Source organism: Podarcis raffonei, chromosome 4, assembly GCF_027172205.1.
Source record: "Podarcis raffonei isolate rPodRaf1 chromosome 4, rPodRaf1.pri, whole genome shotgun sequence".
NCBI lineage: Eukaryota > Metazoa > Chordata > Lepidosauria > Squamata > Lacertidae > Podarcis > Podarcis raffonei.
This window is the reverse complement of record NC_070605.1, coordinates 35,692,226-35,903,939: the sequence shown is the minus strand read 5'-3', so window position 1 is coordinate 35,903,939 and position 211,714 is coordinate 35,692,226. Positions and strand designations below refer to the sequence as shown.

General features: G+C 40.6%; 2 protein-coding genes across 16 annotated transcripts; one reads left to right on the top strand and one right to left on the bottom strand.

The window, feature by feature from the left end:
* The first annotated feature begins 55,362 nt into the window (after positions 1-55,362).
* Positions 55,363-192,724, top strand: ABI3BP (ABI family member 3 binding protein). 11 transcript variants are annotated; one of them, XM_053386199.1, is made up of 52 exons: positions 55,363-55,529; positions 83,502-83,681; positions 94,371-94,439; positions 95,228-95,360; positions 97,097-97,278; positions 99,694-99,755; positions 106,416-106,467; positions 108,980-109,051; positions 109,515-109,598; positions 111,894-111,971; positions 114,441-114,515; positions 115,220-115,294; positions 116,154-116,276; positions 117,931-118,002; positions 118,277-118,348; positions 124,585-124,659; positions 126,654-126,731; positions 127,194-127,268; positions 128,077-128,151; positions 129,893-129,967; positions 130,332-130,403; positions 131,972-132,046; positions 134,932-135,006; positions 136,696-136,764; positions 137,874-137,915; positions 138,434-138,505; positions 139,624-139,671; positions 139,924-139,995; positions 141,813-141,881; positions 142,927-142,974; positions 144,123-144,197; positions 147,118-147,192; positions 150,991-151,065; positions 153,131-153,208; positions 155,459-155,533; positions 156,682-156,756; positions 158,000-158,074; positions 159,487-159,558; positions 160,054-160,110; positions 161,211-161,279; positions 162,078-162,152; positions 163,936-164,043; positions 167,059-167,169; positions 169,889-170,008; positions 171,618-171,686; positions 179,412-179,624; positions 180,374-180,482; positions 185,722-185,801; positions 186,380-186,409; positions 187,756-187,917; positions 188,680-188,802; positions 189,779-192,724. In XM_053386199.1, exons 1-52 carry the CDS (start codon positions 55,451-55,453, stop codon positions 189,892-189,894), a joined length of 4,470 nt encoding a protein of 1,489 aa, XP_053242174.1. In that variant the 5' UTR covers positions 55,363-55,450; the 3' UTR covers positions 189,895-192,724. The 11 variants fall into 11 exon arrangements, with proteins under 11 accessions (XP_053242174.1, XP_053242173.1, XP_053242172.1 ...); XM_053386198.1 differs by having other exon boundaries at positions 130,329-130,403; positions 153,134-153,208; XM_053386197.1 differs by having other exon boundaries at positions 130,329-130,403; positions 161,214-161,279.
* A 92-nt stretch (positions 192,725-192,816) lies between these two features.
* TFG (trafficking from ER to golgi regulator) lies at positions 192,817-210,548 on the bottom strand. Of its 5 annotated transcripts, XM_053386212.1 has the most exons (9): positions 210,422-210,544; positions 207,190-207,312; positions 204,727-204,935; positions 202,848-202,931; positions 201,813-201,959; positions 200,286-200,453; positions 197,326-197,466; positions 195,634-195,720; positions 192,817-193,613 (listed from the first exon to the last, which is right to left on the bottom strand). In XM_053386212.1, exons 3-9 carry the CDS (start codon positions 204,908-204,910, stop codon positions 193,228-193,230), a joined length of 1,197 nt encoding a protein of 398 aa, XP_053242187.1. In that variant the 5' UTR covers positions 204,911-204,935; positions 207,190-207,312; positions 210,422-210,544; the 3' UTR covers positions 192,817-193,227. The 5 variants fall into 5 exon arrangements, with proteins under 5 accessions (XP_053242187.1, XP_053242184.1, XP_053242186.1 ...); XM_053386209.1 differs by lacking the exon at positions 207,190-207,312 and having other exon boundaries at positions 192,817-193,610; positions 210,422-210,547; XM_053386211.1 differs by lacking the exon at positions 207,190-207,312 and having other exon boundaries at positions 200,376-200,453; positions 210,422-210,547.
* Positions 210,549-211,714: the final 1,166 nt, after the last annotated feature.

Genomic DNA, 211,714 nt, shown 5'->3' with positions numbered 1-211,714 from the left:
TGGCCATCAAGGCCATTGGGCCAAGCCAAGACTCCTGTACTAGACCTGATGTCATATGTTATGTCCAGTGTAGGGCAGGTATAGATGCAACTGCGTCAGAAGGGAATTGAATCAGTGGTGCCCACAAAGCATTGGACACCGGACTTGGCAAACCCCAACAATCAGCTGATTTTCAGTGCCTTCGCTTGTGTGGTTTGCTTTCAACCTGTGTGGGCGAAAACAGCATACATGATGTCATTGTGACCCCACCTGTGAAACTTGGCCTGCATGGTAGGCGGGTGAGGTAAAAATCTGGCCTGCCAGAAACAGTCAATTTCCTGTCCCTGGACCATACAGCCTGACAACAGCACCCAAAGAAGCAGGTCTTTAATGCCACTCTGGAAATACTTCAGTCCACCTGGAAGGCAGACTTCCAGCCTGGATTTTGGTTGGGGAAGAATTTCACTCCATATCAAATCTTGTATATTAAAAATGCAGGGTATAGTTTCTAAAACAAGATGTAGAAATTCCTTCCTGCCTGTTAAAAAAAACAAAACACCAACTGGGAGTCATTATCACAGATTACCCATAATCCAAGATGTATGGATTATGAGGGGAAAGCACTCTACATATGTTAACAGCTTTTTAAAATTATTAATACATTTTTTTTTCAAAGCAATGAAAACAGGTAACAGAGCTCGGCCTGAGGAGCCCTGGCTCAAATTAACCCATTACAAAACAACTCCAAGCTATCTTGATTTAGCAACTATGAGAGAATTTGTACACCGTTCTCCAGGCTGATTTTAAATGACAGACACGAAGCAGCTGCTTGGTTTGACATGGTTTTCCTCGAGCAGCTGCTCCTGTGCTAAGAGAGTGTCATTCTGCTTTGCCTCCCAGTGGAATTGTGCCATTTTATAACCTGGCACCCCTACTGTGCACAGCTCTCTTGGGTACATGGATATATAGCACTGCGAAGCAGCCAACAGTTGCCTCTGCCTTGTTATGGAAAACATCTGAAATGTCGCTTTTGGTAGTTTACAAGTGCTGCACACCTCAGGCAGGGCAGGGCAGGGCAGGGCAGTGTGTTGCTGTCTTTCGGCTTCTTTCATTCTCTTTCCACGTTTTATCATTCTCCTAAATTCTATTTTTAAGTCGTATGAGTTAAATTTGTTCCGGAGCTGGGCCAATTATTTTGCTCTGTTTGTAAGTTAGGCCTATTATTAGTAGGCAAGGGGCCTGTTAACATCCTTTGGGCCAACTGTGGCATTAGTGGGACTTACAAGGGAGACATAAAGACCGTGTGCAGGTTGGATCGTTCTTCAGAGTGTGATTTGTTAGGCTCCCAAGAATTGCAGTGCACATTTGTTTTAAAAATATGCCATAGTTTATAAAGTCCTAAAAAAACACACCTCTCACCTCCTTCCTTCTCAAACTTTGCCAGTTTAACCAGAACTAACTCCCACCTGTGTCACAACTTTCCTCTCAACCCTCTTGATACACAACTTTCTTTATAGATGATGTTACAGTAAGTTCATAGACACCATGGAGGCCAATAAAATTTAAACCAAGGATCGAAAACAATGAAGCTAATAAAAAGGACCATAGACTTACTTTTTATTTTAGCATTCATGACTGTTGCACCACATCCGTCAAGTGTTTCAGGAATAATTTCATTTTTATTTTTTGTATTTAAATAAAACTGTGTGTTGGGACGTGGGTGGTGCTGTGGGTTAAACCACAGAGCCTAGGACTTGCCGATCAGAAGGTTGGCGGTTCGAATCCCCGCGATGGGGTGAGCTCCCGTTGCTCGGTCCCTGATCCTGCCAACCTAGCAGTTCAAAAGCATTTCAAAGTGCAAGTAGATAAATAGGTACCACTCTGGCGGGAAGGTAAACGGCATTTCCGTGCGCTGCTCTTGTTCGCCAGAAGCGGCTTAGTCATGCTGGCCACATGACCTGGAAGCTGTACACCAGCTCCCTTGGCCAGTAAAGTGAGATGAGTGCTGCAACCCCCGAGTCGGTCACGACTGAACCTAATGGTCAGGGGTCCCTTTACCTTTTATAACTCTGTGAGAAAGATAACATACATATCTGACATGTTAATCTCTACTCTGGTATAGCCAATGTGCTGAGAAATATAATGAAGCAGGGCTAGAATCCTTCTCTCTGAAATACTAATTTTGTATGAACAGGGATTATGTACAGAGGCAGTCAAACGTACATTCCCACACCTGCAGTCTCGTGTGAGCAGTCTGATAAGTGTGTTTTTGGCCCAAGCATTTTTTATTCAGTCACGTTCCATGTCTTGACCATGTGCTAGGACTTTTCTATTAACTTCAAAATAGATCCAGAGGTTTTTCTATTGCCCAGCTTCACAGCAACTTACAGTTTCCAGACCCAGTGAGAGAATTAACGTAGGGCTGGCCGTATATTGTAGGCTGCATATAGACAATTGCCCATGGAACTTATAATTTGGGAAAATCAGAAATTAGGCCTGAGTTATAGCCTAGGTGGCCAGCCAAGCTAACTGAACTGTGCACCACAATGTTTCTGTTCCTCTAGGACTGTTTTTATTATTTGCCATCATGTACTCAAGAAAAAGAAGAAAAAATAACCACTATATTTGTGTGTATAGCAGACCCTCCAAGTGTCCCTGTTTTCCAGGGACACCCCTTATTAAGTTGTGGGTGAACATCTCAGACAACACAGTGATTCCTCAAACAGCTCTTGTTTATTCACAGGCCAGAACAGAACAGAACTGAAGGGTTCAGCCAACCTGCTTATATAGAGCTCAACTACAAGTCAACAACAACAACTTTCTGTAGCTATCCAATCACTGAACGTCACTTTCAATTCCTTATTGGCATATGTGGACCTGAGTGAAAACTATCTACAGTATCCCCCTGCTGGCCCAGGGTGAGAACTTCAGTACATAACACCCCTGATTTAGAGAAGCCATTCCGGTTTCTGATTTGATTCCAGAATGTCCTGCTTTTCCTTAGGATGTCCCTATTTTCATCAGAGAAATGTTGGAGGGTATGGAGTTATCTGACCTCGGAGCTGTCAGAAGGCAATCTTGTATAGGGAAGGGTTTTTTAAAAAAATAATGATTTATTATGTTTTTATTTATGTTGGAAGCTGCCCAGAATGGCTGGGGCAACCCAGTAAGATGTGTGGGGTATAAATAGCAAAGTTATCATTATAGAATGGGACGTCCCTATTTTCATCGGAGAAATGTTGAAGGGTATGGTATAGGGAGTGCTTTAGAAGAAGAAAGGGTAACGAGGTAGATATTTTTTCAGATTACTTTTTGGGAACTCTTTATTTTAATAAGCATCAAACCCTGTTGTGCTCATCACAATAACTGCAGAATAAGCAAACTTTTGCTTCTTATTGCAGGAAAAACAAGTATGCTTCTTTATTACTGGCTGGGTGGAGAACACAGCTGAAACTGAAAATCAGAGCAATGGAAAGTCCAAGGGGTGGAGTCTAACTCTAGCACATACTACAAAGTACTAATATTTTACTCTTCAAGGGTCATGTCAATTATCCCATGATTGTGATAATGAAAATTCCACTCTCAAATCAGATTGAGTGAGCAGACTTTTGGAGACTCTTCCAGGTGTGGCTTTCATTGTGCGCTCTCCCTGCCTTAGTCACTGAATTTTTCAGAGGGTTTGATTCCTAAATTGCTTCTGTTCTTAAAACAAGCTGTCATTCTTTAAATGGAGGCTGCCATTGTATGACATATCACAAATGAAAAACACACGTTTTTTTTTTAAAAAATCATGGCTGGTGGTAAAACACAGCTCTGGGGCAGGGGTGCACCCATTTGCCTCACCCTGACTACATTGAGGGTTAGATACAATGGTTCCTGCCCCACATCCATTGCCCCAGTTTTCCAGATAAGTGGCAATATTTAATCGCATCAGTTCCAGAGACTCCTGTTTCCCCCTCTGCAATAGGTGGAGATTCTCGTACACAGCAGCCTCCTTCAGCATCTGATGGGCGGTGCCTTAAGATCAGAAGTGTGACTTGAAATATCTAACCTAAAATGGGTCTACCAGGTCTCCTGAGACAAATACTAGTCTTTAATTACCATTACTGCTACACAATGTTTTATTTTGAGGCTGAATTGGTCTCAGATTAACTTCCAGTTGCTGAATTCCATTTTGCTTGGAAGGAGCTGCTCCGGTCAGATGACTATTCTATGTTAAGAGCTATGCATAACATACCAAGATATCTTTCAGCCTAATATTTGATCAATTCTAGAGACTGAATTATTTAGACCTCTTATCAGCAAGTTTGTTTCTAGACTTTAAGGCTAAAATTATGCACATGCTTTCTGGGAAATAAATTTGACTGAATTGATTGGGAATTTCTTCAAAGGAAACATATATTGCAGATCTCTTATGAAATGATCATCTGCTTGATCTTATTTTCTTTCTTCCTTTTTTATTACTGTTGTTGTTTTAGCTGTGGGTTAAACCACAGAGCCTAGGACTTGCCGATCAGAAGGTCGGCGGTTCGAATCCCCGTGACGGGGTGAGCTCCCGTTGCTTGGTCCCTGCTCCTGCCAACCTAGCAGTTTGAAAGCACGTCAAAGTGCAAGTAGATAAATAGGTACCGCTCCGGCGGGAAGGGAAATGGCGTTTCCATGCACTGCTCTGGTTCACGAGAAGTGGCTTAGTCATGCTGGCCACATGACCTGGAAGCTGTACGCCGGCTCCCTCGGCCAGTAAAGCAAGATGAGCACCTCAACCCCAGAGTCGTCCGCGACTGGACCTAATGGTCAGAGGTCCCTTTACCTTTGCAATATGTGTGTTAGCCAGTAACAAAACAGAATTTTTAATTTATGTGGCAAAACATTTCAGCTTCCACTTTTAGCTGCTCTGATAAAAATGACACACACACAAATGTTACATTTTTACAACAGATGAAATCACTGTATGACATACCTGTAGATGGATATTCTGAAATTTATCGTTCCAAAATATAACAAACAAAGACCAGTTTTCTTAAAAATCTGTCAGCTTGTCTTCTATAATGTGTCAGCTTTGTTGTAATTACTATAGCCCAAATTTTCTCAAACCATTCTGAAATTAAGGGAGCAATACTTTTTCTTCTGGACTTTAGCAATATACATATATGGCACAGATAGTAAATCTAACACAACTTCCACAATCTACCTACAGTACCATATTTTTCAAATAGTCAAACAATAATATACTCTACCAATAGAGATTAATCAAGCACTTTCTGTTTCACCTTTTAAATGCCTGCTGAAACCTTTTTTATTCTGCTAGGCCTACACAAGCTGTTAATAACACATCATTCCTCAATGGGTAATTGCTGTCTGTTTTTAACATTTTAATGGTTTTTATTCTATGATTTTATGTATTTTGTTGTAAAAAGCTCGGATATTTTAAATGAAATTATGGCCACTATGAAGTGATATTTCTTGGGGCTTGTTCACACCAGAGTTTATTGTGGATTTGAAGCTGCTTGTGTGTGTGTCCAGACTCAGCTACATTAGTAAACAAAAAAGCACTTTATATGCATAATAACGCTATGACAGCAGATGGCGCTGGGGAGTCCCATCTTTCACCAACAGAATTTCCCTTTAAGAAGCTTACAACATGTTTAACTGAATTACTTTTTTGATGTGTCTAGATCCAGCCTCTCTCTCTCTTGCAGTATTCACATCACATCCTCTTCCTGTCAGGAGTGTGTGCAGGAGCTGGGCCCTGTGACCAGTAGGGTTTTGCAGGACTGGGGCCTTCCTAAGCTTGTTCTGGAGAGGCAAGGCGTGGCCGCACAGGTGAGGCCACTTGGTAACTCACTGCACCTGGTGGCTAGAGCCGGGAAGGGATATAAGGTCAGCATTTCCCTTCGGCTCTTTGCCACAGCAATATGTTTCCTGCCTTGCTGTGTTTTGTTTCTTGCTTCTTGGCTCCTTGCTTCTCGACCCTCGACTTTGTGACTCCCTGCTTCCTGACCCTCAGACCCCTGGCTTCTGGACTCTCGTTCCTGCTCCCACCCCGCCATCTTGCCCCCGGTCCCGACATCCTCAGCCAGGACTTCGATCACCCCTGGACCGGACCATGACAGTAGGTGTACAAATGCATACGCAGAAACATTGACTCAAATATGCATTAATGTCCTAGTGCGGACATGGCTTTGGTATGGGGGAAGTGTTGTGCTTTCTACCAGATTTTTTTTCCAATGAATCCGGGGACACTTCAAATAAACAAACACATAAATATTACACGTTCAGGACGTTGATGCTGCAGCGATAGCAATGGTGGTGGCAGAGGGGCAGCCGCTGCCTTGACCTCAACTGCCACGTTTCCCCTTCATCCGAGGCTTCTATCTCCTTTCTCCATGAGCCTGGGCAGCCCCTGAGTTGTTGGTTCTTTGGTGGTGGTGGTGGGGAAGCGGTGTGCGGTGGGTCAGGCATGGAAGGCAGAGAAGGAGGGCCGAGAGCGGCAATGGCAAGGGTTGGGCAGCGCGATGCCTCTTACCATCGGAGCAACCCCAATCCCATTCCTACTTGCGTGCAAGCAGGAGGCAGTGGGGATCCCGCAGCTGGGAAGGGAGGCTTCCCGTTGCCTGAGAGATCCCTGCCCCCTCCGATAGGCAGCATGAAGCCTACCTTCACAGCTTAGTTGCTGGGGTCAGGGAAGGTGGAGGCAGCCTGGAAGCTGCATCTTAGAGCCCCTGCACCACCATCATATGGGGACCTCCTAGCAGCTCCTGAAGCCAGCCAGAGCCAACTGCTCCGGGCTGCTGAGGCTGTCGCTGCTGCATTTCCCGGGGACATTAGATGAAATCCGGGGACATTCTAGAAATGGAATTTGTCCGGGGACTTATTCACAAATCCGGGGACTGATCCTGGGAAATGGGGATGTCTGGTAACCCTACCTTAGAAGTGCAACATAGTATTTCTTTAACTGTAGCTCTCACAAGGCCATTTTAGGTGAGAATGAAGTGGGAATTGTTCATCATAAATCGTGGGTGGAGGTGTTTTGGTCTGAATACGTATGTTGGTATGGCAAATACTCCCATTAAGAAGCATTTAACATGTGAGCTTAAAAGAGTTTTTTCAAAACAAGCAAGGAATGTTCCAGGAAAACCATGCTATGTGAGCACAGTGTTTGTTTCACTGTGTGCCAGGAAGATTTCAGAGTTCTTAGTTGGAAAAGTAGAAAATCTGAAAGGCATGATTTAATTCTGTTTAATAGCTGTAATTGTCGTGGCACAAGCTAGTTCCAGAATTGTGATGACATCATTTTCCTGTTGTGTAAAAAGAGACATTAGATGCTTCATCTTTTAGTATAGTAGCCTCGCCTGCTCTTTCTGAGTGTGCGAATGAGCTTGAATTGTATATCCATTGCTATATACATGATTTCTTTTGCTCTTATTTTTCCTACAAAATATGTCCCATGTCCCTTCAGTGACTTTGGCGATAGATCCATCAGTAGATAGATAGATAAAAATGGAAATCCATTGATGTCCAGATTGGGCAAGGCCTTGTATTACTGTTGGGCTTTTTAAACTGCTAGTAAGGTGAATGTGTTTCCAAGCTGGCTTGACTCTTCATTTTCACTGTTAATATAATAACTTCTCAGGCAAGTTATAAATGGATGCCTTGTTGGATATGATTCTAAAGAGGAGAGTGTAACTCATTTATCCTTAACATCAATCCATAGTGGATCTGGTTAGTGTCTGTCTTGAATGTCTTTGTAAACTATTCTGTTGGCACACTCTTCTGAAAGCGAGTTGGAGTCCTAGAAACAAGCAGTGCAATATCCATATGTTGGTAAACAGTTTAAATTACTGGCACATCTCTCTTTTCGCGGTTTGTCATAAGCAGCAGGTGTCACACTCTGTAGTGTTAAGAAATTATGACACAATTTTGTCTCAGCTGCTGCTCAAAGCTTTTCTTTGAGCCTTTAGGATAACACTTTCAGAATAGAGCAAACTTTCAGAATAGAGCTTTGCGGAATTGAGAGGTAATGTTAAAGGCCAACCATGCAAGCTAATTTGAGTAAGAATGTGTATGGCAGCTGCGCACTTGGCTGACATACAGAGGGACTGAAACACAGACCTCCTGACTTCATCTTAAACAAAAAAGCAGCAGGCTCTCTACGCTGTAGGCACACTCGGGGTCAGATCATATCACACTTGTGTTCATGCAAAGTCCACTTAGTACTGTTTATTTTTATTCTGTGGTCAAAAAATGAGCTTGTGGTAGAATGGCTGTGTAGCCAGCATAAGCACATCTTGGCTCTGTGTGACACTGCTCAATGTGCATTAGGAAAACAGAAACTGGTGTGCCAAACTGGAGTCTGCATTGTTCACTTCTCATATACTTGACTTGCTAAGAGTTTCAAGGTACTTTCCACTTCTATAAGTCTCTCATAATGTAATGCAGGGAGTACCTTGTGATCCTTGGCAGTCTCATTCCTGATTCAGGTGGGTAGCCATGTTGGTCTGATCCAGTCAAAATAAATTAAATTGTCCAGTAGCACCTTAGAGGCCAACTAAGTTTGTTCTGGGTATAAGCTTTTGTTTGCATGCACACTTCTTCAGATACACTGAAACAGAAGTCACCAGACCCTTCTATATAGTGGGAGGGTGGGGTGGGGTTTTCTCAGAAGGGTAATAGATGGATGGGTATGGTAAACCTGTTGACGACTGTTGACGACAGTCAACACCACCCCACTATATATAAAGGTCTGGTGACTTCTGTTTCAGGGTATCTGAAGAAATGTGCATGCACACAAAAGCTTATACCCAGAACAAACTTAGTTTGGCTCCAAAGGCTCCTTTGGCCAATAAAGCGAGATGAGCACCACAACCCCAGAGTAGTCCGCGACTGGACCTAATGGTCAGGGGTCCCTTTACCCTTACCTTTTAAGGTGCTACTGGACAATTTTTAAGCCTCACTCCTGTCCCTTTTAAATTTATCCTAGTGTTTTGAAATGTTTTAACTCGTAATGCCAATAAAGGTATTTGTATTTTGTAATGCAGGGATAGCCAATTTGGTGCTCTCCCAATGTTGCTGGACTCTATCTCCCATCAGCCCCAGCCAGCATGGGCAGTGGCCAGGGATGATGGGAGCTGGAGTCGGAGAACATCTGAAGGGTGCCATGTTGGCTAGCCCTAATGTAACATAATGGAAACAATGGGTGGACTCAGCTAACTTTTACTCTCCACTGAAATTAATCCATTAACTTAGGTCCACTAATTTCAGTGGGGCGTCTCTGTATAAAAGTTGCTGGCTGTGACCCAGAAGCCCCATGTGCTATGACGGATGGAGCTGAGTAACTGCAAATGAATCTTTTTTAGCAGAACAATAAATGAAAACACTTCAACAAGTAGCAGAGCTGGCCCACCAATGAGGTGGGATGAAACTCCCGTCTCAGGCTGCAGAAGCGCAAGAGGTGGCACCCCACGTGCCCTACCACTTCTAGCATGTGGCTCCCTCCTCCCCACGGCAGCTGAGAAAACAAGTGGCAATGCTTTGAAGAGTGCCCTGGCTCTTGTCAAGTTTGGCACTGTAACTGCAGTGGTTTAATTTTATTGGTTTTTAGAGAAATACAAGAACCATTAGACCCTCGTACAGCAGTACATCAAATAGGGTTTGTTCTATCCATTGGCTTTAGACATAAATTTACACATTCAATGTTCCAGCATATTACTTAATGTAACCTCTCTGTTGAGAAGACTGAACGGTTGGTATAACAAGGTCTTTGTTTTGGCCATTAACGTAGTTAAAGAAAGGGGTTCATGTTTCTTGGAAGGTGTCTCTTTTCGATATGCTTTGAATTGCCCTCCTGTGTCTGGTGAGACACCCAAATAGTATGCCAACAACAGTAAGAAGCCTAGTAGTTCTATGTGGTGCAGAGTGGAACCCAAGTTTATCCAAAGAGGCAGGATTTGGAGAAAGAGGTTGGCTTGTGATTGTGGATATAATGGAGAATACTCTATTTCAAAAGTTTTTAACATGGGGGCATTCCCACTAAACATAATTAAATTAACCAAGAGGCTTCCGGAGGCGGCGCCATCGGCAATGGCAGATTCCCTCTGTTCCTGAGGGAGTAGCTCTGCGGAAATCAGGTCCTGTCTGCTACGGCGAAGCGGGGACCCCTTTGAAATCACAGGCCATGACCGTGGGACTCAGCGGGCACCTTTAGCGCCCCCCCAATTTGCGAGGGAACCCTGCAAGGGGCTCCGGAGCGTGACGGGGAGACTGGCGCGGTGCTGAGAGTCAATTGCTTCTTCCGTGGAGTGAAGCCGCGTAGCTGTTGCCGGAGAGCGCTGACCTTTTTCCTGTGACAATTTGGCTACTAAACAACTACCCGTGAGTAGGTCAAGTTTAAAGATCGGGGAATTTAAGAAAAAAGAGGATTAATTTGGCACTGAAGCGGGAAGGCGTAAACAGGAAGTCCGCCTTCCGTTTTTTGTATATAGAACAAAGCAAAGACCGTCTAAGCTAAGACCTGGAGAGTCGCGTTTAAAAAGACTTAAATCCTAACGTCAAAACAAAAGAATTCCCTCCCTGAACTGCAGGAGAGGGGAGGGAAGAGGGGAAAGTATTTTTTGCCTGCAAAAAAGAAAAGAAGGAGAGAAAAGGGAATAAAGACCACCACTTAATCCTTGGGAACGGATTGCCAGGATCAATAGAATTGCTGTACTGAGAGTTGCACTATTTATGGAAAATGTAACTTTTTGACAGTTAACTCTGCAATTGAGATACTTTTTGAAGGGCTTCTTTGGACTTGAGACTGTTGCTTATTTTGTTGAAGGGGGGACTCTGGAAAGTTGGAAAAGTTACCTTATTGCAATATTACTGACTGCTACTGTGTCCCCCTAGAGGAACATTGAAATTGTTACAACTAGTTGGGGAATTTTCCACTTTTAACTAGCTAGGGAAATTTCCACTGCAAAACAAGCTCTGGCCGTGGGACTGACCTTGATCCTCAGATAAAGTGTTATGGCAAACCTGCCTCAGGAAAAGAACTTGACTCAGGAAAAGACAACAAGATCGGGCAAGGTCAGACTGCAGCAGACCAGTGCAGCATTGCAGCAGCGTAGAGCATCTGCATCCGGCCCTTCTGCACCACAAGGGGAAGATCCCGTACAAGCTGGGCCAAAAGGAATGGCATCTGAAGAGGGATTTACTTCAGTTTTAAGTAAAATTTATGAAACCTTGGAAAAATTAAGCAAACAAGTGACTGAAGCAATGACTAAAATTGACCAAAATACTACTAGCATCAACAACTTGGGGCAGAAGGTGAATTCAAATACAGAATCCATTGAAAAACTGCTGCAAGAATCTACTTTGAATCGAAAGACAGCTGAGGAAGCAAAGGAAAAAGCAGCAGCTGTAGAGGAAAAGATAACACCGATATGTAAACAGCTTGGGGACCACCAGTCGCTTTTGTCTATGATTGAACTGAAGGAGAAACAGACTAATCTGAGGATCAGGGCGGTACCTGAACTTGAAAAAGACAGCCTAAGTGATTTTCTTACACAGGAATTTGCAGACTTTTGGAACCTGAATGATAAACAAGACTTCAAGATAGTAAGTGCTTTCAGACTTGGAAGAGGAGGGGAAAAGAACAGGGTGAGAGACTGTTTGATTACCCTCCGATCAAAAGAGGAGAGAGACAAAATATTGAGTTTGCACTTCCAGAATACCCTGGAAATAAACGAATCAAGAGTGGAGATATTTAAGGACATCCCGAAACATCTTTTGGACCTTAGGTCTAACTACGGAGATTTGGTGGCCCTGTTGAGAGGAAACAGAATCATTTTCAGGTGGGAATTCCCCCAAGGCCTATCTTTTACCTTTAAAGGGAAAAAGTTTAAAATAAGATCAGTGGAAGATAAAAAAAAATTTCTGAGAGATCACGAAGAAGACCTGCAAAAAGAAGCTGAAGAAGAGCTAAGAGCTTTAAAACCAGGAATACAAAACGTAGTACCACCACCTTTGGGATTGGACAAGCTAGAGAAAGTGATACCACCGTCAGAAAAAGAACAATTATTGGGAGCAGTCGGAGGAGAAGCGAAATAAATACACCATGTCTCTGCAACTATTAAGTTGGAACATTCATGGATTTAACTCCCCGGAGAAAAGGAAGAAAGTCTTTTATTTATTGAAAAAGGAACAATTGGACTTGATTTGTTTACAGGAAACACATGTGATAAGGCTACATAGGAAAGTATTGATAATAAAAGATTGGGCCAAGAGTTTATCTCATCGGACAAGGTCAAAAAGAGAGTAGTTATTTATGCAAAAGAGAGCCTATCACCGAAATTTGTTTTTAAAGATGACCAAGGAAGATTTGTGGCAATCGAAATTCAGACACAAGGAGAAAAATTTTTGATAGTAGGAGTATATGCACCAAATGAGAGGAAAACTGAATTTTTTAAGAAGTTGCATGAGACATTGTTAGACTATATGGATTGCAACATTATCATGATGGGAGATATGAACGGAGTGGTATCTACAAACATGGACAAATCGCAGAGACAGGTAGTTACAAAAGATGGCAGACTACCAAAAACATTTTTTGAATTGACTGACAATATGGATTTGATTGACATTTGGAGAACTAAGAATCCCTTGGGTAGAGAGGGAACCTTCTTCTCTGAAGCCAAAATGACATGGACAAGAATTGACCAAATTTGGATAACTAGAGGACTGGCACCTAAGACTCGAAAAGTGGAAATTTGCCCTAAAACCTGCTCCGACCATAATGCTGTGAAAATGGAGATGAAACTAACACCAACCGGTTCCTTCAGATGGAGGATGAATGACACCTTGTTTAGAGATCAAGAGGTTATCAAGAAGGCCCAAAAAACATTGAGAGACTATTTTGAGATAAATTTGAACACTACTACTGAAAAAAGAGTAATCTGGGGCGCAAGCAAAGCAGTTATGAAGGGGTTTCTGATCCAACAGAATGCAATAAAGAAGAGAGCTCAAAATGAGAAAAAAGATAAAATTCTGGAAAAAATAAAAGAGGGTGAGAAGAAACTGAGAGCGAAACCAAAGTCACAAGAGATTCTGAGAGATATAAAGTTATTTCAAGTGCAATATATGAAGATGATGAATCAAGAAATTGAATGGAAAATTAAACAAATGAGACAAAAGACATTTGAATCGGCTAATAAATGTGGAAAATTGTTAGCCTGGCAAATGAAAAAAAGGCAAAAGCTCAATACTATAACTAATTTGGAAGTGGAAGGAAAGAACATCCAGAATCCAGTGGAAATTAGAAAATGCTTCCAGAGGTATTTTAAACAGTTATATACACAAGGGCCACAGAAAGAGTTTGGTATAGACCAATTTTTAAAAATAAATGGATTACAAAAAATCTCTCAAGAAAACAAGATAATGCTGAACCATAAAATCACAGAACAGGAGGTAGAAGGTGCCATTCTGAATATGCAGTTGGGCAAATCTTCAGGGCCGGATGGCATAACCTCAAAATATTATAGATCTCTGAAGGATTGGATAATTCAACCACTAAAGGAGGTTTGTAATGAAATTTTGGAGGGGGGGAAAGCGCCAGAGTCGTGGAAGGAAGCCTATATTACGCTTATACCGAAAACTGAGTCTGAAAAGACACAACTTAAGAACTACCGCCCCATATCCCTGCTCAATGTGGATTACAAAATATTTGCTGATATTTTGGCTAAAAGATTGAAAAAAGTATTAGTGGAAGAGATACTAAGGACCAAGCCGGTTTTCTCCCAGGTAGACACTTGTCTGACAACACGAGGAATATAATTAACATTTTGGAGAAGTTGCAAGTGAACATCAATACTAAAGCAGTTTTAATTTTTGTAGATGCGGAGAAAGCCTTTGATAATATTTCTTGGAGTTTCATGAAGAAAAATCTTCAGGGGATGGGGATTGGTCAAGGGTTTGAAAATGGTATAAGTGCAATTTACTCAGAACAAAAGGCTAAACTAATAGTTAACAATGTGGTGACAGAGGAACTTAAGATAGAGAAAGGGACACGGCAAGGCTGCCCAATTTCCCCATTGCTCTTTATTTCGGTCCTGGAGGTTTTGCTAAATATGATCAGAAGGGACCGTCTGATTAAAGGTATACAGGTCGGAGCCAAACAATATAAACTGAAAGCTTTTGCAGATGACTTAGTATTGACGTTACAGGAGCCAGAATCTAGTACTAAAAGAGTATTAGAACTGATTCAAGAATTTGGTCATGTGACAGGATTTAAGTTGAACAAGTTAAAAACTAAAGTTCTTGAGAAAAATTTAACACCGATTGAGAAAGAGAGGTTTCAGAAGGAGACAGGTTTAACATTGGTTAAGAAAGTAAAATACCTGGGGGTTAATATGACTGCTAAGAACTTAAACTTATTTAAAGATAACTATGAGAAATGTTGGACAGAAGTGAAAAAGGACTTAGAAATATGGTCAAATTTGAAGCTTTCCTGTTGGGTCGAATTGCAGCTATAAAGATGAATGTATTGCCAAGAATGTTATTTTTGTTTCAATCATTGCAAATATTGGACAAAATGGACTGTTTCAAGAAGTGGCAGAGAGACATTTCTAGATTTGTCTGGCAGGGCAAGAATCCCAGAATAAAATTTAAAATACTAACTGATGCAAAGGAAAGAGGTGGATTTGCCCTGCCAGACCTTAAACTTTATTATGAATCAGCAGCATTCTGCTGGTTGAAAGAATGGCTGCTTCTTGAGAACACGGACATTTTGGATCTAGAAGGTTTTAATAATGTTTTTGGGTGGCATGCATATTTGTGGTACAACAAGGTTAAAGCACATAAAGCATTTAAAAACCATATTGTCAGGAAAGCATTGTTTAATGTCTGGATAAGATATAAAGACTTACTTGAAAATAAAACCCGAAGGTGGTTATCACCGATGGAAGCAAAGGCTCAGAAAAAGCTCAATATGGAGGCCAAGTGGCCGAAATATTGGGAAATTTTGGAGCAAGAAGGAGACAAATTGAAATTGCAGAGTTTTGAGAAATTAAAAGACAAAGTGCGAGATTGGCTTCATTATTATCAAATAAGAGAGGCCTATAATTTGGACAAAAAAATTGGCTTCCAGGTGGAAAAATCAAAATTGGAAACAGAATTGTTAGATCCCAAAACTAAGATATTTTCAAGAATGTATAACTTGCTGTTAAAATGGAATACGCAGGATGAAACGGTTAAATCTGCTATGATTAAATGGGCACAAGATGTTGGACACAACATTATGTTTGCTGACTGGGAACAGTTGTGGACCACCGGTATGAAATTTACGGCATGTAATGCCTTAAGAGAGAATATTATGAAAATGATATACAGGTGGTACATGACACCAGTCAAGCTTGCAAAAATATATCATCTGCCCGATAATAAATGTTGGAAATGTAAAGATAATGAAGGTGCATTCTTTCACCTTTGGTGGACGTGCCCAAAGATTAAGGCTTTCTGGGAGATGATCTATAATGAAATGAAAAAGGTATTTAAATATACCTTCCTGAAGAAACCAGAGGCCTTTCTCTTGGGCATAGTCAGCCAATTGGTGCCAAAGAAGGATAGAACTTTCTTTATGTATGCAACAACAGCAGCAAGAATACTTATTGCAAAGTACTGGAAGACACAAGATTTACCCACCCTGGAAGAGTGGCAGATGAAGGTGATGGACTATATGGAATTGGCAGAAATGACTGGCAGAATCCGAGACCAGGGAGAAGAGTCGGTGGAAGACGATTGGAAGAAATTTAAAGACTATCTGCAGAAATATTGTAAAATTAATGAATGTTAAAATGATGTTGGATTGAAATTAAGTGGCATTAGCAACAAGGTTAATAAGAATATGCAAAAATGGACTGATAATGGATGAAAACATATAGCTATAATATGTTAAGATATAGAGTTAAGATAAATGAAAGAGGGTAAGGATTTGCTGAATTGATTATGTAAATAAGAATACAAAAAGGGGAGGTGAGAGGAGGTCAAGGAAACAAGCAAATGAGCTTAAAGATATCCAAAAATGGATTTGTTTTTAAGTTTTTCCTATCTATCTGTTTTTTGTACTTTGTATTTTCTTTTTTTTCTATGTATTTTTGTATTTTTTGTATTTTTCCTTTTTTTTGTTTTTCTTCTATTCTGTAAATCTGTTTTTTGTAAAACCTTAATAAATATTTTATAAAAAAATAAATAAATAAACCAAGCTTTCCACAACCCTTCCAACATAGAGAAAAGGGAGGGATTAATTTTTGACTGGCATCTAGTACCAGCGGAGGATGACCTTGAACGAGGCCTCCTGAAAGCAAGCAGAGATGGCTTTAAGGTGGGGAGTGGCCCACCGATGGCCCACCCTTCCATTGTTTCTCTGTACAGATGGATGCTAACATTATGGCAAAGTTACAGATATCCCTACCTAAATTTATTAAGCTACAGTACAATTTTCAGTAGGCAGTAAACGGCATCCACTTCTCAGTCAACACAACTGGAGTGAATGTAAGTTTTCCTTCCCCAATGCATAGGGGCCCTCGGCCAGACTGAGATGGCTGCAGTGGACAAAGGGTTAACTTTCTCTCTCTCTCTCTCTCTCTCTCTCTCTCTCTCTCTCTCTCTCTCCCTCTCCACACACACACACACACACACACACACCCTGCCAAAGGCCCTGCTACAGATTGGAGCCCAATAGCTGTGATATACTTTTCAGCAGCCGTTTACACAATTGGTTGTTGCTTGAATTGAGCCTCATCTAGTCTTGCCCTGTAACACCTTTCTTCCCTGTACTCATCCAAAGTAGTTTCATGCCAAGCAAGTCCCTCGCATCAATTGTCACATATACATTTAATTGTTTTTGAATTGTTTGTTTTCCATAAACCCTTGAGGATTACAGCTTGACTATGATTAATGAAAGCAACTTTCTGATGGCTTGAGTGAGTTTTCATTTGTACAAACAACTTTGAATGATGTAAATATTTGTCCTGAAAATGTCTGCATCATTTTTCAACTAAGGCTCAGAAACAGTACCATGTGTACATCAGATTAACTACACGTAAGTAGTACAATATTGCTTTCATGTTTTTCCCAACTCTCTCCTGGAGCATAAAAAAAACAGCGAAGTGGTTTGTCAAAAACATCTTGGTGGCATTCCATAACAAAAAAATTGGGGGAGAGGATATTAACCCCCCTTTTTTTCTCTCAGATACCATCTCTGCCAATTACCAGTAAAAGCTGGGAATTTTATGAATGGAAATAATGGCATTCTTATGTTGGAGGAGCCAAAGCCAAATTTTAGGCCCAGAGGTTTGGTCTGAACAATAGAAAAATGTGGTCAGCCTTCCAGAACTTCATTTGCCTACTTACTCAGTATGAAATTATTAGAAAAATGGGACATGTGAGAATTCCAGCATTTCCCAATTCTGGCCAAGTCAAAACCCAAATGGGAACAGCCTTTTAAGTGGCATTGTACTGCTTCCAGTTGAAGCCTCAACTGAACCCCGTAAAGCAACGTTGTATAAGATGACAGTGGAAAAGAAAATGGCTGTTTTGTACGACTTTCCTATTAGCATGTATATCAGTACCAGACAGTTCTGTGTACCAACTTTATTAAATATTAAATCTAAGGTTCAAATATTGAACACAGATCTTGGAGCATTATTATTATAGCCCACTTCTTAGCTTTTTAGTCTGGGCTTCTCAAATGGTTCACAATTCTAAAAACCAAAATGGTTGCAGTCTTGTTGGTGACTTCCCTACCTAGCCCCCTTTGTTTTGTTCATCAGATCTGCTTTTTTACCACTTGGGAGTTGCTATTGTACAGGGCTATGGATGGTAGTCAGCCACTGATGGACAGAGCTATGTAGGGATTTTAACCACAGGCGCAAATGGGCCTTGCTCTGCAGTGGGGGCGGGGTTCTTCCTCATAGCAAAGGGGGAGAAGTAGACCTGCTTGACATTGTCACAACTTCCTTCTGGTGGGAAGGATCCATAATCAGGTTAAGCAGGGGATGGGCCCATCACTTTCCCAAGGGGGTGGATCCCCATAAGGGATCTTGGGTGCTGCCGTATGCCCACAGCCCCAGCTGGGGGGGGGTGTTGACTGGCTACAAGGTCACCACACTCCCAGGTTTCCTGAAGGCACTATGGAAATTATTCACCCAGTGATGGACTCATGAATCATGCTCACTCCCCTAAAGCTGAACCCCAGCACTTGGGTCAGTACTAGAATATTAGCCAGCAGTTGGGTCCTCATCCAATGCGATGTTAAACTTGTGTAGTTGCCCAATAAAGAAAAGTTTAACTCTGTGGTATTTTTCTTCACCAGGGGTCACCAACCCAGCACCCATGGGCACCATTATGCTCCTGAAGGCTTCCAGTGGAGCCCTTGGGCAGATTCCCCAGACTCTGAGCTTTTTATTTTATTTTTAAAGTTAACCCTCTAGCCATCCTGGAAAGGAGGTCATGGGGCAAAATGTAAAAGGACTTTCAAAGTGATTTCTGAGAAATGGGAATATTATGGCTACCTTGTATATTTTCCTGGGTGCTGAGAAATGCTTCCTGTTGTTATTAGACAGGAACAGGAGCGCTCTCTGTGAACATGAGAGAGGGAGACACACACACACACACACACACACACACATACACAGAGAGAGATTTTTCCATAATTAAGACCAGCATGATATAGCAGACGTTCTGTCATGAACGGGCAGGACAATGGGAAGGAGGAAGAGGATCCTGGCAAGGGGTGTAGCCGGGACTGGGACACACTGGGGCAAGCTAGGGATGGGCAAGGAGAGGTGTGTGAAGTACTCGAGGGGTGACAGAGGATGACAGAGGATGAGGAGATGGGAGTAAGGGCACTGGAACCAGAGCAGCAGGCCCCTGTCTCTATGGACATGGTGGGCTCTGAGGCATAGGGAGCAGCAGGCAGGGTGATCCAGAAGGTTGAGGCAAGCAAGGGCCCACAGCCCAGCTCCCTAGCTGGCCAGGTGGGGCTCATTAGCTCTGAGAGGAAGAGTGTGATTCCTCAGCTGGAGTAGGCTTGGAACAGGTGAGGGTCAATTGCCTCTTCAAGCCCAGATGCTGCAATTAGCATGTAAAGTCTAAAAGGGCAACAAAGCTGAGGTGCTGTGTCTACTCAACTGCTCTTGTTGATGGATATCGATTGGATGCTCCTGGACCTCCATGGGACTGTGCTTCAGGTTTGACTCTAGGCTGCATTATTTGCTTGTGTGGATTGACCCTTGGGCTTTGAATTTTGGACCTGGCCTACTGACTTGCTGCCAGGTAGGCAAGGCGTTCGGGACACTTTCTTTGGTAAACATAAGGTTGTTGAGGGTGGTTGTCTGTTTAATTTTGTGTCATGCCATTTAGTGATGCAATGGCTCAGTGGGTCTGACTGTTAACCAGAAGGCTGGTGGTTCAAGCCCACCCAAGGACTGCTGTGGACAGGATTCTTGCATTGCAGGGTTTAGAATAGATGACTTTCAACTCTACAATTCTATGATTCCTCATGGCACCCATGTTGAGACTGATGCCCACATTGTTCTCTCAAAATTCAGAATGTGTTCATTAGCCCAAAAAAGCTAGCAAACTCTGCACTACATCCTGCCTTTATCCAGGTTCACAATATGGTATTATTCATTTTTTGTTTTCTTTTATACTTTTATATTATTGTAGGCTGCCCTAAGCACTGTGATCTCAGTGGAGGAGCGGGATATACATTATTGTGATTAAACAACTGAACAAGGTGCATCACAAATCATACTGAAATAAACTAGGATAAGTGAGAAGTGCCTGGATGTCTTTTAACACACAAAAACAGCCCCGTCCTATCCAAAAAGGTTAGTCTGTAGCAGAAGGTGGCAGAAGGAGAATTTATATTAGAGAGAGAAATGGTGTCTGGCTGGATTTTGTGATAATTTATAAAAGTTTTGTTTAATAGGATTGGTCATATATGACAAAATGGGCTTAAGTAAGTTACCAGAGATGAAGATTTGGCCCGTGAGAGTCAAAATGAGTGATTATTGCCACATGGAAAGGTGTTTTCTTGTACTGATACTGCGGTTTAAAATATATTGTTTATATAGTATTTAACACACTGACGGGGAAAATGAACAGCGGTGCAGAGACGAGCCATGAACAAAGATCAACTCAAAACATTTTCTTAAAATGTTCCTAATGAAGTTTGTTTTAACTTGCAGAATTCTTATAGTAAGAAAGTAGCTAAAGAATTGCCCTTCCTGGATAAGGTTTTACTTCTCCTGCAGTGAAATGAAAACCAACAAAGTTTTAGCCTTTCAACACCAGCTGATCATGCTGTCATGTACAACACAAAGTAACAGCTGTTGGTGTTCGGGGTGAAAAATATCTAGAAACCCAAAACGAATTCACCACAGTCCAGGACTTCCTTGTCTGTGTGCACACAAGGGATTCAGACTTTTCAAACTTTTCCTTTTCAAACAACAATATTCTTTTCAAAAGTAGGTGGGTGGATGGATGCATGCAGGCTGTTCAACATACCTAATGCAGCTCTTTGGACTAAAGCCAATAGCTACAATATTTAACACCCTAGTCAGGATACTTGCCAGAAGGGTTAATTAAGTCAAAACAGAAAGTCTAAAGACAATCATATAATTTTAACTAGAGCTGAATTTAAATGTTGTGTTTGTTTGGAAGTGGAATGGTTAGCAATGCAAGCACCCTACATTTGGTGGCCAACAGAAGAAAAATGCTAGAGTTTTGAGATTATTTTTTTTTGGGGAGGGAGGTGGTTCTCCAGAGTTGAGAGGGTGCTGCTGTTTGGGCACAACGTGGGCTGTTGATTGCTGCTGCTTTTTTACTTCCCAGCATGACTTAGAAGCCTAGGTTGAACGAAACATTCTAGCAAAACTTAGGTTGTCAGAAACAGGTTGCTGACCTTATGCCATGCCACTTGTCTCTGTGAAGCTGTATCCAGTAATGTTTGTGGCCATTATACACACAGTTTCGGTGGCCATTGCATGTTTCTTCTAAGAGGCTTCATCCACTATGCTTCTGCCTGTGGAGCACAAGTAACCTGTCTCTGTAGTTCCTGTTAACTTCTATGCAACAGTTGTAGAACTTGTATGTAGAACTTGCTGTTCAGAACGTTGAACAGAATGTTAACAGTACAGGGTTTAAATTTAGAAACACTACATTTCCAAGAAGTATAAACATTTTAAGAAGTTGACAAATTTGTTTATCCTTGCATGCACTTTCAACTTTCCTCCATTAACTAGAGAATGAGCTGCGTGTGTTGAAACTCTTATTTAAAATGTCACAATGCACTTTAAATAAGGACAAAAGAAAATTTAGGTAGACGTTAGCTTTTCAGAAATGGATGATAATTTTGGCTGCCTAAATTAAGGGCAGCAAATATGCCCCAGCTCAGTATGGCTCAGCTTTTATGAGCCTTCTCAGAGACTGGAGAAAAAGTTAAGTTGTTTTCTCCCAGCTAATGTTAGTATAACCAAGCTGGTGGTGCGAAATACATGCATTTTATAATATTCTCCAAGAACTTTTTTGTTTTGTTTTACCACTCCTACCCGAGAGCATTTGCATAACCCTAACCCATATGCATATCTCATTACATTTTTTGAAATAGCCTTTGAGAGAACTGACACAAAGATATTCCCAAAATGAAAGGCTGCTATGGAGGATGGTCTGATCATATAGTGCATAGCAACCAATGAGAGCTTAATTTAGAGTAGTGGGTTAAAATTAAAGAACTTAGGTGCATGTTCCCACATAGCAGTTGTCTAGTCTGCTGAATGAAGACAGGAGTGCCTGGCCTGCTCTGGTCCATGGGATCACGAAGAGTCTGACACGACTAAACGACTAAACAACAACAACAGTCTGCTGAATGCTGATCACATAGGTGCAGAAAGTCCTTTAACATTCTGAGCAGGAGCTTCACGACCAGATGAAAAGATGTTCAGTTCATACTACACCTGAATTTGATAAATGGGACCATCACAGACATAAATGTTTGGTTGTCTTGACTTGCAATGTCTGAAATTAGTAGAACGTATGATCGGATACAAAGATTTGTGAGGCAAATGAAGGAGACCACAGTGCAACAGGCTCTAAGTTCAAACAGGACACAACTTTAAGATATTTTACAAGCTAGTAGGCACACTGTAAGTGACATGATAACTCAGGTTCGCTGAGCAGCACACAGAACAAAGATAATTGAGTCTATTTTATTTATTAGATTTATATATAACCCTTCATGAAAAAAATTTCAGGGAGGTTCACAAGATCAAAACAGGCAATAAAAGCACAAATAGTTAGAAACAACGAAATAATAACCACCCCCTTGACAAACACTAATTTTTATTTATAGTTTTGTGAAATCCTAGCATGTGGTAGGTTTGTCTACTTTGTTCAGTAATCTGACCTCAACAATATTGTGATCCAAGATCCAGTCATTGGAGTTTGGAAGAATTTAAACTGTGAATTAGTTCTTATGATATTGTCTTTGAATTCCTGACTTGTCTTCTGCATGCATGCCTCTGTGTTACATCAGAATTGTTAGTTATGATTTCTTTATGGCTATTTGAAGAGACAAATATGACCTTGTTGAAGCGTGGAGCGCTCCTGTTCAAGGTGCCAGCCAGCCAGCTTTCTTCCAAGTTTCTCCAGTCTCCCCCTCTTGGTTTTTTCATTACCCTACCCTGACAGACAGTATTCTGTTCCAACTGAGCATGGTCAGTTATTTGGCCATTTTAAGGTTCCTCCCCTGAGTATTTTTTAAAAGGTTTTTGTTTGGGTACTATTTCAATTTTTTTGTTTTCCCTCAGGCCTGCTGATATTTGCCCCTTGTGCAGGGATGGTAAAGTTCTGACTGCATAAGAGTCCACACTAGGGAAACCCAGCCACATGGGCGGTGTATAAATAATAAATTATTATTTTTATTATTGGAGAATTATTTTGCTATTAGTATATAGGATGGTTATGGATCAGCTGTCAAGTGCACATTTAGTTAGACAGAATATGAATTTTGTCATACGAATTCTGCCAAAGCAGAGGTTTGTAATACTGCCTTTTAATGCCAGATGCATCTTGTGCTAACACATGTTGGCTGTCTACAACGGGAAGTGTACAATACATTTTAAATGAAGTTGATGGATTTTGGATGGTGGAAGGAAATTTGATGTACAAGCTCGACTGGTAATATCCTTTCCTAGTAAGAAGATGCTATATACTGGAAACTAACATGGCTGAAATGTGAAGACGTCACTGTCAAACTTTTAGTTTAACCATGCACGTGACTTACAAACAGGCTCACATTCAAGCAGAACTGAATGTTTGCAAATATTTGAAATGTACTAAGCATTACAACCTAATAATTCAAAAGTATTAAGCAAGGAATATGATATAACCATCCATAGGGAACCAGGGATTCTGCGGAAGCTAATTGGGAATTCCTTAATTAGGAGAACAACTGAAAAGACAGTACGTTGACCACATTATCCGAGGGCAATGCAATAATCACATTTTTAGGGTCTCAGTTCACATTTGGCAATTCTGAGGTGCAACACTGAACTCTAGAGTCAACCTTGGCAGACATTAGTGTGGATGTGTTGCATAGGAATGTAGGAAGTTACCTTATACTGACTTAGATCATTGGTCCAAGTAGCCTGATACTACTGACACTGGCTGACTGCTGTCATGGACTGTCTGGCTGCAGAGGAGTGGTAGGAGGCACCTGCTGGGGAACCATCAAGGGAACCCCCACTGCTGGGAGGAGCGCAGAGAGAAGAAACGCCATGGTGCAGCTGCAGCAGCATAACTGGGCGCCTTCATCAGCCCCAGCTGCAACAAAACATGTGTCTCCCATATCAGTCTCTACAGTTACACCAAGTAACTTTGTGGTCAACTGTTTGACCACAAAGGCGTACTCCTCCATTGTCTCCGGAGATAGATGGCAACCGTGTGAATGTAGTGTTCCTTTATGTCACCCTCCCCAAAAGCACCAACCACCAAATGTTCCTTCAGTTCTTTTGTGACTGCTTGCGGCAACAGAAGTTAACTGTGGAAGAAAGCTACTATATCTGCCTTTCCCATGACTTCCAGCAAGAGCACAGGAAATGTAGGAAGCACTGGGCAGCAATTTGATTCCACTGGGGGTAGTAGTCGAATACTGAAATAAAATTATTTTATGCATGAATAAAGCATGGCCTCCCAAGTCAGATTCATGTGATATTTACATGGATTTGGGGAACTGTTTTTATTTTGAGCTTACTGAAAGTAATGTTGGCTTTTTAAAATCCTCCTTGACCTGTTAACTGTATTTCTTGATGTCAGTAACCATTACTTCATACAATGTCTCTATAACTCAGAGGCTTCTTTAACATATGGAGGACATTTAAGTGAAGCTGCTGAAGAGATGAAAGATGGTGTTCACTAAAGACATGGGGAAATAGAAATGATTTAGGAAAAGTATGAGGACAGGAACATAGTGACAATGGTGACCCTGTTGCCTACCCAACACGCAAGCTTCTTTACCCCATCAAGATAGCTTGAAAATTACTAGTTGTAGAGCAGGGGTCAGCAACCTTTTTCAGCTGTGGGCTGGTCCACCGTCCCTCAGACCATGTGGTGGGCCGGACTATATTTTGAAAAAAAATATGAATGAATCCCTATGCCCCACAAATAACCCAGAGTTGCATTTTAAATAAAAGCACACATTCTACTCATGTAAAAACACGCTGATTCCTGGACAGGCTGTGGGCCAGATTGAGAAGGCGACTGGGCCTTAGGTTGCCTACCCCTGTTGTAGAGCATATGCTTCTTATTTGTTATGCCATAGTTAAAATAAGCAATTGAAAAGACTTGGGCCATCCCAATATAATGTTGCTTTATTATGGTTTCTGAAAACATTAGGTGGGGGACATCCATAGAATTGTACCTGCATGCTAAGTTCAACAATAAAATGATTTCCTGGAACTGTTATGTGCTGGTTCTCCATACCAGTCCCTTCCTGCCGCTTTTGTGGAAGCTACGCTTTATACAGGCCTTACTCTGGCCTAGTTTTTCACTTGTGACTGCGTAAAGCTCTGTGAAGGTGGTTATTTGCTGTCGGCTGTTGATAGCATGCAACTAAATGAGACAGAAGACTTTCTAAATCCCTATTCTTTCCCACCACTGCCATCAGATTTCTTTTTATAATTGGCATATCAGAACCCTCTGGCATTGTTCACAGATCAAAGCATGCTATCAGAATGTGTTAATTTATCATTCAAAGCTCTTTTATCTTTTAGGGATTAACATTGCATATAAGGAGAACATTAGAATTAGCAGTAAGTGTTTCTAGATGTGTAGGCTTTGACTTTTTGGAGGCAGGCCAGTGCTACATACAAGCCAAGAGAAGTGCAACATTAAGACTCTCTGAATTCTTAAACATATTTTCCAGATGATCAACAAGTGAAAAACAACAGTCTTAAAATGATTAGAGCAATTCATGGAGGATGAAAACAATACTTAGCCATTACTCTTGACACTCAAGAATTTCTGCCTCTTCTTCCTTTCTTCTCCCATTTCTCTGGCGCTTCACTGTTGTTGTCCTCCTGCTGCTGTTGCAGTTGCTGCATCCTTTTTCTACTGCGGTAAAAAGTGGTGGAGGTTAGATGGTGTGGTTAGAGTGGCTGCTTTTGTGGTATCTGCTCCAGCCACACAGCTCAATCTCAAATGCTCTTCCTCTCCCACTCTGTGCATGAAGATGGCAAAGGCTGTTTGGGCAGTGTGGGGAGGGACGACTACGGAGGGGACGCTGCCTGCAAGGTTGGGAGAATCTGCAGCTGATGAGAGCAGGCAGCTACTGATGCTACAATAGCATTAGGAACAAGCTTTTGCTGTGTGGTTAGGCACCAAAGATCCTGTGCAACCAGGGCTTAGAACAAGAGAACAGGGGGCAAGTGAGAAATGGAGGAAAGAAAAAGACATTTTCGGGAGGGACAACTGGAGAGGAAACACGAGGAGAAGAGTGTAGACCCAGAGGTGGAGAGTGGGGAGGAAAGAGTGATCCAGGAGGCCATGGGGGGGGAACACCTGGATGAAAAGGGAGGGGCATAACTCTGCCTGTGAAATGCCTCGCTATAGAATATTTTATGTCCAAAACAGTTCCTATCCTTTGCCCTAAAGTCTAGATGACATTCAGTGTGACCTGGGCAAGCCAACCCACTTCCCCCTGCTTCCCAGTTTATCAACCATAAACTGGGTGGCAGGGGCAATTATGACTGCTCCTGTGCCATGCTGGGACAGTGATCTGACCTGCATTTGAATTGTTGAGGGGTGTAGGTTAAAACCTTCTCTCTCCAGCCATCCTGCGGCAGCTGTTGCGTGTGTACAGTACTGTTGGAAGGCTGTGTGTGTGTTTGTGAAGAATGTGGGGGTGTAACAAGGAAATGCTGGGCCTGACCACACCCACAGTCACCGCTTGCTGATCTGCATGTGCTGCTTGGGGTCAAAAAGGATGCCCACCCCGCCCTAGCGTGACCAAGAAACACAATCCAGGAAAGAGCTATGCAGATGGGAGCAGCCTTTCATCTTTGTAACTATAAAAAAATAATAAAAATTTTTTTTATTTATACCCCGCCCTCCCCAGCCAGAGCCGGGCTCAATGTGGCTAATACCAATAAAATAAAATCACAATAAAAGCATAGGGGGAAGAGAGAGAGAGGAAAAAAACCCCAATTTAAAATACAAGTTAAAGTGCAATTTAAAATGCAGCCTTGTTTTAAAACAGCTGATAAATCAAGACCATAAGGGGAGGGAAACATAAGGGTCAGACTGCGTCCAAACCAAAGGCCAGGCAGAACAGCTCTGTCTTGCAGGCCCTGTGGAAAGATGTCAAGTCCCGCAGGGCCCCAGTCTCTTGTGACAGAGCGTTCCACCACGTCGGGGCCAGTGCTGAAAAGGCCATGGCCCTAGTTGAAACCAATCTAACCTCCTTGAGGCTTGGGACCACCAAAGTGTTGTTATTTGTGGACCTTAAGGTCCTCTGGAGGGCATACCAGGAGAGGCGGTCCCGTAAGTACGTGGGTCCTAGGCACAGCTGTCAACTCCCCCCCCCCCCTTTTAAAGGGAAATTCCCTTATTCCGAATAGGATTCCTAACAAGAAAAGGGAAAAGTTGACAGCTATGGTCCTAGGCCATATAGGGCTTTAAAGGTCAAAACCAGCACCTTAAACCTGACCCTGTACTCCACTGGGAGCCAGTGCACTTGGCAAAACACTGGATGAATGTGATCCCATGGCAAGGACTAGAATTAAAGGAGGCAGGAGCTGGTTGAACATCTATCCAAGTGTTGCCCTGAATGCAACCCTAAATAAATGTTATAATTCCCAGCAGTATTGCATTTGTGCCTTTTTCAATTGGACAGAAACTAAACTCTGCTAGAGAGCTTTTTAGGTATGGGAGAAACTGAAACACAGATGTTAAATGAAAACTGTGCGGAGTGCAGCATAGCTGTTGAACTAAACGACCAGACGCACTCCTGCCCTTCCAAGGAACTGACTCCTTCATCTCTGTGTCAATGAAAGTCCAATGCCATAACTCATTTGGCTGCCTGTGTTTGTTGTGCCTCTGACAAATCCCATTACTAACTGCAGGCTCTATAGTACTGTTCCCCTAATCATCTGGTGCCACTGACACACAATTCACCTTGACAATGCTGAAGTCTACTCATCATCATCTAGCCAGAACTATTGTAGCGTTAGTGGCCAGGTATCTCCTGCACCTTCCCAGTTATAGCTTTACAGGGCTAGGCAGAGGGAAAGAATTTAGAATATGAACAGCTATACATAAAGCAGAGCTTGAAGGGAAGAAGTAGATGTCATTGTTTTATTTAGAAAATAAACTATCGCTATGGTATCAAAATTGGATCTGGGTAAGCTTGGGCCTGTCTCCCACTTGTCTCCTGCTGAGCAAATCACTGGGAATACCTCCAAGCACAACATGTGGGATAATTCAGCTGAAGAATTTATTTCATGGATATATATAAAAAACCCAATAACCCCACAAACGACATAATTGGAAATCCCCCTGTCTTTTGCCAGTAGATTCCCCACTCGCTTCACTTCAGGGAAGTACAACAGTGCAATTATCATACTAGTACAATTATGGTAATGCTTTGTCTTTCTGATGGGAAAAGAGTGAGGCTGTTCGGTCATATTTCAGGGATATTTTTGATGGGGAATGTTTCCCTTTCTGAGGAATCTTGGTGGAAAAAATAATTACTTCTATGCCCTTTCCATTTTTCTAAAGCTCATACTCTGCAATAAAAGAATGAATGTCTCAAAGACAGTAGATAATATTGTCTATTTTAGATTTTAAATGAGGAATAGTTCCCCAAGAATGGAAACTAGGCATATAAAATATAAGTTATGGCATATTTGAGCAAAAGTTCTCAGTGTGTGAAGTGGACTTCTCCAAGTTTGTATGTGTGGCTATATAGGGAAAAGCACAAGTGATTTCTTCTTAGATTTTTGAAATGAGTGATACCACAAAATTGGGAATCATACAACTGGATGGGTTCAAAATGCAATACAGACAATTAGAATAGGCTGCAGAAAGCATGAGATTATATGGTGGCCATGTGTCCTGGGTAAAGCCTGGGTAAAAATCCTGGGCAGACCCTGGGCAAATTGCGCCTGCAGCTCATCTCTCAAGGTAATTGAGAGAGCGGTTGCTGAACAGCTTGGTAGGTTTCTGGAGGAAACATCGGCATTAGATCCATTTCAGTCCGGTTTCCGTCCTGGTTTTGGGACGGAGACGGCTCTGGTTGCCCTAACAGATGATCTCCGTAGACAACTGGATCGAGGCGGGTCAGGACTGCTGATCCTTTTAGATTTGTCAGCAGCCTTTGACATGGTCGATCATGATCTTCTGGACCACCGCCTCGCAGACGTGGGGATACAGGGCATAGCCCGTAACTGGCTGTGCTCTTTTATCTCTGGTCGGGGACAAAGGGTGGCACTAGGGAGGGAAATGTCGTCGCGCTACTCCTTGGTGTGTGGAGTGCCGCAGGGCGCAATTCTCTCCCCGATGCTTTTTAACATCTTTATGCGCCCCCTTGCCCAGATTATCCAGAGCTTTGGGCTGGGCTGTCACCAATATGCTGATGACACTCAGCTCTATCTGCTGATGGATGGCCACACTGACTCGGCCCCGAACACACTGACCAGATGCTTGGAAGCTGTGGCTGGATGGTTTCGTGGGAGCCGATTGAAACTAAATCCTTCGAAGACAGAGGTCCTATAGCTAGGTCGGGATGGCATGGGGATGAGGGACCAACTCCCTTCTCTTGCGGGGGCCCAATTAGTGCCATTGCCTTCCGTTAAGAGTTTGGGTGTAATCCTTGACACCTCCCTTTCCATGGAGGCGCAAGTTACAGCAACAGCCAAGGCGACATTTTTCCACCTTCGCCGCATCAAGCAGTTGGTCCCTTACCTTTCCCGCCCCGACCTGGCCACAGTGATCCATGCGACGGTCATCTCCAGGCTTGACTACTGTAATTCGCTCTATGCGGGGCTGCCCTTGAAGCTGTCCCAGAAACTCCAGCGGGTACAGAATGCTGCAGCGAGGCTCCTCACGGGGTCTCTGCCATGGGAGCATATCCACCCAGTGCTTTTCAAGCTGCACTGGCTCCAGGTGGAGTACAGGGTCAGATTTAAGGTGCTGCTTTTGACCTTTAAAGCCCTTCACGGCCTAGGACCCTTGTACCTACGGGACCGCCTCTCCTGGTATGCCCCACGGAGAGCCTCAAGGTCCATAAATAACAACACTCTAGTGGTCCCAGGCCCTAAGGAAGTTAGATTGGCCTCAACCAGAGCCAGGGCCTTTTCAACTCTGGCTCCGGCCTGGTGGAACGCCCTGCCTCATGAGACCAGGGCCTTGCAGGATCTGATTTCTTTCCGCAGGGCCTGTAAGACAGAGTTGTTCTGCCTGGCCTTTGGCTTGGAGCCAATTTGATTCCCTCCCTCCCTCTCTTTCTTTTTTCTTTTCCTCCTCCTCCTGCGATGAGGCTACATTTTAATATTTTAATGTTCCATTATTTTAATGTATTTTATTTTTGTTTTTAAGTTGTAATCATTCATCTTGTTTTTATTATTGCTTGTAAGCCGCTCTGAGCCCGGCCTTGGCTGGGGAGGGCGGGGTATAAATAAAAAATTATTATTATTATTATTATTATTATTATTATTATTATTATTATCTCGCACCACTTGTTTGGGTGGAGTGTAACAGTACTGACGTTCTAGAGTTTGTAAAGTGGGATATCTCAAACAGAATCACAATAAGATGTGCTGACTGTGCATAACAAGTCAGAATTGTTAAGTCACACAGGTCCTATTGAAATCCACATTAAAAACTTAGTCATAACTAACACATTCCATTAATTTCAATGGGACCTAAGTATGGATAACTTTGTCTGGGTCTGAGCCATTGTATGAAATGGTCTACAAATAGCAGTATAGACATTATGTTACAGTCTAGCAAAATTGTTTGTTTTTAAAAAACACATATGTGATCAGTTATGCTATCAGTGCTTTCCTAAATTTGCAAAATACTGGCTGAATGCATCTGGATTAAGGGCATGTATCCATATGTTTCTCATATGAGCCACATATTTCCTATGCTAGTAAAATCAACTCCACAAATGCTTTTCAATTGTATTTTGAAGCAGTTCATACACTATAGAAATAGTGTGTGATATGTTACAGGAGCAAGGCAGTGCTCCTATAGTTAAGGTAGATAGATTTATTATTAACTTTTTACTGGCACCATCTCTCTACCACCATTTGGTGACTGGTAGACCTCAGTAATTTTTAGCCCGTTCTCAAGTGCTTTCTGGGGGTAGGAAGTATGGGAATTCCTGTTGAAGAGGAACAACCTGTTTTATGCTTTGTCTTAAAACGATGGCAGTTTGGAAAGAGAAGAAGCTCTCATTTCTAAAATGTTTCATTTGTGGATTTGTAATATATCAAAACACCACAGAACAGATAACAAATTATAAAACTGTTGCACGTCACCCCAATATCCGTGTGGTGTGAGATTCCAGGGGTTCCAGGCACATACCCAGGGTTCATATTTCCTTTTGGAGCGATGGTGGTGACTTTTTTATATCTGGTTTATTTACATATATGTACAACCTGAGCCTATGAAGAAGAGGCTCACAGCATTAATACCCCTAAAGGGTCTTGTTTCTTCTATAGCCACAGCGTTAGATTCAAACAGAAATCAAGCATTGCTCTTTGCCTTTTTGTTTCTTTGCTTCACTGAACACTCAGCTCTCGCCTTTGTGTTTTTCCAACTACCAGCAAGTTTGGGGGGGGGGAATGACACCCATTTGCCATCTCACACAGATCCACTTCCCTTGTTCCCTTTAATGGCCCATCACCCAGGCAATCACCTCATCAGGAAGCTAGCTGGCTTAACACTTGCTGTATCCAGGGTTTAGAAGGGTCTCGGCAAACAGCCTATTCCCCTCAAACTCATAGCAGTATGTTTTTTAAAATGGTCACAGCATTCGGGGGGGGGGGGGAAATCTGTAGTTCACATTAAATAAGATTTTCCTAAAAAGCAAAATTGTAATGGCTCACTGGAAAGTCTCGCCTTACAGAATGCTGAGGCAAATGGCAGTTTGACTGACTGAATTGCCTCAGAAGTCCAAAGAGTTCTGAGGTAACTCTGGACATATAGCTCCAAAAGCCTTCAGTTTCTATTGGCAAACCATTTTTTAAAAAACTTTTGTCTTTTGTTAATTAAGAAATAATTGTAAATAATATCATTTGTCTGTAATTCTATGACCTGAATACCAGCCTCCTATTCATTGTCCCTATAATAAGGATATCACTACACAGCAAACGATAAAAAAATTTATCACAGCAGGCAGCTTCCTCAGGATCTTCTGAGGTAAGTGGATATAGGGATATACGGACTGTTAGGTTACATTTCAGTGGGGGCGGGGATTAGACTTTTCATCCCTTTCAGTTCCTTTTGAATATTTACCAGGAAAAACAAATGCAACATCACAGCAGTTGCATTCCCAGAACAGCTTGTAAAACAAATAAACCCAGTTTCATTTTTTCCCATAGTGTTATGTACAAGTCTTGGTTGTCACAATTCATTTTTATATTTTATTATAATTAACATATGTTATTTAGCTAGCATAGCTTTTATATTCTTTTTAAAAAATAAATTGAAGAAGGTGACAGAGTTCATCTTGACAAAATGGAGTTTCTTGCTGTAGAACTATTTTAAACCTTTTAGGGTCCATGGTACAGGTCCCAAACCAAAGAATTATTCAGGTAGGTAGCTGTGTTGGCCTGACGCAGTCAAAATATATTTTAAAAATTTAAAAAATTGTCCAGTAGCACCTTAGAGACCAACTAAGTTTGTTCTTGATATAAGCTTTTGTGTGCATGTACACTTCTTCAGATACACACAGATACACAAAGAATTATTGTTGGTCTTGCATTATATTGGAACGAATGGGATAAGTTAGTCACAAAAGAACCATAGCTGCAGTCCTGAACCAGCCAAAGATCCTCTCAGGAATCATTGGAGGCGACACAAGTGCCACTCCACAGTAGGAGTGGGCAGCCCAAAAGCGAGTTGACATTGAAGGCCCCATGGTACATTCATGGAAATTTCTGCAGGTGTCCTGCCAGCAGTGAGGTGTTCTTGAAGCAAGATGGATGCTCAGGATTCTAAGCCTCATTCGCCTGACATACGCACCTCCTGGAGCATTGTAGTCAATGGGGGAGAGGAGAATGGAAGGCTGAAAAAGGGACAGCTCTCCCACACCCATTGTCCAGGCTGCATCTGCAAGGCAGAAGTTTGGGTGTGCCAGTTGCTCTGCTATGGATTTCTATCCCACATCCATAGGGTAAGTCTCGTGGAATTTAATATAATTTTTTGGGGTTTGAGGCTATTTTGTAGTTTATTGCACTAAATCTGTTTTAGTGAGCTGTTATCATAACAGGGTCATGTGTTGTGTTATACTGATTGGCATGGGGAAAACATTGCGTGGGCCGCTGAGATTTTGTAGTCCTTGACATTACAGATTTTTACTCTGGGCAATCAATCAAGTTCTTAGAATTTATAGGAAGATGCTTTCTATATGAACATAAAGGGCTGCTGACACAAAACTTTCTCTTTTTTACTCTCATCGAAAAGTAATTCTATTTAGATGCAACAAATGCTAATTTATAGGCCAAAGGAGGAGACGCCATGAAACAAGATTTTTCTTCTGAAAAGTTATATTTTCAATAATTATTTGCAATTGCTATTTGCATGTAAACTTGCATGCCATAATCTTTCAGATGGAATGAGATACTGGGTATTAAATTCATGCAGTAATATGGTGTCAGGCTGGAAAAACCAACTGACACTTTATAATTGGACTTCTGGTTTGAATCATTTGGCCATTGCAAGCTTGGGTGTGAAAGTTAATAATTCAAGTATGTATTGAATGTGAGACATGAACAATTTTAAAGGCTAGTTACCCAACTTTAACGCCCATTAACATGTTTAGCTCTGCTTATCATTAGCATCGCCTTGGCCTTGAAATGTTTTTGTTGATAGACTATGGATAGGTTCATCAAATTTATAGAATATGAAATGGGACTGGGACAGGACACCAGCGAGCGCAATGGCGCTTAATTATTTTTTCCCCTATCGCCGTTGGATCCACTCTCACTTGGTTATGTTGCCCCCACCTCTCAGAACAACCATTAACCCACAGACATACAACTGTTCCCCGAGTATAATGTTGGGGGACCTTTGTGAGGGGAAAACTAAGAATGGAGTCTCAGTCGGGTTTTCTTTTTAAATAAACAAGAATGCTTTATTTAAATCCAAAGTAGCATAACAACGTAGAGCAGCCTTTCTCAACCTGTGGGTCCCCAGATGTTGAACTACAACTCCCATCACCCCTAGCTAGCAAGGCCAGAGCTCAGGGATGATGGGAATTGTAGTCCAACAACATCTGGGGACCCACAGGTTGAGAGCTGCTGACATAGAGGGAATAAAACTTAGGTACTGCTTTAGAGTTTGGCTCCTTTCCAGGGTTGTACTTTACTTCAGACACATACCCCTTTAAACAGTCCTGCTCCTGAGGTACCTTCCGTATTACACTCAGAGTGGATGTTTATCTTGAACTAACTCTCTCTCCCGACTGTCCCAAAATCTCTACCTATCTCCCTATCTAACTAGCCTCAGTTCCAAAACCCACCTCCGAACCAACCAACCTCACTCCCTTTCCCTCCTCACATCAACCAACTTCCCAAATCCAGCCAACGACCAACCCTCCTTCCTGACCAACCTACTGTCTCTCCAAAATCTGTTCCTTTTATACTTTCGTTCCTGGAACCTCAGCCAATCAGAGACTGCCATGTGTTAACCCTTTTTTAAACCAACTTTTCCGTGACAGGGGCAACCTGACATTTTTAAAATAGGGAATTAATACCATACACTTGAACCTTAGAGGTAAAGGTAAAGGGACCCCTGACCATTAGGTCCAGTCGTGACCAACTCTGGGGTTGCGGTGCTCATCTCGCTTTATTGGCCGAGGGAGCTGCCGTACAGCTTCCAGGTCATGTGGCCAGCATGACTAAGCCGCTTCTGGTGAACCAGAGCAGCACACAGAAACACCGTTTACCTTCCTGCAGGAGCGGTACCTATTTATCTACTTTCACTTTGACGTGCTTTCGAACTGCTAGGTTGGCAGGAGCAGGGACCGAGCAACGGGAGCTCACCCCGTCACAGGGATTCGAATCACCAACCCTCTGATCAGCAAGTCCTAGGCTCTGTGGTTTAACCCACAGCGCCACCCACGTCCCTTAAAAGGGTTAGAATAAAATTAATTAAAAGAACCAAACATTGTGCTGCTGCTTTCATGGGCTGGTCTGTTCCCACCACAGAGGCCATCAGAACCAAGTGCCTTGAGAAAAAGCAGTAGGGCCCCATTGCTGAGGTACAACATCTGGACCCCCTTGAACCTTTCGTCCTTTGGAGGGAACAGTTGGATGTTGGCAGATTGCAATAAGACCTCAAATGGCCGAGACCAAAAGCCTGCAAGGCTGAGAGTCCCCAACTTGGCTCTGCCAGAAGTACAGAAGTCCCTCCAGCCGACTCAGCCAAAGCTGGCCCAACCAAAGTTGGTGTAAGTCCCCCGAAGCGCATCCTGGAGGCAGGACTTAGACCAAATTGAAACCTCTTTCAGCTCAGTCCCATGACCTGGCAAACTGGCAGAACTTAGCTTGGCAAAAAGGATGGTGCTGGCAAAAGGGAATGCAGCCTAAACGTTGCATTTTTTGCCAGATGTCACAAAACATGTTTCTCCCATAATATACAACCTAACCACAGAGTAACCAATGCTAGGCATATTTTTGTTCCCTGGCTAATATTCTTGTACTCTGCTTGCTTCTCTTTTAATGTCAGGATTTATGGCTATTTCAACATGTGTATTTCTTCCAATAATACCATGTTAGCAGTTTGGATAATATTTCTATGTACATACACCATAAGCCGTGTGTGACTATAAGAGATTTGGCACTTTTATTTGAACAAGAGTTAGTGACATGATGAAATGAAAAATGTACGTAATAGGGTTCTTTCCCGTCCCCTCACATTCCTTCCATGGAAATTATTTAAATGAAACACATTTGGAAAGTTTTACCAGTAAGCCAATACCTTCTTTTCCTGACTTTATAAGTTACTTTCAAAACAATTTTTCTTTCATTTTACTCATTTAAATCTAAAAGGTCACAGAATTGTAGGACAGTCAAATTCTTTGACTTTGTGAGGTCTCTGTATGGTACCCAACAGGATGGTATTTACTTGCACAAGACAAATTGGAAGCGTAGCAGGCAGATTTTAAATAGTGAAGGATCTCTGAAAACATTAAAAATGCAAACATAACACCAATACATTATGAGATAGAACTATGAGGTGAATAATACCTTTCCTCTTAAGTCTCTATTCTCCCTGAATAGAGTATGACATTATGGAATTATGAAAGTGCAGTTTACTGGACTCTTAGTTGTAGCCAATATTAGTCATACTCTGAGAAGACCCTTTAAATGTCAATAAATTTAAATGTCAGGCAATTTCAGTTTTGCTTTTGAGCTGTAGGTTTTCATTTTTCTTTTTTCAGTCAAAGAAACTACCGGTAAATTGGGGGGCGGGGGCGGATATGTTTATTACAAACTCCTCTGGAAAGTCCCTGTGAGCTCTTTTGGTTTTTCTCTTGTTTCACTTGATTTTCAGAAAATACCTTCAAGTGTTGTGCTCACAATGGATTGTCAAAGGACTATTCAAAGGGCTGCGTTGTGTGGACTGAGTTCCATATCATGACCAAATATTTCAATACTTGCATGCATTTACTAACGACTTCCATCTGCAAACATAACATTATGTATGAAAGAAAACCCACATATCTCAATTTCTGTAATCAGCTTTTAATGCCATTCTCTTTTGGAGGACAGGGAGAATATTAACATTTCTATTTTTTATTCCTTTTTAATGTTTCGGTTTAAAAAAAGAAATGAAATTGTGGGGTGGGGGAGGGAGCAGAAGTCATTCTGTTTCTAGTGAGGCATTTCTTTGGATATCTTAGTTTTTTCTTTTTTTCCTTTTTTGACCATGGTTGAGGGGAGGCTGCAAACCCCAAAGTGATCAGCATTTCTGCAGCAGTGGGTCCTTTAACATAAGCACCCGCAAAATGGAGCAAAAGTTCTGTTCAGCTGTAGAGCAGAGATGAGGAACCCATGATGCCCTTCCTATGTTTTTGGACTCCCCTCAGCCAGCATGGCCAAAGATCAGGGTTGATGGGAGTTGGCTTTTGGGAAAGAGCTGTGGCTTGGTGGTGGAGCATCTGCTTTGCATGCAGACAGTCACTGGTTTGGTCTCTGACACCTCCAGATAAGGCTGGGAGAGATTCCATGCCTGGAACAGTGGAAAGCCACTGTAGATGGGCCAGTGGTTTGACTCAGTGTTGCGCAGCTTCCTCTGTTCCTACACCATTGTAAATGTATTTTAGGGTGCAGACAAATAGCCCAATCCAATGCATGTTTACTCGGAAGCATTCCCTACTGATATCAAATGTGGTTATTTCTTAGCAAGTAAGCCATATAGCAACCATGGCTGCCGGACAGAGTCTTCCATTGCAGCAGAGGGCAGCAGGCTAGTTTAGGCAGTGTAGGGCAACTTGTGTGGCTCAGTTGCTCAAGAGTACTGGCCAGTGGGCTGCTGCTGCTGCCCACTTCAGCATCTACTGCCTGAGGCAGCCACCTCACCCTGTGTAATGGTAGGACCAGCCCTGTCAGGCACTCAGAATGAAGAACCTTGTCAAAAGTTTTGATAGAATAGTACTTTTAAAGCTGTTTTATGGACCTTAGATGGTATATTTTCCCATAGAACCATGAACCCATGTTGGCAGCAAGGTATGGACAGCTTAGGGTATGAGCTCTGCCTTTTCTTTGTTGGCTTTGTTGTTTTCCCCTAGCCAACAATAGCATGAATGGACAATGAATCATTCTTTAAGTACCACCATCCTTACAAGATGCCTTCAAATAGATTGTGATTCTTGGATGGAAAGAACTATAAATGTCAAAACTATATTAGTAGAATTTTACTATGTTAATATTTTAACATGGTCTCCAGAGATGCAGCAATGTGCTTGGCATATATAATATTTAGCTTTCACACAAATTTACATAACATATGTTGTTTTTTTGAAAAAAGAGAAGTTAAGACTGGTTTAGGCAAGAGTTTACAGTAAAATGATACTTTTGTGTTTGTTTTGTTTTATGTGCTAACTTTTGTTTTAATTCATCCAAATCATGCATGAGCTGTTAAACATGTGCAGTAAGAAACATTTGTAGCAATCTCTTGAGAGAAAAAGGATGGGAATGAACTGAAAACTGAACGATGGTCAGGAATGGCTGCAAAATAAATTTTCAGACTACCCGCCACATTCTTTCAGAATAAACTAATTCCCCCCCCCCCCGGATTAAAGTCCAGAATTTCTGGTTGCATTAGAATGTTTTTCAAAATTCTTCATACGATTGTTGGCCTTGCTTAGGAATATGTACATTGGTTTTATTTTTCTCTCTATAAAATCTTATCTTGGTTCTACCGTAGCGAAGTGCTTTGAACAGAAATGTCTGCAGAAGACATTTTCGAAGCCATGGCCATTCACAATGGGGAGGAGAGCACAGATGCATAATTTATCTGTTATCCTTGCAAACATCCATCATGTCTGGAGCACGTCGCCAAGGAAATACTTTCTTTCTGGAAAGAAGTTTGGTCCAACAGTCAAATCATCACAGACATTAAGAGCCCCTTTTCAAATGGAAAACGCTACGCCCCCCACCTCACCCAATTCTGTGGGTCTCTCCATTTTCTTAGTGGCTGAGAACTCCTTCTTGCCTCAATAGCAATTTACAGAAATCATGTTTGCATTTTGTTTTAGTCCATTCTCATCTTTTCACTTCCCCGAGATTCCGTATGCAATAACTTCCTTAGGGACTTGTTGCAGAATATCACATCTGAGCAGAATCTTTTCGAAAGCTGTTAGTTTGATTGTGTGAGTCACCCTGTACAGCAGAACCCATTTACTCGTGTAAGCCTAAGGATGTGACTCAGCCCAAAAAGAGCCAGTCCCTGTCCTCTTGCACTGTAGGGGATCCAAGTTTCATGCCAGGAACAGGGAGGGGCCAGAATATTTAATGGATACTCAGCTCACAATGGGAGATGATTGTGTTGATATGGAAGAGTTGCAACTCACAACACCTTCAGCACCACTTACGATCTAGAAAAGCAGTTATGAAGGCATGAAGTGTAGCTAGTCACACATGCTGTATCTGCATTCATTGAATGGGTGGATGAACAGTGTGGAATCACATCCATTTCCCCCTTACTCTGCACACTCAGACAAAGGTTTGAATAGAAGCTACACTCAGATGCATGCCCACAGGCTACTTACATAAGACTGGGGATCATGTCCTTTCCAGCTTTCCCAAAATAGTTATCTACATGTATATATCTACATGTATCATAAGCATTCAGAGATCAGCTTCAAATCAATGCAGATGTTGTGCATAAAGCCCAGTCTTAAATAGTAGAAGTGACAACGGCACAACCCCTTTCTTTCCACCTCTCCAATGGTCTTTTGTTGCTGCTGCTGCAAGTGACAGCACCAGCCATTGGTAACCTGGCCACCATTTTGTTGTCATTCCAAGGGGTGGGAAGGAATGGCAGCTGCCACAGAAGAACGGTGGCCAGTATCCAGATAAAATTCTGCAATCTCAGAAGTTTTCTTGGAAAAATATATTTCAAGACATTGTCACTCCACTCAGATATATTCTATGTCTCAACAACCATAAAGGATTTCAACCAAAATAAATTGATATTTACTTTAATAAGCATCTTATAAATGTGATGAATTGCCTGGTTTATTGTTTTAATGTGTAGTTCAACTGAAACTAAAATTCATTTTGTTTCCTTTCATAAATGCAAACTAAAATTTCCTATACATTCAAAACATATAGTTTAACAAAGATCAGTAATATTAATACTTTTCTTAAGCTTGCTGTGTTTATAGAAAGTATTTAAGGATAATTAATTAATAATCTGCAAGGTTCTTTTTTTATTAGAACTGTTCCTAATGCCTAACTACTACTTTGATGTTGCCCTCTAGTGTCAGAAAAGCTTGTTTCTGTCTACAAATTTGATGTTATTGTGATCAGAATGTGGAAATAATGATAAGCAAGCTCTAATTGATGACATAGTTGCAAAGCAAATACCTGGTAACAAGACTGCAATCAGGACATAGCAAAGAACTGAAAATAAGTGTTGAAAAACAGGTTCTTAACTTGGTTATCACACAGTATTCTCTGAAATCTCTTCACAAGCTATTCCAGGGGCGGGCAGATTTTAGGCTTTGGGGATTTGTTTAGCTTTTTTGCTAGAGCCACAAGTTCTTTCAAGCAAAAGCGAAACATGCAAAAGAAAATAGGGTGCCCCCAACTACGTTCTGGGTCTAGGAATTTGTTTTCGGTACTAGTACTGAACTGAGCTCACAGTCTTCTCACACAAAAATCTACGCTAGTTAGCCTCCTTCATATCAGCAGCCCTAACATAGGTCAGAAAAGTTGTTTTGTTGTTGTTGCTATTTGCTGTCAGATCTTCTGCAAATCAGCCAGAAATCTAATAGTAGATCCTGATCTACCTTCAAGCTGGCTAGGAGATTTGTTTCTGTATAAATGCATTCGTTTGCTTTGTGCTGAATTGTCTCCATTACCACTAATACCTACCAGGCATAGCTATTGGCTGGTCAGTGGCATTGTTTATTTAGATAGTTGAGATATATGCATGCATGCATGCTTCTCTGTCTCTCTTTGTAGCATGCATATGTCTAGTTATCTTTAACTGACAATCACAAAACTGCCCCATACTATGTTGCCTGCTAGGAGCCTTGTCACTCATTGGTTGGCATCCATCTGTCTTGGGAGACAATGGAGAAGCGTGCCTTTGAGAGTGAAGTCAAACTGTGGGAAGGTTACAGCGCCTGCTGTGGCTGTGGAGACCGATGCATGAGGGACATGTTTTGTTGCAGCTGGGGCAGATGAAGGTGTCCGGTTGTGCTGCTGCAGACTCACCATAGCGTTTCTTCTTTCTGTTAGCCTCCCAGTGGTCATTTCTCCTCTAGTGAAGAACAGAGAGTTAGCTCACTGAATGCAACACAGTATATGCTTCCTGATGTAATATGTTTCATCCATGTTAAGCAAAGCTGTTTACTTCCTAGAGTAGGAAAGGGGACTCTGGTAACAATGCTGGATGGAACAGTGTGCTAAAGTGACTCACTATGTGTGCATAGTTGGGGGGGGGGCACACCCAGATTTCCAGCTGTAGCCCTGGGCAAGGCTTCTCCTTTCAGCCCTGCTCAGATGCACAACATGGATGAATTTATTGCCTAGCTCCAGAGACACAATTTTTCTTTTACAGCAGTTCTCCAAAGCGGCAAGTTTCCAAAGATGTGAGCTCTAGTGATAAAAAAAGAACCGCACAGCAAATCACAAAAGCAATTTATCCTGCCACCCTCCAATCCCCATGAATCATCCATGCCATCTCTCCATAGGAGAAGATTATGCACATCTCATTTATGAGCTATTTCAAGTAAACATTTCCTCATTCTCAACAGCATGGCCATTGCAAAATGAGGCTTTTAGTAAGTGATGCAGGCTTAATGGCAATTGACATTCCCAGAGCTAGGAATGCGGATCGAACCTGCTTGCCGGATGCATGATGGTGAAACCGAGAGTAAACGTGGCGTTGGCTGAACCCATTTTGGATTGTGCCAAATTCCTACATTGCAGGGGCCAGGTGATTTAAAGTGCAGTATAGGAAGCAGGAAAGCTAAGCTGAACCCTTCCCTGCATAAGCTTTCCTTCATGCAACCCAGTTGTTCTCCCAGCAGGATTTTCTTCCACCAGGATTTTCTTCCACCCTTGGAAGCAAAACAATTTGGATGAAACAATGAGGGCATGTGAGGGAACACAGGCAGAAGTGGAATTAACATCTCCTTTGCCTCTACCCATGCTGCCCTTTAAAGGCATACTGCTTTAAATTGCTGTTTATATATATCTTGTGTAGGAAGTCAAAGAAGCTGTTTCAGTCAAAGCAAGAGTTGGAGAAAGTAAGGTTTTGCTGCTTGTTGGCAAGTCGTGGTAGTCTTGGGCTGCTGCAAGAGTATGCAATTGCTTTGGGGAAACTTGTGGAGATCTGCTTTAAAGGCTAGCATGATCTGTCTGGAAGTTTTTCTTTGACAATTCTTTTTCTCAGAGCCTCAGTTTCAGGGGCTAAACATGGCCCATCAGGCATCTTTCTCTCTGGCCTTTGGGCCATTACCCGTCCTCATGCCACACCTCTTGCCAGCCCTCTTCAAGTGTTGGAATGTGTCCCTGCAGTGTGGTAATCTATCTTGCTTGCCTGGTGGAGGACAGAACATAATAAAAGAACCCTCTGAATCAGGCCAGTGGTCCATCTCACCCGGCATCCTGTTCTTGCAGTGGACACCCAGGTGCCAGTGGGAAGCCAGCAAGCAGGATCTGAGCACAAGAGCACTCCCACCTTCTGTGGCTTCCAGCAACTGGTACTCAGAAGCATGACTGCCATGGAAGGAATTGTGGCTCTCAGGCTGAAAAAGATTCACCAATGCTGGTCTACCTACTCCACCCTGCTAGCCTTGTATGCTTGTAAATAAACAGATACTAAACATCACAAGTCACCAGCACTGTCATTGCAGAAAGATACAGATCTTTTAAAGCTGATCCCTAGTACTTACCACCCTAAGCAAGTGCAGAGCATGAAATATCAAACATTAAGATTGAACTATGATTTAAAAAGACAAAAAACTTGTGAAGGCCAGTTTAAAACCAGACAAGCAGCAACACTATGATCACTAAATCATCTAGTAGGGTATATATACTAACTTTCCTGCCCTGACAGTTACCAGTGTTATAGTGAAAGGGGGATGTTAAGGAGCACTTTTTTCAGAGCAGGAGCAACAATGTCCTCCGCAAGAACCTCAGGGTAATTGATGGACCCTATTCTTCTGGCAAGTGAATGTGTTAATGAAGAAAGTAATTAAGCAAAGACTGGTTACTACAGTGGTACCTCGGGTTACAGATGCTTCAGGTTAGACTCCGCTAACCCAGAAATAGTACCTTGGGTTAAGAACTTTGCTTCAGGATGAGAACAGAAATCACGCAGTGACGGCATGACAGCAGTGGGAGGCCCCATTAGCTAAAGTGGTACCTCAGGTTAAGAACAGTTTCAGGTTAGGAACGGACCTCCAGAACGAATTAAGTTCTTTACCCAAGGTACCATTGTACTGCTTATTGGGTTCTTTGAAACTTGCAGTTAAAATAGTAACGCTTACTGGCAAGACTGGCTGCATCTCTAATTAAAAGTTAAAGATCGCATTTCAGCTGGCTAGAAATCTTTCGTTAAAGCTGATGATGTTTTACATATTGAATCTGTGTAGTCATTGTATATAAGTTTATTGTTCCAGCCAAAGCCAGGAGAAATTAACACTGGAGTCAGAAGTAAGCACCATTGAGTTCTATGGAGCTTCCTCCCATGAAGCTATGGGCAGATCCATGGTATATACTTTAGCTAATGGGGCCTCCTGCTGCCGCTGCTGCTGTGTCGCTGCTGAGCAATTTCTGTTCTCATCCTGAAGCAAAGTTCTTAACCCAAGGTACTATTTCTGGGTTAGCGGAGTCTGTAACCTGAAGCATCTGTAACCCGAGGTACCACTGTACATTTAAAACACATGACTTCCCCCAAATCCTGGGATCTATAGTTTAGCTTTCACAGAGCTACTTTTTTCCTGCACCTCTAACAAACTACAGTTGCCAGGATTCTTTAGGGGAATCATGCCCTTTTAAATTTGTATTGAATATGCTTTAAATTTATTGTTTGAATCTGTTGATTCAAGCCAGCAGAGCCAGCGAAGTTCAGAGGAATTGGCCACCCTCCAGGTGCCCGGCTTGAATCCTTGTTGACCTCCCTGCCAGCGACTCCCGGCAAGACCAGGGGAGGTCTCCCTCGGCGATTCTTCCCAACGTGAAGAAGAACACACCATTCCTCCCCCTCTCATTCCCAGGGAGGGGATAGAGACAGACAGAAATATATTTACATGCTTTTATTCCTGTCTTTCCAGCAGTACAGAGAAATCATGTCTGTACTCTCTCATCCCAACTGCAGAGAGAGAATAACTCCACCCATGTACTTCCAGTACAGGGTCATGTGCCACTCTGAGCTAACATCCGGCGCTCAGTGCACTGAATAGACTGTCCCTGGTTCCCACGGTACAGTCCCATAACATCAGCTTCCTGTTTACCATTCCAGCCACCTGGAGCTCGCTTCTGCATTGCTCCTTTTTCGTAACAGAATCTGCCCAAAGCATAGGATTGAAGCCATGCTGAACCTAATAAATTGGGTGGCATACTGCTGCTGTCTTGGTGTATTATTATTATTAAAATACTTGCTAAACACAGCTCCTTGTGTTTTGGACTGCCCCTTTGGGGATGGTTATGATACCTGTCATTAGAACACTACACCATTGCTTCCTATATAACTTATCCCCCCCCCCCAAAATAATAATTTGAAAGTTACAATACAGAAACAATACAATACATTTTCAATCGATATAACCCCTCCACAGACACCTCTGCAATGATGGTGGCATTAAAATATCCTGCTCTTCAATAAAAGATAAAAAGGGAGCTTCTGAATCTGCCAAGGACATTGGAAGGTCATGCAAATCCCAGTGAAACCAAATGATGCGATTTCCAGCCTCAGTCTGGTAAAAGTGCTCTGATATCTGCTCCAGATGCAACTGATACAGAATGGAGTCTGGGTCAATCAGCTCTCCTGACATCCACTTCTGCTTCTTACTGTACAGAATGGTAGCGTTCTTAGAAGTGTCCGGCATGGACAGCTATGCGGAATGGGAAATATATTGGTATTTGCTCTGGCAGTATTTGTTCACTAGCAGGAAAATGACACCAAGAATGTGTGCATGGAGGGGGGAAGGGGGTTGCTCATGGCATGCTGCCATTAATCATGCCAGCAAGCCCAGCTTTAGAAAGTGGATGAAAGCTATGCTAAGATGCCAGTGATGCATTCTGCAGGAGTCCTATATAAATATCTCTGCAGGATTTATTGTGATATACTGCAGCCTTGATAAAATTTGGATGGAATATACATACACTGAAGAGGGGAAAAACAGTTCTTCTTTTTTCAATTATAGGCACATTAAGTTAAGGCAGACCAAGTTGCCAGTATATAGGGAAGAATATCGGCCAATCCTAGGTCCTTCTCCTACAGTATTTAGCCTTTATTTAATACTGTACAAACTCAAGGACAAGCCATATGACAGCTAATAATAAAGTTTAAAAGAATCATACTGTGGAATGTTCAGTTACTGAGCTCCCTACCTATGATAGGGAGTTTGGAATGTCAGAAATTACCTTTGACTTTGTATTATGGGCCCATCCTGCTGTGCCAAACAATTGTATGAACACTCTGCAAAAGGTCTTGTTTCAGTTAGGATAAATGAAAGGAAATGTTCTACACAGTGTGTTGTAAGCCAATGGAATCCACTGCAGCGGGAGGTCATGGAATGCTCTGCTAGAAAGGGCTGGACACTTTTAATTGTGATATCGGTGCCAAGACTGACAAACATGTTTTGGAGAATGAAAAAACCAAAAACTGCCACATAGACACAGAATTAAGACAGATGATGTTCCATCTCCCCCCTCCTTTTTTTCTTCTTAACGCGCTCAAAAATTGTCCATAGCAAGGCAGACTTTAGCACTGATAAGGATGAACTAGAAGAGGAAGTACTTGCAGAAGGGAGGAATCTCTAATCACTACCTGCTGCTTTAGTGCAGAAGATATGACTAGGCGATCTTAATATCTCTTGCATCCCAATGATATTAGAAGCAGGACGCTTGTGCGAGAATGGAAAGTTCTATACTGACTTTTCTAGAGATGAGAAGAAAGGCCTGCTTTCATTCTCAGGTGTAAAGACTGATGAGGAAAAATGAATGTGGAAAGCAGCACTGCACCAAAAGCAAATGTAAATTTCTCTGGAGAATATAATGGGAATAATGCTAGGCAAATAAGCTATTAGCGGAGATTTAAGTTGCCAAAAAGGCAAGGGATGGCAATCCATTAGGATAATCAAGCCAAGCATGTGATGAAAACATCAGGATCCAATAACAGGGCACACAACAGTTCACAATGCAGAGCGGCTTCAGTGGGGTAAAGAAGTTGCATTTCAGTCCAAGACTCAAGGTCTGTAAAATAACTCTTAAAGTAACATCCTTTCTTTAAAGCACTTTATCAAATCTATTTGTCCTTCCACCTGACAGTACTTTGACAAATCCATCTTTGTCATTGCTTGACTGGTTTTCAGAGTTACTTCACCTCATAAGAATAAAAATATGACCTCTTCTGTCACTGTCTCCTTGTTCCATATTGTTCTGCTTATTTCCTTCCTCTTAGAATATATGTGATACTTGGTTCAGAGAGTAAACACAAAAATGGAGATCTCTCTCTCACACTCACTCTCACTCTCTCTCTCACACACACCCCTCTACTTTTTCCCCTGCTGGGATTAAGGCAACATACAGGTAAAGCCAAGAATTGCTGAAAACATAGAAAATACAATAGAACCTCTTCCCCTTCAATTCTGGCATTCTGGAAGGTCTATTGCATTAAGAGAATTCTGTATCTCTGTGTGTTTTCCTGCTGTAAAGTAGAGCATATTCACACTTCCTCTTGTCCTGCTGCCTTCACCCAGGGAAAACTGCTCTTTAGCACTCAATCAGAGCAAATGGCGGTCGGGTTTTCTGCAGATTGCCATTTGCTCTGATTTATAGCAAAGCAGCAGGCAGGGGTGCCAACTTGAATAACATATTGGGAGGGCCCAGGTAAACTTCACCCCACATAATCATTCTCATACTGTTTGAATGGCAATGTCCATCATCAGGGGTGGGGCAGCCCTCTCAAATATTTTATGGGGGGGGGAGAAGGAACCTTGGCCCCTAAGACAGGGGGTATTCCCTGAGAAAGGAATGGGGAAAGAGGAAAACCTCTTGGACCTGTGATTTCTAGGCAGTGGATGAGCCCTTACCCTTTTCCCACAAGTTGCTCCCTGCTCCACTTTAGAATCATAGAATAGAATCATAGAGTTGGAAGAGACCACAAGGGCCATCGAGTCCAACCCCCTGCCAAGCAGGAAACACCATCAGAGCACTCCTGACATATGGTTGTCAAGCCTCTGCTTAAAGACCTCCAAAGAAGGAGACTCCACCACACTCCTTGGCAGCAAATTCCACTGTCGAACTGCTCTTACTGTCAGGAAGTTCTTCCTAATGTTTAGGTGGAATCTTCTTTCTTGTAGTTTGGATCCATTGCTCCGTGTCCGCTTCTCTGGAGCAGCAGAAAACAACCTTTCTCCCTCCTCTATGTGACATCCTTTTATATATTTGAACATGGCTATCATATCACCCCTCTTAACCTCCTCTTCTCCAGGCTAAACATGCCCAGCTTCCTTAGTCGTTCCTCATAAGGCATCGTTTCCAGGCCTTTGACCATTTTGGTTGCCCTCCTCTGGACACGTTCCAGTTTGTCAGTGTCCTTCTTGAACTGTGGTGCCCAGAACTGGACACAGTACTCCAGGTGAGGTCTGACCAGAGCAGAATACAGTGGCACTATTACTTCCCTTGATCTAGATGCTATACTCCTATTGATGCAGCCCAGAATTGCATTGGCTTTTTTAGCTGCCGTGTCACACTGTTGGCTCATGTCAAGTTTGTGGTCAACCAAGACTCCTAGATCCTTTTCACAGGTACTGCTCTCAAGCCAGGTGTCACCCATCTTGTATTTGTGCCTCTCATTTTTTTTGCCCATTTACATTTCTCCCTGTTAAAATTCATCTTGTTTGTTTTGGCCCAGTTCTCTAATCTGTCAAGGTCATTTTGAAGTGTGATCCTGTCCTCTGGGGTGTTAGCCACCCCTGCCAGTTTGGTGTCATCTGCAAATTTGATCAGGATGCCCTTGAGTCCATCATCCAAGTCGTTGATAAAGATGTTGAATAAGACCGGGCCCAAGACAGAACCCTGTGGCACCCCACTAGTCACTCTTCTCCAGGATGAAGAGGAACCATTGATGAGCACCCTTTGGGTTCGGTCAGTCAGCCAGTTACAAATCCACTGAGTGGTAGCATAGTCAAGACCACATTTTACCAGCTTCTTTACAAGAATATCATGGGGCACCTTGTCAAATGCCTTGCTGAAATCAAGGTAGGCTACATCCACTGCGTTCCCTTCATCTACCAGGCTTGTAATTCTGTCAAAAAACGAGATCAGGTTAGTCTGACATGACTTATTTTTCAGAAATCCATGCTGACTATTGGTGATCACAGCATTCCTTTCTAGGTGCTCACAGAGTGTTTGCTTAATGATCTGCTCCAGAATCTTCCCTGGTATTGATGTCAGACTGGCTGGGCGGTAATTATTTGGGTCCTCTCTTTCCCCCTTTTTGAAAATAGGGACAACATTTGCCCTCCTCCAGTCTGCCGGGACTTCGCCTGTTCTCCAGGAATTCTCAAAGATGACTGCCAGTGGTTCTGAAATCACATCTGCCAGTTCTTTTAATACTCTTGGATGCAGTTCATCTGGCCCTGGAGACTTGAATACATCTAAACTAGCCAAGTATTCTTGTACTATCTCCTTAGTTATTCTGGGCTGTGTTTCTTCTGCTGAATCATTTGCTCCAAATTCTTCAGGTCGGGCATTGTTTTCTTTATCGGAGAAGACTGAGGCAAAGAAGGCATTGAGGAGTTCAGCCCTTTCTGTGCCCCCTGTTTGCATTTCACCATCTTCTCCTCTGAGTGACCCCACTGTTTCTTTGTTCTTCCTTTTGCTACGAACATACCCATAAAAGCCTTTTTTGTTGCTTTTAACCTCTCTAGCAAACCTGAGTTCATTCTGTGCTTCAGCTTTTCTGACTTTGTGTCTACACGTGCTGGCTATTTGTTTGAATTCCTCTTTGGTGGTTCCCCCCCCTTTTCCATTTTTTGTACACATCCTTTTTTAATCTTAACTCAGTTAAAAGTTCTTTAGATAGCCACCCTGGCTTCTTTAGGCACCTTCCATGTTTCCGTCTCACTGGTATTGCCTGAAGTTGTGCTTTTACTATCTCCCTCTTAACAAACTCCCAGCCATCATGAACTCCCTTTCCTTTTAGTATTACTGTCCATGGGATCTCACCCAGCACTTCCCTAAGTTTTATGAAGTCGGCTTTCTTAAAGTCAAGAAATTGAGTCCTAGTATGCTTGGCTGCTCCTTTCCGCTGTATAGTAAACTTCAGAAGAGCATGATCACTCGCGCCTAATGATCCTTCCACTTCTACCCCACTAACCAGGTCATCAACATTGGTTAGGACCAGATCTAAAATGGCTGTTCCTCTTGTTGCTTCTCCCACTTTCTGGACAATGAAGTTGTCTGCAAGGCCAGTGAGGAATCTGTTTGACCTTATGCTCTTGGCTGAGTTTGACATCCAACAAATATCCGGGTAATTGAAGTCCCCCATTACTACTATCTCCCTTCCTTTTGCATGCTTGGCCATCTGTTCCAGGAAGGCATCATCTATGTCCTCCGTTTGGCTTGGGGATCTATAGTAAACTCCCACAATGAGGTCACTGTTATTCTTCTCTCCCTTAATTTTGACCCAAATGCTCTCACTTTGGCTTTGATGTTCTAAATCTTGGATCTCTTCACAGGTATACACATCCCTGACATATAACGCCACTCCTCCTCCTTTCTTGTCTGGTCTGTTTCTCTGAAATAGATTGTATCCCTCCATTATTACATTCCAATTGTGGGACTTATCCCACCAGGTTTCAGTGATGCCTATTATGTCATATTTAGTTTGCTGTACCAAGAGCTCAAGCTCATCTTGTTTAGAAAACATGTACAAGTGTTTTGGCAGTGCTTGGTAACACTGATTCTGTGCTACGCCGTTTTTCTTTTCTAAGAAACAATGCCTTTTACATAGTAGAAGCCTGGACAGTTGTGTTTCGCATATTATTGAGGTCTAAGAAATCCATAAATTTTACAACAATTCTGCTTCCACAAGTACTAGATGTAGCTGTGCAGTTGCTTAGAGTAAGGGAATAACAAAGTAATTTATGGATTTCGTTGTGAGCCTTTTTAAAGGGTTTTCTTTCTTTCTTTCTTTTTGGTAGCAGATCTGAGACAATGTTCTTTGGCATCTCAATTTTCCTGAAACCTTTCAACACATCTTGTGACAGATTTATGGCAAAGATAAGAAGTCCAATAAATGAGTCATATACTATGGAAGCCTCATACAACTGAATGTTTATTTAATCATAAAGTACCCCAACATGTGGGATTTGTAATATACATAGAACAGGAAGTACAGTCAAGTCAACTTTGAAGGGACAGTGGCAGCCAGCTGGTAGATATCATGGGCAGCTAAGACGAAAAATGGAAATAAACTGAGTGTTGAGAATTGGACAACTTGTTGTAAATTAGGCTAACTAACTCTTGAAAGATAAAATTAGGATACCCAGACAGGTGGAGCTCAGGGAGACGTGTGTTAAAGACATGGCGTTCAGAACGGATTGGGGGCAAGAGGCTGTTGGTGTCAAGAAGTAGAACCAAATGGGAAAACCCAGCAGTATAGGGCAGAGCCCACAGAAAATGCAGCATTTTAAGAAATCATTTTTATTAAATTTTTATACCACCTTTCACCTGAAGATCACGGAGAGGTTTAAAACATAAAGATGCAAAATGAGGAAAAACAACATAATAATAAAATAAAATAAACCATGGGTTGCTTAATTAGTTAAAGGCCTGGAAGAAGAGGAATGTTTTTGCCTGGTGCCTAAATATATGCAATGAAGGCACCAGACAAGCCTCTAGGAAGAGTAGTCCACAAAATGGGGAGCTACCACTGAGAAGTCCCATTCTCGTGGCACCAAAGAACTCATCCAATATATAGGACTAGCCCACAGGCCAGCCAAAGACATTTTGCTGCCTGAAGCAAAGGACAAGATGGCTCCCCTTTCCCACTCCATGGGCAGGCAGTTGAATCTCAATTCAACATTGGTGATAGGGTAGCATCCCCCACCATACTCAAGGCAGCAAGCCAGATTGGAGGCGGGGAGCAGGAAACAGGCATATGTGAACAGAAGGGAATCAGCCACCTGAGACCATTGCCTCACTCTGCCCAATGGTAGGGCTAGCCACGTTATGCCAAAGTAAACAGCAGTCAAGATCCTAGTTATGCCACAAGCATAAGGAGTAAAAGTGCATAATATAAGCAGATGAGTTGTATATATGCTGCAGATTATGGAAGAACTAAGCATCTAGAAGACATTCTAGGGAAAAATATTTGGTGAATCCATGGACAGAACTCTAAAACTGTGCAAAGCTGGTAACTCCAACATGAACCTAAGGGCAAGACAATAGGTGAAATTATGACAGAACTGAAAACATAGGCAGAGCAGATCACTCAAGAAACTGAGCCAATTCTTTAAGGTCCAAAACAGAAGTAACATGGGAAATTTATGATTTGATGTTAGAGCTTTTTAAAAGTGTTTGAAGCAGATGCAGGAAGCTCTGATTTTGATAGCAGTAGCAGCCCTGTCAGAGGAGTGGTCACTTAATCCCTTTTCACTGTGCCTTTTTGATGATGCTCTTTTCTTAACCCAAGTTGCTTTGCTCAAGTTGCTGTGAGCCCCAGAGCAGAAAAATTATAGTCGTATCTTGGAAGTCAAATGGAATCCGTTCCAGAAGTCCTTTCAACTTTTTTTCAACCTTTCAATATTTGGAAACCAAAGCGCAACTTCTGGTTGGCTGCAGGAAGCTCCTGCAGCCAATCAGAAGTCGCAGAAGCCCCGCTGGGCATTCAGCTTCCAAAAATAGTTCACAAACCGGAACAGCCACTTCTGGGTTTGCGGCATTCGGGAGCCAAAATGTTTGAGAACTAAGCTGTTCGACTTCCAAGGTACGACTGTACTGCTATCTGGTAGCTTCTAACATAGGTAATAGCAGCTCAAGATAGCAGTTTATTTCAAAATAATAGCATGGTGGAAAGGAGTTAAATGGAATGGGGAAAAGTTTAAACACCGCTTTAGCTGATTCACCGGACAAAATTGGGTAGATTGGGGCGGGGGAAGACAAGATTTCTACACACACCCCTCTCTTACCTCACCATCTCTTTCTCATTCATACACACCCACCCCACTGTTTTTCACTGACTCATTTCAGCACACTCACACTCCTGAACCCTATTCCAACTCTGACTGATTTGGCTGCTGTTAAAGATGTTTCAGCCTGTTTCCTCTTCCCTGGGCTGCACAGCTTTCAGCTGAGGGCTAAACAGTAGGCCTAGCTCCCATGGCTATGGAACCTAAACACGAGTGGAGAAAAACTCCAGTCGAATGAAATCGAACACTGGTGAGGGCTCATCATTGAGTCTATTTAGTGGCAGTGAAGGCAGCAAAGAAGGCATGCTTTGCTGCCTCCATTGCATCCTTGCCAGAAGCAGTTTAATCATGCTGGCCACATGACCCAGAAAGCTGTCTGTGGACAAATGCCGGCTCCCTCGGCCTGAAGCAAGATGAGCACCGCAACTCCATAGTCGTATTTGACTGGACTTAACCGTTCAGGAGTCCTTTACCTTTATCTCATTGTGCCATCCAGCAGAGCATTTCTTTGTAGTGCAGGGCCTTTTACAGTCTGGCCCAAAGGAGGTGACACAACTGATTTGTATGCAAAGCATTTTGAGAATAAAATCACTTGCATCCATTGGGACCTTGACTTCACTGTTGCAACAGATGAATCTCAAAATGTGTCCAGAGCACAGTCTAGTCCTACTACAGTGGTACCTCGGGTTACATATGCTTCAGGTTTCAGACTCCGCTAACCCAGAAATATTACCTCGGGTTAAGAACTTTGCGGAGGCGGCGTGGCAGCAGTGGGAGGCCCCAAAAGCTAAAGTGGTGCTTCAGGTTAAGAACAGTTTCAGGTTAAGAACGGACCTCCAGAATGAATTAAATACTTAACCCAAGGTACCACTGTATATTGGATGAGTAGTAAGGCTTGAAGATGTGGGCAAGGTGCTTGGATTGGTCCAGGTTGACCACTTGTGTTCTAGACTCTTGCCTCTCTTGGCTGATAAAAACTGGTAAGGAGGGCTGGACCAGGAAGGTGGTTAATGCCTTCTTGCAGGGGGCCTGCCTGAAGGAAGCAGTGGTAAGACCATTCCTTTAAAGGTAAAGGGACCCCTGACCGTTAGGCCCCGTCGCAGACGACTCTGGGGTTGCGGTGCTCATCTCGCTTTACTGGCCAAGGGAGCTGGTGTACAGCTTCCGGGTCATGTGGCCAGCATGTCTAAGCCACTTCTGGCAAACCAGAGCAGCGCACGGACATGCCGTTTACCTTCCCGCCAGAGCGATACCTATTTATCTACTTGCATTTTGACATGCTTTCGAACTGCTAGGTTGGCAGGAGCTGGGACCGAGCAACGGGAGCTCACCCCATTGCGGGGATTTGAACCGCTGACCTTCTGATCAGCAAGCCCTAGGCTCTGTAGTTTAGACCACAGTGCCACCCGTGTCCCAAGACCATTCCTTAAGAAGCCGTAAATGAGGAAAATCTAAGTAATTACTGGCCAGTTGCCAATTTCATCTTCTTGGGCAAGGTTCCTGAGTAGGTGGTCATGGACCAGATCCAGGCACACTGGGAGAAAATTGTTCTAAATCCATTTCAATCAGCGTTCAGGCCTGATTTTGGCACAGAAAGTACTTTGGTCACCCTGTGTGATGACTTATGTCAGGAAAGAGACAGGGGAAATGTGTCCTTGTTAATTCTCAACCTCTCAGCAGCTTTTGATACCATCCACCATAGTACCCTTTTGGAGCAGTTGTCCCTCTTTGCCGTTTAGCTGTCTGGCCCAAGCTTGGGCCAACATTAAATGTGCTGGGCTGCTACTGCTGCCACCTATCTGCACTTCTAAATGTTGAGTCTGAAGCAGCACACATACCATAATATAGCCTCTTCTGGGGCTAATTCTTCCCTATAAATGCATGACCATCCAACACGCATGCATGTAAAATAAATAAATTGTAGGGAGGGAAAACAGCTTTTAACCAACACCTCATTTGGCAATCTCAAACCTGAACAGCTGGCTATGCCAGTCAAAGGCATGGTCATTTGGGAACCCTGCTAGTTAAAGGATGTTCTCCAGCTCCCCAGAAACACATCATACCCAAAGTAGGAAAGGATGGAAGGTACCAGAACAGAAACAAGGAGAAGAGGAAATGTTAATGACGCTCCAGAGACTCTTCATTGCAGTCAGCTAAAGCAGTTTCTTCAGAAGAGTGGCTTGAACAGTCTGGTATACTCAGAGCTGACTGAAGACATTTTGCTGTCTGTGGTGAACTTGAAAATGGTGCCTCCCTGGGAATTGTAGTTTGTTAAGGGTGCTCAGTTACAGCATGGGTAGGGAATATCAGGCTCAGGGACCAAATGCAGCCCTCCAAACCTCTCTGTCGTGGCTCAGGCCACCCCCTCTCCACCTCAGTTCTGCCCATGCTGTTTATTGATGATGAAAGACCATCTCATTGGACTGAGAGGGTGCTGGTGTTCAGGAAGGCTACACTAAGTGACACCTCAGTATCAATGCCTTCAGTATTATCAGTGACATTGAAATATCACCATCCAGCTCATCAGTTACAAAATCCAAGGCTAAGCAGCCTTCCTCTTTTGGAACAACAACAAAAAGAGGGATACGTGGGGGGGGGGGACTTCATCAAGAACCTCCTTTTGACTCAGCTTGTGTTCAATTCTCCTACTACATCCCCCTCTCCCTGCCAGTTCTGGAAACACTGAGGTGAGTCTGTCTTTGCTCAGCAACTACTCCTGGATAAGGTGGTGTTAAATGATTCAAGTGAGATCTAGGTGATTGGGTTGATGCTCAAAGAGAAGATTGGGAACTCCCTGACTCTCTTACAGGCACCAGACTCTTCCCTCTCCATGGCATAGCTACTTGGCACATTTTGTTCACAACTCCTTTGAGTCAAGGAGGTCTCAGATCTTGTCTGTCTAGTGTTTATTACTATAGTTGTGACTTTGTACCTGACTTAGGTCTCATTGAAATAAATGAGTCTTTAGCATGCCTATGTTTTGGATTATGTTTATTAACTATATCTTATCTGGCTGCATGCTTCTTTTGGTTCAGAGCTCTAATTTGATGTTACTTTTTTTTTTTTTTTGCAAAGATTGGTTGTTTCTCTTCATTTACCACTTCATATTAATGACTTTATTCATTAAGCATGTTGCATTGTTTCTTGAACACATCTGCTTTGTATCCACTAATCCCCCCTTTTTCTTGTTAAATCAATTAGGTCAAGCTTTGTTTTCTACGTGCTTTAAAAGTCTGTTTCCACAGACTTCTACTTAGTCTCCTTAAATACAGTAACATACCTTCCTTGTATAATTATTCCTGCCAATCTAAACGGGAAGCACAAGTGATTGCACGTTAAGATTTTGTAAATCTCAGCGATGGAGTGCTCAGTTGACAGCAACAGGAATTCTGTTTCAGGCAAGAGATTGATAATATCATTTGTATTTTAATTCTCTTCTCATTTCAAGTGAGATGGTGTGATGTCATACTGTCTCCTCCCACAGTGTAAACTAAACTCCTGTCAAAGTTTTGCTGCCTCTGTGACAGAGAACAGTTTTGCAGCTTGCATTACCTTGCATGACACCCTCAGCATCTTTAACTGTACACGTTTGGGTTTGAAAGCATGATATCAAGGCTGGTCTTTCTACTTTTCTGTGGAAATATTGCACTAAACCTTGGAAATGCTCAGAAATTGCCAAGAGGCAAGTAGATGTGATATTTTTATACTTTATTTGAGGGTGAGGGGGAGTGATTGGTCTTAATGAGACAATCTTGTTTTCAGCATGTGTGAAAGGAGAGTGAGAAAGAAATGTAATGGGGGAAAGGGCAAAAATCATGTATGAGAGAATAGCTTAAAATTCTTTCTCAAAACAAAGCAAATGATTTGTAGTTTCATGATTCCAATGAGGAAATCTGTGTTGCAAACTAATGAAAACTGATTTTGCTGGCTGTTTGCACATTTACTTCTTATTCACACTGGTGATGTGACCACTAGGAAATGTGGGTGGGGTGCACCCCATCTTTGTAAGGATTCTGTTTTTCAAAGTGCTTATGTTTTCTACTTAAATGCATGTTTGGAAGAGGCAAGGGGGTGTTACAAGAACTGTACTTGATTTCCTTCTCTGTAGTCTGAAAGAAGATATGTAAAATCTAAGGCATAACCCCAATCACTATTAATTTAATTTTATCTGTGTTGTTCAGGCAGTTGGCAAGTATTCTCTTGCTACAAAAAACATCCAGCTGTAATGTAAAATTGATACCATATTTCTAAATCAAGATCAAGAAATACTTTGCAACACCTTGGCACCAAAGCAGCATGTTTCACTACAGTTTGTGGACTTGACATTTTTCTGTTGACTTTGCTGAAATGCTTTTTAAGTACACAGTGTGCTTTGCAGATGCTTCAAGAAGACAATTTTTAGGAGAAACATTATTATTATTTTCTTTTTAAATGTTCAGTTGCTTAGAGGAATGCCAAGTCAGAGAACAGCATCCATGAAGATGTCTGTATGACCAAGCTGAGGTCATAACAGCAATTTTCTTCCACCTGCAAAATACTGAATAATCCTTCATCTTGACTTTCCTTCTGAAAGTTTGCAATTTTGGAATGCTATCCTGTTTATTGTTGAATGGAAGTTGTGTTCATTATCCTTCCTGATGAAATATATTGAGTTGTAACATAGACTATATTTTTGCACTGCTCCTAGATAAGTATTCCTTTGGTGTGGGGCTATACCTCAAATTCTGAAGCATCTAAACATTACAAAATCCATGAATATAGGTTAACAGTTAGCAGTGTCATTACACTCTGGAGTTAAATAGTATGTATTGTCTGCATTTGGAATATGGATCTTTTCCAAGGCGCAAACCTTGCAGATGGTTTTATTTGTCTTTCCTATCCATTTTTGTGGGATGATAGCCATAACCATCCTTGAGTGTAGATTTCTGGCAAGGAAAAATGCTTTACATTTTATGCTTGAGTCACTGGAGGAATATTCCCCCAGTATAGTAAAACAAAGCCACAAGTCTACCTCTCAAATTATGTCAACAGCTGAGAAACTTGTGTATTATTCTTCAGTTGGTTTCAAATGACTCTCCCTTTTGGAAAAGAGTAAGTGTGAGCAGCCACACCAACATCTATAGCTGTAATATGAGATTATTTTTTATTGTTGAACACGCTGCACATTTAAAAAAACTATTATTTTGCTGTGTTAACTATTCAGAAATAGTTGTGTCCTTTGTCAAAACATTTCAGTTTGGCTGGAATTGCATTCTAGAAACAAGATATGTCTCTTTGTTCCGCTGTCTTGTCAAATAAAAAAGTGAAGGCACACTGAAGTGCAAACAATGCACAGTTTTCTCAGTATTGTTTAATCCTATTCACAAGGCACACATATAAATTCAGCATAAGGACTGAAGGGAGTGCTTTCAAGTCACTTCATAATCCCTATGAGATTCTCTTGCCAGATTTATTTCTGGGTAGACTTAACCATTCCAATGTCTGAACTTTCCCACTCTATGGTTCTAGAATCCCAGTACTCTGTTTTCCATGCCAGGATGTGAAATCTACTTCTTCCTGGCCTTATGTCATGAAATTGGATTTCCTTTCCCTGGTACAAGCAAGGAAAGAAAATTTGCTTCCTGCAGCTGTGGGAAAGAGAGCCAGTGAGACATTTGTATGCCAATTGCTTGCAGGGCCATTGGAGAAGCTGTTTGCACAAATATGCTATTCCTGAAGCTTACAACGTGAAGGTTTTACTTTCTGAGGTGCTCCACTTCCACAGGCACCTGACTGAATATCATGATGAGAAACATCTGTTTTAAAATGTCAGTTTTGGAATTGTCAGCAGGGAAAATACTACTTTCTGTAGGAGTTCTTGGAAAGTTGGTTTGCTACTTAGAGAAATGCAGTGGAAAGAGAATTAATAACTGCACTCGTCACTGCATGAAAAAACAAGTTATGTGACTGCAAAAGCAGGTGTGCAAAGGTTAGCTCATTATGTTTGCACATGCATGATTTTGACAGACTATCCTAATGCCACATAACTGGTCTGTGACTTTTTGCAGTTAGAAGTCACGGTGGTTAATGCTAGTAGAAAAAATTCTTTTCTTCCACCCTCTGCCTTCACTTTAAACATAACAAAATCACTTGTGTCTTCTGACACTTTATTTTAAAACTCTCCTGTGTACCTATGAATAGGATGGTTCTGTTAAACAAATGCTTTGTAATTTACACTGTTATTACTTACTTAATTTCAGTCCTGCCCTTCCTTCTCCCCACAATAGCTCAGGGCAGCAAACACCAAAATGGTAAAACAGCAAAATTACAAATAAACAAATCCATATAAAACAAGTAAAAACATTTTTAAAAAACATGTAAAACAGTCACATAGCCTCACAGCTTATAATTTTAAGGTTGCCAGGAACACTATTCAGCCCTCAAATGGCTGAATAAACAGGAAAGCTTAAAAATTACTACTCTCAAAATTAATAGTGAGGGAGACAGAGGCACTTCACCAAGGAGGGCATTCCATAAATTGGAAACAACCACCATGAAGGCCCTGTCAAGTTCAGTGCCAACTGAGCAGCACCAGTTGAAATTTAAATGTTATTTTTATGCAAAGGCAAGGATTTTCAATTGAAGTCGCACATAGTTCAGCTGTTTATGGGTATTTTGAAGGAAGATATGGCTTTCTCAGAGGAATTTAGCAACCAGATAACACAGTTACCAGTCCAGAAAAGATCTCTGCCACTGTGCTAGTCAGCAAGCAAAGTGTGTGTATATGTGTGAGAGAAGTAGTGGGAAGGCTGTATGAGTAGTCAGGGGCTAGTTTGGTGTGTGTGTGTTAATGGGCCCACCCACCATTGGCCACACTCTGTCCATTGCCATCCACACCCTCTCACCACTGCATGTCACCTTCATGGGCAAAAAGCTTGCCTAGTCCTACTTTACACAGCTATGATCAGAGCATCTTTCACCAAGAGCCTCAGCACTTGCAGGCATCAGTGTAACTAATAAGCCTGGTTACAGAAGACCTTGAATTGTGTGAACCACGTGGCATTGCAATCTACGAAATGTTGACTATGGTATGCCATTTATTTAGCTTTTGGGCATGCATTAGTGCCAGCTGCTCTCACTTATAGTCATGGCAGCATTCATGCTGAGCTCACCATTGGCAATGCTGGTGCTGTTGCGTAAATTTGGTAGCAGATATGGCAAGTGCTCTGTGCACAGTGGAATGCAGGTAGCTAAGTTGGGTGAAAAGAGTTGATTTAGTAGCTTGGTGCCACGCAGGTTTAAACTGGCAGGTAGATTTTATCAGCTGTTCAGATAATTCAGGAAGAGAGTGTTGCCAATAGGAATGAGGTGTGGTTTTCTTCCCAAGCTATTTTGGGTTATGACAGAAGGGGACATACTGCTGCCATTCTGAAAACCAGGGTGACACAATCACCAGCTCTGGCCATTTTTGCAACATCCTACAGATTTTGAGGAGCAGTACTACTGTTGCTTTTAGATGTGGCCATTAAAGGCTTGATGTCTGCCAGCTGGACGTGTGCATGAAGCAGAAACAGCTTGTAAATATGAAGGTGTGGTGGCAAATAAAAAAATTGGAAAGGCTAGTGCTGGTTGCTGTCGTAGGATTAAATGTTGGCTGTATGGACAACAGAAAAGGGGACCATGCAGGGTTACTTTTTCTCTGAATTTTAAGGACAGGGTTTCCATTAGGCAAACTGTTACAACACCTTGGGTGGCAGGAACAGGGATAGTCCTTCTTAGAGCAAGACATTTTGACTGAACTGGCCTGGGAAGAAACTGTTGCTTTTCCACAGCAGCTAGAAAATCTCTTTAAAAACCACTTAAAGGTTTAAAGTGAACTTTGCAGCTTTAAACTAAACATAGAAGATAGTTTCTCACGCTTGCAGAGAAATGGCAGTGTTGCAGACACTCCCAAGGCCACCTTGCCCAAAATGTTTTGCTGTGAGGAAGGACCCTCCTTGGGAAAGCAAGGCAAAGAGGAGGGGAAAGCAGAGAGGCAGGCAGTGTCACTGCCACATTTAGCAGCAGCAAACCACTTTAAATAAGTATGGGATGTGGGAAGAGGTGCTGCAGTGGCAGTGGAGCCGCCCACCTCAGTTGGCACAATGTCCAGCATCAGCCCTGCTGTCCAGATTCTCCCAGCTGCCAAAGCTAGCAATAATATTAAGAACATACTATAAGCCTGCTGGATCAGGCCAATGACCCATCTAGGCAAGCATCCTTTTGTCACAGGGCCAGACAGATGCCTGTGGGAAGCATGCAAGCAGGACATGGGCACAGCAGCACTCTGCCTACCTGCAATTTCCAGCAACTGGGAAGAATTCCTCTGGCAGTGGAGGAGGAAGATGGTCATCAGGGCTTGTAGCTACTGATAACCTTATGCTCCATGAATTACTTCTTCATGCAGCACATAGTTGTGCTATGTGGAACAGGCATCCACAGGAGGCAATGGTGAACCCCAACTTGAATGGCTTTAAAAGAGGATCAGAGGAATTCATAGAAGATAAGTCTATCCATGGCTACTAGCCATGTGTGCTGAGCCTGGGGGTAACCCGTGAAACGCGGTCCAGGACCAGTCCAGAATCCGAAGGTTCTGCTGGGAGTCAGTCCAACAGGGCCAAGGCAGGACACGAGGCAGGAAACCAGGCAAGGCAAGGACAGGTACAGGATCTCAGGCAGGATCTAGCATACAGCGATGTTGCTTCCGCAACCTGGGGTGGGGTCCGACAGCCTTTTATCTTTGTTGGGGTAGCGGCCGGTCCTGATCCGCCAGTGACTCACCTCCCTGTTTTGCCCAAAGGCAAGCACTCCTCCTGTGAGTACTCAGGTCTCTTCTTCTCTCAGACCTTAGTCTCTGTAGCTCGGGAGATGTCAGTGGGTTACTAGACCCAGGGGCTGCCTCAGCCTCCCCTGACCAAACCAGTAGTGGAGTAGCTGTAAGTGATGGCCCAGCTGAAGGCAACGAGGTAATCCCCACATCTGGAGCCAGGGCAGGCTCAAGCCCCTGACTCGGCCCAGCTGGTGTTTGTTGCAGGGGTACCTGTGCAGACTGGGACTCTTCAGGATCAGGCCTCAGACTTGGTTCAGATAATGCCTGAGGCAAAGGATCCAATGCAGAGCCCGAGACCCAGGCCATCACACCATGATGGAACCTATGCTCTGCCTGCATGATCAGAGGCAGCATGCTTCTGAAAATGAGTTGCTCAAAACTGCAGGGAGGTAGAGTGTTCTTGTGCTTGGGTCTAGCTTGCAGGTTTCCCACAGGAATCTGATTGGCCACTGTGAGAACTGGATGCCAGACTACCCATAGTCCTGATTCATCAGTCTCTTCTTGGGTTCTTATTCTGGAGGCAATTTTGCCTCACACCTTCTTGGCATGGAATGAGGCACCATGGGATCTTTTTGGACAGAGGCCACCAAATTAGTGGTAAGGAAGCTAGCATTTATATGGTTTGTCTTCTCCCAAATGTGACATCTTCATCAGACACTTCATCCCATTTGTAATTGTGGGTGTAGCTGGTTGCCTTCTGGAGGACGCATGATTTTATAAAGAAATGATTGTTGGTCTTTCCACTGTTTGGGGGCAACCATATCTTTTTGGTTTCTCCATGCTGCTTGATTCAGCTGGGATGCAGTGGCATATTTCACTTCCCATTCAGTTTTGTCGCTTGTTGGCAGGTAGTGTGGGCAAGTAAGAATAGGCTTTCGTGAGCACTAGGAGGCATCTCACGGAAGGTGGAGAGAAGTCTTCTCAACCTACCTCTTATTGCTGGCTGGCTTGAGGGGGGGGAGGGGAGGCCTTTTCTCACTGAACACTGAACAGTGGAGGTGAGATGGAACAGCATAAACACAAACTCAGGTTGCATTTAAAGCAGACCCACAATGTATCATCCAGCCTTACGAAGCCAGGGCAGTGTTGCCCAAGGCAGAAAATCTGGGCTTCCTCAGAGTTTCTTCCTGCTATTTATTCCTGCTGGGAAGAGTTAGATTTTGAGTCAGCCCATTGCAGATCCTTGATTAAATAAATATGATCCCTTAATTCCAATGGTTGTCTAGTGTCTTCATTCCAGGGGTGTGGTGGCAATGAAACTTTTAGCTGAATTGATACTAGAGCACTCCTTATTTTTCACATTTTGATTTGATGATTCTTTATTTCATTGAGAAGGTTGATCACCTTTTGGGATTATTTTGTCAGCAAGTTCAGGTAGATCTTCTGAACTGATTATGCTTGCATTGGTGCTGAAACAGTGTTGCTCTCTGAACAGTCAAAAAGGGCAGTCTAATTCTGACGCCAAAGTGCACCAGAAGGAAACTTCGTTATTACATGTTCCCCAGTGTATTGAAACATTACTGTGAGCAGTTTGAAATAAAAACAAATGCTCCAGTTTTTCCATAGTGCCTCATATTCTTATTAGCCTTCAGGCTGTTCTTACAAGGGTACCTCCCAGAACTGTGTTCAGTAAGGCAAGACTAACTCATCCAACCCCAAATATTTCCTGGGTTTGAGGGGACAAGTCAGCAAAGTAGATCAGATGACAGATTTAGCTTTACCTGACTACAGTGACAAAAGAGTTCCAGGCTTCTTGAATTAAGTCTCAAACAGTATGCTGATTATATGCGACTCTGTAAAATAAAAACATTCACTTATTGACAGAAATATAGTGAAACAGAAAACACTTGGCATGATATGGAACTTGGTAAACATTGCAGAGTAAATACTATGCAGCTAAAAAAGAATCTGTGATATAGAAACAAGACCAAACAAGTTGGGTCTTAGAGTCTGTTTTAGATGCTTTATTGTGCAGCAGACTATTGCTCTGTTTCCCATTTCCTGGAGCTTATTTTGTAAAGCTGGTGAACTTTACCAGGTAAAGAAAACATAATGCTTTTGCTTTTATGGACGGCGTAGCAAAAGATGAGTTTACAGATATTCATTCTCTAGTGTATTGTGGATGTTGTGTGTGGTGGAATGAGCCAAGATGCTGTCTGGAAGTGCAGTGGAAGGCAGTCATGTTAGAACTGGAACCCATAGGCAACAAAATGTAGGTCAACTTTTTTCTTACTCTCCCCAAGGACAAGAACCAGCCAGCATTTTAGAATTAACACCAGATGACTAGCCTATTCCTTTTCTCTTTTGTTTGCCATAACCTTCCATTTTCATTGCTATTCCACATACCCCTTTCTAGCATGGCAAGAAATCTATATTGGTGTTAACAAATGCTCTTAAACTTGTATCATCTTAACCCTTTTCACCATTTTGCAGTGTAAACAAAAATGTGTGTGAAGGTGCAGCAGACTCCAACATATGCGCCTTCAGTCTGAAGAACCTCCCTATTTAAGAACCCTGTAAAAGCAGGTTCCAAAAGGCAGAGCCCACTATGCGTGTATGGAGATGTCTTGTCAAATGGTACAATCAGTGGGTTGTATCCAATGTTGCCATTCCACTCACACAACAGATTTCCACTTGCACAATGGAATTTCCCCCTCTCATTGCACACAAATGAAGGTAATGGATGGTTGGTGAAGGACCCTGTGTGAAAGGCAGGGAAGGGAAGCTCCCAGGTGAGAGCTGGGAGGGTTCACCTCTTTTTGTGTCTTAATAAAATCTTATTTTTTACAAAGGAGCTTTCCCCCTCCCTATGTTCCCTGTCCTGTGCAGGCCCTCGTGGAGCCTCAAAATCTGCCCCAGAGGGTTGGGAAGACCCTTCGGAGCAGCTTTGGAGGCAACATGATGAAAAGAAGAGAAAGTTCTGCAGCACAAGTTGAATGACATTTGCACAGCACTATGTCAAAATCCTATGAATATACATAAGGGAGATACAGTTATGAGGTTGCCTTCAATACAGGCATCTTCATTGTTGTTGCTGTTGTTGTTGTTGTTTAGTCATGTCCGACTCTTCGTGACCCCATGGACCAGAGCACCTTCATTGTACCCATGGATAAATGATGAGAAATTACCTTGTGGTGAAAATAAACCTAACTGATGCAATGGTTAACTTTGATTTTAGCAGAAGAAGCAAGGTGAATGGTGTGAAATAATCAAGATAAATAGGAGAAAGTCAGAATGGATTACCTATGACTTTCTCAGTGAAATTATCAAGTCTAATGCTATCCAACAGTATTTCAGTTTACTAACTGGGATATTGATGGTGCACTAGAAAATACTCTCAGGGTGAGGTGTGTTTTGTTTTTCCCTTTTGAAAGTTCAGCCTTTGCCCCAGTCGCTAACCCTAGAAGATGCACTTGTGTGCCAATGCCTGGCAGCCCTGCGCCACCCACTGCTCTCTATTACAAATCGCTTGTTATTTGGCTCTTTCAAAGAGTATAGTTAGCTGTAATCATTTCTACATTTGATCATCTGTGTTGCATTAGGTAACACTTGCCCTTAACCTCAACATGTGCTTTCATTTATTTTTGTCAAACAATGTAATTTCTTACAGTGTATTCTGTGGCAGCTGATAACTTTGACTTTTTACATTTTTTTTTTTTTTTTTTTTTTTGCTAAAGGTTTTCTGGCTTCCACGTAATATTTATAATAATTGGTGGCTGTAAGCCATACATGATCCTATAAAATTGCAGCACAACTGTATTCTAAACACCAGCCCCAGCAGTACAAAAGTCATACAGAATTCCATGGATTTACCATTTACTGATTTGAGGGGAGACTTTTAAAGCAATGTCAGCTTCCTGAAAATGGGCATTAGAGTTAGGAACATAGGAAGCTGATACAATCAAATGTAATATAATAAATAAAGGAAGCAATACAAGTGCAATTAAAAATCATACAGCATCTAGCACAGAACAATGCAACCATACAGCAGGCAGAAAAATAATATTAAGTAGTCCTCCAAGACCATCAGCAATTTTCAAGGGTCCTTGCATGGGGGCAATTTTGGGAGCCACTGTCCTCAGTCAACCTGAAAATGCTGGGAACTGCTGACATGCAAAGCTGAGCTGCAGCCCTTTCTGTTAAAATTACCTTGATTATTAGTTCCATGGCAATTGAAAGCACAATCCTATATAAGCTTACATAGAAGTAAGTCCTACTGTATTAAGTGTGGCTTCCTTGCAGCTAAGCATGCATAGGATTTTACCCTTAGACACAACATTAATCTATATCTTTGAAATGAAATCATTGCTTATTTCTGAACTGCCTACTTTCCATTTCCATTTTCAATTTTAATATATGTGCTAGTTTTGCAAATTATTTGTTGAAGGTGAACTGCAAGTGCTCTTCGATGTGACACTATACTGTCATTAATACTGCAGTTGAGTTGGTGCCGAAGTCCATGTTACGTTCATTTATTGGAACACAAGGACTGTTATTCTGAGCCTGAGGTAATCTAGCTGAGGATTTTCTTTCTGGCTAAGGATAGCACTAGATGTTTCAGAGTAGTCACATGATGAAGGAATGATTTATCCCCTCTTGTATGTGCTCCATGAAGTATTTATTTAAACTTGTCCTGTGACTGAATGCTGAACTTGAGAAAATGGCCAAGAGCACAAGTAAGAACCTTTTCCAGCAAGGTTTCAGTAAGAAAGTGCTAAAACTTCTCTTGTTAAAGGTATTCCAGACGCTGCCAAGTTGAATTTGAAGAAGCTTGCTAGATCAGCATAGGAAGAAGCTTGCTAGATCAGACCAAATGTCCATCACCTCAAGCATCCTGCTCTCCACATGGGGCAGCCAGATGCCTCCAAGAAGCCAACAAGCAGGGCATAAGCTACCCACTCTGCAGCTGCTTCCACCAACTTGTGGGCATAACTCATTATGACTGATTGTCATTCAGGAACCCATTAACCAAATATTTGTGTAACCCTCCTCTAAAGCTATCCATGTTGTTAGCTGTCACCATATTTTGTGGCAGCAAAATCCATAAATTATGAGTTTCTTTGTCTAGTCTGAATCTGCTAGCAATAAATTTCATTGAATGACAGGAATTTCTAGTGTTACACTCCACCAGCTTTTGTGCCCTCTTTGCTGTGTGTCTCCAATTAAAATCGCCCACACAAAATTACAGTAAGCAAATGCAGCGCCATAAACACATGTCCATAATTGCTCTTACCAGAGATCTCTATAAACTTGCATGCCACATAATTGTGACATGCAGTGACTTTACTTTGGGCAGGGCAAGGATAGTTTAGGACAAAGGCAGTTTGGATTTGATATCCTACTTTATCAATACCCGAAGGCGTCTCAAAGCGGCTAACGTACTCCTTTCCCTTCCTTGCCCACAACAAACACGCTGTGAGGTGAGTGGGGCTGAGAGACTTCAGAGAAGTGTGACTAGCCCAAGGTCACCCAGCAGCTGCATGTGGAGGAGCGGGGACACAAACCCGGTTCACCAGATTACGAATCCACCGCTCTGAACCACTACACCACACTGGCTCTCGCATCCTTTGCAGGGAACCCTTGAGTCCTTCCCTTATCAAGCAGAATTAGGCCCTTTAGTGTAATGCTCTTATAGTTTTGGAGTGGCAAGTGAGACAAATGCAGGCAGCTCTGCACCACTTGCTCTGCTTTATTTAAGACGATTTCCACCCTCCTCTTTCCTACAGTCACAGGACTCAGGGCAGCTTGCAGCAACTTACAAATCAATAAAAGCATCTTCAAAATAATCATCAGTTTTCTATTTTTATAAAACCCCACTCTACTTGCCCTACAAGTCCAGATGCTTGCAAGTCCATGCAGCCCTTGCTCTGCAGCAGTCTTTCAGGCAGCAGATCATTATAAGGGTCTAGGCAGGGGCAGGCCTGAGGCAAAGTAAGACAGTTGCCTCTAGTAGCAGAAGCTGGGAATGGAGAATTGGTGCTATCAGGCCTTTGCACACTTCCCTCACTATCTGGCCAGCTGCTGATGCTCCTGCCACCTACACACCCATCCTGTGAAACTCCTGTTCAGTATGGGAAACTCCAGTGCACCTGACCAATCGCCATTCCTAGTTCTGAGGAAGGACCCTGTTATGTACTGAGTTGAATAGGATCCAAAAGGCAGCAGTCTGATTGGTCCTAGAACAATAGGATTCAGAATGCAGCAGTTTGATTGGTCCTAGAACAATAGGGTCCAGAATGCAGCAGTCTGATTGGTCCTAGAACAATGCAGCAGTATGATTGGTCCGCAGGAGCCACCCAATCCAGCTCCAGGTGGAAGTGAATCCACAACCTGATTGGCCTACAGGAGAATCCCAGAATTAGCCAATCACGTGCAACCCATTGTGTAAATAATGTATATAAAGCAGATATTTTGGGGGAACTTTGATTCCTCACTACTATGAGCTGAATAAAGAGCATGAAATCCACACTCGACTCTGAGTATATTTCAGACCCCATTCATTGGAGTGAGGGATGGGTTCTGCTCCTCCTACAGCTGCTCCCACACTCCTCTGCCTCCTCTAACAGTTGTTTTGCCTTTGCTGCCATGGCAACCCTGCCAGCATAAGCTCTCTTCTCTCCTCCTGAGAAGGGGGTCCAGATTGCCCTGGAAGAGATGTGTCTGTGCTGCTTTGCTGCAGCAACTTGAAACACCTTTTTACAAAAAAATTCTAGCTACAGCAATGAAGCAACGGCAGGTCACATAATCTTGTTGACTGCCTCACTGACACAGAACACTGCTGGTGTGGCCACCCATGTTAGTAGCAGCAAAATGGTTCATTGTAAAGTAGGATCAGGGTGGTGAGGGACAAGGGCAGCAGCAAGAAGTGGTTAGAGACCATGAAGGACAAGCTTTTCCATCTACTTTGCCTCCATCTCTCTGCCTTGGATTCTTCATAGCTGCAGGGAGGAAGCTGTGTTGCGATGATCAAAGGCATCACCTCTGCAACGATGCCTTTCAGAGAGCGATTCCTTCAGCTCTCCCTTGATGGGGCTTAGCACAATCTTGCCAATTTAGCTGCAGTAGTGTCAGCCTTCTTTCGCTCCAGTACAGTTTAAGCGATGTCTTGGCATGCGGCTGTAATTCAGTTTTGGTAACGCTACTATTACTATAGCAACATGATAAGAAGTTAGCACTGAAGTTGTTCCTTCCTAGCACATAGAGCCTGGCTTTGGATATGGAAAAATGTAACTATTTGTTGCTGGGTTAGCTTAGGGAAATCTCTCTTATTATGTATATTCAGTACATTCCGTCATCCACATTTTTGTTATTACACAAGACTGCTCCTTTTTTTCGGATAAAAGGAAATTGTGGTTAGTACCAAAACACACACACAAAACCGAGAATTCCTAGAAATGTGCCTTCTCTTTTTGAAGTCATTTACACATGTGCTGGAAAAGTTTTGTTTATTCCATGCCTCATTTCAAGCCTGAAATTAGCAATTAATAAGCACATCTTTGTAAAATACTAGCTAGTGAGTATTCAGGGAAAACACTGGCAAGGATGAGTAAACCAAAATAAATCCAGGCAAGACAGGTGAGTGCATCTGTTTGGGAGAAACTGCCTCCTCGAAACAGGGTCACACTTTCCATTAAAGAGCAGGTTGGAGGTGGGATGTGCGCCTAGATTTGGATTGCTTCTGTGTGTCCTGATGACAATTGTGTCAGGATTACATTTGATCAACCCTGCCTTATGGGCCACTTCCTAGGGTTGCCATATTTTGAAGAGCTAAAAAGAGAACACATGCTGACTTCTACTTTTAACTATGATCGCGATGACGACTCTCATTTTAAATACCCCTACTTTAATAATAATAATATAGTAAAAATCCAATTAAAAATTAATTGTAAGTTACATTCCTGTTTTATTGATCCTGTATAATTTCAACATTTTATAAACTGTTTTTGAGAGGTTGTGTACTTGGAAAATGATGCATCAGTGCTTAAAAGTAAATCATGACATAAACTACAGTAATACCTCGTGTTGCGTTAGGTTCATGTTGTGTCTTTTCATGCACATGCACAGAAGCATTCTGTGTGCTTCGCACATGCGCAGAAGCGCTCTGTCGCACTCTGCACTTGCGCAGAAGCGCCGCTCTAGTTGCGGATTTTTCAGGGCGCGAACGGCACCCCGGAACTGATTGTGCCCGCAACTAGAGGTACCACTGTATTGTTGTGTAGAGCCCCCTTTATCTGATGCATGAGGTGTTATTCCCAACTGACAGATTATATACTCACATATGTGAGTACAGTCAAAAGAAGGATGGTGGGGAAACATGGTTAGAAAATGAGTCCACCAGACTCTGTTGTTTTTGCTGACTCATACTAGCACAACTACCCCTTTGGAATTCATTGTATTCAGTTAAAGTAGCGCTCTACATATTGTGTGAAGGTTTGCTGAGATTTATTTTATCTTCACCACTGGTGCAATTTATTTAAAACAGTAAGTTCCTTACAGCAAACATAAGAGGCAAATAGCAAATTTTGTAAATGGTGAATTGATAGTGAAGGACTGTTGACTCTGCCAAGGACAGAGTCCATGATTGCTCAGCAACTGCTGTCTGGATTCAATTCCAATATTTTATCACACTTGGTCCAGTGCTAGAACTGAGCAGTTGCTTCCTTGGCCTTATGTTTCTTGTTTATACAGTTTATTTACAACTATTCATATCCTGGTGTTTCTCCCTAAGGAGTTTAGAACATTGAAACACTATAAGATATATGTAAACAATAGACTTTTGACTTCTACTCAGGCCTGGAGCTGAGGAATGGGCTGTAACTCAGTGCAGGATCTGTACACTAAAAGTCCCAAATTCAGTACTTGGCATTTCCAGGTAAGGCTAGCGAAAACCTGCCTAAAACTCTGGAGAGCTGCTGGTCTTTCCTTCCTTCTTTTCATTCTCTCTATTGAGGGAATGGAGGAGAAATTTGCTCGGTCCACATCTGACTTTATTCATTATTCACCAGTCCCTGATTTCTGTGCAGATTGTTCAGTGTTTCTGTCAATCAGATTAGGCACGTAACTGAATTTTGCAAGGCAGTTTTGGGTCAAAATATATATGCACAAAACGTGTATTTTAAAGCAGTGGTTCCCAACCTTTCCCCCCCTTCAATGACCACTTGAAAAGTGCTCAGGCCCTTGGCAGACCACTTAATGATTTTCTGCCTGTTGTAGCAATTGTAATGCTCTGCGCTAGATGCTGTATGATTTTTAGTTGCAATTCTTTTACTGCTTGTGTATTGCATTCCATAGTGTTACAATTTGAATTCTAATTTTTAATACAATAGAATACAAGAAATAAAGGAAGCAATAAAAGTGTGGTTAAAAATCAATAAGAAATTTAGTGCAATAGATGTGCCATTTCACTACTTCAACCACAAATCCACAAACGTGCAATGGTAAAGGTAAGGTAAAGGACCCCTGGATGGTTAAGTCCAGTTGAATTCACTTTCAGGCCAAGGGAGCCGGCATTTGTCCACAGATGGCTTTCCAGGTCATGTGGCCAGCATGACTAAACCACTTCTGGTGCAATGGAACACAGTGATGGAAGCCAGAGCACATGGAAATGCTGTTTACCTTCCTGCCACAGCGGTACCTATTTATCTACTTGCACTGGTGTGCTTTCGAACTGCTAGGTTGGCAGGAGCTAGGACATAGCAATGGGAGCTCACCCCAACGCAAGTATTCGAACCACCAACCTTCCCATCGGCAACCCCAAGGGACTCAGTGGTTTAGACCACAGCGCCACCGGCCTGTGCAATGCAGAGGATCACATGAGTGAAGCTCATGAACCATCTGTGGTCCAAACAACAGGAACCTCTACTTACAGAAAGGCATACAAAAACGCATGTTTCAATGCATATACAATGTGTATAATTTAAAGACATATTTTTGTGAGTTTAAAAAGAAAATTTGCAAAAACAGGCCTATGATTCAGTGCCTATGATGCTGTTATGAGACGGAAATAGGCTGATCCATCCATTGTTTTCCCTTCTGTCACAATGTAGATGGTAAACTTGTCAGGGCAGAGATATTTCTTTATCTTCTTTTTCTTTAAAGCTCTGTGTGCATGTTGAATAGTGCTACATAAGTAATAATAATAACCTTTTATCTTGCCATCTGGTCTTTTCTATGGCGAATGGCTGAAAACCTGTCTTTCTCCCCCTGCCCCATTTAACTCTACTTAAAGCAAGATTTGTTCATACTTGATTATTTCCTGCTGCCAGATCCAACCTGCATATTGTATGTGAATTGGAAAAATATTTTTCTCTCTAAGTATGAAAGAAAACATTGTCACTGAAACAATTAACTTTGTTTCTCCAGAACACTGTGTTAATTCCTTTCTTCAGTTACAGAGTTATAGTACTTCAGGTTTAATTAATTCTTGTCTACAATAGTTTTTTGGGATTGCAGGGTTTTGATGTGTGTAAATTTCACAGGAATAATTAGAATACATAGAAGAACAAAATGGTCAACTCTCATTGTCTTACCTGCAATTTATCTAAGAGGCCAGGTCATCAGTATTCTGGGACTCATTTTCTCTTATGCAAGATGGAATAAATTCTTCCAGCTGTTAGAATCATAAGTATTTCAAGCCAACACTTATAGAACACAAATGGATGCAGCACATGTAATTCATGTGCGAGTAGATTCAGTTTAATGGAGAGACAGATTAAGTTTAATTTATTTTGTAGTTACCCTTGGAATTACAGAGTAAAAATAAAATATAATTTATATTCATAGGACCATTGATGTACAAACATTCCACTAGTGTACTTACTCCAACCTGAGAGATCAAAGTAAAAAACAGATTGCTACTTTCATTTCAATATTATTTCATTTGTGGGCTATTATGATAGAACTGATAAATCAACCAAGCAGAAGTAACTTGTATTTTGCCAATTTTGAGATTTCACCAAGAACAAATTCAAAATGAAGATCTTTCACATAGAGCTAAGAAGTGTAATTGCTTTATCAGAAAAAAACTGATTTAAAAGTAGGACACAATGTCTCAATGGAGGATATGACACATCACCCATATTAGTGTCATCATGCTTGGGGTTTTTGTGTGTGTGTTTTGAAATGTAGCAAAAAGAAGTAATAGAACTTAAATTGCTACTGGGATTTGACCTTATTCCAGTAAACGTGCAACCTGTGCTTGTAGTCAGAACAGCAGAAAATTCCTAGACATTTCTGGAAGGCAATAAATTTTAATAGCTACAATCTCTTTGCTTTCCTCTCATTTTCCAGCTACTGTACAAGTTTCCAAACCATGAATCTTGATAAAGCGGGGGTGGGGGGTGAATGACGGGCAGATATGGATAAGCATTGCTTGTCTCTTGCCAGGTATCAAACGAATTCTTGAAAAAGAATGAGCCCCAATGAAGAACGAATGAGAGTGAAATGTCAAAAACCCCAGAAAAGATAAATTACCAAGAACTATCTCCTTTGTGGTCAGAAATAAGTAGTCATAATGCTTTCCAAAGAAGCATCCCAGCACTGTCAGTCAGGCATCTTTTCTTTAAAACGTTCATGTCTGCTTTTTGCCAGATGAACCTGGGGAACAGCGATGAGTAGTTAGTGGAAGAAGAGGTAGCAGACTGGGAGGAGGAGGTGTCAGAAGCTGAAGAAGTAACGGGGTTTAGTGAGCAGGAAGAGGCTGTGGCAGAAGGCAGTCCAGAGGCAGAGGCAGAGATCAGGCAGGCTGCTGAAGAAGCCTGGGGGCCTCTCCCTACTGCTGCGATCAACTTCTCTCCCTCCTGGACTTCCAGAACATGCAGCGAAATGAAGAGGGTGAAGTAATGAGAGGCAAGCCAATGAAGCCTTAGGCTGCTGTGGAAGGAACCAGGGCAGGAGCCTTAGAAAGCAATGGGAAGGTGGGGACCTTCAGTTCTCACAACTGCCTCATTGAGGGCAAGACCTACTAGGAAGAGTTGCTGTGATCACCTGCACTGTTTTTCGGTTCTTTGAATAAAGAGTAAACTTCACCAACACCAGTGGGTTTTTTTATTGCTGACCTATTCCTGGCTCTGGCTCCTGACAGTTACTCATGTAGACTTTTCCCCAGATTAATCAGACATTTAAGAATGGCACCAGGTGAACCTAGTTCTGAGATGAGCTGGTTTGATCGGTTTAGAAATGTCATTTTTAAAGAGAGAATTCCAGGGTGGAATCAGAATCTGAAACTGGTATCAAATCTGTGGATATAATCCTGGAGAATTAGGACAGGCAAATGGAAGTACGTAGTAGACAGACAGAGTTAATTTATGGGATTTGCTTCCAGAAGGATATGGTGATGTCCACCAACATAGATAGCCTAATCCTCCACAAATTTCTCCTTTAAAAGCTATCAATGACCACTGGTCAAGATGGCTACATATAACCTGCAAGATCAGATGGACCATGCTCTGGATACCAGTTCCTGGAAAGAACAGCATTAGAAGGCTATTGCCCTCTCATTCTGCTTGCAGGCTTTCTAGAGATACCTGGTTAATCACTGTAGGTCTGATCCAGGAGGTCTTCTATGACTTAAGGCATGGTAAAGATCAGTTTAGTTTCTTGGGCAGCAACTCTTAATTATGTCCAAATATAGATATGCATAGCACAAATACTCAACCCATACTACAAGATGATTCAGCTAAAACAACAACACAAAGTTGGAACTGGACCTAAAGTTGTTTACCTAAGAGCTCTCATGCAAAGCTTTAGGTGGAGCTGCTTCAAACCACATATGCTGTTACTTAATTGTTCGTTGTTATTATTATGAAATTCAGAGTTGTGGAAGTGTAATTCATTGTGACAGCGCTTGGGGATAGAGATCCTATAGAACTTAAAGGAAAGAAATTGGAAGAAAGGCTCCATTATGTTCTGGAAAACACTTTTTGAAAGTGTGTGTACTTTCTAATATCATATGACCAAAGTCTGCTTTCTAACTTAGTGAGCAGTATATACAGGATCTCTCCTTTGAAATCATCCAATTTACTTTGAACCTATACCAAAGAGAGAGAACATTGCCTTTCAAATGTACTATGCCATGGATTCTAAAAACTGAGCTAAATTTAAACTAATGGAAATGAGATCGGTGAATAAGAGTTTAATCTTGAATTCAAGCAAAGAGATTTCCATGCAAGGTTTTTCCACCTTCATGAAACTTATGCTAAGTGTTTCTGTTTAAAACCACCCAAGGCCCAATCCTCTCTTGTGCTCCTCTGTATTAATCCCTTGTGTCAAGGACAAAGATTTTCTGGCACGTTGTGTTAACTAATACCACATGTTCCAACTCCTTAGAGAGAATGTATCTGTAGCACTTGTTTTTAATGTTGGGAACTTTACATGCTGTTCGTTTTGTTTAACAAAAAAGAACAACATTACATGCAGAGGGTAAAACTGTGCTGTTAAACTTCTGTATCCTGTATGTGAAATGGATGCCATGTGCCAAAATAATGTGCCAAGACTGGTGTTAGTGGATGAGGCCACTAGGCAGGAGCAAGCTGCTGCTGTTCATGGTAGAATTTAAACGAGGACCCCCAAAATAAATGCTCTGCTTAATTTGAACTATTTTTACATCTGATCACTGTTTGTAAAAGAGCAAAACTGCTGTGAATATGGCGTCATGAATTGTCCTACCAGAGACTCTAACTGGCAGGTTCCTTTGCCCACTTTTTAAAACCCTGGCTGCTCTTTAATGCACGCAAAACTGGCAAAATCTTGTACCTGAGATTGTGGTATACTCAAACTCATAAGCAGAGCTGGCCTTCAGGCAGCTTTCTTAGGTGGCAGAGGGTAGGAGGGGAGGCAGGTAGTCGTGGGGAGGTGCTGGAGGTCAAAGTTGTATGTGTCAAGAGGTCCATGCTGCACTCACTAGCCTGGTGCCATGGAAGCAGCTAGTTCCAAAGTGAGGTTCAACTGCTGGCTTTGGTTGCCCTGATGAATGACTGTTACAGGGAACAGGACAAGTTGGGGAAGTGGCAATCCCAAACATCTGGAGGACCCCAGGTTGAAGAAGGCTGTTTTAACAAAAGGTGGGAAATGTGTGGATCATGTCTATCTATAATTGTGTCTCTAGGTAGCACCGAACTTACTGTATTTGGATGGAGTTGGGCATTTCCTGCTGTTGCTCTGCCTTTTTTGTTTAAGACAGCCAAACACGTTCTTGTCTAGCTTCCTACTGGTGTGCCCTAAGCCTTCCACAACAGAAGACTCGGACTACATGCAGCAGCCAATGAACTAAATCAGCTATCATTGCTATAGAGGCATTTCTCCCCACACCTCCATTGCTCATACTGAAGTCAAGCAGAAAGAGAGTGGTACTTTGGGCCCAAAAACTATTGCATGCTTCCTGTTATTTAGAGCATATTGTGAAAAAGCCATTGCAAAGACATCACCCTGTATTATTACAAATATACTAGCCCATAATACTACTGTAATTAAAAAGCTGGAAATGGCAAATGGCAAAAGCAGTTTCCTCTTTGACTGTGGCAACAAAAGGAGTCCTCCAGCAACAAGGAGGCACAGGTATTGTGGCTTCTGTTTGCTGGCCTTGTTCCACAGCTGTTGTCTCTGCTTGTGGCTCCGTGGGTATACACTTATCATTGTAAACAAAGCTCATAGGATAATATCTGATAAGAGAAGGAATGGAATGGTGTGTGAGGTAGAAAAGAATGCCACACACGCATTCCCAGTATGCACTTCGGTGATGTGTATCTACAAAAATGCAGATATGTTTTGAAAGATTTTAAGAGAAGAGAGCTCTTGCATCAGTTTATAACATTAGGTTTGCAGCTTGGTTGCTAGATTCCAAGTTGGAACAGGATCAGTTTTCCATCACCTAGGTAAACAATCCTTAAATAAATTCTAACAGTGCTAGTAATATAAAGTTACCCGCCATGTAGAAAACATGGAAATAGTTAGCCTGAAGACTTGCTTTCTGCTATAGACTGTGCCTTCCTTTATCCATTTAATTGTGTTCTTGCAGTCCAGATAATAATGAACCAATTTCAGGGTATAGTTGAATGAAGCCACCAACCTGTCTTTCCCCAGCATTTGATTGGTTGCAAGAATGGAGTTCTTCAGCTGGGTCCTGGGTTCTCATCCTAATATTCAGAAAACTGCCGGTGCTAGCTTAATTACTGTAACTATCCTATACTGAGGTTTCAAGTAAGTAACTGAAATTTACTGTAGTGCATTAAATTGAATCCAGATTTATAAAATGCCTTATGTTTTCAGTTACATATAAAATGAGAAAAAATGGCACAATTCAGGCTGTTAGTATCCATAATTAGATAACTATTTGTCATCCATGTTTCAGTGATGAGGTATGTTCTAATTATAGCAAATAAGTCTTCAGCAGTTGTTAATATCTATTTAAATACAAGGCCAAAAATGTCAAATGGGGAATTGTACGCAGACTATTAATATTTTATTTACTAATGGATTTTGAGCCTGCCTTTCAAGGCATAATGGTCCTAAGGTGGCTCACAAAATTAAAGCAGCATAAAACAATGAAATGCTCAATAACTCAATCAAAATCTAAACTGTAAAAACAACAGCAATTTAAAAACCCAACATGCCACATGTCTTTCTTTCAGAAAGAAGACAGAAATAAAAGCCTCTTTCAGAGTTTACTTAAAGGCCAATGCAGAATGGGCCATGCATTCCTTTCTAGGGTAAGAAATCCTTACATGTTGGGAGCACCATCAAAAAGGCACTGGATAATGGCACCACATAATGGACCTTACTGTTGTGCTGGAGAACAAAGCCCAGGAAGCTGGATTTGAGACCTAGGCTATGTCATACATACAGTACATGGGAATCCTTCAGATAACCTACTGTCAAACTACCAAGGGCTTAAGACCAACACTTAAAAATGGGAATGGGAATAAATAGGCAGTTATTTCAGGTGGTAGGGTGGCCAATTTAACATTTCCAAAAAAAGAGGAAAACATCACCAGAAAAAGGACAGATTTGTATAAAATGCACATATTCTAATACATATGCACAGATGCAAATCTAGAAAAAATTATGATAGAAGAACAATACCAGGGAAGGCTGTGACCAGGTAACCTGTATGCCTGCTCAATATGCTCTCCATGTGCTGTTGCAGATAAACAACAACAAATCTACTTCTTAGGATTCTTTATCTTTAAAACAGACTTGGAACAAGCCACCCTTCAAATAGCATAAACATAGCAAGTGCAATCTGTACCACTTGACGTTCCTAAACCATCTTTAAAGACAACCCTGTGTAGAACACATTACAATATTTCAGTCTGGATGTGATAGGAGCATGTGTAACTGAGGCCAGGGCTACAATTGGTGACACACACACACACACCCACTGCATGGCTATAATATCTGAAGAGCGCTACTAATTCTGTACTGTGTTACCAGGATTATGATTCAGTTTGTTTGCCTTCATCCATCCCAAAACTGTCTCCAAACACCTGTTAGGAATTTCCACTGCCTCTCTGGGATGAGCTGATGGGAAAAAGAGAATGAGCTATACATTCAAGAAGGATCTCAAGTTGACTTTGAGCTGGCTCATGAAAATGTTAAAAAGCATAGAGGCTATGAGGTGGACCTGAGGTACTGCAGCACTTCTTTCTAGGTTTCTCCTGAAAGAACCAGTGACCATAACACCTCCAAGTGTCATCTTGGAGAGAGACTCCAGAAGTAAACTATGGTTAATGGTTTCAAAAGCCACTGAGAGGTTATTAGAACCCAACAAGGTTGCACTTCCCCCAACATGGATGGTCCACCAGAGTAGTTTCTGTCTCAAAACCATAGCAAAAGCTAGGTTCATCCTCTCCCCAGTTCTGAATCGGATGCTTGGCCATCTCCCCTGAAAAACAGGTGGTTGAAGAAGTCCATTGTTGAACCTCACAAGACTGAGTTTGATATCTCTCAGTAGACATATCTAGATCCTTTCTCTCCTATTTGGTAAGTTCGGGGGTTTTAGTTTTTGGTTTTAACTTGAAATGTAGGATTGTGTCCTGGATACACTTGTGAGATTTCATTGTAGCAGCTCTGTTTTTAAAGGAGATTACAAACTAAGAGAAAGCCAACCTGTGGAGTTAAACAGCCTCACTTTGTTCAGTCTGTTAAACAGATAGCATCATTTACTGATTTGGTGTGTGGTGTTAATTTCTTTCATACTCAGCTGTACAATAGGGATTTTTGGAGAAAAGGCAGAAGAGGAAAAATGCAAAAAGCCCCCAAGCCTTAACTACAACATGAACTTTAACATGCTAATTTCAGCTATGGTCATGGGAATTGTACAGATGGACTGAAAGTGATATACAAAGTGCAGATGTCCCTTTTGTTCATCTGGCTCTTCGATGACGAGGTAGTCACAGCTGGACAAAATTCCCCAATAATTTCTTTTCAGTGATTGCAGGCCAGCCCCATTAAAATGAGTGGGAGTTTTGCCATTGACCTCAATAAGATGTGGATTGAACTTTGCATGTTTTTGAAGAAATATGTCTTGGCAATAATATTTTTTTCCAGCGGGTGATCAGCTACTTGATTTTACATTCAGGTGCAAAGGAAATGCAGGCAGGCCTAGGATAACATAAAGCTGAGCACATAGTCTGGATTGAGTTAATTGGAACTTCAACTCAAAGAGCCAAGCAGCTTATAGTATATTATTATTAATTAATAAAGGTATTAATAATAAGATTTTATTACTATAAATTACCTTGGTCCTCCTGATGCTAGGCTGGACAAGGGGCAGCAAACAGAATGAATCCTAAGACTGAGATTCTGCAGGCAGGCACTTCCCAGATCCAGGGGTTAGGGAATTCACTAGTTCCGGATAGGGTTGCACACCCCTTGAAACATACGTTGTGTAGTTTGGGAGTGCTCCTAGATAAATCTCTGTCACCAGGGGCTCTGGTGACATCTGTCACAATGAACACCTATTATCAGCTTAGGATGACATGCCAGCTATACCCTTTCCTTGACAAGGATAGCTTAGCCATTCATGCATTGGGACAATTCTGCCCATGAAACCACGCCCTACAGAATATTGTAGGTCAGTGACCCCAAACAGACATTTTCTGCTGTTGCCCCTCTACTCTAGAATGCCCTTCTCTATCATTCATGAACCATCATTTGCTTCAGATGCCTTGGGAAGACTTATCTTTTGGTCCAGGCTTACCCTGACCCATAAGATTCGACCCTGTTTTGCATGTTTGGATCCTCTCAATTTGTTTTATTTGTTTTTATATGCTTTTTGTGGGTTGTTAGACTGTTGTTTTATTGGTGCAAATTAGGTGAGTTAATTTTTAAATGTGAACTGAATTGGAAGTTTTACGTGTAGACCACCTGGTTACAGTCTCCCACACTATGTTTTTGCATTTATATTTAAATTGCAATTGTTTCTTAGTTTGCATCAATACATCTACATTATGCAATCAGTGCCCTTTTATTGGTGAAGCATTTTCCTCTTTTCGGCAATAAAAAATAAGTGACCAACCTATAAAGAACGAAAATTATTCTTTAGCAGAAATCCTGCTTTAACACTATGTTCAACTGATTTAAAGTGGTTAAGTAATGACTTACCTGTATCAGATTTGTCCACTGGAGATTTTAAAAGAATAAAAATAAACATTAACCAGCTAGTATGAATTAGTTATTTCTCTCTGGGTCATTTTGACATAACTGTAAAGTTCAAGAGCAGAAGTCTGAGGAAAGCAAGGAATCTGACATAATTTAAGACACAATATTTGGGGACATGCCAGAAGGGGAACCAAATGCCTTATACAGTATCCTTAGAAAGCTTTCTATTGACTCTGTGTGACTGTGTGCCTGAAAGGGGAGTAGGTGCCAATAAAATCCTAATACAGCAAAATTATCACCTTTTAAAAGTAGGCTATAAGACCTAAAGTGATTGCTACCTTAGAAATGTTTTTAGCCCTTCTGCAAGGTAAAGCAGGTTATTCCAATTGGTACCTTAATCAATTTACTTATTAAAAATATTTATAACTCTCCCTTCATCAAAACTAACGCCAGGTCAGGGCATATCATGCTACAACTACAGTGGGTGGAGCTTTAAAGGGAAACCATGTGAAGCTGTGAGAGAAGAAAGAAATGAGGAAATAGAATGACCAATGAGCAAAAGGAGAGCTAAACTGGGAGCTGTCCGATTGGAAAGTTGGAAGCCAGGAAGTTTTGCAGTAGGAGGAAAAAGCCACTGGTGAACACTGTCCTTGGCTGGAGGACTATTAAAAGGCAGGAAAGGGCAGAGAGTGTATCTGTTCTTATTTAAAGTACAACTGAGATGAAGACTAAGGAGTTATAGAATGGAAGGAGAACTAAGCCAATGATGCAAACTTACCTGGCAGAGAAAGTACTTTAGTGGGGCCTTCTTATACTTACCTGTGCCCTGATGTCCCCAGAAAAGAGAGAACTGTAAAAGAAGGAAGAGTGGAACATGCCTGACTCTTACATTTCACTGCATATGTCATTGCATATGTCAGGGTTGCCTTTACACTCTTTTTGGGAGCTTCCTTGGAGCTTCTGACTGGCCAGATGTGGAAACAGAATGCTGCTCTGACCCAGATGTTCTCTGATTTGTCCTTGTTCCCTAAGGAATTTTCTGCTGTAGCTCTTCAGATTGCAGGTGTGCAGCTGTTATATTTTTGAATGATTCTATGTTAAAAAATAAAATTAAAAAATCTCCCTGCTTTATAATAAATTTAGCATATTGGGAAGAGAGTTACACCAAACCTCTCTCTCAGATGTATTATTGACTTTACTACATGTAGCGAATTTTTACTTGGGATAGTAGTCAAAATTTAACCCCTCCTGTGTAATATGAAGTGCTGCATTACAGAATCCTGCCACTTCAATGCAGCACTTCATTTTTGCTGTATTCACCCCATAAAAAGGTAAAGGTAAAGGTACCCCTGCCCGTACGGGCCAGTCTTGACAGACTCTGGGGTTGTGCGCCCATCTCACTTAAGAGGCCGGGGCCAGAGCTATCCGAAGACACTTCCGGGTCACGTGGCCAGCGTGACAAAGCTGCATCTGGCAAGCCAGCGCAGCACACGGAAACGCCGTTTACCTTCCCGCCAGTAAGCGGTCCCTATTTATCTACTTGCACCTGGGGGTGCTTTCAAACTGCTAGGTTGGCAGGCGCTAGGACCGAGCAACGGGAGCGCACCCCGCCGCGGGGATTCGAACCGCCGACCTTTCGATCGGCAAGCTCTAGGCGCTGAGGCTTTTACCCACAGCGCCACCCGCGTCCCTTGTATTCACCCCATAGTTTATTCCATTTCCCCGTTTCCTAACAGTTAATATCTGTGTTATATGTGAGCTTTCACATGATGTAAAAACCGCTTTCAGAAAACTAAAGGACTACATAACATGTTTAAGTCTGGTATCCTTTTTATTTGATTCCAGATAAAAATCTGTTTGCGCCTTAAAATGAAGGTGCACATTTATAATGTGTATGCTACACATGTCAAAGAAAACGCATAATGAAGAGTTGAGCTGAACAATGAGAGCACACTGGCTTGGACTTGGCATTTAAGGATTTCAGTGTGATGACTATACCGCTGTTGGCAAGCACAGTGACATTTTGACATAGATTGAATTATACCTCTTTTATGACAAGAGCATTTTCTAGACGAGTAACTGTGACTACCTGTCATTTTGTTAATAGCAAGCAGACTCCAATGATTTGTAGGGTGTATGTGACAGCATATTTTAATTAGCATGACTGTTTATGTAAGCACTAGCTAAGATGGGGTAATGTTACTAAGAATTACAGCATTGGCTCTGGACAGGGTAATGTGTCAGGATGAGGAATCTGGTCACTGTAATGCTATTGTGGTTGTTTATCAGTCCGGTTTTGATGCCACAAAGCCACAGTTGCAGTAGTGAAAATATAGCATACTAACACTGTTTGAAACCCACTGGTATTTTGTTTTACTATACTTTGCATTTTGTTAAATATACAGTTTCATTGGGTTTGTTTTTATTGACCGTACATCACTTCAAGCACCCAGATGGTGGGAAATATGACTAATAAGTGGATATATAGCAAAGAACTCAAAGAGAAAAACTGGCAAAGCTTAAAAACTATCAAGATCAGGCTATGGCTAACACCTAACTACAGTTGACAAACACAACAGAATGACCGCTCCCCAAATCAAATGGGGGGTCCTTTTGCGTGGTCGCGTGCAGCCCCCCGGATCCCATGTGGCTCCAGGTAGTACAGGCTGGCTTCGCCCTCCCCAGGCTGGATACCTGGAGGTCTCTGCCTACCTCAGTCTATCTAATCCTTTAGTCTATCTTCCCTAAATGGGGGGGATGAAGCGGTGACCCACACCCCCTTGCAGCGGTGACCCCAGGGTTCCCCGTTAAAGGGACCTTGAGGGGAGGCATTGGCCATACACCAAGAGGTTGTCATTGCTCTCCCCTGCGACGGCGGTGAAACCCGGGGTGGGCTCTCTGCTTGAACATATGTTCTGCAGAGGCAGCCCAATCCCCACACATTCTGGATAACCCTGATGTCCCCCAGATCCCCGGCTGGGAACTGGAAAGGATAAATGCCCAATGCCTGAGGCAAGGTCTCCCTACATCTGAAACTTAATAAAGTTGTGGCTAATTTTAATCCCATAGCACATTGTCTTGAGTCATTATTTCACTCGGGAGTCACCTGGGGTTGGGGGAACTCTGCCTGTCCATGCAATGACCTAGTGTTCTTTGTAATTTCTCGACTGTTCACACTGAGTGGACATAACAATACATAACAACATAACATAACAAAACAACATAACATAACAAAGGACAAACAGAATTGGGCCTTTCTTAAATAAATTGTAAAGAGAAGTAATTCTATAATTTGCAATATCTGTCATATGAACATTACAGGAATGGCTATTAGTGGTATGCTACTGGCTAGTGGTATGGTGACTATTGCGGTATGCTTCTGAATACCAGTTGCTGGAAACTGCAGGAGAGGAGAGTGCTGTTGTGCTTGGGCCCTGCTTATGGGTTTCCCACAGGCATCTGGTTGGCCACTTTGAGAACAGGATGCTGGACGAGATGGGCCATTGGCATGATCCAGCGGGCTCTTCTTATGTTCTTAATGGGACCCACTCTATCCTTTCTCAGAGCACATCACTGCAGCACCATAACAAGATTATTGTAAACGGTTGTGATGCTACAGTGAAATCACTGAAGACTTTTGGGAAATTACTGCAAACAGCTTCCTCTAGACTGGCTTTCATGTGATTGCAGCTGCCGCTTTTCAAATGTTTACTTGCTTTACAAATGCAAACACAGTGTAAGACATAATACAAATAAGATAAAATACAAAAAACTACAAATTCTAGAAACAATTAAGACTATTCCTACAGACTCTAAAGGTGCCATCCCTCTAGATGGACAATTAATATTTCATAAATGACGGGGGTCACACCTCAGAGAAAGCCTTCTTAACTAAAACAGTAGGCATCTAAACATTATGATGCAGGGTGCCTTTCTAATGTCAGCTGGCCATTGATTCCAGAAAGCTGTAGCTGCAATACTAAAAGCCTGATTTCTAGCACAAACTAGGTGCACCTGTGGGACATGTGGTACTCTCAGCTGTGCCACATCTGTTGCTACATGATGCCACTCTGAAGCATCTGTTGAGACAGCAATGGCTAGCACACATTTATGCTGTTGAAAGCATGTCCTATATGTGTGCTGAAAAGTTTGCTCTGCTTGAGTTGGTAACATCCCATATTTTTTCTTCTTTCTCTCCCCCAACCTCAGTTAAGAGACAAAGCCTGAAAGTTCAGATCAATGCAACTGGTGATGCAGTGTGCATGAGATACATTCGACCCAGTCCAAGCACCAAACTGGAAGGCTTCATCTTGGGGTACGGCAGCAGCTTCTTCTCTAACCAGTATATTCCTCTGCCATCAGACGGGAAATCTTACATAACCGAAGTTGGTAAGCCAATGTCCAGATCTGAATCTTGGAGAGATGGTTGTGGCGTCTGAAATTGCATTTACTTGTGGTCTGGATGGGGATACCCGAGGCTTAAAACCAAAGGAAATATCGAATTTCAACAGTGGCAAACACTTCTGTGTTTTCTGAATTGTTTGTTATTTTGTTCCCTTCTTTGCAATTTTCAGTTACTGACATTTTCCAGAGGCACTGAATATGTAAATGAAAGAGGCTAATTTGACACAAATGCAATTGAAATGTTGAACAGGCCATCCAAACAGATCTTTAATATAAGCACTGCATGTTAGCCAGTTACTTGTTGATTTGTAGCTAAAGCTGTGGGTCTTAGCACCATAATCCTTAAGAAGTGAATCTAAGCTTTTAGATCATCATTCATTACTATTAAGTCAGCTTGCGTATTCTTTGTTCAAGGATCTGTTATTTCAATATTAAGTCTAATGTGAAATGAAATATCACCCTCCAAATTTTGTTGAACTGCAACTCCTATAACCATTGGCCCTGCTGGCTGGGATTGCTGGGAGTTGTAGTCCAGATCTCCTAGCCTAGCGTGCCAAGGAGATTGATGTAGTCAGAAGTGTCGTTGTTTGTTGTTGCTGAGACTCAGATCAGTGGGCAGTGACGACAATAGTCAATATTTGGGAGAAAGGCAGAGAATAACCTTATTTGGGGCATTTAGTACCTACAATTAACACTATGTGAATTGAATATTATGAAGAATAATTCTAGTCTGCTCCACGTACAGTGGTACCTCAGGTTAAGTACTTAATTTGTTCCAGAGGTCCGTTCTTAACCTGAAACTGTTCTTAACCTGAAGACCACTTTAGCTAATGGGGCCTCCTGCTGCTGCCACGCCGCCGGAGCCAATTTCTGTTCTTATCCTGAAGCAAAGTTCTTAACCTGAAGCACTATTTCTGGGTTAGCAGAGCGTGTAACCTGAAGCATATGTAACCTGAAGCGTATGTAACCTGAGGTACCACTGTATTAGTCTTGGGAGATGTGAATTAGCTCAGCTCATTTAAGCCTGTGGGCAAATAAAATCCTCCCTCCCTCTGTAGCTGCAACTCACAGGAACTGTGCATGTTGGCACATTGCCCTGCTGCAAATATTCTTCCAAACATGTGATTAGTATTGAGGAGCAGTGTGGGCAGGCTGTAACCATGGGGACCAGGTGGGAATGGCTTTGTTCTTCTGCCTCACATGTTAATCATATGGGCTGATAACCCAAATAGAGTTGTTAATCCTACTTGATACAAGGTAAAGGTAAAGGACCTTTGACAGTTAGGTCCAGTCGCGAATGACTCTGGGGTTGCGGCGCTCATCTCAGTTTACTGGCCAAGGGAGCTGACGTTTGTCCACAGACAGTTTTTCTGGGTCATGTGGCCAGCATGACTAAGCTGCTTCTGGCAAAACCAGAGCAGCGCATGGAAACACCGTTTACCTTCCCTATTTATCTACTTGCACTTTGACGTGCTTTCGAACTGCTAGGTTTACCACTAATTTGGAGTTTTGTCTACTAACATCAGCTTGGCTTTCAATTCTAGATGTTCTTACCTAAAGTGCTATAAATAGTGAATTTATTCATTAGAGATGTCTTTAACAAAGGCATGATCTCTGCTTCTAGATGAAAGTGGAGCTGCTTGAAGCAGCTCTTGTTCTGGTTATTTTGTTCTGGTGCCTGCTAGGACTAGTTCACACATGACATTTCTCTTGCATGAAGATAATCTATGCAATGTGTGAAGGGGGGAGAGGAGAATTTTGTTTGGCCCACCTTTTTAAGCAAGCAGAAGTAATTTGCATAGTCCCACACTAGTTTGAATATAATTATCATTTGGATTTTGCTCATCTTTGAATCTGGCAATACAGTTCTCAGCCCAAGAAATATATCAAAATGTGTATTTTTAAGGTAACTTAGCAATGCATATACTGAGATAAAATAGGTATTCAAATGCAAATTTTGGTGGGGATGGAACAGATGTTTGAATGACCATGTGCAAAACTGACACAGTCCAGAAATAGGCTGATCTATCCTTCCCTAGTGAAGAACATACAAGTATTTATTTTGTTGCACTTAGATTTTGGGAAGGCAAGTCAATCATTCATACATATGTAAAGTAACCATGTGGCAGGAAAGTCTGTGACATCGTTGTTCTAGGATAACCCCAGGAAGAACAAGGACATGCGTCAAGATCATTCCTAGGAGAAAAAAACAGAACAAAATTCAGAAATGTAAGACAACAAGAAAACAGGATAGTAAAATAAAGTACTGACTTAATGAGGGTATTAAAATGGTTGTAAGATGGGCCAAAATCATTTGGAAGCTCCTAAAGTTTATTTTACTTAACACATGGCTTCCAAAAAGCAAATCTGTTTCTGGCTTAAAGATTCAGTTCATTTGGATAAGCTGCTTTGTGTCCATAGAAACAGGTACAGCTGAGCAAAACTGATCACACCCTCTGTGAGGAAAACAGGCCTTTAATGGGAAAAAGATTATTTGACCATACTGTCACACTTATGCATGTCCAATTACAAAAGTCATTGCTGTTATTTAGTTTGCATGTTAGACACAAGAAGAGTAAACAAGCTAAGAAAATTCCGGTTGCTCTTATCAGTCCTCGTCTCAAGAAGAGAATTGTATTCCTGCCTATCAGGAATATGGTTAAAATTGACCAAAAAGTCAGAAATATGTACTTAGAATGCCTCCTGGAATAAGGGTGGATTTGCCACTCTTTTTAAAGATGTCATTTGACTCTTCATCACTTTTAGCTATACTATTGCAGTCCAATGCTGTTATTGCCTACTCAGAAGTAAGTCCCATTGAATTCAGTGGCAGTTATATTTCCAGCTAAGAATGTATAGGATTGTAGCCTAAACTGATTAAGATATAACTTTTCAGGAACTATAATCTCTGTAGATAAAAGTGTTAATGTCATTGTGCTCCATTGGAGAGCTATGCTACTGGAGCCAAAGACAAAGGCATCCATATTGTTAGGTGTACTCAACAGCATTTCGTTCAGTGGATTTAAGAACACCTGACAGTGTTGGCTTGTATTTTCCATAATCCTTATAGCCTATCCAGTTGGCTTTAACAGAACATGCCAATTGTTTTCTCTACTAGGAATCACAAAAATGGAGAGAAACTACATATACAGTTCAGCAGCCGACTCACATTTGCTTAAAACTATTGCTGTTAAAACAGATTCATGGAACAGTGAAAATTCAAAACAAAAGATTAAAAATAAAATTACACAAAGAGTTTGGAATGAAAAGCTGTATACTCCCTAACCTAGCCAGACACAACAAAGCATGTTGATGACCTTCACAAAGTGCTTTGTTCTGCTTCAGTTATAGAGTTTGTGTGGCCATGCTTCACTAAGATTAAGTGATACACTCTGATATAATCTGGTGGTGCACTGCATTTTGTTTTGAAGTTGTGTTTTAAATCAGCTGGATAGCTCAGTTGGTTAGGGCATGGTGCTGATAACACCAAGGTTGCAGGCTCGATCCTGCATATTCCTGCATTGAGTGGTGGCAGGAGTTTGGACTAGATGACCCTCAGAGTCACTTCCAATTAAAGAGGTAAATTAATATACACTTAATATACAGTGGTAACTCGGGTTACATATGCTTCAGGTTACAGACTCCGCTAACCTAGAAATATTACCTCGGGTTAAGAGCCTTGCATCAGGTTGAGAACAGAAATCGTGCTCCGGCGGTACGGCGGCAGCAGGAAGCCCCATTAGCTAAAGTGGTGCTTCAGGTTAAGAACAGTTTCCGGAATGAATTAAGTACTTAACCCGAGGTACAACTGGACTTGTTTATTTGAATATAAATACAGTGGTACCTCAGGTATCAGACACTTCAGGTTACAGATTCCACTAACCCAGAAATAGTACCTCGGGTTAAGAACTTTGCTTCAGGATGAGAACAGAAATCGCGCAGTGGTGGGAGGCCCCATTAGCTAAAGTGGTCTTCAGGTTAAGAACAGTTTCAGGTTAAGAATGGACCTCGAGAACGAATTAAGTTCTTAACCTGAGGTACCAGTGTATTCACTTTTATGTTTCTTATTAAAAAATAGGCCTATTGAAGTCTTCCCTCATATTGCAACATGCCTGCTTAAAGCAGATTACCCTAGGCCAGGACTCAACGCTTGATGCTCTTTGAGATAAGGAAACACATAAAAGAGCACTAATCCTAAAATCAGCTGCTGGCACACATTAGAACAGCCACAAGGATGTTAATAGCTTGAATAGTTGCCTGCAAGGCTGTATCTGACAATTTTTTCATACATGGAAGAGCAGCTGGTCTGGAGATTTTGAATACCCTCTGGTGATTTGGGGCAACTTTATGTCTTTGTACTCCTGGGGTGGGCTTCCTACACACACAGTTTCTGGGAAGTGACTCCCACTGAATTTAGTTCTGAGTAAACACATTTAGCATCACATTCCATGTTTCTTAATCCTGTTTTGTATCAAAATGATGAGATTGCTCACAATCTTCATAAAGAATGCAGATTGCTTTGCGAGCTTGCAATTTGAAAGTGCTGCAAGGCCCTTTCTAGTAGAAATAGCTCTACCATGGTAAGTTCAAATTATTTCCATGAAGAGAGCTAATTGTCATTGCAAAAACATCATAAGAAAGTATTATTGACAGGTGGAAGTTAGAAGAGCACAAAAGCTTCTAAAGTCTCCTGCTGTGTTTACATTTAGGACAGCAGCATGATTGAAACTGACACTAAAAGGAAAGAGCTGTGTTGATCTTTCAAATATGATTCAGTCAGAAAGAAGATGCCCAACCTCGGATTAAAAACTACTATTAAAAACTGAAATAACTTGAAAAATTGTGATAACCTCCAATTTTAAGACATGTCTTTAAGCCTTATTAAGCAAAATGTGCAGACTTCATGACAGCATCTGTAGCATTTTTTACATTGCACTCAAAAAAGCTATTAGACGAAGTTTGCGTTTATGTGTTTGTGCACACACATGCACAACGTTTGCTTCACTGTAACAACAGTGTAGACTGTAGTTGTGCCATCTTTCTGCCCTTTACAGAAGTACAGTGAGAATCCACAGAGAAGTCAAATTCAACCAATTCCGTTAGGGTATACATGATTTCAGAAACCGAGTAATGGCTTGCTTTATTTTGGTTATTTATATGTTCAGTATACTGTACAGAGTGGTCCACTGTCCAAACTGAGCGGTTAAGACTGCAGTCTTACAGTTATTTTCCAATCAAACTCAATAGGTTTTGTTTCCTGGAAGATATCATATAGTATTGCAGGCCGAATGACTTACCTGTTTCTTCAGTAATGATCATCACATCTCAAAAGAGATCCTGGAAGTACGGAGGAGTCTTAGAGAAGAGAATGTAACAAGTTTCAGGACATCGTGAAATACTCATACGCTGTTCCCTGCCAAGTCTCAGCATTTTCTAGATGGAATAGATAGTGATTAATGTCAGCTTTGGACAAAACTCAAGCAGAAATTGTGTGCTTCTTCCAAAGTTGGAAGTCAACCATTGTGAATTGCTCAGAAACTTTAGTTGATCAAAGCCTACAGAATACTGTGTTTCATACCTTTATAGTTATTGTTCTCACGAACATTTACTGACATGACCTGTGAACAGTTGAATCGTGTGATTCCCAGCTCTTAATGGTTTGATATGCATATATAATCATTGTGATTTTTGTGTATCAAAACATTTACCCCTTAAAAAAAAACAGAGAGGAAGAATTGGGTCACTGGATGAATTTATAGCTTGCATCCACCCATTCTTATGAGCAACAGTGTATGTGCTGTTGCATGCAAGAATTTCTGCATAAGAATCTCTTAAATTGACAGGTTCTCTTATGCCGGGTTGGGGACGGAGAGGCTTCTCTAGGGAAACCTTTTTCCTTAATAGATGTCCATAGTCACTGCTAGCAGACAGGGGCGTAGGAAGGCAGGGCAGGGGGGCAGTCCGCCCCAGGTGCCATCATGGGGGGGGTGGCAAATTATCAAGGACCCATTACTGCCCTACTAGGGCGGTTCATAAAATAATAAAAAATAAAAATGCCTGCTCCAAAGGTCTTATCTTACTACAATAGGGATTATATAGCCACATATGAAATTTCATGCATATCAGTTAATATCTTGACCCTCCTCCACAAAAATAGCTGTTCACTTGGCCATTTTCCTATGTCGTGAAGGCTGAAATTTCAACAAAGCACGTACCTTTGCTAGACTCTTTTCAGGCACCCGCTAAAAGCATTCTTCTTTAGGCAAGTATACCTAGATGCTTAGGAAGTTAAAGTAATTTTAATCTTAATATGTTAGCTTTTGTATGTTTTAAAGTAGGAATGTTAATTTTTCTTTATTTTACTGCTGTGGTTTCTTTTGTTTTTTGTTTTGGTAAACCACTTTGCAGGTTTTTAAAAATAAATTTTATTAAATAAAAAAACAATAAACATAAATAAAACAACACACGCCAAAACACAATCCGTCCTGTGGATTTAAGTATCTGTCCATAGTCGCCTACTTGTTATCAGAGGCTCAGAATCCACATTCCTTTGTAAGAAAATATGAAATAACGTAAAACCATTTTTGCAGGCCCTCCCTAAAGAAAAATCAATATGGGGGATGACAAGACATTTTCTGCAGCAGGTACCACCTGACCTTCCTACACCTCTGCTAGCAGAGAACTAGTACCTGAGCTTAGCTGACATGCTTTCTCCTCAACAATATGCAAGCATTGCCCTTAGATAATACTAATATTGCCCACTTATCTCTCTGCTGCTGTTCCATAAAGTGCACTATGGACAGATACTGAACAAAATGTGCAAATAGTAGAGTTCCTGCATAATAAAAACAAGACTCAGAAGGACAACAACAACAACAACAACAACAGACCAAGATGAAGTAATATAATTTAGAGATGGTGAAGATTAGTTACAAGGATGGAAGCTGGGCTGTTTAAAAAATTAGCTTGTAATCTTCTATATTGAATTGCAGCTTGTAACAATCATTTCAAAAGGACAAAGAGCTGCAGCACTGTGAATGTAACAAAGGAAACAGTTTTAAAGACTCCGAGAAGCACAAGAAAAGAGTGAACATGAATCAAAGTGAATTATAGGACTGGGACAAAAGTAAATGACAGACTGGAGGGAATGGGTAGGAGAATAATGAGAAATTAGGATAGACAGAGAAGAACCACCATATAAGTATTAAAAGGTAAAGAGGAAGATATATTGAAAATGAAAAGGAGCATGAAAACAATGAAGAAAGCAGCAATTGATGTTAGCAGCAGATCAGAGAACAGAAATTAAAGGTTTGAGTTGTGAAACATGAAGCCAGTGTAAATAATTTTATATTACTAATGAAAGCCTTGGATAATGGTTTTACATTCCGGTTTTGCCTGTAAACCGTTCTGAGACCTGTGGGAATAGGGCAGTATATAAATTCAATAAATAATAATGATGATGATGATTTATTGGTTCTGATAGAGACAAAAGGATGAATTGAGGTTATCACAGGAGAAAGAATCAACTAGTTTTAGCAGGTAGCATTTATTAACCTAGGAGAGGGAGAGGGGAGAAGAATGTGGCACCTCACAGTGCCAACAATCTTCTTTCTGCCACCTAAACAGATGCCCATAATCTGTACTGGAGGGCAAGGGTCATCTGGGCAAGGCCCCTCCCTGCCAGTAGAAGGAAAAGAGGGAAACTGGGTTAGCCCTGAGCTTCCCAAGAACAGTAGGGCGAGAAGCATCTCCCTTCCTCATTCTGCAAGAAAGGAAGAAAGAGAATTGGTATTGAGCTCCAGTCCTACATGAGAGCAATCTGGACCTGCGTGCTAGGTCTCTGCCCACATCTGTGATTTTTCATAGATTGCATTTTTCTAAAATATTAATCAGTGAATAGATACCAGTTTAAAACTTTCTTTTATTTAAAATTAATGTGTGTTTTTTTGGTTTTTTTAAATCTCTTTGAGGTTTTATTACAATCAAGTCTTTTTAAAATTCAGTAGTCATAGAATCATAGTATTCTTTATATTCAATTTTTAAAAGTCTGATTAAAATGTTTACACCTTGAGGGCTTTGGTTAGCCCCAAATAATCCTTTTATCAATGGAGGAAATAGATATAAGGTTTTTTTGTTTGCTTTTTGAATATATTTTTGCAACAAAAAAGCTTTTCTCTCATAAGCATTGATTTAATCAGTTTATTATGATCAACTCTTGGATGAAGTTAGCTGGTTTTCACTAGAAACATTTACATGAACTTATGGTCTCTAACCACAAAAGCATGTGTTCTTCCAGAGCATATCAAATGTAATAAGAATTTGTGAGTAAAAATATCAGTGAGTTTGGCTTTGGTTTACTTCATTTCATTGTTTCCGACAAAGAACAATGTTTCTGAAACAATTGCAAGCTGGTTCTCAGAAAATACACCCAGACAGCAATTTATTCTGACACTGGAAAAAATGTGGTTAGGTTTATAAAAGAATCCTCTGCTTATGCAAATTATTACTATTGTAACAGAGTTGTAAAAATATCGGTATGTGTGTATTTTGACATTCTCATGTGGCCTAATTTATCTGCAACTGTTTCTAAAGAATTATTAGTGTGGTGATCACACAGGGTCCCCGGACGTTTGATGGTCTCTTGATCCCTGTGCCACCACTGTGCTCGCTTCCCCGCTGCCACTAACCCGTTTCTCTCGGGTACACACTGAATCCAGACAGTTGTTAACATTAAACCAAATAAACAAGTTTATTTTATAAGCATTAACAAGTTTATGGTTTCAGATAATTTTTCTTGTCAGTTTCTTAACCTTAGTTTCTTTACTGGCCTCTATACCTTCCTAATACCTTCTAACTGATTATCCCAACTGTTTAACTGACTCCTCTTAACGGATTCTCTCACTCTCTCACATCAAACTAGCCCAACCCACAGACGTATCCTCCCTCTCTCTTCTCTAACTCCAGCTGACTTCTTAACAACTCTAACTCTAACCCTAACGCTTCCCCTTGGGTTCCTATTGGTTAATCATTAACACTTAGTTAACCCTTTCCTTATGACCCAGTATGATGTCACACACCTAGGAGGGCAAACACCACAATTAGCTATTTGATTTACAGCTTTATCTTTATAGAAATAGCATTTCCACAGCTAAATTATATACCATTTATAAAATACTCTAAAATTTAGCTTTTTTCATGCTTCCTTATGTGTCAGTAGCCCAAAGGGCAGCATTTTATAGAGACCAAATCCACACAGAGTTAGGCATGGTCCCATTGAAATGGACTTAAGCATGTCTCACTCTTTAGGCCAATGTGTTTGCAGCAGACTTGGTAATAAAGAGGTGAGATACTTTGTTGGCAAATAACTGCAGTGGGTTAATTGCTGCCTATTAATGTTAAATCCTAACTTCCAGTATGGGTAACTATTTGCTGTAGGCATCATTTTACTGCCAGTAAAGCCCAACTTTTACAGCAAGCTCTTCTCAGCTGAGTTGATTGATATATGCCCTGATCCTGACACCTTCAAGCCCCACATGCTAAGGTGTCATGGGAGGGTCCTGTCCTCATCACTGTCCCGTGAGCTTCAGATGAGTGAGTTCGAATGAGCTCAAGAAATTCACCTCCCATGTTGCCCCAAACTTTTAAGACTTTGGCTTATCCACTTAAAAATTGAAATAATAGTTAATTGGTTCATTGCTATATGTCACAGTAGCTGCTTAATTCAAAGGCATAAATATCTAAACCAACACAACAGTCCCGTTTTAATATCTTCAGAGCTTGTCCCTTGATATGTTCTTTCCTTCTTTTTCTTCTTACTTAAAAAATTTCTTCTTACTTAAAAATGTATACAGTGGTACCTCGGTTTTCGAACATCTCCATTGACAAACATTTTCAGACGCCCAGAAGTAAATGCTTTGGTTTTCAAACACGCCTCAGAAGTCGAACATGCCACATGGCTTCCACTGAGTGCAAGATCCTGACGCCTAGCTGTCAGCTATTGAGTTTTTGGTTTTCAAACATTTCAGAACTCGAATGGTCTTCTGTAATGGATTACATTCGAAAACCAAGGTACCACTGTATATCACTATTGTGTGTGTTCAAGTATTTCTATTCCTACTTAACCCTCAACTTTTTTCCTCATACTTTTATTACTTGCAGGAAAATGACATGACTACTTATAATGAGGTTGACCTAGGGAGCACGGTGAAACTCTGCTTGTGCAGTGGGGTTTCCCTGCGTCCTCTCCCTCCTCCTCGCAGCCCCCTATGTCCCTCAAAGTCAACTCCTAGTGGTTAGAGGACGCTGTGGAGTGGTATAGGATGGAGTGCAAGGGGCTGCAGTGGATTAATCAGAATTGAAGGCAGGGAAATGCCTTGCATAAGTTGTAGTGCCCTCACACTGGTGAAAGGAACATTTGGATCCAAATCAATAAGTAGGTATGTTTTTGTTTTCAAAACATATCAAAATTTTGTCATCTCATAGACCTGGAACAGAGAACCTGTGGATGTTCTTCTACAGCTCTCATCAACACTAAGCATTGACCATACTGACTGGGACTGATGGGAATTTAAGTCCAACATACGGTTCTCCATCCCTGCCATAGGTAATAATATGATGCAATGTACACTCTTGGGTTTGTTGGATTTTACAAATGATCATCCTAATGCTTTCCAGACGCAGAGCCAAGATACTTGATTGCAGTGAGGCCAGCACCTGTTCCAAATTACAAGAAACCCTGCTCAGGTATTGTAACAGTATTAAACATTTTTTCCATAAACAGTTAGAAGAGAAAACATTTATTTGAGATGGCAGATAATAATTCTGCTAGTTCTGTGTGTTTATGTCAAGATACCCCCTGAGTGTTGAGATAGTGCCATGAGGGAGTCAGGGAGTGTGCCTGTGGTACAACACATTTCCGCAACGGCCTTTAATGTTCAATGATGATGATGAAATGTCTATCTGCCATAGATAAACAGTGATGGAATATGTACTTTCCCAGGCCCCTTCACTCTGAGGAAGGCCATGTTGTGCTTCCTCTACTCATGCATGTAAATTCATGGGGGGGGGGGAATGTGAAGCATTGGAATGTTGAATGGTGGTCCTGAAATTTTAGATGCTATGGAAATAAATACTTGAGTAACAGAAGGTGTTATTAACCTTCAAACCAGGTTACATGGTTATATGCTTTTGTAGTCTCTCTGGCAAGCACCATACACATCAAATTGCATACAAATTGGTTTCCTTTGCCTTGAAACACAACCAATGTAATTCTTCAGGTGAGGCTCAGATTTACTCCTGTCCTCTATCAGGTGACACACTAAACTGAATTCAGTTTACCAGCTATGCCACATTCTACACACACACACACACACACACACACACACCTGTTTGTGCAGTTTTGGGTGATCTGCCAAAAAATTAAAAAAGGACCAGTGAACTGCTGGAGGACCACAGTACATGGTTGGGTCAAAAGTTATGCAGGCTCTTCAGATATATAAAATTGTTTAAAGTTTCTATGCTTTCTTACATAGGTAAAACGAATACACCAAAGCCCCTCCAGCTGGTAATAGGCACTTTAACTCCAACTTCGGTCTTCTTGTCCTGGGGGATTTTAGTCAACCCAAAGCATGATTGGACCACAATGAATAACTGTGCAAATGACAGGTAATCAACTGAAAGATACAGCTAATGAAGATTACAGGATGGTGTTTTGCCCATTTGGCTTGGATTGCTGCTCTATAAATGGAAGGATTTTTCATTCAAAGAAGGATAGTTGAGCTTGTGGCTCTGCCACCTGCTTCACACACACTCTGTGCTGTTTTTGATGATCACTCAGAACAAAACAACTGTTGAAGGGGTTCTTCCACAGGTGCAAGATCCTAATCACAGAGCAGAAGCATAGGATCCAAACCTTTATAATTAAGAGGCATCAGAATGTTGCAATGAAACCTAACAATTTTGGTCAGAACTTACCTTTTTTCATGTTCCTTTTTATAAGTGCCAAAAATACCTTCCATTTTTTGGCATTTTTTGGCACATTGCAAACACATATGCTATTTCAGTGCTATTTCTTGGAACTTCTTTGGGCTCACATTCCTCAGCCACATTTGCCCACAATGCCTGTTGGCTGTGGTGGTCCACATTATTTTGTCAACAGTGACACTGTGGAATGATAACGTTACAGGTACTAGTAAACAAATTCATATTACTCATGCCAGATGAATTGGTGTGAGACTAAATGAGGGCTGTGAGATGAAGATGAAAGAACATGGGAGCATTAGCTGAGCAAAAAAAATGTGAATATATGGCAGGGTAAGAATTTTCCAACTGTCTGATCAGCCGTGGCAAACATGCTACTTTTTGAGATGACTATCGAAAGCAGAGAACATTGACACAAATATAGTGTTGGAATAATTCCTGTAACAGTTTTGGACTTGAAGTCTCCCTTCCCTAAGTCACAATTCTATGTTATTTATAGTTTAATTTATCAGGTGGCTGTTGCCTAAGAGCTGTTGGCACCTTTTTCCATATTGCTTTCCCTGCATGAACCTCATATTGCTCTCAAATGCTGCCAGGCTTGATTTTAATCTCAATTAGATCAAGCTAAATCTGTAAGAACTGCTGAATTAAGTGGCATAGTTGGAATAAGTTGAGAGGACATTTAAGATTCCTTCATGTTTTTATTCCTGGAGGCCAATCAGTTATGAACATGATGCAGTAACAACAAAAATCAATGCTGATTATTCTCCCCGCCCCCCCTTGATTGATTGATGAGTTCCATGGAAGAAATAAAATAAGCATATTAGAAAACTAGGGCATATTTTTAAGGTGGGAAATTCTAGAGAAGACATGTAGTTGAAACAGATTTACATCAAGCATTAAAGTAAGCTTTAAACAACTATCATTCTGTCAGAAAAGTAGTTTATGAGAGCTGTTGCTTTCTTATGCTTTAGTTAGATTTTCAGGTCAAATTTATCAAAATCAAAATTTCTAATTCTGGGGTTTCTTAAATGTTAAATCTGTGAAAAGTTGCTTAATGGTGTCTGTTGATTAGACAGTACAACTCAGTAATGTTTTAAACCCATATTTGTTTATTCTAATGAACTGTGGAGCTTGGATTTACTATACTGGCAATAAGCAAATGGTCATTTTGGCTGCTCAGAATAGTCACTTTCCAGTGATTGAAATGAGTCTAAACTAACAGAGAATCCAATATTTGCATAAATAATCCTCAGGAAGGCTATAGTAAATTTCAGTCTAGTCTTGCTTGAACCCCAGAAGCAAAATGATACTGGCTATATCACCTATTGTTTCTTAGATGAAAAAAGCACCACAGTACCTTATTTTAAATTGTATTTCCCCCTTTGATTAGACATATCCATTTTCTTTTTCTCAACTAGGTTTTATACAGTCCGCTACAGAGAAAAGGACAAGAATAAGAAGTGGGTTCTCCAGCTTTGTCCAACAACAGAAACTGTGGTGGATAATCTGAAACCCAACACAATTTATGAATTTGGAGTGAAAGACAATACAGATAATGGGGTCTGGAGCAAGATTTTCAATCACAAAGTGGCTGTGCCTGGTAAGTAATGTGTATCTCTTCCTGAGCAGAACAAGATGCTACAGGGTAGGCATTTATGCACATGTCAGCTCTTTTCAGACATAAAGTAGGTGTGGCTTCTATTCTTTACCCCCAAAAATGAGCACATGGGTGAAAGAAGTGAAACCTTCCATTTCCTGCCTTGCTGTACTGTGTGCTATTGCTTTCAGCAAACTTCCCTCTGCCAGGCTCACTTCCATTATTTAAATGCAGCAGAGCAAAGTAAGGTATGGCCGGGCTGTGCATGGGTTTCACTCACATCCCCTGTGCTCTCTTTTCTTATTGCAATAATAGACTCCCTACATCTATGCATGATGCAGACTTAAGCACAGCTGTCCCATCATGTCATAGTTTGGCTCTATGTTATTGAAGGGAAAGGTCAGGTTATTGGCATGTTATGCAGTTGTTAAAATTATTAATGTCAAGACTTGCACTTGACTGTACTGCATGCTGAGAATCAATAAAAATTTAGAGATGGTTTTAAATTCTTTTTTTACAAATCTGACATCACAGCATGCCTCCAAACAGATTTAGTTTGCTCTCCAGTATTAATCTGCACTATGAGATATTTCATGAACTCACACCTGCCTTTTTCTATAGGGTTTCTTGTAGTCAAATCAGTGCAGTGCAACATGTCATATTTTAATAACCTGCTTCATTGTTGTTGTTCGCAATAACATGTAGCACTACCCTGTCCAATGTGAACAAAGTCCTGTTGAGGCTGTTCAGGGTGCGTGTACCTTTAATTAGAAGTTTCCTGTTTGCAGATCTTTCTGGATTTCTTTCTTTCTATTGATCACAGCTAGGAGATTAATGTTTTAATTGCACTTTGAATAGCCTTTCTTAATTTGACAACTATTGATTTCTGCTCCTGCAAAATCAGAGTGGATGTCTCTAATTCCTGTTTCCCTTGGATTCCTTTCTCTCCCATTTTACGTGGCAAAATAGCATCATATCCATTTTGTTACATCCATCTATTCCTACAGTACTAGCATTTGTTAGTGCTTGGCATTGTCTTTCATACATAATTGAAGATTCCCTTTTTCTGCTCATTCACCTGAAAAAACTACCGTACTTTTCCGTCTATTAGACGCCAGGTGTATTAGCCCCCCCCCCACTTTGGGGGACTAAGTTTTAAGAAAATGAGGGGAGATGGCCCAAAGTTGTAGAGCCTCCCCCCCCCACGCAGCTGCAGACAGGAAACACTCCCTAGATCATTTCCCCCGTGCAGATAGGGAGTGTTTCCCTTTCTCAGCAGCATCGAGGGAAGTTGTGCTTCAGCCAGCCAGCATCCCCAGATCGCTCTCTGCTTGCAGCAGCATCTCCCTCCATGCCACTACAGTGGTACCTTGGGTTACATACGCTTCAGGTTACAGACTCCGCTAACCCAGAAATAGTGCTTCCGGTTAAGAACTTTGCTTCAGGATGAGAACAGAAACCACGCTCCGGCGGTGCGGCAGCAGCAGGAGGCCCCATTAGCTAAAGTGTTGCTTCAGGTTAAGAACAGTTTCAGGTTAAGTACGGACCTCCGGAACGAATTAAGTACTTAACCCGAGGTACCACTGTATCTGTGTATTGGATGACCCCAGGTTTTTTACATGATTTTTGTGTCAAAAAACCTCGTCCAATACAAGGAAAAATACAGTAGGTTCTGAAGCAGCATATTTGCTTCCTCAATTTGGGTTATGGTTGTTTCATTTTATTTATGGCATACATTTTTGTTTTATTCTGATTTAAAATATTTCATGCATGCAGTAGAAAACTTTTTGTGTCTGTATGGAATGTTTCTCAAGCTGTGTAATGTCCTCTATTTTCTATATTAATTGCTGAGCCCACACTACAATAATCTACATAAATTCAGATTAAAATAGACAATTTACAAATACTACAAATACAGTTTACAAATACTAAACCAAAAACAGGTCTTTGGGCTTCGTCCCAACCAGCAAACCAGCCACATGTATAGAGCTCCCAATCTCTGCAGGCCTGCATGCTGTCTTGTCACTTATATGCCAGTTCCTTCCTTTTCAAAGTATTGCTTCAAACCATAGTTACAATGGAAACTCTAGCTCGCATTAATAATGGTTAAGCATGGTGCAACCATAACCATTACTATGTTTAAACTTTCAATGTGGATTTTGTGTGCAAGAATAAATATTTTGATGGAGCAAGAGGGTCAATTCCCTACCCTTAAACTGTTGTGTATGTCTGAACTGGACAAAAAGTGGGAGCTCTATACTGTTGAGAATGTAAATAGAAGGAGAATAAATAACAGTTTGATCATTAACAGCCATAAACACTGGGGACCAACTGGAATAGATCTCCCTATGTTTGAATATTAAAAGGGGTTTTGTGTGTTGAAAAACACAGAGTAATTTTGTTGTGTTTTTCAACCAGGTAAAAACAAAGAAAATGGACAACTCCAGAATAATTACAAAATACCAAGAATCCCAACTCAGGTATGAAACTAAGCTTATTTTGGGGTCTAATACTGTATAAATGACTAATATATCAAATCTGGCAGTTCTGCGGTTTTTATTTTTCCCCTCAACTAAAGTTATGCAAACAATATTACTACATCCTCTCAAGGAACACACAAGTACTTCTGACTTCCTCAAATCAAAAGAGTACCCTGTCCATCGCAATTTCACAGAAAACTGAATTGTCCTAGTAGCATTTTTAGGTGCAGTATATCAAATTTATACCAAATCCAGCCTTGGCAGATGAGAATTATTTTTGGAGATGGAAAAACATGGTATATAATTGCTTTACCGTTGCAATTTGATACACAAATACTGTTCTCTCAAGGGGGTGGCGGCTTCTACAGTGTAGAAGGACTTTGTTTGATTCTATTTCTGCAACAAGCATGGATAACAGATATAGATTATATCAATTTCAAAGTTTTCCCCAAACACTGTTTCTGTCAAAAACATTTGAATTGTTGATAGAATCAGTGATTGGGAGTAAATTAGAAAATCAGGTTTCAACCTGATTTTACTTTGCTTTTCTGCCTAACAATGCCAGAACAGAATTGCATGGTTAGATGGAACTGATAATATCATAATCAAAATGAATTTGCCATCATTACAAATCTACTGTGTGACTTCACTTGGAATACAATGTACATTTCCAGTCACTTCACCTCAAAAAAGATATCGTAGAGCTGGAAAAGATTAACAAAAGATCAACTCAAATGATCAAAAGGCTAGAGCAATTCCCTTACGAGGAAAGATTAAATATTTGGCAGCTTTTTTGTTTAGGTAAAAAGCAAGTAAGAGTCGACACATTAAAGTGTTTAAGATTATGCATGTGTAGAGAAAGTGGATAGAGCAAAGATATTCTCCCTCACAATACTGGAATTCACAGCAGGCCCAGCACCAGTGGTTGGTGAGATCAGATCATTCAATGATGGATAGGCAAATCTCCCAACATTCTATCTCATATGTGGATTGGCTTGTTAAGAATACTGCTTATTACAATGTTCACTGTAAATATTCCATTTTCATACTAGTCTAGCAATTAACTAAATGTAACTAATAAAGAACTAAAGAGAGTGCCATTGCATGTGGACTGAATTTCAGCTTCGTGGCTCATGTGGGAAAATATTAAATCATTTTGGGATGTAGTTTAACTCAGAGGTTTGATCCAGAGACATATCCTATTTTTCAGTTTGTGGTTGTGCATTTTTGGAATTGGGGTACGTTTGTCTGCATGTATACAAAATGTCAAGTTTCTAAGTTGTGTGGGAAAGAATTAAAACATTCTTCATCCAGTTCTGCTCTCTTAACCTCCTTGCAAGCCAGATACAGGGTCATAAAGGTAAAGGGTAAAGGGACCCCTGACCATTAGTTCCAGTCGTGACCAACTCTGGGGTTGCGGCACTCATCTCGCTTTATTGGCCAAGGGAGCCAGCGTACAGCTTCCAGGTCATGTGGCCAGCATGACTAAGCCACTTCTGGTGAACCAGAGCAGCGCATGGAAACGCCATTTACCTTCCCGCCGGAGCGGTACCTATTTATCTACTTGCACTTTGAGGTGCTTTCGAACTGCTAGGTGGGCAGGAGCAGGGACTGAGCAACGGGCGCTCACCCCGTCGTGGGGATTCGAACCACCGACCTTCTGATCGGCAAGTCCTAGCCTCTGTGGTTTAACCCACAGCGCCACCCGCGTCCTTATACAGGGTCATAGGAAATCTGTAAAAATTGCATGCCATCCTTTGGTCTGTTGTTTATTTTATTCTATAAGCCATGAGTATGGAAGAGGCAGAAGGAAACACTGTCAGAAGATGTATTTCACTTCTGCTTGATTCTGATGCAACAGTTTTATAATGTCAAGTTCCAAGGTGGAGTCCTTTACTTGATTCTCTGACCGAGAAGGCGGGAACTTTAGTTTCTTCTGTTTGTTTATCTCCAAAGAAAAACCAGATTTTCTCAAAGATTTGTCCAGTCAAATGGAGCAGGCCTGACTTAAAAGAGATGTCTTGCATCTTTAAAATGTATATATGTTATTTTGGCCGTTTCCCAAAAGTCAGCAAAAAAGAAAGAAAGAAAAGACTGCCAAAAACTACATGGCTACTTCCTACTCTTTTATGTTTTTGCCAAACCAGAGGAACGTGAAACATAGATGGTTAAGTGCATTAGGCATACAATCAGGAGTCAATATGTCTGGTTTCTGGCACTGCTTGTACAACTAATCTTCTCTAAATTATGCAGTGCTCACTTCCATTAATCTCCCATTTTTCTGTCACATATAATCTTATGGCACATCAATCTCTGTCTGTATTCTGTGTAGGACAGATAGGTCTGCAGTCCCTATGCAAATGAATAAAAGAACACAAATCTTACAGCAATGTTTAGCCAACTCTAGAATCTCAGGCCTGGGACTCTCCCCAGGCAAAACACCCTCCTGGGCCACTCATCAGTTTGCTTTGCACCTTCCATAAGTGATTTTGCCTGGCTGGAATGTGTCCTTTGACAATGCTCCTTGCTTGTCTGAGTGGAGGATAGAGAGGATAGTGAAGAAACTCGTAGTGTTCAAAGCCAAAAATCATATTTATTGCTCCAGCTACATTTGCCTTTAGCCCTTCCCTTCCCATCTCTGGCATGTGGCCCCCAGAAGGTTATCCAGAAGGGAATGTGGCCCTTGGGCTGAAAAGGGTTCCCCAGCGGAATTGATGTCTGGGGGGAATTTCTGAAAAATTGATGTTAATAATTGTTTAATAATTGTTTTATTACTATTATCTTTTGTTTTTTTTAAAAAACAACCAACAACTTTTGGGGTGTCCTGGTTTTTACTTGTTGAAATATGGCAACCCAGTTTATGGCCATCCTTGAACAAAGGAACTTCAAAAAGAAATACCAGCATGAAACTGCTAAATTACAGCTAGGAGAAATTTGATTCAGTTTGCAATCAAACCTAAATCCATGCAACTCACACTTTGAAACAATATGAGAACTGAAACACAGCAATCCGAAAATCACACTTGAATTTTGCAGTGGAATTCTCCAACCAAACAAGATTTACGAAAATGGATATATTGGGTAAAAATTGTGCAACAAAGGAAGATATTCGTGAAAATATACAAAAATGGACTATGTTGTGAAAAACCACATACAAAAGCTGTGTTAGGAGAAATTCATACTCAAATGTTGAAGAATATTCATGAGGTATTCTTTTTTTAAAAAGAATCACAGAAGTGATTTATCCACATCATAGAAATGTGAAGAATTAATTTAAGATCAGAAAAATAACAAACTGAGAAAACAAAAATTGGCAGATCCTTCCATCCCTAATTAAAACTTTTCAAAGATTCTATTAATTTGGTCCTGAATATTTTTTTACTCAGCAATGCTAACATACTGTAGTTATGTTATCAGTAATTACTGCTACTGTGAAGGGTCACTCAGGAGGGTTCTTCTTGCATGAATTTAAGTTGTAATTTAATTGTCAGACTGTACTTTTTCAGTTTCATTGCCATTTAATTCCAACTTTCACTTTTTAATATGTGCCTGAGGATTACATTTTATGCATCTGATGAAGTGGATTGTAGTCATGAGAGCTTAAGTCATAATTATTTGTTACTCTTTAAGATGCCACAAGATTCTTTGCTTTTTTATATACTGTATTTTTCGTCCCATAGGACGCTCCGTCCCATAGGACGCACCTAGGTTTTTTGGGGGGGGGAATAAAGGAAAAAATGTTTTCCTTTATTCCCCCCCCCCAAACCAGGTCGGGGAAACCAAGCCAGGTCAGGGAACAGCGGTATGGCGGCTCTCCACCTACCCGCTGTCCCCCGAGCTTGTGGGGCTGGCGCTGGGGAGAAGCGCGCTTCTCCCCAGCGCCAGCCTCCAAACCAGGTCAAGGAACAGCAGGATGGCGGCGCTGCGCCTCCCCGCTGTCCCCCAAGCTTGTGGGGTTGGCTGATGTCTGCCCGGCGAGCGGGGCGCTCTGCTTCAGCGCGCCCTGCACTCCGTGCAGCAGGCTGCTATCCGCAGCCTAGGGAGCCCTGCGGGAACTCCCGCAGGGCTCCCCAGGCTGCGGATATCTGCCCGGCGCAAGGGGCGCTCTGCTTCAGGGCGCGCCGAGCGGCAGGCTGCTATTCGCAGCCTAGGGAGCCCTGCGGGAACTCCCGCAGGCTCCCCAGGCTTGCTGATAGCTTCCTGAAGCCTGGAGAGCGAGAGGGGTTGGTGCGCACCGACCCCTCTCACTCTCCAAGCTTCAGTGAAAGCCCGTATTCGCCCCATAGGACGCACACAGATTTCCCCTTCATTTTTGGAGGGGGAAAAGTGCATCCTATAGGGTGAAAAATACGGTACTTGCAGTAGTATCTTTAAGTCCTTCATTTCTCACATTTGTTCTCTGTGAAATAAAAGCTTAACAAACCTCACATCAATCAGTAAAGCTGTCAGTGTAAATTATGATATTGCATAATGTGTCCTCTCTTTGTGATAACCATGTTTGCTTAATTTTTAGATGTCTTCTGAACATCAAATCATGCTTTCATTGCACCTTATATTGTAGGTAGACTTAGTTACACAACCTGATTTATAGTCTGGGGTTGAGTCAGGTAATTCTTACAACTACAGTATCTACAGCCAGGCTGGTGCCTGATCCCTGGGAATGCCAAAGGTCTTTTAACATTATGTCAGAATTTCCTTCCCCTTTAGGAGGAAATGAGATAAGTAAATAGAAAATAGGAGCTGCTTCCAGCCTTTTTGTTACAAAGTTCCCTAAATCAGTGTTTCCCAACCTTGGGCCTCCAGCTGTTTTGGACTACAATTCCCATCATCCCTGACCACTGGTCTTGCTAGCTAAGGTTGATGGGAGTTGTAGTCCAAAAACAGCTGGAGGCCCAAGGTTGGGAAACACTGCCCTAAATAATATACTTAACTATCAACTGGGACTAAGAATGAAGGAAATATTTTCAAGATTGTTGAGTCTTTTGAGCAGAAACTAGGTTAACACAGATACTTAACTTCTGCTCCAACTATTGATATGTAATTATTATTATTTCTAGTGTAAATAGTTGTTTCCTATGCTTTTATCATTTTTTGAACCTGCGGTCTCATAACCTAGCTGTTTTGGCAGCCTTTTTGACAAGCTTCTGAAAACCAGATGTAGAAAAACAACCATTTCCCTTCTGCCCATATGCCTGCTGACCTCAAATAATTATATTAGATTCTTGTACAATTATCACCAAGTTATGTGGCGGTTTTACTCTCATTCTGTGCTAGGGTCTAACCATTTCAGGCCTGTTTAAGATCGAATCGCAAAATCTTGATTGTTCTGTTAAAGCTGTTTTGTAATTGAACCTGCCGCACCCTTTGCGCCTCCTTCCTAAAACCAGGTATCTCCTTGCCCACCTTTGGGGAGGCAGAGTGAGGGTGGGGTCACCAATTTTGGACCATGCATAGGGCACCATAATTCCCAAGTCTGCCACTCGGAAAAGTTAATGAAAAGTGTAACAAGTGTCATACTCCTGCTGGATCATGCCCAGTGCACTTGTTTCCAAATTATGGACAGGATCTAAAGGAGCACTTGCGTTATTCCAGATCCCTTTACCTCTTTCTTGTACCCCATAAAAAGCTGCTCCTCGAGGCCAGAAGAGGGTCTGTTTGGACTGCAATCCATATAGAATTATAGCTCTGATGATGTGATACGTTTGCCATTTTAATGTATACACATTCCCATACTGAAAAATGGACAGAATGCATGTGTTCCGTTACATTCTTACATTAGCCTTATCCTCAGAGAAGATTTAAGTATTATTGCTGCTTTGAATTTTCCACATTTCTGGCATTTCTTGTACTTTCCAGACTTTCTACAGTTAAAATGTTGACTGTGGGAGCTGCCTAAAGCAGTGGCTATCCAGAAGGTCCAATAGGAGAGAGCTGAAGTTTGCCACTTCTTTAACACAGAAAGCTAGTTTTTTAAGACGATGGATCTTATTTTCCTTGTAAAGACAAAGAGATTTTTATTCCGTTGGAAAGCAATAATTATCAAATAAAAACACACTATACAATTGCCAAATCTAAAATCCAGTTTCTATCATGTCAGGTGGGATGTTGTCTCTGTGTGGTTGAAACTTCAAAGCAACAATATATTCCTCTGCCTTGTCCAAATTGGGTGGTAGCATAAGGTTACCAGATGTCCCCGTTTCCCAGGGATAGTCCCCGGATTTACAAATCAGTCCCCATACAAAATCCATTGAAGTTGAAAAGTGTCCCCGGATTCATTGAAAAAAATCTGGTTACCTTATGGTAGCACTTGGGTATGAAATGCACATCAAAAGTTTGTTTTCTGGTGCCCAAGCTGAACCCCTGTTTCTTTGGCTATCCACTGCATGGATAGTGCATTGGCAGATTCAGCAATCAAAAGCCATAGGTTGTCCTGCTAGGCTGTTAGCAGCCAGGACAGCATGGGTCATTTGCATTTATGAAGTTAAACATGTACTGGCTGTATAGCTAGATAAAACTGAAGCAGCAGTATTATTTTTCTATGCACTTGGAAGATATGTCCATTCTTGGGACAACTGAGCTTTAGGAAAAACTTATTTTGCCACCTCGAGAAAAAGCAAGTAACATTCGTATTTTTATAAAATGTTTTCTTTTCCTCTCCAGTTTATACCAGCAGATTCAAAAGTTCAGCTTCCTTACACAATAATCAAACAAGGTAATGTGTATGACTTCTCATACTTGATTTCCATAGAATGGAAGACATTTCTTTATGCATGAAAATAATTGGGGTGTGTTGGGGGGAGGGTCCGTGAACAGAAAGGAATATTCTTGTCTTAAGACTGGAGGAAACATTCTCAAAACTAATCCCTTTAACCGAATTCCATTGTCACACTGAATGCAAGACTTAACTCATTCTGATCAGTTCTTATAACATGACTTCTTATCCCTGCAGAAAAAAAAGAAAAAAATCTTGGGTTAAATTAATATTTTTGGCAACAACCAAGTCCATATCCTGTTGGCAGTCTGCATTATCTCTTCTGGCTGCAAAAAAAGGGAAGATTTTGAAGATGCACACCAAACTCTCCTAGGGGCACAACCCCAGGGCAATACAGCATTTCATATGGCTAAATCCATTCCAAGAGCCCAGTTTTGTATAGGTCAAATGGAATTTTGGAACCTGGAAACATATTGTGAGACACCTAAAGTTAAACCTTGAATAGGAACAGAGTAATCTGGATTTGATTCCTTTGAGAGGACAGATTACTGGAGAATAAAAGCATTATGATATACTTCAGTTTATTTACACGTGGGACATGAGTGGAAGCAGACCTCTTAGATACTCCAACAGCAGTCACATTGCCCTACATCAGTCCCCCAAAGAGGGAGATCCAAAAGGCACTTTCCAGAACCGAAGACTGTTACCTCCTTTGGAGACCCACTCTAAAAGCTGCTTCTTTATTTCTTTCCATGCACAGGCTTAGATCACATCAGTCTTAGCTGGGGTACCTGAAAACAACAATGTATTCCTTTGCCTTCTCAAAAATGGGAGGTATGAAGTGCACATCAAAAGCTTGTTTCTGGCACAACAGCTGAATCACTGTGTTTGTGGCTATCCAACATGTAGTCAGTGCATTGACAGCTTCAGCAGTCAGTGGCCCAAAACTGATTGCAGACTGAGGCTCATGGAGGAGTGTCCCGTTTCGCCTAATAGATTAGCCTCTACTGCCCTTCTATCCAACAACAACTTTATTGATGATCTTATGATGCTAACGTCTTTAGGAGGAAACACAAAGGCTTGGCCATCTGTCCATTTTAAATTCCTACTCTCCTTCTCTTGGCCAGGCAGCACGTTGATCTGTGCATCATCTAATAATAATCTATGTTTCTTCACTTCTTTTGATGTCCTGTGAAGGCCCCACAATCTGCTTGGATCCTTGTCTTTTTCAGTTAAAAAATGAAGTTATTTGTATTAAGCTCTTTACCTACCTTTCTTACTATATTGCTCCTGCCTACTAGCCAGGATGGCTATGGTCCATCTTCATGGGAGAGTACTCTTCTGCTTTCATCCTGCTTGCAGGTTCTCACAGGCATCTGGTTGGCCACTATAGAAACAGTGTAGATGGCCTGATCCAGAGGGGTTTTCTTACATTCTTGGATTCCTTCTGAAAACCCCGCCATCTCTGAGAATCATTTATTCCTTGTATCTTCAATCTTTTCAGACCCAGGACCAGCTTTTAACCCAAACATGTGTTTTGGGCCCCATTTCTTAATATTTTCTCATGTATTTGCATGGTGGTAGTGCTCCTGTTGTGATGGCCACACTTGTTCCTTAGTTTAATCTGTCTTCAATTCCCCTTGACCCTTTCCACTCCTGTCAGCCATCTACTCTGTGGTTATTCCACTACCACATCAGCAACCTGTCTCTTCTCTCTTTCCACACTTCCTTTGAATACACCACCATTTCCCCCATTCTTATGACCCCCCCTTCAATCAGTTAGAGGGGAATAATGGATGGAGTTAATGAGGTTCTATCTGCATTTATCTCAAAACACCTGACATATGGTGGTGTTTTATGGAATATCTCCCCCCAGAGTGGCTCACCTGGCATCTTTGCTGCCTTTTCATTATGAGCCATTGGTACTTCACTTGTACACCAAGTTTCCAATTGCTGGCTTATGTGCTGGTTTTAATTGTTTACATTTTTTTAGCTGCTATGTTTTATGTTGATTTTAGCTGAAGTCTTTCTCTGGACTTTTTTTGCTTTGGTGATTTATTTTGTTTTGGTTTCTGTATTTTTTATTTGTGAATTGTATTTTATTTATGTTAATTGCCCTGATAATTGTGGTTGGATCGGTGACATGCAAATGTAATAAATGAGCAAATTTATGCTGCCTTGACTTCCTCTCTTCCAACTCTTATTTTGATCCCTGCAACCTGGCGTCTGCCTTTTTCTCTCTCCACTGAAACTACTTTCATTAAAATCCCCTGTGGTTTCCTTATTGCCTAATCAAATGGACTCTATTCTTCTCATTGCTGACATTTAGATCTGTCTCTTTACTTACTTAACTTGATGGTATTGTATTAATTAACTTACTGAACTTACTGAAATTTTGCATATTGTCACAAGTACTGATCATGTGTGTGAGAGAATTTGATTTGTAATTTAGCAGCAACTTAGAGACAATGTAGATAATGAGAATTGTTCCATTCCATTCTTGTTTTCACAGTACTTCAAAATGTCACACATCGGGCACAATCTAAAATCCCAGAGAAGGCTCCATTAGCAGGACCAATACTAGGTGACTAAGATGTCCATTATTCCAGATAGGTGCACCAGGGTTCACCTTCAACCCTTATCTTTTAGAGTTTTCTCTTTTCTTATAGTTATTTGCTTTGCATCTTTCTTACTACTACTGTATCTGAGCAGAGAGAGATAAGGAAAGGTATATTCTTAAAACTGCTGGTAGCTACATTGTTGTTATCATTCTTTAAGAGTAAAGTGGGGACAACCCTTTACTTGTCTCCAGCAAGTAAGTAAAAAACGTTTTCCATAAAGGTAAAATGCTTGCATGGGAACTTGGTTAGGGCTGTTAAGGAGGTTGTAGTACTTACAATATGAAACTAGTACCTTCGTCGTGATTATATCTTCTTTCCCTACTGCTCTCTCTCCACACCACTAACACTTTATATTAGTTTTTACTCAAAAACATCAATTTTTAAAAAGTACTCCTGAATGAACAACTCCTTTACCTTCCTGTGTAGTGCACCTTATTGTACCAGATTTCAATGGAACACGACAGAAACTGCCATCACTGGATATCTCTGAAAGACCAGAGAAAAAACCGGGTAAGCAGAAACAAGTACCGGTAGCTGGATTTGGGAAGCATGTAAATCAGGTCTGCCCAGCTTCTGACGTTTCAAGATGGCGAGACATCCATGTTTGGAAATTGAGTGGGAATGTTTCACCACTGTGGGTCTTCCTCCATTGGTCACTGAGACCATCACACAGCCTGTTAGCCTTGTGTTACCAAGTATTTGAAAGTGCCTAGGGGGCAACTGGAGCTGATCCCTGCTGAAAGTGGAATTTGCATCTGGCACTGATTTGGCAAACCAGACAGGGATTGGCCGCGCTCAGGAGTTCCTGATCCGGAATCACCAAATGGAGCTGTTCCCTGCCTAAAGCAAAGTTCATAGCTGGCACCAATGAGCTGATCAAAGGTGGCTGCAAAGGGGTGTACAAATCTTTAAAAAGGTAAATAAATTGGAAAGTTTAAAATATAAATCTCTTTTTACAAAATTAAATTGTCTAAAATACATGAATGGTCTAAATATATGTTGTCCTGTTTAGGACCGTATATCAAAAATTCTTCCCCCAAAACTCTTCTTTTCAGGTAAACCCACTTGACCTGCAAGATCAAAAGCTTAGTAGATGACAGACTGTCTTAACTAGGAGGAAAACAGACTAGGCAGAAAAAGCACCATTCAGAGATTTTGCTCATGAAAGATGAGGAATACCGAACCTAAATGGTATCACGATGCCTCACACTTAAAATAATCCCTTGATGGCGCATCACATTTGCCAGTTAAAATAACTAAGTCAATAGATTCAAAATGTTTGGAAAGACTATGGAAGCTTAGGTGAACATACCCTTTATTTAGTCAATTTTGTCTAAAAGATTTTACGGAGATGGAATATATTACAAGACAACATTGTTGGGGCTCCACATATATATTGCAGCAGAGTACAGAAATAAACAGTCTGCTAGGAATGCTGTTTGAAGGAATAAATAAACAAGGTTTATTACTCCTACATTCTGAGTAGAAGCTTACATGTGGAGTTATGAGGTTAAACACCAACTGACTAAGAGAAGAAGCAGGAAGGAACTAAATGTCTGAGAAACAATACAAAAGATCTTTTGGTGTGAAAGGAGTTACAGAAAAATAAGGGTGAATCCCGGTGATTAATTGACTCTACAGGGTTCTTGAGTTTGTTGTGGTTTTCTGAAAATCAGTAACGTGTTTTTTTAAAAAATGACAGTATTTGGGAAGACCATCTTCTGGGGTTTTTTTGTAATAATATTTATTAAAATTTCAGAGGAAATACAAAAATATGAAAAAGAAAAAAGGAAAAAAAGAAAAAAAGAAGACAAAAAGAAGACAAAAAGATACAAAATACAGAAAAATAAAAATAGTTAAAAACAAATCAGTCATTCCATATCCTATCTTTCATCTGCCTATTTCCCTGACTTCCTCACACCTCCCTCTTCTTGTATCCTGATTCAGTCATTGTTTCAGCAAATCCTTTCTATACTTTAGCTTATAACCAATTAATTAACTCTATACATCCTATCCATCTTTCACCATATTCTGTTATTCTATTTACCTTACTTTATTTGACCTTATCTTACCATAAAATACATTAACCTTGTCTTACCATAAAATACCATAAAATACCTTAAGACTTAAAAACTTAATACTTATTTATCCTTATATCATTTCTGCTAAAACCAGACAATTTCATTCCAACATTCTCCCTAATATTCATTAATTTTACACTAATTCCCAAAATAAAAATTTTTCTTTATAGACTCTTCCAATTTTCATCCAACGTCCCTTCTTCCTGGTCTCAGGTTATGTCAGTCCTTACTATCCATTCGGGAAGACCATCTTCTGTTCAGGCTTCAAAGTTGATGAGACACTGAATTGCCATTTAATGAGAAAATTCAAAATAATAATTTGCAGATGAAGTTCAGTAGCCTGAAATTTGTGGTTGTGGTATCCTAACTTCGTTTGCTAATGCTTGCCTTCTGAAAAATTGAAAATTAGTGGTTTTGAATTTTTCCTTTACTCGCTTGTGCATGTACTGAGGTCCATCAGACTAGCTAATGTGAAACACTATTATGATGTGGTCTGGTTTGGAAGGGGTGTTCAACTGTCTCCCATTTTGAGACCACTGGCGACATCAGGGATGTTAGTGTTTATGGTAGTCATGCTGGGTCAATTATTATTAAGAAAAGCAGAACAATGAGAAGTTAGGAAATTTACTTTCCAAAAATTTAGATCCTTTGCTTCTTGTCACAATCTCTGTAGTTGTAATGGATAATATATGTGTTTACTAAATCCTACATTTTCTTTAAAAAGCTAAGAATGAAACCCAGGAATGGCCTGCGGAATCCAAGACACCAGAAGTACAAGAAATCTCTCCCCAATCCCAGCCCGGTGATTATTTTTTTCTGTTTATTTCTATTGTTTATTTTGTTTTAATTAGATTGTGTGCTCAATTAACAATTCATTCATTTATTTAGACCACATTAATAAAATACTACATAAAACTGAGCTTACATCAGTTAGGCAAAATGTATTGAAGTATTCTCATTTTCCTGCATGTTAACTATTTCCCTCAGCATCTCTATGCAGTGGTACTTCAGGTTACATACGCTTCAGGTTACATACGCTTCAGATTACAGACTCCGCTAACCCAGAAATAGTACCTCGGGTTAAGAACTTTGCTTCAGGATAAGAACAGAAATCGTGCTCCGGCGGTGCAGCAGCAGCAGGAGGCCCCATTAGCTGAACTGGTGCTTCAGGTTAAGAACAGTTTCAGGTTAAGAACAGACCTCCGGAACGAATTAAGTACTTAACCCGAGGTACCACTGTACAGCCATATTCTTTTTATGAGTTATAAACTTCAAAAAATTTCTGATTTGGAAGCTCATTTAATATTCTGTTGGTGTGTTGTGCTTATTTAACCTTTACAGAGGTCAACTGCACTCCCATCTAATACTTTTACACTTCTGTATACTGAACAAACTGTTACAGATGGAACAGCCTGCTTGATACCTGAGGTGTCTTTAGTTAGGATAGTGTTTAAATGAGTCATACCCAGCAATCAGGGACATGCTCTGGCACTTGTCCAGTTTAATGCTTTCTGTTGCATTATAGCAAGCTGTTTTGGGGGGGTTCTTTTTGGCCTGTGATATTTTGGCTGCAATCCAATGTGCACATATTTAAGGGCAGGGCCGTCTTTAGCATATGCACTGCTGGGGTGCAAAGAGGGGAGGGCGGGAACCCAAAGTTGTTGACTTTTTTTTAGGGGGAGTGAACTCAAAGTTGAGATTCTTTGGGGAGGGGGGAACCCAAAGTTGTTGACCTTTTTTAGGGGGGAAATCGCTCACCTGTAACAACAACGTAGTGGACCCAAACTGCTTTTGTTTCCCGACTTGTCGGGAATATTTGATGCTACAGAGGAACAGAATGACGGAGGAGGGGGCCGGGGACTTTTGCTCCATTGCTTTCCATTGCCGCCGATCGAGAGGGACCGGTATACAGTAGGTGTACATTTGCCCCCCCCCCCGAATTTGGCACCCAGGTGCCCCACCCCCCTTGCACCCCTGGGTAAAGACGGCCCTGTTTAAGGGGAACCACCACGGAAGCCAAAGAGATATGCACAGGATTGCACTGCTAGTTGTTTCAGTAACATGGAAGAGGCAAACTATGAAGCAGAAGACGATGGATGTCTTTTAGAACACTGGTTTTAAAAAGGGGTATACAGGGAAATTGGAAACATTAATCAGACATCTACAGCTTGCGACTCGTTTTTAGATCCAGCATTGCCACTGGATATGTAAATAACATCCAATAACTTAGTAGTGCCTCTACCAGCTGCTGAACCAGCTATATCCCTTCTTGGAGATGGAGAGGTGGCCTGGATGCACTGTTCTATCTTTTCTACAGAGTCTTAGGTAGCCACTACAATTATCCAGATATTTTTTCATGCATGATCTTTAAGGGGAAATTGAGTGAATGGTTTTCAATCACAAGCTGAAAAAACTATTTCATGGAGTTTCAGTGACCGTACATTTCTGGTGAAATACTGTATACAGTGGTACCTCAGGTTAAGTACTTAATTCATTCCAGAGGTCCGTTCCTAACCTGAAACTATTCTTAGCCTGAATCACCACTTTAGCTAATGGGACCTCCTGCTGCCGCCGCACTGCCAGAGCATGATTTCTGTTCTCATCCTGAAGCAAAGTTCTTAACCCAAGGTACTAGAGGAGTATGTAACCTGAAGCATATGGAACCCGAGGTACCACTGTATGTGCTTTTATGCTCAGTGTAATATTCGGTTCACTATCAAGTTTTTAAACTTATATGAAAATGATGTGGGTGTCCTTTCATTAGCAGAACATTTTCATCCTTTTCTTATTTGTTTTTCAAAACACAATAAATGTACTTTTCCATTATTTGATCCCTTCCATGCTCCGTTTATTACTTTTCTCTTTATAATACAGCTTGTATTTATTCACACTTTCTGATATTTCTTCACTCCTCTAACTTGGTCTCTTAAATTACTCAAACCACCAATGGATTGTTCCCTTGCATAAATCCAGAATGATCACTGGAATGGTTTCTATTTGACTTGCATGACAGTGGGACTGGCTATTGTTAGCTACACCCTTGCCTATTTACATGGAGAAATTACTTTGAAAGAAAGCACAATATACTGTGTTTTATAAATAGTTGCACATGCCCTTCCTTGATTGAATGATCAAAGGATTTTAAATGTCTAACAATGACCTTATATTCTGAAATGAGGTTTCTTTTGTTACATGCTGCTTGACCTAATTCAATTATACTTGGATATCCTACCATACACTAAGAATTATGCTAACTTTTTAAATCTTGCAGCTATGACTGAACTAGACTGGGGAAGCAGCAAACCTACAGCTGCCAGTGCCTCAGAAGAAACAAAGAGCTTTCCAGGTAAAGTACAACCTTCCTGTGCTGCAAGTACTATTTAGTGAGAGACCCCCTGCAGAGATTTAAAATCACAAAACATGAAGCAAAGTAAAGCATGAAGCTATAGGCTGTTAGATCTTTTAAATGTTCCCTTCTAAGTTTCTTTCAAAACTCCCCACTTCCACTTTGCAGAGGAAGAGACTACATGTTTGGTAAGTTAAAAATGGTTTACTTACAAACTCTTCAAAGGTCAGATCCATGGGCTTTTCCATACAGCAGCAAAAAACAGAGGACAGTACAACTTACTTTCAAAAAGTGGTAAGAGTTTCTATATTTTTTGTATAGCAACACAAATTTGGCTTGTGGAAGCCTTCCTAAGTCTAAACTTAGAGCATCCATCTTAGATATCCTTACTGGTCAGTTTCATATGATGGAAATAGGAAAAAAAGAATAATTTGGTAACATTTCCTCCCAAGGTGAGGGAATATGACCTTGCTAAGCCTGGTAGGACAACTTACTCTCTGGTCCTAACAACTTCAAGCATTAATTACAGTTGAGCATGTTGGTTATATGAGGCTACATATACCCCACATGCTCAATGTGACCAACTTTTGATAACAGTGCTTTAGGAACATTATGGTAGAATTGCAACTGCTGTGCTAACAGAATGTGGTGTCCTCTTTCCAATAAAGAAATAATATTAACCCTTTTCTCTTTCTTTTTTTAAGCTCATTCTGAAAGTGAACCAGAATCCTCAAAACTTAATAAAACCCCTTTGGCTAAATTGCCACTTGACACACTGGGTAAATACTTTGTTTATGGCATTTCCATTGCAGACCTAGAGCTACTGAAGGCTATCTCTGATATGTGTGGGTGCATACATATGAAACAGAATCAACTGCTACATAATAGATAAGCAAGTGGTTACTGCCATGCAGGGGAATGCAATCAGTCTTGCATCAGCTTCCTGTATTTTTGGAGCATTCTTGAAATATAGTTGTGATCCTATACCTGTTTGCTCAATATTGAATTTAGTGTGACTTAAAGCTAAGGAAGCATGCATAAGATTGTGGTCTCTGTTGCTTTTTAGTGTCTTTTTCAGTGTTTCTTTCAGTGATTTTTGAAAACATGCTTGCTAGCTGGGAGAGATATTTAATGTCTTTTTGTATTGTCAACTAAAAAAATCAATTTTTCTTTAGCAAAATACATTATGGCTATTCAAGCAGTGAGACAAAAGATGCTTCTGGGTGACCTGTTTGTTGAGCATTTAACCTGATTATGTTTGCACAAAGTTTGCAGACAATGTTGGCTGTTTATTGAGTATTTGTTGTGATTTGTTCACAGGGTAATTATACAATGTTGCATCAAGCAATCATTATCCTTCACTTCCCTTGTCACTAGCAGTCTGGTTTATTTTATTTTTATTTTTTGAGGAGGGGAGCAGGTTTGTTACACAAGAGTACAAAATCAGCTTTAATTGTGCAACCTGAATCTGCAGGTATGTGGCTGAATACCACCCAAAGATAGTGGGAGTCTGGAAGCTCCATTGAAAACAAAATATTATCTTTGTGAAGTTGTCTTCATCACCCTGTCCTGCTTTGCATAATGTGGCCATAGTGTCCTGAATGTCTAAAGAAAGGATGTTAACTCTCTCTTTTTTAGCTCACACGGAAAGGGAAGTGGAGTCTTCAAAACCTTTGGTTGAATTGCCACTTGACACACAGGATAAATACTCTGTACATAGTATTTCTGCTGCAGACACAGGGCTGTTGAAGGCTACCTCTGGTATGTGTAGGTGCATATATGTTAAAGAGAAACAATTTTATTGTATTACTGAAGTCATGACTGTCGTATAATAAGCAAGTAATCACTGCAATGTGGTGGGGGGGAGTGTATGGACATCAATAAGTAAACCTGTTTCAATTAAAGCTGATCATCACAACTTTACAAAGCCTGCAAAGCACCTTTCTCATTCATTATTTTAAAGATAATTGTTCTAGTTAAATAAGATGAGTATATAAAGAAGAATATATTTTGATGAAATTAAATGTGAAGCATAATGGAGAGTTGGGAAACTTATGAACAGGTGGCCTTTGAGAAATTAATTCAAAGCTATTATTACTGAATGGAAAGGAAAGCTTTGGGTATCAAAGTGAATCTATGGTTCCTTACATCATTGATGTCAGACAATAAAAATAGGCTCATATAATATATATTGCTAGCACTTGTTTAAAATTGTAAGGAATTATACTAAGCATAGACAGAAAAGGATTTAAAGTCAAACCCATGGGTTTTTTATTGCTCACAATAGGAAATAAAGTAATCTCCAATAAAATTATGCCACTCTAAAGACAGAATTGGCAAAATTTATACATAACAGTTGGATTCCATGTATATTAGCCTTTAATATTACAAAAAGATCCAGCAACATTTTACTTGCAAGTCTGTCTATATGAGCTATTCTACAGGCAATGATCTGAATTCATCTGCTAATTTTCCTTTTGTTTATCTATACTACTTTTTATCACAAAAATAATATTATAGAAACCTTTTTATTTTATGGTTGACTTGAGTATTAAATTAAGCCAGAGGGAGAGGGAGAATACTGTGAACCATAAATACCATGCAGATCACAAAGGTTCACTCATAAAGAAAAAGAAAAAATCATAAAGAACCAAAAATAACGTTTAGGACAATTATGTGTTAATTATTAAGAAAAGGTTTCTGGAATCATTAGAAAATGTCTTAGGCATAAGCCATAGAGTACATCTATAGGTTTATAGATACATATGAAAATAATCACAAATAACCAGATAATTAACTTCCAAAATGTGTGTGTGTTGTTATTATATTTATAATAAAATATAATGGTTTGGGTATATATTATCGCAATCGTTCTCACATGCCACATCATCTTCACCCTGTGGCAGGTTTAGGGAAGTTTGTAATGTTTAATGTTTTGTCACTTTATTATTATTATTATTATTATTATTATTATTAACATTCTGTTGGGAGTTGCCCAGAGTGGCTGGGGAAGCCCAGCCAGATGGGCGGGGTATAAATAATAAATTATTAGTATTACTATTGGCACTTTCAGCTATTTTGAATTAAAACCTCAGTTATGATTCATACCTGTGTGATCACTCCTGTATTTGGCTCAGTCTTTGTAAATTTGCTTCTTGTAATTTGGTCAGTCTATATGTGCAACTAGCTCAGGCCTGTTTTGTCTTGCCGTTTGGTATTGATTCAGTGGAGCTTAGCAAACAAAATAGTTGCTTACCACAGCCTAATCAAGTGAGGTTGTCCACCATCACCGAAACATAGAGATTAATAAGATTTTCTGTCTGTCTGTTACACCAAATTACGAAGTAGTAAGTACTTATTTTCAGTATTTTGAATACTGATACATTGGGCTTCTTTTTCTTTTTCCAACTTCTAGCTCCACACGAGTTGCCAGAAATTCCTAAAACTAAAACACCTCACACACTTCAAATGCCCACGGAAACATTGGGTAATGGCAAACTTTTTAAGTACAACTAACAATCATTTTAACTTCACTTCTTTAATATTTCATTTAAAAGCTATATTGCAATGGTAATGTTTTCTTTGGTTCTGTACATGATGGATTATGATGCAACCAATTTCCACTTCTTTCAATTATCTTTCTGTAATTTGCAAAATTATGTTCCCAGAACGCCCTGTATGATAATGGGGTCTTACAGACTTGTAAGGTGAATTTTGCACCGATGCTCTATATAAAGGTTTGGCCATTTCTTTCACTATAGCTTCAAGTGAAATGCAGCCAGTTCCTTCAGCACCCCAGCCACCTGCTCCAAAAGCCACACCAACAAGGCTGGGTAATTATTACTATTTTTCTCTTACGTTGCCTTTTTCAGGACAGGTGTTATTTGAATAGTTTGGTACTCCAGACAAAAATAAATAAGTAAGTAAAATGCAACAATAAGCCTAAATCTCTCAAGTTTATATGCACATAAGGAAAAGTAATATGGGGAGACCACATAAATGTTGGTGCCCATAATCATAAGCACATTCAGCTGAGCAGCACTTCCATAGTATTTCCACATTGTGGGTAATGCAGAGGAAGAGGACAAGATTTCAGTAGGCTCAAACAGGATTTCTGGGCAATTTGTGGCAGCTCAGCTGGCAGCGTCAAACAAGCTGTCCAGACGAGATACTACATTAGCTCCACATCTTTGCCCTTAAGTACAAAATTGCCAGTGCAGGAGGAGCAATCTGGATTAGGATTTTAGCGTGGAGGGGGTAAGTGAGCTTAAATTCCCCCCTCTGATATGACCCTGATGCAGATTGGTGGCCCCACACTATCAATTTGCATAGGGGGAAAATTATATACATAATAGTGTATCTGAAGAAGTGTGCATGCACACGAAAGCTCATACCAAGAACTAACTTAGTTGGTCTTTAAGGTGCTACTGGAAGGAAAAAAAATTTTTGTTTTTATAATTACTTATCTTTGAACCAGATTTGGACTGGACAACCCTCATATAGAGCGTTCCTCGAAACAGGGTTGTCCTCTGGCAGTCCTTCCAACAGAGGACCGTCCTCTGTAAAGTAGAACACATGGCTACCCTATTAAACCAACAGTTATTATCTGCCTGCAAGCTGCTTTGGTGGAAAGAGCTGTAGGTCTTTGAGACACCTTGTCCCTTACATATTGAACTGGCAAGAAAGAAGCCATCAGGATGCTATTGTTGCTGTCATAAAAGTCCCGTTGAGGTATTAGGAACTCCCTTTTATCTCAGAAGGGAAAACGGTATGTTTGCAGAACATGCTGAAGAGGATCTTAGTGCCCAAGACACAGTTTCAAATAATGTGATTGAGCATGGGCCAAACGACACATCATGCAATCACATGTTTTAACAGTGCGTGTATTGTTTTTATGGTAAATAAGAGCCACTGGAGAGACCAGTCATAATCAAAACCTTTCCTCCTACACCTACCCCACAAAGTTGTACTTTAACATTGGAGGGAAACTCCCGTTGGTGCCAGTGGCCAATGGTGGAAGCCAGCACATCTGGGTGGGTGTGTTCTGTCAGCACTCCTGAACTGTTTGTGAACTGCTAGTCTGGCACTTGCATGGAGGCAAGCTGGATTCCATGCCCTTTTTACATCCCAAAGAGGTGATCACCATTGTCAAATGTGGACATGCCAACAATCTGGCAAATCCTTGATTGGGATCTCCTAGTCCTTCCGGCTTATAGAAGTTATGGCTTATTTTGATTGCAGATTTTTTGTATGTTCAAGTTTCCAAGGCACGCTTTACTCTTAATGTGGATATTGATCAGATAACAAGAACAATCACCTTCATAATTTAATTTTTCTTTTCTTAAATTAATTTACTTGAGTCTGAGATCCACAAATTCCTTCATAATATCAGAAGTCAGTCCATCAGGTTTTACTATATACCTGGCATTTTAGTTACTATTTCAAGCACACTTTCTTGGAAGTCTTCATTGAAATTTTCCCTGGATTTCCTCTGCAGTATTTAAAATATACCGGAGGGAGACATTTCTTTTCATTTAGAAACACTCTGGGTGGCCAATTTATGGTGAGGTTTAAGTTTCTGAAAAGATGCCTTTGTTAAGATGGTTGTTATATTTTGCACAGAATTCTGATAGCTCTTCATTTATGCAAAAAGGGAAAACCTAGTTCCTTTAGCCAAGAGCTATGAATCATGCAACTTTTTCCTTGTAAAATCTCCAAGGTTGCTTGTGTACTTTCTGTTGGCAATGAACCATTTATCCAAGTTTGCCATATTTGCAAACAAATCCTTTAATTCAATTGACATAAATTAATTTGGTTTGCGGATGGTGGGCATTTTCTGTATAATGCATGCAACATTATACAGAATTCTCCCTTCCATATGTTTTTAGAATTTCTTCTAAAAAAAATTAAGATTTTTAAAATCACTTTTCCCTCTAAAAATAACAAAGTAGACATCACCCTAAAATTATATGGAAAAGGGTTCCTATTTCATGTAGTGTACATGACTTGTCCCCATAATTTTTTCCTTGTTGGTCATCCTATTGATGAAATTATAATGTTGGAAGGACTCACACTCATGTCTGCTCATGAGCCAAGCAAATATATGTTTCTCTAACTCTGGCTTATGTCTAGACATGAGTGTCTGTCCTAATACAGATTTAATCATGGGAGTAACTTGTAGCTTATTCCCAGGAGTGAAACTGGTAATATCAGATGTGACCTAAAGTCTATTCTTGATGTTTTTTGGACGTGACCCCTCAGCACAGGGGCTCCCATTCGCTTCTATGAGGAGCAGCGATTTTTTCTGGATGTACTCAAGAGTACACAGTACCAGCACCATTTTTTTCTAGAAAAAAGCAATGGTTAAAGTTGTGGTGCTTAACTGTAACAACTTTATGGTGAGTACCAGCACATTTTTTCTAGAATAAAAGGACTAATGAGGAGAGAAATGCTCAGCACAGTATATGAAGTAGGAAATATGAACTCCAAAAGTTAGTGAAGCAGATCGTGAGTTTATGTGGTGGACTGTTTAGCTTTTTATACCACAGAATTCAGATTGGAGATGCATTTTTAAATATCTTGCAGTCCCTTGTCAAAATGTGTTCTTAAACTTTCTTTGCTTTCTTTATGGAACATATTATGAAATTTCCTATTAATTCATCTGTTCCAGGACACATAGAGAACACACGTATTGTGTGACTCTAACATGGCACATGGTTTTCTGATTTTCAATATCTCCATTGTCTGGTCTTTGTGAACAGCTTTCTGTTTTCCTAAAAAGCAAAAAACAAACAAACCCCTGACCATTGCAGTTTCCTGATTGCTCAGAACCTAGCCTCCTGGCACTAATTAATTTTGTACAGACGTGTTGTCCTGAGCAGTTCATGTTGCATGTAAAAGTGCACCTACAAAATTCACACTTTCCAAAACAACACGCAAACTGAAACACAGCCATCTTTCAAAATTTGCACTCCTCCAAATTTTGCAGTGCAGTTCTCCAGCCAAATAACATTTACAAAAATGCACGTACATCAAGCCTGTAATGTATATGCATTTAACTTGCACATTCAGCTTTACATCTCGGGACAAAACCAATGAAAATATTTCAATAAAACAGCAATACCAAAAAAGAGAGAGAGAGAAATATGGTTAATCAACCATGTGAACACTGAGATTAAACCAGAAGGTGTTTGGATAGGCAAACTAGTAGAGGATTCTTCTAATTCAGAGGACAATGTGAAATCAAGGCCTATAACTGTGTGCATGGCAAAGAAGAGAGGTAAAATTTCATAGGTACAGGCACAGCATTAAAGGAATAGTAGGTCAAGGATTCTGCATGGAAGCAGGAGCAATAGCTGGTAGCACTGGAAACTGGGTTAGGTGTGACGGAGATTCTGGAAGAAAGAATAGACACCATTTCTGAGCTGCCTTAGTCAACATTGTTATTTTGATTTCCTTGATGCCAAAAATGTGTCTAAGGACCTCAGAAGGCATGGTCTAAATTTTCTTTTGGCTTTGTGGTAAAATACAGATACAGAGCCTGAGAGTGACCACAGACTGTATTTGATAATTGCAGCCTGCTCGTTCTAATGGGTCATTATCCTTTAATTCAATTTTATATGCTGAAATTTGTTTTCATAGTGAATTACATCTGAATGAAAAGTTAAAACATCCCAATGGTTTGGGTGGAGAGTTGTTTTTTGTCAGTAGGCAATGTTTGTAGCTTGATACAAGAAAATTGGTTCCCTTTCCACATCAGCTAGTATGCTGATGAAGTCCTGGGCATGAATTAGTTGAGATTCCTGCATAGCAGCGGGCTGGACTAAATGACATTAGGGATTCCTTCCAGCTCTACAGTTCTATTACCTCCATGTGGTAGATTGCCCTTAAATACTCACCAGTTATTAGTGGTGGTTGTTTTCCCTTTTTACCTCTGACTTCATAAATGAGAGTTATTTATAGGATATCTTCTCCTGTCTTGAACATTATTTATTCCATTAATACCGTACTTCCCTACACTTGTCCTCAGAGTGAACCTCTTCTTGGCTTTGTGGTACAAAGGGCTTTTTTGTTGTCCTCTGATTTTTGTGGGTGGTTTTAAAGCCTAAGGCTTGCGGTGTTGATTGTAATAAGGCCAGCCAACCGCTACAAAAACATCTGCATGAAACGAAAAGGAGGAGTAACTTTTCCACATGGAAAGTATGCAAAACCATATATAGCATAAATGTTTTTAACAACTAAATACTAGGAAATGATAGGAGAAAAATGGTTGGCTGCATTTGTGGTGAAAAATGTATTGATACATGGTAGGAGGCCTGCCCCATGGGAAAGTGAAGGACTTGAAAAAAGGAAAACACAATGCATTTTCATTCAAAAAATGCTGAATTGCTTCTTCAGAGTTGAAATGTGACACAGCAGTGTAAGATAGTGTGAGATGCAATTAGTGCCTTTTATTGCTTTAATGTTAGGTGTATCAATAACCACATCACTGACTCAGTCACCATAAGACTATGGAAGTGTGTATCATAAGCAAACACAACCATTGGGGGGGGTAATCTTGGGGGGAAGCACTTGGTTAGATTTTTTGGTTGTTGCTGTTTTAATCCTGTAAAAGGCATTGGGCCACAACATTGGGTGTCCAGTCCTTCCCCATATAGGCACAGTGCACCTAGATGAAAGGTCCCCCTTAGGGCTCAGTTCAGGTATTTATGTTCCCCTGTTCTCAGCACAGAATAGCCTGGAGAACAGGTAGTCTGTGCAAACCTGCTGCACCCCATCCAGCTCTTCCCCACCATTCCAGATTGTGCATAATTCAAATGCTAGATGGGGCTAAGAGAGGATGGGAGCAGACATGCACACGCCACACAAACACATACCCTAGAAGCACATTGTGGCTGGAATCCAAAGCCCTGCACAATGAGTTCCATGTCCGCATGGAAGCTTCGAACTTGTTTTTCTAGTACAGCAATTCCCCCTGCCAAATGGCAATCTGGTTTTTGAAAGTGAAGGAGCTGCTATTCCCTACAGAGATCTGCTATTCGTTTTTTTAAAAAGGTTAAAATTTCCACTGGGCACCTCAAACCCCTTTGGCATGCCTAACAGAGTTCTTTGGATCCCACCCTGTATGTTTACTTGCTAGTTGAATAGTGCAAAATGTAATTCTAATATGTAGCTCATGTATAGAATATTCTATCCAAAGGTGAAACTCACCTGTCCCTTTGCATCACTTGCTAGTAGGCAATAGGGCACTATGTAGGTTTGTACAGATGATTTTTCTATTTTACTGTAGTTGACAGATAGGGTCTAGGGACTTCTGTAACTCCTACTTAGTGCCTTCTCCTACCTGCCATTTGCAGGGCAACATAGCACAGGTACCATGTAAATTGATTTCCACAAGGGAAAGCAAAGTGGATCTGATGTTGTTCTCCTGAAATTAATATGTATTTTAAATATAAATATTCAGCAAAAGATACTGACCTCAACATGTTTGTGAAACCTTTAGAATATCCTATGTGTCCACGTTTGAAGAAGAAAAATATTGGATTCCCCTTTTCTGTTTGCGAGAGATGAGTGTAGTTTTTCAAAAGAAAAGGTATTCTCCTTTGAGAGCCAGTGTGGTGTAGTGGTTAAGAGAGGTAGATTCATAATCTGGGGAACCAGGTTCGCGTCTCCGCTCCTCCACATGCAGCTGCTGGGCAACCTTGGGCTAGTCACACTTCTCTGAAGTCTCTCAGCCCCACTCTCCTCACAGAGTGTTTGTTGTGGGGGAGGAAGGGAAAGGAGAATGTTAGCTGCTTTGAGACTCCTTCGGGTAGTGATAAAGCAGGATATCAAATCCAAACTCTTCTTCCCCTTAGTTTAAGATCCTCAAAGACATCTGCATTAAGATATTGTCATTTTTGAATGCTTTTAAACTTTATTAGTTAAAAATCAACCAAATCAAAAGCTTTTTCCCAAAAAATACTCTTATTATTGATACTAGTTATATACAAGCAAAGCTACCTCAGAAAATAAAAATTAGATTTAAAAGAAATCATAATTACAACTGCTATCAATTTATTATTTTTAGTTTTCAGCAAAACACAACCTGATCTTTCAAGCCCCAGAAGATCTGATGAGATTGACAAATCAGACTCCGAACCAGGTATACCATTGCATCCTATCCATGGAATTAAGACTGCAGTCTTCAGACTGCTGTACTTCAGAATAGTTTCACTGAAATCAGTAAAACTGTTCTTAAATGAGAAGCTGGGGGATGTGTCCTTAGGCGCCAGCTCTCAATACTTCTTCTATGTCATTAGAATTTCTGTTTGCAGAATCTTCTGAGGAATGACTCTATCTGAAACTGAATTTAGAAAGCAAAATCTACAGACTACAATTCCAGATAATGCCATCCTCACAGTCTGGCAAATTACACCTGCACATAGCGGGTTGCATCCCCCTGACCAGGTGTCCTCTCCCACAATCTGCTGGGTTCAAGAGTGTATCTGAAATGGGTAACCAGGACAGATTAAGGATTCTGTTTGTGTACCACCCACCCCACTGATCAATAGTCTCCCTTCCTGAGCTAGCTGGCGTGCTTTCAGGGTTGGTGTTAGAGTCCCCCTGGCTGGTTGTGCTGGATGACTTTAATATTCACACTGAGGTTCCCCTCAAGAATGCCTCAGGATTTCATGTCCTCCATGACAAGCATGGGTCTGTCCTAAGTAATTTCTGGCCCTACCCATGCTGCAGAGAACACTCTGGACTGGTTTTCTGTGTTTGATTGTATGATGGTGATCTTAGAGTGGAGGGCTCTATAGTTCTGTTGCCATGGTCAAACCACTGCCTTGTGGGGTTTAGAACTCAAAGCCTCTGCAGGGGTGGGGGACTGATTAAGATGGTCAACCTCAGCAGGCTGATGGATCCAGATGGTTTCCTCGTGGCTTTGGGGGAGTTTCCTGTTGTTCTCCCTTAAACACCTTCTGTTTTTCCCAGTGTGTAAATTCCTGTAAATTCCTGTAAATATGCTGTAAATTCCTAGAGGTTCAAGGCCTGCCTGTTTTAGGCTATATTTAAGGCCCCCTATATGATGTGGATAATAATAGTGCAGTTGTACCTCAGCTCCTGAACGCCTTGCAAGTCGAATGTTCCAGCTCCTGAAGGATCAAAACCCGGAAGTGAGTGTTCCGGTTTTCTAACGTTCTTTCGGAAGCCAAACATCTGACAGGGCTTCTGATTGGCTGCAGGAGCTTCCTGCCACCAATCAGAAGCTGCACTTTCGAAGTCGAACATTTTGGAAGTCAAACGGACTTCCGGAAGGGATTCTGTTCAACTTCTGTGGTATGACTGTATTAAAAATATAGTTATATTTATTTATATCTCATCTTTTTCCCAGTGAGACTCAAGGCAGCTTATCCAGATAAAATAGAACAAGCTATAAACATAGGAAAGAAAACAGAAAATAAATAGTCTTAGAGTTAAGTCTTATGTCTTAAGTCTCTTCTGCTGGAACCAGTGTGGCCAAATGCAAAAGAGAGCAGGGTTTCTGTTCCTGTAATGTCAAGTAGAAGAGGGGATTTCTGCTAATATAGGTGACCACCTTAGTTGACCGAAATGGGACTTCAAAGTGCCCCATATGTTCTCACTGCTAGGTTAAGGCTACACAGTTACCTGGAAGCAAGTCACGCAATTTGAGATTTTCTGAGTTTACGTGTTTACATTGCACAGTAACTTTTAGTAGACTATGTTGCTTATTACAGTGTTGCTGCTTGTGGTATTCCACTTTGCTTGGATAATGTCACTTCAGTTGAGTCGTTAATAAAACCTTAAGTTTTTCTGTGTGGCACTGATTCAGATACCAAGATATAATCCAAAACAATTACAGTATGGGTGGGCGGGCAGGCAGGAACTAAACAGATGACCACTCAGCATTTGTTCAAATCCACATACACTACGAAGAAGGAAATCTTTCATACAGTGTGATTTAAACAGATGACTTCATCTGTAACACCTACTAAACTGGTAAACTAAAAACAATGGCCAATAGTCAAGGAAACCCTTCAGGTTTTTCCTACAGAAAAATAGCTTTCCTCCTGCAGAAACTTTTCCCCCCACCAAGCTGGCTTTTCTTCTTATACTTGTCAACATTTCTTCCAGCAGTAACAAATGAACCCACCCTGGAATCTTTCACACCAAAAACATCCAAGCCTCTTGACTGGCCAAAGACACCACAGGGTAATGCTCTTTTTCAACGTGAATGGTCATACTGTGTGTCATGTTTCATCAGAAACATTTTCATTCCACGTGAATCCATTTCTTTCAGAATAAAATAACCACCATCCTTTCCATACTCACCTTTTATCACACTTCTAGCTTCTACAAAGTCTCCAAACCTTTGTAGAAACATGGTTCATACTTTTATTTTTAATTTCAGTTACGAAAGCTGCATGGGCTTCCTATCATTTCTTTTTATTATTATTATTATCCATCTCTTTGCACAACTGTCTTTGAGGGAGATTGTCACTTGTCACTGGAGCACTGAGTTATGCTTAAGATCAGTGCAATGTGGTCTACAACTCCATCACTTTCATCAGCCTTGCCGGTCCATTCCATTCTGTTCATCATTGCAAGAGTGTTGCATGAACGGTTTGTTTAAATTTTGAAGGATTTTAAATGTAATCATGATGCTCTTTTCAGCTTCATCTGAAACACCATTTATTCCTTTTAAATGGAAGACTTCTGCCACTCCAGAAGGATGGCATGTGAGCTCCGGTAATTAAATACTCACTTTATGTATACACTACAGATGGCATTTTTAAAACTCTTCTCTGTTCAACTGTGTAATAGCTACTAGAGCATCAATCCTATCCCTACTTACAGTACCTGGCAGTAAGCCTCATTGAATTCAGTAGGAGTAACTTCTGCATAGACATGGTTAGGATTGCATGCTAAATTACTATCAGTTACTACTTTTCTGGGATAAATCTGAGTACTGTGATAAATTTTGATTCACACCAAAAAACATTTCTTCTGTTTATTTTTTTCTCAAGAGCTATTGAACCTGGGTTTGGTAATGAAATGCAGATTGTTCACAAATCTATATTACAATCAAAGAAATTTGCACTTTTCTTTTAGATACATTGATTATGAACATGAAATCAATGTATGCAACTATTGATGATTAATTTGAAATTTATTTCTAGCTTTTTCTGCTTTCCAGATCTCATGCATTAAGAGTTTATTTTCCATTGAATAGTCCATGTTGTATTACTGAGGCTTATACAATCAAGCTCAGAAGAGTTTGTGGGTGTGCCCTCTTCCCTTTTGCCATCTTTCTGTTGAAATAGGGGCTGTTACTGCCAGTTTTGTACATGAGTCGTTACTAAATGTGTTTAGTGTATTTGGTGATAACTGACCTTCTGTTTTGAATTTGATAGGTTCCCACCCCAACCCAATCTTTCTATTTTCACATTAAAAAAATTTGTTTTATCAATGAATAGGAAATATTTCACTTCAAGATTGGTAACTTTTAGTTATATTTGTCTTTTTCTGTTCAGTTTGAATTCTCTTCTTTTTCTAGCCACTAATCAACCACCTTTGAAGCAGAATACACCTAAAACTTCTAGAATTACTGAACAATTAAAAGCTGCTCCAGGTAACATTCATTTCCTGGAAAAGTTGTATAACTTGCATTAAAATTCAGTCCCTGAAGAGCCCTGAAAATATTTTTTATTGCCATTTTTCACCACTGCAAATAATAAAAACAGAGTGTACTTTCAAGTGTAGTATTTGGCTTACAGCTACAGCATTAATTCTTGAAATCTGAAAACATTATTGCTCTTAATTGAAATTGCTCGTTGAACTGATGCCCATTGAAATATCTGCCCTTTGATCAATTTAACAATGAGCATTTGTGAAACAGTGTGGGCAAATGTGCTTGCTGTTGTTATTTGAAGATTTGGCTCATAGAAATTATAGAAGCAGCCATTTCCTGTTTTCAGCAAAAGTGTGACAACTATTTTAAAAGGCCAGTGGCAAATTGAGCAAATTGCTTTTCTGAAGGAAAGTAATGCTTATCCACATAAAAAGAAAACATTTATTTTAAAAAATATTTATAGTACTTGAATTTGGATGATTTTTAGATAGCTTTCCTTGTGGGCAAAGCGGTTTTGAGGTCACAGCTGCAGAGATACAGTGGGGGAGCCATACCAATTCTCCCCCTGGTGTATCAGCACATGTCCCATTGTTCCACTTCCTTGCCCCTCCGAGTAAGCAGCAGCTATGCTGTTGTTAGGAGGCTACTGCTGCAGCTACACCCCTCCCCCCAGAAGCTGCTTCTGTCCATGGTTTGGAACAAACTACAGTTTCCCTTTGTGTCAGGGAACTTGGTTTACCTAAACCATAGCTAGTTAATACAAGGTTCAAATTGTGGTTTTGAACTACACTTTGAAGAACTTCCTATACAAAATCTGAAACCACTATTTGCTCCAAACCACAAAAAGAAGCTTTAAATTTTCTTCCTCCTGTAGCATGTTCACTTCACACACACAAAATAATAATTTATTGTTATATCTGTACAGTGGCATCTCAGTTTACAAACTTAATCCCTTCCGGAAGTCCGTTCTTAAACCAAAACCGTTCTTAAACTGAAGCGCACTTTCCCTAATGAGGCCTCTTGCTGCCGGTGCCCTTCCACCGTTCAGATTCTGTTCTTACACCGAGGTAAAGTTCTCAAACAAAGACACTATTTCTGGTTTCGCGGAGTTCGTAAACCGAATAGTTCACAAACAGGACTGTTCTTAAACTGAGGTACCACTGTATTTGACCTAGCATTCTAAATTTGTTATCCAGAAGTATATGGAAAAGTCCTTCTTTTACCTATGATTATGAATTGGCATGTAGCATTCTATAATTTTTATACCGGCTTTACTAATTTTCTCCACGCGTATTTCTTGTGAGAGCTACCACAAGCCTTGTCAATTATGCATTACATAATCAGCATAATCAACCATTACATGAGTAATGAAAATATTATTTAACAGTATATGTAAGTGATGGCACTTGAGAGAGTCCAAAGTACTTCACATACGTTATATTTGTAATCCTTAAAACAACTTGGTAAGGTAGGCTAATATTGTTATTCCTATAGATAGATCACCTGGGCATGAGGGAGAATGGCTTTCTTAAAGTCATCTGGTGAGTTACTGGAAAAGAATAGACAAATATGATTTTGCTGTTGTTTGAGGCTTTAAGAGGTATATTTTTTGCAACAAATTTACAATTTTTAAACATCCTGTTTCACCTTCACTTTAGTTTATTTGATTCTAATTTCCTAGGAAGAAAATTAAAAAAGACAGTAAGAAGCAAAAATCTATAATACAACCTGTGTCTTTCAGCTCTGCCGGAAACAGAATTGGTTCCTTCTACACCTAAACCTTCTGCCCATCCCAAAATACCAGAATCTAAACATGGTAATAACAATTCATGCCATGGATTGTAATTATTGATGTTGTTTGAATTCAAAGTTAGCCTGTTTGAAAAAAGCTATGTTGTTGGTTTGAGGAAATACAAAACCCTTTTGGGTCAACTTTGTGTAGGCTTCAGTCTTTGCGCGCTACCTCATATATTCATATTCATAAAATCTTTCGGTGAAAACAGTTATAATAAGAAAACCATGCAGGAATCAGAAAGAACCCTATTTTTATATTAATTGCAAGTAATCATATACTGATTCTGGGAAATGGAAAATAGATCTAACTTTAAACATCTTTTATGAAGAACTGTCTAATTTCCGCATGATTTATTGCTCTCTCTCTTTTCTTTTTTCATCAGCAGAAAAAGAACCTCAATGGGAAGCCACTACACTTAAAATTTATAAAACCCCTGAATTGCCAAGAACAACACAGGGTAATAATTAATTAGGTTTACATGAAGTGACAGATAAATAATTGTAATAGTTAAATAACTCTGTATATGCCTCCATTTATTCTATAGATGGTTGGTCTATTAAATAGGGGCCACATGAAATGGACTGCAAATAGACTGTTGAAAGCTACAGAACAGAGTCAGTTCTTTCCTTTCCCCTTCCTCTCCTATGCCACTCATCTGCCTAGTTAGAACATTAGAGGGAAAATGTACTATGGACTTTTTCAGCCCACCCCCTGGACTGGAAGTCAGACTTTTCATAGCTCACAAGCAGGGCGACAAAGTCAGGGATGCTTCAGTTTAGTCCTAACAATTCTAGGTAAAGGTAAAGGGACCCCTGACCATTAGGTCCAGTCGTGACCGACTCTGGGGTTGCGGCGCTCATCTCGCTTTATTGGCTGAGGGAACCGGCGTACAGCTTCTGGGTCATGTGGCCAGCATGACTAAAATACTTCTGGCGAACCAGAGCAGCGCACGGAAACGCTGTTTACCTTCCCGCCGGAGTGGTACCTATTTATCTACTTGCACTTTGACATGCTTTCAAACTGTTAGGTTGGCAGGATCAGGGACTGAGCAACAGGAGCTCACCCCATCGCGGGGATTCGAACCGCTGACCTTCTGATCGTCAAGTCCTAGGCTCTGTGGTTTAAACCACAGCGCCACCCGTGTCCCCTCCTAACAATTCTACATGAGTGCAAAAAATATGGTGAAGCAGACTTTTGTATATGCATCCCCTGTAGGATCTGGCAGGTGCAAATGTACACAGGTACTTCCCAGTGTTGGTTCTCTGCATGCATTCAGTATTTGGGAGTCTGTCAGGGTGCCAAAACACTGGAGTGGGACCTTTGAACGCAGCACAAAACACAATATTGGTGCTTCAGTTTTTTATGATGCTTACTATCTCTGGGGTCTGAGAAAAAGCAAAACAATATCCCCAACCCCACAATCATAGAGGAGGAGTGGGGAAGGCAAGGTTAGCATTCAGGAACTTATCTTTGAAAAACAGGTGATCTGTGCTGTTGGTTGGACAGGAAACTGCTGAAAGAAAAATGCATAGCGGTTTGCAGGCATCCCAGGGAAATAAGTTATTTTCTTCATATATTGATCAAGTTCCAAAAAACGGTGAGACTAGTTCTGTGAGCCCAAGGGGCCATGCCTATAACCCTGTGCAGACTGACCAGTCTGACTTGCTAAGATTTGCTTCAAAATATGCACAGAATAATTTTTTTAACTCAAGTAGCAGCCCCTCCATGACCTTTGGCAAACTACTTTTGAGTCTCCCAGACTAGTTTGTAATACGGCTTTATTTTTAAGGGGGAAGGATCGAAAAGAAAATAATCACACAGGGATAGCGTAAGCCTGTTGTATATGCCATGCAGTTCTTGGTATCTCAGTAACTGTTTGTTTGGGATACTCCTATGTAGTTTTGGACTTAGGTGAGCACACAACACTGGTCATGAAGGACTCCCCCTCATTTTAAGCTCTCGGTGCTATCTGTGCTGCTTTCTTAGGGCACATACAAATGACCTTTTCGTTTTTATTCCTTTCAGCTCCCAGTAAAACAAAAATCCCAGTTTCCAAGCCCCAAATCCCTCCCCATCTGGAAGAGCCAAAGATTGTACCGGGTAATTGCTATGTACTTTCCTATAACTATTTTATTCCACAGCATGGATCAAGCTTTCTTCTGACAGACTTGGACATGCAGTTCACAAAAACAGAACGTGTGTTGTTCGTGTGCATTCATTCTTATATAATCTTAGAACTTGTAATGCAATATAATTCCATTCGTAATCGCAAGTAACAGTCTGAGATTAAAAACAGCTTCTAAACACCAAATTAGATTTTGCTGTCATGTCAAAGCTTATAGTTCTGTTGTTTTGTAAGTTAAAATATTGTAATGGGGTGAATTAAGTTGCCATTACCTAATTTGTTTGAAATCTGGCTCAGGTTTGACAATTAAGTTAATGTTGGTTGATTTGCTAGCTCAGTCAGTACTAGCAATAAATAATGATAGGGATGAAATTCTGAAAGAGGTTTCAAGAAAAATACCAGCGAAAACTCAATGAAAGAATATTTTGACTGGAAATAAGTGCTATGTTGCTTCTATTCCATACAAAGCAGTATGGTACTATGGGTGCTGGGGCTCACCTGACCTCCCAGCAGCTGAGTTACAGCTATTTATTGTAAGGTGAGGCAGCAGGGAGATTTGTGTGGTGCAAATGTACCACCAGGATAGCTGTATTGGCTGTGCCAGTTCATTTGCCCAGCACTGATCTCCCTGCCTCCTCGTCCCTCTCCTTCCTGATAAGCAGCAGTGACTCAGCACTCAGGAGTTCAAGTAAGCACCACTGGCCCCTACTTATGTGGATATTTCAGACCCAAGCAAATCTTTTTATTTTTATTTTTCATGCTACCTCTGTTCATGAGAATTTCTGCAGAACTAAACAGATTTATGTGATATATGCTAACATTTTGATATTTTTCATATTACAGCTTTGAGAAACCACAACTAAACCATTCAATCTTAATATGTTCCTCAAAATCTGGCACTTTAATTTGCAACAACCAATTTCTTCAACCTGTGATGACCAGATCCAGTCCAGCCAAGCTGCTTGGGTGCAATTTCCCATTTAGCTATGACTTAATCATCCCCTCACAGTACTTTGACCAGAAAAGCCCATACATCCCCCCCCCCCCAAAAAAATATAGGTATGTCTCCAGTGTGAAAGCAGGGACTCCAAAAGCCTTTACTAGGCTTGAAGTAAAACACATAGTATAGGAAGGTGCCATGTGCAGCCCAAGGATAAACACACACAGGCACATATAGTTGGAAATATATTTTCCCGTCATATATACTATCAACTTTCAGTCAATAAGAAGTACAGCTGTGCTCTGTGCAACATGTGGTCTTCTCCATCCATGTATAAAGATTAATCCAGAGATTTAAATGAGAGACAACAGATGTGCCTTTCACAATGTAAACTGAAATTTCCATATTGTTTATTTTCTTCATGCTTTTGTAGAGTTGAAGGAAAGTCATAGAATTTCACCAAGATTGAAAGGGGGAACTGGCCATTAAAATGATGAGATGCTTTCCACTTGGATAAGTACCATGCATCTATTTTTAGTTATGAGTCAGAAGTAGAACGGGGTTTGTGTTACTTGATCTATACCCTAAAGCTTGCCCTGTCTACTACAGGTCAGCTACTCTCCGGTGTACTCAGCTAAACATACAAATCTGAAATATTAGCTCAGGGGAGTCAAAAGCAGTAGGACTTCCTGTTGGTGACACAATTCCCTTGTGTACTGTTTGCCTTAGCACCAGAGAGGCTTAAATGTGCCAGGTTGACAGTGTGTGTGTCTTGGAATGGATGTTGACGACTGATGTATTATTTTTCACTTTCTTAGGATGGATAATATATGCTGTATGCTAAATATAACACGTTCATATTTCTATTAAATTAGCTTCAACATTCCTTTCCCTCTTGTTAAGCAGCAACCTGCAGAGTTGGGCATTGTCTTTCCCTTTTAAAAACTTATGGAAGTAATGAAACATTTTGGTTTCATGGATTTGTAGACTTTTGCTCTTATCCTTAAGATATTCCACTGGAAGAAGCCTCATTTTCTCCACTTGTACTGGTACTGGATCAGGCTGTATTATTCCAACTTTAAAAGAGTACTACCTTCTGCTTTTCATTGTGCTTGAATAACTCAGCCACATGATCTTCTGAATGCTCTGAAGCAGGGGTGAGATATCTGGCCTCCATATGTCATTGGAATATCATCAACTCAAGCCAACATGTCCAATGGTCAATCCAACAATGTCTGGAGGGAGGACTAAAATTTTCCTGCTCTGTTTTAGAGAACTATAGGTGCCACTTCAGATGTTTTGAATTAGTAAAATGACAGCAAATATGAATCTGCTTCCATCTTCTAATAACTCGCTTTGGAGGAGGACTTGATGTTTTGTATAATATCATATTTGCCTTTAAATTATCAGACTAAACTATTTTATCTGCACGATAACCTTGAGTGAAATAGGCTGAAATACGGATTTGTCAAAGACCACTAAGTTAACATTAGAGCTGAGCAAGGATTCAATCCCACAAGGAGATAAGAAGAGCCCTACTAGATTAGACTGAAGTCTACCTAGTTCAACATCCTGTTTCCCACAGTAGTCAGCCAGATGCTCAAGGGAAGCCCACTGGCAGGATGTGAACCCAGTAAATAGCCTATTGCTGCTGAGTATCCAGCAACTGATACTCAGAGACTTGCTACCTCTGAACCTGGATGATAGTAAATATAGCCCTGCCCTCCATGCATTTTCTAATCAAGGTTTCCCAAATTAAATCCAACAGTGATACTACACTGCTTGATTATATTTATGATTAGGTAGACAGTCCAAAAATGCAGTTAAAACAGAGCATGCTGCACATTATTTGAATACACATTCTAAAATCCTGAACTCTCGGATTTTCCTTTCTTAAGAGACTACCCTTTACTCCAACAGTTACCAGCAAATTGATTCCAGTTCCCACCACAACTAAGATTTCTCACACTGTCGGACATCCAGGGGCAACAATGGGTAATATATTTTACTTCAGCTAATTGTCACTATCCAGCTGGTTCTTTTAATTTCTTCTCGTTACTACAAGGAACCTTTCATTTACTACAAGTGCATTTTCTACCACAATTTCATCTTTAGAATTTTGCTAGCCTTTCAAATTTTAGGGTTAGTCTACTATAACATCCACCTTAGACATTGCTGCTGCTGCTGTTTTAGGAGAGTAGTTCCCATGTACAGTATGTGAAATATACCCTATCCTACTAGCCCCATACTTTCTGCAAAAATCTTCAAGAACCTTTTCTTGCATGGGTGAAACTCTTGACCACTAACACATGAGAAACCAAGTCTATGACATGGATGCTACAGTTGCCACATATTGCAGACATTTGTGGCATACCAAGACTGGAGCAACAGGGACCATGAGCATGACTTTGACAGAGTCAGGTCTATACGTCTGCCTGTCTCTTCTGCAAAGCTGCCAACTCCTCAGGTCACTAGACTGCTGACAAAAAAAAACCCTCACCAAAACCCAGTGCCTCCTATATGATGTACCATAGTGCTATCAGTATCTCAGACTTGAGACAGAATCTATTGCAACACTTTGCCTTCCCTCAAAACAAGAACACATTTTTTTTTGGCCGACTTTGCACTAAAGCATGTCGTAGGAACTCCTGCTGAGTATAGAATAATTCAAATCAATGCACTGGAGTGGAATGTCATATCCTATTAAGCAAAGCTTGACAGTTTAACTTGGTTTCACTGCTAGGAATTACCGTAGACACATCTAGTTAGCATCTGAATCCCACAGCCCCAGTCTTCCTCCCAACTGCCAAATCCTCCAGCCTGTCAGCTTTTATCATACTTCCATATTCATTGCCAGCAAAAGTATTTGGTAACCCAGCTGCGAAAATTTGTAAACGCTATACATTAAATTAATTTTAATCTCAAAATAAATAGCGCAAGTACACTCAGTCTGATTGCCCTTTTGTTTTACCATTAAATCCCATAAGGAATCTTCTAGGAATATTTTTGTTTAAAATGTTTAACTGACACAAAACCGTCATATAAAACCCTCCAGAATCAAATAAACTTTCATAATTAGGTTTGAATGTTGATGGTTTGAATCAACTGGTTATTCAAACCAGACTGGCTCAGAAATTTCTGTGGAATCGTGGTTAAATAGATGATGCGCCTGAGAAGGTACAAGCAGACTCTGTAATATATTGAGTTCCGATGCTTTAAAATAAGTCATACCAGATAATCAAGGGGAGTAGTTCCTCTGAATGGTGGAGTCCTGCTCAGGGAAAGGAGCTTGTAAAAGGGACCATTTTGCTGTGGCTCAGCAAAAAATTAAAGCTGAAACAATGCATCTTAAAAAAAGGTGTTTGTATGTTGAGTATAACAGGACAGACTTCATATAGAAAAACGTCTCCTTTTGAGCATGAACAGTAGGAGTGCTTCCATCCTTGTGGAGTACACTTGAGAGTTCTGGAGAGATGAAAGGTAGGAGATATTGAATGTTGGCTCAGTGCATCACACGAACATGTTGAGTAAGAGAGTAAGCCCCACTGAAGGCAGCAAACTTACTTCTGAGTAAACATGCAAAGGAATGCACCATCAGTCTTTAAGATAAATGTCATCTGAATCATATGATACATCCTTTGAGTTGGCATGCGCTTGAATTATTTACCGATGTTTTTTCCCCAGCTGTAACTGAAGCAGATCAGTTTCCTTTTAAACCATCCACAGCACCAGAACCCTCATTTACTAAATCTGGTAATTATGTGTTTTTACAAACGGTCTTAATGAAACCTTCTGTGATGCCATTGCTGGTAGAGATTTTGTTGGTGGTGCATCAGCTACTCATGTTGGCGTTCCTTGTTCAAGCATAGTCCCTGAATAGGGCTCTGGTGGTATGACTGCAAATATACTGCAGGTGCCATCTTGATTGGTCACTAGACTGTTTCCTGTCTAGACTCCCAGCAATCTAGATCTCAGCATTTTGGCACTTTGGATTGTTAGATTGTGAGCAATTGATCCTGCCTGCTAGGCTGACGGTCTGAAACAATCACAAACATGGCCTCTGGTTAACAGTTTGACTATTCAACTGTTTTAACATTTCCAGATGTACTTGAAGAATGTGAATGGGAGGTCTGATTGAATAACAGAGCAAATCAATTCCAAATAAAAATATAATAGGCAGTAACTGCCTTTCAGAGAGGTACATTTCAAAACAAGGTTGGATAAGGCATTTGATTGTATGTATGTATGTAAAATATCGCTCTAGTCCGCCTTTCCCAGTATCAGAAAAGTATTTTGAAAACCAATACAATAAATAATCCATTAAAATTCTATGACTGCAAAAACAGAATGATAACCGAAATAATAGCAGCAGACACCCATCCAACTATTCCCAGGCCTTCACAAAAAGGGTAGTCCTTCAGAAGCAAGTGAAGCAGGAGTGGTTAACTGTTTTCAGGCTGAAGGGCACTTTGACCCATGGCCAACCTTCCACATCCTGCATGGTAAGGTGGGATTGATGAAGATGGGAAACCACTTTCCCCCCCTTTTTTAAAAAAAGTAAACAAAATGCCACAGAATTATTAGACCCTAACAAAAATCTCTTGGTTGACCATATATGAGCCACAGATTAGCTACCCCTGACCTAAAGATTAAGAGGCAGAAATGTACTTCCAGATTGTGGTTCTTCCGTAATATTTTCTTGCGTGTATGTTTTCCACTGTTAACTCACTTAATTCTAATATTTTGTTTCAAACTCTGACTTTAAAATAGTAGTATAGCCTTATGTTTATAGAGTAGTGCAATAGTTACATTCATTCTGAAAGGTTTTCCTCATTTTAATCACTACCTTTTTTCTGGTGCAGTTTCGGAGCCTATTACATTTAGCAATGAACTTCCAATAGTAGGTAATGGTGTTTTCCTCGTGCACTGACTGGTCTTGTTCACTTTCTTTTCTCAGAAACCATTTGCATTTTCTCCTTCTGAAAGGTCATCTAACACCATCCTTCTCCCCCCCCCCTTAAAATTCACCCTTTCTCTAGGTATGTTGATCACTTAGCACATTTGTAACCATTTTCATTTCCCCCCCACAGTATTACTTTTTCTTTCCTCGCACAGTGATTCTGTCACCTTTTGAAAACAGCTGGAAGTAGCCACATTACACTGCAGTCAAGTCTTTCGTGTGTGATTCGCATTCCTTTTTTAAGCTAGGCTCCAGAAATGGCCATGAATCATATGAATCACTTTAACCAACCTTATACATGTATTATGGCAACTTTCCTTTCAAAAGTCTCTTGTGTTGTCTGCCTTGGTGCACTTCTTTCCCACAGCATGATTTTGTTTCATCACCTTCACCTTCGCATCTGAAAAGCCAGAGCCAAACACATTGGTCTTTAACAGCTCCTAACCAAGTTTTCTCTTTCAGCTCCAGAAGTCAAGCATCGTGTTTCGAGTCCTAAGACAACCATTGGCCCTCATGTGCTGCATACCAAACCTGGTAATTTTCTTCAGTTGTCACATTTAAAATTGTCTGTATATGCATCTCAATAACATTGCATGGGTGTAGTTGCCTTCGGTAATACATGAATACACCCCATTCAGTTTAATGGAAATTATGCAACCGAAACGAAGTGCAGGAGTTCATTCTAAGCCCATAATAGCTGGCATTCAGTGGTGCCCTAGCAAGAGCAGAAGGGGCAGTTTCAGACCCTCTCCTTCACATTGCATCAAACACCAATCCAGAGGGTTGACTGAGGTCTGCAGTTGCTTCTGTGGAAAGAGGAAGTTGGGAATGATGTGTTCTGCAAATGGAACTCTTTTTACAATTCTTTGGATCTAAGACATTGATAATAATAATATATATGTATTGTTTTGGGTTGCTTGAGCATTTTGTTTGGTCTACATTTTTAAGCAAATTAATTTGATCTGCACTTCCAGGACTAATATTATCTTTACACGGAATATAGTTAAATGTTTCATTTTCACACACTTCTCCAAATTTTGCAATAACAGTTCTTTGCTGAAAAAATTACCAAACCGCACATATAAAAGCATGTTTTAAGTTAAAATGCATACAAAGATTGAGGAACAGAACTGATTCATGAATCAGCACGTGCAAAAAATAGAATGATTCCTCCATCCTTAGCATTATTATAAAACCAGGCCTCTTACAAGTATGTTGTCAAGATAGCCTCTTGTTACCCACCCCACAATTGCCATTTCACATCTCCATGCATAATCATCACTGTTGATGCCTGACCACTTTCCTTCCTTTCCTCACTTTGTTCATTAGCATGACATCTGGATTATCCTTTGATTTGATACAATTTTGGAAATAAAATTACTAAGAATACATGCATGGACATTTTAAAGGCACATAGATTAATAAGTATTGATTTATCTTTAGTAAAATTTAATAATTCTTCTGATCTACCAGCAGACATTAGTAATATTGTTTTCAGTGTAAATTAAGATTTTTTTCATATTTTATTTTATACGTTTACTCCTTGTTATGTTTTACTATTTTTGTTTGTCATTGTTCTGATGATTTTGTTCGCCACTTTGGCAAGAAGCATCATTTACTATATATAAAAGTTTTGTTTTGTTTTTGTATAGACATGAAACCTGTTGCACATAGAACTGAGCCACCCAAGTCTGAACTAGGTAATGATGCTTCACTGAAATTTACATTCTTCTGTTTTTTATTTTGATTTTTTTATTGTTGGTGTATGCCGCTCTGAGTACACTATCAACAGAAGATAAAAATATGTAAACATTAAGTCAAATCAAGTGGTATTATAGGAAATGCATTTTCTTTTCTGAAATGCACATGTGTCTTGTTCTTATCTCATATGTGACTCAGACAAGACAAGCCTAATCTCAGATCCACCCCACCCCCCGTTTTGTTTCCAACAGTACCATTTATAACGGACCTGGACTCAATTAACCTCCATATTCATGTTTTCAATGGTCCCAAAGCTACTCCGGGTAATGGATTATTTACTTCCTTGAAAAGTATATTTTATCTGTTTATCCTTCTTACAACTTTATGAAACACTAATTGCACTTTGATTCTTCTGCTTGTCATGACTTCCAAACCATTTCTTTGCTGTTCCATCAAAGAACAACCACCCCCCAAAAAAATCTTCTTCATAAGAAGATTGCCATCAAACACAGCTTCCACACTTCTCTATACTTTTTGGTCAAACTTCATTCTGTTCGATTTGAAGAAGGCACTGTGTACACTTAGTAAGTTCAAATGTTTTGATTTTCATGTCATCCAAGCTCTTCAGTGGTGTAACAACAAGAACAGAAGGTCCAAATTTGAAAGCTGGTAATTTTCTATTGATTTTTTATTAATGGGACGCGAGTGGCACTGTGCGTTAAACCACAGAGCCTAGGACTTGCCAATCAGAAGGTCGGCGGTTCAAATCCCCGCGACGGGGTGAGCTCCCATTGCTTGGTCCCTGCTTCTGCCAGCCTAGCAGTTCGAAAGCACATCAAAGTGCAAGTAGATAAATAGGTACCGCTCCGGCGTTTCCGTGCACTGTTCTGGTTCGCCAGAAGTGGCTTAGTCATGCTGGCCACATGACCTGGAAGCTGTATGCCGGCTCCCTTGGCCAGTAAAGCAAGATGAGTGCCGCAACCCCAGAGTCGGACACGACTGGACCTAATGGTCAGGGGTCCCTTTACCTTTACCTTTAATTTTATTAATGTGTTGCTGTTTCACTTGAATTTATCCAGTTTTTTGAGTGTTTGTTAAGCAGCTCCTTTTGCATTCATTTTGTGTTCATATTCTAATAGTATATATAACTACCAGTACTCTCAGTTTTACTTTTATGTAAGAGTATTTGTAATCTTCCCTTCATCACAATGCAATACCAGGGCAGAGCAGGAAAATAAGAAAATCACATCAATAGCAGTCATCAACAAAAATCCAGAACTCATTCTATAGATAGAAGTGGAACCACTGACTCACCATGCCTCCAACTCTTGAACTGCAGTCAGGCTAGCAGTACAACGGTTGAGAGATTAATAAACAACAGTGTCCTACTTGTTTCTCTCCAAATCCATCTGATCATATATCCAAGTGACCCAAATCTGTTTCATTCCCAAAGCCAGACCTAAAGCGAGACTGGAATGGGTCCAGATAAACCACTTCTTCCAAGAGCACCTGAAGTTAATCAACTACCACCTTCCCTAAGAAGGAAATATTTGCAATTGGGGGATTTGCCACAAACCTCTTGATCCACAAGGGCTTCTTAATTAGTGGTCAGGCCACCACCTCTTGCATTGCACCACTCATTTAAGAATGCTTTCAGCATTCCCTGGAACCATCCTTTCAACCCCTTTCGGTTGTGTTGTATCAGTCAAGCTTTGCGCCATTGGTCACAAATTTCCAAGGGTCTTATCTGCCTTCTCCAGCCATAAAACCTGAAACTGATCCAATGACACCTGAGCAGATGGCACACTTCTCTAATCCTGCCCCTGATTCAATACCTAGTCATGGAGCTTTGCCAAATCAAAGTAGTTTGGGTCTCTCTGGATCAATATTTGTGTGTTTAAATGTCTGTCAAGTTTCCAAGGGCAGCCAGCCTGTTGTATCCATTCTTATAATCTGCACCTAAAGTCAAAACATGCTTTTTAAAAATTCCTTTGCACGTCTCTCCTTTATCCTTCTTCATTATCTTTAGTAGGAAGTAAGACAGAGGCATGTTGTACCCACGTTCATTGCATCTGATCTCACACTGAGATTTCTGAACAATGTACCAATTTATAACTTGCATGCTCTACTTTGTTTCCAGAAGAAAGAGACCCTGTGCCTTCCAGACCAAAAACTTGGCTCAGCCCTGACGTGCCCCAGACCAAGCCTGGTAAATTCATCCTTGTTTTGTATGAATTCATTCATCAGTATAGCTTTTTATCTATTTTGGCACAGCCTGGAATACTTCATTCTTTTTCCTAAAAATGCAGTCAAATATTCTAAGAGGGCAGAACAGGGTGTTTGCAGGCTTTTATACATGATTTCACTGACACACGCAGTGCCTCAGAATGTAACCCCAGCATAAACGGGGGGGGGCACTGCCTGTACTTATTTCATTTTTAGAACCCTCTTCCTCCCAACTGCTAGGCACTAGGACATACCCCACATGGTGCAGTCTAGAGAAACTGCACGGAATTACAGTGCAGCTAGCAAAATAGAAAGAAGCATGAGTACTGTGGTCTACTGGAAATCCACTTCTCTTTCTTCTTAAGGAAAACAGCCTCTGTAGTAGCTGCACTTGGAACTTCAGCCTTGGGGAAATAGTAAAGGTAAAGGGACCCCTGACCGTTAGGTCCAGTCACAGACGACTCTGGGGTTGTGGCGCTCATCTTGCTTTACTGGCCAAGGGAGCCGGCGTACAGCTTCCGAGTCATGTGGCCAGCATGACTAAGCCGCTTCTGGCAAACCAGAGCAGTGCACGGAAACACCGTTTACCTTCCCACTGGAGTGGTACCTATTTATCTACTTGCACTGCGTACTTTCGAACTGCTAGGTTGGCAGGAGCAGGAACCAAGCAACAGGAGCTCACCCCATCATGGGGATTTGAACCGCTGACCTTCTGATCGGCAATCCTTAAGCTCTATGGTTTAACCCACAGTGCCACCTGCATCCCATGCAGGGAAAATAGTAAGAACACACAAAATAATGTACATTAATTGCCACTACACTGGAAATACTTCCTCTTAGAGTTATCAGAAGACAAACTTGTACCCACTTGAAGTTGTAACTTGAAGTTAATCAAAATAAAGTGCATTAAATAAGTGCCAGCTGCAAATGAATCAAAGCTGTGTTTTTTTCATGTTATGCTTATAATGACTTGCAAGCTTATTACTGAATACATGCCTTTTTATTTACTAATATTATTGATGATGCAGACATGGAAGCAGTTACTTTTAGAACTGAACAACCAAAGTCAACAATGGGTAAAACATTTTAATCATGGATGATCATATTTGCTTGCCTTCATAATTTCCAATAGAATTTCAAATACTTTCTGTACCATACTGTACTTTCTCGTTCATCATTTCACCTTGACATTCAGCTTTCTTAGCTGCTAGTGTCTCTTCCATAACATTACTAAAATCACCATGTTGCACTGGGCCTAGAAAAGGACGACATTGCACTGAAACCCCACATCTTTTAAAATTGGACTCCTAAAGATTTAGGGGACGGGATCTTACAGAGTATATGTTCACAAGAAATCACAGCAACTCGAACCCAGAGATGCTCTTTGGCTGGCAAAAATCTTCCTCTGCTCTTTCTGACCTACCATAAGAGTGTTGTTTGAGCAAAGTGACCGAAATATAATGAAGCCATTCCAGCTGCAGAAGACAGTTGCCCTCTTCAGACGTTCTATATTTGTGTTAAGTACACATGCAAGAGGAACACCCAAGCTCCACTCCCCATCCAGATAAAGCCATTCCTGTCGCTCTCCATGAGTTGGAGGGCAAGCTTCACAAGTGGAGGTTCCCCATGCATTTTATTGCTCTGGGAAGTCACAGCTTCAAAATAAGAAGGGAGATTGCAGGAGCATAGGAGGCTACTCCCTTAAGAAGATCGCTCTCAGCTGAAACGGTGATAGGGCTTGTGTTAGCTCTAACCCCCTGCCCCGTCCAGCCTTGCGTGTTCACTTACGATTGAGTATAGAATGCCTAAAGAGGTCCTTTGCACAAATACTTTTCAAGACCTTTCAATGGCCCACTAGAGCCTGTATGCTACAGCCTGAGACAAAACAAGATGTGATGAAAAATATCACTGAGGTACTGGAAGCCTGTTACATGAGATCATGTTGATTTGTTTTCGACTGCCTCAAATTATTTTTCATTCTGTATTTTAGAGTTAGACTTCAAATCTCTCTGAACTGCTAATTTCATCAGTGACTTTATGCCTTCATTTATATCACCCAATTCCATTCAGCATGCACACTCTAATTATCACTGGTGGCTTATTATTTGTTGTTACTTCTAATGCATATGTTTTGTAGAAGTGATGCTTGTGGGCATCCGCTCCTACTTACATTTGGCAGCCCTGTGGTATTATAGTAAAATAGCTCATGTTCAATTCCTTTTAGTTCCTAAAGAAACTCGTCGTGTCCCTGCCAGACCAAGAACATCTCCCAGCCCTGGTTTAACAACAACCAAGCCCAGTAAGTGGTTCATTATTTTGAGTTTCTGCTCATTTATATTCAGTGTGTGATTATATTTGATATCTCCTCTACTAAGAACTATTTAACATATAGAGGTGCATCGTGAATATCTACTCAGGGAAAAGTCTTCAAAATAAATGCCCCATTAATAATAATTATAATAATAATTGTTGTTATTATTATTAGTAGTAGTAGTAGTAGTAGTAGTACCCTGCCCTCCCCAGCCGGAGCTGGGCTCAGGGCAACTAACATCATAAAACTAAAACAGTATACAAAGAACATAAAAACAGGCAATCAATTAATTAAAATACATCTTACAATTAGTTCAGAGCAAATTAAAATCTGGACAGATGGAAGTCCACGGGTAAAATTGAGAGTGGTTAATATTCTCCAGGGCCAACTGTTACCACTGGTCTTATAAAGGACCTGTGAGCAGGCTAGGAGGCCTCTTTAATGCTTGTTCTTATACAGAAAGAAAAGAATCCGACTGAACCCCAACCAAAGGCCTGGTGGAACAGCTCCGTCTTGCAGACCCTGTGGAAAGATGTCAAATCCCACAGGGCCCTGGTCTCTTGTGAGAGGGCGTTCCACCAGGCCAGGGCCATGACCAAAAAGGCCCTGGTTCTGGTCGAGGCCAGTCTAATCTCCCTGGGGCCTGGGATCTTCAGGGTGTTATTATTTGCAGATCTTAAGGTCCTCCATGGGGCATACCAGGAGAGGTAGTCGCTGATCAATGAAATTTACTGGCATCTTAATATTCAGGGGGAAATCTGTTTAAATTTTGTTTTTTATTCCTTTTACTTTCTCGTCAAATGGAACTTTCTCCTACCCCATACATAAAAATACCTTATATACACCAAATATATACACAGGTGAACACCTTTCCCCATAACAGTCCTGCTTGTACTTTGAAATCTCCTAGGGAGGCCCTTTTGGCCATACCATCTGTACAGGAGGTCAGATGATGTATTAGTTTGCCATAGGGCCTTCCTGGTAACAGCATCCCGATTGTGGAACACCCTCCTTGATTTGGTTCTGTTTAGGCTAACACTGTCCATCTTTTGGTGCCAACTGAAGACCTTCTGAATACGTAGACCTTCTGAATCTGAAGAACTTTGGTGCCCTTCTGAATACGTACATTGATATTCCTCACTGATACACAGTGATCACTGTATTTTTGTTCTATTGTAATGGATTAGTTTGACGGTTTCAACTGTATCATATTTTATTGTATTCTATTTTGTTGTTAACGGCCCTGAGATCATCTATGATGAAGGGAGCGATATGGATTTTAAGAATAAAAATAAAAACTTTATAAAACAAATAACAATTACAAAAACATTATAAAATATGTATAGAGACCTATGTACATAAATAACAGCCATATATATCTATGTTGAGTCTCTTAGCAGTTGGCATGCTCAACAGATAACACAATATCAAAGCACGGGATGAATCACTGCTTAGCAACAAGAACAATGTTTCCCCTTTCTAAACACACTTTTAGCCAACTGAACAAGTCATTTATCTTGTACTGCCTTCTGTAAACAACATTTCCATATATAATGTGCTATGTCTTTTATTCCGCCCATGTAGCCATTTTCTACTTCTAAGAGTCAGTGTTATTCGACCCAACAATGCAAGTTGTTGTCTGGTTTAAGCGACTTGCAGTAACAATTTGGATATTGGCCAAGTACAGATATTATGGGTTATAAGGGGGCCATGCACAACTTATTTTATAATCAGCATATCATTCTGTATCTTGGTATCAATACACATTTGATTGACTTCCAGCTTTTCTTTCTGTGTGGGAAGGCCTTTTATATAAATTTGTTGTTATTTTTTTAATTTTTGGATTTTTGGATTACTTTATGAACACCCACTACATGCATTTTAGATTCTCTGCTTGTTGAATAATTTTTTCCTCTTTGTAACCAGCAGTTAATAGTTTGCATTTGTCCTAAGGTAGTTCGTTAAGTGCCCTTCTCTGCCAATAGATCTGTTGAAAATGCAGGGAGAAGGAAGCAGTAGCTGTAGTCATTAATGCAAGAACGGGAGAACCAGTGGCTCTGGCCAGTGCTTTTTTCTTTTTCTTTTTCTTTTAAAAAAGGCTTATGAGTACTCTCGTTTTGACTCAAAAAAATTGCCATTTTAGAGTTCAAAGTGGGGAAAATAAATACAGTAAATGGACAAAAGTACAAAGAACATGCATTACCTCATATTACACAGCTGACAGATCACAGTAACTTCACCCATTAAACACTCGCTTCCATCTGAGACTCTGGAAACACCATGACAGGAAATGAGGCTGCCATCAGGGGTAGCAACGGAACTGACGATTCACCGTGCTAGAGAATAAACTAAAACATTTTGAATTTTTAGTTTCTTCTTCCGTTAGATTCACAAAATGTTTAGGGGTATGCGCACCCCTGCATTCCCCCAGGAAAAAAGCACTGCCTCTGACCATAAGCCATGCAGTCTGGGGCATAGCTGTCAACGTTTCCCTTTTTTTAAGGGAAATTCCCGTATTCCGAATAGGATTCCTCGCAAGAAAAAGGAAAAGTTGACAGATATGGTCTGGGGCTGATGGGAGTTCAACAACATGTGGAGAACCCCAGTTTCACCATCCCTGCCTTAATGGAACTCTCAAAGAAGGGCTCCAGCATGACATGTGGGTTTGCTGCAAGGCTGGTTCAGCAATGCAAACTGTAGCCAGGCCTATTTTCCCAGCAATTCCATTTGTGAGGGAAAGCTTTATCCTGTCTTGTGCAGTAGGCCAGAGCCCTTTCCTGAAAACATGCAAAAAGTAGCAGAGAAACGTAATGGGATCCAGATGAAAACTCAAAGGTGATAGTTTGTTGCATCAAGAAGAAATAGGATGGTATAGATGCAGCTTTAATTCAACTTTTGTACCTTTCAGGTCAAAAAGGGAGTCGTCGTGTTCCACCCAAGCCTAAAACGTCACCCAGCCCAAAAACACCTCATACAAAACCAGGTAAGCACATTACTTTAAACAATTATTTTACATCAAAGTGTGTCTTTGGCCAAACCTGTGTCATTGAAACTTATTTTTGCAGTAGTTCACTGTTTATGAATGTATAAAACTGTCTTTGCAGTTCTTTGGGAACCAAAGCAGAGGCTCTTTCTCATCCCCGGTACCTGATTTTGTTTTAACTGGAGATGCCAGGGATTGCACCTAGAGCCATATCCAAATGCATGCCCTAAAATCAAAGGAGGATCCCTGCTGGATCACACCACAGACCCATATACGCTAAAACATCCTGCTCTCACTGTGGCTGACCATATGCCTATGAGAAGCAAAACCTGAAAAAGAACAGAAGCGGAGGCTGCTGGACAGATGGCCCATCTAGTCCAGCATCGTGTTCTCACCATGGCCACCAAGATGCCTGTGGGAAACCCTCAAGCACCAGAGCACTGTCCTCACCTATGGTTTGAATCCGCATGACAGAGTGAGCCCCTCTTGCTCTGTCCTAGCTTCTGCCAACCTAGCAGTTCAAAACCGTAACAATGCGAGTAGATAAATAGGTACTGCTGCACTGGGAAGGTAAATGGAGTTTCCATGCGCTCTGGCTTCTATCATGGTGTCCCATTGCGCCAGAAGCAGTTTAGTCATGCTGGCCAAATGACCTGGAAAGCTGTCTGTGGACAAACACCAGCTCCCTCGGCCTGAATCAAGGTGAGCGCCATACCCCTAGTCAACTTTGACTGGACTTAACCATCCAGGGGTCCTTTACCTTTACCTTTTTACTGTTGCTCTCATGGAAGATAAGGCTATCAGTGGCTAGTTGCCAGTTTCTGGACATGCCTGGTTCGTCTCACAATCTATTTCCAAATGGTTTTCCATGGTAAGCTGACTTCAAAATGTCAGTTTACGTTGGGGTCTGAGGGGTGATGGCAAATGTGATGTGAGCCATCCAAATTCCTGCTGAGTCAATGTATATGTCACTGAACCAGGTGGTAAGTTTCTTGTTTATACGGATATTTATAACACATCATGGCACGACAGAGGGTTAAATTCAGTAGTGTTTTGGATCCCTTTCACCTTTTTTTAATAACTGTTTTTCTAATGCGTAGACCTGTACAATAAACCTCATTGGTTTTGTCAAAGGGCTAATGCAAGATCATTTCTCGTCGGTTAAGATTTAGAGCTTAATTTGACTTATAGCTCGCCCCCAAAATGTGTTCACTGTGATGGAAGTTCAGCTCTGGGATGTGTAAAATAACAACGAAGGATAAGGTGCATGGGCAGAGTGCTTTTTCCTTTACCACTGAGTGACAACCACCAGTTCTGATTCATCTAGAATTAGTTCTGTGATGGGCTTGCAGGGCAGGATGTGGTTTCTAATGAGGCTTGGAATGTTTCAGAGATTATGTGGTTAAAATTGAGAGATGGAAAGTAGAGGGTATTTAACGCTAAAGGCTTTTGTTGCTATAATTCAGCTCTCCTTTTCTGTGGATTGTTTGAATGGAATGTGACCGTACAATATTTACATCTTATATTAAAGCATTTCATTTTCTAGCACATTTGTCTTTTAAAGAAGCTTTGTGTATATAAAAAGATTTCCTGGTGAGGTCTGAAATAATGTTGAAATGCAGTAGAGCTGATTTACATTCTGTGGAGACTGGAATTATAAATAGTGTCACTTTTTCCACTATATAGTAGTCTGAAGAAGGCAGCTCTTGAGCATCCTCCTTAAAAAGAAGCATTTGCTTCAATACATTAGACATATGAGAGTGTTTATTTTCTGAGGCAATTGACTTTCCAAAAAGAAGGCTAAGGCACCACAAGCTATCAAAATACAATGGTGGGAATCAAGCCCTGGCTTTAAGAACGAAACTCTCCTGTCTGTTGGGAACAAATGGTTCCTGTCGACACAAGTCCCTTGTACAGTGCTATCTTCTGTTCCCTACTGTATCAAAGTTAAGGATATATCTTCTGAGATATCTTGCGTTTTATCAAGCGTTTTATTTATTTGGGATGCTTGAACACCCTTAGAACTCTCCTGTCAGAACTTATTCTCAAAGTGGGAAAGTTGGGATGGGGAAGATGAGTGGTTGAGGACATGGGAGCTGGCACATACACCCTACTTTTACAGAGTTAACGCCCTCTCACATGTGGCTGTATGCCTCAAAGGGGCTTTAAAGAGCTCCTGATGTGTGTTTAAGTATTCTGCTTGCAAAGAGGGCAGGAATTACAGTTTCTTTGGGATAAGGTAGAATTGAAAACACAAATTTAGAGCACATGATTTCACCCAAAGAGTCCTGGGAATTGTAGTTTCCTCCTCAGAGTTACCATATTGGCCTGAATATAAGCTGCACCCAAACATAAGCCACACCTTTAAAATTGGGGGGGAGGGAGGAAAAAAGGAAAAAAAGACCTGAATATAAGCCGCTCCATTCCTCGCTACTCCTGGCTGCATACTGCAGGGGGGGGGCGGAATCTGTGCTGCGTTGCCAGCAGCCTTTCCCCTTCCTCACTCTCTCCCGGCCTTGGGGGAGAGGGTGGGGACTACACATGGGGCGGGCGCCACTTTGCCCCTCTCCTGACTCTGTTTGCCCCATGCTCCTGACAGCATGCCGTAAGGTGGCAAATGTAAGCCGCACTTTAACTTTTCACGTGGGGGAAAAATGAGGCTTATATTCAGGCCAATACAGTACAATTAGCAGCACCTATGGGCTTGCCCTGCCACTGCTGCCACTGCTGCCACTCCCGCCACCACCATACCTGACACTGCCTACGCCGCCCACTCTGCTGCCACCACACACCTTGCTGCATCTGCCTCTGGGGAAGACTTGGTGCCACAATCAGTTTCAATTCCAGGCAAGATTGCACTGCTTTGGGGTAAGATTCTGTGTGCTCCACAAGATCTCACCCTAAATGGATCTCTCCCGAAATCAGTGATGGTGGCAACACTGCTTCTGCACTACTAGCAGAGGGGGCTGGGCAGGCAGGAAGCACAGGGGGTGCTGCCTCAGCAGCTCCTGCCACCTGAGGCAGTGGGCTCATCCTTCCTAATGGCTGAGCGGGCTCTGGCAGCATCCTTAACAAACAACTCTTCATGTGATTCTTTGGGATAAGTAAATGCGCATTGGATGTGCTTTAAATGTATGGTGGATCTGCCCAGAGAGTCCACAGCAAATTTACTGTCTCACACTAGGAGGAGAAAACAACTTGCAGAAATAATTAAGCAACCATCCTAATTTTGCTCTCATTAAAAATCATTATTTATGGTAAGGATTGTTTTAACAATGAGAACATTTATCTCAGTGCTGGTGGTCTTTCCATTTCGCTGGAGGCTTTAATCAGATGCAGGGCAGCCATCTATCAGAGATGCCATGACTCACATATCTTCTAAGAACAAAATATGATTCCCCCCCCCTTCAAAATATAGTTTTATTCAGGGGCAAATTTATGCAGACTTAATTACTGATCAATTGGCTGAAACAACTGGCATACAAACAAGTGGCTGAGATTTCCTAAGAGGAGGAACTCGCCAATTTTAATGTATTCTTGAGTTCTTGTCCTAATTTATGTTCTTCAAACAGGATCAGGTTTGTTTTCTTTTTGTTATTGCTTTCTTAATGTTATTAAAAGCAAGGCTGTCTTTTTTTTGTTTAAAGTTTCTGTATATATCAGATTCAGTGTTCTTTTTTTATCCAGCTATATTTTCTTTGCCTGTGGAAGGAGAGACACAAGCTTTGTTGTACAGACACACAAATTTCTGTTCCAGGAAAACATTAAAAAATATAACACTCCTGGTTATTTTTTCAGTTCGAAAGGAAATGCAGCCTGTTCCTTCCAAATCTAAAATCTCTTCAACCACAGACACACCACAGACTGGACCTGGTAAATAACTTTTACATCTGAACATTTTAAATGATCCAGTTTAGGAGATGGAATATGATATGAAAAGCTTTCTTTTAATTTCATTGTTGTAAAGAAGCAGGTATTCATTAAGGCAGGATAAATGTCAAACTCCTTGGAAACAGTGACCGCAAAGCTGTCAAGCTCAACGTATATGTTTATGCAAAATTTCCTCAAATAGCCAATGCTGTTCAGGATAGGGAGTTAGAAAAAAAAAAGTTGGGATAGTTCAAATGAAGCTGAAAGAGAAAGTCTGGAAGGTCAATAATTTCAGAAGCTTAGTGGCTATTTCAAAAGCACCATTATGGCTCAGTCAATAGGGTCAGATAAAATATCTACCTCCAATTAGAATGGGCACAAACAAGTGCCAAAGATTCCTATGTGGTTAAAGAACATAGTCTTATAAAAGTCATAAAAGGCAAGAAAACTTCATCTGTGAAATAATGTCATGCCAGAGCCAGTGTGTTGTAGTGGTTAAGAGCGGTAGACTCCTAATCTGGGGAACCGGGTTCGCGTCTCCACTCCTCCACATGCAGCTGCTGGGTGACCTTGAGCCAGTCACATTTCTTTGAAGTCTCTCAGCCCCACTCACCTCACAGAGTGCTTCTTGTGAGGGAGGAAGGGAAAGGAGAACGTTAGCCGCTTTGAGACTCCTTTGGGTAGTGATAAAGCAGGATATCAAATCCAAACTCCTCCTCCTCCTCCTCCTCCTCCTCCTCCTCCTCCTCCTCTTCTTCTAAATAAGAGGGTGAGGGGAATCTGGCAAAACAGATATATGACCAAATATATGACCAAAACAAATATATGACCAACACAGCAAAGTGCTAAATAATAAGAATAAGAATAAGAATAAGAATGAATTTATACCCCATCTGGCTGGGTTTCGCCAGCCACTCTGGGCAGCTTCCAACAAAATATTAAAATACAATAGTCTAATCAACATTAAAGGCTTCCCTAAATAAATGAAAACAAACTATATATTACAAAAACACATCACAAGTAAGAAACCTTTCAGAGAGCAAGAAGGTAAGAACCATTACAGCAGTAACTGGTGAAGTAGTTCACTTGTGGGACCTGACAGAGGCCATTGGTTGGCAGTGTGGGGAAAAGAGAGCCTATCTTTGCCAATAACCATTGAGCCATATGGAAGCGGGCAGCAGTTCAACCAGCACTATGCAAACCTGCTGTTGTTATTGACTAGCTAGCAGCCTTCTGGTGTTGGAATGGGCTGCTGTTGCCAGCCAATCTGTAACTTCATGCTTGCAAAGTGTTGACTGAATCATCTGTCGCGTTCACTATCACTGCCCTACAATTGCTGTTGTTAAATTTCTATCCTGCCTTTCCTCCAAGAAACCCAAGGCTGCATAAATGTCTCTCTTCCCCATTCTGTCCTAATGACAACCCTGTGAGGTACATTAGGCTGAGAGACTGTGACTGGCCCAAAAGTCACCCAGTGAGCTTCAAGGGTCAGTGTGGATTTGAATGCTGGTCTCCCTGGCCCTAGCCAAAAGCTTATCCAGTCATGGCAGCAGAAGATTCCCATCAGAGAATCATTTCATTAGGCACTGCTGATGGCAACGGCTTTAAATGGGTTCTCAAGGAAGACAGTCAAATAGCAAAGGAAACAAATGGTTTGTCTGCTCAGAAGTACCATTCTGTTCAGTGGGGCTTACACCTGGGTTAGTGAGCATAGCATTGCAGCCTAAATAAGTTATTTGCATCAGTATTCTCCGCAGTGTTGCCTAGGGAAGTGATTGAGCCTATCATGCAATCCAGCCTATTGCCGAATCCCGACTATACTTCGGCCCTAATATAAATCAAGGGTGTTTCTTCTTCAGCACACCAAAATCTTTTTTATATAAATATGTAGCTTTTTCCTTTCAAACTATAGTTTAAGAAACATAATAAAAGTCTCAGCCGAGAAAATTCTGCTATCTTACAGCTTACAGCTCTTTGGAACGATCTGGGCATACGCACTAATGTAAAACAAATAGTTGTATTAATCTTCTCCAGTTCTCTCATGATTTGTCTCAATTTCTTTTCCTAGCAGAAATTATTCCATTCTCTCAAGGTCCTGCCACCACCATCATACCTCATGTTCCTGAAAAGGCAAAGGCAGTGCCGGGTAATCCTATTATTTACTCACAGTCATGTTTTTTCTCATAATTCTTTCAGGCAAAGGAATTCCCTGAATTCGCATCATAGTATTGCAGCTAGTAACTAGCCTCTCTTTCCATTTACCTCAACTGCCATTTGGCACAAAACAAGCAATAATCATTGAACCTCACATGAAGAAATTATTAAGTCGATGGCATTTCTGCTTATTCTCAATCTTTGAGACATCAAGATTAATTTTGCTTCAGCACCATTTCTGTATGAAAGTTACTCCATTGCTTTTAAAAACACACACGTTGCGTGTCGAGGTCCCCAGGGCCACCCCAATAACTCACACATTACACAGAATTTTTTGTTTAAGATTTTTGGCATAATTTTGGCCACAACTTTATTAAAATACAAATTTGTGAGTGGTTGCTTAGGCATTGGTTGCGACTATCTGCCCCCACCATGGGGGACAGACTGACATTCTGCACGATGTGAAAGTCAGAATAGGGGAATACACTTGAGGGTAATGACGGAGCAGGGAACCTGACCTCACCCCAAATGCAACCAGGAGCTCATTGCTATGGCCCGAGCCCCCTTGACAGAGTGGACAAGCAATAGTTAGCCCCCAATTCCTTTAACGGAATCCCTTGCAGCAGCAGCAGCACTGGAGGGGCAGGCACTCAACCTACCAAGGGCAGGCACTCAACCACTGCCCCTCAACTAACCAAACTATAAACCAATGCCTAACCGCAACCTTACAAGTTGTGACGATTTGCTACGCAGTAGGCAAAAACCAAATGGCTCCAGCCAATCGGCCAGATGGACAAAATTCCTACCGGGCCCCTGCCCCAAGAGCAGACGACCCCATGACAGGCATAGCAAGGTCAAGCGAACAACCCTAATTCTAGGGGGGGGGGGGCAATCCAATGCACAGGTGAAAAGAGGAAGCCCTAGCCTCGTGCAAGGAGTTTTAGCATTTCTGGCTGTCAATCAACAAATGGCAACATTAACTTCTTCCCAACAACAAGGGAAGCCCCAATCGCATCAGTGGCCAACGATCAATTAGCCCGTCCCCAACTTTGGAGTGTCCTGGCGGCCCCCACCACAACACGTGCTCTCCATGAAGGAGAACACGCTTTATCATGATTTCCCTTGAACAAGAGTACAATTTGCCTTACTTGGATGTGATGTACTTTATAGGAATATTTAGAACAGACTGCAAAGCAGCAAATTATGGCACCATACAAGACTGAGGCTACAATTATAGTGCACCCTTACCTGGAAGTAGGATCCATTGAGCTTATCATATATAGGATTGCAGCCTTGGCCTGGAAATAAGTATCATTGATCTAAATGATACTTCTGATACACAGGATTACACTGTAAAGCTGCAGCCTAAAGCAATATGTGACAGGGAGTAGAGAAATCTCATATGCAAACAAACCACTGACATTTTACTACAGCAGTTCCTCTGCCAAGGAACCATTGCTTCTGTTCAATTTCATAAGTAGTGAGTCTTGCCACTACTGTTGCTGTGAAAATGTCAAGTAAAGGTCTGGCTGACTGCATACACTGTTCTTTCTCCTATGCAGCTATGCAGCCTGAGTAGTTTATCATAATGTAAAACCTACTTCATCAGGTACATGAAGTGAAGAGATAGGTGTTGGGTATGTGTACATGGTCTGGAGTACAAAGAAGGAAACCATGACTAAAATGATGCTGGTAATTTGGGCATGAAACATAAATACAAAGCACCATCAAACTGATCTGCATTCGCTTGTGCATACAAACATGCTGTGGCACTAAATTAATGGGGCACGTATATTAATTTTGTTGCCGAGACAAAGCATTGCTATTCTTCCCTGGATTTTTTTAAAGGGGTTTGTTGGGTCCTACATTTCAGGCAGGCAGGGTAAGCATTGGGAAGGTTTGATATCTCTGTTCTCACAGAGATCTCAGCACAAATGAAAATATCAGGTTCATCATCCTGTGGATGGTTGAGTTTTCTTAATTTTGGTTTTGGTTTTTTGTATTTTTTTGTTGTTGTCTGCTTCTCTTCTCCCTGCAAAGGGAATACTACTTGAAAGAATATTTGTTATTCAGAAATTCATCCTCCTCATCATCATCACTACTGTCTTCCCTTTTGGTCCTCCTTCCTAGTTGGCTTCTGCATTTTTGCTTTCACATTCTTAGCTTCCTTCAGGCTGAGAGACAAATATGTCCTTGCGGGTTATAATCCAGGTTTGCATTTTCTCTCTCTCTTCTATTTCAGCTTCAACAGTAGAACAGTTCATTCCTAATAAATCAAAACCAACTACCAGGCCAAGAATGCTAGAGACCAAACCTGGTAATTGAGTCACTTTTGTAATTCTATACATTCATATAATTATATTGTTAGCCAAACCTCGCTTTCTGTATTTTTAGAGGAAAAATAGCCAAATTCCTCCTGGTTATTCCTGAGCAGCTATACTCATAAGGGGAAAATACGATACCATGGCCCTTGTTTTCTGTGGAAACTATTATATGGTTGCCAGATTTAGCAAAATATCCCAACCTGAGAAGACAGAAATGTCAGGGGTATTATCATGGATAGTCAGAGCTTTCTTCTTCTTGAAAGGGTATCTTAATTGTTACGTATTTATTTTGTTACTGAAACTAACAATAAAGACATAAATGTAAGCGGCAGAACACTTGTAGGAACTGGAAGGAGCTGCAGTGGTGAATTAAAGCCTTTTGCTGTTATCAGCATCCTTTATACCATACCCAGTTAGCTAAGATTGGAACACAATATGCAGCTAGTGAGCCATCGCTGCTTATATTGTTCACGCGTTCTGAACAATCACACAGCTTGTGTGCGAAATCTATGGGTTGCATTCAGCTCAGCTTTACTCAGGGTAGAGCCATTGAAATTAACGAGTAGTCATTAGCCACCATTAATTTCAATGAGTCTACTCTGAGTTAGAATTAGTTGAATATACCCCATTTGTGACATTTTGAAGGACACAATCCACAGAGCTCCCTAAGTAAGGGACTGTATGGATGCAATGGAGCTTTACCTTTTCTTATCAGTCCCCAGATCCTACAGCAATCTACTCCTTCAAGCTGCTACGGGTAAAGCTTTATGCGTTAAAACGTTTGTAGATACTTCAATAATCACCCTTTGTTATCTCTCTATAATGCTGGAGATCACTTAAGTTAGAAAAGAAATTATATCAAATAAAATTTCCCAAGCAATTGTTTCCATTTCAGTGTGCTTTTCATTTTTCAACCTTATTCTTTGTACGAAACTTACCCTGACTGAACATGATATTAAATGCATCTTTGCAGTTGTGTGTGCAAATAGCTGGTCTCACTTGAGACTGCAAGGTAGTGGTAACTGTTTGCGCTATATGGGAAGCTGTTCCTATTCTCAGTGTTGTTTTGATTTGTACATCCTATCTTTTATATTTCCTTTATTTCAGCTTTGTAAAGATGTTCACTTTTTCCTTCCAACAGCAGTACACCGAACAACCCCACAACCACTTATAATCAAACCCACCATATCATCTGAACGACAAAAGTCAACTATGGGTAAAAACTTCCACATTGAAACTAATGCTCTGTTTCTTCCCTCTTCAGCAAAAAGAACAATTTGCGTCATTATTTTGTGTTGTGACATTCCATTGTTTTATTTTCTGCTTCTCCATATATGTTGCTGTAATCTCTCATAGCTACCTTAGAACTGGTTTCCCAGGAGCTGAAAACACCATGTTGACCAGTGGTATAATGGTAAATTTGAAATGCACAAACTCATTGTGACAGCTATGAGTCCATAGCCACAACCCAGGGAAGAGTAAGAAATGCATGAGCTAGCATAGGATAATATAGTAGATGGCATCTTGAACATGGCTAGGGAAAGACATATGTTTGCATACTTGGTCAACCCAAGAAATTTACTGGGTGACTTTGGGCCAGTCACTGTCTGTGCCTAGCTATCCCAACAAAGTGATCATATGCCAGGCAATTCTTACTAGAGTTGTACAAAAATAGCCACAGTGAAGGTACATAAATATATTTTCCCCCTCCTCTCATAATAGTAGAACCTGGGGTCATCCATATTGGAATTATCAGAACAGACAAACACATCACATAGTTACACTGTGCACTTTGCTAGTACAAGATGTAATGATAGCCACCAACTTGGGTGATTTTCAAAAGGGATTGGACAATTCATGGAGGATGCGGCTGTCAAATTATGGCTGCTAGTTGTGATGGCTATGTACTATCTCCAGTATCAGTTGCTGGGGGACACAAGTATGAAGAGTCCCATTACACTCACGTCCTCCTTGTGGGCTTCCCATAGACATCCCATAGGCTGGCCACTGTGAGAACAGGATGCTGAACTAGATGGGCCTTTGGGTTGATTATACAATGCTCTTCTTATGTTGTCCAACCCCAGAGCTTACACCAATGGCAAATACCACCCCAACAGATGGCATCATCACTCCTGTTGTGAAAAAATGTTCCAGAGCTGTGTTCCCTCATGTTCCTGCTCCATTATGCCACTGCTGTGGACATCCTGTTTTCTGTCTTTCAGACCTGCAATATTGTTTTCTACAGAGCTTGACCATTCTTCATTATCATTTATTTGTATCACACTTTATATCATCACACTCTTCTAATTTTCAAAGTCTTTTTTCATCAGCTGTCAGAAACACATGGAATCATTGTTTTTTTGCTTAATGCTTTTAAGGCATGTACTCTCACTTGAGCTAAACATGGCATGAATCTGAATTCTAAAGACTATAATAACAATCCTACTCCTTTTTTCCAGCTCCAAAAGAAACACGGTTTATTCCTCCTAAACCCAAAACATCTGGCAAACCAGAAGTACCCCAGACAAAACCTGGTAATTGCATTCTTTGTAACATTCAGGGTAGGTAGGATTTTAGCAGACTTTGAAAATGGTGTCATCGTGCTTTTAGACTTAGCACATGTGATATCTTGGAGTATATTAGTCGCATCTTTTTTCAATATATTGTGAATTGTTATAGAAATAGACTGAAAGCTGAATTAAAACAACAACAACCCCCCAAAAAACTAGATGTAAGTCTGCCACTGGTCTGCTCCTAGAATCCAAAACAGATGGAGATTTCAGTTTTATCATTGTATATGTTGCTTCAGTGTCCATTGCTGTGTTTGTTCTCTGTTCAATAAATAGTAATGTCAGAAAACAGTGGTAGGGAGAGGGCTGGCCTTCCCTCTCTCTGCCTCACTCCTTGGGAAATACTGACAGAGTAGCAAAGAAGCAATTGGATCCCTGTGTTGTCTCCTTCCATGAGAGGAGACAGGCAGAAGGATCTCACATGAGATAACTTAACATAACGTGACTTTTTAAAACTTTGCAGCTGACTAAATCCACATATGAACTTACATAACATCATCTTTTTAAAGTTTTAGCAGGATCCCAAGTATTAGTACACGTTTTAACTTCTTTATTTGTTGGAGTGGGTTATTAATTACGTCTTTTAATATTTATTTATCTTTGGGTTCTTTAAGAGAAACATATTCAGGGTGTGATCCCACCGCTCTCTAGCATGGTGGGGCTTTATGGAGTAGATATGGTAGGGGGTTGGGGCAGAGGTAGGAGGTTTGCTGGTCGAGGGAGCTGCCGTTTGTCCGCAGACAGCTTCTGGCGTAACCTATTTGCAGTTTGACGTGCTTTCAAACTGCTAGGTTGGCAGGAGCTGGGACCGAGCAACAGGCGCTCATCCTGTCACGGGGATTCAAACTGCCGACCTTCCGATCAGCAAGCCCTAGGCTCAGTGGTTTAGACCACAGTGGTTTAGACCCATGGGCAGAGAGACATAGGTAGGCTTAATATAAATAGCTACTCCTTTAATCTTAGTATCTGCCCTGGAGGCATGTTGTTGTTTAGTCATTTAGTCGTGTCCTACTCTTCGTGACCCCATGGACCAGAGCACGCCAGGCACTCCTGTCTTCCACTGCCTCCCGCAGTTTGGTCAAACTCATATTGGTAGCTTCGAGAACACCGTCCAACCATCTCATCCTCTGTCGTCCCTTTCTCCTTGTGCCCTCAATCTTTCCCAACATTTCCCAGGAGGCATACAATGTACCTAATTACAGACTTAATAAAAATATCAAATGTTACTTTGTAATATGTCCCTCCTGCAAGAAAATAACATATTGTGTCTTATTATTCTAAAACAAAATAAAGACTCATGCTTGTTCTCATCTCATGTGTGACTCAGACATGCTATGCCCTAACCTCAGTTGGCAATCCTATGTTGTTCTCTGTAGCACCAATTGCAACGGACCTGGGGTCAATTAACCTCCACATTCATGTTTTCGATGGCTCCAAAGATACTTTGGGTAATATTTATTTTATATTTTCTTCCTTGGCTGAAATTATTTCTTTACCTTTCCTACAGGTTTATGCTGGGGTTGGGGCAGGGGGAACAATGTTAACTTGCTTGATTTATGTCTTAAATTGCTTCCAGGCCAGCTTCTTTGCTGTTCCATTTAGAAACAACCACCTCATGCATTAGCCTTGATTGTCATCAAAACACTACCTCATCATTCTCTTTCTCAATCTCAGTCTGTTAATGCTGAATTTTCTCCTGGTCTCAAAATTCCCTCATCTATGAATGCATGACTTTGTAAACGGCTTAAAGGTTTTCTTACAATCAAGCAGTATAAATATGTTGTTAAATGAATAAAAATAAATAATGCCTTCCTACCAGATTCCAGCAACGAGCATTTTAATTTCTGCGCTGTTTTGGAAAAGGGTCTACTTTTTGTTTGAAATCCATAGCATTCCATTTAAAGAAGACACTGTGTACACTAATTCAGATGTTTTCTTTTTAGCCTCATCCAAGCCCTACAGAGGTGTAACAGCAACTGAAAGTCCACATTTGAAAACTGGTAATCTTGTTTATTTGATGCTGTTTCATTTGAAATAATTCAGTATTTTGAGTGTTTGCTAAGCAGCTTCTGAATGTTAACCATATATTTCCCATTCGTTGTATTATAATAATTCAGTGGTACCTTGGGATGTGAACGGGATCTGTTCCAGAGCCCCGTTCACATCCCGAATGGAACGCAAGATGCGACGGTGCATCTGCGCGTGCGAGGGTCGCGTTTCGTCGCTACCACGCATGCACGTGACGTCATTTTGAGAGTCTGCGCATGCACGAGCAGTGAAACCCGGAAGTAACGCACTCCATTACTTCCAGGTTGCCGTGGAGCACAACTCAAATGCGCTCAACCCAAAGCACATTCAACTCGAGGTATGACTGTACACACATTTTAACCCTCCAAAAACTACTTTTTAAACATTTGATTGTAACAGAGATAACTCTTCCCTCTTCTTCCTCCATCAACATGCTCAACCTTCTAAGAGCAAGCTCACAGGTTAGGAGAGGGGTGGCAACTATTTTTCTACTGAAGGCTGCAATCCCCAAATTTGGGGCCTCAAAGATAATCTGTTAGGGGCTGCATGCTGACAATAAAATAAAAGCGGACAAAGCCATTGCTGACAATAAAAATGAAAACAAATAAACCCTTCAACCATTCTATGGGTTTCAGTTTTGGCTATGGAACTGTTGTGCCCCCCGCTCAGCTCCCAAAGTGGGGTTTGAATTATTTTGCCTATACCTTAGCTGCTACATTATAGTACCAGCATTTATGTATCATATAAAATTATGATGAAGACCATTGAATTTATCTTGGTAGGGTGAGTGATGTCTTGAGATAACACCTGAAGTGTTGTTTTTTTAAAAAAAATCAATTGTCAAATGTTGGGATAATTGCTGAAATAGCAGAAATTGTGGATTTGGTTATATAAATGCTTTGTAAACTTGCATAATCCTCTAAAACAGATTTTAGATAATCCCAGACTTTTTTAACATAACAGATTCCTATTTTTCCTTTAGTTGCAGTACCTGGATCATCTCTTACGCTGCATGTTATCTTTACTGTACTTCATATCCTTAGAAATTAAACTAGTTTTGTTTTCCTTCTAGCAGTACCACATAAAGTATATTTCACTACTGCAAAACCCAAGATGACTGATAAGTCACAGACCAGACCTGGTAATATATTGCTTTTTGAATTTTAAAAAAAGTTAGTCAAATGCTTACAGATCAGTATTGTTACTCATAGCCCAATCTCTAAACAGTCAGGGATCCCAGCACATACCAGCAATTTTGTTTCCTAAGTTTTGAGGGAAGCACATGTTAAAGTTTATGTCCTAAAAAGCTTTTTGCAGCTTTTCCCAAAGAGTAATATTCCAGTTCAGGCTGTTTACTTTATTAATTGTTGTATTAGGATAGTATTACTTCTTTTATTACTTTGACTTTGCTTAGATGCTAATCACTACAAAAGACTGAAGCATTGTATTGCAATTTTAACCTGCATATTCTGAGATAGTCCAGATATTGGGGCTGATCTCATTTACAAAAAGGTCTAGTCCAATTTTTGGAAGGTCTCCATTGGTAATTTAATTCAATATTAAAATACATAATTTTATCCATACATAGTTATTGATTTAATATACATTTAATATATAAAAAATAATCTGTTGTCCAGATTCTTCAAGTAAAATGTTGCCTGGAAAGAACTTGTATTTGCAGTTATCTGTAATTGCATTGTTAGTAATTTTTTGAGAAGCAATGTTGGTGGAGGAACACACATGTATGATCAGTATTTACCTTTCTGATATTTTCTGATAAATTTTATTTTTACATTTTCAGATTTTTACAAAAACAGGGAAACTAACAGCCATAAAACCATAACCTCAGCTCCCTTCTCTGCCTAGAAATAGTCGGCAGTGGAAATAAATGTATCATTACCTTCTATTGATTTTACTTTTCTTTGCAATTTCTTTTCAGTTGTTGGTAAAACAACACCAGCCCCTGGCAGAACAAGAACATCTGGAGGCTTGACGTGGGATAAAGTACCAAAAGGTAACAGAGGTTTTCATTATAATGGTTATTATTGTTAAGGTTTCAGTATAAATATTGTTTGTGCCCAGGATAACCAACCAATTATTTATCAGTTGCATATTTAATTTCTTTTGAAAGACATTTAGCACTTCAATTATACATACACTTAAAGGTAAAGGGACCCCTGACCATTCGGCCCAGTCGTGACCGACTCTGGGGTTGCGGCTCTCATCTCGCTTTATTGGCCGAGGGAGCCGGCGTACAGCTTCTGGGTCATGTGGCCAGCATGACTAAGCTACTTCTGGCGAACCAGAGCAGCGCACAGAAACGCTGTTTACCTTCCCACCAGAGCGGTACCTATTTATCTACTTGCACTTTGATGTGCTTTCGAACTGCTAGGTTGGCAGGAGCAGGGACCGAACAACCGGAGCTCACCCCATCGCAGGGATTCAAACCGCCGACCTTCTGATCGGCAAGCCCTAGGCTCTGTGGTTTAACCCACAGCACCACCCGCGTACCTGGGACCAAACTCCACTTAATTCAATGGAATTTACTTCAGAGTAAACATCCTTAGGATTCCATTGTGTTTTGCGTATTTCTGTTTGGGCTTTTTTATTGAACTGCCTACAAAACAGCTGAAAAGGAAGGTAGAAAGGTGATATAATTAATATTTGCATGATGTTTATGCAGCTAAAAGGGTAGTGTATTAGCTGGAATCCTAAACACACATACCAGAGAGAAAGTTTGATTTAAATTATTTTGAAATGGTGTGTTTAGGTTATGGAGGTGTAGCAATAATCTCCAAGTGAATTGTTTTGGATTGAACTGGACTATGGAATGTATTGATCCTGATCCCCAGTACAGTCCTCTGTGCTCTCCCAAAATCTACTTGAGTGGAGGACTGTCAGGAGCAGATTCTGAGGGTGTGCAGGGCTGATGATAAGTGGGGAGGAAAGAAGAAGTTCTGCTGTGCAAGTGGAAAACTCCATGCACAACATTTGGATTCTGCACATTATATGGTGAACTAATAAAGATAATCTGCGTTATGTAGGTCAAGTTTGAGTTTTACAGTTTCTTTCAAACTGTGTTCAGTAAATTATTCCAATCTCTGAAATGTAGTAACTGTTTCTGCTTAACAATTTGGGTAGTGACCTTTATGTAGACTTTTTATGTACTGCTGCCATTCATTAATAACCCTTGCCAATTCAAAGAGTATTTTACCACAAAACATTTTCCAAACAACAAATCAAATACGCAATCACATGAGGCTGCTTATGTTGGTTGAGGCATCAAAGAATTGGATCATTCAGAAGCAATGTGGTTATTAAGTGGTAGGCCAAGAGAAGACAAATTCATAAGTGTAATAGACATGACAATTTTATTGGAGGAAGTCAGCTATTCAAACATAGCCTTAGTCAACTCTTGTAGGGACCATACAGTTTTTGTAAGAAATCTCTAATGTTCATAAAGGGTATTAAAATAGTGATAAGCCATGTGTTTGAATCCCCCCCCCCAATATTTCATCTGGACAATGTCTATAAATGAATTAAATATTTCCTATAATCTGGATTTTCATGTGAGGGTTTAACAGGGAAGGCCAAATGTAGAAATTGTTAAAAGTCCTACACCCACCTCTTAAATTATTAAAATTATGGATTTACAGGAATGAATGTGTAGTATGGTCATTGGATTTTTGACCAGATCCACTGACCTTGGGCATTTCACCAGATGTCTGGAGGAAATCCCTTGTGTTTCTTTGAACATGTGCAATATGACATATGCATTTTTTAATGTTATTTCACAGGCGACAAACTAATAGACCAGGATGCTGCTAGGCTTCTTAGTACAAGCTCTAGTACGGGTTCAAACACATCAGTGCATTCCTCAGTCGCAAGAAAAAAACCAGACCCTGGTAAGTAAATAATCTTCTATTACCATGCCCAGCAACATTTGCTGGAAATAATTTCCCATTTGGCACTCATTAGCTGAGAAGAGTATCTGGGTCCTAAAGTTGGGGGCATTGGATTATCACCCTTTTTATCCCACTGAAGCCTTCAGGAGGGAATGAGTACAAATCAAAGTGCATACAGATTCCTACTAAATTTTTAACTGGAGACCCAATACTAGAAAATGACATAAACACACCTTGTCCAGTCACTCTATGAAGAGAGCACAGGACAAGGAAATGAAATATGTTGTAACTATTCCATGGATGAATTAATAAAAAGTCTCTGTCTTCAAAGCTTGAAGTGTCACTGTTATCCTACACATTATACTGTGCATTAAGCATATTTAAATGATACATTTCCAACTATGCAAAAATGCATTTTGGCTTGGATTTATTTGAGAACTTAAGCAAACGGAGGGCACTTTTGCTTGTATAAAAGGCAATCTCGGGTTCCTGGTGATTTTTCTTGCTCCTGTCGCCCAGGTTTCGTCAGAGATTCCTCCAATCCCCAGTAGGGATGGAAAAGACCGTTTGGTTTGTTTAGGATCTTAATGTGAACCTGCCTCCACAGGTTCCAAAATCAAAATACTGAATTCCTTTGAATTTTGCACTTTTCTGAAATTTCTGATGTGGTTCTGCAACCAAATAATATGTACAAAAATGAATGAATGTTTATTATTATGGCTAAACAGCCAGCATAGTTGTACAAAAATTGGTAAATTGGGGGAAAGTGCATAAAAATGGATAAGTACCGTATTTTCCTGTGTATAAGACGCCCCTTGTATAAGATGACCCCTATTTTTTGAGCCCCAAATTAAGAAATAATTAATTGCAACATTCCGTGTATAAGATGACCTCCAATTTTAAACTTAAAAAACAGGGGAAATTACAGTATTTAATTAATTTAATTTATTTATTAGTCTTACATACATCTCTTCAATATAGGATCTCAGGGCTGTTCACAAGATTGAAATACAAGGTTAAAACAACAAAACAATAACCACCTCTCCCACAAACATATTTAAAAGGCTGTATTTTATTTAAAAGGCCTGATTGAAGGGAATGTTTTTGCCTGGCACCTAAAGATATATAATGAAGGTGCCAGACAAACCTCCCTAGAGAGAGCATTCCACAAACAAAAATGACATGAAATACATTAAATTAGGGGAAATTGCTTGCAAAAGTGTTACCTTATTTATTTATATTTTTTTTAAAAAAATCACAAACTGATGAAAAACTGAAGAATGAGAGAATGAGAGCAACTGGAACTGACAGATGTGTTCATGTCCAGTCTGTAGGAGCTACTTTCTAAGACAGGCGTAGGCAAACTCCAGCCCTCCAGATGTTTTGGAACTACAACTCCCATCATCCCTGGCTAACAGGACCAGTGGTCGGGGTGATGGGAATTGTAGTCTCAAAACAATTGGAGGGTTGGAGTTTGCCTATGCCTGTTCTAAGAGATGCCAGGAGCAGCAGAGGAAATGAGGAGGCAAGGAATCCCCATTCCGCAAATGGAATGCTGCTCACTGTTTTTAGCACTGAAGGCACTTTTAGCGAGTAGAAAAATTCAGTTAATAAATTAACCGCCCAGTCTTAAACTTAATAACCTGAAAGCAAACCCCACCGAGTCCCAATGGAACTTGCTTTCCAGTAAGTGTGTACACAACTGAAGTTTAAATTACTTTCTATTTAGGGGGGTGTTTAATAGTCATCTTGGGAATGTGTGTGCTCCTGTCAAAAAGAATGTATACATGATAATAATTTGCATTCATCACAGTAGTCCATACTGCTCAGTGCTGCTTTGGCATCTCTGTTTGCTGGCCTTCAATTCATGTACTACAACCTCTCTGAAGCTATGCATGAGCTTGTTATACTGATGTTTTTGAAAGTTTCTCCCTTCAAATTCTATCTAGCATTAATTAAATCTTGGAAAGAATGCATGGAAAGAAAAGCTTTAAAAATATAAACTACAGAATGCTTTTAACCCTGTAAAGGACAGTGGGCTTTAATTTACGTGAACATAAAAGGGCTGGTTACTGCAGTCTTGACACCAAGTTAAATAAGATAACAATTGCAACATTTAACTGATAGGCACCTGGAGCACAAATGGAATTAAATTATCCATCAACTGACTTTTTGTAGTATCCATTATAATAGTTCTGAAATCGGAGTATATCCAGCTAATATTATACAGTCCACCTGCATTGTATCTAGAGAGCCCTTACATTCCAAACCTAGGAATATACCCTGTGTTAGCATGGTCAACTTACTTTTTAAGAGCTGTGTGTCGAGCCTTCCTCCCTTCACTGGCCAACACATGGATGGGTCAAATGCTTTTGGCAGGATCCCTTCCAACTCCGCAATTCTATGATTCTCATAAATTCACAGTGGATTTCTGAAGATCACCGCTCTCCCACTAGGGCCATCATCTGAACTTGATGTGGGAAGAGCTGTGGGTTCTGCTCTAATGTTTGCCCCTCTAGTTTTAGGAGAGATCAGGGATGTCTGATTCTATTCCTTTGACCAATACCAGTGTTATATTAGTGCCCAAATCCCATATTTTTGCATCAGTGGCAATAGCCTTATTGCAAGAAACCAATGGGTGTTGTGCTCACCTTGACCTAACTGGCTTGTCAACGCCACTTAATTCTGTTTTCTATCGATGTAAGTTCATGAAAGAAGGGTTCTCAACTGAACAGGAGGCATACATTTTTATGAACTAGCTTAGCTGCCTTGCTGTGCTGTTGTTTTGGTCTGATGCTGGAAGCATGCATATTTTCATGCAAGAAATGTAAAAGCTCAAAATAACTCCTTTCAGCTATTCCCTGTCTTGTGTTTTGTGTTCTTTTGCAGTTCTTATCGCTGAAGCTCATGCCTTAAAATTTTGCTTGAGAAGTGTAGCTATTAGCCATTTTTCTCTTTCTGATTACGTGGTGTGCGGTTCCTCCGTTAACAGTGGTGTCTTGTAACGTTATACAGTAGCTACACCACCTGACTCTCCGCGACCTCCCTTAGCTCCTGCCAAGCCTACACCAATGCGAAGAAAACCTTTGCCACCAAACACGGTGACCGGTAAACCTGGAGGTTCAGGTATGTTGTCTCATGAGGCAGTTGTTCTACATTCATTCATTCATTATTTTATTTAAGGCACTTATAGACCACTCTTCACTAAATTCAGTTTCAAGGAAGGGTGCAATATATTAAAAACCATGCATAAAACTACATTATAAATTAATATAACCTTCTAAAAATGTTGTTGAAACAAACAACAAATTAGCAAGTCCAGCAAGGGCTGGGCTCATATCCAACAGCAACAATTCAGTCAAGCTAAATAAATACCTGGGCAAATAAATGTTTTTGACCATGGGCATAATCCAGAAATCTTGCTTTTTTTATATATGCTCAAACACTTGCTTACATCTCATGAGGCTTTTGTCATTTGTTTCTAACAAACTCTGTTTTTCTCAGTGTTGAATCAGTTACAATTACAGAATGTGTCAGAGGTATCCAGACAAGAAGGATTCTTTTGCATTCATTTTGAACTATGATAATGTTTTTACAGCTATCCTGGGAATGATTAAAAGCCCCAGTCTTGATTATAAGCCCCAGTTATCCCAAGAAAGGAAAGGAGCTGGTTTTCTAGGTTGATGTTCCATTGCATACTATAGTACAAGATCTGGGTTCTTTCCAGGTACAGCAGCAATTAAGCCAGAAGATTTACATGATCAACCTTGTCCATGTGTTTGTGATATACACACACCTGCACACACACACAAAACCACCTGGGATATTACCATAGAACATAGTTCAGTGTTCACATGAAGATGAATTGACTGCATTTAGTGGTTCTGATGTATGCATGGAGTTCTAAATGCGCCAGGGCTTTCTTAGTTTCTTCTATGAACATTGCAGAGAACTAACCACGTGTGCAGTAGAGAATCTGTATGGAGTCTTCACAACTATAGCATATGTGAAGGGGGTCTTGGATAATGGCATTCCACAAAAATGGTGTTTTAACATGTCCCCAGTTGTTGTTGTTGTTTTTTACATTCTCATTAAATTTCATCTGAATGTAAGATACTAAACTGCTGATACCTTTTTATATTTCCTTTTTTCCTAAAGCTGAAGACAGTTTACACATGAACTGGAAGCTACCTGTATAGTAAATTCTAGAGGAGAAAAAGAAAACCTATTAATATGGGAATTTCATATTTTTTTAAGATAGGGTATTTCAAGACTCAGCATAATTTTGTGTAAGGAGGGTTTTTAAATAATAATAATAATTATAATTATAGACTTCTTTAATTTTATCTTTCAAACTATCTCATTTTTCTTGCCAGCATTATGTAAAAGTGCTTTGTTTGTGCCCTATGTGACATGATATCATTAATCACTTAAAATGGAAGGAGTAATCAGACATGTTAATAAACCTGCTGCAAGCTTCTGAATGTTTACTGGCAGGGCATAACTGTTAATATATCCCCGCATCCATCTTCAACAATGAAAAGTGCCAAACAGCTTTTTAAGCAGAATGTCGGCTCTTTTGAGTATACAGAAAAGTACTTGTAATAACAAATAACAAGCAACTTTCTTTGAATTTGCTAAAAGAATTAAGTCTCTCTAGTTTGGATAAATTCTGCCAACATTTCTTCAATGCTCACCGAATTACAGGACAGGAATAACAGTTTGTAATTGTCTCCCATTTTTAATGGGAGGAAGAAATTAGATTTCTCATCATAACTAATCTTTTTCCATTGATAATTCAGCACAGAAGTGGGAAAATAAATAAAGGCAAGCCTCAGTGAGGGAAGAGTGCATATATTTCAGTAACCTCTACTTAAGTTTAATTTAATTTTAGTTGCAGTAGGCTATGGAGATGAGGGCAGTGTTTCAAAAGCTTCATGGAAAAGATGGGTCCTGAGGGGAAATTCAAAGAATGTTAGAGAGGTGGCATCACACAGGTGTTCTGGAAGGCAATTCAAGGCAGGAGGGACAGCAGCTGAGAAAGGCTTTTGTCCATAGAGGAAGCCAAGCAAAAGACCATGGGCAGAGATACATTGGAATGGAAGAGAACAGACATAGCAGGAATGGTCAGGGAAGGAGTTTGTCTGGATTGAAGAGAAGAAAGGAAGCCAGTTAGGGATTTACAAAAGATATTTTAATTGTTTTCCTCAATCTCCCAGAATGTGGATTGAGATGCACATTAAATATGAAAATTCCACTGAAAGCTATTAAGCATGGATAGACAGCATTTATGCCTGTGTTTATGTCAATTTATGCCTGTGGGCAAACCCACACTATATACTTAAAGCCTATTCGATTCATAATTTAAGCACATGTCTTCCTTCCCAAAGTTCTGGAAACTGGAGCTTCACCCTCCCAAAGCTACCATTTCTAGCACCCTTAATAAACTACAGTTCCCAGGATTATTTGGGGGTGAAATGTGCTTTGAATATACTTTAATACATGTCTGGATCTCTCTTTTTCTCTCTCTTAGCTGAGCCTGATCCAGTCTACCGTTGTTTATCCATTTATCCCTTTCAACACGTAGAGTATGGCACAAATGAACCAAGAAAAAAACCACAGAAAGTTGCATAGATATGCAATATAAAAATGTAAATTTATATCTAAATCATTTTATCACTTGAAGCTGACATAAGAATTCGTATCTGCTTGTACATCTCTAGAATCAAGCAAGAAGATTACTTAAAAAGTTGAATTTCTTCAATGGGCTGTGAAATGCTTTATTTAGAATCAATGCTACATTAATTCTAAGTGGACATTCAGATTTGTTTCTACTTTCCAATAGGAAATGTCTTGATGCCACGAGCCTCTTCATCTTCCACAGCAAAGCCTACAGGGCCAGCAGCTCATGGGAAAACAAGCTCACATAAAAAACCCCCTACAGCATCATCATCTCCAGATTATAGTAAGAATTTTAGGTGTACATTTGTAGGTTGTTATTGTTGTTGTTGTTGTGGATTAAATTTGTTTACAGCCCGTCATCTGTAGATCACAGGGTAATCACAACATAAAAATACAAGATATATAAAATCTTGTGTACAAAATACATAATAAAAAGAACAAAATAAAACAATGACCCCCTCCCCTAACCACAAACTCTTTTAAAAAGGTATAAAATCAGGCAAAGGCTGATGGTTGAAGAAGAATGTTTTTGCTTGGTGCCTAAAGGTGTATAATGAAAGTGCCAGCTGATCCTCCCTGGGGAGAGCATTCACAAACAGCCACTTCAGAAAAGACCTGTTCTTGTGTCGCCACCCTCCAGGTCTTTTGTGGAGGAGGCGCACATAGAAAGGCCCCACCTGGTGATCACAGGATCTGGGTAGGTTCATATGGTGAGAGGCAGTTTTCTCTGGCTATTTTATTATGTCAAATTAGCAGCGTAAATCATAGGTTAATATTCCAGCAGCACCAACAGCAGTTTTAGCAGTACAAGTAATGTTACTTCGTTCCAAATATATATCAGACCCTCCAAGTGTCCCTTTTTTCCAGGGACATCCTTGATTTATCTGACTCCCAAGCTGTCTGAAGGCAATCCTGTACAGGGAAGGTTATTTAATGTGTAATGTTTTATCATGTTTATATATATGTTGGAAGCTGCCCAGAGTTGCTGGGGCAACCCAGTCAGATGTGTGGGGTATAAATAATAAAATTATCTTTATGGAATGGGACGTCCCTATTTTCATCGGAGAAATGTCAGAGAGCATGATATACACATTGGAGTTATAGCTCACACATCTTGCACCAACCTATCAAATCCCACATAGTAATACTGCAGATAGCAAGAGTTACTACATGGTTGAAAGAGTGCAGAATGAGCAGGTAAGATGGAGGAAACCTCAGTACTGTAGACACAACAGTGTATGCTAGTTTATGCTTAGTTCTTTGGAAATATTATAGCTGTAAACTATAGTCTGTGCACTGAAGGGGCACTCAGAAAAGTGTTGTCTGATGGGCTGAGTTCTCCAAGGTTCATGGGATGACAAGAAACAGTGGATATCTGCACTCCTGCATCATTAAAACAAAGCAAAGCAAAAAAGAAACCTTATATGTTCCTGGTGGCAACTATGCTTTTCCTCCGCAGTGCCCCAGGGCATTAAAGAACATGGCATGCTATGGAAAGGGGAATTGGCTCAGGTTTCCCTTCCACCTTTTTAAAAGTGTTGCTAAGTACAAGACCCATGTGCCTCCCTAAGGACTGGAGCATCAGCAAAACATAAAAGAATCTTTTTTAGAAATTCAGAGAGGGTTTTGTATATTATGCATGAAGTGACTCCAACAGCAATAATGAGCTCAGCCATTTATTTTATGATTATCTTTGTTTTGGCAGTGCAAAGAGGCTTTTATTTTCCATCACAGCCAAATTCAGCTCACTCCTAATAGAAAGTGAACATGATTCCAAACATGCACTAAGGAGTGGATTGAAGGTTAAAATGAGAGAAGAAATATGAAGTGCCATTTCAACATTACAAAGGAGTGCTTTTATTAAAATTGTGTTGTGGTTTTCCTCTCCTTAGGTAATAGAACTTTGTTCAATTCACAGCCTACATCAGATACTGATGCTTCTGGCAAACGAAGGTTCACAGGTATGTCTAAAATAGCTGCAGTAATGTCAGATTGTGGCTATGGAGAACGAAACATGGCGCCGAGGTAAGACACGCTTACCGGTGCTCTTCAGATTTCTTTTAATCTTCTTTTAATCCTCTATATTTTATCTTAACTGACCCAGTCAGTCTTTGAAGCTTTTTATAATTGCTGCTAGCTCATTCCCTCCCGGGCTTTAAGGCACTCCCTCCCAGTTTCTCGTTGACTCCGCGTGACAAACTTACTCCAAGGATTTTGAAGGACTTCTAATGGGCTCTTAACCCTAAAAACTACAAATTTATAAAACCACAAATTCCTCCCACCACCTCCAATTTCGTGGACCCCCAAACATCTCAGCTGTTTTTAACAAACTGAGAAGAAGGGGGGGGGATACTGCAAAGGAGTGCTCTAATTGGACCCAGTTTTTAAACTCCTCGCAGCAGCCCACCTAGGACGGAACGAAAATTGAACGAGATTGCGACCTGAGAACTTTAATACTTTAATACTTAATCACTCTGTTTAGAAGTCTGATCTCATTGATTTAAGAAGAATCTGCAATGAGAAGAGCCAAAAGACTCAGGTGTCTTGACACAGAAACTGACGCAGAGCCCTCTGGTTTCAAACAGAGTAATCTAGATAAGTATCTGCTACCTCAAAAACAGCATATATCTCCTCCCAAAAACTCCCTCAACTCTTTACATGGAAAGACAGTTGAAGAGATATCCCTAGGAATAAATGAGGACAAGGCCACTACTCCCATAACCGAGGCACAAGTACTAATTGATAGAAAGGTGGAGCTGCTGGAGGAATGCTGCCTACTGACTGCTCAAACAGTTCAAAAAATCTTTGAACAATTACAAAACATCTTCAAGAAGCTGGATAACCCAGATGAAAGGAGGCAACTCACTCCCTTTTTGCCATCCTTAACAAGCCCTGGAGATAAACAGAACAAATACAAATTTATACCTCTAAACCAGCTAAAAACCAGAGGAAGCCCCCCTCACTCAGTTAACTTGATACTGAGGCCATGTGAGATTGTTCTCCACATTTTTCCATACAGAGGGCCTCTACCTTACTGGGAGTCAGCCTTCTGGGCCAGACACCATCTAGATCTGCTCCTAGGCCTTGAGGGGGGAAGGATTGACTTAAAAGCAGCCAAGAGGCTCACTAACGATGGATATTCCAAAAAAGTACTACTAAGATTTGGTAGTCATAGAATCCCAACCAAAATCTTAAGGGAAAAGGCTCATTTAGCCCAGAAAGGAATTATTCCACATCGACACTTTGAAGATATATCACTCAGACCACTGATCGCATCTAAAAGACAGAACAAGATGAACAAGGCCATTCCAACAGAAGCCGATATCTGCCCTACTCCCGTGGAAGAACCCAGTAGATGGGAGAAATCGCTGCCAGCTACCCCGGAAATCACGCAAGAAAAATCCAAGTTCCCAAACCATGCGATTGTAGCATCAATCAACAGCCTCGCCCTTGACACAACAGACTGGACAGTCCCAGAAGAAGAAGATCTGCTGAGTAACTTTACCAACTTACCAGATAAAGAACAAATAAGCATACTCAGTAAACTGACGAAACTACAGGCCAGATTGACCGAAATTCACCAACAAGGTCAACAAAATGCAGTAGAAACAATACACAATCAAACTTCACACCTACCAGCCCTCTCCCCAAAATGCATAGTCAAAAAGAGAGCTACTAATGGAACTTTCAAATGTATAGATGCAGAGCTCCAAATCCAGCCTCCTTTAAAATATGAAATGACAAGGAAAAACTCCAGCAATGAGACCACAAATTCCTGGCTGAGATATCAAATACTAGCTCCAAACGAAATAGGTACCCCTTATTTAAGTACTACAAAGGGTTCTAACATTGCCGAACAAAAGATGACCTCCAACAGACCTGACACACTGAGCTCAACATCAAATGAAATCAAAGAAATGGAAGTAGAGACCGAAAACAATCCTACTGTCCATAATAGTCCACCAACTACAGAAATTTCTCAGGAGCAAGGAACAGCTAAGGAAGAAAATCAAGAAAGGGAGGAAATTCTAATTTCCCGCACTTTAAAAAAGAATCTAAAAGATCCATCATTATGTTCCCCACCGAAAGTAGCGACAAATGGCTGTATCGGCACAAGACAAAATCCCTCGCTGGACTCAATAACAGAATTAGAATGACTAAAAGCTGTCAACCAGCCACCAACTCAAAAACGGATCCTACGCTTGCTGTCCTGGAATATTGCAGGGTGGGGAAACAAAGACGGAGACCCAGACCTAATGAACTTCTTCAAAGATTTTGAATTAATACTTCTACAAGAAACATGGTCAACTAGAGATATTAAAATCAATGGATTCTCCTCCTATATGAAACCCGCATTGAAAACGAACACGAAGGGCCGGCCGAAAGCAGGGTTCTGTTGTATGATCAAAGACAACTTAGGGTTTGAAATCAAGCAGTTAGAAAAATGCTTGCCACTTGCACAAGCCCTACTTTTAACCCAAAAAGACGATACTTTGCTACTTGTAAATGTCTATATCCCCCCATCCAAAAACAACAGCAACAGTGAAAATTGGTCACAACTAACCTTTTATATAGAAAATTTGACCGATAAATACCCAAACACCTCATTGATAATAGCAGGTGATTTTAATGCCAGAGTGGGAACCAACAATGAACAACTATGTAGCAAACTAAATTGGAATACTGATAATGATATCGCACATGCCCTGAAAATAGGACGATTCTCCAGAGATAGGGTTGTAAACACCGAAGGCTTACGCCTACTTGAATTATGTAACAACTTTAATTTGCAGATTGTGAACGGTTCAACAAAAGGCGATAGAAGCGGGGAGTTTACATACTTCTCCCCCCGAGGATGCAGTGTCATCGACTATATTCTTGTCCCTTATAATATTATAAATTCGATCATGGACCTCAAAATTGGAACGCGTACTGAAAGCGACCATCAGCCATTATTGTTGTCTATTAACTTAAAGGACGAAACCAAAATAACCAAGCACAATATTATAGAACCCTCTCAATACAAACAAATGACCCAATTAAAATGGTCCCAGGAAATGAGTGCAGTAGTGGGGCAAAAACTTACAGCCAACCTGAGAAAACAAGTATTATCCAACTTAAAGACTACTAATTCCTACAGCGATATTCCGAAAATTTATAATGAAATCTTCCAAATGTTCGTAGAACTTAGTACTCCACCTAAAGTTTGGGTACTTAAACATAGCGCTAGCCCTTGGTTTGACGATGAATGTTTCCAGCTAAAAAGAAAACTGCGCCAAACATTTAAAAATAATCGTACTAAACTAGAGCCCTCTTATCTTGATGAAAAAAGAAAATATCATTACATTCTGGCCGAAAAGAAACAGAAATATGCAACCCAAAAATGGCTACAATTACTCGACTCAATTCAGAGTAAAAATAACAAAGCGTTCTGGAACCTAGTGTACGGAGGATTGAAGGCCGAAAATCAACTAACTCTACCACCAATTGCAGAATCCAAATGGTCCCAATATTTTACATCGGTATTTAACAATCTACACAGTGAGCTTAAAGGAAATGAAACCACTAAAAATAAAATCAATAAACTCCAGGAGTGGCCAAGGGTAGAAGAAGAGGAAATTAGAGAGATAGTTAAAAATTTCAAATCGGGGAAATCTCCTGGGCCAGACGGTCTACCAATAGAATTATTCAAGACCTATATAGATTGGTGGGCAGAACCCTTAGCTCAATTGTTTACTCTCATAGATAAATATGGGATCATACCTGAGATATGGTTAAGATCAATAATTATCCCAATCTTTAAAAATGGCGACCCAAAAGAACCAAGGAATTATAGACCGATAAGCCTATTATCAGTGATAGGGAAAATCTACGCTAAGCACCTTTTATCTAAACTCCTTACCTGGATGAAAAATCTAAATTTACCAGGGAAAGAACAAATAGGTTTCTCCAAAGGTTGCTCTACATTAGACCACTGCCTTATACTTATGCACTTGGTTGAAAAATACAGATCTCAAAGGCAATCTAAGATATATGCTGCTTTTGTAGATTTTCGTGGTGCATTTGATTCAATTGACCGCCCAAAGCTGTGGAGGAAACTCACAGAATTAAAAATTGATCAGCGCTTATTGATCCTAATAAAAAATTTATACTCTTCCAATATCTGTCAAGTCAAACTTAACACCAAAGGTCACCTCTCACCAGACATCCCAAACTCGAAAGGGGTAAAACAAGGGTGTATTCTTGCCCCCTTCCTATTTAATTTATTTTTATCAGATTTGCCAGATCACCTTCAAAAAATAGAATCACATGCCCCTAAACTTAATCAGAAACCAGTTTCTCTGTTATTATACGCAGACGATGCTGTTCTACTATCATTAACGAGCTTGGGTCTGAAACGTCTTATATCTTCTCTGATCCTTTACTGCGAATGTAACAAGCTCTCTATAAATTATGAGAAGACAAAAATTTTGGTCTTCTCGAATGGTTGGAAATTAGAGAAATGGAAAATAAGAGGGCAGGAAATCCAACAAGTGAAAATCTATAGGTATCTGGGAATCTTATTCCAGAGCAATTTAGGGTGGGCAAATCATCGCACAAATGCCATAAAACAGGCAAAGTGCACCTCATCAGCTGTTGCCCGTTTTTATTATCAGAAAGGCAATCAATTTATTCCTGCGGCCAATCAGATATTCCAAACAAAAGTGCAATCCCAGATATTCTATGGAATCCCGCTATGGGTCCAAGCATATAATAGTGATCTAAAAAAGATTCACTCCAGCTTTCTGAGACGTATTCTTGGACTCCCAACTGTGATCAAATATGAAACAATGTGTGCAGAAATAGGCATACACACAATGGAATATTGGGCCTGGTCCACCTCAATAAAGTACTGGTTACGCTGCCATTTTCGCTGCCCTCCATCAAGTCTGCTCGCTGATTTACTCAAAGACTCCTACAAATCAAGATGGTATCAGTACCTCGAAAAAAAGATTGAATCTTTAGGCATCGAGCTGGAGCCCCTGTACAATTCTAATGAGCAATACATTTTCCATAATATCCTAACTAGACTAAAGGATGTCGAGAGGCAAAATATTATGGCAGCTGTAAACAAAATTTGTTCGCCCATATTCTATGATTTAAATATCTTAGATAGCAGAGCCAATTACGTCACCAAATTAATAATTCCAGCCCAACGTAGGGCCTTTATGCTGGCCCGTTTGAATGTTTTTCCCTCAGCATTTGTCAGGGGAAGATATCAAAACATCCCCAGAAACAAGAGATTCTGCAGATGTTTTATGAATGTCCCGGACACGGTAGAGCACATTCTCTTTCAGTGCCCATTGTACAGTACGCTCCGTCAACGCGTGCTGTCCCCTCTTTTGGGTGGTCTGGAGCCCCAACAAGGTGAATGTGTGGGATTCTGCCTATCCGACGTTGACCAAAGGGTAACGGCGGGGGTAGCCGAGTTTTTGGTAGTAGCCCTCCAAGGAGCGGGTTAGCAAGGAAAACCACTGATTTTATATGTATAGATATATATATGTATGTAGCCAACTGCTGCCTTTCTGTATATATCTCAAGGCTTTTATATGTTACTTTCTCTTTTATCGTTTTATTTGTATAATGCCTAATAAAGGTTTGAATAAGTAAGTAATGTCAGATTGTGAAAATGATATTTAACCATATTAATTATTTTTGCTCATCATCCAAGTTCCCAAATTAAAAGCTCTTTTAATCATTCTCGCTTTCACGAACTTAATCCCTGCAGCTCCTGATGTTCAGTGTGCAGCTTTTTGATGATGACTTATTCAATTTGTATACTGCCCTTTCTCAAAAGATCCCAGGGCAGTATACAACATTAAAACACATTGCAGAACATTAATGATAAAACATAGTGAAAAGCCTAATAATAAAATAGTCACGTAATAACAGTCCTGTCCAGAACACTTTCACAGCCCATAGATTATTTACCCGCAAGCTCCGGGAGCAATGGCGAGGTTGAGCGCAACCTCGCCTTCACTCCCGGACCCCCAGCCCCGAGGCTAAACACGAAGCCAAGACAGCGAGCGGGATCCATCCCGCTCACTGTCATGGCTTCTTTGCTCTTTGGGGCTGGGGGGGGGATACATTTTTTTCTTTATTTCCCCCCGCAAAAAAATAGGTGTGCCCTATAGAGCGAAAAATACGGTAATTTATCCAGCCTGTATGTGCAAAAGCTAGGAAAGGCAGGTTTGCAGCTGCCCATAGCAGTACTGAAAGCCAGGGGGACATCCCAATATCAAAAGATAGCATTGCAGCCCACACCAGGGGATTTACTCTAACGAAGCCTTGTCCTGTGGGATGGATGATCATCTAAGATTTGCAACCAATGCATGGTTGCAGGCATGGCTTTTTTTCAGTCAGAACGTGCCAGAACTCAGTTCCGGTACCTCTTGCCACACCACGTCTCTGGCTCATGAGAAGACTCTCCCCAGAGCAAAGAGGACATCCTCTGTGGGCTCTGGAGAGGGTCTTCTCATGAGCCAGAGGCACAGCGGGGCTTTACGAGGCTCTTCAGCCTCCCAGGCTAACAGCTTTGGCACAGAAAGAAACCTTCCTGTGCCTCAGCTCTGTAAGCTGCCCTGCCTCTCTGACTTGCGCACGCAAGAAGAAGGGACAGGGCAGCTTGCAGAGCTGACGCACAGGGAAGAAGTTTCTCTGCACTTCAGTTCTGCCCATCCACGGAGCTTCCCTTTATTAAACCTGAAGAGCATCGTCCTTTTTCTATGCTCCTGCTGATGGAAACATGCAGATGGGGACAGATATACCCCTGCTTTAAGTCATTTACATACTGTCTTCTCTTGTATATTATTTAATACAAAGCTCAATGACTAAGCTCTTTAGTGATGAACCGTCAGATTACCAGAACAACTTCCGAGCACTGAACCACTGGTATATCGCAAGTGGACTCTTTATTACTGCGTTTGCAATTGTTCAAAATAAAATCTATTTTGGAAAGAGGATTTTTATTGTTTGTTTACAGAAAGTTGCCTTGGTGATATTACCTTGTGTCAATTGCAGTAGTCATCTTCCATGTGGCAGCCCTTCAGATATTTGAAGATGGCTATCATATTGTCTCTCAGTAGTCTCTTCTCCAGACTAAACATAGCCAGCTCCCTCAACTGTTCCTCATAAGGCTTGGTTTCCTGACCCTTGATCATCTTTATCATTTAACATATCTTTAGCTTATGAGTTTATATTGTGTTGAAGTAGGTACCAGAATGAATATGAACCAGAAAGTCTCCAATTTAAGCCTTGCTTTTCCATGAATTTCCTTAGTGGCCTTAGGAAAGCCATATGCTCCCAGTCCTACCTGTCTTAGAGTTTAGCCTGGATTTGTTAAGCTAGCTTTCACACCTGATACTGTCATACATGTAAGTAACTTTCAAGGGTCTCAGGCTTCTGCTTAACTTTTCATGCAGCTGATCATCACTTACATGACTACATTTTTAAAAAAACCAAGAACCTTGAAAATCGATATCAGGAGAGATATCTTACACGCTAACTTACTTTCAGGGTTTTTTTATGGAGAAGCATTCAACTGTGGGCCCTACCACCTGAAATAGTGCAGTTCTGACAATTTTACCACCACATTTGCTACTTGGATATTTTTTTAAAGCCCCTTAACACAGATGCTATTTTTCTAGGTGAAGGTGTGTTGTATATAAAGAAACCAGAAGATGTGCCATGCTCCATCACAGACACACTCCAATACTTTCCAACAGAAGAGGGGGATAGCACAGAGGTAGCTACTAGCCCTCCACGAAAGCCTCCTACCAACCTCACTGTGGTAACTGTCGAAGGCTGCCCAACCTTTGTCGTACTGGATTGGGAAAAACCACCAAATGAAACTGTTACAGGTTAGACTTTGGTTCTCTTAAAGTTTAGAGCCTGAACAATATTGATAGTCTTTTTTTACGAGCCTGCACTTTCCCCCACAGCTATTCTTGCCTGGTTCTAAAAACTAGAGGTGTTACTTAGGCTCCTGAATGACATGGTTTTTTAATTTTTATTATTATTATTATTATTATTATTATTATTATTATTATTATTATTACTACTACTACTACTACTACTACTACTACTATTCTTATTATTGCTCACCCTGACCTTTCAATCAGTGAGCCCAAGAGGCTCAGTGGTTTAGACCACAGCGCCATCCACTCCCTTTATTATTATCCTGCTCATCTGGCTGGTACACTAACTAATGTCCTTTAGATTGTGCTTTCCATCCCTTGCATATAATGTCAGGATTGTTCGGTTTTGGGGATAATTTGTAGTCTCATAATCTTAGTCTCAGATTATGGTTCTGACACCACTTGAATTCCAATCCTGCTTACGTTCTCCTCCTTGTGCATAGGAAGTGTCAGCAGGAACTCTGGGATTTGTAGTTCTTGCTTGAGGCAATATGTCACACCAGATAACACACATCTCTCTTTCTCCCAAAGGTCAAGTCACTGAGTTTTATCTCCCTGTTCTGGGCTGGCAGTTTGACATTCAGAATGTTGTTTGCTTTGTTCTATTACTGTTTCTGATTCACTCCAGGAGATTAAAGGAAACAAATGAAACTGACAGGATAACAGAACACAAATCTTCTTCATCATTTCAGAATATAAAGTTGTATCGAAGGAAAATGGAAGCCCTGCAGGAAAGGACAAGACTATTATAACGACAAATCAAACTCATTCTACTGTAGAAAACCTGAAACCTAACACAAGGTAATACAATTAGAAAATACTACTATGTGATATATGAAGGGGTTCTAAGCACCCAGGAGTTGCTTCTTTGAAGGTGTGCTCTCCCCAAGTCCCACTCTGGACTTCTGCAGTAACTCCCCTTCCTGAATTACTCTCAGAGGGAGGGGAGGGGAGAGAGAATGTGTTTTATAGTTGATGTCTAGCATTTCAACATTATATTTCATAAGATGCAAACAGCCAGTTGTACAAGCAAGCTGACAATGTGCATGTTTGTATATATGATTTATGCATTAGAGAGGTGCTACTATAGTCACACCTAAGGATGGGGAGAAATTTGATTCAGTTCATGCTTAAAGGCAAACCTACCTCATTCACACTTTCTGAAACAATACACAACCTGAAACACAGCCATCCTTTAAAATTTGCAATGCTCAAAATTTTGCCAAGGAATGTGTACAAAATGCATATATTTGAATAAAGCATGCACAAAATAGTATACATCAATGAAAACAGCATTAAAAAGGCATTATAATATAGGGAAATTGCTTAAGCAAAATTGCACATAAAAATATGTATATTGAAATAAATTTGCACTAAAATGCTGCTGAATTTTCACAACACCTTTTGAAAAAGAAGATTTGCAAACCGATGTGGAAATGTGAAACAAGACTGGGAAAATGAGAATCTGAAGGAAACTGAAATTCACAGATTTGCTTATCCCTACTTGCCCCCTCATCTAAGGACATCTCTAGCTGCAAGTGAAGGTTATCTACATAGATCAATCTTCTCGTGTCAGGAAGATATCAGGAACAGCGTCCCAGGCCTTGTTTGTTCATTATGGGCAAGAAATTATTGCCCTAAACATATCTAAGAATTTGCGCTATAGCCGGAATTGTGAATGCTGCAAATGAAGACTAAATCCACTAGAAAGACTACATGGAATAACTTGGATGGCTGTTGTGACAGGGCTAGTGGTTGCTTGTAAGCTTCCTGCATATCTCTTTATTGCAGTCCTATGCACACTGTACAAAATTACCACAATGAGGCTTCCTTCCAAGTAACCAAACACAGGATCGCCCTGCTAAAAACATAACTTTGTAGGAACTAGAAGGGTAGAGACATGACATCATGAACTCATTCTTCTGCCCCACAGTGTTGCTTTAAGGGATATTCATACTGTCCATTACCTGTTTAACACAGTTACAGTTTTTAAACTTGCTGACACTTTGTTGCCTTTTGATTTTGTTGGACAGCTGGATTGCTGGAAAATTCCATGTGCTTTTTGCAGACCCGATGCAGGTGTTCCATTCTCTCATAGTAACTCATGTCTGATAATCGGTCCTTTTCATTGGTTATTTTGATTTTGTTTTCCATAGGTGAGGAGTGTTTTGGCTTTTGAACCTGGCGAGCTATCAAAAATAATGTGTGCAGCATTTCAGAGTGGGGAAAAATAACATCTTTAGACTTGACAAAATGCAAGCAGCTAGGAAAATACAAAGCATCTTACCCCATAATTTGGTTCACTCAGCATTCTTCAAATTATTAAATGTTGTTGGAGCGAATAACATTTGGCTGGATCGTTAAGCAAAACAACATTTGTGTATTATGAATCTTCCTACTCAAATGTCTTGATCTTTCAACAGTTGCTTTCATGTGAGGAGTTTAAAGCAAATCACTCACAATAAATAAAAACTCTGCATAGAATAAGTTATGGTTGATCAACTTACAATAATAGTTGGACCACCATTGAATACTATGCACCCATAGCAAGCCGTGACTAGTTGTATACTTTGGCTACAATCCAACACAGACTTTAGCATGTTTGGGTCTGTGTTGGAATAGAACCTATGCTGTTAAATCCAGCTTGGATAATGTTGGCTTAACTAGCATGCAGACTCTCCTCCGGATGAAATAGAAAAAAGTCCTTGTTGACATATTATGTTACCGTGGATTCACAGGCTTAGCAGCTATCCAGCTGGAGCCATTGGCTGAGATTTATCCATACTGCCTATGCCACCCCATTATTTTTAGTAGAGTTGTCAAACATACACTTTCCTGTGTGAGGTGATTATGTACTGAGAGGAGTGGCAGGTGGCACTGAATCAGCCACAAGCATCACTGAGCAAACAGTCCAGGTAAAGGAGGGGTCCATGCTTTTACCTACTAGCATCCCAAAGCAGCTGTGGAGGCAAGAGGGCTGGATCAACATCATGCAAACAGCTGCTAGTATCTAGTCAGCAGCACCCAGTGTGATCTGATGATGTCAGAGGTGATGTCTACACTGGGGGTGCCTTTCCAGTTAGCAACTATATGCTTTCATAGTGCTGACCCAGACTCCACCACCAATATGTTCAAGAGGTCTTCATGATCACTGTAAGAGCCATTTATTGCCCTCTGTCCCATCATACTAGCCATTGCTGGTTGTTATTCCATGGTTGTCTTCCTGACACAATGTATTCTTCAGAAAGATGCCTTTTCATATTCTGAAATCCACAGTTTCTTGCCCTTTTCACATTTGAGTTTACTCAGATTATGGGGCTCATGCTTAACTTTTATTCTTGTTCCTGCAAAGTTCTCCGGAGTATGTAGCTTTCAATTATCGCTTTCCTTATGTTTTTGAAAGTAAAGTCTCAGGTTGCCCATATTGTTGATGTATATAGTTTTGACTCTCTCGATATGCCATCTCCATTTCATATCTTAGCTAGAATTGGGTCTCTAAAGAAATTTATGTGTGCCTTCTTGAGATATGAAAACTATTTCAAGGTTGTTCAATACAAGAGGACACCTGCCCTCTTCCAATCCAATTAAATTATCCATCTCTGCTACCCTTGTCTGGTAAATGGCCAGTTCTGTGTGCCTAAAGATTAAGGGAACATCAATGGAATAGGTGTCACTGAATGCCTACTCAGCTGAACGCCTTTGACACTGAACCGGAAAACAGGTTTCTTGCTTTGGGCCATAGATTAAAAGCTTTATGCTTTAACCATTCACAATTTGTCTATATAATCTGAGCACGAACAATAATAACACTATCTTGTCACTTCCCCAGGTTTGCAACAATCTGTGCTTGCTTTCTTAAGTCCAGCCAACACCCATGGGTTTTAGGGAAATGTTATCTCACTTGTTTCCTTGAATCTTTTTTGTTTTAAGGACACTCAAATGCACTCAACACTTCATTAAACGTCAAGAAACTTTGCAGCAGCATTTTCTCCCTAGTGGCACAATGGGTCAGGGTGTCTGGCTATTAACCTGAAGGTTGGTGGTTCAAGCCCACCCAGGGACAGCCATGGGCAGGATCTCTGTATTTCAGAGGGTTGGACTAGATGATCATCAGTGCCTCTTCCAACTCTATAATTCTATGATTCTACATATTTTTTCAATACACAGTACTGTGAGCAGAAACAATAGAAAGAAGGGATAAGGCTACAGTTCAAACTTTCTCTAGATCTAAATACTAGTAGTTAAAATAGTGTACATGCTCAGCAAAATGGTTAGAAAGATTTTCTAGTAGCTTTCTGAATATGCCAATAAATCTAAATAAAGAGATTTCATGGTAGATGTACCTTTTCTGCTTGAGATTTTAAGCCAGCAGCTCAACTGAAAACTGCATATTGAGAGGGTTTTTTTATTCCCCTTTCCTTTCCTTTTCTATGCACATACATTTCTGCACTGTTGCAAGATCTGGAAAATAGTGCCATTCCTTCTGCTTGCCAAGATTCCATATGGGATAGCAATTTCCTATGGAAAAAGTCTTTACTGCAATACAAATCATGTTCACTTAATCTGTGCGAGAACATTTTTCTTATATGTGATGTGGTGGACTTCTTTGGTCCATAACCTGTTCCAACAGTTGAAGGCAAATAATTATTTGGCATACACTGTTTAGGGGTTCCATGGCCTTGTAAGCTAGCTTGCACTTGAGTGCTGATTGCATATCTGTCTTAGGACTTCAGACAATGTACAACTACAGTGCTTGTCTCAGGAGCTGCATAAAGGTAAAGGGACCCCTGACCGTTAGGTCCAGTTGCGGACGACTCTGGGGTTGCAGCGCTCATCTCGCTTTACTGGCCGAGGAAGCCGGCGTACAGCTTCCGGGTCATGTGGCCAGCATGACTAAGCTGCTTCTGGCGAACCAGAGCAGTGCACGGAAACGCCGTTTACCTTCCCTCCAGAGTGGTACCTATTTATCTACTTGCACTTTGACGTGCTTTTGAACTGCTAAGCTGGCAGGAGCAGGGACTGAGCAATGGGAGCTCACCCCATCGTGGGGATTTGAACTGCCGACCTTCTAATCGGCAAGCCCTAGGCTCTGTGGTTTAGGTCACAGCACAACCCATGTCCCCAAAGAGCTGCATAGATGACACAAAAGAAATGAAGCTAAAAGCTGTTTCTTGGCATTAAAACGCTAGATAGTAAACATGTAGAGGACACAGTGCACTGTATTGTGGCTGTTTTATGCATCTGTGACATGTTGATTTGGGACCTGCACACTTCCACCTTTTACACAGTCATTGTCCCTGATGCCTGTGTTTCCACAGCTTTCTAGTAGTGAAAAAATATGTAATTACATTACAAAATAGAAGTAGGTGCATGATAACTACTATAGCACCTGAAGTGGCCCTGAGGCCTGTCACAGAACCACTTGAACAAGCTTTGAGGGTGAGTTCATTGTGTAAGGAATTCCCCTCAAGAGGAGAGAGAGGATCATATGCACTAATCCATATGTCTTAAATGTTTTCATGAAAACTTACACATTCAGAGAGGCTTCATACAAAATGAGTATCCAAGTCACTAGGATACAGAAATGTGCTTTCATCCTGTTTCCAAATAATAAAAAGTAACAAATGCATGTGTGTGTTTTGTGCTGTTTGTGTACGCATATACAGCACGATTGCATTGCAGGGGGTTGGACTAGATGACTCTTGGGGTCCCATCCAACTCTACAATTCTATGATTCTAGATTGCCTTACTGATTGTGGTCCCAGTAGCATGTATATGTGGCAAACTATGCATGTATTCATTTGGTCCATGTGATTATATATGTGCAGCATTCGTGCAATTTTCAATGTTGAAATTATAGCTATGTAGCAAAATAATAGTATTTACTTAGCACCTTTCTTAAGTGGTCAAAACATTTCATGTATTCTCAGGAATACTTACAACAGTCCTTTTAGATAAACCAATGCAATTACCTTACCATTCAATGCTTGATATTTGCAATAAAGAACTGGGTGTATCTCCCCTCCCATTTTCTTCCTAGTTATGAATTTGTTGTGATACCTAGCAACCCCCTTGGTGAAGGACCGAGCACTGAATCAAAGCCATTTAAAACTGAATCAGGTAAGAGTTTCAATAAGTGTACCAATTAGCTACAAGCCTCTCTAGCTCTTTACGCGTTTTAATATCTACCTGCTTTAGGAAAAATCAGCAGATAAAGTGAAAGCTGTATGGGAATTGTGCATTTACACAAACTTCCTCAAGAATGACATTTTAATCTGGTACCTGGAAATTTATTTTTAAATACAACTCTCTGCCTGGTTTAAAACGCCATTAATTAATTACTCTCAAAATTGCTATAATTTAAGGCCTTGTTGTTGTTTACAATGTAAAGACACAAAATACATAAGAAAATAACAAAAATTATGCCCCCCTGACACATTTAAAAGGTCCTAAAATAGATCAAAACATTAGATAGACAGCACTTTTAAAAGCACAGTCTTTGGTATTTCAAAGTAGTCATGAGCAGTTTATTAGTTTAACGTAAGCTCACAAGTGTTCTGTCTTGATGTCAAACCACGTTGCAGTTGTACAGATTACAATTCATGTCAACTGAAGAAGTAAACCTTTTTCCCCAGCATACTTCTGAAATGCTAGAAGTTATTTTGCAGTCTGACCCAGCGCTTGTTTTTTCTCCTTAGCGGACCCAAGAGTGACTGAGCCAATTTCAAGTAAGTCCTTTATACATTATAGTATACTCTGGTGAGAGCATTTTTCTGAGGTGAGATAATGTACTGCTGTATGACAGAGTGGATTTGGAAGAGAAAGGCATTTTGCATATGATTTCACGGGTTTTTGTTTTTTTTTTTGACCTGCGCTGTTTGCAAGGAGTTCCTGCCAGTCTAAATGTTTACCTGAGGCCTGCCCAATCAATTGGAGGTGGCGCTCCACTGGCTCAGAACCAAGGGGCAGAAATGAGCCAGGCACAGCTCATATTTTCTCAGGCCTGTCATTAAATTAAAAGACAGCTCTCTGAAATGAATAGGCTGTTTCTCACTTAATAAGTGATTTAACAGAGCATGCAGCAGTGTCCAGCCACTGCTATAGAAAATGTGCCATCAGCTTCTGCAGCTCTCTGAAAAATGTTGGCTGCCATCAGCTTTATAGTGGGGGACTGTAAGCTCTGTATAAGGTCTTTAACTAGCTGGAAAGGATCTGATACAGTCGGGGGTGTTGGTAAGTTTCTTAATTCACTTAGGAGACTCATATTTAATATGGCGTAAAAGGTAGTCTTCCTTTCTGTGGTTCATCCCCTGCAATAATGTGTTTCTCAGCATTTATTTTAGTTACAAAATCCATTTTTACCCCACTTTTCAGCCCCCAAAGGGGCCTCCAATGCAGCTTAGATCATCAATTTATAATATATAATATAATCAAAGCAATAAAGTGAATAGTGCCAGCTATAGCAATAGCAGAAACACGAACTAGAAAAATTCAGAACAAACAGTAATTTAAATGCAGTAGGGAAGTTACCAGACATTGGTATAGGGAAGGGACCTGCCTGGCTTCCTTAGGTACTAAGTTCTGCAATCTCAGTGCTGCATCCGAAAAGACCCTTTCACACATCCTGTATTTCTTTTGCTACAATGTATTAAACCTTTTTATTGGTTGAAACCTAAAGTTCAAAGAAATGTACAAATCAGTGTCCCATAAATTCAGCTGAGCAAATTAGAGCTGTTATTCTAGTCTAACTGGTTACTACGCTTTTGTGCCTGAGTTCTGATCAGAAATGGGTGTAAATATGAGACCTTTTCATAACCTTTTATTTCCTATTTATACCTACTTTCCTTTTTATCTGCTAGTTCTGTTGGTTTATCTTCCAACTCTTGTTTATTATACTGTTTTGTTTTGTTTTGTTTTGTTATGTTATGTTATTGTGAGCTGCCTTGAGGCCATTTTATAGTGGAAGACAGGGGAAAAATAAAACAAAAATGTTCCTATATGTCTCTTCCTTTCACCTGATTCCAATGTCTACGCACATATTTTTGCACATAGATTATTTGTTGTTTCCTTACAGTGGGAAAAGATGCCATCTGGACTCAAATCAAATTCAATTCTGATTCCTATTCTGAATGCAAGGGAAAACAGTTCGTCAAGAGGACTTGGTACAAGAAGTTTGTTGGTGTACAGTTGTGCAACTCCCTCCGATACAAAATTTACCTCAGCAATTCACTTACAGGTATGAAATTGAGGGCAGCTGTATGGGATGGTTGGTGCTGTGAGCTGACCAGGGGCATCATGCCATCAGAGCACTTTGTCAATGCTGCCGTCTGGAGAAAAAGCTTCCCTTAACTGCTTTGTGTGGCAATGCTGGGCAGTGACCGACTATGGCTGTCAGTGCTAGCAATGAGTCATCTCTGTGCTATCAAAAAATCCAGAAGCCATCCCAGCACCAACTGCATCAGTGTGTTGTTTTAAGGATTGAACGTGATGTACAGCATCATAGGCTAGATCATCCCCACTTGCTTCATTCAGTGTTTCACTGATGGTAAAGTGGAACAAAGATTCCTGCCTTCAACTTTAAAGGGTTGTGGAATATGTAGTCACCTGAAAAGGCTGCTGCCAGTTTAGCAGAGATTGTCACTGACAGGGTACATTCTTGAGATGGCAAAATGGTCCAGGTAGTGGGCCATATACCCATGGAAGAAGGTTTCCACAGATGTACGACCAGCTAAATGAGGACCAGCACACACAGATGTGCATGTGCAAAGCTATGTAAAATAAGTTGCAATTGGGTCAGTTAGCTTTTTTGGGGTGGGGAGCAGCAAATTGGATTTGGCCAAACGTTTATAGGGCTGTAGGCATGGTCTACTGGCCAGGTACTGGTCAGTTTTATGCACCTCTTGTCAAATTCTTTAGGACGGTCATAAACACTCCTCTAATCTTTATTTAATGGCATTTGAATTTCACTCATTTTTAAAGGCGATCTTCATGTTTTCAGGTAAATTTTACGACATAGGAGATCAGAGGGGGCATGGAGAAGATCACTGTCAATTTGTGGACTCGTATTTAGACGGAAAAACAGGGCCACATGTTCAGTCGGATCAACTACCTACCAAAGAGGGTATGTTCTAAAGGGTTTGTGTCTTGACTTTTTGGACACTTTGACATGGATCCACAGCCAAGCCTGGCTTCCTAAAATCTTGTTTAGGGCAAACATTTGCAAACTAAAATTTGCTCATGCTTGTCATTGTCTTGCCCTATGGGCTAGAGAACTTCAGGCCCAGAGGCTGAATGCCTCCAGGCCTCTCTGGTCAGCTCTTCAGATTCTCCTCAGGCCACACTTCCAAGTGGCCTTGCTCTACGCCCTACTTGAATGCTTTTGGCTGGCTGGAATGCATCATTCAACTGTGATAATGGTTGCCCAGATGGAGAAAGGGGATGTATCAATCTCAGACTTTTGGAGCCTTAGCTTCAGGATCTGTCCTTCCAGTAAGCACTCAGGGCTGATTTCCTTAAGAATGGATAGGTTTGATCTTCTTGCAGTCCATGAGACTCTCAAGAGTCTCCTCCAGCACCATTATTCAAAAGCATCAATTCTTCGGCAATCAGACCATTCTTTATGGTCCAGCTCTCACTTCCATACATCACTACTGGGAAAACCATAGCTTTAACTATACGGATCTTTGTTGGCAAGGTGATGTCTCTGCTTTTTAAGATGCTGTCTAGGTTTGTCATTGCTTTTCTCCCAAGAAGCAGGGGTCTTTTAATTTCGTGACTGCTGTCACCATCTGCAGTGATCATGGAACCCAAGAAAGTAAAATCTCTCACTGCCTCCATTTCTTCCCCTTCTATTTGCCAGGTGATGGGACCAGTGGCCATGATCTTAGGTTTTTTTGATGTTGAGCTTCAGACCATATTTGAAGTTCCACATCAAAAAAACTAAGATCATGGCCACTGGTCCCATCACCTCCTGGCTAATAGAAGGGGAAGAAAGGGAGGCCGTGAGAGATTTTACACCTAGTGTACACCTAGGCAAATGTTAATACCAGAACCAGCATTTCAGTGTTCAACTTCTTTCCCTCATTTTGTTTTATCAGGCTTTTTTAGAGCGGTGCGACAGGAGCCTGTCAAGTTTGGGAAAATAGGTGCGGAGACGCATACTAACTACGTCCACTGGTATGAGTGTGGAGCAACAATACCTGGAAAATGGTAGAGCAAGAGATAAGACAAATGGCAGAGCAAAGGATGATACCAAATGGCTGCAATCCAGCTATGGCTAACCCAGGCAAGCTGAGAAATGGAATTGTGTTGTGGTGTAGTATTGTTCATTCTGAAATCTAACAATACTGTGTTAACTGTTTGATAGCATTGGCTGCTTAATTATAGTTGTCCAGATTTATGGATCTGTTGTAGGAACTTAGAACATGTCATAAAATACTTGGGAAGCTGGCTCCCTCTTAAGTCTCTTCTGGTGCCTTCTACATATTTTGAAAGATGTAGTTTATTATTTATCATTGTTTGAGGTACCTTTATGGAAAAGTATGTATTCTGAATTTTATTGATGCATACTGCCGAAGTACGTGTTCTGATTTATTTTTCAACTCATTTAAGTTATTCTGTCAGGTTAGCTTTTCTGCTACTTTATATGCCCAGGCTGCAAATATCCAGTTCTCTATTTGAACACTCTGGAAAGCTAATGATGCTCTCTGTACAGCTCTGTACTCAGATAGCCTGTGTTTTTAAACATGGCAGCCATATGCCAGAGAACCATTTGACTGAGCCCATGTCAATAATCATTCTGCCCTTTGAAAGTGTGGCAAAATGCTCACCACTTGGCCTGAGGTAGATTGGGGGCCTGCATCATTTTGTGGAGAACTCGCCTAAGGGTAGGTTTTATTCTCTATTGGTTTTAATTTTGTATGTCCAACAGGACTTTGATTTGGCAAAAGCAGGTTTCAGCTTGCTTGTAAGACCTGCTCCTCAAGACGCTTGTCTTGCATAGATGGAGCTGACTATTGAAGGGACTGTATACACATGCTTCTATGGTGCTTTTGGAGTAACTGGAAGCTATGTCTCTGCAGATTTTTGCCTCTCTATAGTGGATTGATTTCAGCTCTGCTCGAAAGTTAGAATGCAGCCACCTAAAGGTATAATCTGTTGCTACAGCAAACAACAGGGAGATATCTGTACAAACCTTAATTAACCCTGTGATCACTATCATTATAACAGAGCAAAACAGGATGTTGCATCTCAAAATATTGTGTGCTCTAATACTTACCAAGGACATGTATTTTAAGCACAGTGTTTGCCTTTATAGTACAAAGCAGACAATCATTCACTGCTTCCAGGGAAACCTGCCTTCCCAACATGTTTGCAATATTCATAATTTATAATGTGCTCCCAAAAAATCAAGACATAAAATCAAGAATAAGCAGGTTTAAATGTACCCTTAACAAGCTAGTATGATTATTAGGTTTTAACTGTGTTGAGTAAAGATAAATGCAGACTTCAGTCAAATACCATGTAGAATATATTACGGCTGAAGCATACAAAAATCTTTATATACAGTTGAAACAGTAATGTGATCTGCTTTGTAGAATGGAAAAATGAAAGCTGTTTTTTTTAAATGGCTCTGTGCTTCCCCTCTACACAAAGTGATATATTTGTATTGCTTAAACATTTAAACATTATATATATAAAGAGATGTAGGTTTTTAAAGGTGTTTATTCAACGTATTAAAAAGAACACAAGGAGCATTGGATTGGTTGTTTATAATAAAAAAAACTTTTAAGTACATTGCCGGTACACTGTACTCTTAATAAAGTATTTTAAATCATAAGTAGTATTTGATCCATTGGTATATTCAGCAGACACAAAACTGAAAAATTCTGAAAACAATCCTAAATTCTCTTGAGAGCCGCTTCAAAGACTTTCAGTAAAGACTTTAGTTGCAATTTTGAAATTATAACTGAAATTATCAGATAGTTTGGGGGAGGTGGGAGTGCCCTGTTTCAGTACATCAGATTGACAGCAAACTCAAGAGTGTGCCACATCCTTCCTTAACTAAGATGTTGTAAACAATGTGAAATAGAGCATCTCCCTCAATATGGCTTAGCTGAGACGCTCCATAGCCTCATGTGGTTGCCTAAATGAATGTGCTGGGTTTCTTACATGGAAGCATTGTGTGACACATTGTGCTCCCTTACAGGACATGCACATGCAACCATAGCAAGTTGTGCATTTGTGGCAGCTTGAAAGATGGTGCTGCACATATGTAAATTGAAATGGTTTTGCAGTATCACAAGGAGCTATTGATTCATACAGTTGTAATAGCTGGGTACCTTAGGTCTATTATTGGTTGAAATAGTTAAATCATGTTACTTTATGAACTTTAGCATATATGGGGGCTTTTGAAAATGTAACCTCTAATAGTTCAAGTGCTTCATTCCACAGAACTAAATGCGAATGGGTTGTCTGCAACGTTAATCATGAAATTAATGGGCATGACTTAGGTCTGTTGATTTCAATGAGTCTGCTCTGAGTAGAATTTAGCTGGCTATACCCAATGTGTTTCAATATATGCTCTTAAAAGGTTATGGTTCCCATGCACTATAATAAGCCTCTCACATGAGTACTTCCCAGAACATTCACGGTCACATTAAGTTTGTGAATCCATTTTGATAGAACCATTAATTTGTTGTTCTTGAGTCAGTAAACAGCTATTTCCAAGATTCCCTTGGATGGTGAAAAGGACATGGTGCATGTGATTCAATAGCTGTGAATACCATGAAGCAGACATCAATCCTTCCTAGTCTAGTGCACATGCTCAGGTAAGTGCACAGGCAGTGCCTCAGGCCATTATAGGGATTAGCAGTCACTACACCTAGGACACAGGTACAATGCCTTACACAGTGAATATCATTTCACCTAGTTAACTATGATCTGCACTTGCTGGTAACAATTTGCCAGCATCCAAGGTCTTCTGCGGCCCCCACAGGAAATGCTGGGATGGCTTACATGAAGAATTATATTGGTTGAAGCATTCCTGATTGGGGGGTGGGGTTTTTTTTACTATAGCTGCAGGTGTTGCAATGGATGTAGTAAAAATGCAATGCGCAGCAATTGAACAAAAAAGGATGGTTTGAATATTTTATTCAATTTCAGTGTGCATGTTACAATTTAAACATCATACCTAGTTTTAACAAGTGGGTCTAATTTAGTATATATTTTATTAGTAAAAACAAGCCAGATTTCAGCTAGATTTTTTCACCTAGTAGTTTAATATGGCAAGTCAGAATGTCATTACTTTACAAACATTTAGGTAGTGTTTCCAATATTAAACTAGAAAGCCAATACAATTTAAAGCAGGAAACAAGATTCATTTGGTCATTTATCCCAGCAAATTATACAGCAACAGTGATACCATAGAACATTCTGCCTTTCATTAGTTTCCATATTTTAGTTAAAGAACCTTGGAGTCTGTATGGATGGAATAGCAACGGCAACAGCTTGGACTTACTTGGGGCCCGTCAACAGCACAGCTTCCTTATCGATAGCCAGGACCTGGCTGGGTGTAACCCTGGCCAAAAGGAGGGCGATTGCGTGCATATGGATTAGGGCCACTTGGAGGGGGTGTCATAGTAGTTCCAGGCGGTGGAGTGAAGCCTGGTCTTGGCTGATAAGCACCTGGCTGGCTGGGAGCCATTCCAGGTTGCGAAGCTGGGGTCACATTATAGCTGGCCGACTGTGAAGCTTGTGTTGTGTAGTTCTGTGCAGGAAAGGTGCCTGCCTGATACTGCTGGGGAGGCTGAGCTGGCAGCTGCTGAGGTTGAGGCTGGCCAGGAAACCCAGGAGCTGGAGCCTGTGAGGGCTGCTGGCTGTATGCTTGGAACTGCTGTGCTTGTTGAGGAGCAGTCTGCTGGCTGTAGCCTGCTGGAAGATCCAAACAGCAATGCAGATAAGTGAAAGTAACACAATGGTTCACTTTGTAATGCATTCTTAAAAAATACAGACATTCCAGACAAAAGCTAAAAAACATACATGAAAAACAACCAGGGGTGGGGGGTAAAACATGAATTGCATTTTTAAATGTAAAAAAACCCAGCCTGGATACATACTAGCCAACTCCAGTGCATAAAAGTGCAGGTGGAGTAACATTCCCCAATAGTGTTGCTCTAAAGCAGGAGTGGACAACCTGTAGCCCTCTAGATGTTGTAAGTCTCTACTTCCCACAAGTCCCAACTATCATGGCCAAAACATATTGGAAATAATTGCCTAAATGGTTGTTGGATTAAAACTCCCGTTTTAATCCAACAACCATTTAGGCAATTATTTCCAATATGTTTTAAAATATTTCTTTAAAATGCAGATATATTCAGTGATAACTTAATTTACTAAAGTGCAATTTCATAAATAATCAAGCTATGTATTATTCTTAGTTTGAAACAAGTCAGCTCACACAACTACTTGAACATATTTAGTTCTGCACACACAAAAATTCCTCCAGACACTAATCTCAAAAGTAGATGCTGGCAACAGTTTAGGTGCTTTTAATACTTGTGCTTCACTATCAGTCTGACTGAAAAGAATTTCAGATTGCAAATGTAAAAAAAAAAGCTGGTACAAAGACTGATACTCCATTTATTTCTGGCATGAAACACACCTGAAACTACTTGCAATGAAACATCTCCATTGACTGGAATCCTGTTAGCATTAAACACCAGATATATAACAATTATTAAAAAGGCAAGACCCTGAACAGAGAAAGCAAGGATGAGAGAATACAGTGGAGTAAATTTTGAACTCACCTGGAACTTGGGCTCAAATTTACTTTTTAAAACAAGAGCACTACCAAGCTTAAGTGTGCTTCGGATAGCTCAGTCTAGTCCTACCAAAACTGACACGTGGCGATGATCACGAGAAACAAATCCTACTACCTGGTATCAATATATAAGAAACTGCCTCGTATTGGAAAAAGCACACACGACAGCCAAATAAAAAGGGAATGGCTTCACTGCAACAACACCAAACTCAGACACTTCTACCTCAGGAAATAGTTAACTTTGCCTGTAATCACTTGACTTAGTAGCATCTCTGTGGTATTCACAGGGAATTGGGCCTCAAAAATTGCCCTGGTGCGGATAAAAGCAGCTTATAGTAATGACTTCAATGGGTCAATGTTCGAGGCAAATGTAAACACCAGATCTGAGTTTTCTTCAGAAGGAAAAAATGCATTGTTTTCTCAACCTCTCCCAATTTATTGAGCATTTTAAGGGAGTATTTGACTAATTTCACTTCAACTGAAGAGTTCCAGATGCTTTCTGGAGGCCAATCAGGGGAGAATGGGGAAGCAAGAAAAACCTCATGCAGGCCTTTTCTTTTGATGCTCCACATGTTAATGCAAAAAAACCCCACCACCCACCAGCTCCAAAACAGTGTGTTCTAACTGGATCATCTTCAGTAAACTTTGGGGGGCACAACCTCTTAGCAAGAACAAGTAGGATTGAATGCTATTCCTCCAATAACCTCTGAGATGCCCTTCATACTTAGAAACAACTATTTAGGAGCTACCTCTCGGTAAGGTTATCCCGCATTATCTGGGGCCTGTATTAAAACGGTAATCGTTATGTGAACGATGCAACCACTTGGAAAAAACTAATCTGCCCTGTCCCCGTGGTTGCATTATTCAGATGTTGTCCAGGATCATCTACTTTCTCTCTCACACAGGCAAAGTTTTCATGCTTCTGCAACTGAATTGCACCCAAGAAGATAGTTGCTGAGTAAAGTCTTAAGGTCACTTGCGTAGTGGTATTTTGCAAAAAAAAATACTGAAGTTTACAGAAAATTAGTTTGATTTCAGAACAGAATTAGAGAGCATGCATTTCAGGATACAGTTAAGTGAACACATTTTGTACTATATACAAAAATTTTGAGGTACCTTCCACCTGCTTACCTGGATACTGCATACCATACTGTGGCTGAGGCTGAGGCTGCTGAGCAGGGTATCCAGCTTGTTGTGGATATTGTGGATATATCTGGCCTACCAATTTAAATTAAAAGCTTTAAGAAATTTAAGAAATATTAGCAGCTCAGTCTTACCTGCCTCAAATATTATTTTCTTAAGGTTAAACTATATTTTTAAAAACTGAGAAGCTACTGAATCTAACTAAACATGTTTTCCTGAAGAAATTGAGATTTCCCAAGAAAACTGTTTATCTGGTGTAACAAAAAGTGAGGCCCCCTCCAACTCACTTTCTTTTCTTTTATATTTAAAAAAACTCATATTATCCAAACATGATTTGAAAGAAGTTATTGGCTAGTAACAGTCAGGTCTTTGGGAAGGCTTAAGCGTTAAAGGCTTCTTTGTATGTGTGTATGTACTCTATTTATTTAAATATTTATATACCACTATCATAAAAATATATCACAGTGGTTTTCAAGAATATAAAAACATGCCAGTAAAAATCAGTAAAAGATTAAAAGCAAAAGAATTAAAAATGTATCTGAGGTATCTGAAGTCTGTCCTTCACTCAGGAATCCCAGGGCATTAAACACCATTAAAATCATAATTAAGAATAAAAATTAAACACCAAGTAAATCAACCGTTCAAGAAGTTGGTTCCCACAACTCTCTAGAGAGGATTTGAGGAGGGTATAGGGGTGCACAAATGGGGCAAGAGGAGAGGGAAGGGAAGTTGTGCTGCACAGCCAGAAATCCTTGCATCAACAGAACTATTCATTTGATAGCGCCCAAAAATTGTTATTTTAATCTACAATATAGAATGCATGCTTTTCGAGGCAAACATTCATTTTATAGTTACACAGAACCTATCATGAGGAATGTTAAACACTGCTCTGCAAAGTCAGTTTCTACACTGTCCAAGGGAAGGTTTTAAGTTTTCTGGAGTATTAATAACTGGACAGAGCAGATGTTTCTAATACAAAAATTAGCTGTTTGACAGTACTGCTAAACAATATTGAACTGTCACTTCAACCCTTATAAACCACTGCAATAATCCTGCAAAATACTTTTCATATACTGTATGTTTTCATTTTATAGGACTGCCTTGCTTGCAAACATTGTAGCACCATCTACTGTTTTAAATGTTGCATAATCAGAACTGGGCCTTCTTAATTTGTTTTATACCTGTTTGTTTGGTGAGCGTTATGCTAAAACAACTAATGGAATCATCTGCAATGTTATTATTTATTTTTAGTAGTTATTTATGCAATGCTATCAGTATACACAGCACTTTGCCAGGGTAGCACAAAAACATGTCCTTGCCTCAAAGGAGCTTACAGTCTAAATTTTGACAGAAGACAAAGGGAGGGAAGATACAAGCATAGTGGGTGATGAATGTGAGATGTGCAGCTAAATGTAATTAGGCTTGGTTAGAGTTGGAAATGAAGGTCTAGCAAAACAGCTGCATTTGAGAGACTGCTGGGGGTGTAGAGAGATGGAGCACATGGAGTGAGGGCCAGCAACTGACAATGGATACAGTAGCTTAAAAGAGCAAGATATCTACACACAGATGAGAATGGTAGAGCTGAAGAAGAAAAGAGCACAGGCAGCGTCGTATTAGGAGAGATGGGATGGGCAAGTAAACACCCCATCTCCAGGATAATGGAGCACAGGTATTGCTCACCTTCCATCTGACCAGTTTGTGGCTGAGTTCCTCCATATGGTGGCTGCTGTGGTTGAACTCCAGGTGGATGAGCTGCAGAAGATGAAGAAGCAATGCTATCGGGTGTTCCGGAACGTTCTTCTACAGGGGCACTGGGGGGTCCTGGGGGAAACACAGGCACCGAATTCTAATGATCTCTCTGACTTTCATTAATAAAACTTGGTGTACCATTTCATGTTTCCATATTTAAAAGGCGTAATATACAATCTACTATACTCCAAAATCTGGCAATTTCTTTCAGCAGCACAAACATAACTGAACAAGTTCCCAACGTGTTTTAAAACCTCTTTACCAATGGAAACTCTTATTCCTTAATAAAACATCTTCCAACAGGTCTGTACAATTTCTCAGTGTGTCTGGGCTAATATTATTGTTGTCATTTTCCACAAAGTTACGGCTGGCTTATACTGATGTACCTGCTTTAAAGGCTTTGCAGTTTGAATGCTAGCTATATTCAGCTTAATGAAATCTGAATGAAGTTTATTTTAATTCAAAATGTTCAGAAATGTCAATTTCAAAGGCACAATAAGCAAACATCCCTGTTACTACAAACATATTTTTGCAAAAATAAATAAATGACAATCTATATGGAAGCAGCTACAAGACCATGATGTGAAGCCTGGGATGATTTAAAAATATTAGTTCAATAACTATTTAATAAGTATTTCAATTTCAACACTCACACACTGTTTCTGGTAATCTGCTCAGATTGACGACAAATTATCAAATCCAATGCCCTGAAACTTCTACAGCACCTTCCTGTCCCCACATTCTTTCATTAGATGTCAGGGCATCCTCCCTGCTAATAAAACCATTAGTCTATTCAGCAAGGAAACCCCCAAGTACAGGAGGTGACTATTTTGTGTGCATGATCGCTGACATGTGCACTGCTTTCAACACCAGAAGGGGAGTTGAAACGGGGTGGCGGCAGCACAGGCTTATGCACAACCACTGACATGCGCAATGACCCAGAATGCAACCCACGCATGAAAGGTGAGTTGCCTGTACATAAAGGATATCTAGGCTCGAGGTTAGTCATTTTTATACTATAGGCTGAGTAGAGATGTTAACTTTGAAGGAAGCCATGACTGTTTAAGATAGCATCATAGTGCTTTAAATGTATGATGTGAATGTGGCCATAGTAGCACTAAAGGGTAATTATTGCCGTTGCTCCTCAGAAATCATTTATATATAGATACAAACCCTCCAAATATATCCCTATTTTATAGAGCCAGAGCACCAAATTTACGCAACCCAAGGGTAACCTAAGCATGTAGCAAATTCAAACCATGCAACAGCTATGGCATGAATTCATCATCTGACTGCTTTGGGGCAGATCACTTTTCACTACTCAAAGTACAGTCTACATGGACAGCTGTAACATGCTAAATTTGCCTTGCACAAGGCTAATTTTGCATCAAGGAAACCAACTCAACACCCCATTTTCTCTTGAGAATACTTTTTTGTTTGTTTTTTACAGTGAATATACACAGTGATTAGTCCGAGCAATGGGGCAAGCAACTTACTCTGCACTATGAAACATTATAACAATGTAGCAACTAAGTTCTCCCTATTTATAATTAATGTGATAATTGCATGCACTTGTCAATTACCAGATCACAACTTTGGAGTATGTTTACTCCCTTAAAGTGACACCCTATGAGCCACGTCTCAGGAGTTTCCATTTTGTATTATAGATTGTTTTCACACACAGAGAAAGCTATCCAGTCATTACTGTTAAGATACTATTGTTAATGTATCACCAAAAAAAATCCTCTTACATGCATTTTCTGTTTTCTGACTCTTTCAGACATACTGCATTCCTTTTCAAATTTTTATGTGTGATCGCAAGGGCAATGCTTTTGCTTTTACAACATAAAATACTATTCTCAATTCTTTAAACTAAGAATGAGCACAATTTAACCATGGGCTGTATGTCTTTAAGTTGGCCATCCATGTGGCATTCATGTTGTAAGCTCATAAAAATCCAGAAACAGCACTTTTTGTGTACATATGGCATGATGGTTCTAGGGCTTTGGTGTCACCCACATCTAATGATCCTAGTGCAAAATTAAAATCAAGACCTTCAGGAAGTGCAAGCTAAATTTGGAGCATACTAATCATCCAACCACTTTGCAGATGACAGAAAAATAGTCTAAAACAATAATTATGCTACTGAGAGAGGCAAAGGTAGTACACTATGCAGGAATGTCATGCTGTGCATACATTGTTTCCTTCAAATTAAGATCACAGACAAGCCCTCGGAATGGATTAATGATGCTACAGAAATTGATGTGTCTAATTTGCTGCCACATATCTGGGGGGAAACGCTTTATCTAAGGATAGGGGAGGAATTTGTTAAGTCCATTTTTCACAGTGGTCCTAACCGATTCAACTTGATGAACTTGCTTGCAGATCGGAACACCACTATAGTAGGATTACTTGTCACAAAAAAAATAATATGGATATTTATGGGGGGAGTGCATTGAAAGGCCCTGAGAAGTGTGCATTTTACAGGAAGAAAAAGGCATAAAAAATTATAGACTTTTGTGCATTTGGGGCAAGTTCATGAGACAGTAGGACTGAGTATCAGCTGACACCAAACAGATGTTAGCTGACCTACCTACCATATCTAATTACATTTTGGGAATTGTAAAGACATTTCGGTATTGGAAAAGTATTGTCGTTTAATTGTTACCAATGTTTTTAACTATAATAAAATAAGAATTCTGTAACTCCCTCACGTTCATTCTACAAGATCCTCATGATGCATGGATGATTTTGAAAGGTTCAAACTTCAACAAGGGTTTCAATAACAAGGGTTTGTTGTTAGCCGCCCTGAGCCCAGCTTCGGCTGGGGAGGGCGGGATATAAATAAAATTTATTATTATTATTATTATTAATAAAATATGTATTCTTACCCGACACCTGATCATCTGCCAGCCCAAATGCTGACATGACATTTTTGTTGATTTCATCTTGATTTTTTAATGGATCAAAAGCAGACATACTTGCTGCTATAACTTGAGTAGAAGGCTTGACAGTGGAGTCAGTAGTAGCAGGCTTATCTTCCCTACTCTCTGCAACATCTGCAAGACAAAAAATAACTTTTTAGAGGCCTTGTTGATTGGAGTATCCAAGTTTGTTTCAAGGACTATGACAGATTGCTTAGCAACCTCAAAGCCCACATCATAAATGTTACCATCTTTTACTAAAATTTCTGCATGCAGAAAGGCTACTTTAACAAAACAAAACAAAAGTTGCTTCTTTGAATTTTAACATTTACTGTCAAATGTTTTTCCACAAGAAATATCAGTTATACACCCCATCCCCCAAAATGGTACAAATACATTCCAGTACACATCACCATCTCATGCTTTCGTTTGTGTTCAACAACTCTGACTGAACGGAGCATGTAAAGTTCATTTGACTTGAATTGCTCATGCCTTGTTTATTTAGTTCTTGGTGATGAGCCATTAAGGGAAACAGACGCTGGCAGTTAAAAAAAAATACAAAGGCGAGAGTTGAGGGTTTGCAGTGATGTGGGCCAGAAGCAAAGCAGAAAGCTGGGGAGAGAGTTCATGGGGTTTCCCCATGGTGCACAATAAATGTTTCTCTCTCAAAAAAGTAACTGGAAGTTCATATATGAAGAAGGTTCAATATACACATGCAGGGGCTTGAATGCCACATGTCTGAATATTTCAAGTAACACCTGACTAGGCAGCTGACCAACTTTTACAAAGTTATCCAGATGTTGCCTTGTTATAACACCATTCCACTGCCACACACACAAAAAACCAACACTAAGATGCTGGAAATCTATACTGCTGGCCAATTATCATTCTGACACAGTGTATAGACAAATATAGTTGTCGCAAACACACATTCAAAACTCTCAGGATTTTCTGATTCAGTCATCTACCTCTTCCCACAGAGGATGTGCCAGACATGCCTAAGAACCGACTTCTCCCCAGAGATAGGGTCAGCATGACTCCAGTAAACTGAAGAATGTATTCCATCTCAGCACACCATAATAACCAATATTACACAAGTTATTTAAAATGGGGATTCTGTAGGGCACTTGGTCATGTTGCATATTAAGGTGATGACTTTTCATAAGTATTATTTATTCAACAAATTATACCCCATTTTCTTTACACCTTAGCACAACAAATTTGGTGTATGTTGAGCAAGATACTAGCACAGGATTTTTACCCCAAGCCGCAACAGAGATCGTAGAAAAGATATCCAATGTTTAGATACTTATTTTTAAGAGAGATAGCCGTCAAGATTACAGAGTCTTATTAAGTAGAACTCTGGTTGGGAAAAGGATGGGGTGGTGGGTTCTACATGGGAAATTAGATTGTATGTGCATTAGATTGTGTTTACATGCACACACAATTGCGGAAGCTCAAGCAATTATTTGGCAGTGCCAATCGTCAACCTACCATTTTCAGGGAGGCTTGTGGAAAGTCCTGGTTCAGCTGGGGGCTCTAGGCAATCCAGCAAACGATTCACTTTGTTACGAAGTTCTATCAGCTCTCGACGGAGGTATTTCACTTGATTAGATTCTAGAGGCCTTGGCTGCCCATTCACTGTAAAAGAAATATTATACTAATGAGTCTTTATGGCACAAGAATTTTCAGTTGCCTTCCTGTAAGAATTAAAGTAAAAGCATTGCATAGCCTGAATGCAACAAGAATTTTCAGTTGCCTTCCTGTAAGAATTAAAGTAAAAGCATTGCATAGCCTGAATGCAACCTTAACTGTGAAAATGGAATGCACTTTGTGGAAACCTGCCTTAAGATCTTACAGTAAAGAGTGCCTATGAAATCAAATTTACTATATTTTGGGAAATGGTTTGTTCGTCTGCCCATCCATTTGTTTGTTTGCTATATATTTGGACACTTGTCAAGATATCGTCACCAAACTTGCCATGGGGATTCCTGAGGTGGGGACAGTGCTCTTTGTCAACATTTGAATGCTAGATGCCATATTGAATAAAGATGGCGGACTATAACTTTGGGTAACTTTGCCCACTTTCAGGCATAGGTTTAGTCGTCTCTCAATATATCGTCACTGAACTCAGCATAAAGGTTTCCTGTGGTTAGGGTCTTTCTTGGACTCCAATAACCAATTTGAATCAAGATGGCAGACTAATACATGACGTTGGCATAACTTTACCTATTTTTGGTGTGATGGGTCCAAACTGACAAATTACCCTATCTATTTAAAAAACAAAATGTTTTTTGGTTTCTAAAAGTTCCTGGGCAGTTCTGGGTACTCCAAGCTAGCTAGCAAATAAATAAATGCCCTTTTCCAGGACAACGTGGCTTATGCCACCTGTAATTGCCTGAATTGCTGGGTGGGCATGAAGGGAAGTTTATTACCAAGATGCATAATAGTTAAGGGGAAAGAACTGGTTTGCTAAGAATCCCCGCAAGTACAAGAATTTCATGTGACTCAAAAATCATTAGTACTTACCAAACAGTGTCAATTTCAGTATCCTACTGCACTGAATTGCAAAAGAAAGATCTGAGCTATCAAAGATTGTTATAAGATCTCCATCTGTTAATTAAAGAGAATTAGGAATCAGATCTAATGCACATTAATAAAAATAATCACTTTACAGATTGTCACTTGCATCATATAGTAGTGCACTCAGGACATTAAATTTTTGTTTGCAATATGTCCATGATGACAGCTTATTTTATGCACTCCAAATAATACTGTGACCATTGTTAAAGAGCTTCACTTAGAGGTAAACACATCCTCCTTTCCACAAATAATTTGTATATGAAATGAGAAAATGACTCTGGATAATAAAGTTAGCAGGTCCCCCCCCACTACATACCTATAGAACAATTTCTGGCAGAATATTATTTAGCCTCTCCTATTCCAATTTCCTCTAAAATATTCACTGGCATTACATCAACTTTACATAGCAGTTACTTATATAAATAATAAATGGAAGTAATGCAAAGACTATGTCCACAGAATCTGCTCTCTAAAGCATGTCCAGTGACCACTTCACAGTACTTGGCACTACATTATGAAAGCTGCCCGCTGATGCCCCAATGCCCTGTGGTAGATAAGCACATCTGCTAATTTTGGAGTTCCTAGGGAGCCCCAAAATCATAACGATGAATTACCAGTGGAAAACATACCACCTAAATCTTAATGGGAGTCATTTCCCCCAGCAAATTCCAAAGCAACAAAACACAGTTTTTCCCTAAATATAGATTATTCCACATGAGACTGCGTCAGGAGCCAAAAGTCCTGTTCAGTCACCAAATGACTAGTAATTTCAAGAAAAGCTAAGAAGCAGAGAAACACTCTGGGCATGTTCAGACAGGAGCTACTTTGCGAAATGCATGCCAACATGCTCTTCCACTTTCCACTTGTGCTGCTGCCCTGGATTATACTGCAGATATAGGCAAGACTTGCCCAATCCCTTACTTCAGGTAACAACAAAATAGCAGCACTTGTTCAAGACAATTTTTTTGAGAATTATAGGAACTGTGTGCAAACAGGCCAAATACAGTATTTATTATATAGCAAATGTCCTTTGGGATACAAGTCAGGTGTCTGGAGTCACAGCTCCATTTACATCTTAGTTCAGGGATGCAAGCCTCCACTATAGAACCGTATGAGACCCCTAGGACTGCTGACAGGATTCAGAAATGTCAATTTCCAACTTTCTCCTGTTGGTGTCAGTATCCAGTTATAGAACAAAGCCCTAACCCTTTCCTGTGCTAATGAAGGCTCAGAACCACTGGTTCCCGGAGTCTCACAGTTGTCTCCCTCTTGACTCTCTACAAATATTAATTCTTGGGCTCATTCAAGACAAGCATCTGTCCCAGACTAGTTCTAAATCTTGAGGGAGTGCCTTTGCTTTTAAGTTTTTGCTGGAAAACCCAAGGTAGTTATTAAAGTCCCAGAAACGGCAGAAATTTCCTAGATTGATGGAACTGCCCCATTACGTTAGGCAATATTGAGAGTAGAAACTCTTAAGTTCATTGATTTCAATTTGTATTCTATGTATAACTTAGTTGGAGATCACTCACGGATACAGCATCACAGAATGCATCACTTTTAAGCTCAGCATTACCACCTACACAGAGGTAAGAAACTCAGTTATACAGTGCAAGCACAATATAAATAAGCAATATCTATGGCATGTTGCCGTAACTTTTGTTTCCTACCACACTTCCTGCAGGTTACTAGAACTGTGCTGACATACCAAGAACAGAGCTCTACACTGGTCAGAAAAAAAAGAGAAATGTGCCATAACAAAAACAACTGGAACACCAAAAAGATTTTTGTACTATTAGTTAACACTAAAAGTTCAAAGAAATCCTACCTTCGTCTTTGTATTTTATTGTAACTTCATCATTGCTCAGAAGCTTTCCCCTGAAAACTCTCTGCATCATCAGCACTAACTCGTCATAGGTGATGTCCTCATTGTGAATGGGAATTCTTCTAATATCATCACCCATTTGAGCTTTAATTATAAGCTTTCCACTCAAATCCAGTTGTCCATTCATGGTTAACTCTGGCCTTCTTACACAGCTATTCAAAATGAAAGACATTTACATTAGTATATCCTGAGAAACAATTACACTGATTCATTCCATCCAAAGCACAATTTTATATTACTAGATTAGGGAGGAAAATAATATATTACTGAATGGCATGATCTAAGAAAGAAGTGCACATATAATAATGTATACCACCTAAAACAGATTAAAAAACTGTTAACAATTCCAAAAATGCTCTGGGCATTCGGAGAGGGGAATGAAATGAGGAGTAATGGTGATGCCAACTTCCTGGGAAAAGACATGATCTATAAACAGCCTAAGATAAGCAGAGGATCAAAACCCAATAAATCTGATCACTCCTTGATACTTTACACCTGGAGTGGCTAACTCCCAGCCTGAAGACCTGAGTCTGCCTCCATTTTTTTCAAAGGAGGCACGGCACTGGTGCCATCAAGCTGAAGGGGGTGCAAACTGCTCAGATGGGGGGCACTGTTTGTTCTGTACATGTGTGTGGTGTGAGTACAAGAGTGTAGGGCAGCCCCATGACTTTTGGTCACATACTCCACTAGCATGCAACCACCAGAGAGTTGGCCAAGGCTGAATGCGATCCTTCAGCAGGCCCCCTGCTTACATTCTAGTAGGATCTTCACAAAGATTATGCGGCAGTAATGTTTTAGGTTTTTTTACTGTGGGGTCATTCCACGTCATTTCAACGAGGTCATGTCAACGTCTGTCTCAGATGCTCTGGTCAGACCTCACCTGGAGTACTGTGTCCAGTTCTGGGCACCACAGTTCAAGAAGGACATTGACAAACTGGAACGTGTCCAGAGGAGGGCAACCAAAATGGTCAAAGGCCTGGAAACGATGCCTTATGAGGAACGGCTAAGGGAGCTGGGCATGTTTAGCCTGGAGAAGAGGAGGTTAAGGGGTGATATGATAGCCATGTTCAAATATATAAAAGGATGTCACATAGAGGAGGGAGAAAGGTTGTTTTCTGCTGCTCCAGAGAAGCGGACACGGAGCAATGGATCCAAACTACAAGAAAGAAGATTCCACCTAAACATTAGGAAGAACTTCCTGACAGTAAGAGCTGTTCGACAGTGGAATTTGCTGCCAAGGAGTGTGGTGGAGTCTCCTTCTTTGGAGGTCTTTAAGCAGAGGCTTGACAACCATATGTCAGGAGTGCTCTGATGGTGTTTCCTGCTTGGCAGGGGGTTGGACTCGATGGCCCTTGTGGTCTCTTCCAACTCTATGATTCTATGATTCTATGATTCTATGATGAAATTTGGGGTATTTGGTGTACACCCATCCCTTATGGTTGAAAGAAACCCCCTTAATTTTTTTCCCTCTATCTCAAACAGTTTTACATTTATAGCAGTTCAAAGTTTTGTTAAATTTGCGTTGTCTGTCCCTCTTGAGACACTCGGCACAAGATACCCTTGTGTACGTTTTATTTTTTTCTCCAAAACCAGTGATCAGATCTCTTTGAAATTTTACACAGAGCTCAATAAAATGACGTAAATTTCAGAAAAAATACACGAGCACTCAAAAGATTTTATAAATGCCAAAAAAAAATTATAAATGTACTTGTAGCCTGGGGTTTTTTTTGCGGAAAAACTAGGTTTAGAAAACCTGAATTTTCAGCATGTGGGCATGATGGAACCCAAAGTTTTTGATGTTGAAAATTATTGCAAATACATGCTCTTTCTCGACAAAGAATGAAATTTATGGGTTTTTTATTCCTTGTAACAAAAATTTTATGTTTTTTGGACATCTTGGGGGGAAATGGCTTCTGGGCAGCCATTTTGTACAACTTTCCTACAATCCATAGCTGAAATAGAAAAAATTAATGAAACAAAGTTGTTCATCCTAAAAATTAGCATAATATTGGTTATTATAAGTTGTTGTTTTTTTAAAAGAGCATACTTGTTTTAATTTTGGGATATTTGAATTTGAAGTTATGAAAACTGGCTATCGGGAAATCAATAAAGGGAAGGGTGTGCACCAAGTTTCATCAAAATCTGAGATGGTGGGTTACAAAACCCTTGTTTTTTGCGTTGATTTGATGTGGAATGACCCTATAATTTAAATAGTTGAAGCAGAATTTTCATTTAACAGATAAAACTAAATGGCTATTCTGAACTATCACCAACTAATAACTTTTCTAAATGACATCTTCAGCTTGAAAAAGTGGACACAGTACTAAGAATTTCCAGACAAGGCACTGTCACTGTGAACTTTACAGTACAATTCACTTTCTTTATTACATCAAATATTAAGTGTACCTGTCTTGTAAAATGTATTGAGTAGCTGGGCAGATTATCCCTTTTACTTTCAGCTGGAGGTCAGATGTCCCGCCATGCAGCAGTGGTTAGTAAAATATAACAACAGGCAGCAGTATGTGGAATCTGCATTAAAACACAAAGGCAACTTAGTTATGTCTCAGTCACCATCAAAGTCTTTCATTAATTAGCATAGACATTCATTCTTATATTATTATTATTATTATGAATATAAATATACAGAAGGCAAGTAACAGAGTAACCCAAACCCTCCTTATGCCTTTGCCCAGCTGTCTGGGCTAAGCAGCCTCTCACTGTGCACGACAGAAAGCATCATTTATTTGTGCGGCACTCCCCCTTCCGCCCCTGTGATCATGTGGGCAAGAGTTCCACTGGCAGGATACTGCCAGCAATGTCCAGCAAAAACTCCAAAACAAGCAAGCACAAATATGCCCTTGAAGGAAAATAATTCTTAGAATGTGATTCATGTGCTGAATACATACTTATTAACCCCGGCTTTTGACACCTGAGATGTGTTTTAGTAGTACCTACCTTCTAGTACCTATGCTTCTAATTGCATTTTTAAAAATGAGTAACATTTTATACAAACCCTAGGACCTTGTGGTGAAGGATGCTTAAGAGTCTATGAATAATAATAAATATTCCCAATATGTACACTTAAAACTGTTGAAACATTTGTATGACATGCTTTCAGAGCCAGAATGTTACATTCTGCTGCACTAATTCTACAGAGTCTAGGTCAGATAAAAGTGAAATCTAAAGTGGCATGTGTCATCAGCTTATTTGTAAGGTTTATTAGCACTCGGATCTGCTACGATTATCAAAGACAAAGAAAGCTGTATCTGAATATATGGTTCTCTTTTTCATATCATTGTGCATGCTCTCCTTTGGTTTAAAGCCAAATCTTGTATTTTCCATAAAAAAAGTTGCACATTTCTAGACTATACCATGAAAGAGACACTCATTTGTTCCTATGCAGCCAAATTGGAGAATTAAGATTATAATTTTAAATGTTACAATTGCCACTTATTTTTTTTAATAAAAAACCCCTACATTTCTTAAGTAACACAAATTTGTTAAAAGTAAATGCACCGTAACAACTGTAAGAACAGAATCTTTAAACAAGTGTGGGATTCAAGGCAGTTTATGCTTTACAGAAATCAGACTTAATTTGACCTTCAAATCTATTTAGCAATAATTTCAGTTGTGAAGTATGATAAACCTACATATCACTAGTAGCTCACTAGCTAAACTGTTGCTGGCAATATCTTTTATTACTACAACCACCAGATTTTCCTTACAGCAAACCCTTATGAAGATGCTTTTGCTATGCTGTTATGAGTTACTTTATTAACTTAAACATTGTATTCTTTATTGTAGTAAAATTTCTAAGCTGTTCACAAGCCTCTGTTGAATGTAGACTCTCCAATATTCCTGTTGAGTGCATGTTTTACTTTCAGTTTGTGATATACGTTTAAAAAAAGACTTTGGTATTTAGATCCCTAAATACAAATACCATTTCAGATGCATCTGATAAAAGTGGGCTCCAATTCATGAAAGTTTATATTAAGTAAACCAGTTAGCTGTTAAAGGGGCAATAAAAACTGGCACTTTAGTTGCAGATTAAATTAGCGTAGAGGATATTTGAGAAAAGTAATTCCTTTAAGGATCATTAACTTTGTAATCACAAGAGACTGCCAACTATCTTAGTAACTGAGCTTCTAGTGCTGGTTATGTATCAGTTTATGAAATTTCAATGGCAGAAATTTTCTTTAGAAGCAGGCAACTCAGTTGTGTCTCTATATCTATTTAAGGTTTCAATCCTATATCATCTTATCTAGAAGCATGTCCTATTGAACTCAACAAGGCTTACTTCTGACATACGTGTACAAACTACACTGCACAAATATTAAATGACTGGTTGTATGCTTAATATTGTAATGGGTCTCTGGTATAGAACAAAAGCTAATACTTGGGACAGTATTAAAGCTTAATTATGTAAGAGAAACACAATAAATCTTGCCATAAATTTTTCCAAGTATATGTACTTATGAATGCAACTGTTTTGCAAGAACAGGATTTCCTTCCACCACTCTCATATCAGCTGTGAGAGATCTCTTCAACCCCAATGACTTGCCCTGATCACACCCCAACTTCTCTGAAGGAGTAAACAAGACAAAAAAGCAATGACAGGAAGAGTTGCTGGCTCATGCCCATCTGACTCAGAATGTCAAGTAACTAAATACTGACAGCAGCTCTGAGTACTTTTAAAAGCTGTGTTGCTGGGCTAATAACAATTTCTTTGCATGAACGAAATGAACAGTACTCGAACTTTTGAGATTCTGAACCGTGAATATTTCCAAGTCTTCTAATTATACAAATCAGAGTAAAAGATGTAGAAGAATTAAGAGTCCAGCAAGCCAGATATAACGACAACTGCCCTGTTGGCCTCTTGGGGTGACCTTGGATAGACAACTTTCCTCCTCGCAAGACTCCAAGTACAAGAGGCCGCTTGAGGAACAAACAAACAAACTTAGAAGGTGTACAAAGAAGATGAAGCATTTAAATAAAGGAAGCTGTGTGTATTCTGCAGAGCCTTCCTCAGTGACAAAGAATCAGAAACCCCAAATTGACCTCTTCCCATTTTAGGCTCTCCAGCCCTGGTGGGGCGGGAGAGGGATGCAGAAAGAGAAAGCGGGGGAGGCAGGGAAAGAACTTTTCCCTCAGAAATGGGAAGTGCATCTTTTCCAAGGGTGTTTTTTTTGGGGGGGGGAGCAAAACCTCGTTACAACACAATTAAACCTGCACTGCTTTGGCACTGCTGTTTGCTGCAGTAGGCTAACGCAGCGCCCACAAACTAGAAAATGAATTATGTGGGGAAGGAGGGGAGAGCAAGAACCAGGACTCAAGGCCGATGGGCGGGGGGTTGAGGTTGATGTGGCAACAGCTGAGCCAGTGCGTGGCCTTCCCCTGTCTCGAGTGGACGGGGAAGGGCGCGGCCTAGGCCTCATCCAGGCGCCCTAAGGCCCCCCCCGTCGGCTACCCGATCCTTCCCCGGTGGGCAGCGGCTCGGCCTCTCCCATTCAAACCGGGGCAGCGGTTCCCCCACCCGACTCGCTCCGTTTCTTCCACGAAATGGAGGCCGCGGCGCCAGCCAGCCCGCCAGCCCCACGACCCTGTACCCCCCCTACCCGCTCCCCGCCTCCTCACTCACTGCTGCCGCCGCTGCCGTACGTGGCAAAGAGACTCGGCCAAGGCGGTTGCTGCTGCCGCTGCTGCTGCCGGGCCGCCACGCATGCGCACTCCGCCCATAACCTGACGGCGGAGACTGCTGCACCGAAGAGCTTCGTCAGAGGAAACCGGTACCGCGCAGGCGCGAAATGAAGGTGTGGGGCACGCACGCGTGTTTACGTACAGGACAGCGACGTAGAGCGACCCAGATTTTTCTTGACCTTAAAAAAAATAAAAAGGCAGCGCGAGTCCAGTTAAAGCGCATGCGCGGGAATGAATGGTCCTATTCTAGTCTCCCTTGTTGGTTTCTGGCAGTCAATTGCGTGTAGTTGGCGTCTCTTCTGGGCAGAGGAGCGTCTTTGCAAAAACGTCATTCACGGGTCCTCCTTCTTTCAGGCCAAGCCGTGTTCAGTGGCTGAGGCTGCTCCGCAGTGCCTGCCCCGATGTTCATTGATCTCAATGTGGTGCGCTCTCAGGAGACTAAAGGACTGGACCCAATAGGGCTTCTGAGCAGTATACAATAGAGGATTGCAAATGTGCTTTACCGTGCTAAGCTGTGAACATAGAACCAATGGAAAGCAAAGAGAGGGTCACTCACACACACACCCCAATTAAGCCCCGAATATCTACTTCCTCATCTACCATCCTGAAAGCCAGACTGCTGCAGTCTATGGCTTGTCTAATCACTCACAGATACCTCAGGGGACTGGCCTTCACATGCCCTATTCACCTAACCAGTTAAGCAAAGTGTTGTTGTTGTTGTTGTTGTTGTTTTATTTATACACCACCCATCTGGCTGGGTTTCCCCAGCCACTCTGGGCGGCTTGCAATACATAAAAAATTGTAAAACGTTGTTGTTTAGTCATTTTTCGTGTCCGACTCTTCGTGACCCCATGGACCAGAGCACGCCAGGCACTTCTGTCTTCCACTGACTCCCGCAGTTTGGTCAAATGTAAAACATTAGATATTTAAAAATTCCCAATACAGGATTGCCTCCAGATGTCTTCTAAAAGTCAGGTACAGTGGTGCCTTGGGTTACATACGCTTCAGGTTACACACGCTTCAGGTTACAGACTCCGCTAACCCAGAAATAATACCTCGGGTTTTGTTTTGGAGTTTCTTTGACTTCTGGTAAATTTGGAAAGCTCCGTGGCTGTGCAGGAATAAAAGGCTGTTCTCTGACTTGTCCACATGAGAGACATCATCATTATCATCATTACTAATGTACAGTGGTATCTCGGGTTACATACGCTTCAGGTTACAGACTCCGCTAACC

Excerpts from the sequence above, each read along its gene's own strand:
- TFG (XM_053386208.1), bottom strand. The coding sequence starts at position 210,519 with ATGGGCGGAGTGCGCATGCGTGGCGGCCCGGCAGCAGCAGCGGCAGCA. Across the intron at positions 201,960-202,847 it reads ACTGAAATTGACACTGTTTG|TGAATGGGCAGCCAAGGCCT; the intron begins GTAAGTACTAAT and ends TTTCTTTTACAG. Across the intron at positions 195,721-197,325 it reads ACAAACTGGTCAGATGGAAG|GCCAGATATATCCACAATAT; the intron begins GTGAGCAATACC and ends TTAAATTGGTAG.
- ABI3BP (XM_053386196.1), top strand. The coding sequence starts at position 55,451 with ATGATATCAAGGCTGGTCTTTCTACTTTTCTGTGGAAATATTGCACTA. Across the intron at positions 99,756-106,415 it reads TACCAAGAATCCCAACTCAG|TTTATACCAGCAGATTCAAA; the intron begins GTATGAAACTAA and ends TTTCCTCTCCAG. Across the intron at positions 114,516-115,219 it reads AGAAACAAAGAGCTTTCCAG|CTCATTCTGAAAGTGAACCA; the intron begins GTAAAGTACAAC and ends TCTTTTTTTAAG.